The 204,396-nt window shown below is 42.7% G+C and overlaps 2 protein-coding genes across 4 annotated transcripts; one reads left to right on the forward strand and one right to left on the reverse strand.

Annotated features, from left to right (window-relative positions):
* Positions 1 to 53,909: 53,909 nt before the first annotated feature.
* Positions 53,910 to 81,891, forward strand: LOC140188331 (amyloid-beta A4 precursor protein-binding family A member 1). 2 transcript variants are annotated; one of them, XM_072244481.1, is made up of 11 exons: positions 53,910 to 55,734; positions 58,194 to 58,230; positions 61,465 to 61,610; positions 62,565 to 62,651; positions 63,876 to 64,052; positions 64,323 to 64,499; positions 67,250 to 67,462; positions 73,334 to 73,453; positions 74,997 to 75,080; positions 76,344 to 76,484; positions 78,432 to 81,891. In XM_072244481.1, exons 1-11 carry the CDS (start codon positions 54,538 to 54,540, stop codon positions 78,501 to 78,503), a joined length of 2,451 nt encoding a protein of 816 aa, XP_072100582.1. In that variant the 5' UTR covers positions 53,910 to 54,537; the 3' UTR covers positions 78,504 to 81,891. The 2 variants fall into 2 exon arrangements, with proteins under 2 accessions (XP_072100582.1, XP_072100583.1); XM_072244482.1 differs by lacking the exon at positions 74,997 to 75,080 and having other exon boundaries at positions 53,911 to 55,734.
* Positions 81,892 to 81,996: 105 nt separating this feature from the next.
* LOC140188127 (tight junction protein ZO-3-like) lies at positions 81,997 to 204,126 on the reverse strand. 2 transcript variants are annotated; one of them, XM_072244104.1, is made up of 21 exons: positions 203,983 to 204,126; positions 138,539 to 138,595; positions 135,781 to 135,905; positions 131,750 to 131,852; positions 129,022 to 129,463; positions 125,017 to 125,120; positions 123,075 to 123,237; positions 121,397 to 121,481; positions 119,510 to 119,577; positions 114,877 to 114,949; positions 113,861 to 114,017; positions 111,212 to 111,320; positions 109,538 to 109,757; positions 106,959 to 107,149; positions 99,160 to 99,255; positions 94,549 to 94,625; positions 91,948 to 92,158; positions 89,547 to 89,647; positions 86,898 to 87,131; positions 86,021 to 86,061; positions 81,997 to 84,124 (listed from the first exon to the last, which is right to left on the reverse strand). In XM_072244104.1, exons 2-21 carry the CDS (start codon positions 138,584 to 138,586, stop codon positions 84,016 to 84,018), a joined length of 2,757 nt encoding a protein of 918 aa, XP_072100205.1. In that variant the 5' UTR covers positions 138,587 to 138,595; positions 203,983 to 204,126; the 3' UTR covers positions 81,997 to 84,015. The 2 variants fall into 2 exon arrangements, with proteins under 2 accessions (XP_072100205.1, XP_072100204.1); XM_072244103.1 differs by lacking the exon at positions 203,983 to 204,126 and adding an exon at positions 182,054 to 182,349.
* Positions 204,127 to 204,396: the final 270 nt, after the last annotated feature.

Consider the following 204,396-nt stretch of genomic DNA (forward strand, 5'->3'; position numbering starts at 1 on the left):
GTGTTTTGCTCAAGAGTATCATTTTATTCAGTGGTGAATGCTGGACTGTATGGAGATCCTTATTAGTAACTGTATGCCTTATTTAAAGCTTACTAATGTTTTACAAATGAAATAATTAATTTAACAGTTGCCATTAAAATGTCTACTTCTCTAGACAAAACGCTTTTACATATTTTAGAGAACCTACACCTCAGAAATGATTAAAAAAAAGAACATGAATGTACGTTAAGCTGGTAACAATCTTCTCAAAATGAGAAGTGGGAGTCATGATCTCTAACTTTTACTGACTGTACAGTGCTGGGCCAGTACTGTATTCCACACACTACTCACATCCCTCTTTATATCAAAGTCACAGCAGTGGAAACTGCGAGAAGTTTAAACTCCTGAGGCTACACATCTCGCACAGCCTCTCGTGGTCCCAGAACACATCCTGCAAAATCAGAAAAGCTCACCAATGTCTCTACTTTCTGAGGCGGCTGAAAAGAGCTGGACTATGCACATCTATGCTCACATCATTCTACAGATGCACAGTGGAGAGCATCCTAACATGCTACATCACTGTGTGGTACGGAAGCTGCACTGCAGCAGAAGGGAGGGCTTGACAAGAGGTAGTCAAAGCTGCCCAGTGCATCACTGGCACCAGTCTATCTGCCATCAAGAACACATATATACAGAAAGATGGCAGAAAATGGCCAGTAACATCACGAAGGATCCCACCCATCCTGCTCAGAGGCTGGTTGTCCCACTCCCATCAGGGAAGCGGCTATTTAGCATCCACTCCAGGACCACCAGACTCAAAAGCATATACTTTCCCCAAGTAGTAAGGCTGATCAACACCTCCACCCCCTCCATCACCATGACTTAATCGTTTTCTGAATGTCACCTTATGTGCAGACGCTCCCGTGCCTAACGTCACTTTATGGACATAAAATCAGTCTATGTACATACACTACCTTATGTATTTATATTTACTGTGGTTTTTAAAAATATTCTGTTCTTTATACTATTGTGGGGGGGGTGGTTGGTGCTGCATCAGATCTGGAGTAACAATTATTTCATCCTCCATTACACTTGTGTACTGGAAATGACATTAAACAATCTTGAATCCTGTTTCTCTTCCCTGGAGAGTAATGTTAAATCACGGTCCTATTCACATATCTGGGCGTGCTGTTTGAGAAGAACATGTGTTCCATTTAGCTGTACCTAAGGAATTCTTGAGGATGAGAGATTAACAAGGAGTAAAAATAGTCTTACAAAAAGAAGTTTGGGAGTGGCAAAGGGCTGGAGATCCCACGGTTTATGAGCTGGCTGCTGTATTAGGTCACATAGTAATTTCATGCTCCAGTGATGTACTTGGAGAAGTTATCACTACATTGATCCTGGCAGATCCCTGCCTAAATGCCAAACTGATTGACAACCTTGGTTCAGGTCAGGTGGAGACTGGTGAAGATGTTCTTGGGTAGGCCATAATACAATTAATAACTGGGTTTAGCGGGGGGGGGGTGCATTGGTGGTGGATGGTATGGGAAGGGAGGATGTTTGATAATATGGAAGCTTGGATTCTAGGAAGAAGCACTCCTGCTCTTCTTGGCCAAAGTGCAGTGGTATCAAGGTGTTGAACTTCATCCCAGAGCTGTGCTCATCTCACTCTCAGAAGCTTGGACTCCTACTGAAAAACCTACAAAGCAGATTAAATTAGAAGTGTTGCAATGAGCGAATGAGCGAATGAGGCGAACCCAAGTACAGGACACAGGCACGGAGGTTTAGTTAGGATGCCAACGAGAACAGCAAACAGGAGGAAGAGCAGGAAGACAGGAGACAGGCAGAATTTATCTTGACTCAGAGCATAGAGAAAGAAAAAGAAACTCTTCTTGGTACGGAGAGATGGAGTTATGCAGGCAAACCTCGGTGCTGAGGTAAAACTTTGGAAGACTTATCTTGACGCGGAGCGGCTGGATTTCACAGGTAAACCTCGGAAATGGAGTAGAACTTAGAAAACTGATCTTGACATGGAGTTCCACAGGTAATTCTCGGTGCTGGGACAAAACTTAGAACACACAGTCCTAAGCAGCCGGGAAATGTTAATTACTACACAGGCAAAACCAACAATCTGGCAACTAGTGGTTGTAACACCGGGGTTCTTATGCTGCAAGTCCTGAGGGAAACCAGGTGTGTCGTCATCAAAGAGAATTAGGAGCAAATGGGAAATTAACGGTCAGAGTTGTGGCACAATCAAAGGAAATTAGAAGAAAATAGGGAATTAATGGTCGGGAACGTGACAATACCCCCCCCACCCCAACGGGACCCTTCAGGTGAACCACCAGGCTTGTCCGGAATGTCACGATGGAAATCACGGATGAAGGAAGGGTCCAGGATGAAGGAACACGGAATCCAGGAGCATTCCTCCGGGCCGTATCTGTCCCAATCAACCAGGTACTGGAGGTCCCTGCGTCAGCGGCGCATATCCAGAATTCACGAGACGGTGTACGCCGGGCAGTTGTCAATGATCCGGGCGAGTGGAGGGGGTTCAGCAGGAGGGCACAGAGGGCTGACAGATACAGGTTTCAATTGGGAGACGTGGAACATGGGATGAATGTGCATGGATCTGGGCAGTCCGAGTCTGACCACCGAGGGGTTGATGACACTCTCAATCTCGAATGGTCACAGATAGTGAGGGGAGAGTTTCTTGGGTTCATTCTTAGCGGGGATGTCTTTTGACGAGAGCCAAACCTTCTGCCCAGGCCGATAATTGGGAGCAGGGGTTCAATGGCGATCGGCAATCCTCTGGTTGCGGTCGGCTGAGGGGAGCCGGGTGACTCGTGCATCCTTCCAGACATTGCAGCACCGGCGGACATGGGCCTGAACAGAAGGCACAGCAATGTCATCTTCATGTGCGGGAAACAGGGGGTTGATAACCGAGGGAGCATTCGAAAGGGGACATTCCGGTGGTGGCGCTGACCAGGGAGTTGTGGGCGTACTCGACCCAAACGAGATGGGTGCTCCAGGATGACGGGTTGTTGGCGGTTATGCAGCGCAGTGCTGCTTCCAAATCCTGGTTTGCTCACTCCATTTTACCGTTAGTCTGCGGATAGAAGCCAGAAGACAGACTTACTGAGGCTCCAAGGGCCTGACAAAAGGATCTCCAGACTTGAGAGATGAATTGGGGGCCCCGGTCAGAAATAATGTCAGAGGGAATTCCATGAAGGTGGAAGACGTGATGAACAAGGAGGTCGGCTGTTTCACGGGCTGTAGAGAGTTTGGGAAGGGCTACGAAATGTGCGGCTTTGGAGAAGCGGTACACCACAGTGAGTACAGCAGTATTCCCATTTGAGGGGGTTAGTCCAGTAACGAAATCCAGCGCAATGTGAGACCAAGTGCAGCTAGGGACAGGTAGGGGACGAAGCAACCCAGCAGGTGGTCAGTGGGAGGCTTTTCCGTGGGCACAAACAGAACAGACAGAGACGAAAGAGCAAGTGTCAGCATCCATGGTGGGCCACCAGAAATGTCTCTTCAGAAGGGACAGAGTTCGATCGATTCCGAAATGAGAAGTATGCCCCCACTGGACAGCCTGAGACCAAACAGAGTCAGGCACGAAGAGGTGATTGGAGGGTCCATTGCCTGGGTCAGATTGAGTCTGTTGGGCCTCTTTGACTATGGATTCGATCTCCCAGGTGAGGGCAGCCACTACGCAGGATGGTGGAAGGATGGTCTCGGGGTTGGGAAGGCCCTCCTTGGAGACGTATTGACAGGAGAGAGTATTGGGCTTCCTATTCTTGGACCCTGGACGATAGGTGAGCGTGAATCTGAAACGGCCAAAAAAATAATGCCCAGTGGACTTGGCGGGAATTGAGGCCTTTGGCGGTTTCGATGTATGCGAGATTCTTGTGGTCTGTCCAGGCAATGAATGGATGTTCCACTCCCTCCAGCCAGTGCCTCCACTCCTCCAAAGCGAGATTGACAGCCGGTAACTCCTGGTTCCCTACGTCATAGTTCCGTTCGGCGGGGGATAGCCAGCAAGAAAAGAAAGCGCAGGGATGGAGCATTTGGTCTGGGCTGGAGCGTTGGGAGAGGAACGCTCCCACCCCAGAGTCGGAGGCATCGACTTCCACAATAAATTGGCGAGAGGGGTCAGGTTGGGTCAGGATGGGAGCGGAGGTGAAATGCCTCTTCAGCTCCGAGAAGGCTGAGTCCGCTTTGGGGTCCCAGTGAAAAGGGGTCATAGGAGAGGTGATTCAAGTAAGGGGCGCTGTCACCCGGCTGTAATCCCCGATGAAGCGACGATAGAAGTTTGCAAACCCCAGAAATCGCTGGAGTTGTTTGAGTGTCATGGGTTTTGGCCACTCCACCACCACCCGGATCTTTTCGGGATCCGCCCTCACTTGCCCGCTCTCATTGATGTACTGACAGAAGGGACATGAAACTCGCACTTCTCAGCCTTAACGAATAGATTGTTCTCCCAAAGCCTCTGCAGAACCTGATGGACATGGTGGATGTGTTCCTGAAGACTGCAGGAGAAGTTTAAGATGTCGTCCAAATAAACAAAAACAAAACGTTTATTAAAGTCCCTAAGGACATCGTTTATCAGGGCTTGGAAGACGGCGGGAGCATTGGTGAGACCAAATGGCATGGCCAGGTATTCAAAGTGACCGAGAGGGGTGTTAAAAGCTGTTTTCCACTCATCTCCCTCCCGTATCCTGACCAGGTGGTAGGCACTCGGTAGGTCCAACTTAGAGAAAATGGTGGCTCCGTGAAGGGTTTCAAAAGCAGAGTTGATAAGGGGCAGTGGATATTTATTCTTTATGGTGATGCTATTCAGGCCACGGTAGTCAATGCAGGGGTGCATTGAGCCATCTTTCTTCCCCACAAAGAAAAAATCTGTGCCTACAGGGGAAGATGAGGGTCGGATAATGCCAGCCGCAAGAGAGTCATTTAGGTAAGCCTCCATTGCTTCTCTTTCTGGCCAGGACAGGTTATACAGCCGACTCATGGGTAGAGGGGCTCTGGGGAGAAGGTTAATTGCACAATGTTAAGGGCGGTGTGGAAGCAGGGAAAGAGCTCGTGATACTCTGCTGGAACCTTGGATAAGTCGGGAGTTTCAGAGGCAGACGAGATTGCGGTGACTTCCCCAGGAGAAAGGGCCGATTGTAGACAAGTGGAGTGACAGAACGGACTTCAGCTGACTATCTTCCTGGTGGAGTAGTCAATGTGGGGCTTATGGCGGCTTAACCAAGGGTAACCAAGAACTATCGGAGCTTGAGGAGAGGAAATTAAATTGAATCGTATCTGTTCCCTGTGGTTCCCAGAGAGAAAGAGAGACAGGGGTGGTATGCGGTGTGTGACTCGAGCCAGTAGTCTATCGTCCAGTGCCCGGGCTTCCAAGGGGGTACTCAACGGCTCGCGAGGAATTCCGGCCTGGGAAGCTATGTTTTCATCCAAAAGGTCTCCCTCAGCGCTGGAGTCCACTAGAGCTGACAGAGGCAGGGACTGTTGCTTGTAATGTAAAGTGGCTTGAAGCTTCATCCAGGTTCGGGGAATGGAAGGGAATCTTGTCTGACTCACCAGGGTCCCCCTTTCTACTGGTGAACCTTCCCTTTTTGGCCGAAGGGGACAGGTAGCGTGGAAGTGGCTGGACTGCCTGCAATATAGACACACACCCGCTCTCAATCTCTGCAGTCGTTCTGTGGGGGAAAGGCAGTTCCATCCTAGCTGCATGGGTTCCTCTCCCAGAGCGGTGGAGATGGCCGGACTGGGAGCTGCATGAGGAGCAGGAGGAGAGAGGCTTGTTCTTTCTCTAAGGCATCTCGGAAATGATTGTCCAACCTGGTGGCTAGTGAAGTCAAGGAGTCCAGGCTGTCAGTATCTTCTCTTGCTGCCAACTCATCTTTCACCACGTCGCTTAGACCTTCTAAACTTCTATAACCTTGTAAACCAACAAGGTGCGGCTGACCGCAATGTATGTGAAAGGCTCACAACTAGACCAGTAAGAGAAGAGCTATGTGAACTCATCACTATGACAGAACTTAATGAGGCTTTAAAAGATAGCAGAGGAGTTAAAGCACCTGGGCAAGATGGCACTCCATCTGATGTACTGAAGCAAGGTGGTCCTGCTCTGAAGACTGAACTGTTGAACTTATATATTGCTTGCTGGCAGAGTCAATGTCTCCCTCAGGACTTCAAAGATGCGATGATAATCACCATCTACAAGAAGAAAGGCGACCGCAGTGTTTGTGGAATCCACCGAGGAATCTCCCTTCTGTCCACACCTGGCAAGATTATGGCGAAGATACTGCTCAGCCAGCTCAAGATCATCTCAGAAGATGTGCTTCCTGAAAGCCAATGGGGCTTTAGGGCTGGAAGAGCAACCACTGACATGAATTTTACTTTGAGGCAACTCCAGGAGAAGGCGACAGAACAGCAGCAACCATTGTACATTGGCTTTGTTGATTTCTCAAAAGCATTTGATATGGTGGACAGAGAAATTCTCTGGGAAGTGCTCAAAACTTATGGCTGTCCAGATAGGCTGGTTACAACGATCTAGTTGTTTCGTGAGAACATGTCTGGCAAAGTGTCTATTAGAGGAGATGTCAGCGAAGCCTTCACCATCAACCATGGGGTAAAACAGGGATGTGCTCTTGCTCCAACTTTGTTCATACTATATCTTGCTGCAGTTTTGGAAATAACGGACCATAATTTGGACAAAGGTGTGTACATCAGGACTCGCTCAGATGGAAAATTGTTCAACCTGTCAAGACTCAAAGCCTCAACCAAATCAAGAGAGATACGTGTCAGAGAGCTTCTGTATGCAGACGATTCAGCCCTGGTTGCTACTGATGTTAATGTGATTCAAGAAATTGTAGACCGCTTCTCGTTTGCTGCCTCCTCATTTGTGTAGTCCCAGTGAGACCCAACCACCAGTCATATCGGTCAATAGGGTAGCACTGAAATATTCTGACTCTTTCACACACTTAGGGAGCACCGTGACCAACACTGACTCATCAGATTTGGAAGTTGAGAAGAGAATTCAATCAGCTACAAAAGTCTTTGGAGCTTTGCAGAAGCGACTTTGGTCTCGCCACAACATTAAAATGGCAACCAAGGTCAAAGTGTATAACACAGCTGTTTTACCGTCTCTGCTTTATTCAACTGAAACGATGACATTGTATCGGAAATTCATCAAGAAATTGACCAAGATACAACACAGGCATTTACGCCAAATATTACGCGTCAAGTGGCAAGAGAGGGGACCAGATGTGGAGGTGCTCAAACATGCTGGGACAGTCAGCGTAGAATCGCTCATTACAGGTTCTCAGCTGCGCTGGACTGGTCATGTGACAAGAATGAGTGATGCTCGCTTACCCAAAGCTGTTTTCTATGGCGAGCTACATGAAGGAAAGAGGAAGCATGGTGGTCAGAAGCTGCTCTACAAAGATGTGCTCAAGCACCATATGAAGAACACTGACATGAATGTCAACACCTGGGAGAAAGATGCTTTGGACAGAAGAAGTTGGCACTGCATTGTCAAGCAGTCAATCCCAGCTATCGAGGAGGAAAGGCAGAAGAAATATGAAGCAGGTCATGAACGGAGACATTTGGTGCTGGACCAATCAAATCACAAATGCAACCGATGTGGGAGACAGTGTCGATCCAGTGCTGGTCTCGTGGCCCATAAACGTGCCTTCAGAGATTAAACTGTCAGCACAGTCAACATCGAAATCGATGGACAGCCGAAGAAAAAAAGAGACCATTCCGAAATACCCCTTGGAGTGCCTCATCGTTCCATCCCGAGTCTGCTGCTAACGTCCGGAACGCCACAGAATATTCCGCAACACTGTGTGAGCTCTGACGGAGAATGAGTAGATGCTTAGCGGCATCTTTACCATGGACAGGGTGGTCAAAGATCTTCCTCATTTCCGCAATAAAGGTGACAAAGGAGGAGCAGATATCCGGTTGATTATCCCAGACAGCTGTAGCCCACACTAAGGCACTTCGCTGCAACAACCCCATGATATAAGCAATCTTTGATTTATCCATGGATGACTGCTGTTTGAACACCAAGGAGCACTGCAGAAGGAAGACCCGGCACTTCCCCAAGTTCCCAGCGTTGTGCTCTGGTTCTGGTACATGTGGCTATCTTGGCGGGGGTGTTGCTGACACGTAGGGGGTTGGCACTACAGGCTGTCTGGACTGGTTAGACAGCGTTCCGGGGTGGATGGGATAAACTGAGTGGATACATGGTCCACCTGGTCAGCGATCTTCGTTACGTCAGCAGACAGGGAACGGAGGTTCTCCATGAAGTCCTAGAGGAGTCGGTCAAGCAGACCCAGTAGGGAGCCCTGGCTGGTGAGGGCTTGTTGCAGGGTATTTGTGTCCGCTGGGTCCACTGTGGCCAGGTCGTTCTATTGCAATGAGCGAATGAGGTGAACCCAAGTGCAAGACACAGGCACGGAGATTTAGTTAGGATGCCGACATGAACGGCAAACAGGAGGAAGAGCAGGAAGGCAGGAGACAGGCAGAATTTATCTTGACTCGGAGCACAGAGAAGGAAATGGTGGACAAAACTCTTCTTGGTATGGAGAGACGGAGTTACGCAGGCAAACCTCAGTGCTGAAGTAAAACTTTAGAAGTTATTTTGACGTGGAGAGGCTGGGTTTCACAAGAAAACCTCGGAACTGGAGTAGAACTTAGAAAACTGATCTTGACACGGAGTTTCACTGGTAATTCTCGGTACTGGAGCAAAACTTAGAACGTAGAGTCCTAAGCGACCGGGATACGTTAATTACCACACAGGCAAGACCAACAATCTGGCAACTAGTGGTTGTAATGCTGGGGTTCTTTTGCTGCAGGTCCTGATGGAAACCAGGTGTATCGTCATCAAAGAGAATTAGGAGCAAATGGAAAATTAATGGTCAGAGTCGTGACACAATCAAAGGAAATGAGAAGAAAGTAGGGAGTTAACGATTGGGACCGTGACAAGAAGTCCTTTCTAAATGTTTGCCCTGTTTCTCTTTCCATGAATGCTGTCTGACTTGCTGAGTATTTCCAAATGATCAGCTTTTACAGTAAAGTAAAAATTTACTATCAGAGTAGATATATGTCACCACATACAACCCTGTGATTCTCTTTCTGTGAGCATACTTAGAAAATCTGTAGAACAGCAAGTATAAACTGTGAACATCAGGAACTATAAACTGTAAACAAACTCTGCAAATGCAGATAATAAACAGCAATAAATAATGAACATGAAATAATAATATTAGAGTCCTTAAATAAGTGTAGCTATCCCCCTTTGTTCAAGAGACTGATGGTTGAGGGGTAGTAGCTGTTCTTGAATTTGGTGGTGCGAGGCCTGAGGCTCTTGTACTTTCTACCTGATGGAAGCAACGAGAAAAGAGCATGGCCTGGTTAATGAGGATCTTTGATGATGGATGCTACTTTTCTATGGCCACGTTTCGTGTAGGCATGCTCAATGGTTGGGAGAGTTTTACTCATGATGTACTGGGTGGAATCCATGACCCTTTATTGGATTTTCCACTCAAAGGTGTTGAGGTGTTGGTGTTCCCATGCCAGGCCATAATGCAACCAGTCAGCACACTTTACACTGCACACCTGCAGAAGTTTGCCAAGGTTTTCGATGACATGCCAAACCTCTGCAGACTCCTGAGGAAACAGAGGTGCTGTCATGCTTTCTTTGCAATAATATTTATATGATGGGTCCAAGACAGGTCCTCTGAGAGAGTGACCCCCTGGAACTTAAAGTTACTGACCTTTTCCAGCTCTGGTCCTCCAACGATTACTGGCCCATGGACCTCTGGTTTCCCTCTCTTGGTATTTACAATCAGATCCTTGGTCTTATTGACATTGAGTGAGAGGTTGTTGTTATTACCACACTCAGCCAAATTTTTGATCTGCCTCCTGTATGCTGATTCATCAGCCCCTTTGATACAGCCCACAACAGTGGTGTCATCAACAAACTTCCAGATGGTGCTGTACTTAGCCACACAGTCATAAGTGTAAAGTGAGTAGGACAGGGGGCTAGGTACGTATCCCTGCAGTACTTGTGTGGTGATGGAGATTGTGGAGATGCTTTTGCTACTCCAATCTGACTGGGGTCAACATGTGAGGAAATCTGGGATCCAATTGCTCAAGAGTGTATTGAGGCCCAGGTCTTGGAGTTTACCGATCAGTACTGAGGGGATGATGGTGTTAAGTATGAGCTGTAATTGATAAGGAACATAATGACGTATGCATCTTTGCTATCTAGATGTTCCAGAGTTGTGAGAAGAGCCAACAAGATAGCATCTACTGTAGACTTGTTGCTTTGGTAGGCAAATTAGACCGGATCCAAGTCACCACTCAGACAGGAGCTGAAATGTTTCAACAGCAGTCTCCCAAAACACTTCATCACTGTGGATGTCAGTGCCTCTGGGCGATAGTCATTTAAACAGGCGCTCTTCTTAGGCACCAGTACGATTGAAGCCTGCTTAAAGCAGATGGGTACCACACACTACCAGAGCAAGAGGTTGAAGATATCCATGAATGCACCAGCCTGGTAGTCAGCACAGGTTTTCAATACTCACTCAGGTACTCCGCCTGGACCAGATGCTTTCATTGGATTCATTCTCGAGAAGGCAGTCCTCACATCGTCTTCAGATACTGAGATTTTGTTTTAAAATGACAGTGAGATACCATATTTTGTTTTAAATATTAAAGCACCAGTCATTACTTTATTCAATTTACTCCATATCATATCAAAAATGGCAAAGAGTACCAGACAGAACAAAAATGAGGAAAAGACAACTTTCTGGCCATAGTACTGAAGACTCATGTTCCAGAACAGGTTGTCCTCTAGCCAAGCTGATCTCAAACTCAAGTTTTCCTGGATACCAAAGTTCAACCAAACACAGGAGAAAATAATTACATTAGAAACAGGCAAACAGCACAGCAAAACCACAAAACAAATATAAATTCATATAATAGACACAAATACACACACACAGCAGACATAGGCACATAGTGGACATTAACAAATGCACACAGTTCTATGTAAAAAAGACATAAAGACACAACAGGCAGAAACATATGCATACAACAGGTAGACACACACAGACTTACACTCATGCACATGCAACATGCACAAGCACATCACACACACACACACACACACACACACACACACACACACACACACACACACACACACAGAATGAACTGCAGGACATGCAGCAGATCTAAACATACGTAACAGGTGCAAACACGCACTCAGCAGATATAAACACACAATGTAGATCCGAGCATACTCAGTGTACCTAAAAACAAACAGCAGACATAAACTACATACACTCCAGCATACATTTAGCTGGACGAGAACCAAGCAAGCACACATACGTAAAAGCAGGCACGTTGATAGGTGTTGGTAGTAGTAAAACTGAGAACAATGAGCACAGGTTGCATCCTGATCTGGATTATGCAATCTCTGTCAGGATGGACAAATATAAAAATTGAACACTGAAAACAAAAAGGTGGGGTGGGGGGGGGGGGCGGTGGTGAACTGAAGAATCTCATCATCCAAAGCGGTGAAAGGAGGGAATTAGAAGCAGGGTTGCATTAACGGGATGACTATGAAAACGGTTTTCAAAAATATTCTGGGAGATTATTTGTGGATAGTTTTACTTGAATATAGTTGTCAGTGGGAGGATGAGCATGGGGTTTAGCAAAGTAACAATGGCCATCTGCTGTGCGGTAAGTGTTGACTTAGGGAGTAACCAGAAGGATACCCAGTTCTAACTGGAAATGGCACCAGCTGCATAGAGCAAAGCACAATCCTCTCTCTCAAAATACTGGCCAAGCTCAGCACCTCAGGCAGCATCTACGGAGGGAATTTAACAGTTGATATTTCAGGCCAAGCCTCTTCATAGTCTTATTTCCCTCCATGGATGCTACCTGACTGCTGAGTTCCTCCAGTAGTTTGTGTATTTTGCTCAAGATTTCCCTCTCCCTGGTTTGTATGTGACAGTGAGAATGAACACGTGATTACATGTGGTTGTTTGTAGCTGTGTTTTCTGTACATTTCATAAATTATTTCATATTTAATATCAATGAGGCTATTTGGCCCGTCAAACCTATCCTTGCTCTCAGAACACTTGTCTCATCAATTCCCCCATTATCTCCCTGTAACCAATTCTCTTCACGTGCCCATCAATTCTACCCCAAATCTCCTGCCAGCCAACTGCCGTAGGAGTAATTTACAGTGACCATTTATCCTGCCAGCACGTCCTTGGTATCGTTCATTCGTTATGTACCGTATCTATTGATGTGGGTGATCATAGCTTTTTCATGACCATGATTGTTCTTGGCAAATTTTTGTACAGAAGTGGTTTGCCATTGCCACCTTCTGGGCAGCGTATTTACAAGACAGGTGACCCCCCCCCACCCCCCAGCCATTATCAATACTCTTCAAAGACTGTCTGCCTGGTGTCAGTGGTCATATAACCAGGACTTGTGATATGCACCAGCTGCTCATACGATCATCCACCACCTGCTCCCATGGCTTCACCTAACCTTGATCCAGGGGGTGGGGGGGGGCGCTAAGCAGGTGTTACACCTTGCCCAAGGGTGACCTGCTGGCTAGCAGAGAGAAGGACCGCCTACCACTTCCTTTGGTCAAGACATATCTCCACCCTGCCACCCATGACCTTGGTATATGGAAGATAACCAGAAACACCTGAGGAAACAACAGACAGTCACAGGGAGAACATGTACACTGCACATAGACAGAGTCCAGTGTTAGAATTGAACACTAACTGCAGTGTCACTGAGCTGCCTTTTTATGCATATATAAATGTATTTATGAATGACGTACATGCTTATATGTACATGCATGTCTGTGTGTGTGTGCACGCGCGCAGGCACATGTGTACATCTGATTGTGAATAGTGGTTAAGGTTAAAGATTAATCTTATCCAATAAGTGAGAGATTAACTATATTTTTCAAGGCAAGAGGCAAATTTTCTGTCTGCTTAGTCAGGTTTGAACTTACCTGCTGTTCGATAAACAGCTCTTGACATACCAGGTGAGCCAGTAGGGTTGGTCCGTACCATCTGAGGGGAATAATTTTCATAGTGATTTTACATCTCTAGAGTTAGAAAATATGTGATAGCATTGCACCAGTGGTAGCTTAATGTGTGTTATCATGCATTTTATAATACTACCCTAAAATAAGCATTTCTGAAAGGTGGCCAATATAAAGTACAACATATATATTCAACCTAGTGGTATTTTAGAATATACATAGAACAGTCAAGCACAGAACAGGCCCTTCGGCCCACATTGTTGTGCCGACCCTCAAACCCTGCCTCCCATATAACCCCCCACCTTAACTTCCTCCATATACCATTTGTCATCAGTGATCCTTCAACATTGAAATTTGTCACAATGATAGCTGAGTTCAAGTACTTTTCATCAAACGTTGTTACAAAATTCTACATTGAAAACTATGTCATTGGTGGCACTCGCAGTACAGCGCCCAATTTCAGTAGAGTGAGTCATTTCATTCTTAGAAAAATATTTCTCTGTTGTTTATTTTGGAAAAATCAATAAAAACCCTAGACACATATAATTACATGGATTTGTAGAAAATTTATTCAGGAATTCAAATAACTAATCACTTTTTGTATATATTCCATATTAACATCAGTACAGCGGAAAATGTTACCCCACCCCACAAAAGGTAAAAACCCTCAGTTCTGGAATTTTATCAATGTCATGATATTTTCCATACTGCTGTATCAAATCAAAACAATCTTAAGCTTGTGTCATAGCATATAGAATTACAGTACAATAATTCAAATGTGGGGTTCCACACGGCCATAAACTAGGCACCATTTGGTTGTAAAATAAATATATTTATTCAAAGACTGCTTTCCATACTTTGTTTTCCATACTTTCATAACCTATTAATAATCATAATAATTTTCCAACTCTTCCATGTCTTCAACATCTTCATCTGAACTTTCCACACTCTCTGAGGTGGATGCCTGGTTCTCACAGTCTGCCAGTCTACACATATCAGTACACCTGAGGCCACTTGCAACACACATACACTCTTGGGAGTGAACATTTTTTTGGACAGTTACAGGCCAGTAGATCCAAGACAGCATTGGGTGCTGGCTGGCCTTCCATCAGTGCACCACCAACTGTTCAGCTTCCTCTTCTCTCTCCATTTTCCATCCTCTGCCAACAGGGCTTTGCACTTGTGGGTCCTTCTCCAAACCTCTATGCCAACAGTGGCAGCAACCTTCCTGATGTCTACAAGCCTTGTACGGGCTCTAGTGCCACACTTCTGAAACAATGGGGCCTCAATCTTGTAACAAAATGCTAAAGACATGATAAAGACATTTATGTCTTCTGAGCAGATCACTACAGATTGGTATCCCTCTCTTGTGGCATGGGTAGCATGGAGAAGTAGGCAGCCATCTGCTTCTTCTTGTTGACACTGAAGAACCGACACTTCCTTACTGTCTTGAGGTGTTATCCTGTAACATTTGTCATTCACAGTTGCATACAGAATCTTCTCCTGTAGCTTTGCTCTGTACTCTGCCTTCCTCCATTCATGGACTATGAAGCTAATGACACTATTTTTGCTACTGACTTTGGTCAGGAAGCTCCTCCACTGCCTCACCATCTGTGTGCCTGTGATACCTTGCAACTCATGACCAGTCTCTTCATCCCGTAGAGATCTTTCACTATTCTTGATAGAGTTCTTCTTGTATGTGTCTATTCTGCTACTCTAACTTCCTTCCCTCAGAGCCATATGCAGAATTGTTGTGGCAACATCTCTGAAAGTAACTTGATCACCTTTCACTCTTTGGACCAAGTTCATTCCATCAACCACTGTAGCAGAGTTTCCTGGAGGTTGCTCTTCTACTGCTACATTTTTCTGCAAGGTTGTGGCTAAAGTAGCTTTATTCATCTTTCTCAGCAATCCTTCTGGTGTGGACAGGGCCCAGGGCAATGGTCCAAAGGGATGAGAAAGGACATCCTCCATAAGTAGACTGCACCCTTATGCCATCACTATGATGCGTCCAAACAAAAACCTGTCTGCTTTCAAGATGATCACCCTCTCATTTGATTTCACTTCTCTCTTCTTACACATATCACTGAATGTTTTCAGCTTGTTGGTTTTCATTGGGTCATGGAATTTCTTTGCTGGTGGGTCTTCCTCTAGTCTCTCATCCTTGAAGGTTGCATAGCATTGCTCACCAACCTCATATGCCTTCATCAGGTCGGAGGCAATGTCCTTGGGGGCTGCCTTTGCCGTAGAGATGCTAATGAGGTCCTGCTTCTCTGCAAATGGGTTGACTCATTCATGTGTGAGGCTAACCACTGCTGAAACTGCTTCCTCATCTTTCTGGATCTTTGGCCGCTGTAGCTCCGCATGACAAAGCTCTGATTTGTGGCCTTGCACCATCCCAGGTCCCAGGAATGCACTGTGGTGCTCAGATGTTACGTACTAATGCTTGATAGCTCCAGCATGATAGCTCCTGATATGTGCCTCCAGGAGACTGCGTGTCTTTGCTCACCGTGGTCAATAGCCTGGTCTACAGAGATCTGCCCAAAGAGGTTGTTACTTGACAGCTGCACTGAGAATTGGCCTGTCTTGAAGGCCTTATGCACAGGATTCTTCTCTGGGAGGTTCATCATCTGAGCAAAGTTAGGGGACAGGTACCTGGCATAATTCATCTTATCATAAGCAAAGCACCATGGGATCATGGTTCTTATAGCATGGAGGTTACCATGGAAGCTACCACGCTGCAATGCTATCACATATTTTCTAGTACTGGGGGTGTATACCTTGCCAAAAATCACTATAAGAATTATTCCCCCCAGATGGTACCAGTGGCCCAAATTTGGGGTCCTGGCTCACGGACTATATACATCACTTTCAGGTAAATTCAATTGATTGCTCAGATGTAGGTTTGGAATTCATCCCCTGTCCCTCAGACGGACTCATTCCACTCATTAGAATCTCTGAACATGACAAATAATATTCCCTGCACTCCCAGTTGACCATCAGCATTCCATTTATAAAATCCTGCAAAACGAGTAGGAGGAATTGCAAAGGCCCAAGGGCATCGTCTACTGTAATTTCAGACAATGACCTTGGGATTTCAATGGGATTATTATTTTCCCTTCTCATCATATTGATTGAAGCTATTCTCTTCCGGACAGCTCACTACCTCGTTATTTACAATCCTCAACTGAAAGCTCCGTCAGAGAGTGCACACCGGTTCCTTCAGGTACCAGCTCTTGTCTACATGCTTTCTGTTTGACTAGGAGATGCCTCTCAACAGATCTAACACAGGCCCTGTTTGTTGCTGGGCGCCTTGATTGAGAATCAGGAGTAAGAATGCTGTCAGAAGTTTTCTCTCCTTGCAGGGGAGAGCTAAGGCCAACTGCCTAACCTTAGTCAGGCTAAAGTGTGCTGACTCAGACTTTTCAGTCTGAGTATTTACCTGAGATAATTACTCAATTTCTCTCTCTACAGGTGCTGCCTGAACAGCTCAGCATTTCAAAGGTTCAAAGGTTCATTTAATGTCAGAGAAATGTACACAATATACATCCTGGAATGCTTTTTCTTCGCAAACATCCACGAAAACGGAGGAATGCCCCCAAGGAATGAATGACAGTTAAATGTGAGAAACCAAAAGTACCTCTCCACTTCCCCCTCCCGTGGGGAGTGAGTGGCAGCGAGCAACGATCCCACCTCCCCCCACCGGCAAAAATAAAGCAAGCACCATCACCGCCACCTAGCACAAACATGAGCTGGACAATAGCAAAGACACCAGACCTGCAGTTACCCCAAAGGCTTCGCATTCCATCCGGCATTCGACAAACCACAGAATCTCTCTCTCCCTAGTAAGGGAGAGGGAAGTGTCCCCATTTTCACACTGAGCAGGGAGACTAAACAACAACCCGCTAGTTTATGATGTTAGAAGTCTGTTTTGTCACTTTTTACGAGCTCTGTGCCTGAAGAGCACAAAGATCCTGGGTCCTCGGGCCCACAGCAAAAGATTTTCCGCGCCCCCCCCCCACCTTCCAACAACACACGGGTCTCCTGCTGTGACACCGTCCCTCGATCTGCCCATCTCCAGAGCCCCGAGATCGTAGGCTTCCAAATATGAGTGGGACTCTCAGGCATTTTCTATTTATCTTTGAAATTTCCATCAAATACAGACTTTGCTTATTGGATCCTGAAATTGGGTTTGACTTGGTTGAGTCGAACATTACTGTTTTCCTGAATAGAGGGCCATATTAATTCCAGGTATAGTAGGTTTACCAGGTGGCATTGTGTTAAATGAATTCTTTGTGAGGATTTATTATTCTGTCCTATTTGTATTGAATTCTCTATAACCCCTTTGTCAATATAAACCTTTAAAATGTAACTTTCTAACATCAAAAGTTTTGATTCACAAAGCAGATGCATTTTAGATTCCTGTTGTTTCTTGCCTATACTCAGTTTATTTTTCCTTGGCACTTTTAATTTGATTTTATTTGTTTGGCCTTTCTTCTCTCTCAATTCAGTTTTCCCCAAGGAATCCTGCCTTTAAAAAAATAGCAAATTCACTAACATTAGAAAAGCTGCCTGTGTTGTGTATGACCACAGTTGATGTTGAGTTAACAGTGACCATCGGACCAGTAACCCAACGATATCTCAAGCTTGGCACCCATTGTGGCCACAATGTCTTCCGGTTGTACTTGGTTCCATGGTGGTGTTGAAAGGGCAGCAGAGGAGCACAGAGAGTGGCTCTCCAACCAGCAGCTTATGCCCCAGCAATCTTGGAAATGTTCACAAATTGCCAGAGACTCTGGCGAAACCCCAAGAGTTTCCGGGAACTAAGCCTCTCCAGAATACAGGATGTTTCTCACACTGTGGGTAATAGCAGCAGAAAGATCTGTTAACACTTCAAGGCACAGATCTGCAGTAAGCAGTGTTTTATCATAAACATTTCAATATGCAATTGAATGCAGAATATAAGGTGTATGTTAGTTCAGTTGTACCCATTGTATAGTATCACTGCCTGTAGAATCTTTTGAACTGTAGTTTGCTTTGCATTGCTATAAATGTTAAACAGAGACCAGAGTGCTTTCTGCACGTAAAGTGGAGGCTGGTGCCCTGAACTTGTGGATAGGATCAGCGCCATGTTAAAACCACAAAATCATTTCCTGATGGTTGCAGCCTTGCTGCACTGCAGTAATACTATGAGTCAAACTGAAACTCAGTACTCCAAAGCACTTGCCATCCGCCAAATCCTGTTCAACGTGGATGCAGTCTCTTCTTTATTGTGTTGCCGATAAGAAGCATTGATAATCTGCAGGCTGGGACTTTATTCACACAGCTCCAGAAAAGACAGTGCAGTACTGTTAAACTTCAGCTTAACCCAGAGCAGTTCGACACCATTAAGCAATTCGTCCCCTGATTTTTCAGTGGGGCTTTTGTTCTCTCTAACAATTTTTCTTGTTTAAATTTCCCTCAAATTGTGTTAACTTCAGTACAGTAGGCAAAATTTGTCTATAGAGGGTTTATAAACTTCACTGATCTGAAAAACTGCAAATCTTAATGATCTACCAGGTTTTACTAAATGCGCTTTTGAGAGGGCTAACACTGAAAATATATTCTTTGTCCTTGCTGAGATCTGTGACCTCTGGTAACCTCAAGTAAAACCTCACATGTGTGCCTGGACTGTTTTACCCATCAAGTTCAGGCTCACAGTCACTCTCAGCCTCCTAGCCTAGGGCTACTGCTGCCAAACTCTGCCACATCTCACTGTCTGCACTCACTGCTGTATGAGGGAGGTCATTCAAAATCCATAGTCAAGGAGAGCAGACTTCGTTCAGCCCGCAGGGGCAGATGAGGTAGTCACAAGCATTTGACTGTATTACTGGCTTTCCTAAAGTGTAGGCATTCTGTGACCCTCCAGGCAGCTCACTGTCCACTTCCTGCCAGGACACTTGACTGCTGGTTAGGAGTCTTGGCTGTGGCCCCTTGACCTTCACCTACAAGAACATTTCCAAAAGAACCCCAGTATCCTTCAGCAGCCTGTCCAATCCTCAGCAACATCTGCCCACCCACACAGCATTTTAATTTTGAAAATTAGCCTTGGAAAGCAAATCAGAGCTTTCATGAAACTGTGTCGCAAAGAAGACAAATCAGAAACAATTCATGTATACATTTAGATTTTTAAAAGACATTTGACTCATTGTTACATAAAATGTTGCACATTTGGACCCATGGGGTTAGGGAATAATAAAGCATTAGAAATGACAAAAGATTGTTTAGCAACAGAGAAGCAAGAGTAGGAACAAGTATGATATTTTTAGGTTGCAGTCTATAAAATGAGCCCTTCTTTAAGCAGAATCATAAGCACCAAAAACAGGAAATTGCCATCAAGGGCTAGTATTCATTGAGGCTCATGGGAGGTTCTTGAGCAACCAGACGCACTTTTAGTCTGCAGAGTGAGAATGATCTCATCATTGTTTCAAGATCATTTCCTTTTTCATATCATTTTTAAGAGGGCTTGGAATTTTCTAAATGAGGAGAAAAGCCAAGACTGAATTATCAAAAGATTAACTAAGGAGCTCTGTGCCTGGTGATTTATGATCTTCCCTATTGAAGTGAATGAAAATCAAAGAAATTCAGATGCTGGAAGTCTGAGGGGAAAAACAAAATGCAGGAAGCACTAAACAGGTTGGGCAACATCTGTGGGAAGATAAACAGAGTTAACGGTTTAACTCCAGGACCCTTCATCAGATCTAAGAAAAAGAGGAGATGTTCTCTTTCTCAGTTCTGATGAAAGGTCCCAGACTTGAAATTTTAACTGGTTCTGATTCCACTGATGCTGCCGGACCTTCTGAGTGTTTCCATCATTTTCTGTTTTTATATTAAATCCAATAGACATTTGGAGCAAGTCTGAGCTGGCCAAAGAGGGGTAACATTGATTTCTAGAGAGAATTGTTATACCTGACTGGTCCAGGTGAATGTTTTTGAGGATGTCACTGGGTTGGAGGATGGAACGGTGCCTATTGAATGATGAATACCTTTCCAGAAGCTGAGGCGCCAAGGAAGGAATTATTAGCAAATAAATACTGATAGGATTAGGAGCTAGAAGGCAGATAACACGGAGTAGGGATAAAGGGACGTTCTTCTGATTGGTACGATTTAGTATGGGGTGCCACAGGTACCTGTAGCTTGGCCTCAGCTTTCGAGTCATACATATTATTTAACTAGAAGAAGTGAAATTATATCAGGTTTTCAGATTACACTAAATTAGAAGGCATTTTACATTGGAAAGAAAGTTCTAGTAGTTTCGAAAGGATATTCACAGTAACTATGATCTGTAGAAGTAAACGTGGAGAAATGTAAGCTTATCCTACTGGATCTAAGAAAAAGATCAGGATATTTTCTTAATCATGAGATGCAGAGAAACAAAGGGACATCAAACTCATTGGTGTTGTTCTCAAAAAATGACGTTTAGTATTAAGGGTAATCAGAGACTAATACAATGTTGGCCTTTATCACATGGAGGTTGTAAAATAAGGCGAGGAATTGATCCGTGGGCTGTACAAAGGTTCGTTGGTCTCCAACTGGACAACAGAGTTCAATTCAGGGCACCAAATCTCAGGAATTAGAGGGGAAAATGCAGGTAATTCTGGATGAAATTAGGACAAAGGATTAGTAATGAATTAGTTATTTCAGGTGAAAACATTAAGGGAAAATCTAATTGAGATTAAAGCAGAAAATGCTGGAAATACTCAACAGGTCAGGCTGTATCTATGGGTAGAGAACCAGAGTTATTTTTTCAGGTTAAAGATCCTTTGCTAAAATGTTTCTGTCCTGATGCGGGGTTTCAATCTGAAGCATGGACTATTCCTTGGCGCCTACATGAGGTGTTTGACTCATTGAGTGACTCATTGAGCAGATTGTTGAAAAGTCATCTCTGTTCTGTTTCTCTTCCTAGAAATGCAGTCTGAATTGTTGAAAATTACCAACATTTTTCGTTTGTGTTTTAGATTTCCAATATTTATATTTCTTCAGATTATCAATCTAGCAGAGATGTTTAAAATGATGAAAGGATTGGTTTGGGAGGCCTAGTGAAACTGTTTCCTCAGATTTGGATACAAAGGGCACAAACTGTTATGATAGTTCAACCACTTAGAAGAGAAATTAGGAACTTCTTGTCATGGTCCAATCCGTGAAGTCTGGATTCCAGTTCACGGTCCGGTCCATTGTTCCTTATTCCAGGTTTTCTGGTTTTCCCTTTTTCTGTTGGGTGCTCTAATTGAGGCACCTGATTCTCATTTTGGTCTGGCTACATAAATAGCTCCTTGGTTCAGCTTTAGTTGCTGGGATTTAGAATATAGGTCAAGTGCACATTCTGGAGCAGAGGCTGGTGGTAATGCACCATTAAGCTGGATGCCAACCACTGTAAAACAAGATACAGACAGACAGACAGACAGCTTCAGTTGCTGTTTGTTTGATGGCTGCTGGGTTCAGTTGAACTGCTGAGGAGTGGAGATGAACAGAGAGAGTCGAGTTGTGACTGGAAAATAGCAGAGAGAGAGAACATCAAGGAAAGAGCCAAGCTGTTGAAGGAAGTTTTTGGTGAGAGTGGAAGTGAACTAGAGATGGAGGTCAGTGAGAAAGAGGAAGGGAATGGAAAGAGGAAGAAAAGAAAGCAGAGCTATGGGATATCAAACTCTGAGGAGTCAGTGGATGATCAAAACAGGACAGCAAAACAATGGAAAGAAGATGAGATTAAAGCAATGATAAAACTAACTGAAGACAGGGTGTCATTTGGTGATTGGAACCCGATTCGTTTGACAAAGGTGCTCAACAAAATTATAGGTGAGATTAAAGGAGCAAAGATTTTACAAAATGGATTGCTATTAGTGATTTGTCAGGATAGTGCTCAGCAAGGCAAAGTGATAAGATTATGTAAAATAGATAGCAAAGAAGTACAATGTTCAACACCCAACAATAGAAAGTGGACTAGAGGAGTTATTTCGGGGATACCAACAAAAGTTACTATGGATGAGATTAAACAGAACATAAAAGGAGCAAAAATTATTGAGGCCAAACGTTTGAAAGTTATAAGAAATGGGAAAAAGTGTGATAGTTTATCGGTAATGATTAACTTTGAGGAAGAGAGGTTGCCAACTAACGTTTACTTAGGGTATATGTGTTATGCGGTTAGAATATATATACCACTGCCTTTAAGATGCTATAGATGTCAGAAATTCGGGCACATTGCAGCAGTCTGCAGAGGAAAACAAAGATGTGGGAAATGCGCTGGAATACATGAATATGGGAAATGTGAAGCAGGAGCTAGGCTGAAATGCGACAATTGTGGCGAGGAACACAGCGCAGCTTATCGAGGGTGCATTTATAGCAAGAAGGTGGCTGAGGTACAGTATGTAAAAGTAACTCTAGGAACCAGTTATGCAGAGGCAGTGAAAGAATTTGATGAAAAAATGGCTGTCAAGCAAACAAATACAGGGAATAATAAACTGGTGAATTGTGAGATCTGTAATATGAAAAATAAGGATAGACTATTAATGAGTAGAAAGGAGTTTGTGCTTTTTATGGTGGATGCAATTAATTGTTCAGCGCAAACAAGCAAAAGAACTGAGAAAATTAAAATTATCATCAAGTCTGCAGAAAAGTATCTTGGTATTAAAGGGATTAGGTGGGAAGAAGTCAAAGAAATGCTGAATGGAGGATCCAACAGTTCACAGGCAGGGGAGATGGAATCTTACTGGCAGTATATTTATCGCAAATGGTCAAGAATTTAAGAAATGTTTCAGAATTTAAGGAAAATCCTCAGATTTTATGGTTGAAGCCTGGGGTAAATGTGCAAAACTCCAAGAACAAAGAAGTACCCGACAAGAACAACGGTGAGTTGGAAAAAGATTAGAAAATGGAGGAAATTATTACAAGAATACAAAAGGAAAAGGAATGTGTTGCAAAGTGAATTATCTATATTCAGATTATAAAATGAAAACATGGAAGCAAATGAAGAAGAACTCAGAGTTCTCAGTAAACAACTGCAGGCTACAATCCAAGAAAAGGAAAACCTAAAAAAGCAGATAGACTTGGAAAAACAGCAATTTTAAAAGTATAACGTGTGATAATTACTATTCTTTAACAAGACGATTTTAGTCTTACACGTGATGTAGATGAAATCAATGTAATTGAGGTAATGCAACTACACAAAAACATGTGACATAATTAGGGAAGAATAGCAGTTTGCGGCCTTATCTAATGAGTGCATTAAGCATTCACGAGGAATTGCAACTACAGAGTGATGCTAATAGAGAACTGCAGGCTGAACTAGATTGTCTAAAGTAGAGAACTCCAGGACATATTTGCTTGGAACACCACAAGTCTAGCAGGTGGCGGTAATGCACTGAAAACTGGTTGCCAACCGCCATAAAACAAAGAAGAAGCAGCTTCAGTTGCTGAGCTGGCCTGGAAGGTGGTTGTTGATGTGATTGTTGATAGTGGAGCTCACCGGAAAATGGTGGGGGGAGAGAGAGAGAGAGAGAAAACATCAAGGAAAGAGCCAAGCTGTTGAGGGAAGTTTTTGGCGAGAGTGGAAGTGAACTAGAGATGGAGGTCAGCAGGAAGGAGGAATAGAATGGAAAGAGGAAGAAAAGAAAGCAGAGGTACAGGATATCAAACTCTGAGGAGTCAGTGGATGATCAAAACAGGACAGTAAATCAATGGAAAGAAGATGAGATTAAAGCAACTATAAAACTAAGTGAAAATGAGGTGTCTTTTGGTGATTGGAACCTGATTCGTTTGACGAAGATGCTCAACAAAATTATAGGTGAGATTAAAAGAGCAAAGCTTTTATGAAATGGATCGCTATTAGTGATTTGTTGGGATAGTACTCAGCAAGGCAAAGTGATAAGATTAAGTAAAATAGATGGCAAAGAAGTACAATGCTCAATACCCAACAATAGAAAGTGGACTAGAGGAGTTATTTGGGGATACCAACAAAAATTACTATGGATGAGATTAAACAACATAAAAAGAGCAAAAATTATTGAGGCCAAATGTTTGAAAGTTACAAGCAATGGGAAAAAGTGTGATAGTTTATCGGTAATGATTAACTTTGATGAAGAGAGATTACCTATTAATGTTTACTTGGGGTATATGTGTTATGTGGTTAGAATATATATACCACTGCCTTTAAGATGCTATAGATGTCAGAAATTCGGGCACATTGTGGCGGTTTGCAAAGGAAAACAAAGATGTGGGAGATATGCTGGAGAACATGAATATGGGAAATGTGATGCGGGAGCTAGGTTGAAATGCTGCAATTGTGGTGAGAAATACGACGCAGCTTATCGAGGGTGTGTTTATAGCAAGAAGGCGGCTGGGATACAATATGTAAAAGTAACTCAAGGAATCAGTTATGCAGAGGCAGTGAAAGAATTTGATGAAAAAAAGGCTGTCAAGCAAACAAATACAGGGAATAATAAACTGGTGAATTGTGAGAGCTGTAATATGAAAAATAAGGATAGACTATTAATGAGTAGAAAGGATTTCGTACTTTTTATGGTGGATGCAATTAATTGTTCAGCACAAATAAGCAAAAGAACTGAAAAAATTAAAATTATCATCAAGTCTGCAGAAAAGTATCTTGGTATTAAAGGGATTAGGTGGGAAGAAGTCAAAGAAATGCTGAATGGAGGATCCAACAGTTCACAGGCAGGGGAGATGGAATCTTAATGGCAGTATATTTATTGAAAATGGTCAAGAATTTAAGAAATGTGTTTCAGAACTTAAGGAAAATCCTCAGATTTTATGATTGAAGCCCAGGGTAAATGTGCAGAACTCCAGCAACAAATAGAAATACTCGACAAGAACAACTGTGAGTTGGAAAAGAGATTAGAAAATGGAAGAAATTATTACAAGGATACAAAAGGAAAAGGAATGTGTGGGCAAAGTGAAATATCTACATTCGGATTATAAAATGAAAACATGGAAGCAAATGAAGAAGAACTCTGAGGTCTCAGTAAACAACTGCAGGCTATGATCCAAGAAAAGGAAAACCTGAAGAGGCAGATAGACTTGGAAAAACAGCAATTTTAAAAGTATAACGTGCAATAATTACTATTCTTTAACAAGATGATTTTAGTTTTACAAGTGATGTAGGTGAAATCAATGTAATTGAGGTATTGCAACTACATGAAAACATGTGACAAAATTAGGGAAGAATAGCAGTTTGTGGCATTATCTAATGAGCGCATCAAGCATTGACGAGGAATTGCAACTACAGAGTGATGCTAATAGAGAACTGCAGGCTGAACTAGATTGTCTAAAGTAGAAAATGCCAGGACCTATTTGGTTGGAACACCACAAGTCTAGCAGGTGGCGGTAATGCACTGAAAAACTGGTTGTCACCCACCATAAAACAAAAAAGAAGTAGTTTCAGTTGCTGGATTGTTCCTGTCCAAACCCCCTGTCTGAATCCCTTCTCTGCCCTTTCCTCCTGAAGTCTTGCCCTGCAGCCAGTTTCTGGAGCCTTGCCTCGCCTGTAACCCTTGCCTGCACTGCTGTCAAGTTCAACCACCGGAGCAAGATAAGGAAGTTACCATTGTTGTTTTGAACTGTCTCTGTATCCACGCCTTCGCTAAATAGGTCTGGCCATTTGCCGCTACCTAGTGTTGGGATCTGTCTCTGTGTCCACGTCATCGCTAGGTAGGTCCGGCCGTTTGCCACTACCTTGTGTTGGGAAGAGTCTGTTTTGCGTACGAGTCCCGGACCTACGTCCTGCTCCCTAGGAGGAGTCCTGACTCTGTGTAGAGTCCCAGCCTCAAGTCCTGCTCCCAAGGAGGGGGTCCCGGCTCTGTGTTTCATGTCTCTGCATTCCTGTCTTCCTCGACCAAGGTTCTGCATTCCTGTCTCCCAAGACCAAAGCTCTGTTTTGCGTTTCTGTCTCCCGAGACCAAGGCTCTGCATTTCTGTCACCCTCGACCAAGTCAAGGCTTTGTGTTCTCATCCTCTCCATGTGCCTCGTCCTTTGCAGGAGTTCCACGTCCTATTCTGTAGCCATGACCTGTTCTGTAGCCATGTCTTGTCCTCACCTAGTTCCGGAGTCCAAGCCCAAGTCAAGACCCAGGTTCTGGGTCCTTGTACAGTCTCTGGCTTGGAGTCTGAACCCTGGCCTCGTCGTGTCCTGTAGCCACGTCATGTCCTTGCCTGGTTCCAGGGTCCGAGCCCGAGTCAAGACCCAGGTTCTGGGTCCTTGTCCAGTCTCTGGCTCGGCGTCCAAGCCCAGGCTCCTAGTTCCCAGTTCTTAGTCCTGGTCCCGCTTGCCTTGCCAATGTCCTAGCCCAAGTCTGTGTTCTTGTCCCAGCTTGTTTGCATCCAGTCACGTCCCAGCTCTCTAATCAAGTCCTGTTCCTTGTACTTCAGTGTCTGTGTCTTGCATTTGGGTCCGCTCACCAGCACCCCCCCTTTATGATATTTGTCTCATTAAAGGCAACTGAAACCTGGTCTCTGCCTCATCTAAAGTCCATTGTTATTGTCAGTTGGAATTTCCAAGACTGAGATCCTTGTTTCTTTATTAAGTAAGAATATCAGGAGCTAAGGCAGGCAAAAATAGTTAACTTGCACATCTTTGACCCTACTGAATGGTAAAACAGATTTGAATAACTGAGTGGCTGCCTAGACAGAAATATTCAAGCCACATCCTCTGTTTGTATAGAGTTTCCAGACCTCAGACTTGGGAAGAAGAAAGGAGTTTTAAATTTGTATTTAATATTCTTGGCAAAGAATAGAAATAAGTCTCCTGATCCATTTCACTGTTCAGCCCTTCTTGAGGGACTGTACACAGCAGCAATACGTGAAGGGAACAGCAGACTGGTACCTCACACAGACTACATTTACAATATGTGGTAATTATGTTGAGATATTTGAGGAAGTCTAGAGTCGGAACCCCAGTGATTAATCACCAAGTTGAGGAGAGAAAGGGAGGAATTTGAACCATTTGCCACATTGTTAATCAATGTTTCAGCTTCATCCCCCGGCTGTGGATCCCTCCTGGCATGTTGGCTCATGGATTGAAGATAATCAGGACAAGGAGAAAGGAAGGGTGAGGAGAAGGAAGTTAGGTGAGCACCGGGGATGCGAAGCAAAGACAAGGAGTAAGGGAAAAGGAGCAAACAATACAAGGAGTTAAGGCGTGAGTAATGCAGAGTGAAAGGAGAAAGAACAAAGGGTAATGGTTGAAGGTGTAGGTCTTGTGGGGTGAAAGCTGAGAGATGTGTGAGAAGGAAGAGGCAGGGACTGAGAGCCGTTATTTTCTTTGTTTCCAGTTCAGAGCCTGTTGAAGGGGCATCCATGGGAGATGGACGCTGCCTGTTATAGCTTATAACTATGGACTACTTGATTGCACCCTGAATGATGGGAGAAATAGGCATCTGTGCAAGAAAGCAAAATAACACTCAACACTTGTACGCCGAACACAATTTTTTGTAAACAGTAATCCCAATTTTACTTTCTCCCAACCTTTGCAGTTAGATATTATATTTTCTTCCTTTCTTTGTAATTAGACTTTGTCCTTATTCAGTGCATACAGCATTGGGGTTGTAGCAGATTTCCTGATCCAACTGCTTATTGCTTTCCCTTGACCTCTTCTGGAATGTGGCAAGGATGCACATCAGCTGTGGGCTAGCTCTCTTTTGAAGGAGTAGTCCAGACTGATTGTCCAATCTCATAGATTGTAGAAGATTAACTCAAGTTAAGTACCACAGTAGATGGAAAATGGGGATGAAAGCCTAGCCCTTGTGGAATCTGTTCCCCAGCCAGAAACTAAGTGTAATCTACGAGTGTAAACCAAAAAATTCCAAGCTGGTGTGCCTGATGTCATTCGAGGGTAAATTGTTGGAAGGTATTCCAGGGAACAGGATATATAAGTATTTGGATAGACAGGGCCTGAATAAGGGTAGTCAACATGGCGTTGTGCATGGTAAGGTGCGTCTAACCAATCTTGTAGTTTTTTTCTGGAGGTTACGAGGAAGGCTGATAAGGGAAAAGTAGTGGAAGTTGTATACACGGACTTTAGAAAGGCCTTTGACAAAGTACTGGAAAGGAGGCTGGTCCAGAAGATTAAGTCACTTGGCATTAAGGATGAAGCAGTAAACTGGATTCAGCATTGACTTAGCAGGTGATAGCAAAGAGTGGTAGGAGATGGTTGTCACTCTAACTCGGGGTTTCTCAACCAAGATTCCATGAGAGGTCACCAGGAGTCTGCAAGGGATCATGATTTAAAAAAAAACATCGTTTTTTTGAACTTTGCATGATGCTAGCACTCGCAGTGGTGGGTAGTGACCAAGCAGGCTGATAGCAATCTCGTTAGCAGTCTCTCAGCTCAGTATGGTACTGTACAGTAGGGCGCTGTTTAATTGATTGAGTCCATTCTCAGTTTTTGATGCAAGATAGGGGCGGGCTGCTGATAATTGGTAAGCGGAGGGGAGGACAATAGGATGACAAGGAGCATGAAGTGCATTTTTCGAGCATTGAATGGATTAGCTTTAGTCTGATCATGCACTCAAGATGAGATTTACTGACCTGTATCTGCCCAAATTCTGGATCTCCGTGAAAGAAGAGTATCCTGCCATTCATAGGAAAGTAGTGAACGTTTTGCTGCAGTTTTCAACTTCTTACATGTGTGAGCAAGCTTTTTCTTGTTTAACGAGCATCAGCAGCAAGAATTGAAATTGTCTCATTTCAGTTGAAGGTGAAGTCCGTGTGTGCTTATCTCAAGTTCGAACCAGAATTGAGTATTTGTGTAGCAAAAAACAACCACAGGTTTCACATGCTGGGCCTATATTTGAGCCTGATCATGTCCCTTAGTAAGAAATACTTTTTCAAAGTATTGTATAAAATTGTGTCTTAGGTTATAGTTTTATTTATATTGCTTTGGCTTATGGTTTTTAGTAACTTTATTATTCAACATTGTCAGTACATTTTCATGTTGTAAATAGCATTAATTAAAATCAAATTACAACCTTTATTTAAATTAAATCTATCAAGCCTACCTTTAGAAAAATTAAATCCCATTTTGACTTAAGCCAGTTATTTAACAGAAAATTATCATGTTTGCCTTATGAGTTTTTAAGATTTCTGAAAGGAAAAGAAACATTATTTTCAAGGAAGTTAAGCAAGCTTAACTATATTTTTTTTTCCAAGAAAGGTTGGCTAAAAATTCATTCTGTCCTCAAAAGAGCATTGACAATTATTTTTTGATTATCATATCTACAATTTATTGATCATGCTAATGTACCGTAAGCTGTAGATATAATTTTTATGCAGGGGTTCCCTGAGACCTGAAAATTATTTCAAGGATTCCTCCAGAACAAAAAGGTTGAGAAAGGCTGCTCTGACTGGAGGTCTGTGGCTAGTGGTGCACTCAGCCTATTGTTATTTACCATCTATATTAATTATTTAGATGACATTGTGTTAAACTGGAACAGCAAATTTGCAGATGACACCAGGATTGGGAGTGCAATGGACAACGAAGAAGGCTATCAAAGCTTGCAGCGTAATTCGGACCAGATGGAAAAAATGGGCTAAAATAATGGCAGACAGAACTTAATGCAGACAAGTGCGAGGTGTTGCACTTTGGGAGGTAGAGGTAGAACTTACACATTGAATGATAGAGGGCTGAGGTGTGTGGTAGAACAAAGGGATCAGGGAATACAGGTCCATAATTCTTATTAAAGTGGCATTACAGGTAGCTAGGTCATAAAGAGAGCATTTAACACGTTGGCCTTCCTAAATCAGAACATTGAGTACAAGAGTTGGGCTGTTATGTTGAAGTTGTACAAGAAATTGCTGGGGCAAAATTTGGAGTATTATGTGCAGTTTTGGTCACCTCCCTACAGGAATGATATCATGCAGAGAAAATTTACAAGGATGTTGCTGAGACTTGAGGACCTGGGTTACAGGGAGAGGTTGAATAGGTTAGGACTTTATTCCTGGAGCGTAGGTGAATGAGGATATACAAAATTATGAAGGCAATAGATGGGGGTTTTCCCCTGAGACTGCGTGAGACTGGAACAAGTAGACGTAGGTTCAGGGTGAAAGGTGAAATATTTAAGGCAAACCTGAGTAGAAACTTCATCACTCAGAGGGTGGTGGGAGTGTAGAAAGAGCTGCTAGTGGAAGTGGTGGGTGCAGAATCAATTGAAATATTTAAGGTACATGGATGAGAGGGGTATGGAGGGCTATGGTGCAGATGCAGGTGGGTGGGACTAGGCAGAAAAGAGGTCAGCACAGATTAGATGGGCTGAAGGGCCTGTTTCTGTGCTGTATTGTTCTATGACTGTGATTCCAATCTGTACCTCTAGGAATAGAGGAGCAATCGAAGCATATTTAGATATAATTTGGATGCAGCAGATTTCATGTTATCAAAGACATTGTACTGTATCTATCGGTCCGATTGGGTGGTTAAATCTAACTCCAGGTGACTGAAAGCAAAATTTTCATTACTTTGGGTCAGTAATTTTATTCAACATGTGCAGCCTTGCTTGAGTTATCATCATTGCAGCTTTTACTGAACTTGATTTGTTTTTTTCAGACTCCAGAGACATTATATAACAAAGTAGAATGGGAAATAAGAAGGCAGCCAGTCATTTTGGTTTTTCAAAAAAACTCAGCATGCATTAACCTTTGACCTTAAAAAGGATTATGAGAAATTTGTGTTAAGTGCCTCTCCCACTGTTTACTGGCGGCTGGGGGCCAGGGCAGGTCGCTCAGTGTCTGGGTAACTGTGGCTGTTCTCAGTTTAGGATGTAGCCTGTATTAGTCAGTGTACAATGATCTTCTGATTCAAGATCCAATGAATTAAAGTTCAGAGTGACAAATTACTAGGCTATGGTTCTCAACTCAATGCGATCTACAGTGAAACAAACTCCCTAGAATGAATAGAGTGCAGGACATGTGTAACTCTGGAGAAAAGAGTGTGAATCATTGGTCCTGAGAATGTAAGTGTATGGGGAACTGGGGACAGGTATGGAACTGGGAATAGATGAGATTAAGGAGTTTGGTGATGCCCTGGATTATGTGCCTTTAGAGATTGACTGAGTTTTTGTGAATTGACAATAAAATCCAGAGGATAATACAGTATCGAGAAGCCTTTATCCATCACTGCCAGCGTTATCCACAATTCCATTGTATTCTGCTGAAATGATTAGCAAGAGTGCAGGTGACACCAAAGCCATCTATATAGTGGACAGTTGTCTAAGGTTACAACAGGATCTAGATCAATTGGGAAAGTAGGAAAAGGATTGGCAGATGGAATTTAACTGACAAAAGCGAAGTGAAGCATGTTGTGAAGTTAAACTAGGGTAGGACATACACAGTGAATGAAAGACCAAGAAGAATGTTCTTTACTTTCCAATTTTTTTTATTATAAATTTTACATATAAGAATACAGAGTACAAGAAAATATATATATCAATACATTATACTAAATCACATATAAAGACTCCTTACCCAATATTCATACAGATTAATTAATTCGTAACATTGAAATATAGTATTTTTATTATATATATATATATTAAAAAATCTAACCCACTACCAAGACCGAAGCTGATTAGTAAAGGAAAAAAATTATTAGTCATCATCTGTGATTTAACAGCAAAGCAAAAGTTTTGAAAATAATTCAGAAAAGGTCCCCACAATGTTTGAAAGTCTTGGCTAGATTCAGAGATTGAACATCGAATCTTCTCTAAATTTAAACATGACGTTACATCACATAACCATTGGGCGTGAATAGGAGGGGCTGTATCTTTCCATTTAAGCAAGAGCATCCTTCTGGCCATAAGAGAAATAAAAGCAAAAATGTGCAAGTTAGATGACTCCAAAATAATATCTTTTCCTCCAACAATACCAAATAAAGCGGTCAAAGGATTAGGCTTAAAGTTTACTTTGAAAAGTATCGAGAAAGTTTGAAATACTCCTTCCCAATATTTTCCAAGATTCGGACATGTCCAAAACATATGAATGAGTGAAGCTTCTCCATTATTACATTTATCACAATACGGAGATATATCTAAATAAAAACGAGACAACTTATCGTTGGTCATATGGGCCCTATGGACCACTTTAAATTGTAGGAGAGAGTGGCAGGCACAAAACGATGAAGTGTTAACCAATTTAAAAATTTGATTCCAAGTTTCCTCAGAAATTGAAGTCTGTAAATCTTGTTCCCAAAGATTTTTAATTTTATCTAAAGGAACGATTCTCATTCCCAACAGCACATTATAAATATTAGATATAGATCCATTATAAAAAGGTTTCAAATTTAAAAATTACATCTAGTAGATTCTTATCAGGACTTTTAGGAAATGTTCTAATTTGAGACCGTAAAAAATCTCTTATTTGTAGGTACCGAAAAAAAATGAGTTTTGGGTAAACAATATTTAGTTGACAGTTGTTCAAACGAAAGGAGACTTCCCTCTACAAACAAGTCCTGAAAGCATTTAATACCTAATCTATCCTATTATTCAAAAGCCACATCAATCATAGAGGGATTAAGGAATGTTCTTGAACAGAGAGACATGAGACAAAATTACATAGCTCCCTGACAGTGGTAACATAGGTAAATGACATTAAGTGCAAGAATTGGGAAGTACAGCTGTATCAGATATGAGTGATAATGCATTTGGAGTATTGTCTGCTGTTCTGCTTCTCAAGCTATAGGAAGGATGTGAGAGGTTGCAGGAAAAAAATCACAAGGATGTGGCCTTTACTGAGTTTTCTTTTTGGCATGTGCCTGCGTGCATGCGAGTCTGTGTGTGTGTGTGTCAGTGTGTGCATGCGTGCATCTGTGATGATGCCTTTTTCATGGCTTTTTGCAAGGTGTGGAGCAAGAGAGAGACTGTGTGGTGCGCCACTCCTCACACAGACATTTTCACAGTATTTTCCCTTTTTATTTTACAAGGTCGAGTTGCGGTCTCGACACTCAGCCTGAGCATGGATGGAAAGCGTGTGCGCAGGGGCGGACCCGACTAGTTTCGAACCCAGGAACCTCCACTCCTGGGTCCGGCGCTGATGTCGTTGCACCACCAGCCGTCCCCTTTGGCCTTTACTGTTTTCTGAGGAGACAGTGGATAGGCTGGGACTGTTTTCTGAGGAGACAGTGGGTAGGCTGGGCTGTTTTCTGAGGAGACAGTGGATAGGCTGGGACTGTTTTCTGAGGAGATAATGGGTAGGCTGAGACTGTTTTCTGAGGAGATAATGGGTAGGCTGGGACTGTTTTCTGAGGAGACAGTGGATAGGCTGGGACTGTTTTCTGAGGAGACAGTGGATAGGCTGGGACTGTTTTCTGAGGAGGTAATGGGTAGGCTGGGACTGTTTTCTGAGGAGATAATGGGTAGGCTGGGACTGTTTTCTGAGGAGATAATGGGTAGGCTGGGACTGTTTTCTGAGGAGACAGTGGATAGGCCGAGACTTTTCTGAGGAGACAATGGGTAGGCTGGGACTGTTTTCTGAGGAGACAGTGGGTAGGCTGGGACTGTTTTCTGAGGAGATAGTGGGTAGGCTGGGACTGTTTTCTGAGGAGACAGTGGGTAGGCTGGGACTGTTTTCTGAGGAGACAATGGGTAGGCTGGGACTGTTTTCTGAGGAGACAGTGGGTAGGCTGGGACTGTTTTCTGAGGAGACAGTGGGTAGGCTGGGACTGTTTTCTGAGGAGATAATGGGTAGGCTGGAACTGTTTTCTGAGGAGACAGTGGGTAGGCTGGGACTGTTTTCTGAGGAGACAGTGGGTAGGCTGGGACTGTTTTCTGAAGAGATAATGGGTAGGCTGGGACTGTTTTCTGAGGAGACAATGGGTAGGCTGGGACTGTGTTCTGAGGAGACAGTGGGTAGGCTGGGACTGTTTTCTGAGGAGACAATGGGTAGGCCGGGACTGTTTTCTGAGGAGTGAAGGAGGCTGAGGGCTGATCTTATCATGGGGTGGAGGCATAAATAAGATGGATAGTTATAGTCTTTTTTCAGGGTAGGGAAGAGTAAAACAACAAGGAATAGTGTTAAGGTGAGAGGGAAGAATTTAAAGGGGAACTGAAGGGCAAGTTTTTCTCAAAGATGGTAGTAGATATGTAGAAGTTGCCAGAGGAATGGTAGAGACAGGTACAATTAGAACGTTTAAAAGACATATATAAATAGGGAAGTTTTGAATACAAATATAATTAGTTCAGGTAGGTATCTTGGTTGGCAAAGATCAGTTGGGCCAAAGACCCTGTTTCCAAGCTTTATTACACTGACTGTAATGATCCAGCAGACCTTGTGGAACAGCACATTTCTGCAACAGGTTGCTAAACAATAGGGTTTTTAGATTTGTGCTGTGCAATGTGGTGCCTAGAAGATCAATGTCTATATGGAAGAGAGTGAAACTGAGTGACCTGGTTACCTACTCATTCTTCTACTCCATTTATTAGAAGCATCTCTGACTGAAGCTGTAAAATGGCCACAAAAGATAAAGATAGAGATTAGCTTTATTTGTCACATGTACATTGAAACACATAGTGAAATGCGGGCATTGGATCAAATCAAGTCAGTGATGATTGTGTTAGGCAGACCGTAAGTGTCACCACACTTCCAATGCCCATGTAGCATGCCCACAACTCACTAAACATAACAGTACGACTTAGGAATGTGGGAGGAAACTGGAGCACCCGGAGGAAACCTACTCGGTCACGGGGGAGAAGATACAAACTCCTTACTGACATTGGTGGGAATTGAACTCCAATCTTACAGCTGGTGCTGTAACAGCGTTATGCTAACCACCACATTACCGTGCCATGTCACACTATTTTTCCTGTAATGCCCTTTATAAGTTACAGAATTGCCTCCAAAGAACCCAGGTTTGGCAACTTCTGCTTGATTCCCTCCACATCTTTTTCAAAGTTCAAAGTATGCAAAATATATAACATTAAGATTTGTTTCCTTACAGGCAGCCACAAAGCAAAGAAACTCAATAGAACCCATTAAAACAAGACCGTTAAACACACAATGTGCAGAAGAAAAAACAAATCATGCAAGCAATAAAAGTAAGTAAATAACTTCCAGACTGAGGTTTATGAAAGTGAATCTATAGGCACGAGGCCAGTCACAGCCTAACTGGGAGCTCATTAATTGTAGGCCACAGCCTCAGTTCAGTGCAAAGCCGGTAAACTTTGTGGAGCAGACAGCCAAACTCAGGCCTGTCCCTGACTCCCCAGCGCTTTTCAATCTGCCCTGGCACTAAAATCGACCAAATAATGGGTCATTTCTTTCTCTCAGACCCGGGCCCTAGGTAAGCGTTTTGATACGCTTTCAGGCTCAGAGTCTACTGCCTTGATTCGGCCTGGTGCTTTAATCAATCAAACATTGGCTTGAGCCTCCCTCTTGCGCTCAGGCCCTGCCACCTCAATTCTGCCTCACCTTGGTTGTGCCACTTTGAATCACTACCAAGTCCACTCCAGCAGCCAAATATTGGCTCATTTCCCACTCTCAGGCTCGGACCCTATGACCTCTGTTGGGCCTGTACACACCACACCGCAACCGTCCTGCACCTTTGAGACTTCAGGCTGCATAAATGCCAGGTTGTAGAAGTAATTCAAAAGCTCTCCTTCGAAAGCCAAGTTACAGGGTATTAATTCAGTGATTGTTTTATCAGGAAAAGTGTGAGTAATAAAGTAGTTAAAAGTTGTGTTAGCTGCCAGCAAGTCGTCGCTGTGATTCACCAGCTCCATCTCGAACAGCTTTTTGACAATGTTTCAGAATCACATTTATTATCACCGGTATGTGACGTGAAATTTGTTAACTTAGCAGCAGCAGTTCAATGCAATACATAATCTAGCAGAGAGAGAAAAATAATAAATAAATAAATACATAAATAAATAAACAAGTAAATCAATTAAATATATTGAATAGATTTTTAAAAACTTGTAAAATTGAAATACCGTATATTTTTTTAAAAAAGAGTGAGGTAGTGTCCAAAGATTCAATGTCCATTTAGGAATTGGATGGCAGAGGGGAAGAAGCTGTTCCTGAATCGCTGAGTGTGTGCCTTCAGGCTTCTGTATCTCCTACCTGATGATAACAGTGAGAAAAGCGCACCTCCTGGGTGCTGGAGGTCCTTAATAACGGACGCTGCCTTTCTGAGACACCGCACCCTGAAGATGTCCTGGTTACTTTGTACCCAAGATGGAGCTGACTAGATTTACAACCTTCTGCAGCTTCTTTTGGTCCTGTGCAGTAGCCCCGCCATACCAGACAGTGATGCAGCCTGTCAGAATGTTCTCCATGGTACAACTAGAGAAATTTTTGAGTGTATTTGTTTTCACAGCAAGCTGCAATCTTGGGTTTCTCCAACAGACTAATCCTACAGGAACACCTGTTAGTATCCTAAATGCCATCGACAATCTATTAATTTTCATTCCATTTCATTTCTGGGTCATATACTTCCATCAAATATAAATTATACCGTATGTCCTGTACAACAACAATATAACCTTTACATATTAGTAGAAACTCACTTCCTTTCTAAATCTTTACAGGAAATGTTTCCAGAACAATAAAATGGGGGGTGGCTTAGTCTGAAGCGCTGGGCTGTCTCTTTGTTTCCAGGCTCAGCAATCTCCGCATTCACCGTTTCATACATTGAGGTCTTGTTACAAAGGTTGGCCTCCAAGAACTTCATAACTTAACTTTAAAATGTTACCGGGGAATATTGTCCTGAGCTCCTGGCATGTGTGTGATTGTGGGAGGTGCAGACCAGCTGAAACCTGGAAATTTCTTGTGCATTTGGCTGGAACCTGCCAGTGTGGTTTTGCTCCTTCATTGGATTCAGTGAGCTGGGAGGAAAGACAACCTCTCAAAATGCCTGACCATTATCGATAACCATCAGGCACAGGGGTGATAGCACCAGCCTACAGTTAAATACAGTATGCCACCAGCCTTCATTACTTTTATACATACATTACGCATCCATTTAGTGAGAAGGTGCGTGTGTATCACATGTAGTCCATAAAATCAGAATCAGCATCTGTGCAGCTGTCTCCCAGTGAGAATCAGTGTCCAATGCATAACGAGAGACAATGAGACACGTAAAAGACAATGTCCATGAGATGTAACAAGTGAGAATCGGGTGATCTGAGAACAGCAGTATCACTTCATAAATACGTAGGAAGTGTGAACTAAGATATGTAAAGCAGTGTTTCCTAAAGTGGGAGTTTTTAAGGGGGCAATAAAGGTAAAGAGGTTGTAAGGGAGCAGGGGAGGCAACTGAGGGACTACAGGCTTAATTTAACAAATGACTTACTTATTATAAGCATTTGATCCTCAGTGCCTCATAATTGATTATAATTATCACGTAATCTCCCCGTGTCTTGCTAGCCCATCATTCTCTTAGATTTTGCTTGAAGCGCATTATGGTTGTTGAAAAGCAATGTGACACTTCGATATTTGGAATATCATGAGAAATTTGGATTGAAAAAGTTTTGTTATTTCTGAGCCTGGCCCACACGTTCTTGCTGTTCTCTTTGGTAGTACAATGTTAGTGAGAATGATTCCCATACTTTAATCAGGCGGTGATGCAATTCCTGTGAATTAGGGTATGGCATTCAATGGGACGCCCAACCTTACATACCTTCAGGCAGAGAGTCAGGTTTTGCCTGAGCTATTATCACATTATAACTTTCCCCTTTATTGATCGCTGTGCTTGAGGTTGGGCTTAAACAATAGGTTATTGACAGTGATTGTTAACCTATAATGAAAATGCCAGAAGCAGATGAAACAAAAAAGAAATGTAGATAGTATAGAGTCAAGATCTGAAATATGAATTTATATCAGCACCAAGCAACCAACTGCAGCCAAAGTGTCTGTTATGTAAAAAAGTCTTTTTTTTCAAATGAGGCAAAGAAGCCATTCAAACTCCATGAACATTTGAAGAGAATACACTGATAGAACAAGCAAGAATTTAGCTTGTTTTCAGTCACTTCGTGAACACTTTCAGAAACAGAATATACTTCAAAACATGTTTGCCAGCACTTCACAACAGAACAGTGACGGTGAGCGTGCTTCTCACATTCCCTAGTTTATTGCTAAATCTGGAAAGCCCCATGCAAATGGAGAAGAACAGATTCTGTCAGCAAAAGGGGAGTTTCTGAGTACAATTTTATAAGTCACCAGACTGAATAATTAAAGCAATTCCACTCAGCAACAACTCTGTTCAAAGACAAATAGATTAAATGTTTGAGAATATGAAAGGCACCTTGCGCAGCATACTTAGGACAACAGAATTTGCTCTGCAATTGGATGAGTCAACTTTGCCAGGCAATTAATGTTTTCTTCTTGGTTACGTTCACTTCCTAAAGGATGAAATTATGGTTCAAGAGTTGTTACTTACAAAGGGACTAGAAACTGATACGAAAGGGGAGTCAATTTTTAAGGTAATTGAGCAATTTTTCTGCTTAACAATATTCTTGCATGGGCAACAGGTGACAGGATGCCACCATGGGGTTAATAATTTCTCAAAAAAAGCTGTACCTAACATATATTACCATTTACTGTAATTCACAGACAACAGCTTGTAACAAAACATCTAAGCAATCAGCACAAACCATTAAGGACTGTTATAACACAAATAAATAAAATCAAGCGCATGCTTTCAGTTCTTGACTATTTCAAGAGCTTTGTGTTGAGAATGATGAACAGTCTGAACGCTTGCTGTTGCAAACAGAAGTCAGATGGCTCTTAAAAGGAAACTGCCTGAGATGCTCTTATGCGGTTTTTGAACCTGATAATATTCTTTGAAGACTCAAATGCTTCCTGTGCTAATCAACTCAAGAATATATTAGGCATGACATTGCTTAATTGTCAGAATTATTCACAAAGTTTAATGAAGTCAATCTTCATTTGCAAGGGAATTATGTGAATCTCATCAAATCAGTCATTTCTGCATTTCTTTCCAAATTAACCCTGTTTAAGTGCAGCATGGTCATCACAACCTTTTCCAATTTCAGAGGCTCTCTGAGTTGGAAGAGGAAGAAAGAACACCAGATGATGATCTTCAAGAATTCTTCAGCCCACTTGGTTGAGCTGTATAAAGACACACCATAGAGATTTCAGGATCTTCTCTCGATCCGAATTTCAGATTCGGCAATATGTCCATTCCTGAACACTTGTAATGAGGAATTGACAGGAAGGAGGGAGGAAGAACTGATCTCACCACAACGTTACCTTGAGTGAAGCTGTGGTCCAAAAAATCATATCAAGACTTTTTTTGGCTGCAGGAAGAAATCTCTGAACGCTATCCTGCACTGTGGAAAATGCTCAAGATGTTCTTTATTGCCTTTCCGATATTATATTTAGTGGAGCAACAAAACAGACTGTAAATTACTGAATGTGGGGATTTGTAACTCCTGAGTAACATTGACCCTGATGTTGAGACGCTGATGTCACTGCTCCAAGCCCATTCATCTCTTTGAAAGGTGAAAAAGCAATGAAGTAGTGATTAGTTGGACGACTAATGTGTGCTCTAAGATTGTTGATGAAAATTGTTTTACTGTAATTAAATAAATAAACGCTTTTATTTGTAGCTTTAAATAGATTTGAATGCTTTTTGCAAATAATTTATCACCAGTTCCTATTTTCTTTCAAAGTGCATCATACATCAAAATTCTTTAGAGTTTTTATGTAATGGCCCGAACGGGAGAGCGGGCCACTGGGTTGTGGTCTGGGAGTCAAGGGCAAAACTGCAAAAAGTTTTGGGAACCATTGATATAAAGCAACAGACATTCCTAGGACATGATTTCTGTTAATTCCATATGTTAACCTTAGCTTAGTGGCACCAAATCCACCTCTGAGTTGGAACAGTCCAGGTTTGTCTATTTCCAAGGTACCAGCTTGATAGTGCAGCAGAGTACAGAGGGTGAGCTACAATATCAGATGACATTAGAGGATCCCTTTCACTTGGTTAACTATACTCAATGACGTTATTCATAAATGAGCATGCAAATTGTCTTGCCAGCATTTTTCCTCAATCAATGAGATTTTGTTTTACTGCTGCTGTGGGGCAGCGAGAAAGCAGAATGCCGCAGTTTCCAATATCACAATAGTATTCTTCAGAAATAGTTAATTGTCTACAAATTATCTTGATCTGCCCTGAGGTTGTGCAAGGCACTGGATAAATGGAATTTTTCACAAACACAGCTGAATGGATTTTTAATTTGTTTTGTACACTTGCTATTTGTCAGTCCTTCTTTATGAATAGTTTTTCATAAGTTCTACTGTATTTATTTTTCCTGTAAATACATGAAAATGAATCTCAAGGTAGAATATGGTAACATATACAGTATTTTGATAATAATATTTTACTTTCACTTGGACTTTGATTGAACAACTTGAACTGATCCATCAGTCTGTGAGGTTGTTTATGTGTTGTTGCCTAGATTAGCCTGGAAGTGACGCCGTTCCTAGGACGAACAGAACCTGCACCGGGTTCCTGCCAGGAGTTTTCTACTGACAGGACTAAGCTGGAGGTGAGCCGGCCTCTTACCTAGAGTGGTCATGAAAGAAATCTCTCTGTAATTCCCACAGTCAGATTTTTCCTCTTTCTTATAACTTTTGTAACAGTCAAATGCTTAAGATTATTGGGAATCTCCTTTCCTTCCCAGAAGCAGGCTAACTACCAGGACAAAATTAGAAGTCACCAGCTTGATAGAGTTCTTTTGCCCCCTGCTGGTAACATTGACAACTCTACGTCACCTAGAATGTTGAATTAGAATCAGCATCAGGTTTACTATTGCTTGCAGATGTCATGAACTTTGTTGTTCTATGGCAGCAGAACAGTACGAAACGATAATTAATAAATAGTATAAAAAAGGAATAGTGAGGCTGTGTTCGTGGGTTCGTAGATTTTTCAGAAATCTGATGGCAGAGGAGAAGAAGCTGTCAGATCCGGTGTTTAAATCCAAGGTTCTTTTAGGAGTCAGGAACTTGCTGCCTCACCATCATTTTATTTAGAGTTGATAGAACAAAGAGGACAGGTAGAGAACAGTGGGCAGGGGGGAGTCACTGCTACTTGAAAGGGAGGATCTAAAGAAGAAAAGATGCGAACACACAACAACTACTTTCAAAAGGTAAGGAAGTTCCATAGATAAAAGACAACCAATTAGAAAATACTGTACTTATTCAATATTGCAGTCAAAAGTAAACCAATGAGAAAATACTAGACATAATGCTGTACAAAGCTTCCAGAATTAAACTTTGTAAAGCCACTAGGGGTATATTAAACTGCTATGTATATAAAAGCTACTTAATATACAAGCAGATAATTAATTGTTATACTGCAAAGAAAATGACAATCAGCAGTCGGATTCAACAAAGCTATTCCTAAAACACTGCATGTGGGTCTTTGGGCTCCTGTACCTCCTCTCCAGTTGTAGAAATGAGAAGACGGCATGTTCTAGATGGTGAAGGTACTTAATGATGGATGCCGCCTTCTTAAAGCACCACTTTTTGAAGATGGCCTTTATGGTGAGAAGCCTTGTAATTGTGATGGAGCTGCTCTCCGAAGCCTCTTTCAATCCTTTGCATTGGAGCTTCCGTACTAGGCAGTGATGCAACCAGTCAGAATGCTCTCCAGCGTACGCCTGTACAAATTTGCTAAATCTCCTCAAACTCCCAATGAAGTATAGCCACTGGCATGCTTTCTTCATGATTGCATCAATGTGTTGGACCCAGGATGGGTCCTCGGAGATGTTGAAGAGCAGGGGCTTTTTTTTCAGATTGGTTTTATTTGTCACATGTTCATCAGTAGGAGTAGGACGGAGGAGAAGATGGCGGCGCGGCGCAGCACGCGCGGCCGTTCTGAATGAATATCGATTATGTGTAACTAGGGGGCCGTGCACAATCCGGATTTGATGGAGACAGCCGTGAGAAGCGCAGAGGAACATCTGGAGTAACTTCTGAAATGCCTGCTTCACTGCCGCTGTGCAATCAAGAATCTCTGGAGACGAAGGCCACAAGTCCTTGGCTTTGCCTATCGCCTATTGCTGGGGCCGGGGTCGAAGCGCTCGGCAGAGATGGTGCTCAGTGCTTGGTGTCGAAGAGGTGGTCGGAGGCTCGGAGTTTTCGGATGGACTCGGAGTCGGACTGTGGTCAGGTGCTTCCAGGATGCTGCATTGGCAAGTTGGCGGCGCTGGAGGTTTACCATCTGCGTGAGATGATGGGACTTTCGAGAGAGTTTGAGACTTTTACTGTGCCATAGTCTGTTCTTATTAAATTACGGTATTGCTTTGCACTGTTGTAACTATATGTTATAATTATGTGGTTTTTGTTAGTTTTTAAGTCGGTTTGTCATGTGTTTACGTGATATCATTCTGGAAAAACATTGTATCATTTCTTAATGCATGCATTACTAAATGACAATAAAAGGGGACTGCGTGTGTTCATAATCATATCATATATATATATCAGTGACAATGCAGGCAAATGCATTGCTTTGCGTCAAATCAGATCAGCAAAGCTTATGCTGGGCAGCCCACAAGTGTCACCACATTTCTGACACATGCATAGCATGTCCACGCCTCAGTAGGCCGAACTGGACACCTTCGGAATGTGGGAGGAAACCACACAGTCACGGGAAGAACACACAACAGTGGAAATTGAACCATGATCTTGCAGCTGACTGCAGTAAAGGGTTGTGCTAACCACTACGTTACTGCACCACTCCACTTGAAGCTGCTCATCCCTTCCACCACGGACCCCTCAATGATGGCTGGTGTACGTTCTCGCAAATTCCCCTTTCAAAAGTCCACACTCAATGCCTTGATCTTGCTGATAACGAGTGCAAGGCTGTTAATGTGACACCTCTCTCTTACAGTGCTGATCTCTTATGCCTCCTCATTAATATGTGAGATTCTGCCAACAACAGAGGTGTGATCAGCAAATTTATACTGTGCTTTTCTCATAGTTTGCCCAAATAATCTCAAGTGCTGTGTGGTTCAAAGTTCAAAGTATTTATTATGAAAGAACATACGCTATGTACCCCTAGGGTTCATATTTTCTGTGGACTGTCACTTTAAAACGTTGGGAGAATGAGACTGACTTTTGGACAGTGTTTGAGCTGTTACGGAGGAAGAGAGGGACGAAGCCTGCCTTGAGGTGGTGTTTATACGAACTCTAAAGTGTGCTTACACTTATACAAGGACACTGCCTGCTTCACAGAGAGAGAGCAACGAGCAGCTCGTGGGTCGCCATGGTAACTGAGGATGGCGTTATGTGATTGACAGCTGGTGTTCAGCATGCTGAGATACATACAAGGGCAGCTGGTTGACACACAGACACACGTGGTTTTAGACACTGGATGAGCTTTGTGTGCCCACAGAAAGGTGAGTTTTGGAGGATAGATCGGGAGAATCGATCAGTGGCTCTTGCAGTGTGGAAAAGGGGTGACCGGTGGGAAGTTATCAGTGTGTCCAACCCTTGCCTGGGTTGATAACTTAACCACAGAAGACTGTCTCCTTTTTGTCGTCACATTCGGTGACTTTTAAAGGATTTCGGAGGACAACAGAGGATCGACGGCATCGGCTTAGTCGGACAATCAACACACCTCTCTCTCTCCATCACTACTCAACTCAATACCACAAACTGAACTGATTTCATTTACCCATCATCGTAAGACTGTGTTCATTTACCTCCTAAGCTTGAAGAAGCTTGGCTTTTATATATTTCCACACTTAAATATATGTATTCATTGCTAAACTGTTTGATTTACCTGGTGTTTATATTACCGTATTGCGTAGTTACTAATAAACTAGCTTTAGTAAATAGCAATACCTGACTCCAGGCGTATTCCATTTCTGCTGGCTCTATAACCTGTTACAGGGTACGTAACACTTATATGTCACCATATACAACCCTGAGATTCATTTTCTTGTGGACATACTCAATACATCTAGAATAGTATAATAGTATAGTAATCATAACAGAATCAATGAAAGTCTGCACCAACTGGGTGTTCAACCAGTGTGCAAAAGACAACAAACTGTGCAAATACAAAAAGAAAGAAGGCCAGAGGGAGAAAAAGGAGAGAGAGAGAAAGAGTGTGTGTATATAAATAAATAACAGATGGGGTACGAGGGGGAGGTGGGGCATTAGCGGAAGTTTGAGAAGTCAATGTTCATGCCATCAGGTTGGAGGCTACCCAGACGGAATATAAGGTGCTGTTCCTCCAACCTGAGTGTGGCTTCATCTTTACAGTAGAGGAGGCTGTGGATAGGCATCTCAGAATGGGAATGGGACGTGGAATTAAAATGTGTGGCCACTGGGAGATCCTGCTTTCTCTGATGGACAGAGCGTAGGTGTTCAGTGAAACGCTCACTCTGGTGGACAGAGCTTTTTCTCCCTCTGTCCCTCTCACTATACCCCTTGCCCATCCTCTGGGCTTTCCCCCCTCCCCCTTTTCTTTCTCCCTAGGCCTCCTGTCCCATGATCCTCTCATATCCCTTTTCCCAATCAACTGTCCAGCTCTTGGCTCCATCCCTCCCCCTCCTGTCTTCTCCTATCATTTCGGATCTCCCCCTCCCCCGCCCACTTTCAAATCTCACACTAGCTCTTCTTTCAGTTAGTCCTGACGAAGGGTCTCGGCCCGAAACGTCGACTGTACCTCTTCCTAGAGATGCTGCCTGGCCTGCTGCATTCACCAGCAACTTTTATGTGTGTTGCTTGAAATTCCAGCATCTGCAGATTTCCTCATGTTTGCGGGCAAATGAAATTATCCCTTTTGGTTAAGGGTCTGATGGCTGAGGGGTAATACTGTTCCTGACCTGGAAATGTGAGTTCTGAGGCTCCTGTATCTTCTCCCCGATGGCAGCAGGAAGGAGAGAGCATGACCTGGCTGGTAGAGGTCCCTGATGGTGAATTCTGCTTTCCTATGACAACACTCTGTGCAGATGTGTTCAGTGGTCGGAATTACTTTACACGTGACAGACTGGGCTGTATTTTGATCCTTTTGTAGGATTTTCCATTCAAGGGCATTGGTGTTCCCATACCAGGCTGTGTAGCAGCCAATCAATATACTCTCCACTACACATCTATAGAGGTTTGTAAAAGTTTTAGATGTCATGTCGAAACTTTGCGAAATCCTAAGAAAGTAGAGGTGTTGCCATGCTTTCTTCGCAATTGCTCTTCCGTTCTGGGCCCGGGACAGATCCTCTGAAATGATAACACCGAGGAATTTAAAGTTGCTGACCCTCTCCACCTCTAATCCTTTGAAGAAGACTGGCTCATGGACCTCTAGTTTCCTCCTCCTGAAGTCTATAATCAGCTCCTTCAATTTGGCCGACGGCAGTGGTATCATCAGCAAACTTGAAAATGGCATTGGAGCTCTGCTCAGCCACACAGCACACAGACATAAGTGTAAAGTGAGTCGAGCAGGGGGCTAAGCACACAGTCTTGTGGTGCACCTGTGCTGATGGAGATTGTGGAGGAGATGTTGATGGCAATCCGAACCCACTGTGATCTGCAACTGAGGAAACCAAGGATCCAAATGCACAAGGAAGTACTGAGTCCAGGGTCTTGAAGCTTATTGAATGCTGAGCTGTAGTTGATATGAGCTTACTGATGTATGCATCTTTGCTGTTTAGATGTTCCAGGGCTGAGTGAAGAAACAATGAGGTGGCCTCTGCTGCCGATCAGTTGTGCTAGAAGGCAAATTGGAGAGAATCCAAGTTGCTTCTCAGGTGGGAGTTGATATGTTTCATCACCAACCTCTCAAAACACTTCATCACTGTGGATATAAGAGCTACTTGATGGTAGTCACGGAGGCAGCTTACCATGTTATTCTTAGGCACCGGTATAAACGAAGTCTTCTTGAAGTCGGTGGGTACCTCATACTGCCAAAGTGAGAGGTTAAAGATCTCAGTGAACACTCCAGTCAGTTGATCAGCACAGACCTTTAGTATCTGGCCAGGTACCCCTTCTGGGCCGGATGCTTTTCGTGGATTCACCCTCCTAAATGCTGCTTGCATGTTGGCTTCAGAAACTGAAAGCACAGGATCATCGGGAGCTGTGGGAATTTGTGATGTTTCCTCCATGCTTTGATGGTCAAAGTGAGCATGGAAGGCATTGAGCTCATCTGGAAGCGAAGCCCTTCTGTCGCCCATGTCACCTGATTTCTTTCTTTTTCAATCTTTTTATTAAGTTTCAAGATTAATAAACATAATAATAATAATAGTAATGATACATAGAGATTGGGATTACAATAATAACAGTTAACATGTACAGGCACGGATTCCAAGTAACAAATATAGTTTAACCTCCCAATCTCGTAGTAACTGACCATGAAAAAGATATTTTATAAAGAGAGAATAAAGAAACCCCCAAACTAAAAAAAACAAGTAAACTTAAAAAAAAAAGAAACAAATCTTGGGCTGACATATTACATCGGCTAAAATTATTTGTCGTTAACTCCGCTCCTCTATACATGAACAAAAAATTACAAGGATTTAGAAAGGGTTGACTTACATCATATGAAAATATTGAATAAATGGCCTCCAAGTTTCTTCAAATTTAACCGAAGGATCTATAGTACCACTCCTAATTTTTTCCAAGTTTAGGCATGCTATCGTTTGGGAAAACCATTGAAATGTAGTGGGGGGATTAGAATCTTTCATGTCACTTGATTTAACCTTATAAGAGGTGATAATATTCAAGCCCTGCCACAACTGTTGAGCATCCTTTGTTGATTCAAGTTTAGTCCGGAACTGCCACTTCGCCTGTGAAATGGCTTTCCAGAGATTGTACCTGGACCTCATGTGAATTTCTTGGTCACCAGACTTAAATGTGTCTGATCTGGCCCTCAACAGGTTGTGGGTCTCATGGTTCATTCAGGCCTTCCAGCTGGGGAAGACTCTGAATAATTTTGTGGGGACACATTCATCTATAACTGTTTTTATAAAGTAGTCCATGACAACCATTCAGATCCACAGGTGTGTCTTTGAACTCAGCCCAGTCCACTGACTCGAAGCAATCCCTTAGCCACTCCTCTGCCTCCTGCTACCACCTCTTTGTTATCCTAATCGCTGTAGCCTTCCTCTTTAGCCTCTGCCTGTATGCAGGCAAGAGGAGAGTAGCCAAGTGATCAGGTTTGGCAAAATGCAGTCTGGCCATTCCTTATCTTAGTATTACAGTGGTCTAGTATGTTGGGACCTCTGATGCTACAGATTATACACTGACGGTAATTGTACAGGGTTTTCTTCAAACAAGGCTGGTTAAAGTTCCTGACTATGATTTGAAATGTGTTAGGATGAACTGATTTTTGTTTGATGATGGCATCATGCAGTATTTCAAGCACTTGATTATAGTCGGCCGCTGGTGTTACATAAACTCCAATGAGGATCACTGGCGAGAACTCCCTAGGTAAATAGAAAGGATGGCATTTGACCATTAGGCGTGGTTCTTATTTCCATACAGCATAAAAGGAAGCCATTCAGTCCATCATATCTTTGCCAGCTACCAGAGCAGCTCCTTTTCCCCTTAACCTATTCTCCTCATATTCCCATCAATTCCCCCACAGGTTCTATCATTTACCCACACACCAGCAGAACATTTATTGGATCTAATTAACCCACCAACTCACAAATCTTTACAATGCCAGCAACTAGTGAAATTTATCTGTCAGAGAGAAAATGTGCAAACTCCACAGCGAGCCACACCTCGAGTGGTGGACTGGGTGCTGCAGGATTGGGAGTTTCAGGATTTTGACCTGTCAATGTATCTTCAAGTCCGTCTGATTTGTGACTTGGAAGGGAACCTGTAGGTGAAGGCGTTCCCAAGTCACCGTTGCCCATGTCCTTCTTGGTTGCAGAGGCTGAGGGTTTGGGAAGAGCTGTCAAGGTGGCATAAGTGAATAAATGCATTTTGTCGATGCTACTCTGCTTCAGTGATACAGGGAGTAAATGTCCAGGGCAGTTGATGAGGTGACAGTCAGGCAACCTGTTCTATTATTGATGATATCCAGCTTTTTGAGAGTTTGTGCAGCTGTACTCAATCAGGAAATTGAGAAATATTTCACTGCGCTTCTGAAATATACCTTGCAGATTGATTTAAAGGCCCAGGGGTGCAGGGATGTGAGCTACTGTGCGGTACCCATTTGTGGCTGATCTTGTTAAGATTCTGTGCAATAGTGATTCCCACGATGGTGAATCTGGCACAAGCAGCAGCAAAAGCATCCCCCTCCCCCTCACCTCCCCCTCCCCTCCCCTCCCTTCACTTGTTTCAGCAAAAGAATTAGCCACCCCTGCCACTGCCCATCACACCAGCAATAGCAAGCCCCCAGAGACCATTATCCAGAGTCCATCAAAAACTACTGTCCATCCCAACACTTCAACTTCTCAACAGGCCCTCTCTCTCACTAATGAGGGAGAGAGAGATATCACCACTGTCGCCAAAAGATAACTGTTTCAATGTTACAATCTGCAGTGTCACTCACTCCAGTTCCCCCAACCTGGAGCTCACAGACTGTCACATGCCATCGAAAGGGTGGGTGGCGGAGAGAGATAGAGATAGAGAGATAGGGGGGGGGAGAGGGAGATATTGCTCAAGCCTCTAACAACTGTGCCCATTGTCTTGATGTTTCAGTCTCCCGCGATGCTTCAGTTGGTGACATCAGTGAGGAATCGGGTTGTCTGCAGGGCTGCACACAAAGGTGCACAGCTTCCAAGCTGCTCCTGGAGATACTGAGGCGTAGGCCACTTGGTGAGTTCTGAAGAGTGAGAACCCTCCGCTCGTGAGGAATGTAGTTTGAGTGTAGCTGTAGATCATGGACTCTGACAGGACCCCAGCCACCTTGTAAAGGGAAAAGAGACATGAGAAAAGGAGGTTTAAGCTGCTCCATGGATGAACTGGAAGAAGCCTGGTGCCATCTTTAGCTCCGCCCACTCCAAACTTTTGTGACACAACTGTTACTCGTCGCTCATCAGCCTGAATGTTTTCTAGGCCTTGTGGCATGCAGGGAGGGACTGCGTCATTGGCTGCAGTGCTGTGAATTGAATTGAACATTTTGCTATCATCATGATCATCTTGACTTTGCATCTTATGACAGAAGGAAAATCATTGAGGGAGCAACTAAATACAGAAAGACGCTGATAATCGGGCACACACAGAACTTTTGTGATGCTGGATTTGGATGTTATTTTCATTGCATCTTTTTTCAGATGTTACACAAGATTAAAATTTCAGTTAATCAACCAAGTTGAAAGGGAGGGTAGGAACATTTGTCCTGATGATTGGAAAGGTGGATGGGACCTGGGATTCCAGTGAGTGGAAAGGAGCATGGATACATCACCTAGTGAACCAGATGCCAAACAACTCGGATAGCGGATTATCATTGTTTTACTGCATTGTCAACCTTGTATTGCTGAGGACACTGCCCTGAGGAACTTTCATAAAGTAGTCCTCAAAATTCTAAGTAAATTTATTATCGAAGTACATATATGTCACCATGTACAACCCTGAGATTCATTTCCTTGCGGGCATTTTTGGTAAATACAAAGAAACACAATAGAATAAATGAAAAACCACACACAAGACAAAAACGCCCCACTCTGCAAATACAAAAAGAAAAAAAACAAAGTAACAATAACATTAAAAAATAAATAAACAATAAATATCAGTAACATGAGATGAAGAGTCCTTGAAAGGAAGTCCATAGGTTGTGGGAACAGTTCAGTGTTGGGGTGAGTGAAATTCAGTGGTTAAACTCCTCTGGTCCGGGAGGGGTAATAACTGTTCCTCGACCTGGTGCTGCGGGACCTGAAGCTCCTGTTCCTTTTTCCTGATGGCAGCATGTCCTGGGTGGTGTTTCCACACTCGGCCATGATATAACAAGGTGGTATACTCTTCATCATGTATCTACAGAAGTTTGGTGAAGTTTTACATGACGTGCCTAATCTTCGCAAACTTCTAAGAAAGTAGAGGCATTGCCATCCCTTCTTTGCTTTGGCACTTACATGCTGAATGCAGGAGAGATCCCTTGAAATCATAAAGCTGAGAAATTTAACGTATTTGACCTCTGATCCACGGACGAAGACTGGCTCATTGACTCCTGTTTCCTCCTCTTGTATTCAGTCTGTGTCTGTAGTGAAGCTGGACAATTGATGCACATTACAACCACAACCAGCTTACTTTGCATGAGGCATAGCTCCAGTCACTGGAACGCTTTCCCTCTGAAGCCCAATGACTTGCCAAGTGTGATGGGCTCAGAGCAGATCTGGCAGCTCAGATTTAGACACCAATGAAGTGTCGCACTTGACGAAGTGTGGCCTCGAGGGGCAATTGTGTCATGTTGGTAACCAGTGACATCTTCTGTTCCCTCTGGCAGTATTTTGTTGATTACTTGTGCCCCAATTCTCCAGAGTTTAGCGACATTTATCAGGTACAGACGCCTTTAACAAAGCCAAATTTTATAACAGAAAATGCAAAGCATGTAATGATAGATGCACGTTTTTTAACAGAGGGTGGCATTTACCAGGAATGAACTGCTGGAGGAAGTGACAATAGACAATAGGTGCAGGAGTTGGCCATTTGGCCCTTCGAGCCAGCACCGCCATTCACTGCCTGCCATTCCGAAAGGGACCCATTAATCGCTACTCTTTGTTTCTGTCAGCCAGCCAATTTTCAATCCATGTCAGTACTCTGCCCCCAATACCATGTGCCCTAATTTTGCCCACTAATCTCCTATGTGGGACTTTATCAAAGGCTTTCTGAAAGTCCAGGTACACTACATCCACTGGCTCTCCCTTGTCCATTTTCATGGTTACATCCTCAAAAAATTCCAGAAGATTAGTCAGGCACGATTTCCCCTTCGTAAATCCATGCTGACTCGGACCAATCCTGTTACTACTATCCAGATGTGTCATAATTTCATCCTTTATAATTGACTCCAGCATCTTTCCCACCACTGACGTCAGGCTAACCGGTCTATAATTCCCTGTTTTCTCTCTTGCTCCCTTCTTGAAGAGAGGGACAACATTAGCCACCCTCCAATCCACAGGAACTGATCCTGAATCTATAGAACATTGGAAAATGATTACCAATGCGTCCACGATTTCTAAAGCCACCTCCTTAAGTACCCTGGGATGCAGACCATCAGGTCCCGGGGACTTATCAGCCTTCAGACCCAACAGCCTATCCAACACCATTTCCTGCCTAATATAAATTTCCTTCAATTCATCCATTACCCTAGGTCCTTTGGCCACTATTACATCTGGGAGATTGTTTGTGTCTTCCCTAGTGAAGACAGATCCAAAGTACCTGTTCAACTCATCTGCCATTTCCTTGTTCCCCATAATAAATTCACCCGCTTCTGTCTTCAAGGGCCCAATTTTGGTCTTAACTATTTTTTTCCTTTTCACATACCTAAAGAAGCTTTTACTATCCTCCTTTATATTCTTGGCTAGTTTACCTTCGTACCTCATTTTTTCTCCGCGTATTGCCTTTTCAGTTACCTTCTGTTGCTCCTTAAGAGATTCCCAATCCTCCGGCTTCCCACTCGTCTTTGCTATGTTATACTTCTTCTCTTTTATTTTTATACTGTCGATTACTTCCCTTGTCAGCCATGGTCGCCCCCTACTCCCCTTAGAATCTTTCTTCCTCTTTGGAATGAACTGATCCACCTTCCGCATTATTCCCAGAAACACTTGCCATGGTTGGGACAGGTACAATAACAACTTTTACAAGACATCTGGAGAGGTGCACGTATTGGTAAGGTTTAAGTTATGGGCCAAACTGGACTAGTTAGGCCGAAGAGCCTGCCTTCTTGCTGTATGACTGTAATAAAGCAGGAAAATAGGATTTATAGTCTGGAGATTGCTTTATCTGCTCTGAGAAGATTCCGGGAAGCGAGCCTGTACTTGGACAGCATCGATGCGAAGAAACTTCAAGACGGGGCGCGAGCTTGCGTCCAACTCCATTTCGCCATTTAAAGCGCCCGTTAATCACTGATTAACACGTTGAGGAAGATGCGAATGCAGAAGGTGAGCGACAGTTGTCGCACCAACTGCCTGCCCTTTGATTGCTGCCGGAGAAGGAGCCAGTGAGCAGCCCATCACTGTGTGACAGTTTGGTGGGTCTCCCTGCCTCGTGTGCTGTTCCTCTGTTTCGATGAGTGCCGGTGATATCATAGGATGGTATCGTGTTTCTGCGTTTCCTAACTGCGGACTTTTTCAGACTGATGATTTTTATATTGTGTTTTTTTAATCGCCTGTGGCTTTTCTGTTTTGTTGTGCGAGGAGAGGGTGTTTGGGGTTGATGTTCTCTGAGTTTTTTGCGTGGGGGAGTGATGGTTTTCTGGGGGTCGATGTCCCTGTTCAATTTTGTGTGAGGAGGAGGGTTTTGGGGGTTGATGATCGGGACGCTCTTCTTTTGTGTTTGACATTTCTCTCTGAATGACTTTCATGTTCTTTCTTTGTTTCATGGCTATCTGGAGAAATACAATTTTCAGAGTTGTATACGAATGCCTTGTGACGATATCCTGAGTTATTCATTATGGAAAGAGAGAGAGAGAGCATACAGCTGTACAGCATAAACAACTTGTTATTGAGAGAGAGAGGTGAAGACTGCTCACAGTTTATTTGGGATTTCTGCAAGGACACTGCCAGCTTCTGAGTTCCTACAGAGAAGGGAGGAGCCACTTGATGGACAGCTGGTGTTCAGCACAACAGTATTTAAGCCAGCGTAATTGCTTGTTTCACAGGACACGCAGACACACTAAGGTGTGGTTAAGTTACCATTATCCTGTTCAGGTGCCCACGAGTGTGGGACTGAGGATCGATTGTGAGGGATCGATCTGTGATTATTAGTGCGTGAAAGAGTGACCCTGTGGAGTCTACCAGTGTGTCTAACCTTTGCCTGGGTTGGTAGACTATCACTTGAAGATGGTGCTCTTAAGTTGGTCAAGTTTGGCTAACTTGGAAGTTTCGGAGGACAACAGGAAGAATTGACGGCATCGGCTTACTCTTACAACCACAGCTCCTCTTTCTCTCCATCACTACTCAACTCAGTACCATGAACTGAACTGAACTTTACTCATCATCGTAAGACTGTACTCATTCACTCCCTAGGCTTGACGAAGCTTGGTTTTTATATTTCAACACTTATATATGCATGAACTTTGCTAACCTGTTTGATATATCTCCACCGTCACCATCTCTGACTGTGGTGTCTGAAAAGAGGATGCTGTCTTGATTGCCATCTTGGACAATGTCTCCCATCCACTACGTAATGTACTGGTTGGGCACAGGAGTACATTCAGCCAGAGACTCATTCCACCGAGAGATGCAACACAGAGCGTCATAGGAAGTCATTCCTGCCTGCGGCCATCAAACTTTACAACTCCTCCTTTGCAGGGTCAGACACCCTGAGCCAACAGGCTGGTCCTGGACTTATTTCCTGGCATAATTTACATATTATTATTTAATTATTTATGGTTTTATTTTGCTATATTTATACTCTATTCTTGGTTGGTGCAACTGCAACGGAATCCAATTTCCCTCGGGATCAATAAAGTATGACTATGACTATATCTGCATTTATATCACGGTATTGCGAGGTTACTAATAAACGAGCATTAGTTAACAGCAATATCAGACTCTAAGGTGTGTTCCATTTCTGCTAGTTCTTTAACCCGTCACATGTGAGCTTTGATAGTAAATGAACCTTTGAACCTGTTGGATATGGTTAGCACTTCACCCAACCGCCGAATGAAGAGGCCACGTGACTCGGCGATCGGGGCCGGACCGTCCTCAATGACGTCACCCCGCGGAGGCGGTGCTGACGTGACGTTGAGCTCACTGTGCGTACGTGTGTGTGTGTCACGACGTTTGCGAAGTGGCCGGGAATTGGCCTGGTGACACGGGCTTCTCTGGATACCGCCAGTAGTGGCTGGCGGGATGTAGGAGTGTCCGGCGGTAGTCGGGGGAATCTGGATGTGGAAGTGGGAACGGCGGCTCCATCAAATTCGACTGCAGGCCTCGGACCCTGCAGCGGCTGCAGCCCGGGGATGTACTCCGGAAATGTGAGCTCGGGTTGCTCGGTCTGAGTCTCCAGCGCCCACCAGAGTAAAGGCGCTGGCTTCACTGCGACCCAGTCGTGCCCAAAGTTCACTGCAGGCGCTTTTAGGGGCCCTGCAGCTCCGGACAGTGGGGTTGAGATTCAGCATAGGCAGCTCCAAGGGCTCTGCATCTGAAGGTAGTGGTCGGCAGCCGGTCGGTTGGCATTAATCTTGGTGCCATATTAATGGAGACCAGAGAGTGGGTCTCACTATGAGTAGCATGTTTGAATCTGAATGCAGCTAAGCAGGGTTTCCATGTAGTCTTATTAGATCTCTCACCTCCCTCCCCCATGAGTTAAATGTTATTAGTCTTGTGTTTCATATTTTGCTCTATAAGTAATGGTCATGGGAGATTAATATGAACAGACAGGAAGACCCCGCTGAGCCTGACAGTGAGGCTGTCAGTTTAATCCAGTATGTCAGTGGGGTTGAGATGTACGAACAAGGATTGGAAAATGATCAAATAGGCGCAGAAGCTGTTTTGCCTGAAGTTGGTGATGGTGGTTCTTTAGAAAACCTTCTTGACAGTAGAGATGCATTTACAGGGCATTATGATCAAGATTTTTATGATGAAGGGACTGGTGAAGTTATAGTGAGTAAAGATGTTAATGGTGAACAGAAAAGGGTGGATAATGTGGAATTAAATAATGCAATAACTAAAGAAGTCAAGGATTTGGTTAGTGCTGTGCACTTGTCAGATTTAAATGCAGATCCTGAAAGCAATTTGATTGAATTTGGTGTGAAAAACATCAGTTTTGGAACTGACACAATGGATCAGACTTCAGACCTTGAAGGTGATGATGAAGAAGATGATGATCATTGCCAGATTAAACTGCTTTCTGCTCAATTGCGCCAACATGAGCAGGCTGCAGTGATTTTGGAGAACGAAAGAAAACTGACTTTCAGATCACCAGTAGATGGAAGGACTGATTTATCAATTAGAGAAAGTGACAGACAACAGTTTGGTATGATTAACCATCAAGATATTTTGACTGATGTGAGCTGTGAACATTCAATCTTACCTAATGAAAAACTTAAAAGTTTAAATGGGGAAAAAACAGAAGATCTGGTTCAAAATTGCAACAAGCAGACCCAAGATAGCTGTCTAGGAAGAATCTCTGGTTTTAATGACCATGCGACGTCTAATATACAGGGTGATCTCACACCAGCAAAAACTGAAAGCAAAGAAACACAGTCCCAAGAAATTTGTGAAAGGTCAGAAGAGTCATCTGGAAGTGACTTCGACCGAACTAAGGATATCATGGGAGGTTTGCACCTTGATCAGCAAACTCCCGATTTCTTGGAAAGCGATGATTTGGAAATTGAAGATTTTTCAAGTCCTTCTTTAGTAGGCCGTCTTTTACTTAGACAAATGATGCTGAAGGAAGACTGGAAGAAAGAAGGAGAAGCATTGTCTTTAGCTGTTAAAGAACTGAAAGAAGAGGTTGAGTGTATTAGCAAATCCTTTTTGCCTGAGGATGATCCTGAGCACGTTGATCCATTAAGTCAAGGGGCTTGTCATATAAAAACCAATGTCCATGAACGAACACGAGAGGTAAGAAAGTAATTGAACAGAATATTTCTTAGTTAAATATTTGTACTGAGAACGATATACGGTAAATCTATTACAAGAGTTTCAGTGCACAATGCAAGCTTTCCATTCTTGAGGTTCATTATGTGCTTGGGGATGTGGATTTGGCACTGGTAAGGTATAAGGATTTTCCCACATTTGGAATTAAATTGTATCTTGAGGGCAGCATAAAAGAGCCTTTTTACAAGGATTTTAGTAATGGTATACCTCTGCTGCAAACAGCTAATTAGTGTAACTGGACTCTGCTGTCTCGTGAGACGATACAAGTTTATGGTCCTAGACATAAATTGCATCAGGACTGATCATTTAACTTTGTGGCCAGCAGCCCTTTGCCTCTGAAAATAGCGCATATGTCTTGCAAAAACAAAGTATTGCAAATGCAGAAAATCCGAAATGAAATAATGCTGAAAATAATTCAGCTGCTCAAACATCATCTGTGAAGTAGGAAACATTTTATGCTTCAAGTCAACAATCTTTATGAAAGATCCTTGATCTAAAAGATTGACTGTATCTTTCCCTCTCTACAAATACTATCAGATCTATTTTGAGGGCATTATGTTTATGTAGCTGAGTGTAATTAAATTGCTTTATACATTTATCTGAAATCCAGTAGTGTTTATGATGATTTGTGAGTGTTTTTTTAACTTGGGCTAACTAAGCCTTCTTAGCTGAGTTACAGGTCAGACAGATGGTTCCTATTAAAGAACAGTCTTTCCATGGAAACAATTATCAAGTCATAAATAACTAAAGACTTCACGGTAATATAGTCACTCAAATATTTCTATCCTGTTATTTTTGTTGTGCTTTATGGGTGAAGTCCAAATTGATTGACCACCAGCTCAAGTGTATCAGATGCACAATCAAGGAGCATTACCATTGATATCGAAGAGAGATTAGAAGTGAGTTGCATTTCTAAATTAATATAAAATCATCCATCTATAATGTTTAGCATCACTTGTACATGTACAAAAAAGTCTTGGGGTGCAAAAGTTGCAGAAAGTTGTGCTAATGTTCAGATACAAAAATGTTCGGTTTGAATGAAATACAGAAGTGGTTTTTGCAGTGCAGAATTGAGCCATTTAGACCAGAAAGTCTTTGTTTTTTATGCAAGGCTGCTGCCACCTCTACTACCATATTTTGTTATTGCTCATGAATAGAGGCTCCCTGATTTAAGGACCTTATAGGAATCCAACATTATGCAAATTCTCCCATGCATTTTTTCAAACTAGTAATAAAATTCTTAAGTTCTGTTATGTCTGGGTAAGATATATATTCCATTAGTTTAATTATGAGTAGTGTTGGAGTGATTATTCAATGAATTGTAGGAAATAGCTGTAGTAAGGGTATGTTTGGTAATGCGTACTGTCTTACTCCAGAAACTGGGCATTTCTGACTTGAGAAATCGGCTTACAGGCATTTATTAGGAATGGAAACATTACATAACCCATAGACTTACTGAACTTATTACATGAAGAACAGGTGTTAATCACTTCCATCATTGGATATATTTAAGACGGAGGTTGATAGGTTCTTAATTTGTAAGGGCATCAAAGGGTACAGGGAGGAGGCAGGGGAATGGGACTGAGAGGGATAATAAGTCATTCGTTGTGATGGAATGAATGGTGGAGCAGACTCGGTGAGCTGAATGGACTAATTCTCCTATATCTTATGGCCTAATGGTCTTGTGGTCTTATTATTCGATACATAGTCATAGTCATACTTTATTGATCCCGGGGAAAATTGGTTTTTGTTACAGTTGGACCATAAATAATAAATAGTAATATTACTATTAGTAAATAGTAATAGAAATAATAAATAGTAATAAAATAGTAATAAATAGTTAAATAGTAATACGTAAATTATGAAATAAGTCCAGGACCAGCCTATCAGCTCAGGGTACAAGGTTCAGGTCAACCATCTACAGAAATTTCGAGACTTGCTGGTGCATCAGACAGACCTTATATCTGTAGGTTGAAGCTGGCTTTGATTTTTTTTCCACAAAATGAATTCGTATTTAAATTGTTATGAAGTTGCGTACTTTTTAGAGTGGTGGAGAAATATTGTTGATTTTTACATATATGGAATGATCTGGATGGCAAACAAAGGATTTTTGCTATCTCTGTACATGAGACAATAATAAATTAATTACCAATTCATGTTTAAAAAAAAAAGGGAAGGAATGAAATAGTGACTGTAAGCCCAGAGCACAATGTTAAATTTATATTCTTGATTCGATGCCCTGATTGAGATCAGCTAATTCACCTTGGAAGAAACTGTACAGCCAGGTAATGCACAAGGTTGATGAACTTTCTTGAAGTTACCCAACAGACTTGACATTTTTAATGAACTTAAGCCAAAAGCCACTTTGAGTACATGGACAAGCGACCTTCGGTACTAAAAGTTATTACTTAATTTAATTTCAGACAAAGAAGAAAATTTCCTTTCCTGCATTTAAGGAAGGTAAGTTGATCCTAGTTGGATATTGACAAGTATATGCCTAATATTACTGCAAGTCAGACATTAAACAGAAAGATTACGTTTTGTACAGCATCTTTCATAATTTCAGGTCTTGGCAAATGAGTATTTTGTTTTAGAAGTGTTGTCACCTTAATGAAGTTGGTAATACAACAGCTAGATTGCAGACAGTAAGGTTCAACAAATGAGCAGGCCCTGTACACATCTCACCTAATGTTAATACTGTTACTTAAATACAAAAGCTAACTTGCAAGTTTAGAGCAACTCATATAAAAGTTGCTGGTGAACGCAACAGCCAGGCAGCATCTTTATGAAGAGGTACAGTTGATGTTTCGGGCCGAGTCGTGACGAATTAACTTTGTGAACCTACGTTGCACTCCCTCAATAGCAAGAATGTCCTTCCTCAAATTTGGAGACCAAAACTGCACACAGTACTCCAGGTGTGGTCTCATCAGGGCCCTGTACAGCTGCAGAAGGACCTCTTTGCTCTTATACTCAATTCCCCTTGTTATGAAGGCCAGCATGCCATTAGCTTTTTTCACTGCCTGCTGTACTTGCATACTTGCTTTCAGTGACTGATGTACAAGAATACCTAGATCTCATTGTGCTTCCCCTTTTCCTAACTTGACTCCATTTAGATAATAATCTGCCTTCCCGTTCTTTCCACCAAAGTGGATAACCTCACACTTATCCACATTAAACTGCATCTGCTCACTCACCCAGCCTGTCCAAGTCACCCTGCATTCTCATAACATCCTCCTCACATTTCACACTGCCTCCCAGCTTTGTGTCATCAGCAAATTTGCTAATGTTACTTTTAATTCCCTCACCTAAATCATTAATATATATTGTAAACAGCTGCGGTCCCAGCACTGAACCTTGCGGTACCCCACTGGTCACTGCCTCCCATTCCGAAAGGGACCCATTAATCGCTACTCTTTGTTTTCTGTCAGCCAGCCAATTTTCAATCCATGTCAGTACTCTGCCCCCAATACCATGTGCCCTAATTTTGCCCACTAATCTCCTATGTGGGACTTTATCAAAGGCTTTCTGGAAGTCCAGTACACTACATCCACTGGCTCTTCCTTGTCCATTTTCATGGTTACATCCTCAAAAAATTCCAGAAGATTAGTCAGGCACGATTTCCCCTTCGTAAATCCATGCTGACTCGGACCAATCCTGTTACTACTATCCAGGTGTGTCGAAATTTCATCTTTTATAATTGACTCCAGCATCTTTCCCACTACCAACGTCAGGCTAACCGGTCTATAATTTCCTGTTTTCTCTCTTCCTCCCTTCTTGAAGAGAGGGACAACATTAGCCACCCTGCAATCCACAGGAACTGATCCTGAATCTATAGAACATTGGAAAATGATTACCAATGCGTCCACGATTTCTAAAGCCAGCTCCTTAAGTACCCTGGGATGCAGACCATCAGGTCCCGGGGACTTACCAGTCTTCAGACCCAACAGCCTATCCAACACCATTTCCTGCCTAATATAAATTTCCTTCAATTCATCTATTACCCTAGGTTTTTTGGCCACTATTACATCTGGGAGATTGTTTGTGTCTTCCCTAGTGAAGACAGATCCAAAGTACCTGTTCAACTCATCTGCCATTTCCTTGTTCCCCATAATAAATTCACCCGCTTCTGTCTTCAAGGGCTCAATTTTGGTCTTAACTATTTTTTTTTCCTTTTCTCATACCTATAGAAGCTTTTACTATCCTCCTTTATATTCTTGGCTAGTTTACCTTCGTACCTCATTTTTTTCTCGGCGTATTGCCCTTTTAGTTACCTTCTGTTGCTGTTTAAAAGATTCCCAATCCTCCAGCTTCCCACTTGTCTTTGCTATGTTATACTTCTTCTCTTTTATTTTTATGCTGTCCATTACTTCCCTTGGCAGCCACGGCCTCCCCTTACTCCCCTTAGGATCTTTCTTCCTCTTTGGAATGAACTGATCCTGCACCTTCCGCATTATTCCCAGAAACACTTGCCGTTGCTGTTCCACTGTCATCCCTGCTAGGGTATTGTTCCATTGAACTTTGGCCAGCTCCTCCCTCATAGTACCGTAGTTCCCTTTGTTCAACTGTAATACTGTTGTGTTACAGTTACACAACTTACACATGGAATTGATGTGTAATTCCATGTGTAAGTTGCCATCTCTTGCCAATGACAAATTGGGTGGTGACAAAGGTAGTAAATAAATTTAATTTTCTTTGGATTTGAAAAGCTGGGAATTATCGTGTTTGAGGTGGAATGGGAATGAAGGTGCTCCGTGCTTGTGTTGGGCAAATGTGATGTCAGGCTTTTTGTTCCTGGTCATTATCTGTAGAGACAGAGTAGGGCAGTTCACTGGGATTGTGCAGGAAGAATATCTGCTAAGTAGGACTTACAAGGGTACTACAAAGATCACAGGGCCTGAGTTATAGGTAGACTGGAGCTCGACTCTTGGAGCATAGGAGGCAGGAAGGATGCCTTTATAGAGAACAAGTTCACCTCCTATTTCCAGGATAGGGAAGATTCAAACTAGAGACTGTAAATTTAAAGTGAGATGGAGAAGATTTAAAAGGGATCTGAGGAGCATCCTTTTTACTCAGACGGGGGTGTGTATATAGAATGAGCTGTCAAAGGAGGTGGTAGATATGGGCTCAATGTAAATTTATTATCAAAGTATGTATATACAGTATTACCATTTAGTATCTTGAGATTTATATTCCTGCAGGTATTTACAGTTAACAACACTGACAAAAAAACCTATGTGCACAACGAAACAAAATGTGCAAATATAAAATAATACTGAAAACATGAGCTGTAAAGAGTCCTTGAAAGTTGGTCTGTAGGTGTTTGGATCACTTTTAGAGTAGTGGTGATTAAAGTTATCCACACCAGTTCAGGAGCCCAAGGTAATTGTTCCTGAACCTGGTAGTGTGGGACCTAGGGCTTCTGCACCTCTAGTCCAGTGGATAAAAAATATTTAAGCAGGGGAATCGATAAGATGGGTGTAGAGGGATGTGAGCCAAGTTGCAGCAAATGGGACTGCCTCAAGTCGCCGTACTGTAGACAATTTGGGGTTGAAGAGACTGTTTTGATGCTAGACAATTTCAATTCTTCCCATCAGATCGATGTTCAGTATCTTCATAATACTTGGTGGTGGAATGAAAATCGATTTTTACACCTGGTTTCAGTAACAGCGCTTTTGTTTCCTTTGCTGCTTGTAGTACAGGGACCCTGTGAGTCAGAGGATCTCCTCGATGGAATCATATTTGCAGCAAGTTACCTTGGATCAACCCAGTTATTCTCTGAGAAAAATCCATCGACCAATGTCCGAATGTCTCAAGCACAGGAGGCAGTGGGGAGAGTAAAGGTGTGAAGTGTCTAAATTAATGCACAGTATTCTTTCAATTGGAATATTTTCAAAACCTAGCCCTTTGCTTTTGACATTGTTAGACCTGAATGTGCTACAGACAGATGGGCTGGGGAGGAGGAGTCATCTCCAGTTTGATACCCGGGGATTTTTGAAGTGATGGATTTGTGTCTTGAGCCAGTTGTGTCCTGCTAGGTAATAACACGTGAAATAAAAGCGGGAGTGAGCCAGATGGCTCCATGACCATCTTCTTGTTCAGTGAAGTTGCAACTGTTTATGTACTTTGTTCAGTTTCCAGCCCAACCCAATAATTCTTGACACTTACTGTCCAAAAATATTAATTTAAGGCTTGCATTTATTCTAAACATCCACAATCTCTTGAGTTAGAGAATTTTAAAAGTTTGAAGAAATTTTCATTACAATCTTAAATTACTGACTTATCCTGTTATTACCCATATTTCTATGCTTCTCAGTTCAAGCAAGCAACATCTTGGCATTTCCTTTCGTAGGGTCATCACTGCTTCCAGGGTAAATATGTCAGCCATTTGGTATGAAAGTCAAAGCTGCACGTAATACTCGAAAAGAAGTCTCGCCAAACCCAGAATAGTCTTAACAGCGTTTCCTCATATTTCTAAGCTCCTGTGTGAATGTTGGGTGAAGTTGCAGTTGGGTTTGCAGGTAATCTCCATCATTTTTTTTGATGGAGGTGGTGGGGTGACAAAAGGTGGGGGAAGGATTGACTTGAAGATGACTGTCAGGATTTTTGCTTGAAGGGCTATAAGGATGAGATATTGGAGATCTTCTGACACTTGTGGCACCTTATGTAGGTAATCAGCTTCTTCTAGAAGAAAAGAGAAAATCATGTGTGTATTCGGGGGGGGAGCAAGGTAGAAGGGAGTATGGGGGGAGTTGATGGAAATATAGGTAGTGTAACTAATTTATGATTATTTATAGGCGCCCGAAGGAGAGTCTCAACCAATGACTGCAGTAGATTTGTTTATATCAACACAGCGAATTAAAGTATTGAATGCAGAAACACAGGTAATGGAATATCTAAATGTCAAGAAATGTACCTAAATTCTCCTGCACAGTGTATACTTTTAACTCCCCACCCCTCCTCTGGTGTCTTAGTATTAAAATGCTACAGACAAAAATCTTAAAACATTTTAAAGTTATCTAATATTCTTCATTAATTATCTAGAAATATTCATTATCACTGTCACCAACTTAATTTTAAAGTTTGCAAATAAATTTGCTTATAGCAAAGCTCTACAAAATGCAAAGATACTGACTACTTAATCTGTCTTCACATATAAGAAATGTCCAGGACGTTGACTACTAGTCTTCTAAATAGTGGCATTGAGAAGGCTTGTGTAACCTCAGTTTACTACCTCAACCAAAAGACTTCATCTCCAAATGAATTACAGTCCTTCAAAACTGTAGTGAAGTGTAAGCCTTGGCTGTGCATTTCAATCTTTGATGAGAAGTAAAGCCACGTTTCATCTATTCTCTGTGGAAAGTGCAACCAAAAACAAGACTTGTGCCACATTGCATAGCAATGGCAGTCGCTAATTATTTTGTTTTCCAAATTGCCTGTATTACTTGGCCAATGTGAGTCAGCATGGTAGTGTAGCAGTTAGCATAACGCTCTACAGTGCTAGCAATCAGAAGTTCGGGGTTCAGATCCCATTGCTGTCTGTAAGGGGATTGTATGTACTCGCTACAATAGTGTGGGTTTCTTCCTTGCGTTCCCGTTTCCTCCCACATTCCAAAAAGATGTTAGGGTTAGCAAGTTGTGGGCAGGCTACGTTGGTGCTGGAAGCATGGTGACACGTGCGGGCTTCCCCCAACACATCATAAACACTGACACAAATGACATATTTCATTATGTTTTGATATGTACATGTGACAAATAATGCTAATCTTGTAAATTTTATTCAAAATCCAACAGCAGGCTGAACTGCTGTGGTATTGTGATCCCAAGAGTATGTTGGTACTTGCAGGTGGTTAATGATACAAAAATATCAGATGAATCTATGGTTGTGAAGTGCTCAACCAAACAATTCGGTTTGAGATCCATGCTTCATCTGTACTTCATGGCTCACAGAGCATGTCACTGTCTTCCTTGCGCATTTGCTTAGTTTCTTGTCGTCACCTATCTCAGAAACAGTGGGTCTAAGTTTTACCAGAAGCTCAATTTTTCAAACTTGACATTTGTAATAATGTGAGTTAGGTTTATCATAACCCAGTTCTTTCCTTCTGCAGGAAGCCTTGATGGATCATCCTCTGCAGACCATTTCGTACATCGCAGATATTGGAACTACAATAGTTTTCATGGCTCGGCGACGACTACCACGTAAACCTCCAGATCAAGAAAATAGGAACTCTATGGCAGGGAAACGAGAATACAAGATGATATGTCACGTCTTCGAGTCAGAAGATGTGAGTATCATTATATTATAGCCTAAGTCATCCAACGATAACTTCTAGACTTTTGGGATCTCAGCTGTGATGTTTTCTGCAGTTGTGGCATGATTTTACTTTCGTCATTTTTTAATTAAAATCAGTACTTGTAGGATGTTGTGAAGTGGTTTTCACTCCTCCACTGTGCCCTGTGGATGTGTAAAGAATGGTGTGATTCAGTGGGATATATAATTCTAACAAAGCAATCCAATGTTTTTTTTCGTCTTTCAACACTGTCCCGACTTGTAGGCATCGCTTATTGCACAGGCTATAGGCCAAGCTTTTACTGTGGCGTACCAGCAGTTCCTGAATGCCAATGGTATTAATCCTGCAGATCTGAGTCCTAATGAGTACAATGATTTACTCGATACAGAGTTCTACAACGGTGACCTTGTACACTTTTCCAAATCAGAGAATTCCAAAGAGGTCAGTGTCTGTTTTGATGACTTGTAGCATGGTTTACTAGTTTCAATGTTGAGAGCGTGTTTGAGAATAATAAATGGTAACTTTGCAAAGGAGGCAGGAATGTGCAGCATTGCAAGATTTAATACCGCAGAATAACCTCAATGTATTTAGTTTCAAATGCTTTCTTACCAAACCCTTTCTTGGAACTGATATGTTTCAATAAGTTGACTTTTCTTTTCTAAACTGATGAGAAAAGACTAACTTTATTTACCCTTTCCTCATAAAATAGTCTCTTCATCTCAGAAATCAGTCTAGTGAATATACAAACCCCATTTCCAGAAAAGTTGGGATATTTTCCAAAATGCAATAAAAACAAAAATCTGTGATATGTTAATTCACGTGAACTTTTATTTAACTGACAAAAGTACAAAGAAAGATTTTCAATAGTTTTACTGACCAACTTAATTGTATTTTGTAAACATACATAAATTTAGAATTTGATGGCTGCAACACACTCAACAAAAGTTGGGAGAGAGGCATGTTTACCGTTGTGTTACATCACTTTTTCTTTAATAACACTTTTTAATTGTTTTGAAACTGAAGATACTAATTGTAGTAGGTTTGCAATTGGAAATTTTGTCCATTCTTGCTTGATATAAGACTTTAGCTGCTCAACAGTCCGTGGTCTCCGTTGTCTAATTCTCCTCTTCATGATGCACCATACATTTTCAATAGGAGATAGATTTGGACTGGCAGCAGGCCAGTCAAGCACACGCACTCTGTGTCTACAAAGCCACGCTGTTGTAGCCCGTGCAGAATGTGGTCTGGCATTGTCCTGCTGAAATAAGCATGGATGTCCTGGGAAGAGACGTCACCTTGATAGCAACATATGTCTCTCTAAAATCCTAATATATGCCTCAGAGTCAATGGTACCTTCACACATATGCAACTCACCCATGCCATGGGCACTGATGCTCCCCCATACCATCACAGATGCTGGCTTTTGCACCTTTCACTGATAACAATCTGGATGGTCGTTTTCATCTTTGGCACTGAGAACTCGGTGCCCGCTTTTTCCGAAAACTAGCTGAAATGTGGACTCATCTGACTACAGCACACGGTTCCACAGTCTTTCAGTCCATCTGAGATGAGCTCGGGCCCAGAGAACTCGCTGGCATTTCTGCATAGAGTTGATGTATGGCTTCCTCCTTGCGTAATACAGTGTCAAGTTGCATTTCTGGATGCAGCGATGGGCTGTGTTGAGTAGTGACAATGGTTTTCTGAAGTACTCCCGAGCCCAGGTGGCTATAATTGTCACAGTAGCATGACGGTTTCTTAGGCAGTGCCGCCTGAGGGCTCGAAGATCACGCACATTCAACAGTGGTTTCCGACCTTGCCCTTTACACACTGAGATGTCTCTGAATTCTCTGAAATCTTTTCTCAATATTATGTACTGTAGATGTTGAAAGACCTAAATTTTCTGCAATCTTGCGTTGAGAAATGTTCCTTTTGAACTGACTAACAATTCTCTCACGAATTTTGGCACAAAGGGGTGAGCCACGACTCATCCTTGCTTGCAAAGACTGAGCCTTTGATGGGTGATACTTTTATACCCAGTCATGATACCTCACCTGCTACCAATTAGCCTGCTTCATGTGGAGTCTTCCAAACCGGTGTTACTTGAATATTCTGTGCACTTTTCAATCTTATTTTAACTCGGTCCCAACTTTTGTTGAGTGTGTTGCAGCCATCAAATTCTAAATTTGTGTATATTTACAAAATACAATTAAATTGGTCAGTAAAGCTATTGAAAATCTTTTCTTTGTACTTTTGTCAGTTAAATAAAGGTTCACGTGAATTAACATATCACAGATTTTTGTTTTTATTGCATTTTGGAAAATATCCCAACCTTTCTGGAAATGGGGTTTGTATGTCGGTACTGCATCTAGTTGGTACTTTTGGTCTCTATGAACTTTAGCAGGAAGCATTGCTGCCCTATCACATCTCCTCTGTTTCTTGTACTTCTGCTCTTACCCTGCTTTTCTTTAGACAGAACAGTGATAGAGTTCCTCTTGTCCTTACCTTTCATCCTATGGGCCTTGGCATCCAGCATTACATCCTTCATCACATCTGCCAGCTGCAATGAGATCCTTTTAACTAGCCACATATTTTCCCTATCCCTTTCTGCTTTCTCATGGACCACTCTTCTCATGATACCCTGGTCCACTTATTGCTCGTCTTCTTAACCCTTGCCCTTATGGTAGGTGTTACATTACTTATCCTTGCACCTGATCCAGGAGCCTGACTAGTTCTTCCAGGTGAGGAAAAGGTTTACGTGCATCTCCTCCAACCTTGGCTACTGCATTGTGCTCCTGATGTGACTCCCTCCACATTGGTTAGACCAAGGGCAGGTTGGTTCACTGTTTCGCAATGGCCATCCTGAATGCTCAGTTGTATGCAATTTTAATTCTCCATCCCATTCCCACACTGACCTGTACTTGGCCTTCTCTACCACCAAGATGCAGCCCAACACAAACTGGAGGAGCAACACCTTGTCTATCCCCTTAGTCATCTACAACCCAATTACATGAGCATTGAGTATTCCAATTATGAAAGAACAGACAGGGTAGAGAAATTGGTAGAAATTATTGTGATCAACTGCTATTTCTTTTACCTTTGTCCAGTTTTACTTTGTTATAATCCATGATGTTGCGTATTTTCCTACAGTTTCAATGAATGTAATAATAGATACAGTTCTGTTCTTTGCACAGGTGCATATTGAAAAAGCGAAAGGTGAGATCCTTGGCCTAGTGATAGTGGAGTCAGGCTGGGGCTCGATCCTCCCTACTGTGGTGATAGCCAATCTCATGCATGGTGGGCCGGCTGAGCGGTCAGGAGAGTTGAACATTGGCGATCAGATCATATCTGTGAATGGTACCAGCTTAGTTGGCCTGCCTCTTGCTACTTGCCAGAGCATAATCAAGGTACTGAATCTGGAGTTCATATGCATTGCTTTAGTTTGTTTTAACATATTTCTCCTTTTAGTTTCATGCACTGTGAGATATTCGTACTTTTGGTTCCTTATATGTAACATGGAAGTCCTTAGGTATGTTAGTTTGTAGATCTTTTATTTGTTTTGATGAGTCACACAAAGTAGGAAGTTCTCAGTGTTCTACTTATGTTCCGTATTTAACTTTGGGTAGGTTTCATGTTCCGTGCACAGATGCATCACAGCTTGTAACTTTAGTTGTTAGATGAAGAAAAAGGTGCCTCACATCTCCAGGGACCCCGATTTAATCTTGGCTATGTATTCTCCTTGTCTGGAGTTTGCTTGTTCTCCCCATCACTCTAGCTTCTGCCATGTATTTTATTTTTTTCTCACCCACCGAGTATATGGTGGTAGGTAGATTAGCTACTGATAATTATCCCATAGTGTAGATAAGAATTAGAAGGAAAGTGAATAGCTATAAGAGAGGAACAGTTACAGGATTATAGAAAAAATAAGTGGGAAATTATTAAGATGAGATTTATCCCATGCAAGCAGGCATGCTCCAATGGGACACATATCCTCCATTGCAATAGATAAGTACTGTCTAGAATGATACCAGATGAAGAAGTACATCTCTTGACAAGTTATGCACATTGAATCAAAATTCCTGCTGTAATCTGCATTCAATGGCCAATGCTGCAGTTTCTTTATATACAGAGATTAGGTAACAAGATGAGCATTCTAATTTGCTCTCAGGTGAAGTAAGGCTAGTCTTGAGTGTGCATTAGAACTCTAGTGATAATAATACCCTTAGTAGGAGGAAAGCGTTACCACACTATATGTGTCGCAACAACTATTTGGCACACCAAGCAGGATAGACGAAGGAGAATCAGTTGATGTTGAGTTCTTGGATTTTCAGAAGGCCTTTGACAAGGTACCACACACGAGGCTGCTTAACAAGCTGCAAGCCTGTGGTATTGCAGTAAAGATTCTAGCATGGGTAAAGCAGTGGCTGATTGGCAGGAGTGGGAATAAAGGGAGCCTTTTCTGATTGGCTGCTGGTGGCTAGTGCTTTAGCACAGGGGTCTTTGTTGGGACCGATTCTTTTTATGTTACATGTCAGTGATTTGGATGAGAGAGTTGATGGCTTTGTTGCAAAGTTTGCAGTTGAAACAAAGATAGGTGGAGGGGCAGGTAGTTTTGAGGAAGTAGAGAGGCTACAGAAGGACTTAGACAGATTAGGCGAATGGGCAAAGAAGTGGCAGATGTCGGGAAGTGTATGGTCATGCACTTGGGTGGAAGAAATGAAAGAGTTGACTATTTTCTAGATGCAGAGAAATTACAAAAGTCTCAGGTGCAAGAGGATTTGGGAGTCTTTGTGTAGGATTCCGTAAAGGCTAATTTGAAGGTTGAGTCTGTGTTGAGGATGTTAGCGTTCATTTCAAGAGGACTATAATATAAAAGCAAGGATATAATGTTGAGACTTCATAAAGCACTGGTGAGGCCTCACTTGGAATAGAGTAGATTTGAGCCCCTTGTCTTAGAACGGATGTGCTGGAACTGGAGAAGTTTCAAAGGAAGTTCATGAAAATGATTCCAGGATTGAATGGCTTGTCATATGAAGAGCATTTGATGGCTTTGGGCCTGTGTTCATTGGAATTCAGAAGAATGAGGGGTGACCTATTTGAAACCTATCAAATGGTGAAAGGCCTTGATAGAGTGGATGTGGAGAGGATGTTTCCTATGGTGCGAGAGTCTAAGACCAGAAGACACAGCTTCAGAATAGAGAGGCATCCTTTTAGAACGGAGATGAAGAAGAATTTCTTTAGCCATAAATTGGTGATTCTTTGGAATTTGTTGCCACGGGCAGCTGTGGAGGCCAAGTCTTTATGTATATGTATAAATATTCTACTTTAATATATATTTAAAGCAGAGCTTGATAGATTCTTGATTGGTCAGGGCATGAGGAGATAAGGGGAGGGAGGAAGAGGCAGGAGGTTAGGGATGAGAGGAAAAAAACAGATCAGCCATGATGAAATGGCAGAGCAGACTTGATTGGCCAAATAGAACCATAGAACACAGCACAGAAAACAGGCCATTCAGCCCTCCTAGTCTGTGCCAAAACTTTGTTCCACTAGTCCCATTGACCTGCACCCAGTCCATAACCCTCTAGACCTCTCCCATCCATGTATCTATCTCATTTATTCTTAAAACTTAAGAGTGAGCCCGTATTTACCACATCAGATGGCAGCTCTTTCCACAATCTCACCACTCCCTGAGTGAAGATGTTCCCCCTAAACCTTTCCCCTTTCACCCGAAAGCCATGTCCTCTCCTATTTATCTCTCCTAATCTAAGTGGAAAGAGCCTAATTCTGCTCCTATATCTTATGGTATAAAGGATAGACTAGGACAGTAAGTAGGATTTTTTTCAATCAATGTTTTTTGCATGAAATGATAGTTTGTCTTTGTCTTTGATAGCTGTTATTTGTCAGAATAAGTGTATTTATAAGGCATTGAGTCATTTCTCAAATCACAACATCCACTCATGGTTTGCTTGGCCCTTTGTATGCCAGCGAAATTGAAAAAAATGACGAATAAATATAGTTAGGTGTTACTGCATGTGCAGGATCATTACCATGGTGAATCTTTTTCCACAAATTAAGTTGAAGCAGTCAGGTTATCTATGCTAGTAATGTGCATTTGTGTTTCCTAGGCTAAATAGATTGATTAGACAACAGGTAGTGGCTGGAACAGGAGTGATACTAGTAGCAAAATAATTTATTAAAGCAAGAATTGAGCTGTGGTGAGAAATTGAGGCAATCAGTTTATTCCCACAGCAATGAGACAGTGGATTGCTTAGGAAGGCTGTGTGAAATTAGTGCATCTGTACACCAGCATAATAGCATGGTAATTTTATTTCTTGGAAGAATGAAAAGAGCTGAAATAATCATCCAGAGATATGAATATCAGCTCCCATCATGAGCAGTTGGGAAATTTAATAGTATCATAAATGGTGAAGTTGTAATTATCAGATTGTTGTTTAGAACTGAATTGTTTTGCAAACAATTTTTTAAAAATCCAAGTATCTCTATAAACTTGCAATGGCATTTCTAACCCCCCCACCACCCCCACCTATAACCTCAGAGCTGTATTTGTTTAGTTTTAGATACCTGATTATCTGTGAATTTTCTGGAAGCTGTGTCTTCATCTACTAAATCCTAAATTTAGGAACTCTCTCTAACGACCTTTCCATCATTAAGAGCAAGCTTAACATCAACTTATGTCAACAAGCTTTTGATTAATTTCCCTTGTATATTTTTGCATCAATTTTGTGTTTTACCTTCCTGTGAAGCAGCTTGAGATAAAACAGAACATTCTGGAAGAAGAAGCAGGTCTGGAAAGCTTATGGTGACCGGAATGATGATTAAGCTTGATGCCTTTCAACAGAACCGTGAAAGATGAAAGGGTACAATCTGTTTTAAGATGGAAAGAAACCAGGGTGTAGAGAACAAGTGGCAATAGGGTAGAGCACAGGAGAGTTTAATTAACAAAAATGGAATCTGGTAGGACTGAACAAACGACCTGACATCAACCAAGGCATTATATTCGCAAAATGCAATGTGGCACCTAGACTGGCAGAGCCTTCCTTATTAATGTGGGATGTGCCAATATTTTGTCTACAGTTGGTGATTTAAGCACATCTAACATCATATGGAGTTACAGTTTCATCTTCTAATTGCTGCTTTCCTCCCCAGATGAGCACAGTGGTACATTTTTAGGACAGTGTATCAATGGCCCCTTGCTGGAACTCTAACCATTTTTCATTGGGAAGGAGAATAGTGGTTCAGTTATTGAACTAGTTATCAGCAACAGCAGAATTGTGTTCCATTGCAGTGTTTTATTTTCTGCTGTGGCCTGGCTGTTACTCTTTCATTACCATCCAATGAGGGGATTAGCAGTGGTTCAGTGGGGAATGTAGAAAGACATACTAGAAACATTAACTTGTAGAAGTGAAGTCCCTACATAGTGGAACTGTCAAACAAAATAACCTCTTGTTGAACAGCAGAAATGGCAAGCAGCCCAGGTAGTATTGACATTGGTTTTATGGTAGGCAAGTGCTAAACTCCAATAAGGAGCTAATGATTTTTTATTGGCAAGGTGATTTGTGGTTTAATGACTGAACTAGTATTGGAGTCATGGGGTACTGAAACAGGCCTTTTGGCCCAAATCATCTGTGCCACCAAGATGTCCATGTAAGCTAGTTCCATTTGCCAATGTTTGACCCATTTCCCTCTAAACCTTTCCTATTTATGCAGTTGTCCAAATGTCTTTTGAATATTGCTGTTATACCTATCTCAACCACTTCATCTTGCAGCTTGTTCCTTTTATATACCACCCTCTGTGTGGAGAAAGTTGTGTTGTTCTGATTAAATTTTACCTCTTTCACCTTAAACCATGCCCTCTGGTTCTTGATTGCCCAGTCCTGGGAAAAATTCGGTGCTTTTATCCTATCCATAGTTCTGGACTGTTGATGTGGAGACATGAATTGAAATCCCATTCCAAAATGGGAAATATAAATTCAAGTAGTTAAATATTGGCACATAAATTGGAAGCAATAATAGACTACAGGAGTCTATTTGTTTCAAAAATTAATGAGATCTTGGCTAATCTGTTTGAAATTTGGATATTTTTAAAGAAATGCTAGTCTCAGTAACAAAAGGGACTATTAAATTATTAGATTGCTGTAATCTGCTCCACTAATATCTTTAGGGAAGGAAATTAGCAATTTCTTAACTTTTCTGGCCTTTTTCTAATTTCAAACCATTAATTTGGCAGGCTCTGTCTCCTCATTTCAGGCTTTTTGTCCATGTCCATATCTGATGATTGGCTAACTTAAAGAAAAACACTAATTATCTCTATCCTTGATCAGATTCAGCCAACATGCCCATACTATTTATGAATATTCCATGATAAATGAGTTTTGACCCCTTTATCAGTGTAGTATAATATTCACAACGGGTGAGAGTAACTCCAATGATAGTCAGTTTGCCGCCATCTAGGGTAAAGCAGCCCAATGGATTGGTGCCATGTCCATCGCAGTTAGACACTTAACCATAAATATTTAAAGGCGCACTGCAGGATATTGTCCAATGTTTCTTTAACTGTAGCTCCCAAACTAACAATTGCCAAGATGCACGGACAATATCACCAAATGTTTCTTAAAGTTAAATGTCAGCCTTCCCTTAATCATGACTTAGTCAAAATCCAAGAGCTTGCTATTCGAAAGAGTGTTATGCCTCAACAATTTAAATAAAGATCTACCACATGGTTTCCATGAGGACTTGCTTTTGGAAAAGACTACCGAATGAGAAACTGCACAGTAGCATAGTAGTTAGCACATTGTTTTACAGCAGTGATCACTGATTGAGGTACAATTCCAGCCTCAGACTGTAAGGAGTTTGACATTCTCCCCGTGACTGTGTAAGTTTTCTCTAGTGCTCTGGTTTCCTCCCACATTCCAAAGACATACAGATTAGAGTTAGTAAGTTGTGGGCATGCTGTTTAGGCACGGGAAGCATTGCAATTCTAGCGGGCTGTCCAGCGCAATCCTTGCTGATTTGATTTGACGAAAATGAAATATTTCACTGTGCATTTGATGTACATATGATAAGTAAACCTAACTTTTATCTTGCAAGTAACTGCTATGCTTAGTTGACTTGTGAGCCTTGATCCATGGTGATGTGTTAATGATTCACTTCGATTCCTACTAAGTTGAAAAATAGTTTTTGTGGAGACCTTTCTGCCAATTGTGAGCATTTTCATGGAAAATCAGTCCATCTGACATTTTAATGTATTGGTTTTGAAGGACTTGAAATATCAATTTGAAGTAAAGCTCAATATTGTTCGCTGTCCTCCAGTCACCACTGCAATCATCAAACGACCAGATCTGAAGCATCAGCTGGGATTTAGTGTTCAGGATGGGATTGTAAGTATGAGGATGACATTGATATCTTTAAGTTACCAGAAGTAATTTTAACTCTTATTCCTGAAAGAATTTCTAATCATCTAGTACCTGCCTGACTTCTATTTAAAACAGGGTTTTCATTTCATACAGGAAAAATAAGTAGTAATTTCTCAGCTAATGTCAGGAATCCCCATGCTAAGTCCATATCAGAATAATGTAAATTCTGCTTTTTAAAAAGTCTTTCCAGTGACAGGTTTCTTTATTTTTATCATAATTTTGAAATGGTAACTTTTATCAAAATTCAAGATTGAGAATGTTTGTTTATTTTGGCTGTTGAATGAGCAGCATCAATGAAGTAGATAAAAATTGCCACCAAGCAAAATCCAATAATTTAATTCTATTTATATAATAGATTAGAGACAGAAGTCTGCAGTGCAGAAGGCCATTCATCCCATTATGTCTATGCCAATCAAAGAGACCTCAACCTAATATTTTGTTCTGTGATGCAGAGTGCATTTTATTAATCTATTCTAATTTATCTACCTGCTGTATAATGTTAATTAATCTAAATTCCCAAAGTGAATTTTGAGGGTAAGATATGGGATTTCAGTTAATTAGGCCTGATAAGCCTCTGGAATAATTGTTAAACTTGCAATATTAAACAGACTGTTCAGTAATTATCCAATTTCTGTTAATGTGAGCTAGATTTGCATAGGTGATTTTTGTGTTTCTTGTATCATTAGTAACTAGATTTGAAAAGTGCATAATTGACTGAAAAGTTTTGGGATGTGATTGCGATATGTGTTGTATAAATCAAATGTAAACCCCTATGTAAATATCTGCTGTGGGATGCAAAGGTTATCCCTTGACAGAAAAATCTTTCAATGTACAGGCAGTAATTTTTCCTTCTGAAAACTTATACTAAGTTGCTTTGAAATGTCAAATGGAAAAAATATTCAATAAAATTAACTACTCCAAGGCCTTGTTAACTGCCATGAGATGAATGGCAATTCATTTGTTTCAGTGAGTTGAATGTTGGCCAAGACAGGAGAGTTCAGTTAGTGTTAATGATGTGTATATAGAAGGCCTGGCAATCTCTTTATCATCTTGTGAGAAGATTGGAACCACTGTCAGAATAGCACTAAATATTTCAACTACTCACTTCACATTTTTATTTTTATTACATTCTTTTCAGGGTTTGGCATTATTAGCAGGACCAAACTTTTTAAATTTCCCTTTCCTAAATGTCCTTGAGCAAGTGGAAGTCGTCAGTTTTCCTGAACTGCTACAGTGCCTTTGGTAAAGAGTGGAGTAGGGAGTTCCACAGTTTTATCCAGTGACAATGAAGGAATAGTGTGACATTTCCAACTCATGGTGATGCATGGGTTGGAAGGGGCCTGCAGGTGCTTGTGGTCCATTTCACCTGCTACTGTTGTCCTTGCTGATAGTGGTAAAGAGATTGGAGTCTTTCATTCCTTATGCCTTATAAATTTAGTTTTACTAGAGTTTCTTGATATCACCATTGATCAAATGTTGCCTTGATGTAATTACTCTTTATTTTTAGAATTCTGCTCTTTATTCAAAGTTTGGACCAGGATTTTGGTCAGGTTTGACGCAGCATGGTCCTAATGAACTCCAGCTACAATTGGTGAGCAGGTTATTGACAGATGAGTGTTCTTGGTAGCTCAGTCAATAATACAGCCAATCACTTTGCTGATTGAGAATTGACTGGACAATAATTAACTGGATTTGATTTTTTGTCTTTTTTATGGATAAGATGTACTTAAGCAACTTTACACATTGTTTAATTGATGTGATTGCCAGAGTTTTAAGTATATTGGGACAGCTTGCCCAGAAAGCACACAGCTTCAGTAAAATAGCCAGGATATAATGCAAGTGAAGTATGTGAAGGTGAAGTTAGTCGAATGTGAGATCCAAAGGAGGACTGCCTCTGTGGTGTTCATTATATCAGTTTTTTTTCTCTTTCAGGCAATGGTTATCTGACAGAAGGCTAATGACAGGGCTTCTTTTAATTTTTTTTTTGGAGTATAAACAGTCCTAGAGCTGCCCAAACTTAAAACAGGCCAACATTTTGCCCTTTGTTGCTGAGTCCTACTGCAGAATTGATGGGTGTGCGTTACTAATAGAAGTGCAACCTAATGCTGGAAACATCTGAGTTTATATAATTCAGTCTTGAACGTACTCTCAAGTGATTTGTTTTATAGTCTACTGAAAATCAAAAACTTGCAGATACTGTATGTGTAAAATAGAAATATAATATCTTTTTGACCGGAAGTTAAAATGTGTCTCTTTCTGAAAAGGCTGCCTGACCTGCTGAATATTTCCAACCTTGTTTCATAAGCTAGTTTTTCTTTATATCCAGAATTTGTCATAAGCTTGTTAGCTACTTCTGTGCACTGAGAGCAAACCATGTAACGGTAGATGTTGCCCTTTGATTAAACTGTGTATGCAGTGGACTAGTATGTGCGGCCAAAATTGCTGTCCCCTTCCTTGCTGTTGTCTGTTAGCACATTTTGTGTAGTGATTGTTAATGGTCAGTGAATGGTGACATGACAATGTCATTAATAATTCCTGTGGGTTTTGATTCACCAGTCAACTCTTCACAAAAACTTGACTCACTTTCAAAGGTGTCCTATGGAAGAAACAACTATTCAAAAAACAAAAAAATTGACCTTTGGGGAAATAAACTTGTTAAATAAGTAAAACAACCATTAAAATCTCAATGGACTTTAAAAATGAGGAAGAAAATGTGGAAGGGTCAAAAAAATGAATGGAAATTATGTCTACAATTGTTTCATTGCCCCACTAGAACTGTGCTGATACCAAATCAGTAACCATTCGACGTCTTGTAGGTCCAAAGAGTTAATGTTAAAAATGTTATCTTGACCAGATCTACAGCCTCATGAGAGGTGGAATTGCGGAACGAGGTGGAATTCGAGTTGGACACAGAATCATTGAAATAAATGGACAAAGTGTTGTGGCAATCCCACATAACAAGATTGTACAAAGATTGTCAAATGCCACTGGTGAAGTAAGTGCAAAATAAACAGTTTGTTTATTTTAAAAGTTATAATCTCTGTTGAAGCTTAACCTCTACTTCTTGATGTTTCCAGTTCACTGATAGTTGACTAATAGACAGAGGCAAATAGATGGTTGATGCTGTGGTTTGTAATGCCTCTGCTTTTTAGTCCGGATTAAATTAAGTTGGGTTAAATATAGTGGGGCAGTTGGCCTTTGTTGCATGTCAGCAGCTTCAGGAATGGCAGAGACCTAAAGAGAACTGAAATATCGCAGCATAGTCATGGTTGATATTGCATGAACAGTGATGCTAGGCTTAAAAACATATCACTTCTATCATGATTATTTTTGGTTTTTTGCCTAGCATATTTCTTCTCCAAGCTTATACTATTCATTGTTTTACAACTTTTAATTATTAACCATTTTCTAATTCAAGTGAGGCCCCCTGTGTGCTGGATAGTGGTACTGAAATAATCATTACAACAATCCTTCCATATGTTTTTCTTCAGTTTAGCACATTTCATTTTTAATTAATTTTGGCCTCATTTGCAGATTTCCCAAAGTAAATTATGTTAGAACGTATAGTTACTTATTAGGGTACTTTGGGGTTATTTATTTATACTGGAAGAAGTTAGCTGCCAATTGCATTTAATTTTACTACAGTGACACTTCTCATTTTTGAACTTAGCAGAAAATTTTTTGGTGGTTTCTTCAATTTCAAGCTGGTATTGCAGCCCAGCCCATAACTCATCGGTTGCCAGTGTGTTTGCATTTTCCAAAAAGGGTGTGTGATAGCAACATGTAGCACTAACCAGCCTCCTACTTACTAGCCATCCATCCAGAGGTATGGGTATTGAGAAAGCCTTGCTTTTTATGTGGGATGTTGTAGTGCTCTACAGTCAATTTGGAAGGTTGAATTTGAAGGCAGAATACAGGGTTAATGACAGGATTCTTAACAGTGTGGAAGAACAGGGGGCTGTTGGGATCCATGTCCATAGGTCCCTCAAAGTTCGCATGCGGATTGATAGGGTGGTTAAGAAGCCATATGGTGTGTTGGCCTTCATTAGTCATGGGGTTGACTTCAGGAGCCGTGAGGTAACGTTGCAACTCTATTATACCCTGGTTAGGCCACACTTGGAATATTGTGCTCAGTTCTAGTTACCTTGTTATAGAAAAGATGTGGAAGCTTGACAGAGGGTGCAGAGAGGTTTATCAGTAAGCTGCCTGCTTTCGAGGGCATGTCTTATGAGGAGAGGTTGAGTGAGCTAGAGTTTTTCTCTTTGGAGTGAAGAAGAATGAGGGATGACCTGATAGGGTTGTATAAGATGATAAGAGGCAGAGTACATGGCTAGTGCTTTTCTCCCAGGACAAAAATGGCTAATATGAGAGGGCATAATTTTAACTTGATTGGAGGAAATTACAGCTGGCATGTCAGAGGCAGGTTTTTTTTTAAGAATGGTCAGTGTGTGGAAAAAGCTGCCAGGGGTGGTGGTAGAGGCAGATACATTAGGGATATTTAAGAGACCCTTGGATAAGCACATGGATGAAAGAAAAATGGAGGGCTGTGTGGGAGGGAAGGGCGGAATGATGTTGGACTGGGTTACGGGGTCGGCATAATAGTACAGGCTGATGAAACTAGTGTTCTGTATTCTATGAACTACTGTACATGCAAATAATTTAGATGACATGGCATTCAATTTGCAAGAGGTAAACTCCCACAAATAACAGTGCAATATTGACATGGATTGAGAGATTAGTATTGAATAGATCAATGAGGGAGAATAGTTTAACATCAGGTTTAGGCCTCTTTGCATTTGCAACCACTGCCCCGATGAGCATTAGTGTGGATGTGATCAAACTTGGAGGCCCCTGTGTCTCATGATTATTTATTCAAGCTGAGCAATTATGTTTGTGAAGGTGGGAGATATAAAAATGTTTGAATTTTACTGTTTCTTTCCAGATTCACATAAAGACAATGCCAGCTGCAACTTACCGATTACTAACTGGACAAGAGCAACCAATATACATATAAAGAAAGAATTATCATCATTAGCCAGCTGAAACACTTGTGGTATCCATGGATTCCACGTGACACTGCCTGCTTTGTTGTGCCTCAATAATATTGACACACAATTCTTAATTGGTCTATTGAAGACGACTTAACACAACCATTCCACTCTGCACTAAATTGGCTGTGGCAAGGAGCCAGGAGCCGCAGCATCACATGAGGCCAGTGTGTAAGGGAAAATAAATTAACCTTTGATGCAGGCTTGGCGGCATGCCATGCATCAGACTTAGCACTGAGTACAAGGTGGCACTGTTTTTCACCAAGAAGATTTTGCACATTGCTTCCTACATATCACCAGCTTAAACTAGATATTTCATGACATCTGCAAGTGGCTTTCCTGTTTTATTTGAATGGGAAGCTGCTGGATTTATTTTACTGGCAAGGGCATAAACTTAATATTTTAATTATTTAAAAGAATATCACCAAGGTATTAAGCAGACCAGTGTGCCATATGGATAATTTTTCTGAGGGGTTAGGGAGGGGAGGGAAGAAGCTATGGGCAATGGTTTTGGAGATGAAGTAGTTGTTGACCTGAGCCTTGGTCTGGAATCTACTCTGCATTGTTTGTGAAAGGTGCCATTCCATCCTGTGACTGCCTGGCACAGGGATATGAGGTTCAGCTGCTGTTTTACTCTATGTATACCAAATGCAATTTACTATTTTCTGTACAGATCTAGCTTTTAAAAAGTCAGAAATCATGCTAAATCATGCCTCTGCATAAGGAGATGAAAAATCAGCCTGAGGATATTGCTTCTGTTTGCCATTTACTGATTCTTGCAGAGAAGTGCATGTGTAATTAATCAGGAGGAAGAGATTGTGCTTATTTGAATTACCTGCTGACCATGTGCATTGTAGAGACTCTGACAATACCTCACTTAGAAATTCATGCCTTTGGTGCCTTGTAAACTACCATTATGCTAGCCATAATTGCCATGCTTGGAGTGTTTATCAGGGAATATAACGGAATAAAATGCATTAATAATTGTATTGTGTTTTGTATAGCCATAAGGGTTAGCTGAGAGGTTGCTGATCTTTTACAGGCTACAGGGTCATCAGTTGACTAATGCTAAATTGCATATTCTTGGCTCAATTGAGCAATAGGGGTGGAGAACTGATGGGTTATATGAGATAATGACTAGTTTAGGAGGGGATTAATCAGCCCAGGGCTTTTGCACTTGTTTATTATCACATAGCATTCTGGAAAATGCATGTGGCCAAAGATATCTCCCATTCGCACTCACTATACAAGGTTCTTGCATCTATGGAAATAAACTCCAGCGAGACTCGCCATCTTCATACAAGGAAGAGAAGAGGTTGAGGGCAGGATGGTTCTGCAGCCCTCTGCACCTAGAAATTTTCTCTATAGCTGTAATTTGTCTCTTCTATTATTGTAAGCTGCAATGATTAGTATTTGAGCCATGTAGTATGTAATCATGCAAGTTGCCTTTTCTGTATGGGTCTGCTCTGAATTCTTCCAATTGAATGTGCTATTACCATTTGACATTTAGTTAATGGAATTGAGAGGACCTGAGGCTCTGACACATCAAGCATTTGTCTAATGCAGTGCTACCTTTGGCTGGTTCTTGTTAACATCTTTCATTGCAATAAAGTTATTGTGGCATATATGCATTAACTTAGTAAAATGATGGATGGATTGTGTTTCCATATTGTCAATGAAAATAATATACTCAACATGCTGGAAATCAGAAATAAAAACAAATTTGTAAAACTACCTAGAGAGTTAGGTAACTTCTACAGACAGAGGGACAATTGGCACTTCAGGACAATCTTCTATCACTTTTATTTCTGTTTAGCTGGAACCCTTTTACAACATTGCCTGTCTGTAACTCTGCTTTTTAGATGTACCTTCAGATCTACTGCATTTACCTAGCTTTTGAACCATTTCTCCAATACTAATGGAGGTTAGTGCATTAACAGTGCTTTTCTAAATAGTCTACATAAGAGATAGAATTCCAGAGAGAGGAAAGTTAAACTGAATAATGGGGACTACTGGAAACTGCTTTTAAAATCATAATCGCATCAGAATTGAGCCATATTATAAAATTGAGACATTTTCTCTAAAAAGGATAATTCATTTTATTGTAGGGGGGGGTGTGGCCTTATTTTTGATTGTTTTATTGGTTGGAAGCAATTTAGCATATCAGCAACAACCACATGAGCACTGTTAACTTGCCTCGTAGCTTCCTCCATTTTAATTCCTAGAAGAAAAGGCTCAGAAGGTGCTGATTTCAGAGGGGCTTGTGTTGAATTTAGTGGCTGACAGATTGGCAGGTGCATTGATCAATCCTCAGTTAATTTATTACAAAGCAGTTTATCAGTGAAGTTGATGCCAATAGCAAAGCTCTCAATTTGGAAGATAATGGCATACACGAATAACAGTGTGAGCTGCAAGGTTCCTCTGGAGTTAATTAATAATAAATGACAGATATTAGGTTGCTGCAAGTCGCTGTCATTTTGGAAGAGAATATCTCATTGCTGTAGTCTGCGTTCTGATGGAAAACATGCACATGAAAGGATGGGATAACATTGATGCTCTTTCATTTGTGTAGTTCATGTGACTTCATAAAACACTCTAAGGAAATTCACAGGAGAATCATTAAACTGACTTAGAACTAAGTGGGATGTATGGTAGGTGTACAAAGAAAGACGAGAATAGTATTCTGAAATTTTTGATCCAGGAAGCTCATGGCATCTGGAAAGGATGGAAAGTTAAAATTGCAACCACAGATTCAAACAGATCTAGTTGATTATTAATGTTAGAGATCTTCAGAAGGGATTTATTATTATGGCATTTTTTTTAAAATGGCAGCAATTCAAAAGTATTTCATTGGTAAATGTGCTGAGATTGGGAAATATGTATAATCACATTATTTCCTGGTAGCATTTCAGTCAGTCAACACTTTACAGAGCTAATTGTATGATTGTGGTTCAATTCCCTCTGCTGTCTGCATTCTCCCTGCGACTGCGTGGGTTTTCTCTGGCTCCTCTAGTTCCCTCTCACATCCCAAAAAATAGGTGTGCAGTTAGGATTAGTGAGTGAGGACATGTTATGTTGGTGCCGGAAGCATAGTGACACTTGCTGATTGGATTTGACTCAAACAGCACATTTCACCGTGTTTCAATGTACATGCAACAAATAAAGCTAATCTTTATTTTTTTTCTTTCTTTCAAATAGTGTACTAATTACTGTTGCACAGCAAAAGCTATCTGGGGAAGATCATGATGGCTGCTGGCCATATCCACGCAAAGCCAGCAAGTTGAGAGGAAAGGGAAAAACTGAGATAGATACTTAGTTTTATTAAACTTCATTAAAAAAATGGATACTGTAGAACAGCTTGTGGCTAGTGTTTTAATGCTGAACCCACTAAATGAGATTGGAGAGACTATGGAAATCACTGCAGAACTAATGCATAGCAGAAAGGAATGAGTCATTGCATAGAAAAAATACACATTTTATTGAAATATATATTGGAAATCTTCCAAAAACAGTTGCTTAGCATGATAAGATTTCAAGAATTAGAACTGTTATAAGGAAATGGATACTTGCAGTGCAGACCTGTGATCCACTATCATCCCTCATCAGCAAGCTGTTTGGAGTTACTTAAACTGCACCTGGAGTTCCACTTATCCCACCATCCACACTTTGTGTTTTAGTGCTGGGACTAAAGAGTTAATTCTTAGCCTGTCAAGCAGGTGATGTACATACTTTTAGCATTCCAGCTCTGTGCTTTAGGGTCTAGGTGAGGAAACACTCCCACTTCAGGCACTAAAAGTCAGTATTAAGTCGTCCTGGTTCAGCTGAAAGACACAATAGAACTCCTTTGTATGGTGCTGGCAATGTAGCTCAATCACAAGGCTGTATGTACTGCTCCAGGGACAATGGTGACCTGTTACAGTGGATGCTGTCTTGAGAGCATTTCATGCTCACTGCCATTAGTATACGAGACTCTGCTGCCTCAATTATTTATAGAGCTCTATAATGCATTCTTTAAAAATCCTTAGTAAGGGTGGATATCTGAATCTGGCAAATGATACAGTATTATGAAAACTATTTCACAGTAACAAATCAGTCTGATCAGTATAAAGTTCATTATTTGGTGTAAAAAAAACACAAACACAACCCGTCTGACAAGAAAACTTGGAGATGATGCTTGTGATTCAGTATTTTCTGCATTAAACTATATTTGAAAGGGATTATGATGATGTTTCTACTTATAAATAAGGCAGCCATAAATGTCCCAAGTTCTGTTACTGTGAAAGAAAGTGAATGCACTTTTCAGCATTTCCTGTGTCCTCTCAGACTGAGAATTAAAATTGATGTCATGGTCATAAGCTTACTGGGAATTGAGACAAGCCAAACTTATTTAGCATAAGCAGATTATTTATCTGTAGAAGAATTTCTATATATATTTAAGAAGATTTGTCTATTTTTGTTCCTAATGTGCAGTAATAGCTGCACTAAATAATTCTAGCTACTGTAATTTAGAACACCACTACGAGCCAAGGTGCTGAGTTCACTAACTCATGATCATATCTGGAATATTTATGGTTTAAAAGATCAGTGAGTTTACGTTCTTCCATTCTCTTTAAGCCTGACTAATCTCAAGGGTGCCTATTTGTGTGTGCACTATTCTCAGCTTTGTGCTTGGGTAGCACATGTAATTGAGTGGAAGCAACTATTTTATATCAGAAGTTAATGATTTTTCTGTTTTTCTTTAAAGAGATACGCTGTAGAATAGGCCCTTCGAGACACACTGCCAGTAACCCCTGCTTTAACCCTAATCACGGGACAATTTACAATGACCAATTGACCTACTAACTGGTCCATCTTTGGACTGTGGAGGGAAACTGAGCACCCAGAGGAAACCTGTGCCTTCCACAAAGAGGATGCCAGCATTAAACTCCCCAAGCTGTAATACTGTTGTGCTGACTGCTATGCTACTGTGGTGATTGACAGAGAGGGAGAACATTTGGCCAATCCCATTTGAAATATTCCTGAATGAGCACATGAAGTTTCCAAAGAGCCACAGGCCTAGAATTGGGAAGTATGATTTACCTAATGGCACTTTTGTGACAGCCATGTACAAAATGGATCAAATGCTTTCATGCCATTAATTTCTAGAATAATATAGTCCAAAAGTAGCCATCATGATGATCAATTAATTTCATGCAGGCCAAGAAATGAATGTAGAATCATCCAGACATGTACTATGGTGAATACAACAGTTCATTAATTCCTTGGCGAGGTTAAATACCACACTGAGGTCCCTTTATTTTACATGCTGTAGTTACAGAAAAGGATAAAAGGCTTATACTTTAGTTATTTATTACATTTATTTAAAAATTAACAATCATGAAGCAGTTATAAACAAAGTTTGGTATATAAGAGCAGCTAAACACTTATTATTTTTAAACATTGTTCTGTCGGTGGAGTGTTTTTTGCATGGAACACCGCTTACAATTCGGTGGCTGGTCCATTCCATTCATCATCATCCTCCTCTTCATCAGAGCTATAGGCGGGATGTCGGCTATACTTGATTGCATTGAGATCCTGTTTGCTTGGCCTATAAAAGCATGATTGAAGAGGTACATCTGTCACTTATGTAAATGAATGATCTGCATGCATATTGTGTGAGATCTCAAGATAATTCAAAGCATTCCACATCCAGCAAAGTATTTTGAATTGTAATGACATATTGACAATTACATTGCAGCCAGTTTGCATAGGAAGAAGAATGACATATCATTTATAGTCCTTTTCATATTCTAAATGATACAAGGCCATTTACAGCTAATACAGCATTTAGAAAGTGTACATTACAGATCTAAGTGTGCGCGATATCATTGACGCTGTATGGGATTGTTTGATGTGGAAAGCCATGATTGTCCATGGTCAACTCTGACTAACAGACGCCTCAGAGAAGTTACCACAAATAGTCATAGAATTGATTATTCATAGACCTATTGACAAGGGTACAGGCCCTTCAACCCATTGAATCTGTGGCAAGCATCAAGCATCCATTTATATCAATCCCACACTAACCCCATTTTTATTCTGTCCACATTCCCAGCAATTCCCTATCTCATCCACCCCCAAGATTTTTGGAACTCACCTACACACTAAAAGTGATTTACAGTGGCCCCTGAACCAACTGATTCACACATCTTTGAGATGTGAGAGAAAGCCGGATCCCCTGGAGAAAACCAACATGGAAAACATGCACACTCCACACAAACAGTACTGGAAGTCAGGATTGAATCTGGGGCTGTGAAGCAGCAGACTGAAAACGGCTCTTATTAACTGTTTCTGAGCGATAAGTATTGACCAGAATACCAGTGATAACTCCCCATGCAACACCATGGGATCTTCTATGTACATCTGATTGAACAGATAGGGCTTGGGTTGATACCTTTTGCAGAACACTTGCAGCTCCCTCAAAATTACACCTTGACCATTGCATTTGAGTCTTCAGAGCAAAACCTGAACTCTCAACCTGCTGACTTTAAGGTTCTGCTAATTCAGTGATAACTGGCAACTGTAAACAACAGGGCTCAATGGACAAATAACTAATTTATGTGTTCCTCTTTTGAAAGCAGTTACACTTAGGGTTTTTGACCAACTTTCTGCACAAGGAGTGTAAACAAAACATACTGCATGCTGAGATTTTAACAATATATATTTTTGCAAATTGTTTTAAATAAATAGCATATAAATAAGAGATGATTACTATGTGAATTGGAAGCTGCGTTCCCCAAAGCTTGAGAGGCAGGACTTGAATATAATATTCTAGATGCATTCCCACCTGTGCTCTACATAAACAGAACAATATATCCTTGCTCTTATACTCAAATCCTCTTGCAATACAACCAATACACAAATTGGGTACTGAATATCTAAATTAACACTCAGTGATTTGTGTACAAAGACATCAACAAAGTTAGAATTGGAATCTGCAGTTACTTCCATACTGTACCAGTTCACAGGAATATTGAACGAGGAAATGGGGGGGGGGAGCACCTTTAAATAGAGGGAATGCAGATTGGGGACAAAGAATTACTGCGCAGTCGATCAGTATGTATACTGTTTGAGCAATGATTAGCCTCATTAGATGCTCAATGAATGTTTTTAAATTTGTAAACTAGAAGTCCGGGTTTAGATCCAGGTTGTAAATGTTTAACTGCTATGAAGGAACAATATACCTTTAAATAACCTGCTAACAAAGCACAAAAGTGTTTCAAAATTGCATTGGATTGTATTACAAAAAAAGAAACATTTAGTTTTTAGCTGTCACTTTAATTAATGTTTCCTTTATAGGAAAAATAAAGGTGAGAATTACAATTTCATGCTGGTTTAACAGTAGGTTTTAGTCTCATGGATCAGAAGCATGGAGTGTGTTACAATTTGTGCACAGGATTCCTATAGTAAAGTGATTTGGGTGAGGAATATTAAAGACACCCACCTGGTATAATAAGGATCCCTGTACTGACCCTGAGGCTTTACCTGTTGGAACAAACACACAGACTGAGCAACATTTCGCCAAGAACAACAACATTAGACACATTTACATTGAAGTTAGTGAGGAAATTCCCATGCCAAATCCTTGCATTTGTTGTTAGTTCTGGCTGCTAGTTAGTGTCTTCCACCTACCAATAAAAGGTTGACAGTTCAGACCCACAGTAGCCAAAACATTGGTGGAATGTAAAGCTGTGCAGTTCCTCCATTTTACTCTATGTCCATGAGTGACAAAAGTAAATATTGGTAACTTACATGTTCTATAATTTGGGCTTAATTAAATAGTTGGTAAAAATGTTAAGTGTTTTTAGCTCCTCGGCATTAAGCAGTAGGACTGGCAATGCCGGATCACAAAGGGTTCATTCTTATTTACCACATTTGTCATTGGTAACAGTGTGAATCGTTCATTGCTCAGTGTGAATTCTAATCCCTTATATTCTCTGTGTTAATACTTCCCTAATATTTCTTACTTATTGATCAAGAAGTTAGGTTTAAGCTTCTTTGTATTTAACTTCCCATCATGAGTAACCAGATGATTCCAACTGTTGTATTGTTATGGTTTCTGAAATAGCTCCAAATATTTCTCTAGTCACCAAAAACATTAATAACAACTCATTCAGTATAATGGCCTCTTTCTTTAAGCACTAGATTTTCCACTTCTCCATTTTCACCTGGATTCCATGTTCCTTTCATAGTAAACATTAACTATGCAAACACGAGGAATTCTGCAGATGCTGGAAATTCAAGCAACACACATCAAAATTGCTGGTGAACGCAGCAGGCCAGGCAGCATCTCTAGGAAGCGGTAACATGGTTTCACATACCTGACGTTCTGTTGTGGGCAGTTGAGATGCATCAGTGCTGACAGGTTCCGAGGACCTAGTGATTGCAGGCGCACCTAGCCTGTCATCCAGTTCATTGTCCGTGTACGCCCCTCCCTCTGCATCTGTGTCCTCATAGTCACTGTTGGCTCTGCTCTCCTCACAGCTCAGGTAATCCATGCTCACGCTGTGTGATCGATTCATCAGTTCTATGTCTTCAGTAATTGTTTCTTCAGTCTGAAACACAGGTACAAAAATTAAAAAGTCACATGACCCATTAATCTAATACCTCACCCCCCCCCCATATTCTACAGTCAACTCTCGCAGACTCCACTGCATTCATTAATTTCCTTCCACCATTCAGAGGGTACGTTTCCTATCGTGAACTTCACCACAAGCAATTAATGTGTTAATACTGTTTTACCGACTTTGTTCCACCCATTCATTTAGGCGTCTTCGTGGGCTGTGAACCATTCCTCTTGTTGTAATTAAAGTCCCTTTTACAGTTCATCATAGAGCACCACAGCACAAAACAGGCCCATCTAGTCCATGCCGATCTGTTATCTGCCTAGTCCCACCGGTCCACAGCCCTCCATACCCCTCTCATCCGAATTGTTCTTCAATGTGGAATTTCAACCCACAAGCACCACTTATGCTGACAGCCCGTTCCACAACCCTTTGAGTGAAAAGATTTCCCCTGTGGTTCCCCTTAACCCATGACCTCTAGTTCCAGTCTCACTCACCATCGATGGAAAAAGCTTACCTGCATTTACCCCATCTATACCCCTCATTATTTTATATATCTCTATCAAATCTACACTCAATTTCCTATGCTATGCTAAATAATGTCCTAACCTATTCAACCTCTCCCTATCACTCAGGTCCTCAAGTGCCAGCAATATCCTTGTAAATGTTCTCTGTACTCTTTCAGTTTTATTGGTATCTTTCCCGTAGGGAGGTGACCTAAACTGCATACAACACTCCAAATTAAGCCTCACTAATGTCTTATACAACTTCAATATAACATCCCAACTCCTGTACTCTGCACTTTGAGTAGGAAGACCAATGCGCCAAAAGCTCTCTTTATGAACTTGTCTACTTGTGATGCCAATTTCAATGAACTATGCATCAGTACTCCCAGATCCCACTGTTCTACTGCACTCTTCAGTGCCCTACTATTCACTGCGCAAGTCCTACCCTGGTTCGTCCTCCCAAAGCTAAAATCCTCACACTTGCCTGCATTAAGTTTTATCTGGCATTTTCAGCCCATTTTTCCAGCTGGTCCAGATCCAGCTGCAAGCTTTGATAGGCTTCCTTCCTGTCCACTACACCCCCAATCTTGATGTCATCCACAAATCTGCCAATCCAGTTTACCACATTATCATCCAGATCATTGATATAAGTGACAAAAAACAATGGACCCAGCACTGATACCTGCGGCATACCAATAGTACAGGCCTTCAGTCAGAGAGGCAGTTATCTACTACCACTCTCTGGCTTCTCTTCTGAAGCCAATGTCGGATCCATTTTACTATCTCATCCTGAATGCCAAGCGACAGAACCTTCTTGACCAGCCTCCCATGTGGGGCCCTGTCAAAAACCTTGCTAAGGTCCACTTAGATGACATCCACTGCCTTGTCATCTTCAACATTCCTGGTAACCTCCTCAAAAAACATTATAAGACTGGTTAGTCATGACCTACCACATACAAAGCCATGTTAACTATCTCTAAGCAGGCCCTGTCTATCTGACTACTTACATGTCTATGTAGTTACTTAAAATACCTTCCAATAACTTACCCACTACTGATATTAGACTCATTGTTATAATTTTTTGGCTTACTTTTAGAGCCTTTCTTAAGCAATGGAACAACATCAGCTATCCTCCAGTCTTCCAGCATGAGCACTGCATTTAATCTATCCCTCGCCATACACACTCCATTGCTCATAATTCCTTATAAGATAGAAGGAAGCTATTCAGCCCCTCAAGACAATGCCAGAGAAATGACATTAGTCTCATTGTTTCCCTGTAATCTATTGTCCCTGATATTCCCATCAGTTCCTCTCACCTCCTTGATTCTCCTGCCGCACTATGGCTACGAAGCATCAATTCACAATGGCCAGTCAACCTATTAACCCTGTTTTCCTTCAACATCTTTGGAATGTAGTAGGAAACTAGAGCACCTGAGGGAATCCCACCCAATCATAGGGAGAATGTGCAAACTTCACTCAGATATCTGAAGAAGGACATGTGGAGATCTCCTCCTCCTCTTTGACTCCAACATAGAGAAGAGTGCTCCCAGCTGAGTCAGAATTATACAGAGGATGGACATCACTACAGATTCCACTACCTTTTCACTGATGTCCACATGTACATACTTTCCGATGACCAAGAGTAGGGAATTGTGCTAATTTTTTCCTTCCCAAGTCCAAAATAATTGTTGCAATTCTGCTTGCTGCTCCATCTAAGCTCTACTGAATCAGCTTGGAACTGGGTCTTCCCTCGTGCAGAAGGTCAGAACCACATCAGATGCTTTACTCACAATGGTGTATCTTTATCAACATCTTGTCAATAGTTGGCTTATACTTTTACCTGCTATATTTGAACTTTTAAACTTGAGGTAAAATCATTCCATGTCTCAAAATCAATTACCTTTTCTTCAGGAAACCACACTGGCTGGGTCTGCTGCTCTTTGATTGTTGATTTCAATGCTTCATACCATGCATTAGAACCAGAATTCAGGTTTATTGTACCTGGAACAAAAATCCATGACATTACTATTAGGGAGTAGTAATTACTCGGTACCAAGCAGTTTTAGGTAGAAAGAATCCTGCTTGTATGTAGTGTCCCTGTGCTGTTTGACAGGTAGGAAACTGGTCATTAGAAAATCCTTTCATTATTAATATCAGAATCAGATTTAATATCATCAGCATATGTTGTGAAATGTGTTTAACGGCAGCAATATAGTGCAATTAATGATAAATATAGAAAAAATAAATGTATTACAGTAAGTATACAGTATCTGTATATTAAATAGTTAAATTAAAAGTAGTGTAAAAACAGAAATAATAAAAAATGAGATAGTGTTCATGGGTTCAATATCCATTTAGAAATCGGATGGCAGAGGGGATGAAGTTGTTCCTGAATTGCTGACTGTGTGCCTTCAGACTTCTGTACCTCCTTCCTGATAGTAATAAGGAAAGGAGGGCATGTCTTGGGATATGTAGAGCTATGTGCAAGTTCACAAGATGAAGAAGGGTTTCATCTTATGTGACTTCATCCTTTCAGGAGAATGAGAATAGTTACAGTCCACAACATTGTTTTAAAGGCATGCAGGGTCCTAGTCTTAAACATTCTGTTACTGATCATCCTCCATGCAAGGAAGTGTTTTCTAATATTGGTTCAAAAATTGTTTTAATGTCCTGACCTGGCATTTTTGGAAGAAATATTCTGGGCTGGCCTTCTCTCTCTAGTTAAATATCTTTTTACATCACTGTAATCTTCTGTTTGTCCTTGAGGCTGACATGCTCCAGTTTATTTAGTTGTTCCTTAAAACTGATCTCTCTAACATTATCTCTGGGGCCTCTACTGTTTCTGGAGTGGCAAGTAGAACAAACTTCCCAAAATAGATGAAGTGAACAACAGGGCTGGAACTAATAATGCCTTTTCACTCTGCAGAGCATGTGTAGGATAGTTGCTTTAATGATTCCAATCCTTGTCTAATTGGTAAAAGGAAGATATTAGTGACATCAGCAGAAATGAAAGTGTTTTCCTGCTCCAGTCTCCCAAAGGTGTTGGTGCTGAGTTCATTTCTCTGGGCCAGTAAGAGATCTTTTGTATCTGACTCATATTGAATTTACAGCACTGAAAGAGGTCACCCGACCCAAATGAGCCATGTTTGTGTGAATGCTCCACTGAGCCTTTGCCCATACTACATCACCTCACTCTTTCAGATTATCCTTCCATCCCTCCCTCCCTCACAAGAAAGGCAATTGGCAATTATGGGAAGAGGATGGGGAGTGGGAATCAATGGATGGTTCTTACATGGACCTGAATGCCCTCCTTCAGTGTTGCAATTATGGATCTTCGAAAAGTGCATTCAACTTAATTTAGTTGCTGCTTAGTGGGTGATGACAGATCATTTTAGTGTAGCATTCTAATATGAAGATCAGAATAAATCAACAATTAAGATTCTCCTCTGGCGGGAGGAGAAGATGGCAGCGCACGCAGCCCTCCGGTGAAATGATGTCGTATCTGTTAAATAGGGGCCGTGGACAATTCTGATTTGATGGAGACAGACGTGAAAGCACAGAGGAACATCTGGAGAAATTTCTGAAACGCCGTTTCGCTGCCGCTGTTACTGGGCGATCAAGAATCTTCCGGAGGGAAGGCCCCAAAATCCCCGGCTTTGCCTACTGCTGGCGATCGAGGCTGAGGTCGAAGCGTTTGGATAGAGATGGTGCTCGGTACTCGGTGTCAGAGGGCTGATCGGAGGCTCGAAGCTTTCAGACGACTCAGAGGCGGACTGTGGTCGGGCATGGCAGGGAGAGTTTTCTTCCTTCTCCCGTTTGCGTGAGATGTGGGACTTTCGAGAGACCTTGAACTTTTTTACTGTGCCATGGCCTGTTCTTCATCAAGTTATGGTATTGTTGCACTGTTGTAACTATATGTTATAATTATGTGGTTTTTGTTAGTTTTTCAGTCTTGGTCTGTCCTGTGTTTCAGTGATATCACACCAGAGGGATATTGTATCATTTCTTAGTGCATGCATTACTAAATGACAATAAAAGAGGACTCCGTGTCCTCATAATCTAATCTAATCTAAATTTCCATCACTGAATAAATTCACTAATCATATTACATACAATGCAGAAAATAAGCTGTAGATTAACTCTAGCTTGATAATTAATTTTATTTTAGATATTGTATTGAAAACATTCCAGGATTTTAGATCTGAGCTAACAAAATGCAATCCTAAAATAAACAGGGTCTGGGTGCCCCTGAAGACTGATCACATTGAAGTATCTCACGTGCTTGAAGCTCCAGACTTTACCTGTGAAGAGATGAGACCAGTACTTCCTCAGTTTTACAGCCTGTGCGTAGAGGCTCTTCGAGCTTTTCCGTGACTGAGGGTACAGGTGCTGCCGCATGGCTTTTACTTCCTGTTTATTGTCTGGATTGAAGAACACCACAATCGGATACCACTTCACATAGTTTAGTCGCTCAATAGCAGAAGGTGTGATGTCAAGTAGTCCATGTTTGTTCTGAAAATTATATTGAAATATTGTTTAATTCAGAGAATTGCTTTCTCCCCCACCTGTGAAGCGTTTCTAAATCAGTGGGACTATAAGTATGATATTGAATCACAGGAAGTTAAAAAAAATACCATGTCTTGGTCAAAGATACAAGTTTAAAGGACCACCCTAGATGTGAGAGAGGGTATTTTAAGAAAAGAATTCCAATGCTTAGCGCCCAAGACAAAGGAAAGCATGACTGCAAATGACAAGCCACTAAAATCAGTAAATCTCTTGAGAATATGTACAGTTGAATTCAGAAGTTTGCATACACCTTAGCCAAATATATTTAAACTCAGTTTTTCACAATTCCTGACATTTAATCCTAGAAAACATTCCCTGTCTTAGGTCAGTTAGGATCACTATTTTATTTTAAGAATGTGAAATGTCAGAATAATAGTAGAGAGAATGATTTATTTCAGCTTTTATTTCTTTCATCACTTTCCCAGTGGGTCAGAAGTTTACATACACTTTGTTAGTATTTGGTAGCATTGCCTTTAAATTGTTTAACTTGGGTCAAATGTTTTGGATAAGCTTCCACAAGCTTCTCACAGTAAGTTGCTGGAATTTTGTTCCATTCCTCCAGGCAGAACTGGTGTAACTGAGTCAGGTTTGTAGGCCTCCTTGCTCGCACACACTTCTTCAGTTCTGCCCACAAATTTTCTATCGGATTGAGGTCAGGGCTTTGTGATGGCCACTCCAGTACCTTGACTTTGTTGCCCTTAAGCAATTTTGCCACAACTTTGGAGATATGCTTGGGGTCATTGTCCATTTGGAAGACCCATTTGCGACCGAGTTTTAACTTCCTGACTGATGTCTTGAGATGTTGCTTCAATATATCTACATAAATTTCCTTCCTCATGATGCCATCTATTTTGTGAAGTGCACCAGTCCCTCCTGCAGCAAAGCACCCCCACAACATGATGCTGCCACCCCCATACTTTGTGATTGGGATGGTGTTCTTCGGCTTGCAAGCCTCACCCTTTTTCCTCCAAACATAACAATGGTCATTATGGCCAAACAGTTCAATTTTTGTTTCATCAGACCAGAGGACATTTCTCCAAAAAGTAAGATCTTTGCCCCCATGTGCACTTGCAAACTGTAGTCTGGCTTTTTTATGGTGGTTTTGGAACAGTGGCTTCTTCCTTGCTGAGCAGCCTTTCAGGTTATGTCGATATCGGACTTGTTTTACTGTGGATATAGATACTTGTCTACCTGTTCCCTCCAGCATCTTCACAAGGTCCTTTGCTGTTGTTCTGGGATTGATTTGCACTTTTTGCGCTAAAGTACGTTCATCTCTAGGAGACAGAATGTGTCTCCTTCCTGAGCGGTATGACGGATGCGTGGTCCCATTATGTTTATACTTGCATACTATTGTTTGTACAGATGAATGTGGTACCTTCAGGTGTTTGGAAATTGCTCCCAAGGATGAACCAGACTTGATGACATTTTCTGACCTCAATCCGATAGAAAATTTGTGGGCAGAACTGAAAAAGCGTGTGCGAGCAAGGAGGCCTACAAACCTGACTCAGTTATACCAGTTCTGTCTGGAGGAATGGAACAAAATTCCAGCAATTTACTGTGAGAAGCTGGTGAAAGGCTACCAAAAACGTTTGACCCAAGTTAAACAACTTAAAGGCAATGCTACCAAATACTAACAAAGTGTATGTAAACTTCCGACCCACTGGGAAAGTGATGAAAGAGATAAAAGCTGAAATAAATCATTCTCTCTACTATTATTCTGACATTTCACATTCTTAAAATAAAGTAGTGATCCTAACTGGCCTAAGACAGGGAATATTTTCCAGGATTAAATGTCAGGAATTGTGAAAACCTGAGTTTAAATGTATTTGGCTAAGGTGTATGTAAACTTCTGACTTCAACTGTAGATCCAGAGCTTGGACCAGCAACCACAGGCGGGGACAGCAGCATAAGAAGAGATGAACCAGATTATTCTTTGTTACAAACCAATAGTTCCATAGTTATAATTGGTGAAAACAGCATGCTTTTACAAATGTAATTAATTAACTGAATTCATTAATCCAGCTATCCAGCTGCCCTGGTGGGATTTTATCTGCACTTCACCATAGGGAATGGGGTGAAGTGTACCCTACACTTACACAAAATGATGTCCATATTTTTATATATAAGAAATTCAACACCATGTTTCATTTTGCTCCTTCTAAACCTGGGGTATAGAGGACCCTACACAATATTTCAACTGTAGTCCAGAAAAGGATCAAACAACTCAGGCTATAGTCAAACTTGAGACTTCTCTGGTCCACAATGTTTACCTCATCTAGGTTGACCATTATTAGGTTTCTGGACAAGACCCATGCAAAACTGATGACCTTAGTTACCTTTTGAGAGATAAGTCTCACAGTTTCAAGTTTGATGATGGACGATGATCCCTCTTCAGAATCCCTTGGCACCGTTTCTAAAACGGACATAGTGTAGGATCAGTGATTTAGAATGACCCAGAATATAGCAAATGACACATAGTATAGACAGATGCAATGTGATGCATTTAGGCAAAGTGAAAACAGCATATACTGGGAGTAATAAAACAGAGAGGAAAGGATCTAGGTGTTTTTATACATTGATCACAATTAATGCAGGGAAGTTGGAGCCAAAGTATTAAAATAAGCATTCTATTTAAGTCACAGGACACATTTCTGTCCATGTCCACATCAGAATTCTACGTCTGGTTTAAATTCCTTCACATGGTGGGTGAAATGTGGCCTTAGTAAAGGTTCATAGGGGAGGCTAAAATTGATTCACAATTTAAAAATACTAATTAGCTTAGGCATGTTTGAAGAGGAGTGTAGACTTTGATTGATCTGTTAGCAGTTTAGCAAACTGCGAAAGGGCTGATGGTGTGAAATTGGTGGATTTTTTTCAGATTTCAGGAATTAAGGGCAGTTGGAAATCATGCATTTAAAATTTGCAGGGATAAGACAGGATGAGCAATTGCGGTGAACAGTTCCTTTGGAGATCGTTGCTGGACTATGCTCACTCTAAAGGTCAAACAAAGTGTGTTAAGTGCTTTCTTAGAGACTGGACTTGTGCATTGGTGCACTCAAATGTAGTTTTAAAGATAAAACTGTTGCAACTACTTAAATCAAAAAGTTGACTATCACTTTGCTGCTTGACCTGCTGACTTACTGCAGCAGCTTGAGTTGTTTCGCCCTAGCCTCCAGCATCCGCACTCTCTTGTGTCTCCATTGATTTCAAAGATGCTCTGAGGGTCAGATGCAGGCATACCAGACCATCTGCTCGGTCAATGCCCTTGAACCCCGCACCAGAGTAGTGACTTACTGAGTAAAGGTTCAGATGCAGTTCACATTCAGTACTCAGACTTTATGCCAGGAATGCCTAGCAGAGAGAGAATGATCCCATTCATTTAAATGGAATCAATAAATGTATGAAACAGGATGTCTAATTATGTACTTATCTTATTTTACAGCTTTTACTTTTCTTAGGGTTTTGAATTGCTTTTAATTGTGAATATTTTAATTTCAATTAAAATATTCAAATCCATTTGAATAGTTTTTAAATGTCTCTAACTGGACACTTAAAAGTTGTAAAACAGGTTTTTGGACAGATAAACTGGCTCCTGATGCATAGATCTGGGTGGGAGGGTCTAGATGCAGCAAACCTACTCAGAGCCAAGGTTCAGAATGTTTCTCTCAGCAAAACTAAATATCAATGTACAACCTGCAGCCAATGCTCTCCTTAGTTCAGAAATTTTCTCACAATGGGCCCTATCTGCAACTGTCTAAAATGTTGGGAAATGTTGCATGACCTACAAGGGATTAATAACAACTTCTGTTTTTATTTCTGATTTCTTAAGTTAAAAAAAAATCTTCATTTGCTCATGCTTTTTCTGACTTTTTCTATATTGTCTGAGCAGAGTGAATAAAGAGGGAGAGGCCTTGGGCAGCGGCTTGTCTAGAGAATGTATTTTAGGTGTAATCCTGATCTGTGCACTGATTTCAAAGCACAAATTCCCATTTTAAATAATATGAACTGCTGAAAGATGGAGTCAATCTGTAAGCAACAAATTTAAGATTGCAATTGAGCTGGTGAGCTGCATTCTGGTCAAGTCATCAATGGCTGTAGCAATTAGTGAAACTTGGCTACAGGAGGGGCAGGATTGGCAGCTTAATATTCCAGGGTTCCGATGTTTCAGATGTGATCGAGGCAGAGGAATGAAAGGTGGGGGAGTGGCATTGCTTGTTAGGGAAAATATTATAGCAGTGCTCAGGTAGGACAGATTAGAGGGCTTGTCTACTGAGTCCTTGTGGGTGGAACTGAGAAACAGGAAAGGTATGGCCACATTAGTGGGATGGTATTACAGACCACCCAATAGTCAAAGAGAATTGGAAGTGCAAATCTGCAGAGAGGTAGCAGGCAACTGCAGGAAACATAAAGTTGTGGTAGTAGGGGATTTTAATTTTCCATATATTGGTTGGGTCTCCCATACTGTTAGGGGTCTAGATGGTTTAGAGTTTGTAAATTGTGTTCAAGAAAGTTTTCTAAATCAATATATAGAGGGACCAACTAGCGGGGATGCAATATTGGATCTCCTGTTTGGAAACGAGTTAGGACAAGTGACAGAAGTCTGTGTAGGGGAGCACTTTGGTTCCAGTGATCATAACACCATTAGTTTCAACTTGATCATGGACAAGGATAGATCTGGTCCTAGGGTTGAAGTTCTTAACTGGAAGAAGGCCAAATTTGAAGAAATGAGAAAGGATCTAAAAAGCGTGGATTGGGACAGGTTGTTCCCTGGCATGGATGTGATCGGTAGGTGGGAAGCCTTCAAAGCAGAAATTTTGAGAGTGCAGAATTTGTATGTTCCTGTCAGGATTAAAGGCAAGGTGAATAGGAATAAGGAACCTTGGTTCTCAAGGGATATTGCAACTCTGATAAAGAAGAAGAGGGAGTTGTATGATGTGTATAGGAAGCAGGGAGTAAATAAGGTGCTTGAGGAGTATAAGAAGTGCAAGAAAATACTTAAGAAAGAAATCAGGAGGGCTAAAAGAAGACATGAGGTTGCCTTGGCAGTCAAAGTGAAGGATAATCCAAAGAGCTTTTACAGGTATATTAAGAGCAAAAGGATTGTAAGGGTTAAAATTGGTCCTCTTGAAGATCAGAGTGGTTGGCTATGTGCGGAACCAAAGGAAATGGGGGAGATCTTAAATAGGTTTTTTGCGTCTGTATTTACTAAGGAAACTGGCATGAAGTCTATGGAATTAAGGGAAACAAGTAGTGAGATCATGGAAACTGTACAGATCGAAAAGGAGGAGGTCCTTGCTGTCTTGAGGAAAATTAAAGTGGATAAATCCCCGGGACCTGACAGGGTGTTCCCTCGGACCTTGAAGGAGACTAGTGTTGAAATTGCGGGGGCCCTGGCAGAAATATTTAAAATGTCGCTGTCTACAGGTGAGGTGCTGGAAGATTGGAGAGTGGCTCATGTTGTTCCGTTGTTTAAAAAAGGATCGAAAAGTAATCCGGGAAATTATAGGCCAGTAAGTTTAACGTCGGTAGTAGGTAAGTTATTGGAGGGAGTACTAAGAGACAGAATCTACAAGCATTTGGATAGACTGGGACTTATTAGGGAGAGTCAACATGGCTTTGTGCGTGGTAGGTCATGTTTGACCAATCTATTGGAGTTTTTCGAGGAGGTTACCAGGAAAGTGGATGAAGGGAAGGCAGTGGATATTGTCTACATGGACTTCAGTAAGGCCTTTGACAAGGTCCCGCATGGGAGGTTAGTTAGGAAAATTCAGTCGCTAGGTATACATGGAGAGGTGGTAAATTGGATTAGACATTGGCTCGATGGAAGAAGCCAGAGAGTGGTGGTAGAGAATTGCTTCTCTGAGTGGAGGCCTGTGACTAGCGGTGTGCCACAGGGATCAGTGCTGGGTCCATTGTTATTTGTCATCTATATCAATGATCTGGATGATAATGTGGTAAATTGGATCAGCAAGTTTGCTGATGATACAAAGATTGGAGGTGTAGTAGACAGTGAGGAAGGTTTTCAGAGCCTGCAGAGGGACTTGGACCAGCTGGAAAAATGGGCTAAAAAATGGCAGATGGAGTTTAATACTGACAAGTGTGAGGTATTGCACATTGGAAGAACAAACCAACGTAGAACATACAGGGTTAATGGTAAGGCACTGAGGAGTGCAGTGGAACAGAGGGATCTGGGAATACAGATACAAAATTCCCTAAAAGTGTCGTCACAGGTAGATAGGGTCGTAAAGAGAGCTTTTGGTACATTGGCCTTTATTAATCAAAGTATTGAGTATAAGAGCTGGAATGTTATGATGAGGTTGTATAAGGCATTGGTGAGGCCGAATCTGGAGTATTGTGTTCAGTTTTGGTCACCAAATTACAGGAGGATATAAATAAGGTTGAAAGAGTGCAGAGAAGGTTTACAAGGATGTTGCCGGGACTTGAGAAACTCAGTTACAGAGAAAGGTTGAATAGGTTGGGACTTTATTCCCTGGAGCGTAGAAGAATGAGGGGAGATTTGATAGAGGTATATAAAATTATGATGGGTATAGATAGAGTGAATGCAAGCAGGCTTTTTCCACTGAGGCAAGGGGAGAAAAAAACCAGAGGACATGGGTTTAGGGTGAGGGGGGAAAAGTTTAAAGGGAACATTAGGGGGGGCTTCTTCACACAGAGAGTGGTGGGAGTATGGAATGAGCTGCCAGACGAGGTGGTAAATGCGGGTTCTTTTTTAACATTTAAGAATAAATTGGACAGATACATGGATGGGAGGTGTATGGAGGGATATGGTCCGTGTGCAGGTCAGTGGGACTAGGCAGAAAATGGTTCGGCACAGCCAAGAAGGGCCAAAAGGCCTGTTTCTGTGCTGTAGTTTCTATGGTTTCTATGGTTTCTATGGCTTCACATCTAGGATGGGAGACTAAAGTCACGATGTAATGAGTACTCACGGGCAAGCTCAAACTGGTCAGGCAGGTCGTTGGCCAGCCTATTAGTAGCAATGTCTGAAATCGGTCCAAGAATCACAACAGGCCTTTTATAACTGGCTGTAACACAAAATAAAAAGAATGCAGAATGAATAAATATTATAATTTCTGGACAAAATAAAAGCAAATATGTATTTTATTGAGTGATGTAACCAAGAGATCTGAAGGTCGTGAGTTGGAGCCCCAGCCGAGGCAGCGTGTTGTGTCCTTGAGCAAGGCACTTAATCACACAGTGCTCCGCGATGACACTGGTGCCAAGCTGTATCGGCCTTTGTCCTTCCCTTGGATAACATTGGTGTCATGGAGAGGGAAGACTTGCAGCATAGGCCACTACCGTTCTTCCTTCCAACTTGCCCAGGCCTGCGCCCTGGAGAGTGGAGACTTCCCAGGCACAGATCCATGGTCTCGCAAGACTAACGGATGCCTTTACCGTAACCAAGAGTAAGGGTTCCAGTGAGCTGTTTCATCCTCCCTTCGTTCTACATAGCTCCCTGTGCAGTTGTCATAGAAAGTACACTTCAGCTGCCCCCAGAGACATAGCAACCCCAGGTCCAACAAGTCAGTTGTAAACACACTGGTCATGTTTCAGAGCTTTAAGACGGGAGAAAACCACGACTGTGGTTTATTGACATGAGCATACTCCCAGTATCAGGACTTTGATGTGATCTCCCAGTTGACATTGAGACAAAACACAAATACTCATTTAGCGAACCAAAAATAGCTGAAATCCAATTTGTACTTTGAAGTGTGAGCTTATCCACCTGCAGCACCGTGACAAATTGGAACCTGGGAACATAAAATTCAATGTGCTTCAGTTGAAACATTAGACTGATGCAAAGGCTCAGACTGCAGTTTAAAATCCAATATGTCATGGTCTGGATCGGGGTCCTTTTAAATTTTCTGTGCTTATGTTACGATCCGGACCGTTGACTCCCTGTTTCCCTTTGGTTCTCTGTTTTCCCGTGTCCCTCAGCCTTGGTGATTAGAGGCAATTTACTCCCGGCTGAACCGGTAGTGTACAGTCTCCAGCCTTCAGCCGTTTGGTGCGGGAGCGTCTGCAAAGTCACCAAGGTACGGTGTGCCAATGTCATCTGGCCGGAGCAAGCCTAGTCTCCGCCCGAAGCGAATGCCGGTAATTCGCCTTTCCTCACCGGAGCAACCCTGTCAAATTACCTCGCCAAAGCGAGCCTGCAAAGTTTCCTCACCGAGGTGGGTCCGTCAGTTAACCCACTGGAGGGAATCAAGAACCGCCGTCTACTGTTCCCGGGCCGAGTCGAGAGCTCGGCACTACCCGGAGGCTTCAAGTCACTACCTGGCTCCAGGGGCATCCAAGTTCTGAGTCAAGTCCTGGTCCTGGCGGTCTGTGATTCCTGTCCTACCCCCACGTCTGAATCCCTTCTCTGCCCCTCTTGCCTCTAGCCCTCGTCTGCAGTCCTCGCCTGCACCTCGGTCTAGTTCTATCGCCGGAGCTAGATAGGTACTGTCTGGTGTTCTTTCGTGTTGGTCTTGCTTTGTCCTCGCCTCCGTGGGGGTAAGTCAGGCCGTCTTGTCGTTGCCCCGCAGGGGGTCATGTCTTGTCCTGTCTTATCCTCGCCTCCGTGGGGTAAGTCAGGCCATCTTGCCGTTGCCCCGCGGGGGGGTCATGAGTCATGAGTCCCGGCCCTATATCCTGTACCCAAGGAGGGGTCCCAGCTCTCTGTTCTGTGTGTGAGTCCCGGTCCTATGTCCCGTACCCAAGGAGGGGTCCTGGCTCTGTGTTCTGTGTATGTGTCCATGGTTTCATGTACCCGCTCTCCCGAGACCGAGGCTCTGTTTTCCCATCTTCCTCCTCTCCCTAGCCCATGTCATGTCCATGCCTGGTTCTGGGGTCCAAGCCCAGAGCAAGACCCAGGTACTGGGTCCTTGCCCAGTCCCTGGCTCGGAGTCCATACCGTAGCCTCTTCATGTTGCCGCTAGTTCTGCGATCCAATTCCGAGTCCTAGCCCAGACCCCTAGTCCCAGCCTGGTCATAGTCCTGAGTCCTTGTCCAGTTCGCTATTCCTGCTTCTGCTTTGCTGTCCTGGTATCAAACAATAAACTTAATTTAATTAACCTCACAAGATGTGTCTTGCATTTGGGTCCACCCTTGCTCCCTAATGCCCCACCATTGTGACACAATAATGTGATAGAACTTAGAACCTGCAACATTACAACACAATAGAAACTCTTCAGCTCACGATATTTTAACCTACTCCAGGTCCAATATAATACTTCCCTCCCACATCGCTATCCATTTTACTTTAACCAATGTGTCTATTTAAGAACCTCTTAAATAACATTAATTCTGCCTCTACCACCACCTTGGCAATATGTTCTACACACCTTTCACTCTCTGTGTACAAAAAACTACCTCTGACAGCACCCCGACTATACTTTCCTCCAACCATCTTCAAAGTATGCTTTCTTCTATTAGCCATTTGTACAATTGCTATCCTAAGAAGGTGCTACTTTCCAAGTCCTGGTCAAGTCCTGTTTGATACCCACAATACTATTCGAAAACTTGGAGATTGTACAAACCTGAAAGTGTGGTTGAAGCGAATAGAACGTAAAGCTAGCCCAGTGGAATGGAAGGACGCACGGCAGATGAAATTCAATGCAGAGAAGTACTTTGAATTTTGGTAGGATGAATAGAAAGCTCAACCTATTTTAGAGGGTACGATTCAAAAGGGGTTCTGGAAAGGAGAGACAGAGGTGTATCCCTGGAAGAGCCATGTGATAGCTAAGGAAGTTTACACAGTTTTCAAGATTACTCAAAACATTTCGTCATCAGTTATTTTCTTTTGAAATGTAGTCAGATATTTAGTTGAAAATTGAAATCTGGTCAGAATTATAATACAGGGAAAGGAGACCAGCCAAGTAATGTACAGAAAGATTCCTCAGCCATCATAAGGAATATAAAAACGCAAACACATGGAAATCTGCAGATGCTGGAATTTCAAGCAACACACATAAAAGTTGCTGGTGAACGCAGAAGGCCAGGCATTTCAGCATTGTTCACCAAAGTTGCTTTCACCAGCAACTTTTGTGTGTGTTGCTCATAAGGAATATGATTATATAGTCTGCTTGAGTGGTTGAAATAAAAATGTCTCCATTTGCGGGAAGTCCCTCAGAGAGTTTTTTTCTTCAGCGGTTTGATCGAGGCACGACTGCGCAGGCGCGTGGACGTCAGCGAGTTTGACCGGCAGGAACGGTTTAAAAGGAGATCATTTTTTTCTTCAGCGGTTTGATCGAGGCATGACTGCGCAGGTGCATAGACGTCACCGAGTTTGACCGGTGGGGAGAATTTCAAAAGAAGACCGCTTTATAGAGCAGGCTACAGAGTAGAAGGGCTTTGGCTCAACGAGCTTCGGTGATAATGAATCGAGGTGAGGTAAGTTACATGTGAGGAATAGGAATAGGAAGTATGTCTGAGAGGCCAGTGTTCTGTACTGGGTGTCAGATACGGGATGTCTGGGAGACTCCCAAACTCCCAGACGGCCACATCTGCGCCAGGTGTGTCAAGCTGCAGCTCCTTAGGGACCGCATTAGGGAACTGGAGATGCAGCTCGATGATCTTCGTTTGGTCAGGGAGAGTGAGGAGGTGATAGAGAGGAGTTACAGGCAGGTAGTCACACAGGGGCCTGGGGAGACAGATAAGAGGGTAACAGTCAGGAGGGGGAAGGGCAAGAGTCAGATACTAGAGAGTACCCCTGTGGTTGTCCCCCTTAACAATAAGTACTCCTGTTTGAGTACTGTTGGGGGAGAAGACCTACCTGGGGGAAGCAACAGTGGCTACGCCTCTGGCACAGGGTCTGGAAAGGGTAGGGGAAGGAAGAGGATGGCAGCAGTGATAGGGGACTCTATAGTTAGGGGGGGCAGACAGGTGATTCAGTGGACGCAGGAAAGAAACTCAGATGGTAGTTTGCCTCCCAGGTGCCAAGGTCCAGGATGTTTCTGATCGTATCCACGATATCCTGAAGCAGGAAGGAGAACAGCCAGAGGTTGTGGTACATATTGGTACCAACGACATAGGTAGGAAAAGGGAGGAGGTCCTGAAAACAGACTACAGGGAGTTAGGAAGGAAGTTGAGAAGCAGAACCTCAAAGGTAGTAATCTCAGGATTACTGCCTGTGCCACTCGACTGAGTACAGGAATAGAGTGAAGTGAAGGATAATTGCGTGGCTGAGGGATTGGAGCAGGAGGCAGGGATTCAGATTTCTAAATCATTGGAACCTCTTTTGGGGCAGGTGTGACCTGAACAAAAAGGACTGGTTGCACATGAATCCCAGGGAGATCAATATCCTGGCAGGGAGGTTTGCTAATGCTATTGGGGAGAGTTTAAACTAGAATTGCTGGGGGGGTTGGGAACCAAACTGAAGAGACAAAGGAAGAGATGGTTGGTTCACAAATCGAGAAAGCTTGTGGACAGTGTGAGAGGGAGGGTAGGTAAGTGATAGAGAAGGGATGTGCTCAGACCAATGGTTTGAGATGTGTATTTTAATGCAAGGAGTATCATGAACAAAGCAGATGAGCTTAGAGCGTGGATCAGTACTTGGAGCTATGATGTTGTGGCCATTACAGAGACTTGGATGGTTCAGGGGCAGGAATGGTTACTTACAGTACCAGGCTTTAGATGTTTCAGAAAGGACAGGGAGGGAGGCAAAAGAGGTGGGGGCGTGGCACTGCTGATCAGAGATAGTGCCATGGCTGCAGAAAAAGAGGAAGTCATAGAAGGCTGGTCTTCTGAGTGCCTGTGGGTGGAAGTTAGAAACAGGAAGGGGTCAATAACTCTATTGGCTGTTTTTTATAGACCACCCAATAGTAACAAGGACATCAAGGAGCAGATAGGGAGACAGATTCTGGAAAGGTGTAATAATAACAGGGTTGTCGTGGTGGGAGATTTTAATTTCCCAAATATTGATTGGCATCTCCTTAGAGTGAGGGGTTTAGATGGGGTGGAGTTTGTTAGGTGTATTCGGGAAGGTTTCTTGACACAATATGTAGATAAGCCTACAAGAGGAGAGGCTGTACTTGATCTGGTATTGGGAAATGAACCTGGCCACGTGTCAGGTCTCTCAGTGCGAGTGCATTTTGGAGATAGTGATCACAATTCTATTTCCTTTACCATAGCATTGGAGAGGAATAGGAACAGACAAGTTAATAACGTGTTTAATTGGAGTAAGAGGAAATATGAAGCTGTGAGGCAGGAACTTGGAAGCATAAATTGGGAACAGATGTCCTCAGGGAAATGTATGGCTGAGGCAAATGTTCAGGGGATATTTATGTGGCATTCTGCATAGGTACTTTCCAATGAGAGAGGGAAAGGATGATAGGGTACAGGAGCCATGGTGTACAAAGGCTGTTAAAAACCTAGTCAAGAAGAAAAGAAAAGCTTACGACACGTTCAAAAATCTAGGTAAATATTAGAGATCTAGAAGATTATAAGGCTAGCAGGAAGGAGCTTAAGAATGAAATTAGGAGAGCCAGAAGAGGCCACGAGAAGGCCTTGGCGAGCAGGATTAAGGAAAACCCCAAGGCATTCTACAAGTACGTGAAGAGCAAGAGGATAAGACGTGAGAGAATAGGACCAATCAAGTGTGACAGTGGAAAAGTGTGTATGGAACTGGAGGAGATAGCACAGGTGCTTAACGAATAGTTTGCTTCAGTATTCACTACGGAAAAGGACCTTGGCAATTGTAGGGATGACTTACAGTGGACTGAAAAGCTTGAGCATGTAGACATTAAGAAAGCAGATGTGCTGGAGAATTTGGAAAGCATCAAGTTGGATAAGTCACCTGGACTGGATGAGATGCACCCTAGGCTACCGTGGGAGGCGAGGGAGGAGATTGCTGAACCTCTGGCAATGATCTTTGCATCATCAATGGGGACGGAAGAGGTTCCAGAGGGTGCAGAGGAGATTTACAAGGATGTTGCCTGGATTGGGGAGCATGGTTTATGAGAATAGGTTGAGTGAACTTGGCCTTTTCTCCTTGGAGTGGTGGAGACTGAGAGGTGACCTGATAAAGGTGTATAAGATGATGAGAGGCACTGATCATGTGGATAGTCAGAGGCTTTTTCCCAGGGCTGAAATGGCTGGCACGAGAGGGCACAGTTTTAAGGTGCTTGGAAGTAGGTACAGAGGAGATGTCAGAGGTAAGTTTTTTATACAGAGAGTGGTGAGTGCGTGGAATGGGCTGCCGCCGACGGTGGTGGAGGCAGATACAATAGGGTCTTTTAAGAGACTCCAGGATAGGTACATGTAGCTTAGAAAAATAGAGGGCTATAGGTAACCCTGGTTAATTTCTGAAGTAAGTACATGTCTGGCACAGCATTGTGGGCCAAAGGGCCTGTAGTGTGCTGCAGGTTTTCTATGTTTCTAGATCACTAACTTTGTTTTTCTCTGTCTACAGATTCTGCCTGACCTACTGAGCAATTCTATATTTTTTCTGTTTTAGGTGTGCTGAGTGATAGATAGATGTTGGCTAGGATACCAGGAAAACATTCTTACAACTCTAGGAACAGTGCCAGATTACCTTATGCATCTACATAAGAACTCATGAAATCTGAAAGAAAATACTTCTGACTGATTCCCTCAGTAATTTATAACTTCATGTCTCTGGAATGAGGCCTAAGCCCACAGCATTTTAACCAAAAGCTGAAAAATATCTCTGTCCAAAGCTAGTAAAGAATTGAATTAGTGTGTCTACCTCTACGCGATCCTAATACCTTCTTTGATAGGTGATAAACAAAAACATCAGGCAAAGGTAAATCTCTGATCAACACTTTCAGCTCCAAAACCACTCACTCTCCACCTAAATTCACTCCTATTTAAAAAAGGCTTGAGAGTTGCACAAAACTCTTAATATGGTAGAGACTGGGCAGAGAGGAATAAAGCAGGCACAAAGTTCTGATTTTCCCAAGGATGCAATCTGTTGGCAAGTTGACTCTGAGGTCTATAGCTTTCATTGTCCTGATCTATTGGGTATCACAGTTTGTCTGGGATCTGAAACCACCTGATTTGATCTTGCGATGTGAGATTATTAGGGATCTGATCCCACTTGTGTTCATAGAATCACACATCAAATATCCATGGACCCCACTGACCTTACTGGATCTGAGCCGGCACAAGGAATGAGACATTTCATCAGCCCCAGTTGCACAACTCAATCTCTCTGTCATTTTAAACTATAAATCCAATGGTTTTTTTTTAAAGTTACTATTGAATCTCCTTTGGTGTCTTACCAGATATTTGTATTCTTTGCCAAAGATCCTCTACGTTTATCCAACATTCTTACTGAATTGTCCAGCAACATCAAGGTGCTTTCATCCAGACATTGTATATTTCACAAATTTCTGATCTATCTATATCTTTCTTTATCTTCCACTTCCTCTGTGTCTTTCCAATGCTCTGTCTCTTCCAGACTTACTCTCTCTCTTCATCTTTCCCTTTTTCCATTTTTTACAATCACTCATCTGCTCTTTGATTTGCCCTGCCTAAGCCTTTGTGGCTCATTTTTACTCAGTCACGAGGCTCACATGCAGACACTCGCACAGCCATGAGCCTCCCAGCTTCATTTATTTTTCTGAAGTCTTCATGGGGCCTTTTAGCTGAAATAAGTCCAGGCTGTGAGGATTATATTAATTGTCACCCCTGCTTTTCACCGATTTTATTCATCTAAATTCACTCTTGATATGCAGCAAATCATTCATAACAGACTGAAGTCTTATTCTGACATTTTCTGTACCTTCTCTCAGGACAACCCTTTCGTAGGGTGGAAACTTGCCCTGGATCGTCAAGGCCGAAAGGTCGTCCCTGCTCTTCCGGATATTTTTCTTGGCCCCTCTCAGGCCGCGCATTTTCCAGAACTCTGCCCGAGCTCCAGCCGAGGTACTCGATGAAACTTTCTGCATTTCAACTTTGGCGATTTGTTCAGCCCTGTGCGGGAAGGAACAATACAAAACATTTGCTTTGTTTATTGTCCCACTGTCAATTTTCTTGTGATATTTTTTCCCAAGACTGCACAGAGATGTGGACGTTGCAGTGGCCTTGGGTACATTACTCTGTTGGATATCTCACTGGACTGGTAACCTACGGGGTCTGGATTATGAGTGTCAAACATGCACCATGGTGATTAAAAATTAAAATGCATTTTGTTTAAGAGGAAAATGTAGAATAAAAGAGTGAAGATCGGTAACAGTGACAATGACACAGCTAGATTATCATAAAATTCATAGTCCAATTTGAAATCTGCTGCCCAGGCAGAAGGATGTGTGAGTCCAAAATCACAGTCTTGAGGTTGACTCTTATCTCCCCCCAGTGAGATACTAGTTTAAGAGCGAGATGCTGATAATCTGTCTGAATTTAAAATGGTATTAGATATGTAGTCAAAGGCTGGTAATTGTTATTACAATAGTTACAGATCACAGGGTCACAACTTTGGATGAGTCTTTATTCAACCTATACATGGTGATTATATTATGAGGTTGTATAAGGCATTGGTGAGGCCGAATCTGGAGTATTGTGTTCAGTTTTGTTCACCAAATTACAGGAAGGATATAAATAAGGTTGAAAGAGTGCAGAGAAGGTTTACAAGGATGTTGCCGGGACTTGAGAAACTCAGTTACAGAGAAAGGTTGAATAGGTTAGGACTTTATTCCCTGGAGCGTAGAAGAATGAGGGGAGATTTGATAGAGGTATATAAAATTATGATGGGTATAGATAGAGTGAATGCAAGCAGGCTTTTTCCACAGAGGCAAGGGGAGAAAAAAACCAGAGGACATGGGTTAAGGGTGAGGGGGGAAAAGTTTAAAGGGAACATTAGGGGGGGCTTCTTCACACAGAGAGTGGTGGGAGTATGGAATGAGCTGCCAGACGAGGTGGTAAATGCGGGTTCTTTTTTAATATTTAAGAATAAATTGGACAGATACATGGATGGGAGGTGTATGGAGGGATATGGTCCGTGTGCAGGTCAGTGGGACTAGGCAGAAAATGATTCAGCACAGCCAAGAAGGGCCAAAAGGCCTGTTTCTGTGCTGTGGTTTCTATGGTTCTATGGTTCTAATAGTTCTGTTTACATAATACATACAAAACCACCAACTCTACACTGAAGATAAAAATGGTTCCACCGTAATTACACATTCAGTCTTCCTGAGCCTCACCCTGACATTGTACTTATAATTTGAACTAAGGAATTTGAAATCTCTTTATTCAAAGTTCAGTTGGTGCAACTTTGAAACACGTGGCCTGTTTCTGTGCTCAAATCCGCAAGTGCTGATGTTCAGGCAAATGGCACACCCATCAAATTGGAGTGCGAGCCAGAAGTCCAGAGGGTGTGGAGTGTGAAGCTGGAGCCAGCGGTCTGTACTGCGGGCTGGCTGTGTGGTTGGAGCCAGGGTCTGTACTGTAGTCTGGCTGTGTGGTTGGAGCCAGGGTTTGCCTGTGGGCTGGGTGTGTGGCTGGAACCAGGGTGTGGACCGTGTGTGGGAGTATGGCTGGAAACAGTGCTCTGGACTGTGTTGGTGTGTTCCTGGTACCAGTGGTCCGAACTATGAGTGGGTGTGTGGCTGGATCCAGGGTGTGGGACAAGAATGTAACGATGAGGCATTGGCCAGACCACACTTGGAGTACCTTGAGCAGTTATGTGCCCCATATCCAAGAAAGGATGTGCTGGCATTTGAGAAGCTCCAGAGGAGCTTTATGAGATTGACCCCAGGAATGAAAGGGTATATATGCATAGGGAGAGTTTGAAGGCTCTGTGTCTGTACAAGTAGGAGTTTAGAAGAATGAGGGGGTGATCTCATTGCATCCTACTGAATATTGAAAGGCCTAGATAGAGTGGACATGGAGAGGATGTTACCAATAGTGGGGGAGTCTTGGATCAGAGGGCACAGCCTCAGAATAGAAGGATATACTCTTTAGAAGAAAGATGAGGAGAAGTCTTTTTAGCCAGAGTGTAGTGAACCTGTGGGATTCATTGCTACAGATGGCTGTGGAAGCCAAATCAATGGATATACTTATTGTGGAGGGTGATAAGTTCTTGGTTATTAAGGGCATCAAAGGTTATGGGGAGAAGGCAGAAGAAATGTTGTTGAGTGGGAAAATAAATCAGCCATGATTGACTGGCAGAGCAGATTCAATGACCCAGGTGTCCTAATTCTGCTCCTATGTTTTATGGTCTATAAGAGTTCAAGAACATATTAAACTACGTGCATCAGGTAAAATAAATCTACTGTTCAGCATTCTTCAGCCATAGTGAAACAAAGCCACATTAGCCACACATCCTTAAGCCCACACTCTTTATAGCATTGCAGGTATGTTACAGACCTGTTCTTGTTGGGGATGGTGCCTCTCTGCTGCTCCTTGAAGTCTTGGCCAATTCGCATAGCATACCACGCTCCCAACTTCCCTTTGTACATTGTGTCGATGACTCGGAATACATCACCTCTCCTGAAGCTTAGTTCCTGAGGTCCCTCCACTTCATGGTCAAAGTGGGTTCGCACGTAGAAAGAGTCACCAACATTTGAGTTGATCATTTTTTTAAAAACTGAAAGAAAGGTTTTTTTGTATCAATTTGTGTTTCTATATAACACCAGGAAATTCAACTGAGCAGAACTTCAATTTCCAATAAATTACATTGAAACATTACAGTTTATGGTCTTTAATGAAGAAAAAGAAATACTATGAATTATTTGTACATATCTCTCACCTAAGATGTGAAACCTTAGAATGTGAATGCACAAGCTGGCTACAAGCAGCACAGATTTATCTGGTAAAACTAAAGTGTTTTTACACAATTGGAGCCAGATAAACAGTATCTTAGGTCCTCTGGAATGGTATGCTGGAGAGAATATACAATCTGTACTGAGCCCACACCGTTTCCATAGGTGCAGATATTTTCTTGAAATTTGGACTTGTTAAAAGTTTGTTTTCCTTCAAAACAAAAGCCTGGAATTAACCCAGTAAAAGTGGTGCAGTGACCCAGTGGCACAACATGTAGAGCTGCTGCCTTTGAACTGGGTTCAGTCCTGATCTCTGATGCTGTCTATGTGGAGTTTGCAGCTTCTCCTTGGGACTGCATGCATTTCTCCTGCTGTAATGGGTTTCTCCACATATCCCAAACGCCCATGTTCTTAGATTAATTGGCCACTGTAAATTGACTCTAATATGTAGGTGAGTGATAAATACAATTGACAGGATTTTTAACTTTTTTTTTAAATTTAGAGACAGCATGGTAACAAGCTCTTCTGGCCTGATGTGCCCATGCCCCCCACCCCCATTTGCACCCCTGTGACCAATTAACCTTCTAACCCATAGACCTTTGGAATGTAGGGGGAAATTGGAACACTCGGAGGAATCCCACACAGTCACCTGAAGATCATGGTGGAATTTAACTTGGGTCAATGGCGCTGTAGTAGTGCTAGTCTAATGGGGAGAATAAAATAGGATTTATGTAGGATAAATGGAAACAAGCACTTGATGGTCAGTATGAACTCGATGGGCCGAAGTGCCTGTTTCCCTGCTGTGTGATTATGTATTAAGGAAATGGTGCCAAAGCAGTCAATCTCAGCTGAGGCAATGATGTAGAATGTTTAAACCAGTACAGGAAATTCTGGAAGTACTCAGCAAATTGAGGATTATCAGTGGAAGAGAAAACAAGTCAACATTTCAGATCACAGACCCTTCAACAGAACTGTAAAGTGAAGAAAACTTGTAGAGCTTGAAATAAAGTGGATTAAATCAGTCTGGGTTCACTTAGCTATCCACTAACATGACACCTAGTGACATATGAAGTGTCCTCTAATACCGTGCCCCGGTTACTGAAAAGGTCGTCTGAATCTCATGGCTTGAGCTCACGTCTATAGAGTGAGTTCTTTGATGAGGTACTGTTGGAGGCTAGGAATTACAGACAAAATCTGCACAAGTCAGCCCTCAGGGGAGCAGTACTGTTCATTCGAACATATACAGGAGATAAGATATTTACTAGCAGGTTACACTCACTATCTTCCTTCCTCTGAGCTCTAATCTCCACTTGCTGTCCCCTTGGTATGTCCAGCATGAGCAGCACTGCCTCTTCACGAGTCAGGTTTTGGAAGCTGACGTTGTTCACCTGTTTAGGCAAAAGGATAAATGGCTTAGTGTTCATAATTGTGATTGTAGGTGAAAGAGGCAATAATTAATCACAAGGAGCCTTGACAGTGATCGTTTGGAAGATGTAGAGTACAATTGAGAATATATCAAACCCCAATTCTCTATTCACGCAACATCTATTCCTATACGTCTGACAAGAATTGCTGGAGAGAGATAAGGTACAGTATTAATTCAAGAATAAGGAGGTCAATTGCAACATCTCCACAAGTAGATTCAGCCATCTGAGTGGAAACAGACCTTGCTACATATATGGATCAATACTGGTCGAGAAGTTACCTTCAGGGCCAAGAATAATTATGTTGAACTTCACTTTAATCTAATTCAGATTGGTTTATCACCGTTAAAGGCAAAGCAATTGCTGAAATATTGTCTGTTAGATGTTTATGGACTGATGGGTTTCAGAGACTATTCTCTTTTCCTCTGGGCTTGGGGTTTCTGTTTTATTAGTCAACCTCCTGGTGTTATGTCAGTCACCTGCCTGTTATGTAATGCGGTTGTGGTTGGCATCCGTCTGTCCCGAAGGACAATGGGTGATGATGATCATCCTCGTACACCTGGGCGGAAGGTGTGGAGATCCTGTGATGCCCAGGTGTCAAGATCCCCCTCTCGGCCTCACCAGTATAGTCCAAAGGAAAGCTTATGAAGTAATATGTTTGGCACCAGCTTGGCTACAGGAGCTGCCAGAAGGATGTTCGATGACGTCCAGCCACCTTAGGGGCTCCACTCCGGATTTGCTGTCTGGGTTTACTCCAATAGCCTTTGTCTCTCCCGAGGGTGCCCAGAAGGCAGTGGAGCTATTTATAATACTTACCCATATTTACATGCAATGTAGAATAATAATATTTCAGCACAATATGGGTTCATTTACTGATATGGTGGGTGTTAATTTCCATAAGTAGGTGAGTTTGAACCCCCATATCTGCTTTCTCAATAGACTATGATATTGCTCCTTTTCAAAAAACTTCCTAATTTTATTTTAAAGAATTTTGTTCCTTTTGTTTCCACATTTGGTGGAGGAATCCACATTCTGATCAACTGAAATCCATTCTCTGACATTTAATCTAAGTAGCACCAGTTAGTAAACAAACTAGTGTCCTAGTGCAATCACAACAACTTGGAGCTGAATGCCCTCAAAACCATGGAGATGCATATCAACTTCAGGAGAAGCATTTCTTCTCTCCAACCACTCATCAACAACTCTACTGCCAGCGCCATTTTGATATTCAGGTTCCTGGGTTTTATTATTTCGCAGGACCTCATATGGGAGAACCATATCTCCTTCATTAACAAAAAGGTTCGGCAGAGGATGTACTTCTTGTGGCAGCTGGCAAAATACCATCTCATCCGGAACCGACTGGTGTAATTCTACACTGCAATCAGAGACAGCATTCTCACATCAGCTATTACTCACTGCATCCTCTCGCAATACAGCCAGCTGTCAGGTCATTGTCTGCAGTCTAACATCACTGCATGCCTTGTATGTGTCCAGGACAAAGAAGTGGGCAGGAAAAATCATTGCAGACACTACCACCTAGCAAACTACCTTTTCCCAAAGCTCCCTGCTGGAAAGCGCAATAGGGCTATTAAAACCAAAAAAAACATCATGCCATTTAAAACATTTCTTTCCGCAGGCAGTTAGTCTGGTCAACAATTCTAGTTAGCCACTCCCTCCCTTCTCTCTACGTATTACCTCAGTCACTGTAGTGCATTGTTCACACTTTATAAACCACTTTATATAATGCTGTTTACATTGTAAATGCATGTTAGAATTTATGTATTTATGCACATTTTATTCCATATTTGTACTTAACCTCTAAGTTTATTTTATATAATTCGTATTCTTATAATTGTTGAATATTTCTGTTTTTGTTGCGCGTCATGGCAACATATCACAGCAAATTCGTAATACATGTAAATGTATAAGCTGAATAAAGTTGATCCTTGATCCTTAAACTTTCACCATTCTCTTTCCCCAAATACCAACTGTGTTGCCTTTTAAATGATGCTTCAGACTCTGCCACCCCAGGCAATGGTGGTAAATTCTTTGTGTAGACCTATGCATTGAAATATTGTCTTTACCATCCTAATGATCAGTCTAGGCTTTTGCTCTTGTCTAACCTTGGCAAATGCCTTTGCCAGATCACCTCAAGTGAGCCCAAATCACTGGCTATGTGGAGTGGGGGTGGAGGAACAGGAAGGGATAATGTGGTGGTGATGGTAATGTATATAGGTCTGTCTAAATGAGACCTTAGGTTAAGTAAGTTCTTTTCCCTTGTTGAGCATAAATTACCTAGAAATAATGAACAACATGGGAGAGAGTCTCAGAGTCATACTGTCATACCTGTATAAACATTCAGCCCACTTTTAAGTATCTATTTATACTATCGCTATTTACCAGCACTTGTTCTCTCGCTTCTATCAATAATAATAATAATCAGGAATTCACATTCTCTTATTTGTTTCTCTTGTTTGTGATTGGATTACTTCACATTCTATTACCTTTAAAATCTGATCTCCTGTCTGGATTCCTTGTTTGGCAGCAGGACTGTCTTCGAGAACCCGAGAAATGAATATTCCAACGTCGTTGCCTCCGGCCAGCTGCAAGCCAACATTGGCATCCTTCACAAACCTCACAACCTTCATGGCTGGGCTGTAACTAAGTATAGAAAAACCCAGTCAGTGAGCACAAAGTGATTCTTTCCTTCTGAATATCTGGCTAAAAAAAAGTTCTGTCCTCTATACTACTATTGCACAAGGTTACAGGAGGCAAGTGAAAGGCTGGGCCATTGAAAGGACTAATCTTGCGTTCCTCTGGATAGACAAGTGGCAACCCTGACCCCTGCATACTTGCTTTTAATTTAGAGAGTTACAACTTAAGCTTGGACTCCAGCAGCCGCTTTTGATGGTTCAGTGTAGATGCCAGATTCATTGGTCCTTCTGTTGTTGCTAGATGTAACCCAAAGGGCACAGACAGAACCAAAGCTCTTGCAGGACTGGTTATGAATTATGCCTTTGAAAACATTGACTGTGCGTCGATGTTGATTACCAGGACTTCTACCAGAATGAATGGAACAAGAAAAAACTTTGGATGGATTGAATGTATGAACGGAAAAGGTGGATAGACAGGAAGAAAGGCAATGCCTAGATCACATCAAAGCCCCAATCGCCCTGACAAAATGGTTAGTCTAAAGGAGAAATTATTTCACTTTATTCTATCATCACATTAGCAACTTTTTTATGTTGGCTTGCTCTTGAACTGACAATAAGAAAAACCATTTTCTTTTCTCCTGTCTCCTGAGATCAGAGGATGCCAGGCTCCCCGACTACACTCTGCTGCCATGGTCAGACAGCATCTTAAGGAGAAAGACGGAAATAACGGGTAAAAGAAGCAAACTTGGATGTTCTTACAAAACCAGCAGCTCTCTGAAACATAATAGTAAATTAAATAAATCAACATCCAGTGAATCACATGTAACTTCAGTAGTCCATTAGTCTCATTATTGCCTTAAGCTTACCCAACATTATACTCATCTGGTGGTCTTCTGTTTGATGCCTTTACAGGGACAGCATATGTTGCATCCTCGATGTCTGCATTTAGAAAAAAATAAATACAACAGCTATATTGAAAACCAATGATTAGTAAGCAAACAAAATGACACTCTGCTGTACAACATATCCCCTGCACAGAGCAACTCACCTCTTCCTGCAGTATACAACCCATCTCCCCCAGCACTGTACAACCCATCTCCCCCCAAACTGGACAACCCATCAACCCCCGCACTCTACAACCCATCTCCCCCAGCACTGTACAACCCATCTCCCCCCAAACTGGACAACCCATCAACCCCCGCACTCTACAACCCATCTCCCCCTGCTCTCTACAACCCATCTCCCCCAGTACTGTACAACCCATCTCCCCCCGCACTCTACAACCCATCTCCCCCTGCACTCTACAACCAATCTCCCCATTCACTCTACAACCCATCTCCCCCTGCACTCTACAACTCATCTCCCCCTGCACTCTACAACCCATCTCCCTCTGAACTGGACAACCCATCTCTCCCCGCACTCTACAACCTATCTCCCCCTGAACTGGACAACCCATCCCCCCTGCACTCTACAACCCATCTCCCCCTGCACTCTACAACCCATCTCCCCCTGAACTGGACAACCCATCCCTCCTGCACTCTACAACCCATCTCCCCCTGCACTCTACAACCCATCTCCCCCTGAACTGGACAACCCATCCCCCCTGCACTCTACAACCCATCTCCCCCTGCACTCTACAACCCATCTCCCCCTGCACTCTACAACCCATCTCCCCCTGCACTCTACAACCAATCTCCCCCTGCACTCTACAACTCATCTCTCCCTGCATTCTACAACTCATCTCCCCCTGCACTCTACAACCCATCTCCCTCTGAACTGGAGAACCCATCTCTCCCCGCACTCTACAACCTATCTCCCCCTGAACTGGACAACCCATCCCCCCTGCACTCTACAACCCATCTCCCCCTGCACTCTACAACCCATCTCCCCCTGAACTGGACAACCCATCCCTCCTGCACTCTACAACCCATCTCCCCCTGCACTCTACAACCCATCTCCCCCTGCACTCTACAACCCATCTCCCCCTGAACTGGACAACCCATCCCCCCTGCACTCTACAACCCATCTCCCCCTGCACTCTACAACCCATCTCCCCCTGCACTCTACAACCCATCTCCCCCTGCACTCTACAACCCATCTCCCCCTGCACTCTACAACTCATCTCTCCCTGCATTCTACAACCCATCTCCCCCTGCACTCTACAACCAATCTCCCCCTGCACTCTGCAACCCATCTCCCCCTGAACTGGACAACCCATCCCCCCCTGCACTCTACAACCCATCTCCCCCTGCACTCTACAACCCATCTCCCCCTGAACTGGACAACCCATCCCCCCTGCACTCTACAACCCATTTCCCCCTGCACTCTACAACCCACCACCCCCTGCACTCTACAACCCATCTCCCCCTGAACTGGACAACCCGTCTCCCCCTGCACTCTACAACCTATCTCCCCCTGAACTGGACAACCCATCTCCCTCTGCACTGTACATCCCATCTCCCCTGCACTCTACAACGCATCTCCCCCTGCACTCTACAACCCATCTCCCCTGCATTCTACAACCCATCTCCCCCTGCACTCTACAACCCATCTCCCCCTGCACTCTACAACCCATCCCCCCCTGCACTCTACAACCCATCTCCCCCTGCACTCTACAACCCATCTCCCCCTGAACTGGACAACCCATCCCCCCTGCACTCTACAACCCATCCCCCCTGCACTCTACAACCCATCTCCCCCTGCACCCTACAACCCATCTCCCCCTGCACTGTACATCCCATCTCCCCTGCACTCTACAACGCATCTCCCCCTGCACTCTACAACCCATCTCCCCTGCATTCTACAACCCATCTTCCCCTGCACTCTACAACCCATCTCCCCCTGCATTCTACAACCCATCTCCCCCTGCACTCTACAACCCATCTCCCCATTCACTCTACAACCCATCCCCCCCTGCACTCTACATCCCATCTCCCCCTTCACTCTATAACCCATCTCCCCCTTCACTCTACAACCCATCACCCCCTGCACTCTACAACCCATCTCCCCCTGTACTCTACAACCCATCTCCCCCTGAACTGGACATCCATCTGTCTCTGCACTCTACAACCCATCTCCCCCTGAACTGGACAACCCATCTCCCCCTGCACTCTACAACCCATCTCCCCCTGCACTCTACAACCCATCTCCCCTGCACTCTACAACCCATCTCCCCCCGCACTCTACAACCCATCTCCCCCTGAACTGGACGACCCGTCTCCCCCTGCACTCTACAACCCATCTCCCCCTGCACTCTACAACCCATCTCCCCCTGAACTGGACAACCCGTCTCCCCCTGCACTCTACAACCCATCTCCCCCTGCACTCTACAACCTATCTCCCCCTGAACTGGACAACCCATCTCCCCCTGCACTCTACAACCCATCTCCCCCTGCACTCTACAACCCATCTCCCCATTCACTCTACAACCCATCCCCCCCCGCACTCTACAACCCATCTCCCCCTGCACCCTACAACCCATCTCCCCCTGCACTGTACATCCCATCTCCCCTGCACTCTACAACCAATCTCCCCCTGCACTCTACAACGCATCTCCCCCTGCACTCTACAACCCATCTCCCCCTGCACTCTACAACCCATCTCCCCCTGCACTCTACAACCAATCTCCCCATTCACTCTACAACCCATCCTCCCCTGCACTCTACAACCCATCTCCCCCTGCACTCTACAACCCATCTCCCACTGCACTGTACATCCCATCTCCCCCTGCACTCTACAACCCATTTCCCCCTGCACTCTACAACCCATCTCCCCTGCACTCTACAACCCATCTCCCCCTGCACTCTACAACCCATCTCCCCCTGCACTCTACAACCAATCTCCCCATTCACTCTACAACCCATCCTCCCCTGCACTCTACAACCCATCACCCCCTGCACTCTACAACCCATCTCCCACTGCACTGTACATCCCATCTCCCCCTGCACTCTACAACCCATCTCCCCCTGCACTCTACAACCCATCTCCCCTTGCACCCTACAACCCATCTCCCCCTGCACTGTACATCCCATCTCCCCCTTCACTCTATAACCCATCTCCCCCTTCACTCTACAACCCATCACCCCCTGCACTCTACAACCCATCTCCCCCCTGCATTCTACAACCCATCTACCCCTGAACTGGACAACCCATCTCCCCCTGTACTCTACAACCCATCTCCCCCTGAACTGTACATCCATCTGTCTCTGCACTCTACAACCCATCTCCCCCTGAACTGGACAACCCATCTCCCCCTGCTCTCTACAACCTTTTCCCCCTGAACTGTACATCCATCTCTCTCTGCATTGTACAACCCATCTCCCCCTGAACTGAACAACCCATCTCTCCCTGCACTCTACAACCCATCTCCCCCTGCTCTCTACAACCCATCTCCCCCTGAACTGTACAACCATCTCTCTCTGCATTGTACAACCCATCTCCCCCTGAACTGAACAACCCATCTCTCCCTGCACTCTACAACCCATCTCCCCCTGCACTCTACAACCCATCTCCCCCTGCACTCTACAACCCATTTCTCTCTGCTTTGGACAACCCATCTCTCTCTGCACTGGACAACTCATCTCTCCCTGCACTGTATTATCCATCTTTTCCCTGCTCTTCAGAAGTTTTAACGCAGACTGCAGTCTATATTGGCGGTTGTGTAGGTGTGTGTGGTGCAACAAGCAGTACTACTGTCACTTTGTTCCTGCAAGTGGAAGCAGCCTGACCTTCAGCTTGTGTCAAGTTTGCATTTTTGCCCTGTGTCCCTGTGGATTTCCTTGGGGTCCTCTGACTTCTTCCCGGAGTCTAACAATATGCTGGTTGGCAGGTTAATTGGACATTGTAAGTTGCCTCTGGTTTAGATGACTGGGGCACTGACGGATTCTGGCAATAAACTGGAGGAATGAGAATGAAGGGATTGCTTTGAGAATTCGACAGATTCAATGGGCTGAATGGCCTTCTCATAAGAAAATATTGAAACATCTCATATTCCTGTATGTATTCATTACTTCTGCATATGCAGTATAATTTTTGCTTACTACTTAGTTTCTGCGTCAACCGATAGAAACATTCTCTCCTTCCTCACCGCTCTTGTGTGAAGGACCTTATGCTCCTCTTCCAGTTGTCTCCCTTCCGTTTAATCCTTTCATTGTGTTGGATCACTCAAGCCCCGGAGAGGATGGAATTAAATCAGGGCAGGCTGTCTTTGGGAGCTGCAGATAGTTACTGGAGCTATCTCCTCATGTCAAGTTTGCACCTCTTGGACAGTCATCCCTTCTCACTTCCTGAACAGCACATTTACTGGCTAAACGCTTCCATCAGCTCGAGGGCTTCTGATAAATGATGCTCTCAAATCCACCCATTAATCACAAGTTATCATCTCGAAGCCAAACTCATTCACTGCTGTGAAATATAATTATTAACTTCAATCAGCAAGAATCAAAATAGTTCAGTTGAACCTACTCACTCACAATGAGCTAGTTACCTATTAGTGCTCACCATAATGGGGTGTAGGGGTTATAGGACTGAAACCCATCTCTGTCACTGGGTCTTTGTTTGGTGTGAGGCTGAAAATAAGAATGGAAAACAAGAGTCATCTCTGGTCAACACCAAATCTCTGAACAACAGCAAAATCGAACAATTCAGACCTCTATATGCATCAAAGTGGATGAAAATTAACAAATGAATGATGAATAAATTGATTTAAAAGGGATGGAGACAGAAAGCAGGAAGCTTCTGACTAATTTGGCTATATCTGTTGTAGGGAAAATGCTGGAATTTATTATTAAAGATACTACAGCAGAGCATGTTGAAAAATTTGAAGTATCAGGTCAATATAGTTTTTTTTTAAAGGGGAATTATGTTTGGCCAACTTATATGGAATTCCTTGAAGCAGCAATCTATCTCCCCCTGCACTCTACAACCAATCCCCCCTGAACTGGACAACCCATTTCCCCCTGCACTCTACAACCCATCTCCCCCTGCACTCTACAACCCATCTCCCCCTGCACTCTACAACCCATCTCCCCCTGCACTCTACAACCCATCTCCCCCTGCACTCTACAACCCATCTTCCCTGAACTGGACAACCTATCTCCCCCTGCACTCTACAACCCATCTCTCCCTGCACTCTACAACCTACCTCTCCCTGCACTGTACAACCCATCTCCCCCTGCAGTCTACAACCCATTCCTCCCTGAACTCTACAACCCATATCTCCCTGCCCTCTACTATCTGTGGAGAAAGACGGAAAACTGGGGATGCACTAAGATTACAATAAGGCATTTGATAAGATGATGCATGAAAGGTGATTACAGAAAATAAAATTTTACGGGGTAGGGGCTACTGTGTGGAGCTGGTAGATGGCGCAGTTAACAGGAAAGAGAAAGTAGGTTTTTTTTGGCTATAGGATTTAGCAAATGTGTGCTACAAAGATCAGTCCTGGGACTTTAACTTTTTACAGTTTATATACTGTACATGACCTGGATGAAGGCATTGAAGACGTGGTTGTTAAATTACCTGGCGAAACTAAGAAATAGGAATATACTTGGTGAAGAGAACATAAGGTGATGATAAAGGGGTAAAGATGGGATGGATGAATGGGCACAGATGTGCCAAATGTGGGAAAGTATGAAGTTTTCATTTTGCCAGGAAAAATAACAATGAAGCTTATTATCTAACTTTTTAAAGATTTCAGGGCTTTGATATGCAGAGGGATCCAGTGTCCTAGTACATGAATTGCAAAATCCTAGCATTCAGGTACAACAAGTAATAAGGCAAACCCACAGAATGTTACTGTTCATTGTGAGGGTGTTGTGTACAAATTTGGAGAAGTTTTCCTTCAATTATATAGGACACTGGTGAGACCATACCTGAAGTAAATATCCTGAAATGATCACCCTGTTTAAGGAAGCTTGATAATACGTTGTAAGCAGTCCGAAAGAAGTATACTAGACCAATACCTGGAACAGATGACTAGTCTCATCAGGAAAGGTTGGACAGGCTACGTAAATTTTCCTCTGCTGCAGTTTAGAAGAATAAAATGGTGTATGCAGATATGATGATTTCTCTTGTGAAAGAATCTGGAAAAAGGGGGTCTCAGTTTAAAAAGAGAGAGAAGAGGAAATCTTCTCCATTCAGAGGGTCACAACGTTTTAGGAATGAAGGAGCTCCTGTCGTGAGTTTCTGCTGGCCTCTTCTCCTTTAGCTTCTCAGTGACGTGTGAAAGCATTAATGATCCTCAAAAGGAATATACTGGAAAATGAATCTATTATCTGCTCATTAGTTAATAAGTATCTATCTCCCTTCATTATGCCCTATAACTTGGTCACTACCTCCATTACTATGGCCTATCATGTACCTATTATTTCCCATTGCTCTGCCTACCTTTCACTGGTCTTCATTTTGTTGGCTGGATCTGGCCCAACGTTGGAGGGTGAATCTGATCGTTCAGGCTCCAGATCTGAAATATCTGGTGCAGAGGGTGTAGATAGTCAGAACAGTTTGAGATTTAAAACTTTTCATTCATTCATTTTTCTGCGAAAAATCATACATTGTTCATTTTAGCCAAAAGACACCACAGACGGAAATAGAAGCGGAATTAAGATGGCGCTAAACAACGACTCCTTTGCTTGCATCTTCGGAAACAGCTGTAATTCTATCGTTAATAGTTTTCCCTTTCAGGGTCCTTTTGAAGACCCTGACCCGGAGTTACACGCTGACTTTGGTTCTTTGTGGGAATGGGACCCGTTCTCGGGGTTTCAGGACCAGCCAGTGTTTGGCACGCCAAGGGGTCAGCCTGAGAGTCTCGATCGTGTTCGGAAGCCTAAGATCTCGGGGCTCTGGAGCCAGCTGGATCGAGGGTGGGCGTCACGGCAGGAGGCTCGTGTGTCGTCAGGAAGGCCGGAAAATCTTTCGCTGTAGGCCCGAAGACCCAAGATCTTTGTGATCTTCGGGCACAGAGCTCATAAAAAGTGACAAAACGGACTTTTTAACGTCATAAACCAGTGGGTTGTTGTTATGTCTCCTGCTCGCAGTGAAAACGGGGGACCTCATGAGGGAGAGAGAGAACGGGTGAGTTGCTGAATGCCATACGAATTGCAATAGTCTTTGGGGCACCTGCAAGGTGTGTGTCTTTGCTATTGCTTAGCTCACGCTTGTACTCGGTAGCGGGTGCACTTTTGTTTTACCGGTGGGGGTAGGGGGATTGTTGCTCACTGCCGCTTACGCACGGAAGAGGGAAGCTGGGGGGAGGATACTTTGGGGTTCTCATGTTTAACTGTCATTTATTCTTTGGGGCACTTCTCCGTTTTCGTGGATGTTTTGCAAAGAAAAAGTATTTCAGGACGCATATTGTAAACATTTCTCTGACAGTAAATTGAACCTTTGAACCTTTGATACAGGCAATGCGTTTTTTTGAACCGAGTTTCTAATTTGGAAACTAGACATCTAAAGCCTTGTCCTACTTTGTTGTATTTATTACACCCACACCAGGGGGTGATGCTGCTCAGTTTAAGATGTTGACAAACCACACTGTAATATGGACATACTGGACGTTTATTCGCCTTCCTCTGTCCAGAGGTTTTGTGGAGGTGATAGTCCATTTACTTTAGATTGGGCCTGAATGTTCCTCAAACACATCATACATTTGCTTCTACAATGCCATATACACACATAGGTACTTGAGAAATTTATAATGAGACATAATTAAGAAGAGAAAAGCAAAACAAGCAAAGACGGAGAGGAACTAGGAAGACCACACAAACCGAAAGTAAGGTATTTAAATTCTAGTTGGAAGATCAACAGAATCTTGGAGAAATTTATAAAAAGACAAGATCCTCATTTTCTTTATTCCATCAAATGCTGCCAATCTTCTGCCAATGTTCAGCAGGAATTGGCATGGAAGTTCCATCAAACATTTATTTGAATCTCAGAATAGATTTATTACTGTAATATAAGAGTATGAAGTGAAAACTACAATAAAAGGAAACAGAATTTTCCTTGTACCTGCTGGCAGTGAGACGGTACATTGAGAAGGTGATAAGATAATAACTTGGTCTCTTACCTTCCAATCCAGAGCTGTTTTCTTCACTGTCCTCCAGCTCTGGGATGTTGACCAGAAACTGTTCGTTATCCCGAAGAACCACCAGCTTCAGCTTTCCCTCCGATCTCTCAATTAATGACTTTGTATCTTCTAGAGATATATTCTCTGTCACTATACCATTAATCTGCCAAACACAGAAAGTGACCTTTGACTTCCAACATGAAGAACAGCCACCATTTAAGGTAACCTAAGAAAATGGGCTATCAGGCTTAACAAGACATTCCATCTTTAGATTGACTTACTGATCATGCCAAACATCCCTAGATACAGCAACATCCAATTTCCACTTAAGACCATCTCTGAGATTCAATGGTCTGTATTTTGTCAGGTTTTACCATTAGTAAATTAGTAGTATTAATCAATATAATTAGAGTCATAGACCAAGGGGTCCTTTGACCCCAGTTTATGAACCCTTGGTTTAGAGGGATATGGGCAAATGGGACTATCTCAGATGGGAATCTTGGTTGGCATGAAACAGTTGGGCCTAAGGATCATCTCCATAAACTGGGGTGAAAGGGCCCCTTGGTTAATGGTAGGGCTCCATAGCATAAAAACGATTGGGAACCTCTGCTCTATGGCTTCCCTTTCCATAGTTAGGAAGTCTTAGATACCAGCAATTATATCTAACATGGAAGACCTGAACTTTCTGTCAAATTCTTGCTGGTGAGTCTTGTACTTTCTCACTTGTCTCTAAACAAAGTTCATATTTTTGTAATTCCTATTTGGCCCATCAAGTTATGCTAACTTACAAATCAGTCCCATTCCCCAACTAATTTTCTCTGTGACTACATTCTAATCACTCCCCCCACTAGATTGAATCACTCACCTACATACTCGAGGCCAATTAATCTACTAAACCATGTGTCTTTGGAAATGGGAGTGCACGAAATCCATAAGACCATAAGATATAGGAGCAGAAGTAGGCCATTCAGCCCATCGAGTCTGCTTTGCCATATAACAATGAGCTGATCCAATTCTTCCAGTCATCCCCACTCCCCTGCCTTCTCCGCATACCCTTTGAAACCCATGCGAATACTGTGTGCAAGCTCTACACGGGCAGCATCAGAAGTCAGGACTGAACCCAGGTCATTGGAGTTGTGAGGTACCAGATGTATCACTAACATCATAAAATAACAAACTTTCTGGAGCCTCCTAGTTCTTAATATGGGAAAGCTGTTTACGATCATGAAGTTAAGAAAAAGTAATTAACAAAATTGTCCCTTTCTCTCCTGCAGATGCTGCTTTACCTGCTGTGTTCCTCCAGCAGGTTGTTTGTTGCTCCAGATTGAGCATCTGTAGCATCTTTAATTATTTCTGTTGTAAGATGATCTGTATTCCATTATCTTTAAATATTTCTAGGTGATTTAATTTTCATTTTGTTTCAATAATTTTTTACATGTTAAGTTATTTGTTTAATATTACCACTTTTTGAAAACTTCTTAAAGTCAGGGACTTGTGTCTGAAATAATGGATGAGTATATTTTTATTATTTTCTCTTTTTATTCCCCATTTTCTAGCAGTCCTGCTTCCTGCCATGGGAGTTAATTAATTTGCAGGAATTTCATGGTAATCTTGAACCAAAGGAGAGAAATGAGGATTATTTATCAAATAATGTTGAAGGGCACTGATCTCACAATGTTAGTGTGGAACTGCATTTGCAAAAAAAAACTACAGAGAACTGATTCTAAAATTTCTGTCTTCTCTCTATACTGTCTGCGAGTAGACCCACAACATTACACCCTTGGATTCTAGAGCTGGGCTTTCTATAAGCAAATCTTCCCACTTGTAATGTGGTACTGCTAAATCCTTCAATGGACTTAGACCTTTGTTGGTGATGTCAAATACAATTGATCGGCTTCATTAATAAACAGATCTGCAGACTTTGAAAGTAAATATCTCTTACCTTCAGTATGATGTCTCCCTCTTGTAAGACCCCTTCTTTTGAGGCAAGACCACTTGATGTCATGTGCTTAATGAAAATTTGACTTCCCAACCTCAATCCATATTCTGTATGGCAAAATGTTACACAAAAGAAAAAAATACAGAAACTATTCAGAAATGATGATAACCCAGGAATGGTTAACGATGGGAATTTCACATATTCTGATTTAAAATAATAAATATACAGTCAATTATTCTTTTGACAAAGGTAAATTATTAAAAGCAGTGATGTGTTAGCATCAGAAACATATGACCACGTTACTGTTGTACATTTTAACCTCACTGATCAAGGCTCATTTGGACAGTTCCGCTGCAGTTCACATTTGGCTATAGACTGATAAAGTCAGAGTACTCTAGCACAGAAATAGGCCCCTTGGTATTTCTGGTCCATGACAATTTGATCTTCTGTCTGGTCCTATCTACCTGAAGCTGAACCATATTCCTCTAAACTACTACCTATCCAAGCCTTAATGTTACAAATGTTATCTTAAATGTTACAGTTGGGTGGGGCATAGGAGGATGATGGGCCTAACGGTGCCTCCTTTGCTTGCACCTTCAGAAACAGCTCTATTTCTATTTTGATATTTCTTTTTTCCCCTCTCAAGGTTCTTTTGAAGAACCTGACCTGGAGTTACATGCTGACTTTTGTTCTTTGCAGAAGTGGGTCCTCACAACCGGCCGCTTTTTGACATGCCAAGGATGTAGCCTGGAAGATAAGCGTGCCTTCAGGGTGCCGGATTTTTGTGGCTACAGAGGCGGTGGGGTTCAAGGCTGGTGCCCCTGCCTGATGTGGTGGGAGTGCACGGAAGATCGAAAGCAGTGAGCTGGCTGCTGGCTGTGTGCTCAGGGACACGAGTTCTTTGGGCACAGAGCTTGGAAAAAGCGACACTACAGACTTGTAACACCATAAATCAGCAAGTTGTTTTGTTATGTCTCCCCTCTCGCTGTGAAACGGGGACATCTCTTTTTCCGGTATTAGGGAGAGACAGAGCCTGTGGCATGTTGAATTACCGTGTGAACGAGTAGTCTTTCGGGTACTGGAAGTCTGTGTCTTTATCGATTCTTTTCTGTACGCCTGAGTGCTCAGTGGGGGGTGCCAATGCTTTTTGCTGGGGGGAGGGGGGGGTCATTGCTTTGTTGCTGCTTACGCGTTGGGGGGAGGTGGGGGGCTTTTGGGTTCTAACATTTAACTGTTATTCATTCTTCGGGGCACTCCTCTGCTTTCTTGGATGTTTGTGAAGAAAAAGAATTTCAGGATGTATATTATATACATTTATCTGACATTAAATGTACCTATTGAAACTATTGATCATTCACCTAGTTCTGCTGGCAGCTTGTTCCACACATGCACCACTGTCTGAATGAAGGAAGTTTCTCTTCAGATTCTGTTTAATTATTTCACCTTTCACCTCAAACTTATGACCAGTTCTGGTTTCAGCCAGCTTGAGGGAAAAAAGCCTGCATGCATATACCACACCTACACACCTCATTATTTTGTTTACCTCTATATTACAATCTTAATAAATGCAAAATGACACTAGCATATTGCCTGGGCTGCTCATACATTGGGGAGAATGGAGAGAGAAGAGAATATGTGAGAGAGGGGAGAATGGAGGGAAAGGAACAGAAGAAAACAGGAAAGAAGAAAGGACAGATGGTGAACAAGAGAACAACTAAACAATGAAATCAGAGATCTGGAAGACCAAATCTTAAGAAGGAAAAAGAAGTATAGTCACAAATAAGACTGTAGATATGACACTGAGCACTAACCCAAAAGACAGAAATCTAAAAATCCTCAAAGTGTATGAATGTGGATTTCCAGAGTCGGAACATTTGCCTTCTCATTGGTGGAGTCGCTAGCATAAAATCCATGTAATGTGACCAGACTGGAAACTCTCCTACAGCCTACATTCCTGCTGCGGGTGGGGAGGCAACCTGCCAAAGAGATGGACTCACTTTACTATCAAACCCCTTTGTTGCAAGTTACATCAATTATTTCAGTTTACCTCTGCGGGGAACTGACAGTACAACCATTGCCTGCTGCAACAGATCAGGGCCGTGACTAGGAGGCAGCAAAAAAATTCACAGAAAGACGTCTTTGAACATTTATCAGGGCAGACGGTGTAATGCGGGAATGCCTTACTTCTGGAAGTGAGAACTTCACAGAAGAACTGTAGATCAGCTGCTTAAATATTCAATAGCTATACCAGGATTTTGCATTCTCTTATGCTTGGGTACCAGCCAGTGTACTTTCACCATCTCAAATTCAGTGACAAACTTTGTTTGGAACTCTGTCTTAGTAATTTTACCTAAATGCAATCTATTGTCCTTGCTTTTTCCCTATTGCTGTCATAATTGATGCTTACCAGTCATTGACCGTTAAAACTAGATACATACTGTTCTCTGTTCCCATTGCAGCTTCAGCAGGATTTTAAATATCACCTCCAAAGATCTATTTGCACATTAATCCTGGTTCTGGCTGACTCCAAGTTAGAATTATGACCAGAGGTTCACAGCTTCTCTGCTACCACTTACTGAGGTGTACATCCCAAATGGCTCCACTTCCACAGTGACATTCTCATCCAACACCCCCACACCCCCCTTGGTTCCTCCAACCCATCCTACTGGATATTCTGCTTACCGTCCTCAGCTACTTGTCTTTCTGTCTTTTGCACTTTATCACTGCATAACGCCCACAGTGGGTGGCACACCAGAGGGATATCCCCAGCTTTAATTCACTCACCCCTTTTGATAAAAAGGTTGGCTATTACACCAATGGCAATTCAGCGCCAATAAATATAAGACCATAAGACATAGGAGCAGAGGTAGGCCATTCGGCCCATCGAGTCTGCTCTGCCAATCATGGGCTGATCCAATTACGTCAGTCATCCCCATTCCCCTGCTTTCAATTCAGGCATGCCAGGAGTCACATTCATGTCCCCATCTACATCAATGGAACTGTAGTGGAGCGTGTATCAAGCTTCAAATTCTTTGGTGTCCACATTTCCGAGGATCTCACCTGGTCCCTGAACTCCTCCATTCTGATAAAAAAAGGCGCAACAGCGCCTTTGTTTCCTGCGGAGCTCAGAAAAAGCTCAGCTCTGTCCCAGGATACCGACAGACTTTTACCATTGAGAGCATACTCACCAACTGAATCTCAGTGTGGTATGGCAATTGTCTCATATTGGACCACAAAGCACTCCAGCGTGTGGTGAAAACTGCCCAGTGGATTATCGGCACCCAATTGCCCACCATTGAGAACATCTACCATAAACGCTGCCTGGGCAGGGCGAAAAGCATTATCAGGGATGCTTCTCACCCTAACCACGGACCTTTTACTCTCCTCCCATCCGGTAGGTGCTACAGGAGCCTCCGCTCCCATACCAGCAGGCACAGGAAGAGCTTCTTCCCTGAGGCTGTGACTCTGCTGAACCTCACATCACAGCACTAAGCAGTATTGCATCCGTATTGTACTGTCTCAGTACTTTTATATTTGTGTGCTGTAGCACTTTTTTAATTCGCAGTTATTTTGTAAATAACACTATTCTTTGCATTTCTGGTCAGATGCTAAATGCATTTTATTGGCTTTGTATCTGTACTCGGCACAATGACAATAAAGTTGAATCTAATCTAATCTAATCATACCCTTTGATGCCCTGGCTAATCAAGAACCTATCTATCTCTGCCTTAAATACACCCAGTGACGTGGCTCTATCAGAGAGCTATAGTACAATTGCAGATGCAGTTTAAAGCGTGAATACTTCCAGGTCTTTAAAAAAAAAAATCAGTAACCTAACCTTTGAAATTGCCCCTATTTAGAATTAGAAATCAGGTTTATTATCATTTACATTCTTAGTGGCCACTTTACTAGGAACAGCAGTGGTCTTCTCTTCCTGTAGCCCATCCCCTTCAAGGTTCGACCTCTAATGCCAGAAACATACTGGAATCTGGCAGAAATCTCTCTCACCTTCTTTATTATTATTTTTAATGAGGAAGCTCTTGATAGGTTTCTTCAGGGCAGGTTGGTGAGTGTTGTCATCGTGGCTCCAGGCCGGGCTGCCTTCTCTCCTATACTCCCTGTCATTGTGGTTATGGTTGTTGTGTTGATGGTTGTAATTCCTTGAGGGACTAGGGCTTCGATCATAACTCCTTGAGGGACTTGGACTTCGATTGTAGCTGTGGTCCCTGTCGGAGTACTGGTCCTGATCACTGTGTTGATAGTCCTCATGGTACAAATTTTGGTTCTGAATCCTACGTAAATTCCTGTCAGCTGGATCATAGTCCTCATCCTCATCAGAGGCATCATCATGTGCATAGTCTGATTGATTTGAATGGTTTGAATAGAAGGATCCTCTTGGTGGTGCTGAATTAGTCACAGGGATCTGTACTTTACGAGGCCTCTTCACTGTCTTAAAAAGTAGGACATAGCTATTAGTTAGCATGAGTTCTCTCAGCATTTGGTTCAAACAACCACATTGATTATCCAAAACCAATTAGCAAGACATTAAAGAATGAAAACGTTAGGAGTCAGAACAAAGGTATTCCTGAATCTTTTATAATAGAGTTGCGAAATGAGTTATCAGACAAGATTATTTTTGTGACTGGAATAAACTGGATCTCAGGATTAGATGTATTTTTGAGACAGACATGGGAAGGTCAAATTGCACAATAGTGTGTTGCAGTAAGTGTGGACGGGAGAACTGTTGCTTCACTGTTGTAGCCTCCCCAGTCCTTTGACCCACAATCCTCAACCTATTTACAATTTATTCCCACAGTGCATTGACCCAATTCTTAATCTACAACTCTTCCCATTCCTTAGACCATATCTTCACTGATCCTTGGACCCAAGCTCAATTCTCAGCAACACAGACCAATCCTCACTGCTAATCCTTGGCTTACTATGACTCCCAGTGCTGGTGCTCAGTGCTAATCTCGCTCTGTCTGATCGGTGGCTCTTAATTTCAACCCCACAGGTCCTTGGCTCTAATTATCCATCCTCAACACAATCCCGATCCATCCAGATAATTTCCCTAAATACAACTTCTAAATCACCAAGTGAAGGTTCCAATTGGACCTAAAGACAGCAGCACCTCCCTCCCTTCCTCATCGCAGACTAAAGCCTCAGGACAACTGATATTTGTAGTGGGGTGTCTGTGACCGCACCACGGTGTCTATTGACACACTTATTGTGTGTCCCTCTCAGGTGGAATTAAAAAATCCCGAAGCACTATTCAGGATAGCTCTGGTGTCCGGGCTAGAATTATCATTTAATCAACACTTAAGTAGTCACCTCTATCATTGGTCTATGTGGGATCCTACCTGCTGTGTGTGAAATGCTGTCACGGTAGCGTAGTGTTTAGTGTGATGCTGTTACAGCCCGAGCTTTCAGATGCTCGGAGTTCAATTCTGGCGTCCCCTGTAAGAAAGTTTCTACATTCTTCCCGTGTGCACATGGGTTTCCTCCCACAGTCCAAAGACATACCGGTTAGCAGGTTAATTGGTCATTGTAACTGGCCCTGTGATTAGACTAGGGTTAAATAAGTGGGGTGCTGGGCAGTGCAGCTCAGTGAGCCAGCACAAAAAAACATTAGAAATAGGAGCAGGAGTAGGCTATCTTTACATCAAGCCTGCTCCACCATTCAGTAAGATCATGGCTGATCTAGGCATGGACTCATCTCCACTTACCTGCCTTTTCCCCATACCCTTAATTCACTTACTCTGCAAAAATCGATCCAACCTGGTATTAAATATATTTACTGAGGTAGCCTACACTGCCTTATTGGGCAGAGAATTCCACTGATTCACCACCCTCTGGGAAAAGCAGTTCCTCCTCATCTCTATAAATCTACTCCCCCGAATCTTGAGGCTATGTCTCTTAGTTCTAGTCTCACCTATCAGTGGAAACAACTTTCTTACCTCTATCTTAACTATCCCTTTCATAATTTTATATGTTTGTGTAAGATCTCCTCTCATTCTTCTGAATTCCAGCGAAAACAGCCCCAGGTGGCTCAATCTCTCCTCACTGTCTAACCCCCTCATCTCTGGAATTAGCCTGGAGAACCTCCCCTGCACTGTCTCCAAAGGCAGCATATCCTTCCTCAAGACAGGAGACCGGAACGGCGCACAGTACTCTAGGTGTGCCCTCATCAGTGAAAGGGCCTGTTCTACGCTGTATCTCTAAATAAAATAAGTAAACTAGCTGCTATATTTTCCTACAGTGAAACAGTGCCCACGTTGTGGCCGTACTTGAGTGGCTGTGAAGCATTATATTGATTTGAATATTTTTGCTCTTTTTTTCCCACTTATTTTCTTTAATTTGTTCTTTTGATGTGGTCAAAACAAGCATACCAGTATTTATTACCCATACCTGTTTCCCTGAGGGTGTTAACGTCCAACTACCTAGTTCAGACAATTAATCACTAAAGCACCATAGGTATGTCGCACCAAGTTATCGGTAGCTGGTCTGCCTCTGAAAAATCTCATAGTTCTGTCCTTGAGACATTCCAACAGCTGACATTTGCATTTTTTTCTGCAGAACAATCAGATCTATTGATTTCTTCCCACAATCTGCCATGGAAGAATTTCAATTCATAGCCTTATATCATTGTGACCCAGAGAAAACTCATATTGCAGAGACTCATTGAGCAGAGTAATCGCTCTGCCTCAGGACACACGGATTCTTTATCAGCACTCACTATGTTAGCAGACTTTCCAGAACTCTTCAGACACTGGATGGCATATGAAGAAAGTACATTTTCCATGGAAACGCCATTCACCATCACGATTCTGTCCTTTATCCTGAAAAGAGGGAACCATTCCGATTAAGCTGGAAAACATCTTTGGAGTGCAACACATCACATCATATCTTTGGGCTATTTCCTTTCACCAAACCTTTCCTCTCCTGACACCCCGATCGGGAAACCAAATAGATTGAGGCGCATTCTGGTTATGAATACTTCCAGAAGGTAACACCCTGCACTCAGCTCAGTTTAGCCGGAACTTAATGGGGATGTGAAACAGATGGCTGATTTACAGTTCAGTGGAACTGTGTGTTATTGACTGCCCTTGCACAGTCCCATCATCTGCAAACCTGGACAGACGCACCTTACAGCAGGAACCTGGGGTCAGTTCCTTCCCCTGAGGATGGTAGTAAAAGAAACACAGAGTTGACATATCTGGTGCTTTGCACAACCTGAAGATCCTCCCAACCTTTTTGGCTCCAATGAAGCAGTTATGAAGTCACTGTTGTAAAGCAGGACTACTGATGCCTATTTTTTGCTGTGCAAGCTCACACAATCACCAGTGCAATGACGATAAGGTACTCTGCTTTTTTGTTAGCTGAGAAATAAGCCAATTCACCAAGGAGTCTCCCCTGATAATCCTATAGGATCACAATAATCCTGTGGGAATTTTTTTATGTTGACCTGAGAGAGGTGAAATCCTCAGCTTAATACCTCATCTAATATATGAAATTTCCATCAATAAAGAATTCTTTCAGACTGTATTCATATGTCAGCCTAGATCTTTCTGCTTATGCCTTTGGAGTGGGACTCCCCACTTTTCTGCCCTAGAGGTGGAGTGCTACCAATCGGTGTACAGGTGACCTTACAGTGGCAAATATTGCTCTGATATTGCCGGGGAAAGGCCACCAAAAAAAAGTTAAAGCTGGTACCACCCTGGCTTAAAATAGAATGCTGGAAACACTCAGAAAGTCAGACAGTGTCTATGGAAAATGTTGGTAATAGCTGGAGAATTAACACTTAAAGTCAATGTTAACATTAATGATAGATCTTCCTTGTGTATTCTTTTTTGTACGTGATTCATGCAAGAGCACCATAACTGCCATCGTGAATGGAGACTTAATTTGCAATGGTTCTCTGTCTCATTTGATTATGTATAAACCAAGGTTGTAGAGGGAAGGTTCAGCCACCAACATTACTAACTTCCATCAGACCCCCAAACGCTAGTAAGGATGTGGTCTACAAATTACAAAGAGAGATAGAAACTGCATGCCAAAAAGACAACATTACAATTGACATGGGGGATTTCAATATGCTGGTAGATTGGCAAAATCAGGCTGGTGCTGGATTTCAGGAGGAGGAGCTTCTAGGGAGATGACGAGATGGGTTTTTAGAGCAGCTCGTGCTTGAGCCCATTGGGGGATCAGCTGTTCTGGATTGGGTGTTGTGCAGTGAACTAGAATAGATTAGAGAGCTCAAAGTAGAAGAACCCTAAAGAGAAAGTGATTATAATATTGAATTCACCCCGAAATTTGAGAAGGAGAAGCTAAACTCAGATGTATCAGGATTACAGTGAAGGCAACTAAAAAAGTCATTAAAAAGGTAAAGGTAGAATACAAATGTAAGCTAGCCAATAACATTAAAGAGGATACGAAAAGTTTCTTCAGATACATGAAGTGTAAAAGAGAGGTGAGAGTGGATATTGGACCACTGAAACGATGCTGGAGAGGACAATGAAATAGCGGCTGAACTGAATAAACATTTTGCATCAGTCTTCACTGTGGAAGACACTAGCAGTTTGGTGGAAGTTCCAGGTGTCAGGGGTTATGAAGTGTGTGAAGTTACCATAAGTAGAGAGAAGGTTCTTGGGAAACTGAAAGGTCTAAAGGTAGATACGTCATTTGGACCAGATGGTGTACTCCCCAGGGTTCTGTAAGAGGTGGCTGAACAGATTGTGGAGGCATTAGTAATAATCTTTCAAGAATCACCAGACTCTGGAATGCTTCCGGAAGACTCAAAAATTGCAAATATCATCCCACTTTTCAAGAAGTGAGGGAGGCAGAAGAAGGGAAACTATAGGCCAGTTAGTCTGACCTCAGTGTCTGGGAAGATGTTGGAGTTGATTATTAAGGATGAGGTCTCAGAGCACCTGGAGGCACATGATAAAATAAGCTGTAGTCAGCACCTTTTTCTCAAGGGAAAATCTTGCCTAACAAACCTGTTAGAATTCTTTGAAGAAATAACAAGCAGGATGGACAAAGGAGAATTCGTTGTTGTGTACATGGATTTTCAGAAGGCCTTTGACAAGGTGCTATACATGAGGCTGCTTAACAAGCTATGAGCCCATTGTATTACAGGAAAAATTCTAGCATGGATAAAGCAGTGTCTGATTGGCAGGAGGCAATGAGTGGGAATAAAGGGAGCCTTTTCTGGTTGGCTGGTGTTGACTAGTGGTGTTATACAAGTGTCTGTGTTGCAACCAATTCTTTTTATGCTATATGTCAATAATTAGGATAATGGAATTGGTGGCTTTGTTGCAAAGTTTGCAGACGATATGGAGATAGCTGGAGTGGGAGATTGCTTTGAGAAAGTAGACAGGCTACAGAAGGAGAATGGGTAAAGAAATGGCATATGAAATATAGTGTCAGAAAGTTTATGGATATGCACTTTGGTAGAAGAATTGAAAGGGTAGACTATTTTCTAAATGGAGAGAAAACTACAAGAAAACTGAGGTGCAGAGGGACTTGGGAGTCCTTGTGCAGTATTCCCTAAAGGTTAATTTGCAGGTTGAGTCTGTAGTGAGGAAGGCAAATACAAAACTAGTATTCATTTCAAGAGGACTGCAATATAAAAGCAAGGATGTAATGTTGAGACTTTAAAAAGCACTGGTGAGCCCACTTGTGAGCGGTTTTGGGGCTGTATTCACTGGAATTCAGAAGAATGAGAGGTGACCTCACTGAAGAGAGTCTAAGACCAAAGTATACAGCCTCAGAATAGAGGGGCATCCTTTTAGAACAGAGATGAGGAGGAATTTCTTTAGCTAGAGAGAAGTGAATCTGTGGAATTCTTTGCCACAGGTAGCTGTGGAGGCCAAGTCTTTATGTATATTTAAGGCAGAGGTTGATAGATTCTTGATTGGTCAGGGCATGAAGGGATACACAGAGAAGGCAGGAGATTAGGGCTGAGAGGAAAATTGCTTCAGCCGTGATGAAATGGCAGAGCAGACTCAATGGGCCAAACGGCCTAATTCTGTTCCCATATCTTATGTTCTTATGGTCCTATCATGTACATATAATTATTATCAAGAAAACCTTTTGTATTCTCTGGAATGTACATCCCCTACCTCAACAAAACGAATTAACATTCATTCTCTGTCACGATCTATTTATGACTCCTCATTATTATCATCATGGCTAATTACCCCTGAGAAGAAGCATGAATCATTCCAGCCATTTTCATCCTTCCCTTCCCCTCCAGCAACTTCTGCACATTCTGGATTGCATTTGAAATTTGCTGCTGCTGTAGCAGAAGGAAATAACCTGGCAGTACGTGTGACCTATTACTAATAATTTAGTCAACAGGAAGAGATTACAAACTGCTATACTGGAGCTGATATGGCAATATGGTTGGTGACTCTTATCTTAGATTTGTGCAAATTCCTATTTATTTTAATCAGTATAATCGCATGATTGCTACATCTTTATTATTCCAATAGAGGGCCCTCTTGTGTGCAAATATTAATATACAGGTAAGCATCCATTCTGAAACAGGATCTCTGACAGGAGACATTAACTCTATTTGCCTTTTTTTTCAGATACAGCCTGACCTGCTGAGTGCTTCCAGCATTTTCTGTATTTGTTACAGTTTTCCAACTTTTGCAATTTTGGGAAGATTTTTTATTTACAGGTACAGCGCTTTTCCAATCGAAGCCTTTTAGATTTGGTTTGGTTAATCCCCGATTATCATCCAGAGTCTTTTTCACTCACAGAATCTTTCCTTCAGCTGGTCCTGACGGAATGACATCTGAAACCAGAATGGCAGTCTCTCCTGTGCTGCTGTTGGGCTTGTCTCTCCCTCCAGATATCGCAATGCCATATCCTATCTTTGGATCCTGGAGCACAATGAGTTACCACACATAAGGAGACAGCATGAGAAATGTAATGGATGCTGGGAAGTTGTTCTAAAGGGGTTAAAGCTGAGGCACATTGCCAGAACAGTGTACAGAGAGATTTGAACTGGACTGAATACAATTAGCACAGTAAAGGTGAGATTTGATTAATACAATCAGAAATGAATGATAATTCACACCACTTGATTTCACACAGAGCCAATGGCAATAAATCAGGTAGATTGTCAAATACACTATGCTGTCCATTTTATGCAATATTCGTGATGAACTGTATCCCTGACATGGAGGGGCCAGTGTGTATCAGTCGGTGAAGTGATCCGTTGGACATCAGATTGAACTACTTGGGACCTGATGAGATTCTTGCTGGTCAGAGGGGTGAGAATCCAGAGAATCAATTGGTGCCAGTTGAGTAACGGGAGGACAGATGCAAACCACAACAGTGAGGGGCATCAGGATTGCAACAGGTGGATGCTGGCTTTTGGTGACCAAGAGAACCACATTCTGATCTCACAGAACTGGTCGAAGTACCGCTAGTGCAACATTTATTTTATTTTAAATTTATTTAGAGAACCAGTCCACCAAGCCACGCCGCCCAGCAAACCACCAATTTAAACCCCTAGCCTAATCACAGGACAACGTACAATGACCAATTAACCTACTAACCAGTACGCCTTTGGATTGTGGGAGGAAGCCGAAGAACCAGGAGGAAACCCATGCAGACACACAGGAAGAATGTATAGACTTTCGTACAGAGGATGCTGGAACTGAACTTCAAACTCTGACGCCCTGAGCTGTAATAGTGTCACACTAACTGCTAGGCTACTGTGATACTCCCAGAGATCTCAGAATGATGTAAGGAACATTTTTTATAGAACTTCCCTTCAGCGTAACAAGCAGACCACTGGTTAGGCTGCCCGATACAGAGGATTGATGGGCAGTCTGTGTACCTTTTGGCTGTGTGCATGTTTAACTGCATTGTGAGGGTGTTGATGTTGCACTGCCCTGATCTGAGTGTTGTAAGCTTGCTGCTACATATTTCAGCTGGGACAGTGGCATTTCAGGTCCTCCTGAGAACTGGAAGGACCTGGAGTTTGGTGGGAACAGGTCATAAAGCACTGCACTGCTTGTTTGAATATATTCCTGGTGAAGTTATCCTGGCAGTAGATCCTGTTTCAAGTGGGTGTGAGTCTGTGACTGGGATGGGGGAGGCTGACTTAGCTGGCTCACAGACTTCTGAAAACTAATATTAAAGCGTCGCTAATAACAGTGGTTTAAAGGGCTGTGGTTAACATTTTTGAAGATATATTGTTCTTGTTCCTTGGACATTCAATAATCAATTTAAATAGGGGAAGGATTAATCCTTTACTGTCTCTTTCCACTGAGGATCAGGGCATACACATTATAGGTTAGTAGGGATGTAGGTGTAATCCTGCTCCCTGCAATGGATTCTCTCATTCTACTTGTGCCTGCCTGAGTTTGTCCCTGGTGCTCCAAAGTTCAAAGTAATTATTATCCAGGTACATATATGCCACCATGTACTACCCTGAGATTCTTGCGGGCATACTCAATAAATCCAATAACCATAATAGAATCAATGAAAGACCGTACCAAATTGGGCGTTCAACCAGGGCCAAAGGACAACACACTGTGCAAATACAAAAAGAAAGAAGAAATAATAATAATAAATAAGCAATAAATATTGAGAACATAAGATGAGGAGTCCTTGAAAGTGAGCCCAAAGGTTGAGGAAACATTTCAGTGATGGGGCAAGTGAAATTGAGTGCAGTTATCCCCTTTAGTTCAAGAGCCTGTTGGTTGAAGGGTAATAACGGTTCCTAAACCTGGCTGTGAGAGTCCTGAGGCTCCTGCACATTCTTCCTGATGGCAGCTCAAGAAGAGAGCATGACCTGGGTCGTGGGGGTTCCTGATGATGGATGCTGCACACTTCGTATAGATGTGCTCAATGGTGGGGAGGGTTTTATCTATGATGGACTAAATTGTATCCACTACATTTTGTAGACTTTTCCATTCAAGAGCAATGGTGTTTCCATACCAGTCTGTGATGCAACCAGTCAATATACTCTCCATCACACATCTATAGAAGTTTGTCAAAGTTTTAGATGCCATGCCAAATCTTTGCAAGCACCTAAGGAAATAATGGTGCTGCCTTGCCTTCTTCGTAATTGCCCTTACCTGCTGGGCCCACTTTCTCACTGTCTATACACCCTCACTGTATATTGCAACTCAGGTATGTGGACAGCAAGAGGTTTGGAGGGAATTGGTTGGTGCGTGAAGATAACGGGTTGCTGGGAAACAAGTGGGGGAAAGGGACTAATGTGTTTACTCTGAGAATGCCATTGACTCAATGGGCTGAATGGCCTCTTTCTGGTTTTCTTTTTTTTAATGGACTGTGTCCATTCGGGATATTAAATGTTTCGGAGGAGATTATGGTATTTTGATCCTGACAATGTTTAAATTGGTAGAGTGGTGATTTTTGATAAAGTGGATTACAGCTGTTCTATGGAAAAAGTAGTGTGGAGATGCTGATTTGGTTCCTGGTTTTGAGATTCTAGAAGAAAAGGAGAGGCAGGTTAGGATAATAAAGTGAGATTTACCCGATATAACACCACTGTTTGCTGCTCCCAGATCAGAGTTTCTTCCATTTCTGGGAACTGTGAATAAAATACAGAATTATATTAACAGTACAATAAATGTATACTTACTACAGATTGTTTTATTGTATCCTGGACAATCTTTTATTCCATAAAGAGGCACTGCAATGGATATGTTTCCCGGACAGTGGCTCTTGCTGAGGTATGCTTGGCCAAAATGATCAAATGATGGAGTGAACACAGACTTATGTACAGGGTACACATCCCACACACTTACCCATGTACAGAGTACACATCCCCACTCACTGACCACTGTACAGAATGCAGATGCCACACACTGACCCATGTAGCAGGTACACATCTCACAAGCTGACAACTGTACAGGGTGCAAATCCCACACGCTGACCCATATAGAAGGTACACATCCCCACTCACTGACCACCGTACAGAATGCAAATCCCACACATTTACCCATGTAGAAGGTACACATCCCCACTCACTGACCACTGTACAGAACGCAGATCCCACACACTGACCCACGTAGAAGGTATACATCCCACACACTGACCCATGTAGAAGGTACACATCCCCACACACTGACCCATGGACCACGTACATATGGAACGTAGAACAGTACAGCTCTGGAACAGGCCCTTCGGCCCACAATGCTGGACCAAACTACTTCAATGGCTAACGAAACTAATCTCTTCTGCCTACACAATGTCCATATCCTTCCACTTTCTTCATATTTATGGGCTTACCTAAGCATTTCTTAAAAGTCCCTAATGTTTCTGCCTCTATCACCACCCCAGGCAGTGCATTCCTGGCACCTACCACTCTCTGTGTATAAAACTTGACCCTCACATCTCACCTTAAATGCATGCCCTCTGGTATTAGACATTTCAACCCTGGGAAACAGATACTCCTTTTCTACTCTACCTATGCCTCTCATAATCTTATAAAGCTCAATGAGATCTCCTCTCAGCTTCCACTGCTCCAGAGAAAACAACCCAAGTTTGTCCAACCCCTTGTTATATCACATGCCCTCTAATCCAGGCAACATCCTAGTGAATCCTTCTGCAGCTTCTCCAAAGCCTTGATATCCTTCCTATATTGGGGCACCAGAACTGTATGCAATATTCTAGATGTGGCCCAACTAGAGTTTTACAAAGCTGCAACTTAACTTCCTGACTTTTGAACTCAGTGCCTTGACTAATAAAGACAATATTGCTATATACCTTCTAAACCATCCTATCAACCGGTGTAGCAATCTTCAGGGAGCTATGAACTTGGACCCCAAGATCCTTCTGCTTATTGACACTGTTAAGAGTTCTGCCCTTAGCAGTGTACCTTGTACTTGACGCATAACTGTGCAACACTTTATAGTTGGCTGGGTTAAACTTCATCTGCCATTTATCTGCCCATATCTGCATCTGATCTTTATCCCACTGTACTCTTTGCCAGTCTTCTACGCTATCTACAACACCACCAATTTTCACATCATCTCTAAACTCACTAACCCCCCCCCCATCTACATTTTCATTCAGGCTATTTGTACAGCACAAACAGCAGAGGTTCCAGTACAGATCACTGTGGAAATTTGTTTAATCTACTAAATACAGTCCTCCATCTAGAATAAGTCCTTTTGACCACTATCCTCTCAGTTCTATGTGGAAGCCACTTCTGAGTCCAAGAATCCAAACAGCCAATTCACCATGGATCCCATACACCTTAATTTTCTGGATGAGCATCCCATGTCGAATGCCTTACTAAAATCCACACAGACATCTTCCACAGTTCTACCTTCATCAATCACCCTTGTCACCTCGTCAAAAAACTTAATCAAGTTAATGAGACATGACTTGCTCCACACAAAGCCATGATGGTTCTCCCTAATTAGGCTATGTTTTCCAAATGGTCACAAATCCTATCCCCAAGATTTCTTTCTAGTAATTTCTCTATCACTAATCTATGGTTTCCAGGATAATCCCTGGTTCCATTCTTGAATAGTTGAACAACATTAGCTATTCACCAGTGGTCCAGACCTCGCCTGTAGCTAGAAGGACACAAAGATATTGCTCAAGTCTCTGGCAATCTCTTCACTTGCCTCTCTCAATAACCTGGAGTACATCTCATGAGGCCTTGGGGACTTATCCACCTAATGCTCTTTAAGAGACCTAACAATATCTTCTCCTTTACTTCAAAATCTCCAAGCATATTAATGAACTTGCCACTGATTTCCCTATCGTCCATCTCCTTATCCTTGGTAAATACAGATGTGAAGTACTCATTAAGAAACTCACCCACATCCAAGCAAATGTTCCCCCTTTATCCTAGAGTGGTCCTACCCTCTCCTGAGTTATGTAAAGAATGACTTTTCTTGGCCCTTTCTGGCTTTCCTAATTCCTTTCTGGAGTCCTTTTCCGGCTTCATAATAATCCTCGTTGGCTCTGCTTGATTCTAGTTTCCTAAGCTTTATACACTTTTTCTTTTTCTTCTTGACTAAATTCATCACATCTCTTGACATCCAAGATCCTCTTACCTTGCCATCCTTGTCCTTCCTTCTGACTGGAATTTACCTGTCCTATTTGCAGTTCAAACACATTGACCTATGTACAGTACACATCCCCACACAATGACCCGTGTACCAAGTACACATCCCACATACTGGTAAGTTGATGGAGAAGATCCTGAGAGGCAGGATTTATGAACATTTGGAGAGGTATAATATGATTAGGAATAGTCAACATGGCTTTGTCAAGGGCAGGTTGTGCCTTATAAGCCTGATTGAATTTTTTGAGGATGTGACTAAACACATTGATGAAGGAAGAGCAGTAAATGTAGTGTATATGGATTTCAGCAAGGCATTTGATAAGGTACCCCATGCAAAGCTTATTGAGAAAGTAAGGAGGCATGGGATCCAAGGGGACATTGCTTTGTGGATCCAGAACTGGTTTGCCCACAGAAGGCAAAGAGTGGTTGTAGACGGGTCATATTCTGCATGGAGGTCGGTGACCAGTGGTGTGCCTCAGGGTCTGTTCTGGGACCCTTACTCTTCGTGATTTTTATAAATGACCTGGATGAGGAAGTGGAGGGATGGGTTAGTAAGTTTGCTGATGACACAAAGGTTGGAGGTGTTGTGGATAGTGTGGAGGGCTGTCAGCGGTCACAGTGGGATATTGATAGGATGCAAAACTGGGCTGAGTTAGTGGCAGATGGAGTTCAACCCTGATAAGTGTGAAGTGGTTCATTTTGGTAGGTCAAATATGATGGCAGAATATAGTATTAATGGCAGTGTGGAGGATCAGAGGGATCTTGGGGTCCGAGTCCATAGGACACTCAAAACTGCTGCGCAGGTTGACTCTGTGGTTAAGGCGGCGTACGGTGTATTGGACTTCATCAATCGTGGAATGAATTTAGGAGCTGAGGGGTAATGTTGCAGCTATATAGGACCCTGGTCAGACCCCACTTGGAGTACTGTGCTCAGTTCTGGTCGCCTCACTACAGGAAGGATGTGGAAGCCATAGAAAGGGTGCAGAGGAGATTTACAAGGATGTTGCCTGGATTGGGGAGCATGCCTTATGAGAATAGGTTGAGTGAACTCAGCCTTTTCTCTTTGGAGTGACCGAGGATGAGAGGTGACCTGACAGAGGTGTACAAGATGATGAGAGGCATTGATTGTGTGGATAGTCAGAGGCTTTTTCCCAGGGCTGAAATGACAAGCACGAGAGGACACAGGTTTAAGGTGCTGGGGAGTAGGTACAGAGGAGATGTCAGGGGAAAGTTTTTTTACTCAGAGTGGTGAGTGCATGGAATGGGCTGCCGGCAACGGAGGTGGAGGCGGATACAATAGGGTCTTGTAAGAGACTTTTAGATAGGTACATGGAGCTTAGTAAAATAGAAGGCTATAGGTAAGCCTAGTAATTTCTAAGATAGGGACATGTTCGGCACAACTTTGTGGGCCGAAGGGCCTGTATTGTGCTGTAGGTTTTTTGTGTTTCTATGTTTCTACATCATACATTTACATAATAATAGCAATACATTAAAAATTAGCTAAAATTAATAGGTTGAAGTGAAACAGAATAGCTGCGACATCTTTCTTTCTAACATTGTTATGTGGTACAGGTAGGGAAAGCTACTGGCCTCCTTCCTCAAAGATAATGAATTCCAAGGGGAGTAATCTTATCTCCCAATCAATATTATTCAGTCAGAGCTTTTCATTTTCAGAGTGTTCTTACAAGGTTGAAGCTGTAATTGCCTGTCCAGCAGCAACATCTTTGTTTTGTGCACTCAGTTTCAGTATCTGCAAAATCTAACACTGCCCAAAATCTGAAATCAGTTTGTTCAATATTTTAAGTAAACTCAAGGTAAATTTATTATCAAAGTACATGTATGTCGCAATATACTATCCTGAGATTCATTTTCTTGTCGGCATTCTCTGTAAGTACAACAAACCACAACAGAATCAATGAAAAGCTACACACAAACAATGATAGACAAACGACCAATGTGCAAAAGAAGGCAAACTATGCAGATACAAAAAAAGACAAATACTAATGATAAATGAATAGGGGATGAATAATATTGAGAAGATGAGTTGGGGGAACTCAGCATTTTGTGTGTATTGCTTTGATTTCCAGCACCTGCAGATTTTCTCTTGGTTGTGGAACCAGTTCAGAGTTGAGGTGAGTGAAGCCATCCTCGATGGTTCAGGAGTCTGATGGTTCAAGGGTAATAACTTTTCCTGAAACTGGTGATGTGGGCCCTAAGGCTCCTGTACCCCTTTCCCAATGGCTGCACTGAGAAGAGAGCAGAGCCTGGACAGTGGGGGTCCGTGATAATGGATGCTACTTTCATGTGGCAGTGCTACTTGTAGATAAGCTCAGTGGTGGGGAGAGCTTTGCCTGTGATATATCATCTACTCTTTGGAGGATTTTCCGTTCATGGGCATTGGTGTTTCCATACCAGGTGGTGATACAACCCGTCACGATATTCTCCACTGTGTATCTAGGGAGAAGTTTGTCAAAGTTTGATATGACATGTTGAATCAGCACAAACTTATAAGGAAGTAGAGGTGCTGATGTGCCAAAGGAATTAAAGTTATTGACCCTCTCCACATCTGATCCCCTGATGCTGATTGGCTCACGGACCTTTGGTTTTCTTCTCCTGCATTCAGCAATCAGCTCTTTGGTTTTGCTGACGTTGTGTGAGAGGTTGTTGATGTGAAACCATTCAACTATACTTTCAATCTCCCTCCTGCATTCCAATTCCCTGCCATCTTTGATTCAGGCAACATTGCTGTCATCAGCAAACTTGAATATGGCATTGGAGCTGTACTTAGCTAGAGAATTGTAAGTATCAAGCAGGTAGCGCAGGTGGCTAAGCACAGAGTCTTGCGATAGTATGCATTTGTCTGTGATGTGTGTGTGTGTGTGTGTGTGTGTGTGTGTGTGTGTGTGTGTGTGTGTGTGTGTGTGTGTGAGAGAGAGAGAGAGAGAGAGAGAGAGAGAGAGAGAGAGAGAGAGAGAGAGAGAGAGAGAGAGAGAGAGAGAGAGAGAGAGAGAGAGAGAGAGAGAGAGCGCGCTGTAGATGTGTATGGTGCTTTGTGCATACGTGTATGGCTGTGTGTGCTCACAAGATTGTGTGCAAGATGGGGAAAGTACAAAAGGTATCTACAGGGTAAATTATATTATACCAAAAGTGAGTAGATGCCTGGAAATTGTGGAAGAAGACACAATAGCAATGTTTAAAGGACATATAGACTGGAACATGAACAGGCAGGGAATGGAGATTAGGTTTAGGTTGGCAAATCAGTCAGCACAGAGGTTATAGGCCAAAAGGCCTGTGCATGTGCTGAACCATTCTATATTTATCTTTTTATTGAACTAGCAGAGATTTGGAAACAAGGTTTCAATGGCTGTTGGAGTTTTGCAGGAGGCAGGGCTTTGTCATGCATCAGCTGGAGCACAGCTATCATGTAGTGGTTGCTCCACTGAAACCCTGAGGTTTCGAGGCTTGGAATAATGTGGCTGTGGGACTAGTGGGAGGATGGCGTGCACCTTGTGGGTTGCATTCATTCCAGTTATGAAGGTTAACTGCTATCCTGGCTACCAATCAAAAGTTCAAAGTAAATGTATTATCAAAGTACATGTACAGTGCCTATAAAAAAGTATTCAACCCCCCACCCTTGGAAGTTTTCATGTTTTATTGTTTTACAACATTGAATCACGGTGGATTTAATTTGGCTTTTTTGACACTGATCAACAGAAAAAGAGTCTTCCATGTCAAAGTGAAAACAGATTTCTACAAAGTGATCTAAATTAATTATGAACATAAAACACAAAATAATTGATTGCATGAGTATTCATCCCTTTCAAATCAGTATTCAGTAGATTCACCTTTGGCAGCAATTAAATTAGATTAGATTCAACTTTACTGTCATTGTGCTGAGTACAGATACAAAGCCAATGAAATGCATTTAGCATCTGACCAGAAATGCAAAGAATAGTGGTATTTACAAAATAACTGCGAATAAAAAGTGCTACAGCACACAAATATAAAAATACTGAGACAGTACAATACGGATGCAATACTGCTTAGCACTATGAAGAGAGGTTCAGCAGTGTCAGCAACTACAGCCTTGCGTCTTTATGATTAGGACTCTGCCAGGTTTGAACATCTGGACACTGCAATCTTTCCCCATTCTTCTTTACAAAACAACTCAAGCTCTGTCAGGTTGCATGGGAGTTGTGAGTGAACAGTTTTTCAAGCTCAGCCACAAATTCTCAATTGGATTGAGGTCTGGACTCTGACTTGGCCACTCCAGGACATTAACTTTGTTGTTTTTAAGCCATTCCTGTGTAGCCTTGGCTTTATGCTTGGGGTCATTGTTGGAAAACAAATCTTCTTCCAAGTTGCAGTTTTCTTGCAGACTGAATCAGGTTTTCCTCCAGGATTTCCCTGTATTTTGCTGCATTTGTTTTACCCTCTACCTTCACAAGCCTTCCAGAACCCACTGCAGTGAAGCAGCCCCACAACATGATGCAGCCACCACCATGCTTCATGGTAGGGATGCTGTGTTTTTGATCATGTGCATAGATTTAGTCTGATGGCCAAAACACTCAATTTTGGTCTCATCAGACCATAGAGTCTTCTTTCAGCTGACTTCAGAATCTCCCACAGTCTCTCTCATCTCAGCCACTGAAGCTTGTAACTTCTCCAGTGTTGTCATAGGTCTCTTGATGGCCTCCTTCACTAGTCACTCAATTTCTGAGGATGGCCTGCTCTAGGCAAATCTACAGCTATGCCATATTCTTTCCATTTCTCAATGATTGACTTAACTGTACTCCAATGGATATTCAGTGACTTGGACATTTTCTTGTATCCATCTCCTGACTTGTGTGCTTTTCAGTAATCTTTTCATGGAGTTGCTTGGAGTGTTCTTTTGTCTTCGTGGTGTAGTTTTTGCCAGGATACTAACTTGACCTTCCAGATACAGGTGTGTTTTTACTACTATCAATTGAAACACCTTGATTGCACATAGTGATCTCCATTTAACTAATACATAACTTCTAAAACCAATTGGTTGCACCTGTAATGATTTGGTGTGTCACATTAAGGGGGGGGGGGTGAATACTTATGCAATCAGTTATTGTGTTTTATATTTGTAATTAATTTAGATCACTTTGTAGAGATCTGTTTTCACTTTGACACAAAAGAGTCTTTTTCTGTCGATCAGTGTCAAGAAAGCCAAATTAAATCCACTGTGATTCAATGTTGTAAAGTAATATAACATGAAAACTTCCAAGGGGGAGAATAGTTTTTAATCAACACTGTATGTCACCAAATCCAACCCTGAGATCACAGTAAATACAAGTAACACAATTGAATCAATGAGGACCACACTCAACAGGATGGACAACAACCAATGTGCAAAGAAAACCAAGCTGTGCAAATACCAAAAAAAAATTAAATAAGCAATAAATATTTAGAGTATGAGATGAAGAGTCCGCAAAAGTGAGCCCCAATTCAGTTGGAAGGGTTCAGTCATGGGGCAAGTGAAGTTAAGTACAATCATCCCCTCTCCTTCAAGAGGCTGATGGTTGAGGGGTAGTAACTGTTCCTGAACCTGGTGGTGCGGGTCCTGAGGCTCCTAATGGCTGTAGCAAGAAGAGAGCATGGCCTGGTTGGTAAGGGTTCTTGATGATGGATGCTGCTTTCCTGCAACAGTGCTCCATGTAGTTGTGATTAATGGTAGGGAGGGCTTTACCCATGATAGATTGGGCCTTATCCCACTACTTTTTGTAGGCTTTTCTATCAAGGGCATTGATGATTCCATACTAGTCCATGATGCAACCATTCAATATACTCTCTTCCATACATGCATAGAAGTTTGTCAAAGCTTTCGATGACATCTGAATCTTCACAGACCTCTGTGGCAACTGGCTATGTAGCAGTCCCAAGAATGTGGAAGTTGTTTTTTTCTGTACTGTACCCTGAGTGGCTCAGTGGGTAAGTATACACCTCAAAAGGATAGATGTCAGCTCTCTGCAGAGTTGCTTCATACAGCCAGATACAGCCCAAATAGAGTCCTGTGTGAGTATTGGACAAGTAATCCAGGCCAGCAAATATGTTCTCCAGTCATCCTTTACCAACAGTTGAAGGATATATTTCATTGTAACTTATAGTCGTTATGCCTACATTGTACTACTGCCACAAAACCACAAATTTCATGACTAACGTCAGTGACAATAAACCTGATTCTGATTCTATAGCTGATTCAGAATCCCATTGTAGTTAAATATGTCCAATTGACTTTTGTGCTCTAATCACAGAATGTTTTCTGTACCTGGGCCAGAAGTCAACAGAATGAAAGACAAGGTTATCTATGCTCGGTCGCCACTTGTACTTTTGCTCGTTAACCCAAATATCTAATCAGCCAATTGTGTGGCAGCAACTCAAAACATGCAGACATGGCCAAGATGTTCATTTCTTCAATTGTTGTTCAGACTGAACATTAGAACAGGAAAGAAGTATAATCTAAATGACTTTGACTGCGGAATGTTTGTTGGTGCCAGACAGAATGGTTTGAATATCTCAGAAACTGCTCAGAAAGAACAGTCTTTAGAGTTTACAGAAAAACAAAACAAAACAAAACATCGTGAGTGGGAGTTCTGTGGGCAAAAATGCCTTGTGAGTAGGGAGGTCAGACAAGGTGACAGTAACTCAAGTAACCATGCATTACAACAGCGGTACGTGGAAGAGCATCTTTGAACGCACAACACATTGAACCCTGAAGTGGATGGGCTACAGCAGCAGAAGACCATGACCATGAACAGGAGGTATCTAATAAAGTGGCCACTGAGTGGGTAATTCCTTGGTGTTGGGAAGCTTTTGTGTTTCATTTTAATCTGTTCACAATCTGGAAAACATACTCTATACCAAGGTAAACTTGTACTGTGACACAACAGCCATACCAAAACATTTCTCAGATGATTACTCTAGTTGGTGATAACCAGTTCAAAACTGCCGGTGCTGTACGTACACAGTATATCCGTCTGGGAAACTGTTCCCTCATGAAAAGAAAGTGCACTTAATTCAGATACAAAACTGCAACTTCTAGAAACATGAAATAAGTGAAGAAAATGCTTCAAATATTCAATACACCAGTCAACATCTGTAGAAAGAGAAACAGCATTGACATTTCATGTTGGAACTGTTATACCTCCGATTTGCGTTATCTGATTTGATATCCAAACTCAATGAAAATCACTAGGTTTGCAGATGACACCAAACTGGAAGAGGTGGTGGAATCAGTGGGCAGAGAATGTGGAATGAATTAGGTCAAACATAGTGGAGAAAGAAATTTAACAGAGAGGAAAGGCAGGTATTACACAATATTGATGGCTTGGGTAGCTTATAATGGTACTGAAGCTGCTTAGGATAAAGCCAAGCAACACCTTGGAGATTCTAAGTATGCCCAAACAAGGAAGAATTTTGATTAAAAATAATGGAACATATTGATGTTACATGATCAAAATTGTATAACGAGCAAACTGTGTATCAGATATTCAGCTGGAATATAGAGACCTAAGGTGGTCACCTAGAAATAAAAGAGAGCTTTAAACTCTAGAATCTGTAGACAGCAGTACCAGGCTGACCCTTAAGAACTCTGGTCTTCAGTCTAGAATGAGTCAACTTTGAGATGGTCTTTTAGACAGATGCAATCCAACACAACACTCACATACACGTAAATGGCCGAAGAGACAATGTCACTAGCGACTCCACATTACTGCTTGAAGAAATGATAGATTCAACAGTAAATTTCAAAACTGAATTGATTTACTGTATATGTGTGAAAAGCAAAGGCAGTAAGGCGGTGGAGAAAGAAGAGTAGAGTGGGAAAAATTGGGTGGCTCATTTAGAGAGACGGCACAGGACTGTGAGCTGTAAGACAGTGGGAGGATTCTTTGACCCCATGAGAGATAAAAAATATTGATCAACATGAGAATTTAGGTTGAGGCTGAACTCACCAGAAAGTGTGTGGCAAGCAAGTGCAACTATTTATTGGTTCTTGGAAACTTACGGAAGATTTCAAAACTGCAAGATCTGATTGAAAAGCATTATGAGAACGTCAGTAAAATGTGTTCCTGTGAATGGGGAGTGGTGTCCTGTCATTACAACAAAAATGAATAAAGAACACTTTCACTCCTCCTGGGAATCGATGACATTATAGCAATGATTCAGGAATCAAAACAACGCTGTATTTGAGATCCCTTGATTGATTGATTGATTCATTTAGTGATACGGCACAAGTAGGCCCTTCTGGCCCTTTGAACTACACCACCCCAGCAACCCCACAATCTCGATCAACCCTATCCTAATAATGGGACACTGACCAGTTAACTTATCTGCTGCATCTTTGGACTGTGGGAGGAAACCGGAGCACCCAGGGAAACTCACGCATTCTACGGGGGTGGGGGGGGGGGGACATGCAGAAACTTTTTACAGAACGGCGTTGGAATCGAACTCCGATCTCTGGAACACCCTGAGCTCTAACAGCGTCGCACTAACCGTTACGTGACTGTTGGGCCTGTTGATGGCTCAACGTTTAAGGGCTTGAGGGGTTTCATTTGTTAGTTGCTGTTTAGGAATGAGCTAGGGTCAATAGGATGTGTGTGCTGCATTGTTGATCTTGGAAAGAAACATCTAGGTTGCAGATGTTCTTTGGTCTCAACTGAAAATGGTCTGTCTGACCGGTAGGAGTAAGATGTTAGGACCTGTGGAGTTGATCTTCAGTGAGGGTCAGCTCTCGCAACAGAAGAGAAAAAAAGACAGAAACATACAGAGATTTCCATGATACATGAGGATCACGTGTGTCCTTTGTTTCACAGCATCCTGGTTAACCCCTTCCATACTGGATGCAGTGATTCAGATTGACGGTTTACTATACACTGTCAGGATAGATCTATAGAGTCTCTCAAAAGCAGAGGTGGAGGAGTATGCCTCATGATCAACTCTTCTTGGTGCATGAACATATCAGTGCTGTCCCAATTCTGCTCACCAGATCTGGAATATCTAGCAGTTAAGTGCCGTCCATCTTACCTACCACGGGAGATCTCCGGGATCATTTTGGTAGCGATATATATTCCGCCTCAGGCCAATGTCAATCAGGCTTTAGATGATCTGAACAATGGGATCAAAATGCACGAAACAGCGCACCCTAACGCCCTCACCATTATTTTGGGGATTTTAACCAGGCCAGTCTGAAAGAATCACTAAGGAATTACCATCAACAGATAATTTGCAATACCAGAGGAAACAATACACTGGACCATTGCTACACCACCATCAAGAATGTCTACCGTGCTATTCCACGCTCTCACTTCGGGAAGTCTGATCACCTGGCAGTACTTCTACTCCCTGAGTATAGGCAGAGACTGAAGACCGCAGCATCAGTGGTGAGGACCAAGAAGGTATGGACAAGGGAAGCACAGGAGCACCTACATGACTGCTTTGAATCAGTGGACTGGACTGTATTCAGGGATTCATCTTCGAATCTGGATGAGTGTGCTGCAGTTGTTACTGACTTCATTAAAACCAGTGTGGATGAGTGTGTGCCTACAAAGATCTACTGTACATTCCCAAATAAAAAGCACTGGATGAACCAGGAAGCATGTCATCTTCTGAAGACTAGATCTGTGGCATTCAAGTCTGGCAACCCAGGTCTGTACCAGAAAACCAGGTATGATTTGCGCAGGGCTATTTCAAGGGCGAAGAGACAATTTCAAATGAGCTTGGAGGCAACATCGGATACACGCCAACTCTGGCAGGGCTTGCAAGACATTTTACTTCCTACAAAGTGAAACCCAATAACATGAATGGCAGCAATGCTTCACTACCAGATGAACTCAATGCCTTTTATGCCCACTTTGAAAGGGAGAATATAGATACAGCTGTGAAGATCCCTGCTGTACCTGGTGACTCTATGATCTCTGTCTCAAGAGGCTGATGTTAGGCTGTCTTTAAAGAGGATGAACCCTCACAGGGTGAAAAGTCCCGAAGGAGTACCTGGTAAAGCTCTGAAAACCTGTGCCAACCAACTAGCGGGAGTTTTCAAGGACATTTTCAACCTCTCACTGCTACGGGCAGAAGTTCCCACCTGTTTCAAAAAGGCAACAATTACACCAGTGCCTGAGAAGAATAATCTGAGCTGCCTTAATGACTATCGCCCAGTAGCACTCACATCGACCATGATGAAATGCTTTGAGAGGTTGATCATTGCTAGACTGAACTCCCGCCTCAGCAAAGACCTGGACTAATCGCAATTTGTGTATCGCCACAATAGGTCAACCGCAGCTGCAATCTCAATGGCTCTTCACATGGCCTTAGACCATCTGGACAATACAAATGTCTATGTCAGGATGCTGTCATCCAACTATAGCTCAGCATTTAACACCATCATTCCCACAGTCCTGATTGAGAAGTTACAGAACCTGGGCCTCTGTATCTCCCTCTGCAATTGGATCCTTGACTCCCTAACTGGAAGACCACAATCTGTGCAGATTGGTGATAATATCTCCTCCTCACTGATGATCAACACTGGTGCACCTCAGGGATGTGTGCTTAGCCCACTGCTCTACTCTCTCTATACCCATGACTCTGTGGCTAGGCATGGCTACAAATAGGATCTCTATATTTGCTGATGATACAACCATTATTGGTAGAATCTCAGATGGAGACGAGAGGGTGTACAGGGACGAGATATGCCAACTAGTGGAGTGGTGTCACAGCAACAACCTTACACTCAACATCAGTAAGATGAAAGAGCTGATTGTGGACTTCAGGAAGGGTAAGACGAAGGAACACATACCAATCCTCATAGAGGGATCAGAAGTGGAGAGAGTGAGCAGTTTTAAGTTCCTGGGTGTGAAGATCTCTGAGGACCTAACCTGGTCCCAACATATCGATGCAGTTATAAAGAAGGCAAGACAGTGACTATACTTCATTAGGAGTTTGAAGACATTTGGTATGTCAACAAATACACTCAAAAACTTCTATAGATGTACCATGGAGAGCATTCTGACAGGCTGCATTATTGTCTGGTATGGGGGGGAGGGGAACTACTGCACAAGACCAAAAGAAGCTGCAGAGGGCTGTAAGTTTAGTCAGCTCCATCTTGGGTACTAGCCTACAAATTACCCAGGACATTTTCAAGGAGTGGTGTTTCAGAAAGGCAGCATCCATTATTAAGGACCTCCAGCACCCAGGGCATGCCCTTTTCTCACTGTTAACATCAGACAGGAGGTACAGAAGCCTGAAGGCACACACTCAGTGATTCAGGAACAGCTTCTTCCCCTCTGCCATCCGTTTCCTAAGTGGACATTGAACCCGTAAACATTACCTCACTTCTTTAAATATACAATTATTTCTGTTTTTTGCATGATTTTATTCTATTCAATATATGTACACTGTAAACTGGTTTATTTATTATTTTTTCTTCTTCTATATTATGTATTGCATTGAATTGCGGCTGCTAGTTAACAAATTTCATGACGCATGCCGGTGATAATAAACCTGATTCTGATTCACAATCTCACGACATTATTAATTATTTCTGAAAGACATTACTTATTAATGAAAGCAGTTTACACACAGCACAAGAATAACAAGATAAATTAACAGAGAGTGGTGTGTGCTTGGAATGTGCTGCTAAGGATGGTGGAAGCAAATATGAGAGCAGCATTCAAGAGGCTCTTTGATAGACTCATGAATGTGCAGGGAATGGAGGGACACAGCCATGGTGCAGGCAGAAGGGAGTAGTTTAATTTGTATTTAATGACTATTTTAATTAGTTCAGCACGGCATTGTGGGACGAAGGGCCTGTTTCTGTGCTGTACTGTTCCAAGTTCTATAAATGATCTCCCTGAAGGGGAACAACTGTTTTTAAAAAAAGGGAAGTTGAAGGAAGGTTTAAAACCATTGCTTTCCCTCCTACTTCCTCTTAATCTTAGAACCTCTAATAGAGGAAGGACTGTCAAAAACTGTGGTCTAGATCTGGACTTGAAACTCGAGGAACGCTGATTGATGATATAGGAAACAATTTGCATTTGTGTGAGAAGCTTCAATGCAGCAAAAAATTTTGAGGTATTTCTTGATGGAGCAGCACATGGTGAAAGAGGGTTTTAATGCTGATAAAATGGAGGCAGCAGAAAGGAATGGGAGTGGCACAGGAACAGAGAAGGAGCTGTGCCAGACGCTGTGAAAGCACCAATGAAGGCTTCAGTGGACTGATAGTTATGGAAGAGATCCTGTGTTGGTTCATAGAGTGAGCCAACACAGCTCCATGAGACTGACTGTGGAATGAGATCCACATAGTGGAGCTTTGAGTGCGTTCAAGTCTAGCTGATCCCAAACTTGGCCATCACGATAAGGTGAATTCAGGCTTCATTGGCAGTAACAGAGGAGGTCATTCATGGCTGACTTCCTTCTCTGATAAACGTTTAGGTGTCTGGCTAAGAGTTAAAAATCGAATGACTTCAGTCTGGGGTAATTGCCAGTGATTGCACAGTACAGAAAGAGGACTGTTGTCAGTGTCAGGCAGTACAGCTGCTCTGCCCTCTTTATATAAGTGCACAGTTATTAAGCACATAACACTGCACAGTCAATTCTCACAGATGGTGTTGTACATTGTGTGCTCAGTTCCGTTGCCATGGATGAAGACCGTCTTTGTAAATCTTCTTAATTACCTTTATTGTATTTATCATTTTTAAATACCACTGAGCTGATTGTATCTCTTTCTTGCTACGTGTCTCACTGATCATCTGGACTGACCCGAATTACATTTTTCAACCATTCATATCTTTTGTTTCTGATTTATTTATACAGTATTCCATGTCTTAAAATTTGGAACATTTAAGCAATATCAAGTTGAGGGGGTTTAGGGCAAGAAGTAGACATTATAAATCAATTAACCAGTTTCCATCAAATGTGCGAGGTTTGGTTAAATCTGTGTTAGATAGAGAATAAAGCTCTTTCTACTCAGCTCTGTTAAATTTCTTCCCTTTTCCATCCTATGAACCTAATGATGGCATGATTGATGGCCATTGTTTCATCTGGTTGAGAAATCACCAGACTGACCCATTTGGCATTGATGGACATAGCTCAGGCTAACCTAGTCTTCACCCAACATAGAGTGTGCAGGCCATCTGCTTTAACATAAAAGAATCATTTCGGGCAGCTTTTATCGATCCTCAAATGCACAGATGGTCCTATGTTCAAAGTTCAAAGTTCAAAGCAAATTTATGGTCAATGTATGTATGTTACCAGATACTACCTTCAGATTCATTTTCTTTCAGGCACTCACAGCATTCATAGTTATAAAATAAAATCAATGAAAAACTACACACAAGGACTGATGAACAACCAATGTGCAAAGGAAGACAAACTGTGCAAATAAAAAAATAAGAATATAAATAATACTGAGAACATGAGCTATAGAGTCCTTGAAAGTCAGCTCATAGTTTGTGGGATCCATTCAGAGTTGAAGTGAGTGAAGTTACCTATGATGGTTCAGGAGCCTGATGATTTTAGGGTAAAAACTGTTCCTGAACCTGCTGATGTGGGGCCTAAGGCTCCTGTCCCTCCTACACAAAGGCAGCAGTGAGAAGAGAGAGCATGGCCTGGATGGCAGGGTCCTCGATGACGGATACTGCTTTCTTGTGGTAGTGCTCCTTGTGAATGTGCTCAATGGTGGGGAAGGCTTTGACTGTGACAGATATTTCCAATCATTGGATTTCCAGTGATGCAACCAGTCAGGATAATCTCCACTGTGCATCTTTATAAATTTGTCAAAGTTTTACATGACATGCCAAATTTGTGCAAACCTATAAGACTTTCGGGGTGTTGTTGTGCCTTCTTTGTGAAGGAATTTATGTGCTGGTCCCAGGACAAATCCTCTGATATGATAACGTCAAGGAATTTAAAGTTACTAACCCTCTCCACCTTCAATCCCCTAATTAAGAATAGCTCACACACCTCCAGTTTCTTCCTCCCGTTGTCAATAATCAATTCTTTGCTTTTGCTGACGTTGAATGAGAGATTGTTGCTGTGGAACCACTCAACCAGATTTTCAGTTTCCCTCCTATATTCATCACCGCCTTTGATTCATCCAACAACAGTGCTGTTGTCAGCAAACTTAAATATTGCGTTGGAGCTGTACTTAACCTTACCATCATAAGTAGGGGAGGGGGGCTAAGCAAGCAGCCTTCTGGTGCACCTGTGCTGTTGGTGATTGTGGAGAGACGAGTTGATATGCTTCATCGTCAACCTCTCAAAGCACTTCATCACCGTAGATCTCAGTGCTACTAGACACTGGTCTTTGAGGGAGATTACCACATCCTTCTTGGGCACTGGTATGATTGACGCCTGCTTGAAGAAGGAAAGAGCCCCAGACTGCTGAAGTGAGAGGTTGGAGATGTCAGTTGACTAGCACAGGTCCTCAGTACTCAGCCAGAAACACCATCTGAACCAGATGCTTTTCATGGGTTTAACCCTTCCGGAGGATGCTTTCACACCGGTCTCAGAGACAGAAATCACAGGGTCATCCGGGGCTGTAGGAGTTCCTGTAGCTCTATGCTCAGCCAAAGCAAGCGTAAAAAGTATTTACTCTTATTTACCCCTCGATCGTGACCCCACTAAGGAGCACCAGGCCATTGTCTCCCACACCATCACCGACTTTATCCACTCAGGGGATCTCCCATCCGCTGCTACCAACCTTATAGTTCCCACACCTCGCACTTCCCGTTTCTACCTCCTACCCAAGATCCACAAACCTGCCTGTCCTGGCCGACCTATTGTCTCAGCTTGCTCCTGCCCCACCGAACTCGTTTCTGCATACCTCGACTCGGTTTTATCCCCCCTTGTTCAATCCCTTCCGACCTATGTTCGTGACACTTCTCACGCTCTTAAACTTTTCAATGATTTTAAATTCCCTGGCCCCCACTGCTTTATTTTCACCATGGATGTCCAGTCCCTATATACTTCCATCCCCCATCAGGAAGGTCTCAAAGCTCTACGCTTCTTTTTGGATTCCAGACCTAATCAGTTCCCCTCTACCACCATTTTGCTCCATCTAGCGGAATTAGTCCTTACTCTTAATAATTTCTCCTTTGGCTCCTCCCACTTCCTCCAAACTAAAGGTGTAGCTATGGGCACCCGTATGGGTCCTAGCTATGCCTGCCTTTTTGTTGGCTTTGTGGAACAATCTATGTCCCGTGCCTATTCTGGTATCTGTCCCCCACTTTTCCTTCGCTACATCGACGACTGCATTGGCGCTGCTTCCTGCACGCGTGCAGAACTCGTTGACTTTATTAACTTTGCCTCCAACTTTCACCCTGCCCTCAAGTTTACCTGGTCCATCTCCGACACCTCCCTCCCCTTTCTAGATCTTTCTGTCTCTGTCTCTGGAGACAGCTTATCCACTGATGTCTACTATAAGCCTACTGACTCTCACAGCTATCTGGACTATTCCTCTTCTCACCCTGTCTCTTGCAAAATCGCCATCCCCTTCTCGCAATTCCTCCATCTCCGCCGCATCTGCTCTCAGGATGAGGCTTTTCATTCTAGGACGAGGGAGATGTCTTCCTTTTTTAAAGAAAGGGGCTTCCCTTCCTCCACTATCAACTCTGCTCTTAAACGCATCTCCCCCATTTCACGTACATCTGCTCTCACTCCATCCTCCTGCCACCCCACTAGGAATAGGGTTCCCCTGGTCCTCACCTACCACCCCACCAGCCTCCGGGTCCAACATATTATTCTCCGTAACTTCCGCAACCTCCAACGGGATCCCACCACTATGCACATCTTTCCCTCCCCCCTCTCTGCATTCCGCAGGGATCGCTCCCTACACAACTCCCTTGTCCATTCGTCCCCCCCATCCCTCCCCACTGATCTCCCTCCTGGCACTTATCCGTGTAAGCGGAACAAGTGCTACACATGCCCTTACACTTCCTCCCTTACCACCATTCAGGGCCCCAAACAGTCCTTCCAGGTGAGGCAACACTTCACCTGTGAGTCGACTGGGGTGATATACTGCATCCGGTGCTCCCGATGTGACCTTTTATATATTGGTGAGACCCGACGCAGACTGGGAGACCACTTTGCTGAACATCTATGCTCTGTCCGCCAGAGAAAGCAGGATCTCCCAGTGGCCACACATTTTAATTCCACATCCCATTCCCATTCTGACATGTCTATCCACGGCCTCCTCTACTGTAAAGATGAAGCCACACTCAGGTTGGAGGAACAACACCTTATATTCCATCTGGGTAGCCTCCAACCTGATGGCATGAACATCAACTTCTCTAACTTCCGCTAATGCCCCACCTCCCCCTCGTACCCCATCTGTTACTTATTTTTAGACACACATTCTTTCTCTCACTCTCCTTTTTCTCCCTCTGGCCCTCTGAATATACCTCTTGCCCATCCTCTGGGTCCCCCCTCCTTGTCTTTCTTCCCGGACCTCCTGTCCCATGATCCTCTCATATCCCTTTTGCCTATCACCTGTCCAGCTCTTGGCTCCATCCCTCCCCCTCCTGTCTTTTCCTATCATTTTGGATCTCCCCCTCCCCCTCCAACTTTCAAATCCCTTACTCACTCTTCCTTCAGTTAGTCCTGACGAAGGGTCTCGGCCTGAAACGTCGACTGTACCTCTTCCTAGAGATGCTGCCTGGCCTGCTGCGTTCACCAGCAACTTTGATGTGTGTTGTAAAAAGCATTGAGCTCACCTGGGAGCGAAACCTTGTTGGTATTTATGTTGCCTGGCTTTGCTTTGTAGGGGGTGATGGCATTCAAGCCCTGCCACCGCAGCCGAGCATCCTTCTGTGATTCAAGTTTGGTCCGGAATTGCAAATTCATATGTGAGATGGCTTTCCAATGGTCATACCTGGACCTCTTGTACTTCCCTGGGTTTCCCCTCAGCAGATTGAGGATCTCTTTGTTCAGCCAGGACTTCTGGTTGGGGATACACTCATCCACGTGTGTCTTAATAAAATCCATGACAACCAACATTCCCTCTAGTTTTTCACAGCTGCAAAGACTAAACACTACTCTGAGCAAGACATTTTACACGGCCTGAAAACTGCACTGCTCTTTCATACAACATTGTATAAAAGTCCAGAAAACTTTGTTGTTTTTGTTGTCTTTATGCTCGACAACAAAGACAACATGCGCGGAAGCATTTCAGTTAGTTCAAGACCACACACCCTCGCAGCTTAGAGGGAACAGTGATGACAGCCTTTGGATAATCATTCAGGTCGTTTGATGAGCCCTCGAACATGGACAAGTCCACTGACTCAAAGCTATCTCACAGCCACTTGTCTGCCTCCCATGATCACCTATTCCTTGTCCTTATCTCTGGGGCCTTTGCCTATATGCAGGCAGCAGGAGGACAGTCAGATGATCAGTCTTCCTGAAATGCAGCCGAGGGATGGAATAGTAGACATTCCTGATGGTAGTGTAGAGTGGCCAAGTGGGTTGAGCTCTCTGGTGCTGTAGGTAATGTGCTGGTGGTAATTAGGCAAAGATTTCTTCAAGCTAGCCTGATTGATCTGGCAAGGATATGGAAGGCATTGGGGTAGGCTAATCTGTTCACTGCCAACTGCTTTTAAAACTACTGATTTTTTTCTGTCCTTAACACTTCAAACCACACCTAAGATACATTAACTGGCCTTTTTTTTTTTGCTATGCCTCAGGTGCAGAATACAAACAGCAATAATAACAATTTCCATTTCCTTCACTAAACAAAAATCAAACTAAAACTACAAATGCTGAAAACACTCTGCAGGTGATCAGCATTTGTGAAAATAGAAACAGGTAATATTTCAATTTGAATATACTTTATTATTGTCAGCCCTGACTAATGGTTTTCTACATGAATTCGGATTCTCTTTCCACGGCTGCTGTTTGACCTGCTGAGTGTTTCCAATACTTTCTGCTTTGTTGCTTTAAAACTGATGCCTAGTCATACAAATAAAGATGAAGGCAATTGGCCCAAAATCAGTCCTCGGGAGCTTTAGAAGAGAGAAAAGGCATGTGGGGAGGTTTGCAGAGCAAACACTAGAATTAGTGCCTTTATAACTAATGGCGTAGTTGCCAACGGTGGAGGGATTTTATCTGTAATGCTCAGGAGTCTAGGAAAGTATATGCACAGATAACTTTGGGAGTCAGATTGGAGGAAATGACAAAGGTATAGTGGAAAGACCATAGGGAAAAGATGGTTGACAATATAATAAATGTAGAGTTTAACCAGGAGCCAATGTAAGTCAGCAAACACAGGGTAGTTAAGTGACTAGGATTTGGTGTGAATATGACACAGGCAGATGAGTTTTGGATGCCACGGGTTTATGAAGGATAAAGCAATAGCGATCAACCAGGAGTATGTTGAAGTAATCAAGTCTTCAAAATAAAGGCATTGAAGAAGGTCTCAGAAGCAGATGAGGTGAGGCAGAACCAGGTGATGAGGTCTGAAACTCAGCCTGAGGTTGAAGTGTTGCCAGTCTTCAGCTTAAGAGGCCTGTCATGTGAAGGGCTGAAACTGGTAGCCAGAGACTGTGATTGGTCCAAGGACAATGCTCTACTTCTTCCATAATTTAACTGGAGGACACTTCTGCTTACCCAGTACCGGATGTAGGACAAAGTGACAGATCAGAGGCAGTGGTCACAAATGCATGCATGATGTTGCAACTACAAACGTACATTCCTTGGATCTAGATCAAAAGGGAAGTCATGGCTGTTCCACTTCAGCTCTCTGGATCATACAACAACTCAATGTGCTTGAAATTTAATTGACATTTAAATCTATAGTTTTTTGCTGACTTTATAATCTTTGTAAAATAATCTATTAAAATACATTTTAAAGCAAATTTATGTTGTAAAGCTGGTGTCATAGTCATAGAGTCAAAGAGCCCTGCAGCACAGGAACAGACCCTAGATCCTATCCAGTACAAACCGAACTGTTATTCTGTCTCCCGTCCTCATACTCACTGAAACTTCTAAACATTGAAATTGAACCCGCAAGTAACACCTGTGTAGCGCTTACCTCATCTTGTGTGACTGGTCCCTGCACTCTTTATGAGAAAAATCAAATTACATAGGTGCTAGTAGGCCATCAAAAGCTCTAGATATCGAAGGAGGCAGTGAATAGAAAACAAACACTTTTGGAGGTAAGTTTTGCTTATATATATAAAAAACAAGATATACAAAATATTTACACGAGTAAGAATTATTCAAAATTCCAACATTCTGTTAGATCCCAAATCACAGATATCAACAAAAACCAAATTGTTGTTTAGTTAGAATCAGTGAGATTTATTGGAATAACCTTTGTTACTCCAATTTCTCTAACTAATTTGTTCCAGTGTTACTCCCTATTTAAAGGTTTACAGACTAACCTTTCCTTTTTATTTATCCTTATAAAACTAATTGAATTCCTATTCTTAAGTATTATAGTTAACTTCAGTTTTGGTTCACGTCAGTATGTCTACAAATACAAATTCAAATATTGTATATTTATCCAGCTTAACTCCTTTCACAGTAAATCTCCAATACCACAACTTTTAAACAAAGTAAATCTCATTCAGTAACTCATCAAAGACTTTGCAAAAATAATCAGTTCTTGCAGAAAATCAAATTCAGATCCTTCGAATGAAAATAAACTTGTATATCCAACTGCATTAAATCATCTATGTCATTAAACATTTCGTTCCCCTGCTGGTTTTTCGATCTTGGGTGGCTCTCCATCTTGTTTCTTGCTTCATTGGATGAAATAGTTGATCATCTACAGAAGGTTGATTCACAATACTTAAACAAAAAAAAAAAAATCTGACCAAATCCCTTGGTATGATTGAACAGAACTAATTCCCAGTTACACAGTAGAGATCTTGGACACTCCTCTCTGCCGATATTGTCTTCTTTCTTTCTTTTTAAATCTTTTTATTGAATAAGTATACAAAAAGGTAAGCCATATAGGCACTAATACACTGTTAGAATATAATAAAATTACAGGAGATATTAATACAAAAAAAATTATACAAACAATGTAATTTAAACATAACATATTAAGGTAACATAATAGTATACTAATTTTTATATATATATCAATAGAGAAAAAGAAACCCCCCCCCCAAAAAAAAACACTGTGCAACTAACTAAAAGCAAAGCAAAGCAATGGGCTAACTTGGAACCAAGCAGAGTTAAAAAAACTTAAAATCACGTCCTCAATCCCGACCTCCATTAAAAACAGTAAAAAAAAACAAGAAGGGTATATAAATATGGAGCAAAAAAAAAGGAGAAAAAAAAATTACATTAAATGAAAATATTGAATAAAAGATCTCCAGGTCTGTTCAAATTTAAGTGAGGAATCATAAAGATTGCTTCTAATTTTCTCCAAATTCAAGCATAATGTCGTCTGAGAAAACCAAAAAAAAGTAGTTGGAGCATTAAGCTCTTTCCAATGTTGTAAGATACATCTTTTCGCCATTAAAGTAAGAAATGCAATCATTCTACGGGCTGAAGGAGAAAGATTACTGGAAATTTTAGGTAGTCCAAAGATAGCAGTAATAGGGTGAGGAGAGATATCTATATTCAATACCTTAGAGATAATATTAAAAATGTCTCTCCAACAAGTTTCCAGAGTAGGACAAGACCAAAACATATGAGTTAAAGAGGCTATCTGCCCCGGACATCTATCACAAAAAGGATTAATATGAGAATAAAAGTGAGCTAATTTATCTTTGGACATATGTGCTCTATGAACAACTTTAAATTGAATTAGGGAATGTTTAGCACAGATAGAGGAAGTATTGACTAATTGTAAAATCTGCCCCCAGTCATCCACGGAAATGATAGAACCCAATTCTTGTTCCCAACCTACCCTAATCTTATCAAATGGAGCTTTCCTAAGTTTCATAATAATATTATAAATCATAGCCAATGCACCTTTCTGACATGGATTAAGGTTAATTATAGTATCTAAAATGTATGTAGGAGGAAGCATAGGAAAAGAAGAAAGTATAGTACTTAGGAAATTTCTAACTTGTAGATATCTAAAAAAATGTATTCTTGATAAATTATATTTATTAGATAATTGTTCAAAAGACATAAGGGAACCGTCTAAAAATAAATCCAAAAACCGTGAAATACCCTTAGTCTTCCAAATTTGAAAAGCACGATCCGTAAAAGAGGGAGGAAAAAATGTATTACCTAAAATAGGAATCGCTAGCCCAAATTGGTTAAGATCAAAAAATTTTCTGAATTGAAACCAAATACGTAAGGTATATTTAACTATCCGGTTAGATACCTGTTTTAGGCGTTTCAAATCAAAAGGAAGAGAGGAACCTAAAATAGAGCCAAGTGTATAGCCCTGAACAGATTGTAATTCCAATGCTACCCATTTAGGAATAGATAGTATATCCTGGTCAAGTAACCAAAATTTCATATGTCGAATATTAATTGCCCAATAATAGAATCTAAAGTTAGGTAATGCTAAACCTCCATCTCTCTTAGCTTTCTGTAAATGTATTTTACCCAGCCTCGGGTTTTTATTTTGCCAAATAAATGAAGAAATTTTTGAGTCAACTTTATCAAAAAAAGATTTTGGGACAAAGATTGGTAATGCCTGAAATATATATAGAAATGTTGGCAAAAAAATCTTAACTGCATTAATATGACCAATCAAAGTTAAATATAAAGGAAACCATTTAGATGAAAGTTGAATAATATGGTCAATTAAGGGTAAAAAGTTAATCTTAAATAAATCTTTGTATTTACAAGTAATTTTAATTCCAAGATATGAAAAATAATTATTAATCAATTTAAATGGAAAGTTATGATATAAGGGAAGTTGATAATTAATCGGGAAAAGTTCACTCTTACTAAGATTTAATTTATAACCTGAAAAAAGACTAAATTGTGCTAATAACTCTAAAACAGTAGGGATGGATTTTTGAGGATTAGAAATATGTAAAAGTAATAGAGTAATCATCAGCATAGAGTGATATTTTATGGGACTTTAAGCCCCGAGTTATCCCAGTAATATTTGGAGATTCTCGAATGGCAATTGCAAGAGGTTCTAACGCAATATCATATAATAAAGGACTAAGAGGACACCCTTGTCGAGTACCTCGAAAAAGAGGGAAAAAAGGTGAGCTTAGAGAGTTAGTACGGACCGAGGCCACAGGAGAATGATATAACAGTTTGATCCAGGATATAAATTTCGAGCTAAAATTAAACAATTCAAGCACCTTAAATAAGTAAGGCCATTCTACTCTATCAAAAGCTTTCTCAGCACCTAAAGAGATAACACATTCAGGAACATTTTGTGAGGGGGTATAAACAATATTTAACAGTGTGCGAATGTTATAAAAAGAGTAATGACCTTTAATAAAACCCGTTTGGTCTTCCGAAATAATAAAAAGTACTTTTTCTAATCTGTTTGCTAATAACTTAGAAAACACTTTAGAATCAACATTTAATAAAGATATTGGTCTATAAGATGCACATTAAGCAGGATCTTTATCCTGCTTTAATATTAGAGAAATTGACGCTCTATTGAAAGATTCAGGAAGCTTACCAAGTTTTAATGAAGCCTCAAAAACCCTACAGAGCCAAGGGATTAATGAAGGTGCAAAACATTTATAAAATTCTACGGTAAACCCATCAGGGCCAGGAGCTTTCCCCAAATTCATAGAGGAAATAACATTCTTAATCTCATCAGTGGTAATGGGAGTATCTAACATAGAAGACATATCCTGTGAAATCTCAGGGAAATCTAGGTTAGCTAAAAAATCATTCATATATTTAGAGTCTCAAGGAGACTCTGATTGATATAAGGAAGAATAAAAATCACAGAAGGTTTGATTAATCCCCGCATGATCAAGTATCAGCTGGTCATTTTGGTTATAAATCTGATTAATTTGAGATTTAGCATAATTAGACTTCAATTGATTAGCCAGCAGTTTGCCAATTTTGTCACTGTGTACAAAAAATTCACTTCTTGTTTTCTTTAATTGGTTTACAATCGAGGACGAAAGTCATAAACTGTGTTCCATTTGAAGTTCAGTCCTTTGTTTATATAACTCCTCAGAGGGAGTTGTAACATATTTCTTATCAATTTCCTTAATCTTGTCCACAATTACCAACTCCTCCTGCTTCAGTTTCTTCCTCAAAGCAGCAGAATACGAGATAATCTGACCACGAATATAAGCTTTAAAAGTATCCCAAAGAATGTTCACAGAAATATCCTCTGTATAGTTGATTGTAAAAAAAAGATCAATCTGTTCATTCATAAAGTTAACAAAGTCCGAGTCCTGAAGCAACAGCGAATTAAAACGCCATTGTCTATTATTTTGTGTATTGGCCAGAATTTTAATAGAAAGCTTAAGTGGAGCATGATCCGAAATGGTTATAGAGTCATAATCACATTTAATCACTGAAGAAATAAGACGAGAGTCAATAAAGAAATAATCAATTCTTGAATAGGAATGGTGGACATGTGAAAAAAAAGAAAAATCTTTTTCCTGAGGATGCAAAAAACGCCAAATGTCCGTCGACCCAGGATCAGAGAGGAATGAATTACTCAAAGTTGCAGATTTGTTAGGTAAAGTCCATAGAGGAGCCGAATGGTCCAAAGCTGGAGATAAACAGGTATTAAGATCTCCGCCCCAGATCAATGAAAACTCATTCAAATTCGGGAACTGATTAAATAATGATTTATAAAATTCCAGACAGTCCATATTAGGAGCATAAACATTAACCAAAACTACCTTTTTATTAAATAGTAGACCACTAACCAGTAGAAATCTACCATCCGGATCAGAAATAATGTCATGTTGAATAAAAGTAACTGAGGAGTCTATAAAAATAGAGACGCCTCGAATCTTAGCGTTGGAGTTCGAATGAAACTGTTGCTCCTTCCAGAATTTAAAAAAACGTAGTCTGTCCCCCCTCCGCACATGGGTCTCTTGTAAAAATAAAATTTGTGCTTTAAGTCTCTGGAATACTTTAAAAACTTTTTTTTATTTTAATAGGATGATTAAGACCATTAGTATTCCAGGAGACAAAATTAATAATAGACTCCATAAACCCTAAAGTCAACCCGCAACAAGGAGGATAGGCTCGACCCATGAACCCGGAAAGGGAACAGAACAAATAAGAGATACCGGGAAGGAGAACGCAACCAATACTTCAATAGTGTACATAGCCCAAGAAGAAAGAAACTAAAACGTGAAGCCCCTCCCCCTACCCCCCACCCCATGAGTCCAAGGCTAAATCTAACACAGACCAGCCAGAAAGAAGCAAGCACTAAAACTACCCCCATGACTTCCGGTATACGCTCCCTAAAAAAAGTGTAAATATAAAAAAGATCAGCTAGTTATAAAACAGTAAAAAAATAAAAAAAGGTAAATCAATTAAAACAAACACTTAATATAACAGAGAAAAAGCCAGAAAATATGAAAAAAACCGCAACAAACCCCAGACCCTATGAGTAAACAAAAAAAGAAATGAGATTATTAACATAAACTAGTTATGAAAACCTACAAAAAGAAGTAGATTTAAAAACTACAAAATTTAAGGCCTCAAAGGAAATACGTAGAATGACGGTGAGGGAATAACCACCCAGAATCCCCTGGGAAAAAGAAAGGAATGACGCAAATAGAAAAAGAGTTTAGCAACCATATTAATTAATCAAAAATAAACTTTTCTGCCCATATAAGGCAAAAAAAAAATTAAAACTGACAAATTCACAACCTCCGATCAAACGGAGATAGTTAAAAATTACGATTAAGATGTTGAAGGTGAAAATTGATCCAGATAATTCTGGGCATCCGATGGAGATTCAAAAAAACGGAGGGCTCCATCCGACGTACGAATCCTTAAGCGTGCAGGGTAAAGCAGCGCTGGTTTTAAATCCATCTTGTAGAGTTCCGACATCACAGATCTGTAACGAACCCGTTGATCCCGAATTGGTTTACTGAAATCCTCCACGAATCGGAACTTAAGATCCAGATATTGTCTTGTTATAGGTAGTTGCTGCTTGTTATAGCTGTAGTTTCAATAGATCTTTTATTGTTATTGTCTCTCAACAAGGGGTTTCACCTTGAGGTTTTCAAATAAGGTAGAGATACTCACTACTAATTCCACTTTTAACAGTTTATAGCGTTAGTTTCTAATAGTTTGCTGCATTTCTCTTGCTTTCCCACACTGCGTCAGCCACGTCTCGTTCTCACATAACTTTTTAAACCTAAGTTCCTTTTTTAAAAATTCAGTAAATCCCATTTTCATCCCTCCACAGCTGGAGCCTTCTAACATTACATCTTTAGGTTTAATTAACCTGGGTTACACACATCCACCATTTTCTTTGGGAGATTATTCCACACTTGCATGACCTTCTGAGTGAAGAAGTTTCCCCTCAGTTCCCCTTACCTGTACACAATACTCCAAATTTGGCATCACCAATGTCTTATTCAACTTCAACACAACATCCCAACTCCCGTACTGTGGTAAACCATATATATGTTGTAACTGGGTTAACTGTCTGGACACGCCTCTCTGCTGACTGCCCCTGTGGCTCCTCCCACAGAGCCCTGAATAAAGGCGTTTTCGCCCTGCTCCTCCCCCTCAGACCAGGGGCAGACACTCAGCATGGAGGTCACGTCTTACTGTGAATAAAAGCCTTTCAGTATGTACCCTACTTCAGTCTTTTGGAATTATTGAAGGAGCTTCAATTTTATTCACAGTAAATTTTAAAGCATGGAACACTCTCTGAGACCCGACAAGTTAGATCTCGATCCGCAAATGCTTGAAACTGGAAACGCTTTCGAATCCTGGCTGACTTGCTTCGAATCGTACCTAGAGGAGATTAAAGCGACCGACCCCAAAGCGAAGCGCAGAGTTCTACTCTCCAGGGTCAGTCCACGGGTCTATTCGCTGATCAGAGACAAGCCAAGCTACGATGGCGCGAAGAGCACACTCAAAGGACAATACCTGCGGTGGGTAAACAGCGTCTATGCGCGACATCGTTTAGCGACTCGAAACCAGCGGCCCAAGGAATCAAGTGCTGAGTTCGTCCGAGCCCTACAGCCGCTCGTGCGAGCCTGCAATTGCCAAAAACTGACAGCGGCGCAGCATGCAGAGCTCCTAGTGAGAGACGCCTTCGTCACGGGGACCAGGTCAGTGTATGTGCTCCAGCAGCCGCTGGAAAAAGCTGATCTTACCTTAAGTTCAGCGATCGAGCTGGCTGACACACTGGAGGCCACTCTGCACAACTCTGAGGCTCTCCAGGCATGCGATCCCCTGATGGCCTCGTGGCCGCCGCAGACCCCGCAACCCGCCGGCAAATTGACCTCGGCTGCTGCCAGTCGCAAGTCTGCAAAGTGCTACTTCTGCGGACTCGAGAAGCACCCCCGGAAACACTGCACAGCCCAACAAGCTACCTGCTCCAGCTGCAGAAGGAAGGGCCACTTCGCCAAGGTCTGTAAGTCCAAACCACGAGCGGGATCGAGCAGCGCCGCATGCGACACACGGGGGTTGCCATCCTGCCTGCCGCCATCTCCCCTGCACACCGACACAATGTGCAAGACATGGGGGTTGCCATCTTGCCTGCCACCATCTTCCCTGCACGCTGCCACCACGTGCCAGACATGGAGGCGGCCATCTTGGTCGGCGCCACCTCCCACTGCCTATGACCAACGGGTGCTCACGGGGCACTCCACCGCGCCGGACCAAGACAGCGACTCAACCCTGGCTTCCGTGACCCTCGACCAAAGCGCTCCCCAGCAGCTCGCAAGGTCAATGATGGACATCCTGGTGGAGGGGCGTAGGATAAGCTGCCTGTTTGACACAGGCAGCATGGAGAGTTTTATCCACCCGGACACGGTGCAGCCTCACATTGCGGACTCACGATACGGCCGGTAAGTCAGAGGGTCGCCATGGCTTCCGGGTCGCATACAACAGACATCCCAGGGGGTTGTGTAGCGACGCTAGTGGTGCAGGGCACAGAATATCGAGACTTTACGTTACTGGTCAAGCCTCAACTGTGTGCCCCTGTGCTATTGGGGCTCGACTTCCAGAGCCACCTGAAAAGCGTGACAATGAAGTATGATGGGCCCCTCCCACCAATCACTGTCGTAAATCCTCAGTTTTGTAGGGATACGTCACATACCCCGCTACTGACCACACACACACACACCGACCCGCACATCCCACCCAACACCATGCCAACAGCCGCACTACCGACACCACTTGCGGCCTCTCCACCCTCAGGATCCCTCCCCAACCGCTGTTCGCCAACCTGACCCCCGACTGTAAACCTTTGGCAACTAAAAGCAGGAGGTATAGCGCAGGGAACAGAGCTTTCATTAAGTCAGAGGTGCAGCGGCTGCTCAGGGAGGGGGTCATTGAGGCAAGCACAAGTCCTTGGAGGGCGCAGGTGGTCGTTGTTCGGAACGGGGAGAAGAATAGGATGGTCGTGGACTATAGCCAGACCATCAATAGGTTCACGCAGCTCGACGCGTACCCTCTACCCCGCATCGCGGATATGGTCAATCAGATAGCACAATACAAGGTGTACTCGACCATAGACCTAAAATCCGCTTACCATCAGCTCCCCATCCGCCAGGAGGACTGCCCTTACACCACCTTTGAGGCGGACAGCAGGCCTTATCACTTCCTGTGCGTCCCCTTCGGTGTCACAAATGGTGTATCTGTCTTCCAGAGGGCAACGGACCGGATGGTGGACCAGTGCCAACTGAAGGCCACGTTCCCATATCTGGATAACATCACCATCTGCGGTCACGACCGGCAGGATCACGACAACAACCTCCAAAAATTTCTCCAAGCGGCCAAAGCTTTCAATCTCACCTATAACAAGGACAAGTGTGTGTTCAGAACCACCCGACTTGCTATCCTTGGGTGTGTCGTGGAGAATGGAGTCATTGGCCCTGACCCCGACCATACGTGCCCCCTGTTGGAACTCCCTCTTCCCAACACCCTCAGAGCCCTCAAAAGGCACCTGGGCTTCTTTTCATATTACGCCCAATGGGTCTCTAACTACGCAGACAAGGCCCGCCCCCGGTCAAGTCCACCACATTCCCCATCTCAACCGAGACCCGCGCGGCCTTCAGCCGCATAAAAGGGGACATTGCCAAAGCAGCAATGCATGCAGTGGATGAGGCCATTCCCTTCCAAGTAGAGAGTGACGCCTCCGACTTTGCACTGGCTGCTACCCTCAACCAGGCGGGAAGACCAGTGGCGTTCTTCTCCCGTACCCTTCAAGGCCCTGAAATTCGGCACTCCGCGGTGAAGAGGCCCAGGCCATAGTGGAAGCTATTAGGCACTGAAGGCACTATCTCACCTGCAAAAAGTTCACCCTGCTAACTGACCAGCGCTCAGTCGCATTCATGTTTAGTAACCAACAGCAGGGCAAAATCAAAAATGATAAAATTCTGAGGTGGAGAATCGAACTCTCCACCTTCAACTATGACATCATGTACAGGCCTGGGAAGCTCAACGAGCCCTCTGATGCCCTATCCCGGGGAACGTGCACCAACGCGCAGATCGACCGGCTATATGCCCTACATGTAGATCTTTGCCACCCGGGGGTCACCTGGCTTTTCCACTTCGTGAAAGCCCGGAACCTGCCTTTCTCCCTTGGGGAGATCAGGACGATGACCAGGGACTGCCAAGTCTGTGCAGAGTGCAAACTGCACTTCTACTGACCCGAAAAGGCACAACTCATCAATGCCCCTTTGAGCGACTGAGTGTTGACTTTAAGGGCCCCCTTCCCTCCACCGACCGCAATGTGTACTTTCTTAATGTTATCGACGAGTACTCGCAGTTCCCCCTCGCCATCCCCTGCCCTGACACCACTACCACGTCAGTTATAAAAGCCCTGCGCAAGCTGTTCATTCTGTTCGGATACCCATGTTATATCCACAGTGACAGAGGGTCCTCGTTTATGAGTGACGAGCTGCACCAATACCTGCTGGCTAGGGGAATTGCGACCAGTAGGACCATGAGCTATAATCCCCGGGGGAATGGACAGGTGGAGAAGGAGAATGCCACGGTGTGGAAAGCCACACTCTTAGCCCTCAGGCCAAAGGGACTGCCGGTCTCCTGCTGGCAGGAGGTCCTTCCCGAGGCACTCCACTCCATCCGCTCCCTGTTATGCACAGCCACCAATGCCACCCCTCATGAGTGGCTCTTTTCTTTTACCAGAAAGTTGACCACTGGAACCACCCTACCAACTTGGCTGACGTCCCCGGGGCCAGTGCTGCTCTGGAAACATGCGAGGAGCAATAAATACTCCCCGATAGTCGAGAGGGTTCACTTACTTCATGTGAACCCCCAGTATGCCTATGTGGTTTTACTTGATGGGCGGGAGAACACGGTCTCCATCCGCGACCTGGCGCCCGCAGGAGCACCGGGCCCCTACCCTGAACACTCTGTGGTGACTATTCATCCCGTATCCACCGATATATATACCCACGAGACACCGCGTACTCCAAGCCCTACACAGACACCACACAACACTCCCATACTGGGCGCGACGCACACGCACGAGGGATTACCGACGCCTAACGTGCTGACACCTGAAGTCAGGCCGGAGCCAGCACAACCGCCATCGCCGGTGCAATCACCACTGGTGCTACGTAGATCACAGCGACGGACTCAACCGTCTGATAGACTTAACCTGTAAATATACTTGTTTTAAATATTGTCAGTCACTTCACCCCGCGGGACTCTTTTAAAAAAAGGAGGGGTGAATGTGGTAAACCATATATATGTGTTGTAACTGGGTTTCCTGTCTGGACACGCCCCTCTGCTGACTGCTCCTGTGGCTCCTCCCACAGACCCCTGAATAAAGGCGATTGCGCCATTGCTCCTCCTCCTCAGTCCAGGGGCAGACACCCAGCATGGAGGTCACATCTTACTGCGAATAAAAGCCTTTCAGTATTTACCCAACTTCAGTCTTTTGGAATTATTGAAGGAGCTTCACGTGCTCCATACTTTAATTTATGAAGGCCAATGTGCCAAAAGCTCTTTTTATAACCCTATCTATCTGTGAGCCACTTTCAAGGAATTATGTACTCCCAGATTTCTCTGTTCTACTGCACTCCTCAGTGCCCTGCCATTCACTGCGTCAATCCTATCCTGGATTTTCTTCCCAAAGTGCAACACTTCACACGTCTGCATTAAATTCCATCTGCCATTATTCAGACCATTTTTTCAGCTGGTCCAGACCATGCTGTCAGCTTTGCTCATGTTCTGCGGTGTCCACTGCACCCCCAGTCTTGGTGTCTTTTGAAAATCTGCTGATCCAGTTCACATTATCATTGAGATTGTTCGTGCACTGTAGATGACAAGCAACAATGGATTCAGCACTGATCTCTGTGGCACACTACTAGTCACAGCCCACCAGTCAGAGAGGCAACCATCTACTACTACTCTCTGGCTTCTCCTGTGAAGCCAGTGTCAAATCCAATTTACTACCTCAATATGAATGCCGAGCAACAGAGCGTTCCTCACTAGCCTCCCTTGCAGAACTTTGCCAAAGGCCTTGCTAAAGTCCACTTAGAGAACATGTGAGCTGCAGTCATCGTGAGAATTGGTGAGATAGCGCGACGTTTAAAAGGAGCTCGAGTCCTTCAGGAACCTTTCAGTGCCCTGCAATTATCATAAAAGTTCACTCATTGGTGAGGCAGCGCCATATTTAGAAAGAGCTTGGAGCCGTTCAGAACGTTTCGGCGGGCTGCAAACATCATGACATTTTAGGCACTCAGTGGGGGCAATAAAAATAAGTGATGTGTAAGCAGAGCGGCCATTGTTGGAATGGGCAGTGTTCGATTGGCCATGCATTACTGCAATAAGCTTAGGCGAGAACGGGCACATGCTAGAACCTAAGCTTGAGAAGTTAGAGGTATATCAAGTATAGGCAGCATGGTAGTTAAGGCAGTAGAATGCTCTTCCTCTGAGATGTGGGATTTCAGGGTACCTAACAGTCCCCTTGATGACCACTCTACAGGAAGTGAACCCAACTTCAGCTCCTGATTGGCAAGGAACTGGAGCTGGACTGGATGCACTCAGGATCATCCAGGAGGCTGAAAACCTCATGGATGAGACTTCTACTAAGGTGGTCACATCGAGAGTGCAGGCTTCAGATGATACAGGGGTGATCACCAGGGCAAGTAAGGGGAGTTAGCAGTCAGTGCTGGGTTCTATGTCAGTGCGGCATTCCCCCCAGCTCAAGTATACTTGAGGGGAGGTGATCTATCAGGGCACAGCAGCAGCACCTCGGCCAGTTGCACTGTCACTGGATCTGAGGCTCAGCAGGGAAGGGCAAAGTCAGGCAGAGTGATAGAGGTAAGAGACACGAAACCCAGGGAGACAGACAAGAGATTTTGTGGCCGTGAAATAGACACCAGAATGGTGTGTTGCCTCTCAGGGTCCAAAATGTCTCAGAGCAGCTGCAGAAGATCCTCAAACAGGAGGGTGAGCAACCAAAGGTCACGATGCACATTAGCACCAATGGTACTCCGTGGTAGGAAAGGGGAAGAGGTCCCATGCAGTCAGTATAGGGAGTTGGGGAAGAGGCTGAAGAGCAGGACCTCCAAAGTAGTGGTTTCAGGATTACTCCCAGTGCCACATGCTGGTCAGGCTAGGATTAGGATGATAGGGCAGATTATTAAGTGGGCAAGGGAGTGGACAGCATTTCAGATTTCTAGATCATTGGGATCTCTTCTGGGGAAGGTATGACCTGTACAAAAAGGATGAGTTATATCTGAACCCGAGGGGGACCAATATCCTTGCGGGCAGGTTTGCTAGAGCAGTTGGGTAACATTTAGACTAATTTGGCAGGGGGATGGGAATCGGAGTGGAAGGGCTGAGGATGGCGCAGTTAGTATACAAGTCAATGCACTGTGTAGTGAGACTGTGACGAAGGACAGGCAGATGATAAGGCAAAAATTGCAGTCAGTGGGATGAGTTGATCTGTAACATGGGGCAAAATCAAAAAGGATGATGAATACATGACTGAAGATGTTATATTTGAATGCACACAGTATATTATCTTGTAGCACAGTTAGAGATGCGCAGGTTTGACATTATTGGCATCACTCAGTCATAGCTGAAAGAAGATCAAAGTTAGGAGCTTAACATCCGAGGATGCACATTACATCAAAAGAGAGGTTTGCAGTGGGGTCGGGTGGCACTGTTGGTAAAAAATGAAATCAAACCCTTAGAAAGAGGTGACCTAGGATTGGAAGATGTAGAACCTTGTGGGAAGAGTTAAGAAACTGCAGGAGTAAAAATTCCCTGATAGGAGTTACTGTATACAGAGGCCTCCAAAGAGTAACCAAGATATGGGCTACAAGTTACAATGGGAGTTAGAAAACGCGTGTCAAAAGGGCAAGGTTCTTATAGTCATCGGGGATTTCAATATACAAGTGGATAGGGAAAATCAGGTTGGTGCTGGAGTACAAGAGAAGGAACTTGAAGAATGCCTCTGAAGTGGCCCTTTAGTGCAGCTTGTGGTTGTACTCGCTAGGGGAAAGGCAATTCTGGATTTGGTAATGTGTAATGAACCAGATTTGATTAGAGAACTTAAGGTAAAGGAACCCTTAGGAAGCAGTGATCATGGTAAACATGAAAAATTCTGCAGATGCTGGAAACCCAAAGCAACACACAAAAATACTGGAGGAACTCAGCAGGTCAGACAGCATCTATGAAAATGAATAAACAGTCACTGTTTCAGGCCAAAACCCTTTTTCAGGACTGGAAAGGAAGGTAGAAGCTGCCAAAATAAAAAGGGTAAGAGCAGGGGAAGGAGGATAGGTAGAAGGTGAAAGTGAACCCATGTGGGTAGGAAAGGTAAAGAGCTAGAGAGGAAGGAATCTGATAGGAGAGGAGAGTGGACCATATGAGAAAGGGAAGGAGGAGAGAACCCAGGAGGAGGTGATAGGCAGGTGAGAAGAGGTAAGAGCCAGAAAGGGGAACAGAAAAAAAGGGGGGGGGAATTTTTTTTTACTGGAAGGAGAAATTGATATTCATACCATCAGGTTGGAGGTTACCCAGTTGGAATATAAGGTATTGCTCCTCCACCCTGAGGGTGCCCTCATCATGGCAAAAGATGAGGCCATGGACTGACTTGTTAGAACAGGAACGGGAATCAGAATTTAAACGTTTGCCCACTGATAGGTTCTGCTTTTTGCAGGTGGAGCACAGGTGCTCGATGAAGTGGTTCCCCCAATTTATGATGGGTCTCACCAAGGTAGAGGAAGCTGGAGTAGGAGCACCGGATAGAATAGACGACCCGTTTGGATTCGCAGGTGAAGTGTTGCCTCATCTGGAAGGACCCAGAATGGCGATGAGTGGGGAGATGAATGGGCAGGTATAGCACTTTGGCTGCTTGCAGGGTTAAGTGCCAGGAGGGAGATTAGTGGGGAGGGACAAATGGACAAGTGAATTACAGGGGGAGCGATCCTTTCAGAGAGTGAAGTGAGGGGGGAGGCAAGCATATGTTTGGTGGTAGGACACCTTTCGAGATGGTAGAGCATGATGTGTGGGATACAGAGAGGGTAGTAGGTAAAGACAAGAGGAACTCCATCACTGTTAAGGCAGTGGGAAGATGGGGTGAGTGCAGATGTTTGGGAAATGGAGGAGATGTGGGTGAGAGGGAAGGGAAACCCAGTTCTTTGAAGTAGGAGGACATTTCTGATGTCATGGAGAGGAAAACCCCATCCTGGGAACAGATGCAGAGGAAATCATAATATGATAGAATTCACCTTGCTGTTTGAGAGAGAGAAGATAAAGTCAGATGTATCAGTATTGCAGTGGAGTAAAGGGAATTATAGAGGCATGAGAGAGGAACTGGCTAAAGTTGATTTGAACAGACACTATAAGAGGTGACAGCAGAACAGCAATAGCTGTAGTTTCTGGAGGCAACTCAGAAGGCGAAGTATGCATCCCAAAGATGAAGAAGTATTTTAAAGGAGGGATGAGGCAACCATGGCTGACAAGGGAAGTCAAAGTGAACATTAAAGCTAAAGAGAGGACATCTAATAGAGCAATGATTAGTGGGAAGCTTTTAAAAACCAATAGAGGGCAAATAAAAGCGTCATAAGGAGAGAAAAGAGGAAATAGGAAGGTAAGGTAGACAATAAAAAAAAGAGGATACCAAAAATTTTATCAGATATATTAAGAATAAAAGAGAGATGAGAGTGGATATTGGACCACTGGAAGATGATGCTAGAGAGATAGTAATAGGGGACAAGGAAATGTCAGATGAAAATAATAAGCATTTTGTATCAGTCAGCACTGTGTAAGACACTGTGCCAGAAATTCCAGACTGTCAGCGGGCAGGAGTGAGTGTCGGTGCCATTACCAAGGAGAAGGTGCTTGGGAAGCTGAAAGGTATGAAGGTAGATAGGTCACCTGGACCAGATGGACTACACTCCAGGGTTCTGAAAGAGGCAGCAGAAAACATTGTGAAGGCATTGGTAGTAATCTTCCAAGAATCACTAGATATTGGAATGGCTCTGGAGGACTGGAAAATTGCAAATGTCACTCCAATCCTTTGGAATGGAAGAAGGGAGAGGAAAGAAAATTATAGACCAGTTAGCCTGATAAGATAGCCTGGGAAGGTTTTTGGAGTTCTTTATTCAGGATGATGTTTTGGGACTTGGAGTGCATGATAAAGTAGGCCAAAGTCAGCATGGTTTCCTTAAGGGGAAATATTACCTGAGAAATCTGTTGGAATTCTTTGAGGAATTAACAGGGAGGATTGACAAAGTAGAGTCAGTGAATATTGTTTACTCGATTTTCAGAAGGCTTTTGACAAGGTGCCACACATGAGGGTGCTTAACAAGAAACAGCCCATGGTATTACAGGAAAAATTCCAGCATGGGTAGAAGATAGACAGACTGGCTGGAAGCAAAGTGTGGGAATAAAGGGAGCCTTTTCTAGTTAGCTACCGGCGAATTGTAGTGTTCCATAGGAGTTGGTATTGGGATTGCATCTTTTCACATCATATATCAACGATCTGGATGATGGACTTGATGGCTTTCTGGTCATCAGATACAAAGATAGGTAGAGGGACAATGTTCAGGAAGCAGTGAGTCTGCCGAAGGACTCAGACAGATTGGGAGAATGGGAAAAGAAGTGACATAAGGAATATAGTGTAGCGATGTGTATGGTCCTGCACTTTGGTAGAAGGAATAATAGCAAAGACATTTTTTCTAAGTTGGGAGAAAATTTCAAAAATCAGTGGTGCAAAGGAACAAGGGAGTCCTTGTGCAGAATTCACTGAATGTTAACTTGCAGATTGAGTTGGTGGTAAGGAAGGCAAATGCAATGTTAGCATTCATTTTGAGAAGATCTAGAATATAAGATCAAGGACGTGATGTTGAGGCTTTATGAGGCATTGGTCAGGTGGGACTTGGAGTATTGTCAGCAGTTTTAGGCCCCTTATCCAAGAAAAGATGAGCTGGCATTGGAGAGGGTCCAGAGGACGTTCACAAGAATTATTCTAGGAATCAAAGGATTAACGTATGAGGAGCATTTGATAGCTCTGGGCCTGTATTCTCTGGAGCTTACAAGAACGAAGGGTGAACTCATTGAAACCTATCAAATACTGGAAGGCCTAGATGGTATGGATGTGGAGGTGAAGTTTCTTATAGTGGGTGTGTCTAGTGCCAGAGGGCACAACATCAATATAGAGGGACTTCCATTGAGAACAGAGATGAGGAGGGTGATGAATCTATGGAGTTCATTACTACAGACAGCTGTGGAGGCCAGATCATTGAGTATATTTAAAATGGAAGCTGATTGGTTCTTGATAAGCCAGGGCATCAAATGCAACAGGAAGAAGGCAAGATAATGGAGTTGAGAGGGACAATAAATCAGCCATGATGTAATGGCAGAGCAGATTCGATGGGCTGAATGGCCTAATTTGCTCCTATGTCTTATGGTCTTAACATCCATAGCCTTTCCTCATCAACATTCCTGGTAACCACTTTGAAAATCTGTATAAGACTGGTTAGACATGACCTTCCAATAACCCACTACTGACTCACCGGCCTATAATTTCCCAGTTTATTCCTAGAGCCTTCCTTGAGCAATGGAATAACATTAGCTATCCTCCAATGCTCCGGCACTTCACTCGTGACTGAGGACATTTTAAATACCTCTACCTCTACAATTTTTGAACTAGACTCCCACAAGTTCCAAGAGGATACCTTGTCAGATTCTGGGGACTTATCCACCCTAATTTGCCTCAAGATACCAAGAATCTCCTCTTCCGTAATCTGTTTAAGGTCCATGATCCCACTGCTGTGTTGACTCAGTTATATAGACAGCGTGTCCATCTCCCAGGTAAGTACAGATTCAAAAAATCCAGTTAAGATGTCCCCCATCTCTTTTGGCTCTACACATAGGTGATCACATTGATTCTCAAGTGGACCAATTGTGCTATCCTTTTGCTCTTAATATATTTGTAAATCTGTAGAGTCCCTTGGGATTCTCCTTCACGTTATGCCTACTTTTAGCCCTGATTTCTCTTAAGTGGTCTCTTTCATTGCTTAAGCTCCTCAAGTACTTCATTAGTTCCTTGTTGGCTACACCTGCTATGCACGCACATCTGTTTTCTTAACCAGGACCTCGAAAACCAAGGTTCCCTAAACCTGTTAGCCTTGCCTTTTTATTCTAGCACACAAATCCAAATTGTACTCTTAAAATTTCCTTTTTAAGGCCTCCCACTTAACATGTACACATTTGTCAGAAAAAATATACTTGCCAGACCCTTTCTGAGACCATCAGAATTGGCCTTCCTCCGATTTAGAACCTCAACCCAAGGACCAGACCAATCCTTCTTCATAATTATCTTGAAGTTAATGGCATTATGATCACCGGATGCAAAGTGTTCCCCCACAGTAACTTCTGTCACTTGCCCAGTCTCATTCCCTAATAAGGGATCTAGTATCACACTCAAGAGAAAACCTGCAGATGCTAGAAATTCAAGCAACATCCTCAAAATGCTCGAGGAACTCAGCAAGTCAGGCAGCATCTATGGAAATGTTTTGGGTGACTTTTCCATAGATTCTGCCTGGCCTGCTGAGTTCCTCCAGCATTTTGTGTGTGTTGCTAGTATCACACTCTCTCAATGGCACCTCTTTGCACTGATTAAGGAAATTTTCCTGAACACGTTGACAAATTCTATCCCATCCAGTACTGTTACAGCATGGATATAAACGGGCAATGCCAGAATTGAATTGCTTGATGTTTTGTTGAATTTCTACATTCATTTGCCTTTAGTGAGATAGGATTTAGGCCATTTTAAACAACCATTGTCTGAAAAATGTTTCTTTCTGACCCTGCTCCTAAATGAGTTCCAATTTCTAGTTATTTGACCTTGTTCTAAAGTCCCCGAATATAGTTTTAGTGTACCTGCCTAGTTGTCATACAATCATCATACTTTCTTCACATTTGAGATATCCAAACTCATGTATATTACAGATTGCTATGGGCTGGTCTCATAATTTAAACGAAATATAATCATTGCAAGCCTGCTGTCTATTCTCCCTAGATCCATATAGCTTCCCTGAGCCACAGTGCAAAAAACAGCAATGTCAAAATAGGGTGTGGCCCTAAAGCATTGCACAATCGAAGCATCACTTTACGATCTTTGTAATCCAATCTGCTTGAGATAGAGCCAACATCACATTAGGCTGTCTGATTGCTTTTTTATCTTGTGCTTTGTATACCCAGATTTCTGAATCTCTTCGGTGGAACAATACGAAAGGAAATAAAGAATTTGCAGCCGAGTTTCGCTGCTCAAAGGTACATCAAATGGGTTGTCACAGGGCGATTTTATGTAAACCTTTTAACATCTCTGTCATCACGAATTGTACGATCTTTGGGTCAGCTTGCACGTGGCAAGACTGTAGCCCCATGAAACTTGATCAAAAGTCAGTTCAGTTTCAAAATCAGCACCTGTCACCTCAATGATCTCAGCAACTTGAGTGGCAATTGAAGAAGGCATTTCACCACCAATACCTTCTCAGGAGCAGTGGGAGATGAGCAAAAACTATTGACCTTACCCAGCAACACCAACATTTCAAACGATATTCAGAAAGGTTCATGGACCCGTGGAATCTGCATGCCTTGGTGATGTTTACCACTCCCTGCAGTTGTATGATCAACCCAGAGCATCACATATAAATTCCTGTTTTAAAATTTGTTGGTTTGTTCTGATGGCCAAGAATATGCAAACTTTCAGCCACTAACATAAGAAATTAAAAAGCATAAAAATAAATTTTATATCAACAAATAAAAAAACTTCAATGATACTAATTTATATAGCATTTTGTCAAAATTGCAGTGTCCTCCAGAACGAACAGCTTATTACCTCCATTATTTCTAAGTAGCCAAAGATGGCAGACAAGCTATGTGACAAGAGCTCACCAGGGAACCAAATAAATGACCTGATCATTTTCTCATTCTCAAAGAGATGAATGTTGGGCACCAGGTGAATTCTCAGCTCCTCTTCAGATTTAAACATCACTTGTATCACACTTTGTCGCAGTAAAATAATCCAAGGAATCAAACCTGACTAGAATTAGACAAACCTAAATCAGAACAAAGAAAAAAGCTTTACGGTGGGTAACCAAAATCTTGGTGGAAGTGCTGGACTTTACATAGAGATTTAAATGAGGTGGGAGAGGTAGAAAACCTGAGAAGGGAATTCCAAACCTTTTGGTCTAGAAAACTATGATCAATGTAGATGGATAGCTGATGGTCAGTGTCAATTTAGTAGACTATTTCTGGGCTGTATCTCTTCCTGATTGTATTATTAAATTTTGATGATCAAGTGATTCAATTACATGGAGAGTGGAGGTTGGGAGAAATGTCATTCAGGAATAACAGTAAGTTAAATTTATTACTGGCACGGTTGTGTTACTAACATTGCCAGTTTAACCTGTTTTTACTGATTGTGTTGTCCACTTTCATAGCATCATGGTGTAACAATCCATGCCATCTTACTTTCACCTCTAGGTCAGGAGGAATCAACTGAGGGTTTTGGTATAAATAGACACAAGTGGGGCAGAGATGGAGGATACTATATAGGGAGTGATGGAGGGGCAATAGGATCAGGAGTTCTGATAAGGGCAATAGGGTAGGGAGGTTCAGACACTATAGTTCAGCTTGGGACTTTAATAATACAATAGAATCCTTTACAATACTCCAAGCAGCTTCATCTCTCAGATGAAAATTAACACTAAACAGGAGAAAATCTGCAGATGCCGGAAATCAAAGTAATACACACAAAATGCTGGAGGAACTGGATGAAGTTTCCGGACGAAATGTCGACTGTTTACCCTCTTTCACAGATGCTGCGTGGCCTGCTGAGTCCCTGCAGCATTTTGTGTGCATTACACTGAAAGATAACACCACTAATAAAGCAATGCTCAGTTGACATTTGAGCAATGCTCAATGCTCCAGATGACATTTTACACCGAAGTCCCAGAATGAAGGCTTAAATCCAGGGTGTTATCTTTCAGAAACAATTTTGCTCACACCCATCCACCCTGACACTTGGGTTTGAACTTCATGATGGTGCAACAGAACTCCCTCTACTCTTTTCTCCCCCTCTCGGAAACATCATCCTTTTCTATTTTTGATTTCTGTACTCAGTATGAATTATTTTATTCCCGACATGGGCATCAGTCAGAGATTTTTTTTTGTATTTGAGTTACAAGGAATAGAATGCCCTGAGCACGTTTTATATTTGATTTACAAGGAGTAGAAGATTACAGCACAAACGTGAGAAATTCTGCTGTAAATCCAATGCAACACACACAAAAAGCTGGAGGAGCTCAGTAGGTCAGGCAACATCTATAGAAATAAATGAACAGTTGACACTTTGGGCTGAGACCCTTCTTCAGGATTGGAAAGGAGGGGGAAGATGCCAGAATAAAAAGGTTGGGGGGGGTGGCGTGGAAAGAGGATATTTAGAAGGTAATAGGTGAAGCCAGGTCAGTAGGAAAGGTAAAGGGCTGGAGAGGAATGAATCTGATAGGAGAGGAGAGTGGACTATAGGAGAAAGGAAAGGGGATGGGACCCAGGGGAAGGTGATATCTGGGTGAGAAGAGACAAGAAGTCAGAGAGGAGGAAGGAAAAAATGGACTGGAAGGAGAAATCGATATTTATGGCATCAGGTTGGAAGCTACCCAGGTAGAATATGAAGTGTTATGTAAGGAATATAAGGTGAATATATAAGATTGTCTATTGTGTCTGGTGCTCCGATGAGGACTCATCTACATTGGTGCGGCCTGACGTACATTGGGGGACTGCTTTGCTCTGCTCCATCCACCGAAAGCAGAACTTCCCATTGGCCAAACATTTTAATTCTGATCCCCCTTTCCGTTCCAACATGTGGGTTCATGTTCTCTCCTCTTGTGCCACAATGAGGCCCCCCTCAGGCTGGAGGAACAACATGTTATATTCCACCTGGCTAGCTTCCATCTAGGTGGCTTGAATATCGATTTCTCTTCCTGGTAAAATAAAATTCCTTCCTCCTCCCCTATTCTTCTTTTCCCCTCTCTGGCCCCTTACCTCTTCTCACCTGCCTATCACCTCCTCCTGGGTCCTCTTCTCCTGTGGCCCGCTCTCCTCTCCTATCGGATTCCTTCCTCTCCAGCCGTTTATCTTTCCTACACACCTGGCTTCACATCACCTTCTAACTATCCTCCTTCCCCTCCTCTCTCCTTTTTATTTTGGCATCTTTCCCCTTCCTTTCCGGTCCTGAAGAAGGGTCTCGGCCCTACACATCAACTGTTTATTCATTTCCATAGATGCTGCCTGACCTGCTGTGTTCCCCCAGCATTTTGTGTGTGTTACAGAAGATTATAGCACCCTGGTTACAAGCCCATGATTACTACATTTCAAGAGATTCACAAATGTACTTGCCTGATCCTGGAATCTGACAGCCATTTTGCAACTATCCTTTCATTTTTCCGATTTCTCTCTCTCTCTCTCTCCTTCTGTGTTTATTTCCTGGTTTTCTGGTAACTCGCCACTTTTGTATTCCCTAATCCAAAGAGGGCGGAGATTTTGCTCAGGGTGCACAACAGATCCCGGTCTTGCTTCGAAGACCATGCAAAAAAAAATTCCACTCAGGCATTCAATACCTGCATCTTTAAGCACAAAGAAGTGAAACCTGCTGATCTGACAGGCCACAGCCTGGCTCTGCCCCCGCCCAATGACGACACTACAACACCACAAACTGAGGTAAACAAACTTATTGTTCTGTATTGTGAAATGTGAGGACCTATCTACATTCTGTTCTAACACCCTAAATTTATTCTACGTCCCTAGCTTGAGGAATGTCCCTGCAATAATATCAAATTACCCAATATATGGAAATCTTGCTTCTTTACGCAAGGTTAATAAGTCAAACATTAACTAGGTTGTAGGAGGGAGGTGCCCTTTACATACCAAAGCAGATACAGAACTGCCATTTTCTCAACGAAAACTGCTACGCTTTTTCATTTACTGCTTCTAGTTGCCTTGGGTCTTGGCACTGTAGAGTTCACCTGTTAAAAGATCCCACTGCCTCACAGCACAGACGACAGCAGGTAACTAGATCATTTAAACCTGCAGACAATGAACAGAGCAATTTCATTTCTGGCAATGTCTTTCAGCCGATGATTGGAATAGGTTCATGTGCGGGGCGAGAGGGAAAGGGTGGGGGAAGAAATTGTCAACCTCCTGCTGACAGTATGAGAAGGCAGCAGCTCCTTCCATTACTGCTCGAGTTGTGGCACAGTCTCTCAACCTCGTTTTAATGCTTTAGGATTCCATTTGTATCATATTCAATACAGCTGTCAGTTTTGTTCTCAGTCCTATTTGCTCTTAACTAATGTATACCCAGCCCGGATGCCACTAAACAGGTAATTGCCATTAAACTACTTAGCCATTGCCGTAAGGTAGATTACCATGAAAACTACATTGAACATAGTAAGGTCATATACTGAGGAATGATGTTAGTAAGGTTGCTGATAGATGTTGGTAGAAGGGTCCCAGTCATAGAAGGCAGAGCATGGAATAGGGGATGGATTATTTTGTCTGGACGTCTGTGACTCGTGGCATTCCACAAAGATCTATTCTGCAACCCCTGCTCTTTATGATTTTGGTAAATGACTTAGATGAGATAATGGAAAAGTTGTTTAGTAAGTTTGCAGATGGCTTGAAAGTTGCAGATAGGGTTGAAGGTTGTAGTAGGTTACAATGGATGAAGATCAGGGCTGAGAAGTGGCAGATGGAGTTCAACCCAATGAAAGTGATACACTTTGGAAAGTCGAATTTGAAGGCAGAGTTCAGGGTCAATGCTAGGAGTCTTAGCAGTGTGTAGGACCAAGGATACTTGAGGGTCGACGTGCATAGATCCCTCAAAGTTGCCATGGAAGTTGAAAGGATGGTTAAGACAGCGTATGATAAGTTGTCCTTCACTAGTTGGGGGATTGAGTTCACGAGCCACAATGTAATGTTGCAGCTCTATACAACCCTGGTTAGACCACACTTGGAGCATTGGGTTCAGTTCTGGTAGCTTCATTACACAAAAGATGTGGAGGCTTCAGAGAGGACGCAGGAGAGATTTGCTGGACGCTGCCTGAATTAGACAGCATGTCTTATGAGGGAAAGTTGAGCAAACTAGAGCTTTTCTCTTTGGGGTGAAGGAGGATGAGAGGCTACACACATAAAAGTCGCTGGTGAACGCAGCAGGCCAGGCAGCATCTCTAGGAAGAGGAACAGTTGATGTTTTGGGCCGAGACCCTTCGTCAGGACTAACTGAAAGAAGAGATAGTAAGAGATTTGTAAGTGGGAGGGGGAGGGGGAGATCCAAAATGATAGGAGAAGACAGGAGGGGGAGGGATGGAGCCAAGAGCTGGACAGTTGGTTGGCAAAAGGGATACGAGAGGATGAGAGGCTACTTGTTTGAGGGGTATAAGATGATACGAGACATAGACAGAATGGGCAGCCAGTGCCGTTCTCCAAAGGTGGCAATTGCTAATCCAGAGGCCGCACTTTTAAAGTGATTGAATGAAAGTATAGGGGTTTTGCCAGACGTAGGTTTTAAACAGAGTGGCGAGGGCATGCAACCCACTGCTGGGGATGGTGGTAGAGGCATGTACAATAGGGTATTTAAGAGCTCTCAGATGAATGAGGGGTAGAAAAGGACAAATACAGATGGGAAATGAAGGCTTATACACCCGCTCTACCAAGCAGCTGAGAGACATTGTGCCCCTGATATGAAATTACATCAGGCATAAATGGAGGGCTTTACCTGCCTGAGTTTCTGGAGTTGGTGTGAAGTTCCCAGAGCAGTTACTTTTACACTTTGCTCCAGGTAAAATTGATTTGTGTTAGGTGCTGTTGGAGAGAAAACAGCATTATTCAACTGAACTTCTAGGCAGCAGAGCTGGTATTTGTCATGGACACTGTTGCTACTTCTGGGAAATTCCACAAGAGGCAGCAATACTTCAGAGCACTTACAGAGCGGTTAGGTAACATAAATAACTGCAGATGCTTGAATCTGAAGCAATAAACAAACAGCTGGGGAACTCAGTATGTTGAACAGCATCTCTAGGTGGAAAGGGATTGTCGATGATTTGGATCGGAACGGTTGGGATAGAACGTAAGAGACCTATGAGTAATATACAAGCACCAAGTTGGAAGGATCTAAAAAGCAGAAAAATGTGGAAAGTTTCAGGGTAGGGTTAGGTAGGGGATAAATTCATTGATTGATTGCTGAAATAGCAGGCAGGCAGGGTGCTGGATATCAGTTTGTCTGCAGAATAGGAAATTCAGATATGTTAGCTGCATTTACACAGAGTTAGCTAGAACCAAGTTAATGGGTGGGTATAATGGAATGAGATAAGGTAGGAATGAGGAAGCTGGGGTGAGATATGTGCACAATAGGAAATGATAACTAGGCGGAGGCAGAATAAGAGAACAGCCAATCAGTACAGATTGGCAACATCTCTTCCACAATCACCATGAGCTGCACCACAAGACTGCGTGCCTAGCACCCTGCTCTTCCCGCTTTATACTTTTGAGTGTGAGGCTAAGCACAGCTCCAAGGCCCTATTTAAGTTCGCTGACGACACGATTGTTCTTGGCTGAATCTAAGGTGGTAACAAAGCGGCCTACAGGAAGGACACTGAAAATCTCACTGAATGGTGACACAACAACCTCTCAGTCAACGTCAGTAAAACCAAAGAGCTGATTATTGATTACAGGAGAAAGAAACCGCAGAGTCCGTCGTCATTAGGGGACTGAAGGTGGAGAGGGTCAGTAAATTTAAATTCCTTGGCATTATCATACCACATATTGGTTCTTTAAGGTTGTTATAGATAGGGGAGCTAGTGGGGAGACACTACCCAGGAAATGCTCCCTATGGCATACATTTCAAATAGCTTCTGACAATCAAATGCAGCTCCTAGTCTGTATGTGTGGCTAAGCATGGCGGAACTGCCTCTACTGACAGGAGAAGGAGCTACTGGTGCCTTAAAACTAATCATTTTGGGCAGATAGGGAATGTCAGCTGTGGTTGGCAGCTCATCTAGGAGAAGGAAAATTCTGATCTCAAACCCTCACTGCCTTGCAGCTATATCCACTCATGGGGAAGGCATTGGGAGTAAACCCCAAGGAAAAGTCCTGAGCTGAAGTCACTAGGGCAGTCCAATGTTGAGTTCAATGCTGATTGGCAACTCCTGCGATGCTGCTGGTGCCAAACTGTATCGGTCTTTGTTGTTCCTTTGGATTCATCGGCAGCGTGGAGAGGGGGGCCTGCTGCATGGGCAGCTGCTTGTTCTCTATATCGTATTGTCCTGATGCGCGTATCACGTAGTCAGCTAGGACACTATATCTATGGCTGAGCCCAACCAGTGGAGGGCCTCGTATCATATCAAGAAGATCTGCCCAGAAACAATCACGTAAGCACAATCACAAAGAAGACATAACAATGCCTCTACTTTCTTGGAAGTTTGCAAAGATTCAGCATGTCATCTAAAACATTGCCAAATTCATATAGATGCACGGTGGAGAGAGTATCCTGACTGGTTGCATCACCACCTCGTGTGGAAACACCAGTGTCCAAGAATGGAAGGTCTACAAGAAGTGGTGGAATAAGCCCAGTCCATTACAGAGCACAGTAAGAGCAGCTCGATTAGGATCGGACTCAAGCTTTACATTACTTTTCTGTGCTTTTGAATTCTATGCCTCAAGGAATAAATTCCCAGCATCTGTGAGGACTTTATTTTATCACTTTGCCATTCTTAAATCATCTTGTTAATAACTTGCTTTTGAGTACACCTTGACTGATTTCCCCTTTTGTCTGAGTTATTGTCATTATATGCTATATTACAGGTGGATTTTATATTCTTTTCTACCAAAATGTATTACCTTAAATATTAATGGCCCATTTGCCAGATAACTGTCCAATCTAAAGGTTTTCTAATGTCTTCTTATAAAATGTTGAGCTCCCCTTCAGTGTATTCTCCAATTTGATAGCATCTGTTAATCTTGATGTTAAATCACTTATTCTTAAACCAAAACCATTAATATAAATTGCAAATAAAGGCTTATCCTATAGAAAACCATTTTCCAAATTACTCCAATCTAAATGAATGCTCTTTATCCCTGCTCTTTAATTCATTTATTTTAGATTATTTGCTATCCATTACTGTTTAGTTCCATATGCTGGAAACTGCCAGATAGAATTTTATTAAAAGTCTTTTCAATATCCAGGTGAAAACTATCTGCAGGCATTATTCTGTTATCATAGGTAAGTATTAGAATTAAAGCTGATTTTAAAATTATATTTTCCTGACTCTATATATCTTCCTATTACTCCTCTGAGTATAGACTCCAACATCTTTCTTTTGGCTGGTGTTAATATACTGGTCTATTTTCCCAGGGTTTCCTTTGTACACAGAAATATTAGCTATAAGTCTTCTTACACATAGCCCTCTCCTCTGAAACATTTAATTCAGATAAATTAGAATCTCTTCTACCTCTTTCTGGTTTCTAGAAACATGTAAGCAGATATTTTAAAAGCCTAGAGTTTTAACACAAGAACAAAAGGTCTCAAGAAAGCAGGAGCTGGAGCAGAAGTAGGTCATGTGGTCGCTCAATCCTGCCCTGCCATTCAACGTCATTGTGGCTAATTAACGCTGGCTCCAATTCTTCTTCTGTGTCAGTTCCCTATTACCCCCAAATCCTCAAATATTATTAATCTCCTTAAATATTTCTAATAATCTAATCCTTTTCTTCTTTTGTTATTCTGGTTTGTCAAATTTGTTTCTATTTCTATCCTTATTGTATAAGTATTAATTTTGAGTTCATCTTCTCATAGTTTTTATTATTAACAGCAAGTTAGTTGTTCTATATTGACCTTTCACAATCATTACATATGACTTTATTTTGCTAATATAATATTCCTTTAGCTACTTGTCTCTATTGGACTGAGTGTTTGTCAGGCTATGTTGGAACTACATTGTACTGTGTAGTAATTCCCTGCTGGAGCATTAATAAACTGTGCATGTGTAATGCGAATTCATTTCCACTGCATTATGCTACAGCTTTGGTAGGTTTGAAAGGTCAGCCTTAATAGACGAATGAAGAAGTGTATGAGTACATATTAGGAAGAAAACCTTACCCGAATCACTTTCTGGAAGTCTGCCACTGAAGATGACCACAAAATCTTTTCTGACAGGCCAGAAATTATGTGATGGCTAGGCTTATTTCACAGAGTCACAGAATAATACAGCATAGAAACAGGCCCTTCAGCCCAACTCTTCTGTGGTGACCAAAATGCCCATCAAGCTAGTCCCATACACCTGCGATTGGCCCAAGTTTCCCTAACCCAGCCTATCCACGTACTCATTCAAATGTCTGTTGAATATCATTAGTATACCTGCTCAGTCACTTTCTCTGGCAGCATCATCCTTTCATGAAGAATTTGCCCCTCAGAGTACTTTTTGACTGTTCATCTTCCACCTTAAACCCATGCCTTCTAGTTTTTATTTCCCCTTTTCCGTGGAAAAGACTGAGCGTTCACCATATCCATGACCCTCATGATTGTATATGCCTTCAGAAGGTCACCCCTCAATCTCTACATTTCAATGAAAAACATTCTAGCCTTCCCAACCACTACCTATAACTCAGGCCCTTGAGTCCTGGCAGCATCCTCATACGAGGGGTGATTGATAAGTTCGTGGCCTAAGGTAGAAGGAGATGAGTTATACCGCTCTCGTTACATGCACACGCAGTTCAACTCTTTCAGTGAAAATGCAGGAAGTTTGATGTTAATAATTTATCTCCTTCTACCTTAGTCATAGTCATACTTTATTAATCCTGGGGGAAATTGGTTTTTGTTACAGTTGCTCCATAAATAATAAATAGTAATAGAACTATAAATAGTTAAATAGTAATATGTAAATTATGCCAGTAAATTATGAAATAAGTCCAGGACCAGCCTATCGGCTCAGGATGTCTGACCCTCCAAGGGAGGAGTTGTAAAGTTTGATGGCCACAGGCAGGAATGACTTCCTATGACGCTCAGTGCTGCATCTCGGTGGAATGAGTCTCTGGCTGAATGTACTCCTGTGCCCACCCAGTACATTATGTAGTGGATGGGAAACATTGACCAAGATGGCATGCAACTTAGACAGCATCCTCTTTTCAGACACCACCGTGAGAGAGTCTAGTTCCATCCCCACAACATCACTGGCTTTATGAATAAGTTTGTTGATTCTGTTGGTGTCTGCCACTCTCAGCCTGCTGCTCCAGCACACAACAGCAAACATGATCGTACTGACCACCACAGACTCGTAGAACGTTCTCAGCATCGTCCGGCAGATGTTAAAGGACCTCAGTCTCCTCAGGAAATAGAGACGGCTCTGACCCTTCTTGTAGACAGCCTCATTGTTCTTTGACCAGTCCAGTTTATTGTCAATTCGTATCCCCAGGTATTTGTAATCCTCCACCATGTCCACACTCACCCCCTGGATGGACACAGGGGTCACCGGTACCTTAGCTCGCCTCAGGTCTACCACCAGCTCCTTAGTCTTTTTCATATTAAGCTGCAGATAATTCTGCTCACACCATGTGACAAAGTTTCCTACCGTAGCCCTGTACTCAGCCTCATCTCCCTTGCTGATGCATCCAACTATGGCAGAGTCATCAGAAAACTTCTGAAGATGACAAGACTCTGTGCAGTAGTTGAAGGCCATGAACTTATCAATCACCCCTGCTGTGGACCACTTTCTGGAGGTCCAAGACGCCAACTTCCACAATAGAAGGGATCCATATTCTCCATGACCGCTTGACTAAGTGTGTAAATGTAGGAAAAATAAATGTGCTAGGTTTTTTAAAATTGACTCCTTCTACCTTAGGCCACGAACTTATCAATCACCCCTCATAAATCTCCGCATTCTTTCCATTTTCTGCAACACAACCAAAATCCTGGAGGAACTCAGCATCAGATAGCACCTATGGAAGGAAATGAACAGTTCACGTGTTGGGCTGAGAATTTTCATCAGGAGTTTTCATCCAGTTTAATGATGTCTGTCCCACGACAAGGCGACAAAAACAATACTCCAAGTGCAGTCACACCCAACATTTTGTACGAATGCGTCAGAACATCCCAGCTCTAATACTCAATGCAGTGATTAGTGAAGCCTGGTGTCCCAAGGGCCTTCTTCACACCCTCTCTACCTGTGACATTGCATTCAGGGAACTGTAGTCGCAGTCCTGAATCGCTCTAATCCACAACACTCCCCAGGTGCCTACCATTCACTGTACAATCCTACCCTGGTTTAATAGCCCTAAATGAAACATTTCTCATTTATGTGAATTGAAAGCCATTTGCTATTCCTCAGACAACTTATCTGGCTGATACATGTCTCTCCGTAATATTTCAGAATCTTCTTCACTGTCTATGATACCACCTATTTTTGTATCATCCTCAAACTTACCAAAGACATCTTGTAGATTCACTCCCTAATCGTTTCTGTAAATAACAAACAACAAAGGTCCCAGCACCAACCCCTGTGGCACACCACTAGTCACAGGCCAGCAGTCGGAGAAACTATCTTTGACTGTCATTCAATGCTTCCTATCACTGAACCAATTAAGACTATTTCTCCCTGGATCACCATGCGATCTCATCTTCTGGTCTAGCCTACCCTGTGGGATCTTGTCAAAGGCCTTGCTAAAGTCCTTTATAGACAACATTTACTGATCTATCTGTCAGGCCAGCACAGACAGGCACCTCCCAGTCTCCTAACAGAAGTCACTTGCCACTTGGTTCCAACTCACCACCTGCAGCCATTTAAACCCAACTCTCATCCGCAGTCCTTGTTCACTCATACAAATCAGCCAGCCTCAACCAGTTGCTCCTAGCCTTCAGTTACCTTTTGCCTTGCCGTGTTAAGAATCTATTCTCTCTTGTTTTGTGGCCCCTCGAGGCTTGTTATTTTGCAGTTTATTACTAGAGTATCATTTACTGCTAAGTTGTCTCAGCTGCTCTGTGTTTGGGCCAAGCCTCCTCTATATTTCCTGACAGGATGGGTGAACCAGCAATTGACCCAGCAGAGTTTGCTCGCCAAAAGGAAGTCGTCCGCTGAAAGGAGCACACAATCCAGAAGCAGCAGGAAACCATTGACCATCTATTCGCCACTCTCAATCAACTCTCCATCTCAATACAGCAACAGCAACACTGCGCCAGTCAATCTCCTCCCTCAGAGTCCCGGATTCCCGTGCCCGTACACTTCGATGGATTCCCAACCCGCTGCCGCAACTTCCTGTCCCACTTTACGCCTTACACTTTTGAGCACTAGCCATCTCTGAATGTTACAGGCCGAGCCAAAATTGCCTTTGACATTTGTTTCTGACCTGGGCCACTGCCATTTCACCAGGAACTGCAGCCAAATCGCTGCTCCTCTCGCCTCCCTCTCCAAATCACCGACCTCACAGATAACCTGGTCTGCCGCCAAGGATCCTGCTTTTGAGGAGCTCAAGAGATGCTTCATCTTCGTCCCCATTTTCCACCATCTGAATCCTTCTTGACCTTTCGTACTGGATGTGGATGCATCTGACTTGGATGCCAGCATGATCCTCCTCCACAACAAGGACTTGACAGGAAGACTCACCTTTGTGCCTTCTCCTTGCACAAATTCAACTCTACACTGCACTGTCATGGAGTAGAAGGCAGGGAGCTACTCGCCATTAAATGGGCCTTGAGAAGTGGAGACACTGGCTGATGAGAGACATTGAGTCCTTCCTGATCTGCACTGACCACCAGAACCTCATATCCATACAACAGACTCACCAACTCAACCCACATCAGGCTTGCTGGGTCCTCTTCTTTAAGCAATTCAACTTCACCAACTCCTACCGACCTGACTCCAAGATCACTAAGGCACTTCCATAATAATTTGACCCAGCTGAAATGGGGATCAACCCTTAGTGCATCATTCCATCCTCCAGATCCTTGCCCCGATTGTCTGGGTCCTTTAGAGTCAGATCTGCCAGCCTCTACAGCACAACACTGCTCTGATCAACACATGTGGCAAGTACATGTCAGCAACCATACACTCAGAAGCACTCCAGTAGGTCTCTCCTCACCCTTCTCTGGCCAACCAGGTGCATGATTGACTGTGGATTTTCTGCGATGTCAGTTCTGGTAGTGTGGTAAACCATACACATATATATATATATATATATATATATGTTGTGACTGGGTTAACTGTCTGGACATGCCCCTCTGCTGTCTGCCCCTGTGGCTCCTCCCACAGAGTCCTGTATAAAGGTGTTTCACCTTGCCCCTCCCGCTCAGTCTGGGGGCAGACACTCACCGTGGAGGAGCCACCTTTATACAGGATTCTGTGGGAGGAGCCACAGGGGCAGTCAGCAGAGGGGTGTGTCCAGACAGGTAACCCAGTCACAACACATATATATGGTTTACCACATTCACCCCTCCTTTTTTTAAAAAGAGATCCACGGAGTGAAGTGACTGACAATATTTACAAGAAGTATATTTACAGGTTAAGTCTATCAGGCGGTTGAGTCCGTCGCTGTGATCTACGTAGCACCGGCGATGGTGGTTGTGCTGGCTCCGGCCTGACTTGAGGTGTCAGCACGTTAGGTGTTGTTAATCCCTCGTGCATGTGCATCGCGCCCGGTATGGGAGAGTCATGTGGTGTCTGTGTAGGGTTTGGAGCGCACAATGTCTCGTGGGTACATACATTGGTGGGTACAAGGTCAATAGTCACCACAGAGTGTTCAGGGTAGGGGCCCGGTGCTCCTGCGGGCGCCAGGTCGCGGATGGAGACCGTGTCCTCCCGCCCATCAGGTAAAACCACATAGGCATACTGGGGGTTTGCATGAAGTAAGTAAACCCTCTCGACTATCGGGGAGTATTTATTGCTCCTCACATGTTTCCGGAGCAGCACTGGCCCCGGGGACGTCAGCCAAGTTGGTAGGGTGATTCCAGTGGTCGACTTTCTGGGAAAAGAAAAGAGCCACTCATGAGGGGTGGCACTGGTGGACGTGCATAACAGGGAGCGGATGGAGTGGAGTGCCTCGGGAAGGACGTCCTGCCAGCGGGAGACCGGCAGTCCCTTTGACCTGAGGGCTAAGAGTGTGGCTTTCCACACTGTGGCATTCTCCTTCTCCACCTGTCCATTCCCCCAGGGATTATAGCTCGTGGTCCTACTGGTTGCAATTCCCCTAGCCAGTAGATATTGGCGCAGCTCGTCACTCATAAACGAGGACCCTCTGTCACTATGGATATAACATGGGTATCCGAACCGAGTGAAGAGCTTGCGCAGGGCTTTTACAACTGAAGTGGTAGTGGTGTCGGGGCAGGGGATGGCGAAGGGGAACCGCGAGTACTCGTCGATAAAATTAAGAAAGTACACATTGTGGTCGGTGGAGGGAAAGGGGCCCTTAAAGTCAACACTCAGTCGCTCAAAGGGGTGGGTGGCCTTGATGAGTTGTGCCTTTTCGGGTCGGTAGAAGTGCGGTTTGCACTCTGCGCAGACTTGGCAGTCCCTGGTCATCGTCCTGATCTCCTCAAGGGAGTAAGGCAGGTTCTGGGCTTTCACGAAGTGAAAAAGCCAGATGACCCCCGGGTGGCAAAGGTCTACATGTAGGGCGTATAGCCAGTCGATCTGCGCGTTGGCGCACGTTCCCCAGGATAGGACATCGGAGGGCTCGTTGAGCTTCACAGGCCTGTACATGATGTCATAGTTGTAGGTGGAGAGTTTGATTCTCCACCTCAGAATTTTATCATTTTTGATTTTGCTCCGCTGCTGATTATTAAATATGAATGTGACTGAGCACTGGTCAGTTAGCAGGGTGAACCTTTTGCCGGCAAGATAGTGCCTTCAGTGCCTAATAGCTCCCACCATGATTGCAGATATTTGCTACTTTGTCACTGTCTGCCTTAAATGTGCCCAGTCTAATTCCTCCAACGAGCTCTGGGCTTCTGTGTCCCCTGCCTGTCTCTCAATGATCATAGTCCCACATTGAGGGGGCATCCTGTCAGGCCTGTACAGCCAGGCACCTCCCAGTCTCCACCCAGCAAACAAGAGTCACCTGTGACTTGTTTCCAACCCATCACTTGCAGCCTATTTAAACCCAGCACTCATCCACAGTCCTTATTCACCCATTGAACCAGCTAGCCTCAACCAGCTGTTCCTAGCCTTCAGATACTTTGCTGCATAGTCACGTTAAGTATCTGTTCTCTCTTGCTCTGTGGCTGCTCGTGGCTTGCTATTTTGCAGTTTATTGCTAAATCAGCCTCCACAATTTCTCCCCTAGCTTTCCACAAGGTCTAATGACGCACGCAGGCAGGCCCTGTGGATTTATCCATCTTAATGTGCTTTAAATCTGCCAAGACCTCCTCTGTGGCAAATTCACATGTGTCCAAAATATCATCACATCTATCCCTCATTTCCTAAGCATTCATCATTTTCTCCACACTAAAAACTGTAAGAATATTCATTAGAAGTTACTTCCTGAGATGCTTATTTCTGCTTCCAATGGTTCTGATCTTTTGTTATGTAGCAGAATGACCAGCCTCACATTTACCTTGTTCCTAATTAGGTCAGCAGATTCAACCCTACTCACTGGAGAAGTGGCTCCCATCATGATTCACGACTTTAACATCACCTGTCATTGCAGGACGTTGTATAATAGTCACTTTCCTTGTATGGCTCTTCAAAGAGTATAGGTTTCTGTATAAAATCATTTCGGAAGTTGACATTTAGGAAAACCATGCCAATGGCCTTACAAGGAACAGGTACATATTCTCACACACTACTAACTTCTACATTTTACTTTTTTTTAGTTTTCAAGAAACTGCTTTACAAATGAAGCATAAAACTGAGACCTTTTTGATGCTCACAACAGCATTGTAAGAAGGAGCACTGCAATTCTTCTACTGGCTGCCGTTTGGCACCATGGCGTTGGCTGATGATGATCCAGTACCAATAGAATATAAAACTAGTATTCTGAAAGCACCCGGTCTTTTGGATTGGGGCTTGCCAACAGACTGGGTCATGGCCAGTGCCACAGGAACAGTGGAAGAGTGCAGCAGTGAGAGAGAGCCCAAGCACACACTTTAGATAAGTATTTGTAACTGGGTGTAACTTGAAAGGTTTACTGAATGTTCAGTGTCAGTCTTGTCCTGTAAGTAAATAGCTAACTTAGTGATAGTGAGTGTCTCCTGTCCCCAGTCACTGAACCCGCAAATCTGTTTCGCACACATTGGCGCTGCAAGCAGGGTTTGGCGATTGAACAGAAGATTAATATGTTTAAGGGCAAAAGATTAAGAGAGAGATTCCCCCCCCCCACCCTGTGTGAGGAGTGCTGAGTCCCAGGGTGTATTGACAACTGTGTGGGATTTGGGAGTCTGGCCAGCTTACAGTAGGCCAGTAGACTGGTCAGGCAAGCTAGACTCCCGAGGGGTGAAAATGAAACACCACATCATGTCTGTACTAAATGAGTTACGGCTCCCCGAGAGGAAGGAGAGACAGAGGAGTGTTTTTTGGCCTCTAGCCGCCATAGTACAGCAGCAGTATGAGATAATCTCACTGAAAGAGAAAGAGATAGATAGCTTGAGAAATTCAGTGGAAGTGCTAAACCAATTCTGAGGAGGACCACGGGGGCCTGGCAGTATGGACACACCAGAAGAGTGGGCATCTGAGGGAGGGGGTGTGGGGGGAAGGAGAAAGGGAATGGGAAGAAGCTCGAGGAGTAGCATTTTCATTTGACGAGGCCAGGATAGTGGATGCAAGCTGCCTTACCTGCCAGCAGGTTAAGCCCTGGGGGTGGTCAGCAGTTTCCTCTGGACACATCTGAGAGGTTACGAGGGAGGCTCAGGTATGGCAGGTAGATTATGTAGAGCCTCTGCCACCACCGAATCAAAAACAATATGTGGTCACAATGGTGGACACAGATTCCATTGTCCTACTGGCGCTGCTGTGTGGTCACTTTGACCAGGAAAGCACAATAAACACACTGCAGCACTTATCATCCACAAATGGGATCTCCTGGGAGATCCAACTGGCAATGGCTCACATGTTGCAGGAGCCGAAGTCCAGGATTGGGCTGCAGAGTCTGGCATGTTGGGGGTGTTCCACATCCCATACTGCCCATGGCTGGCAGGGCTGATTGAGCATATGAACGGGCTGTTGAGACTGCAAGTTAAGTTATTGATCCCCACCCGCACCTTTCAAGGATGGGTGAGTGTGTTGCAGCAGGGGGTTGATAACCTGAAGTCCCAGACTGTGGGCTCGGGAGATTACTAAAAGTCCCGACACTTGGCAGTGTTGGATCCTGCAAAAGTGGACAAGATGGAATTGGAGGAGGAATCAGGGAAGGTTTGGATGCAGCACCTCCAGAGCAGCGGCACACTGTGGCGCATGGACTGGCGAACGCACGATGGGTGGTGTTACCGGAGGAACAGGGGATAGTCCGTCAAAAGGCCCAACAAATAACCAGGAAGGAGTGAGTGAGTGAGTAGCTCCCTACATTACAGAGTGGCAACATGGTGGATGCTGATGGCAGTGGCAATGATCGTGGTCAGAGTGAGATCCTACAACACATTCCTACAGATGGCATACAAGTATGAGAGCCTCGCCAATGTTTCAGACTGTTGGATTAGTATGAGGACATTAACCCATGTGGCAGGAGGGGTTGCCACTGTTACCAATCCCCTTTAACGAAGAAGAACAGGACAGTTGAAGGAACTTGGTCAACTTCTCCGGCTTTGGCATTCTGTTTTGCGGGAAGCTGGGGGAGAGTAGTCCTTTCCAGACAACCTCACCCATTATTTGGGAATGGCCTTAAAGAACTTGAGTCTCAGTAACCAACCCCGCGCCCCCCCCCCCCGAGCCCCCCAGTGGAATAAGTGTTTTAATGGCTGGTACTTCCCAACATATGGTTTGTCCCATCCTCAAGTGTCAACTCAGAGAGTAATCCCTCTGCCAACAGAGGAAGAGAAGGAGTGTTTGTGAAATCAAGTATGATGAGCACAGGTCAAGTCAGTCAGCAGGGCACAGGAGTGTGAGCAGGAGCAGTTTCCTGGGATGACTAGGTCAATGTCAGGTAGTGCTGTGAAGGTGGGCACTCCCTGGATGCCAAACGATAAGAATTGGATATGTGGCTCCCGGGCCAGCACAAGACGCACCACAGGATGGTCTGGCTGCTGCTGTCTTGGATACATGACACCATACATACACCACCTTAATAGCCTGGACGAGCACCCGACCTATGAGGGTGGGCACAGTAAGAGGCATATCACAGAGAGGGAAAGGTTTTGGATGCTAGCCTTTCCCCTATGAGGTGCAGCCAGGCTGTCTCAGCAACTGATACACCTGGCTTCTGTGATGGAGACATTGGCCAATGACTTGGCCACAGCGCTCAAGCATACAGAGGATGGACTGGCCAGAGATTCAGCTGAGATGATGGCTTTTCAGATGCTGGCCTTGCAAAAAAACAATGGCCTTGGACTACTTGCTCGCAGAGGGAAGTGGCACCTGTGCTGTAATTGGTCAGGAGTGCTGCACCTACACCCCTAAGTCTGGGAATACGTCTCACTTGGGGGATCATATCCAGCAGTTAGTAAATAAGATCAGGAAAGTTGGGGGGGGGGCAGCTGCATAACCACTATACCCTGAGGGGAAGGTGGAGGCTTTCTGGGACGTTGGGATGTTGGTGGATTACTGCAGTACACGGTGTAGCATCTGGAGGGGTGATAATTCTGGGAATTATATTGTTACGTTTTGTGTGTAGTATAATGGGGCATCAGTGGGGGTTATGTTAACCTTCTGGCTGAATGGCAGAGTATTGTGTCCTTTGAGGGCTGGAACACTGCAATAAGTGTCAATCTTACCTGTTCATTAGAAGCCACTCCCCCCATGCTACCTAGGGATTGGCCTGTTTAAGGAAGATAGCAAACCTTTCACTGGCTGCCATTTGGCACCATGAAGCCAGCTGATGACATCGTGGTGCCAGCAGACACCTGACGTACATACTGAATATTTAGTGTCTGTATTGTCCTGTAAATAAATAGTTAACTTACTTACTCGTCATGAGTGCCTTCAGTCCCCACTCACTGAACCTGTGCACCTGTTTTCAAATAATACCACCGCCACAGGTGGGATTACCCAGTAGCCACCTTTTTAAATTCTACTTCCCATTCCCATTCCACAATGTCAGTCCATGTCTTCCTCTACTGCCATGATGAGGTCACTCTCATGCTGGAGGAGCAACACCTCATATCCCATCCAAGTAACCTTTAACCTGAAGGTATGAACAGTGAATTCTCTAACTTCTGGTAACCCCTCCCCATCCCCTTCTCTCTTTTTCCAATCCTGGCTCTCCTCTTACCCCTTCTCTTTTCTTCACCTGCCTCTGATGCCCCTCCTTGTTCTCTTTCTCCCATGGTCTACTCTCCTCTCCTATCTGGTATTGATGTGATAGAGAATTGGTTGGCAGATAGGAAGCAAAGAGTGGGAATAAACGGGACCTTTTCAGAATGGCAGGCAGTGACTAGTGGGGTACCGCAAGGCTCAGTGCTGGGACCCCAGTTGTTTACAATATATATTATTGATTTAGACGAGGGAATTAAATACAGTATCTCCAAGTTTGCGGATGACACGAAGCTGGGCGGCAGTGTTAGCTGTGAGGAGGATGCTAAGAGGATGCAGGGTGACTTGGATAGGTTAGGTGAGTGAGCAAATTCATGGCAGATGCAATTTAATGTGGATAAATGTGAGGTTATCCACTTTGGTGGCAAAAACAGGAAAACAGATTATTATCTGAATGGTGGCTGATTAGGAAAAGGAGACCTGGGTGTCATTGTACACCAGTCATTGAAAGTGGGCATGCAGCTACGGCAGGCAGTGAAAAAGGCGAATGGTATGCTGGCATCATAGCAAGAGGATTCGAGTACAGGAGCAGGGAGGTACTACTGCAGTTGTACAAGGCCATGGTGAGACCACACCTGGAATATAGTGTGCAGTTTTGGTCCCCTAATCTGAGGAAAGACATTCTTGCCATAGAGGGAGTACAAAGAAGGTTCACCAGATTGATTCCTGGGATAGCAGGACTTTCATATGAAGAAAGACTGGTCGACTAGGCTTATACTCACTGGAATTTAGAAGATTGAGGGGGGATCTTATATAAAATTCTAGAGGGATTGGACAGGCTAGATGTAGGAAGATTGTTCCCGATGTTGGGGAAGTCCAGAACGAGGGGTCACAGTTTAAGGATAAAGGGGAAGCCTTTTAGGACCGAGATGAAGAAAAACTTCTTCACACAGAGAGTGGTGAATCTGTGGAATTCTCTGCCACAGGAAACAGTTGAGGCCAGTTCATTGGCTATATTTAAGAGGGAGTTAGATATGGCCCTTGTGGCTAAAGGGATCAGGGGGTATGGAGAGAAGGCAGGTACAGGGTTCTGAGTTGGATGATCAGCCATGATCATACTGAATGGTGGTGCAGGCTCGAAGGGCTGAATGGCCTACTCCTGCACCTATTTTCTATGTTTCTATCTCCTATTCTTCCGCTCTCTACCAATTTGATCTAGCTTCTCATTTCGTTTCCCCCTCCCTTCAACCACCCACCTTCCACCTCACCTGGTCTCACTTATCACCTGCCAGCTTATAATTCTTCCCCTCCCCATCTTCTTATTCTGGCTTATTTCCCCTTCTTTTCCAGTTTTTATGAAGGGTCTTGGCCTGAAACATAGACTGCATATTACTCGCCATAGATGCTGTCTGACTTGCTGAGTTCCTCCTGCATTTTGTTTGCGTTGCTCAGGATTTCCAGCATCTTCAGAATCCATTTGATGTACTTTTACTCTGTGCCCTGTGCCAAGTACATTCTCCTTTTAAGTTGGGAAACTGAGTTTGTTTACAATATCTGAACGTGGCATCATCACCAACTTGACTAACTGCTTCCAACAGGTCATCAGTGGAACTAGAGGAGACAACACAATCAATCACTTGGACCACCTGGACAACAGCAAAGCCTATGTAAGGCTGCTGTTTATTGATTACAGTGTAGTGTTTAACATCTTTGTCACCTCAGTACCAATATTAAGCTGCAAAACCTGGGCTTCTGTACCTCTCCCTGCAACTGGATTCTTGACTTCCTCATCAGAAGACCACAGTCAATGTGGACCGAGGTAACATCTTCTCCTCATTGACAATCACCAGGTGCGCCTCAATGATGTGTGCTTAGCCTGCTCCACTACTTTCTCTGCACCCATGACAGGACAGCTAGGCACAGTTCAAACACCATCTATACAACCTTTTAGAACAGAGGTAAGGAGGAATTTTTTTAGCCAGAGAGTAGTGAATCTGTGGAATGTGGTGGAGGCAAGTCCGTGGGCATATTTAAGGTGAAAGTTGATTGTTTCATTATCTGTCAGGGCATCAAATGATATGGTGAGAAGACAGGTGTTTAGGATTGAGTAACATCTGGGATCAGCCACAATGGAATGGGGGAGCAGACTTGATGGGCTGAATGACCTGATTTTGTTCTTTTGTCTTATGGTCTTATAAATTTGCTGATGATATAACTGTTGTCATCAAAATCTTAAATGGTGATGAGGAGGCATACAGGACTGAGATAGATTGACCAGTTGAGTGGTGTCACAGCTGCCTTGGACTCAATGCCAGTAAGACTATAGAATTGTTTGTGGACTTCAGGAAAGGGAATCAGGAGAATACATGCCAGTCCTCACTGAGGGGTCAAACATATAGTCAGCGGCTATACTTCATTAGGAGTCTGAGGATATTTGGTATGTCACTAAAGACTCTTATAAGTTTCTATAGATGTTGCATCACTATCTGGTATGGAGGAGCCAAAGCACAGGATTGAAAAATCAGCAGAGGATTGTAAACTCAGCCAGCTCCATCATGGACACTAACTTCCCCTCAACTGAGGAAATCCTCAAATACGCACCATCCATCATGAAGGACCCCCACCAACAGGGCATGTCCACTTCCCATTATTATCATCAGAAAGTGGTACGCTCAATGTTTTAGGAACAGCTTTTTACCTTCAGGTATGAGATTTCTGAATGGTCCATGAACATTACCTCATTACATTGCTCCCTTTTAGCACTACTTGCATTTTTAAATATTTCTTATCGTAACTTATAGTCATTTTATATGTATTGCACTGTACTTCTGCAGCAACACAATAAATGTCATGATATATGTCGGTGATAATAAACCTGATTCTGAACTATACTGTATAATTAGATGAAGACATCCCTATGCTTGTACTTAAACTTTCTTGTAATAAAGGTCAACAGACAGTTCACTTTCCCATTTTCTGTACCAGTATATTAATATTCAGTGTCAATCTTTCAATCTCACCTGTTTAAAGTTAATTCTACTATTCTATTTCTTCTACTAAGATATATGACGTCATAATTTTCTACCTGCCATGTCCTTGCCCATTCACTCAGCCTGTCTATATCCATGTGAATCCTCTTGGCATCCTCCTGACAGCAGGTATTTGAATAAGTGCATGATGTGGAGGGGCTTGGAGTATTATGGGCTAAATGTGAACAACTGGGACCAGCAGGCAGGATGCAATGGCCAGTATGGACCAGTTGGGATGAAGGGCATATTTCCATGCATTATTATTCCTTGACTAGTTATGCATCATCAATAACCCTGAATAATTATTCTCAATCTCCTTATCCAAATCATGACACAGATTATGAATGACCAAATGATTTATAATTAAGAGTTATATTGACTCTCAGATGCCCTAGTATGCTCTGACTTTTGAAGCATGAATCCCTCAAATCTAAAATTAGGCAGATTTCATTATTTCAAAAGTTAATGAGTCAGATAACACACCTTAACTGGCACATATGTCTACATCTCGAGTCATTAATTACCTGAATAATACTAATCCAGTTTACAGGAATGTTCAGATTAATCAAAAACTGAGTTTCTAGGCAGGGTAGTCAATCAGAAAACTTAAGAGCAATCAAACTTGTTCAACAGGAATAACAACATTACTAAATGGCTTTTAAGTCAAGAGAATGGCTCCTGTGTCATGAGTCCTCAGTCACTGATTTGATATAGCACTGACTTGTTACAATCTCTCAGTCCAGAAGGAAGTTCAACTCATCCATGTCATGTTTTTTTCTCTCTGTTATTTCAGTTTAGGAATATTCTATTTAAAATAAATCACTTGAAGCCTGTGTCACAATAATGCATAAATGCTTTAAAATGTTCACCCCTAGGATTGCCCATAGGCATTTTTTTTTGCCTCATAGAATCAACCACACTCCAAATTTAAAATGTTGGACCTTTTGAAGGTACTCCCTGCAGTACAGGGAACATTTGTTAGTTTAAACATCCATGTCTGTGAAAACATTGGCAATCTTCTATGACTCGTGTTGTTTCCACAGTAAAGTTAACTTTCTAGCTCTTCATTAAGCACTGGTGAACCTCGGCTACTAATGATATGCCAGCTGTACCAGGTTGGCATGGTGACCTTGACTGCTGACTATGCAGAGTTTTCATGTTCCATCTATGACAATGTGGGGTTCCTCCCAGTGCTCTCATTTCCTTCCACATTCCAAAGATGTGCTGGCAGATTAACTAGCTGCTGTGTATTACCCCAGTTTTCTCAAGAGGAATCAAAGGAGAGTTAATGGGAATGTGTGAGAGAGAATAGGTTGCAGGGTTTCTGAGAAATAATGGGACAAATGGAATTGCTCTTCATGGTGCTGGCATGGATCTAAACGGCTAACTGGTCTTTTTTTCTCTCTTGTTACAAATAGAAGACATTTAATGTCCCACTTGCTCAGCATTACTCCACGAGTAACTAACTTTCTAGTGCAAAGAAATAAACTCCAAAGACTTTTTGTCAAGGTGGTTCTTGATGAATCACATTGCCTCAGTATCTTTGGGAATTTGAATAAGAGAGGAAATCACCAGATACAGATTGATTCAGATGCTAGATGAGAGTCTTCATCACATAGCCCCAGCCCAGCTTACTAAGATTGGGTGCAACAAAGCGGAATAAACTGCTCTGGCACAATTAGCTGGACCGGATATTACATTCTTCTCTGTAGCATCATTAACCCAGAAAAGAAGCCAATTCATCTGAACACAAATCATCATTACTTCAGACATTTTTCAGTGTCTCATGTTCTCGCTATTTATTGCTTATTTATTAACTATTATTATTTTTTTCTTTTATATTTGCACTGTTTGTTTTTTTGCACACTGGTTGAATGTCCAAGTTGGTGTGGTCTCTCATTGATTCTATTATGGTTATTATTCTATTATGGATTTCTTGGGCATGCCCACAAGAAAATCAATCTCAGTGTTATATGTCCGTCCATCGTCGACGTCCATGAGGACCTCGACACCATTATGATGGTGTCGAGACTAACGCGTGATTTGGATTTAAGTGAGGGAGAGTTGCGCAGCGTCAGCCTCACTCTCTCTTCCCAATTCCCATCTGGATCCAGTGGCAAGACAGAGTCAAGACGGCAGGAGATGGGACTAGGTGCAGTGGATGACCAGGACGTCTTCTGTGTTTTGTCCTGCTCTACACGTTCCACGATGCTTGCAGAGACCACCTTCTTGACCGTTGGATGATAGGGTTATATATAGTGACATATATGTACTTTGATAATATATTTACTTTCAGTTTGAACTTTTGAGCTCTGAACAAAGTGAATGAGAGTCTTAAGAAATACATGGTTCCCAGACTTCTGATGTGCACACTTCCTCTAATGTACCTTAGTAAGTGATGCAGTGCCTCTGTTCAAATTTCTCCTGCCAGTGACCCACCTATAAACCTCAGTATTTCAACCATAATGATACATCTTAAATTTTCTTTTCAGTTTCCAAATGGACATGACTCTCTTTAAACAAAATCCAAGCTGCCTGCTCTAAAACAAGGTGTGCTTTCCTTAACCATTCATTTGTCTAACTAAACATTGTTAGTAGTTTCTGTTAAACATGTAGGGCAGCATTTTTATGTTGTGCACAAGCTAGTAAAGCTGAAGTCTGAAGCCCACAGTGAATCTTTTTATCACTAAATCTTTTATTAAATTGTGTTCCAGAGTGAACTTTAAGGTTTCATTCTGATTGTGATGACAATTCTCATACATTAGCAAATAACAATTACAAGTTTAATATGATCAACATAAGGCATATTCAGGAGATACACAATAAAACTATGTAAAGTAAGTTCAACAAACTAAACGATACCAAAACTTTGTTCCACAGTGTACAGTTTCCGTTTCTATTCTTATACATTCCTTTAACTTACCCATATGAAGAGCTGTGTATTGTGTGGAGATCTGTTAAGTTGTTAAATCTTCAATCCTCACTTAAACCATAGCCTTCATACCTAGTTTTGAACCACACATGAGTCCACTGGAGTCAGCTGAACGAGGGTTGTTGTCTTCCCTTTGGAGAACGAGTAGGCGGACAACTCTCTCTTCATTACCATATGGTAGGTGTCAGCTTTTCAAAAAGTTTAACACTTTGTTGTCTGGAGTCCAGGTTGCTGCTTTTCCTGTTAATGAAGTTTCAAAATAAAAGCTTTCCAAAAGTAAATTACTGAAGTTGGTGCAAGTCAGAGATAAATCAGAAAATCTTCTAAATACTGAACAGGTCAGGTAGCATCTGTAAAGAGAGATACAGAGTTAGTGTTTCGGGTTTCCTTTCATCTGAAAAGTTT

The sequence above is a fragment of the Mobula birostris genome, chromosome 26 (assembly GCF_030028105.1).
Source record: "Mobula birostris isolate sMobBir1 chromosome 26, sMobBir1.hap1, whole genome shotgun sequence".
Taxonomy (NCBI): domain Eukaryota; kingdom Metazoa; phylum Chordata; class Chondrichthyes; order Myliobatiformes; family Myliobatidae; genus Mobula; species Mobula birostris.

Bases quoted from the DNA above. Each gene is read 5' to 3' on its own strand.
- LOC140188331 (XM_072244481.1), top strand. From the start codon at position 54,538: ATGAACAGACAGGAAGACCCCGCTGAGCCTGACAGTGAGGCTGTCAGT. The intron at 55,735-58,193 runs GTAAGAAAGTAA...ATTTAATTTCAG, and splicing joins TCCATGAACGAACACGAGAG to ACAAAGAAGAAAATTTCCTT. The intron at 73,454-74,996 runs GTAAGTATGAGG...CTTTATTTTTAG, and splicing joins TTAGTGTTCAGGATGGGATT to AATTCTGCTCTTTATTCAAA.
- LOC140188127 (XM_072244103.1), bottom strand. From the start codon at position 182,077: ATGGCTGTCAGATTCCAGGATCAG. The intron at 99,256-106,958 runs GTACAGAAAATG...TTTGTGTTACAG, and splicing joins AAGGGTTGTCCTGAGAGAAG to CCAGTTATAAAAGGCCTGTT. The intron at 92,159-94,548 runs GTAACTAAGGTC...TATAATTTTCAG, and splicing joins TGAGACTTATCTCTCAAAAG to AACAAACATGGACTACTTGA.